Raw genomic sequence first — 201,973 nt, 5'->3', positions numbered from 1 at the left:
CTCGGAACTAAAATCATCGTCTGCCCTACTTCAGTCATATGGAGCTTCTGCAAATGTATAATTAGAAATATGCCAGTGATATGCACATTTTGTTTAAGAGAAAAGAAGCAGGAAATGAGACTGTCACTTTCAATGACGCAGGCGTTTCCTTCAAGTTATTTTCATGGACAAAGATAATGAAGCGTTCCAGACTTGGCATGACAGCATGTCAAGCAGTGGGGAAAAAAACTGCAATGAAAGCAACAGCTTGGTAAAGATAGGCCCTGCAGACTGGCAGCCTTGGACAGATGGGAGGGAAGAAGGGGAGCAAAAAGTGGCTTGACGGAGGTGAGGATGCAGAATGAGACTGGGGGAAAGAAAAGGGGGATGAAAGGAGTGACAATTAAAACATGGAGGTGGAAATGTGTGATTATCAGTGTGTCACATTTACTGATGCACTAATCCAAAAGCTGAGCAGGCTGTCAGTGACAGAGGGGGGAAAAAAAATCTGATATTTGTCTGCTAAAGAAACACTGAAGTTATCATGCTGTGTGTTTGAAGTAGCCATGTTGGATCCCGGGCACTAAAGCGCAGTGCGAGCAATAAAAGATTTAACATCTCACTGTTTAATAGTTTGATGAATGTTTTACTTGGCTCAGTTAATTTGAAAAAAATAAAATAAAAAAGCACAAGAGAATTTTCTTGTTTGAGGAATCACATATTCAGCTCAGGCTGTTCTCTCCCCCCAATTTAACGTTCTCATTACACCAGACGGTGTCTGGGATTATAATGTGATATACATGTAGATGCATTGTGTACAGATGGCGTGTCTTCAAATGATCATCCCGCCTGTGCTGGACGTTTTTATCAAGATGTCAATGCAAATTTCAAACCATCCATCAATTTTACATAACCCCCCCTCAACCCCTCCCACGCCACCCCCACCTCTCCACAGTTCGAGGCCAGTGTGGCGTCATATTGCCATCCAGTGGGTTCACGTTGAATTGCAGGTAAAACCTGTCATCCTTACATTTATGCATATATTAGAATAAAGAATGGCAGATGAAAAGAATAACGGTGGGGGGGGGATCAATTTCTAACGCTAACATGTTTACATTCTGTGCACTTTACGTACTCATAAAATGTAATACTCATTCGACTATTATGCACACATACAAACTCTAACCAGAGACATACAATATAATGTATAATCTTTGAATTAGTTTTGTGTCAATCAAAACTCATCTTTACAAAGGCAGGTTATTATTTTTTAAAATATTACATCGGTGATGGTATAATTATTCACTGGCCTGACCGCAGTCAGCGTGTGTTCCATTCACACTTAGCGGTGGTGTGACTGCATGCGAATGCGAATCTCTTGCTTTATGTGCCATGTGAGCGTCGTGAGCCCCAAGTCAGATGGGATTGGAGGGAAGCTCCCTGACACCCTAAAAGGGACAAGAGGGGTAAAAAAAAAAAAGGAATCATTTACTTGCCACATTTCAGATCTTGAACATGCTTTTTAATGAACAGTTTGTATAATTTGTGAGGACAAGCGGCATCCTTCCCGGCAAGGTTAAATTTTTTAAAGATGATAGACCGTTACAAAAATTATGGAAACATCTATGAATATGAATGAACACTCGAAATATTCACGCCATACACCTGCATTGTCTAATGTATTCCAGAACTAGAAATTAGTTTTTTTAATTATTATTTGAGCCTGTCATGTATTTGTAAATGTAACATGTAGCCTAAATTATTATGCAGCGCTTCACTGAATTATTATCTTTGTGGCACCCTATGTTTTTCATCATGTTATTATCACTTTTCAATGAGGTACTGTATGTATCTGAAGCTGCCTACTTTGATGTAAAGAAGAAAATGCAATTCAGGGCAGACGTTTTCTTCTCCTCTCATTTAACAAAGCTTCACTTCACCATGCACCTCTGCATCCCAATTCCCGACAACCTCCCGTTGAGTTGTTCCATTCAAGCTACTGAGACAATATTTGCTTCTTTTATTTGTGCTTACAGTGCAGGCCAACATTCTGGGACGATTTTGTCATCCATCATTCTATCCAATGACGCTTCCATTACTGTATCGTCTCACTTGGCTGAACAGGAGAGGCCATTGGTGATGACTCAAAGGCTGCGAATGAGCACCAGCAACCTTCTCAATCTTATTCTTATGGTGAGAGGATGTGATGATCCACAGGAGTACCGGGGCAAGCAAGAGGTATTCCAATGGCGATGAAGAGTAGTGAGACTTTGCCCGCAGGTTGTTCTACAAATACCGTTAAGGCAAGCAATCATTCTTGCAATTGTATATCACTGAAACCGCAATCAAATTACGCATCCTATATCATGATAACTTTATTAGACTTCTTTGCAGGTAGAACGTATATGTGCGCATAGATGCAATATGTCTCTTTCAAAAATCTTAATTTGTTCCGTCCCAAAGTGTGCCCAAGTAGAAGAGCTATGCTTGCGTCACTCACAGTGTCCTTCTTCCATTAAGAAGAACACTAAAAGCAAAGTGGTAGATGAAAATGAGAGACATCTAACAATATTGGGAGTAAATGGTATTGTTCTTGCTGCTGTACCTTCAAAACTAACTTGACGCTTCCCAATCAGCGACATCTTGCTTGCAAAGAAAGGAAAAGAAGAGTTTGTCATGGCGGAGCCTGAAAAGCGGCATTGTGTAGTTTGTCGTCATTGGAATCCATCCATCCATTTCAAAGGGATGGTCCCCTTCTGTTCAGAAACGATGGACAAAAAAGCAGGGTCATGGGATTAATTTCAGTTTGATGAAAGATTAGTAAAAATGAGCTTGAAAGTAACTAATAAAAGCATGCATTGCCTTATTTTTGTGGTTTAACAGGGGAAAAAAATATTGAAAACCTGGCCTGGACAAAAATTAAGATTCTGTAACAGCATTATCGGTTTAGTCAAATTTATAAGTCAGTCTGTCTATTTGAAGGTTAAAAAGTAGTCTTATGTGCTATTGGGTAGTTAATGTGCCATAACAAATATGGACAAAGTTAAAAAGAGGGCTTGTGAGATTAGAAAAGGTATTTATAAGAAAACATGTTAAAGACAAAGGTTGTGAAAGTTGGTGCTCATTTGACAAGCAGTTGTTCAACTTATTCAAAAGTTTAGATCCAAGGAACTTTAGCCAACCTCTCTGAATGTCTCCGCATGGGAGACATTAAAATCAATGAGACAGATAATATGAATCGTCACCAAATTGAGATTTCAGGTGAACACCAAGGTCTCCGTACATTGAGGTGTCAGAGACCACATTCTTTTAAACCAAAATGCTTGACCGCAGACAACCAAGTAAGACTTTGTTGTTGCTGAAATTCCCAAAATTCATTATGGCATGGCACAAAGCTTCTGGGAAAATATTCTTTGTCACATTTCCATTATGTTAATGGAAGCAAAAATGATACATAAAAACAAAAGAACACTGTCCCTACTGTGAAACATGGACTTCGCTCACTTGTGTTCTGGGATTGCTTTGTTTCTACATCAAACATCATTGTACATATGTCTTGATTCTGTAAAGCATACTACGGAATCTTAAGTTTTAAAAGCTTGGTCTCAGTTGTCAGTCATGTGTCCCACAAAAGTTAAACACTTGAAAATACACAAGGAATTGCTAAGAACAAAATACTCCATTACAAAATATCTGAAGCAGTGTTGCTCAAAGAGTTCTTGGGTGGAAAGTGACGACAGCTCGACTTGGGGGGGCGGGGGTACATCTAAACACCGCGATGTTGACAATTGGTCTTTGAAGGTGAAAACATCCAACAGCGTCCCAAACCCCCATCGATGACATACAGTATTTGCGCACCACTGATGTACAATGTATATACCTGTATGTGGATGTGTATTCTCCACTAAGAAGTACCATCCTTACTAAGCAAAAGATGAAAAAAAAACTGATATGCTCCATTTTTTGTGTTTTGTTTTTTGAACTTTAGTTTCGCCTTGGTCAATGCCTGCACTCTATTGAGACCTATTAAAGTTGACTCTATAAATAAATATTTCTATTGGCATGTCAGTGGATTGTGCAGTGATGGCGTCATGTTGATGAAGTTGCATGTTTGTGTTGAGAATCTTGCACCCACACACTAGAGGCAGCCACTTGCTCGTGTTCACTGACCTACATAGGATTAGAAGAGAGTAAAGAAAAAAACAAGCTAAATATTGCGAGGGAGTGCGACACTGATTTGCACAAACGTCTGTGGAGTGTCAGCGCTGAACCCAGACTGAAGCAGTTTGTGTTCTCATCATGTGGCATCACTGTACAATACAGAGGGTCCAAGTGTGTGCAGAGTTTGTCATGCGCACAAGTCAGCTACATCTTCTTCTGTCAAAACCAGAAATATGTAGAATGCAATTAGGAAATGTAAAGAAAATAACATGCAGAACATTGAATTTGTTTCACAACTGTGAACATATCATGATGTTAGGTGTTAAAAATGTACGGTAATTCATTTAGCATCTTTTTTCGGCTTGCACATAACAATGTTCCAGCCACAAAATTACAATATATCTGCTCAAAGCCTCCATTCGCTGGAATAAATCCCACAGGGTCAATGCATGGTTTTTCCAGACCATGACAATCAAGCCCATGCCAGGGCTTAGATCCTCTCCACCTTCTTGCTGTCATGTCTGACTTTTATAACCAAACAAAACAAAGAATATCAGATTTCCTCATTCGTCCATTCTTTTTCTGTGTGAAATGTGCAGACTTACAATTTACAAAATGGCCACAGCAGCCCAAGGTCCTGGTTCACATTCCCTGTCCAATCTGAGTTTTTTTCTTAAAAGAGTTCCTCTTCAGTCTTTCTCTGTGACATTTGTGCTGTCAAGGCCAACAATCAGGCACTCTAAAGCATCCACGCCATGGGATTATTTGATGGGAGGATGCATCTTTGTTGGCTAGCTAGCTTGCTAATTGTCTTTTCCAATCACACCAGTCAACCAACCCTAACCCTTGGAAAGGAGAGAAATGAAGATTAGCCAAAGTAAAACAGAACATATGTGCGTGAATGAGAGGGGCAGAGGAGGAAGAGTGAAGCTCCAGGAAGACGAGATAGCGAGGGTGGACGACTTCAAATACTTTGGGTCAGCAATACAGAGCAATGGAGAGTGTGGTAAGGAAGTGAAGAAACAGGTCCAAGCAGGGTAGAATAGTTGGCGGAAGGTGTCTGGTGTTCTATGTGACAGAAGAGTCTCCACTAGGATGAAGGGCAAAGTTTATAAAACAGTGGTGAGGTCGGCCATCATGTCCGGATTAGAGACGGGTGGCGCTGAAGAAACAACAGGAAGTAGAACTGTAGGTAGCAGAAATGAAGATGTTGAGTTTCTGGCTCGGAGTGAGCAGATTGGATAGGTTTAGAAATGAGCTCATGAGAGGCACAGCCAAAGTCGGATGTTTTGGAGACAAGGTTAGAGAGAGCAGACTTAGAAGGTTTGGACATGTACAGAGGCGAGTGAGTGAGCATATTGGGAGAAGGGTGCTGAGGAAGGAGCTGCCAGGCAAAAGAGCGAGAGGAAGACCAAAGAAAAGGTTGATGGATGTTGTGAGGAAGGGCATGAGGACCGTGGGTGTGAGAGAGGAAGATGCACGAGATGGGCTTAGATGGAAAAAAAATAACACGCTGTGACGACCCCTAACGGGACAAGCCGAAAGAAAAAGAAGAAGATCAGACAGCCAGGTTTTAATCTTTGGAGGGTTTCAGTAGTTATCTTTAAACATGTATGATGTATATCGTGAAAATCTTTAAATTCACTTTGGTGTGTCTTGAACATGAGGTGATGCATTTTTCATGTACTTTAAGACCAACGACTCCCAACTCATTCTGCATATATTTGGGAATATTTAGTGATTATGATAGTGATTGACTGCAGACCAGTTTTGGGTGTACTCGCTCCGCTGTCGCCTAAAGTCAAATGACAGGCGCTAGTATAGAAATAGATGAATCGTGATAATGAAAAATACATTTGATTGCATCTTGATTTTTAATGTATGCCCCAATTTCCCAGTAAAGCAATCATCAGATTGAGTGCGCGACACCAACAGCAAAAGACAGACAGACACATGAGAGTACGCTGCAGCATGAATATTTCAGCGCAGTGATGAATATTTCAGTCTTTCAATGAGAAGGGGAGGGGGGGATGCAAGGGTAGCGTTACACTGAGAACCTTCCATTGATAATGACTGTGGGGATGACAGGAGGACGTGTTCACGTTCAGAGACACAGGTGGTGGAGGTGGGGACACAGGTGGTGGGGAAAAGCAGTATACAAATTTGATGATTGATCTGAAGCTGTGACCTACAAGGAGGTGCAACTAAGTGACGAAAATCTCGACTTCCTGTTTGAAGCCTCCCTCCATGTGGGCTTGCCTTTTATGGTGAGGCGAGGTGCAATCTTCGTTGTCAGCAGTGCTTACACAAAGCTGACACCAGGAAAGGGCTCCTGTGTTTAGCACGTCATAAATATTTTGTAGCTCTAAATCCAATACATTCTTTTCCATGCTCGCCTTGAGGTGTACCGCTAGGTACATAAAACAGACGCGCAGCACGATGGGTGTAGATTCTGCGATGTGATGTACATGGTCAGAAAGACAGAGGGGTACACTTGAACAGTATTTCCCAACCTTTATTGAGCTGAGGCATATACTTTATTTTACAGCACACCACCAGCGGAATTAGTCTTATTCTGTTGTATGAATGGCAACAGGTGCTGCCATGGGAATTGGACCCTCTGCCATCAAGTGGAAGACCACTGAATTATCCGCACAGTCGTTGCTAGTATAGATAAATGAACCACAACACATGCTTTGTAATAAATAAACAATATTCTTCAGACCACTTAAGTGAACTTGGATACCTGGAAAAACTTCCATAAATCACATCTGGAATGATTGCATCATTCACTTCTTTTCAGTGTCTGCGTGTATAATTTGAAAATCTACAGATGTAAAAAATGTATTAAAAAAAAGTGTCGTTCTCTTTTCCTATTGGACCTTCGAAAGGGGCTGAAGGGTCACTATCAGCGTCCTCGATCATTCCGAGAATGTTTAATGGGATTAAGGTCATCCACATCCCACTCCAAGCCCTATCCTAAACATCTTGATCAGTTTAATATTTAATATACTAAGAGGTCTGTCACCGTAGCCTTATACATAATGCATTCATGTGCAGTCTATAGTAATTCAGCTCACTAACCTTTCTACTGGACTCCAAAGTTACAGTACCTTATTCTTTTGAGGTCAAGTTTTTTGTTTTGTGGGTATCAACTACCGATGGATCATGCAGATTACTAATGCCCATGATTAATTAACCAACAATATAAATTTTAATGGGAAGGGTAAATCTCTCAGGGTGTTCCATTTTTTTTTTTTCATCAGAATCATCGTTCCCAGAGGAGTTTCTGCCGTAGCGCGGCTGCTCAATTTCTCATCACCGATACCTTGCTTTACTTCCTTTGACAATAAACTACGTAGTTGCGGCTGAACTAGCAGCGCCTCTGCTGTTGCAGAAAAGTACTACACTGATCATTGTCTTAACTGATTCAAGACATGAATAATCGCAATCAAGTCCACGCAGTCAACAAAACTTTGATCAATTAATAAATTACTGTATCATCATCCCAAGTAGTACCGATGTCTTTGCGAAAACTAAATGTTTCCCAAATTGTCCTTTTTGCAAGTCAGAGTAACTGGTGGGATTTCTTTAGAATGTTATAAATCTATTATATATGATTGACATTGTCTTCCTCAGGTGGGTGGCAATTTAATCATGCAACACACTCCAGTGCGCATGCATACACGTCTTCACAGGAGCCTGAGATGAAACTCACACCTTCATTTTCACAGATAAAGATACATAAAATTAGCAGTGCAAAACAAACAAAAAAAAAAATCATGTCCACCTGCCTGCAGATCCTTTTAGTCTGGATGGAGGTTTCATCTCAAGCCTCCACCTCCCTCTCCATCTCCTCCTCATACTCGTAGTCCAGATGAGCTCTGTCATACTCCAGCTCCTCTCCCTCATACTCCAAGCACTCTCCCTCGCAAGTCATTTCTTCTGTCTCATACTCAAACTCTTCCTCGTCATATTCCAGCTCTGGGGCGTCGTACTCAAGGATTGGAGATCCGGCCTCCTTTTCGTTGCCTTCCTTGAAGTCGTCCTCGTTGGGGGCTTGTTTGGAGCTGCTGTTCTTCAAGATACCGTGAATGATGGGCTCCTCACCTGCCAGAGCGGCCTCCTTCCGTCGCCTGTCCTTCCTGGCCTCACGCATCTCCAAGAACTCTGCAGCACCTTCCCCGATCACTACCACCTCCTCGCCCACTTTAGGAGGCTCCTTGACCGGATTGTGGTCATAGGAGAAGAGGCGGAGGGATCGGATGCGCTTCAGGCTGGGGAACTCTGAAATCTTGTTGCGGTCAAGGTCCAGGATCTCTAAGCCCTCCATGCTTAGGAGGACTTTGGGGAACGTCTGGAAACGATTCCCATAGAGCCACAGTCCCCTCAAAGTCTCCATGTGGCACAGGTCAGGAGGCAACGTCTTGAGACGGTTGTCACCTATTTGCAGGGACCTGAGGTTTGGAAGTTCATAGAGTTCTTTGGGAAACCATTGGAAGTAGTTGCTCTCCAGCCACAGGCAACGGAGACTCCGCAGGTTCTTCAGCTCGGGGGGAAGTGACATGAGGCGGTTGCTGCCCAGGTAGAGGCGGCTGAGGTTAGCCAGCTGGCAGATGGCGAGCGGAACATCCTCCAATTTGTTGAAGTCCAGGGCGAGAATCCGCAGGCCTTGCAGATGGCTGATGCTTTCGGGAAGAGTGCGTAGGCTGTTTCCGCAAACATAGAGCTTCTCCACATGTGTCAGTCTACAAACACGAGCAGGTAAGCGTTTAAATTTACGGTAGCTAAGATCCAGCACTGGATCTCCGCTCTCCAGCAACTCGTCCACCCCTAACGGAAGCTCTTCCTCCACTTCCTCTTCTTTTTTCTTCTTTTGCTGCACTATTTTCACTTCTTCACCGTCTTTCTCCTCCTCCTCCTCCTCCTCCTCCCCTTCCTGCTCCTCGTCTCCCTCGCCCTTCCCGGAGGAGTTGCCCATTCTGTGGAACCCTGACTTGGTGCTTGAGTCAGAGACCACGTATCATCTGATGTGATGACAGGCAAAGTTAGGAGCTGCTCTTGTTTGGTGTTTGCAAGAAGCATCACCCCTCCGGCCAATTAACTGTCGCCATGCCACACTCGACTAGGGTTCTATTCTGACTTTATTGAGCACAATGTGGTAACATGAAGTAATAAAAATAGTAGTAGTAATAGTCGTACTGTCAAGCTCCAATACATACGTACATAAAACCCAATTTTCAGTTGACTCTGTTCTACTCTTATCCTTTCCCAGTTGTTAGTTTTACGAAATTTTTGGGTTACATGGTAGGCACTTTCTGTTAAGACGAAGGTTCAAAAGTGCCACTTTAGCACGTTAAATTGTCACCTACTGTCCATCTCCCGGCTCCGTGTTCGTGAATGAGCCCGCGGAGTGCTCGGCTCGGTGACCTGGCCAGCGGCAAAGAAAAACACCGAAAGGAAGTTAATGCAGTTACTCCCCATTAGAAAGAGGCTCAGGTCCATCCAAAGGTCTGATCCCCAGTGGAGCAAGTAATTGCACATTTTAGCAACACTGTTAAGCTGACTGCAAGCCTCGTCCGGACGTTGTTGCCATCAGTGAGGCAGTTCACATTCAACTGCTGCCCCCCCTCCCTCCCTCCCTCTTTCGCCGCCTTGCTTCCTTCTCTTGAACTGTGTAACTGGAACGGTGGGCATCAAATCACATTGTCAAGTGTGTGAGGATGTGTACAAAGTAACCTCAATCCAAAAGCTTTGTCTCTCGCTCTCTTCTCTCTCTCTCTCTATGTAGCTCTTGCTCTCTCTCTCTCTCTCTCACTTATTAAAAAAAGGTAAAAGTGCAGTAAAAGTAAAAAACTTAGACAATAATAAGTTAACTTAAACACTAAAGCTTTCAAAAGTGGCTCATGAATGAAGTATGATTTTGTTTGGCAGGTGCGCAGGAAACCCACTCTAATATGTTTTGTCTCTGTATCTTTGTAAAGGCGGAATTTGTGATACATCTCTAGAATTGGTTCTTTTTGCACTGTTGTACGTTGTAGCACTACATAAGGAACAGGTAATGCTCCCGATAGTCAATGAGTGTACACTCAAACTAAATAAAATACTGTACAGTTTTTGTCAGTGACTTCAGTAAACCTGCAGATAACTTTAACAGATTGAAATGTATGATTGACATTCAAATCTGCATTATGGCGATACGCAGTACAGTGGTACCTTGATTTAGGGGTGACTTAACTTTGTTTTTTTAAGATATCAGTTCAGACAATCTGGTAGTGAAATGCTCAACAAACAACACGGAGTAAAAGATTATTTTGAAAAAAAGTGATTTCTTCTTCAAGCTGTTTTTTTTTTTTTTCATATTCACAGTTAAAGTTAAAAGTTTGTGTATTTCACCAAACCACACAACTTGCGAAAGCGTAGGTAGCTTAATCCAAATACACAAAGTAAAACACCATAGCTGGGCAAATGAAACTAGAATCAATGTGGCAGTAGTTATAACCCTTTAAGCAGCATACTGTATATTTGAAATCCAAAACAGAGCAGCAACACATGTAGGCAAACACTGCTCACAGGCATACATTCTTTTTTCCTCTGTGAAAAATGACAAATATTACTACATCTTACTCAGTAGCTTAATTGTGAAACTCATCTGCATGTATTATGTATGTGCGTATTGTACGACACACCACAAGAAACATAATGTCAATGTAGCATGAAAGCATGATTTCATTCAATATACCATTTTTTCCACACTCTACCTAAAAGCCTTTTATTTTCTCAAAAGCCGACGGTGTGCCTCATATATCATAAAAGGATCAGTACTGAGCCTTTTGTGCAGCTCCATCTAATGGATGGATAACGTAACCCCAGCATCTACTGTATCATCTACTATGTGCCTTACAATGCGGTGCACCTTATATATGAAAAAAAGTCTTAAAATGGGCCATTCATTGAAGGTGTGCCTTATAATGCGGTGCACCTCATAGTGCGAAAAATACGGTAATAATATTGGTATGTTTTTATAAAATAATGTACTACCACATCACAAGTGCTTTTGTTAGTATGGTTTTTTTTTGTGTGGGTTTGATAAATGACATTCATTTCAGTGATGCAGGATGATTTGAGATAAGGATTGTTTTGAGTTAATGTTATGGAATGAATTAAACCCACAGGTCAAGGAACCACTTGCAGTTTCTTCATATAGAAGGACAAATAAGGAAAAAATTAATAAGTTCCACCATCGAGAAAGTTTGAAAATAATTGCAAATGCAGGACGTATAGGAGGACTGTAGTAGTTGTACACTTAAACAAGTAAAAGTTGACCTCCAAAGATGGCCGCTGGCTTGTCTCAAACCTTTTTATTGAACAGTTAAAAAAAATGACAACAACCACTGTTTAACATTTAACAACAGAGACAAAGCAGGCCCAAAAATACAGGACAGTGCAGGCAACATAAAATGTGTTGTTTTAGGACTGTCCTGAAGACCATACATAACTTATTTTTCTCGTTTTTTTTTTTTTTTAGCTTGCATGGCATAGGCTACAGAACGGTAATGACTGCGCTCCATACCTATGGCAGTTTTGTAACAAGAATTTCTGCCAGTCAAAACACACCGTCTGTAATCAACCTAGGCCATGTAGTAATTTCATAATTAGAGTGAATATTTACATGACGTGAACTCCATCAATGTAATCAAATGAAAAACAGTTTATTGGTAAATGAATGCGCTTTCCTGTGCGTGATGATGTACTACAGTGCATCAATTTACGAGTGATCTGACTGACTGACTTACTTTTTCAAGATATGGGCCGTGCACGGGCATTATTTTTCTCTTCAGTTACAAGCAAAGATTTACTTTGTGTGGCAAAAGGTGTTAGCCAACTAGCAGCCAGTGAACAAATCAGTTCATAGTAAGCTATTTATAGCAACTCCCAAGTTATAAATGTGTAACAAAGAGTCACAAGTGTATATACCTAAACCGCATAACGTGAGAAATTCTCTTAATGTGAACATATAATGCAAAATAGAAAAAAAATGTGCTAATAAAACTAGTATCAATGCTATATCCCTTTAAGTATCGGATATTTGAAAACAAATGGTACAGCACCACATGTAGACTGACAAAATAATACTCACATGGATTTGTTTTCATTCTTTGTATTTGAAAAAAAAGCTATATATTAATGCATCTTACTGGGTAACTTGTGAAAATGTTTTTTTCGTCATTATGGCTGTGTTCGATTAATTATTCTGCCCACTGGTGCCAAGGCTCGCACAAAGTTTATGGGATTGAACCATGAAACCATATTGCCCAAACTATTTACTTCTTTAAAAAGTTTAAATATTTCCCTAATCTCTCTAATTATGACTGGATTTTTTTTTTTCATCAAGTACATTACTGTTGCAGCTGTTCCTCTTGTTAAAAACTTTTTTTTTTCCTGTGGTTGGAATGGATTAATGACGTTTCCATTCATTTTAATGGGGAAAGATGATCTGAGGTCCAAGCGTTTTGAGTTTAAAGCATAGTCACGGAACAAATGAAACTTGTAAGTCAAGGCACCACTGGGTTCTTACACCACATGCTAACTAGTTCTTTGTGAAAAGTGTGATGTCGTAAACCAAGGACCCCAAATATTTATTGAAATACAATCAGCACAAAACAGTAAAGATTGTGTTATTCGTGACAAGTTCTACTTGGAATGTGCTCAGAATTGCTCAGACGCTGCATGAAGTTGAGTCATCAAAAAAAACAAAAAAAATCACTTTAGATACAATAAAGAATTACCTCTTATACACCTAAATGGAATGTAACCCAAATGAATGTCTGTGCTTCTATGTAGTTTATATCATGTCAAAATAACATTTGTTGACACTGTTGTTCAAACAAGAAAGTCAAGGCGACCTGGACTTTTGCAGTATGGACAACCTGTAAAAATGACATCACCCGTCCTGACCAGACCACTCTGGAAATGGTTTTGGACTGTGAAGAAAAGCAGCGTAAAGCCGTCGGGGCCAGATGTTGAGCACCTCCGTCTTTGAAGCGGCCCACCGAGGGGGCGGGCGGGTTCCGAGGGAGCCTCTGGCTGCTTGAAGATAATCTGGTCTGATATGCTGATTCGCGCAATTCTGCTTCGTGATGAACCCACCCTGAAATGACCTGGCCCACTTTGAGCAGCAGCAGGCAGACAAGACAGCTGAGGAGGTCAATGCAAATGATGGCGTGTCAAATATTCATCCATCAGTTTTCTGTACTACTTATCATGTTCAGGGTCACAGAGAGCAATAGACTCCGCCAAGTGACCCCGTCGTGTTCAACATTCAAATACCAGTACTATGGCCTGGAAAATCCATCAATTTTCTTTGCCGCTTATCCTCATGAGGGTCACGGGGAGTGCTGGAGCCTATCCCAGCTGTCAACGGGCAGGAGGCGGTGTACACCCTGAACTGGTTTCCAGCCAATCGCAGGGCACATCGAGACAAACAGACGTAACTCACAATCACACGTAGGGGCAATTTAGAGTGTCCAATTAATGTTGCATGTTTTTGGAACGTGGGCGGAAACCGGAGTGGCCGGAGAAAACCCACGCAGGCACGGGTAGAACATGCAAACTCCACACAGGCAGGTCCGGGATTGAACCCGGGACCTCAGAACTGTGAGGCCAACACTTTCAAACTGACCCACCGTGCCTCCCTGGCCTGGAAAAATCAGTCCTCATTTGTTTAGCATCTTTCTCAAACTACTAGACTTAAACTCTAACTACATGTTTGAGCTTTGAAAATATAGCTGATGAAAGCCTCCAGTGGCAGGAATATATCCCATCACCGTGCCAGCTTTCCACACCGTGACAACAAGGCACTCCAAAGCAGCCACATCAGCACAAAGCCCCTGTCGACACATTGGTTGTCAAGTTATACTTAAAAAAAAAAAAAAAAATTCACCATTTTCACTTTTCCTCTATGTGATGACCACACACTCATGACTGACAAAGAGATGCTCTTTTAAGGCAGCCATGTCAGTGGACTAAAGAAAACCCACCCCAAAAAAGCAAGAAAATTGAAATGGTGAAAACGAATTGATCACAAATGAGTACGACATAGTTCTTGGTTATTGTATGTTTTGAGCAATTACCTTCAAACGTGTAATGTATTTAGAAAGAAATGAATTCCCTTTACTGTCGTCCGCCGTAGAACCGAGAGAGACCTGTGAGAAGTACCGTCGTCTTACAGGGTGTTATCACTAGTAAAAAATGTAGTAGGAAAAGAAGAAATGAGAGATGCTAGGCTAACTCAACTGTTAGCTTATTGTCTGACTACATAGCTGTGGCAAACTAATGTTGTCATTTTTAATATGGTGGAGACGTACAAATCCCAACACAAGGAGTTAAGTGACAATTGTTGGGTTCCAACCGGGTTCCCAGAGAAGAAGAATCACTCTTCACACACCACACATCAATCTTTTAGATCATCCGACAAGCAGGCCTTTGCTGACTTTGATTGTCGCTCTGTGTGTATTACTTTCCTTTTGTTGGCAAACCTCTTTTAAAGTGATGTCACATAGAGCCAGAGCTTCAGAGAGTTCAATAATCCAGAGGTACGGAGGAAGAGGGGAGCTTCAGGACACGAAGCACAGGAATTTAACCAGAAAAGCTCAAAAGTAAGTGATAAATCTCACATTAGTCGCACTGAGAAACCAAAGGGAAATGATCTTTGCTTTAATGTATGCAATTTTATTAATATCAATCGTTGTATGCTTTTGATCTTTGAATGTAGGCTAAATAACCCAAACCTAAATAAACAGCTTGCCTTGATTTTTAAATTAACAAACAACAAGGTTATTATGCTTTCAAAAAAGGAAGACAGTCAATTTGTGTCATTATATTGCATCCTGACCTTTGAACTGACATTGCGTTCGTTTGTGAACACTTCTCACCGTGTTTGATGACTGCAAACAAGCGTCTTGATGGTATCGAGCCGTAAATAATAAACTGAAATGTCTGTCTGACAGCCCCCTCGCGTCTTCATTGAGCTGAGCGACAGCGACAACATTCCATCAGCAAGATTGTAATATAACGACACATATGGAGTGCTTTGATTTCACTTTCGCATGTTCCAAACACAGGCCCGTGTAATGTGAAATACTTGATGTATTTTTTTAGGATGGTCACAGATGCAAGTACACTGTTTTTGTGGGTCGCCTAAACTACCAACTAACTGTTGGAGCTGCTCATTTGTGCTATTTGCTAGTAGAGGTCAGTATTATGTCACATTGAATTTATGTTTTTATTTTAAATTTAGATTATTCCGTCTGCTAGCAAGATTTTAACGTAGCCTCACTTCATTTCTCTCTCCGCCCACCCTCGCGTCTCTGACTAAAACCACCCCCGTCAGGAGCATCAACTGCAAATTGCATATACAGTATTTACACTTGATTTGTCTTGGAATTTGTCAATTCCTTTCGTTTTAACTTTTGTTCGCGTGAGCCTCCTGGGTGTACAGATAGCGAGGCTGGCGTGTCACACATGGCACTCTTCCGTTTTGTTTCTACAGGGTCTCATTTGCTGTTCTTGTGGCAGCAGGACAATTTAAAAAATAATTACAATTGGAGGCATTAAATGGGGGCAAAGAAGGATCCATTTTCAAAGGAGCGTTTTAATAATAACCTACTGTCAGGTCATACAGTTTGAACATATAGTTTGAGATTTTTTTTTTAAATTATAAACACTGCCTTTTTAATGTTTATAATTTCATATGGCATACACAATACAAGTTCCATACAGTCAAGACAGTCATTCATTTATTTTCCGTATCGCTTATCCTCATGAGTGTCCCAACAATCTTCAGGCAAGAGGCGGGGTTCACCCCGAACTGGTCGCCAGCCTATCGCGGGGCACTTATAAACAAACAATCACTCATATTCACATTCACGCCTACGCTATCCCAGCCTGTGTGACTTTTCTCCGGCCACTCCGGTTTTCTCCCACATCCCAAAAACATGCATGGTAGGTTAAATAAAGACTTTAAATAAGACTTAAATTTCACATAGATGTGAATGGTTGTTTTTTTCTATGTGCCCTGCGATTGGCTGGCAGCCAGTTCAGGGTGTGCCCCACCTCCTGCTTCAAATACAGTTGGGATAGGTTCCAAGACTCCCCTAACCCTTGTAAGGATAAGCAGCTCAGAAAATGGATTATTATTTTATTGAACAGTCTGCATTTAAAATATTGGATCTTTTGACAAATATATGTTTTGGTAGGACTAAATTAAATATTTATTTCACCGCACTGAATAATTTAATGGGTAACCGTTTAAATGCATTAGAAATTGCACTGCTTGATACCTAAATCACTGAAAATAGTTCCGTTCGGGCAAATATTACCTGTGTGAAGAGTGCTACATTTTTTGTGAACATTCTAAATGGCAAATCCGACATCCGCCGCTCTTTTATGATCATAAATCTGGGAATGTGGCGCTGCCTCGCGAGCTATGAACCTCGCATGCGTCACACGCAGATAGAGTAGATACTAGATACGGATCTTTTTTTTTTTTTTTTTGTCTCATGGAAAGATGAACAAATACTTTAATCACAGAGTGACATGGACGGCTGGACCTAGTGTGGCCGTAGTTGCACGTTTTATGATTTTTTTTTTTAATGCACACATTCACATTTTTATAAGCAACATAAAGGAAATGTTTGTCCGATACACAGTGCAAAAAGTAACAGTAATTGCATACTTAAAAGTGTAGTGAATACAATTCATAGGACTCGTAGATGGGCGTACGTAGGCATAAGCACCACGAAGCAGCTCCTGTATTTACTGTATGCCGATTGGCCCAAAATCCGTCGGAAGATCTTCCCGGAACTTGTACAGAACGACGGCTTGAAAGAGGCAGCGAGCATCATTGAGTGATATTTAACGCTGAATCTGGCAGTTGGTGACGATCTAATATGGATAACAGGGCGACTGAGTTGTGCGGGCGCGCTCGTGTGCCTGGAACGCGCTGAGACCGAGACCGAACCCAAACATGTAAGTCTACAATTGTGTTTGTCTTCACGGCGCGGAGACAAAAGAATGCGCCACGGAGAGCTTTTTACGCTTAATCTCAACGAGATTTATGCAATAAATGCGACGTGCGTCATTCCCAACATGTTAGTGTTTTGCTTAGGGCGTGCTTGCGGTGAGTAATATATGCACTTATTGTCTGCTTGACGTGTACTAACGCAGCGCATCAAACGCCCTAAAATTAGAGAATGAGTTGAGCCGAATTTGCCTCAGTTGGAGCAGATGTCTGGTGCAAGATGATGCATGCCCGCTTAATACCACGCTGCCTATCAAATTCCTCATGAATTATTTGTGTGCATGTTGCCCTGCTCATTATCTCCCTTAACTTGTGTTACAAGCAGGCTGCTTAAAGTAGACCACATGCAGCAACAGGTTAAAAAGCCACGTCGCTGCCCACAGAGAACACCACTTGCGTCCGTCCTACTTGGGTCCGCCATTGTATTGTCCTTTTAGTGCGTAGTTAAGAAGAAGAAGAATGGGTGCTGGAGGCCAGCAAACAGAGACAGTCGGCTGCGGCGTTTACACCTGGGAAGAGGTGCAGAGGCACAACAGCAGGCATGACCTGTGGGTTGTGGTTGATCGGAAGGTGTACGACGTCACGCAGTGGGCCAAGAGGCACCCTGGAGGCTTCCGGGTCATCCTTCATTACGCTGGAGAGGATGCTACGGTACGCCGTGTTTGTCTGTCTTCATTTTGGATCATTCACCCCCTCTCATTTTATCTTGTGCGTTTTTGTTTGCTTTCCAGGAAGCGTTCACTGCTTTTCACCCCGACAAGAAGTTTGTGAAACGCTTTCTGAAGCCTCTGAAGGTTGGAGAGCTGGCGGTGGCGGAACCCAGCCAGGACAGACAAAAGAACGTAAGAAGCATCTTTTGATTGAAGGCTGTCAAGATCATTACCATTTCAGTCCACGTAGTGTACGAAGTTATGGATTCCTTCAGTGGGCCATGATGACTGTCCATCCATGCATTTTTTTTTTTGCCGCTTATCCTAACAAGGGTCCCGGGGAGTGCTGGAGCCTATCCCAGCTGTCAACGGGCAGGAGGCAGGATACACCCTGAACGTGTTGTCAGCCAATCGCAGGGCACATAGAGACAAACAGCCACAATCACACCTTGGGGCAATTTAGAGTCTCCAATTGATGTTGCATGTGGGAGGAAACCGGAGTGCCCAGAGAAAATCCACGCAGGGAGGGGGAGAACATGCAAACTCCACACAGGCGGGGGCGGTGTGACAGTCTGAGCGCTCCCCCGTGCTGAAAAGTCTCCTTGTAATTAATGCGCATGCGTTGCTAACAGGGGAACTCTGGGCACGTAGTAGACACTTACTGGGAAATCCCTCGGTCTCATAGTTCCCCTTCTACAAAGAGGGAGCTAACATACATTATATCCTAACCCTAACCTTAAAACAAAAGTTGACAAAAAGATATACACATATATGTACGTTCGCTGTGTTCGTCTTACTGAGACGTCAACGGCGAACATGAACACTTGTTGAAGCATGGTTGGGGATGTTTGGCTGGGGATGGCCAGAAGTTTACAAAACACATGTGCATGCGCATTAATCACAGGGAGACTTTTCAGCACCGGGATGGCTCAGGCTGTCACACCGGGATCGAACCCAGGTCTTCAGAACTCTTGAGGACAACACTTTACCACCTGCCCATGACAACTGTGAAAGTCATAAATGTATCACAAATCATAGGCTTTAGACGCTCGGATTTTTGGAACTTGTCACTTATCAGCGAGTTAAAAAAAAAAGACAATCAGTTTACAAGATCGAGCAATACGTCTTTGTAAATGAAGGATTGTTAATTTACTGTATATACTTGTGCACTGCATTCTGAGTATCTTCAAAAGTATTCAGGTCATGCATTATCACATCAAACCAACATTTTCAACATGACAGAGATGATGGGCCCTAACCTATAGTATAATTAAATTACTATAACACACACCTAAACTTTTAGAGCATGATTCGACGGAACACTGGTAACAACAATTAGTGCTTGACCGTGCTTGCTAAGCTACATAACATTTTGTTTCCTGTTTTCACACTATCCTATTAAATGTATGTGATCCTCAATCCTTGAATTAAAGTCCTCTCCTGAGCGCCGATGACCACCAGCACATGTCCCCCCCCCCGCCAATTTTGTTTTTATGATAGACACAACACAATCAATTGTTTTTAGCGTCGCCATGGTAACTAGTGTATGCAGTTGTGTTTGTGTTGACAAGATAAAACCCAGTTTTTGCAAAATAGTGGATGTGACGGTATCAGAATGGATTCAAATATATTGTACGCGATGGCGGCGCAGAGTAGATGTGTTTTGTGGAGCCCGTCAATGATCGGATCGGCCACATTAAAGCCGATCAGCATGACATGCTAATTATCAGCGGGTACCGATCAAGCCAATCTGATTGCTGTAAAGTCTAAATAACAGTGGCAAATGAATATTTAAAATCCCACCAGGGAGGCCAAAAACGTCATATGCCACACCACAGAGAAGTGTTACTAAAAAGCCTGCCACATTTAAATGAATAAAATAAAAAGACCATATATGTCAAATAAGGCTCTGAAATCGTGAAAAATAAGGCTCGCACATCAGAAGGTGCTGGGAAAAAAGTCATTCAAATATGTTTTGTCCGCTGCTGGCTGATTAACGGGCTGATGTGATTTTTGGCTGATTACCAATTAACTTTTCTGCCTCCTATGTGGGGATCCACACAAAATGTCCACGCCGTGGTCGAACCAGCTACCCCATTAGCTCTCTGGCTCGCAAACGTAATAAACCGTAACTTAAATGTCTGTTGCGCGCATCTACGTGCAGTGCATGATGCAAGGTTGTGAGCCAAAACCGATCCACGAGCCCGCTAACTGCTAATGAGGTTTAGTTAGCAGCCCACTTCGCAGAGGGACTGTCCAACTCAACGCGTCACCACAGTTGAGACATTAGCGCAAATAACACAACACCTCGGCAGGGAAGATAGACGCTTTTGGGTTGTGGGCATAGCTTCATATCTTAACTGCACAATTTAGCGGTGATAGAAATGGGCCGAGCTACTATTAAGTAACTTGCAATTCCAGCGAATATATACTATTCATTCATTTTCCATGCAGGATATCTTACCAGCTAACTCTTGCCGTGTTCCAGTATTCTGTGAATCAATGCGCCCGTTATGTGTTGAAATTTAGCAGACAATATTCAGTATTGTGTGCATCGATGGCCCTCTCCTGTGATTCCAGGCTGCAGTCATTCAGGACTTCCAGGCTTTATATGATCTTGCAGAAAAACAGGGTCTGTTTCAGGCCCACGCCCTCTTCTTCTTGGCCCACCTGGCTCACATCCTGCTGCTGGAGGTCCTAGCCTGGTTGCTCGTGTGGCTCTGGGGGACCAGCTGGACCCTGACGCTGCTTTGCTCCGTCCTGATGGCGACTGCACAGGTAACAGGAACAATGTGCCAGCCTGGTGTGGAGCTATTAATGTTTATACACCCTGTAAATCCCCAATTTGCCGGTTTTATCTTCATGACAAGACCCAGGCCGGATGGCTGCAGCATGATTTTGGGCACCTGTCAGTCTTCAAGAAATCCTCGTGGAATCATCTTGCGCACAAGTTTCTCATTGGGCACTTGAAGGTGATAGTTCATTTTTTACAAGCCTAAAGAGGTGGATTAAATGACTTCTCCCCCCTTCCCCCACAGGGAGCTTCTGCGAACTGGTGGAATCATCGGCACTTCCAACATCACGCGAAACCCAATGTCTTCAGCAAAGACCCCGATGTCAACATGCTTCGCATCTTTGTTGTTGGGTCGACTCAGCCTGTAGAGGCAAGTTGTACAAAGGTCGATGGGCTCACCACCAAACGCTGTCATCCTAACCCAGCATTCCCCTCTCTCTCTTTCTCAGTATGGCACCAAAAAGATCAAACATATGCCATACAACTATCAGCATCAATACTTCTTCCTGGGTACGCTCTTCTTTTCACCGTTTCCTGAATATAGAATAATTCAGTGGATGTTCAACAACTTTCTCTTATTTTAGTTGGACCTCCACTCCTCATTCCAGTTTATTTCCACCTTCAAATCATGCACGTGATGATCTCCCGACGAGACTGGGTGGTAAGATGTCTTCCCGTTTCCTTTTCGGTCTGCTTAATCGGGAATTTTATCAACTGTTAGAAAATGGTTTTTCTTTTCATTTCCTAGGAAATGCTTGGTTTTTATTTTGGTCAGTACAGTTCAACGTGTTAATTTGGCTACTTTGCTCATTATGCAATGAGCAATGGCTTGTTAAAACGTGATACATTTGCTTACTTTATTTAGTTGTAGGTTAGTTAGCTCAGGATCATTTCAGTTGGTTAGTTCATTAGAAAGTTAATGAGTCATTATTTTGCTACCGCTTAATGTTAGTTTCCTCATTCGCAAATTAGTTAGCTCATTGCCTTGTTAGTTATTCAGTTAGCTCTTAGGGATGTTAGTTCTTTGTTAGCTAGCTAATTAGCATTCTGGTTTAGTTCGTTCATAAGCAAGTTATTAGTTAGCTTATTCGAATTTAAGTTGGTTATTTGAATAGAAATTGTCTAAATTATTAGGAACTGACTAACAATGCATGTTAGATATTTAATGTGCTCATTTGTTAGCTCAACGAGGATGTGAGTATTTACTTAGCTCAAATGCGTGATATGTTGATTAGTTTATCAGCTAGTTAATGAGTTCATTAACACAGTTTGTAGTTTATCAGCAAACTGGGTTTTTACTGAGCTAATTATTATGTTATTTAGCTCATTAGCATGATGGTGAGTTATTTAGCCAGCTAGTTAGTAAATTACTAACTATACAACTGTTACATGTTAAGCTTGTTAAAAATGCTAAATAACTTGTAAACTCATTAGCTTGTTATTTATTTTAATTTGGTCATTAGCATGCTAAATACTTCGCTTATTCATAAGGATAGAACCCTTTAGATTCAATGTATATTTTAGTACTAAAAAAAAAAAAGTAATAGTAGTTTCACATAATTTCCCAATACTGTAGTCTGTAAATGTGTATTACTTTTAAGATTTTATAGGATATATATACAGTAATATGCTTATATTTAATACATTTTGAATAAAAAAAAGTCATCCATTATATGAAATATGTTTGCTTTCTTTTGCAGGATATGGCCTGGTCCTTGTCTTACTACATTCGCTACTTTAGTTGTTATGTTCCACTTTATGGTGTCCTGGGCTCAATAGCGCTCATCATCTTAGTCAGGTAAGTGATTTAGTCTCTCGCTAAAACTTAACACTTTTTAAACTCATCTGTTAGCTGTAAAGTTAATGTGCTGTGGCAGCAATGTCATGGTTTTAAATCATTGCTGAATAATACTGTGGTGGAAAATGACCGCTCAATTGCTCCCAAATGTGACCAAATGATTTAGTATCCACCAAAGTCACATCATCGGGACTATTATGTGACAGTATTACTCTTAACGGACTTGCAAAAAGTGCTCTCTCATTGTCATTCATCTTGAACACACGTTCATACAGTTGTGTCCATGGTTAGCACAAGTAAAAGTCCAACACAAACAACTCATTCTTGTTTCCTCGCCCTTAAAAGAAGATGCTTTGCAAAGTATAATGGTACCGCTATGTAAAAATGGAGTAATAAACTCATAATAGATGACAACTAGCCAGTCAACCGTATCCTGTGCTTAGCTGGTGCAGTTTTCCCCACTGCCTAGACTGAATGATGTGTGTCCTTCCATTTGAATATGTGTTGCAAGAAGCTACAAAACTTGAGGAAATGGTGAGCGTTTGTACACTGAGCAAAAGTCAGTGCAACTGCTAACCTTACCCATAGGGGAGAGTTAATGGGAGTGGGCACTTTGAGCAGTTACCAATATGTAATTTATGTAAACATAATTCTGAATTAGCAGTAGGAAGAGGTACAGAGAACATCGTTTGCAGAAATATTTTCATCCGTCCGTTTTCTGAGGCTCTTATCCTCACTAGTGTCGTGGGTGTGTATAGCCTATCCCAGCTACCTTCTGCCGGGAGGCGAGGTGCACCCTGAACTAGTCGCCTATCAATCGCATTGCCGCCAATATTTTGTGTTGCTAATTGTTATTTCATTTTTTAATGAGCACATTAGAGTAGTACAAAAAAACTGTTGGATTGTATAAAAATAATCCCCCACCCACACACAAAAGGGCATTGCTCTTGTAATACCAATTATTGTGTGCAGGCGGCACTGTTGTTCAACTAAAGTTATCAAAGCTAGCCAAGCTCTTCATTTTCCTTGAGCTTTGAAATGGATGTTACAGTGTTGCTGTGGTTTCCAGGTTTCTGGAGAGCCACTGGTTTGTGTGGGTAACTCAGATGAATCATCTCCCGATGGAGATCGACCACGAGAAGCATGAAGACTGGCTCACCATGCAGGTGGCCGCTGGGAAATGTATTGCACTTTTGGTTTCACTACTTCGTCTCAACTCATTGTGCTTCTTTTGTGCGTGCTTTAGTTACACGCCACGTGCAATATCGAGAAGTCCCCCTTCAACGACTGGTTCAGTGGGCACCTCAACTTTCAGATTGAGCACCAGTAGGTCACATGAGAAGGGCACTTAAGAAGATAGGAGGAATACATAATTGGTACTTTTTGTTTTGCAGTCTTTTCCCGACAATGCCGCGTCACAACTATCATCAGGTGGCGCCACTGGTGCGCAAGCTATGTGACAAACATAACATTCCTTACCATGTGAAGACGCTGAGGAGAGGCATGACTGATGTCATCAGGTGAAATCTGTTTTAAATACTGGTCTACACAGGACAAAAATATAACCGTGCCACCATTTTAATCATGTTCTGTTATTACATTCATTTTGCAGGTCACTGAAGTCCTCAGGGAATCTGTGGCTTGATGCATATCTTCATAAGTGAGCATTTTCTCACATCTGCTTTTCTATAGCTGTGATTGATTGCATTTGTTTTGATTCTAGAATATAAAACCGAGTTTTGTGTCACACTGTAATGTCTCTGGTATTGCTTTTTTTCTTTCTCTCGTTCTCAACAAAAAATAGCATTTCAATTTTAATAGCAGTAAAGTGAGGTACTGGGCTGTTTAGCCCTGGTTAACAATATTTTAAGAATATATTTGGCATAGTTAATTGAGTTGTGGGAAAAAAAGATTTGAGCTGTGACACCAGTATTTTCCATCCATCTTCTCTTGCTTATCTACTATCGTCACAGGTGTGTATACAGGTCGTTTACCTACGTCACTGAAGTCACGTGACTGGCCATACTGCCGGTCAAGCAAAGCATTGCTCAATGCTAAGTCAGTTGGAGACTACATGAAATACGTCTTATAGCACGACGCCCAGAGTTTTTTCCGATACGGTTAAACATTTAGAAGGTGATAATAAATGAAGGTATGGCATAGAGGACCCATATTTAATGCCGAAGGCAATGTTTTCGAAATTGAACTACTACCCCCGCTTCCACTTGTCTTGGACAACTGGATATACACATGTATCTGGTGAGTAAGTCGCCAAGATTAACACGGAAGAGTTTGAAAGCATAGAAAAGTCTGAAGGCATACAAATACTTCGTTGCTGGATCTGTTCTCAACGGGGAGACGGCTCGTGAACACGGAAGTGTGTTCGGCTACACGTTAACCCTTTGCCCAAATCCATTCATCTTTTCAGCTAGTATCCAATACAAATACCAATTTTGAAGTAAATGACCCCTGGTTTTACACAAATTCGCATTAGCCATGATTGGGAAAAAAAAGGACAAGCGAGTCAGCGTTTAAAATGAAATAAAAATAAGACGGCGTCGGCTCCTCAATACACGAAGCATGTTGCGGCCGCACATTAAACTTCGGTTAAACGTCTCTGACACCTTTTTTTTTTTTTAAATATGCATTGGACTCATTTTTAAAATGAAATAAAAATAAGACGGCGTCGGCTCCTCAATACACGAAGCATGTTGCGGCCGCACATTAAACTTCGGTAAACCTCTCTGACACTTTTTTTTTAAAAATATGCATTGTACTCATTTGAGAACAATGCATATTTAAAAAAAGAAAGAAACCAGGTTTACGTAGGTTAATGTGTGGCCGCAACATGCTTCTGTGTACGGGCGCTGAAGCTTATCCCAGCCGTTTTTCTTTTTTTTTTTTTTTAAATAAGCATTGGACTAATTTGAGAACAATGCATATTAAAAAAAAAGTGTCTGGGAGAGGTTTAAAGTGTGGCCGCAAAACACTTCAGTGAACGTTGGAGATTACGCCGTCTAATTTTTTTTAACATTGTTCTCGAATGAGCCAACTTGGCCTTATAAATACTTCTTTGGAATTTGAGATTGAGAAGAATAATTCCTACCTGAAGTGAAGTGATCACGACACAGGCGTGTGTATAGCGGCACCATCCGTCATGTTTAATTGCCAAAATCCATCGATCTTTTCTGTTTTTTTCAGCTGGTATTCCATACAATGATCTCTGTTGTGACAACCAACAGCATAACAAGTCTCCGGCATTGTGTATATTCTGCTCCGGTTCAATGTCCCCCACACTGTCGAGCGGCTCTTTTTGACCGGCAATATGGTGCCGTGAAAATGGCGATGTCGTGCATGAGCTCTATAGCCTATCCCAGCTATCTTTGGGCGGGAGGCAGGGTACACCCTGAACTGGTCACCTGGCAATATTCTGTTACTAATTTTGTTATTTCATTTTTAATGAGCGCATTAAGTTCTTTTAAGTTTGAGATTGCGCATTGCAAGATTTATGTTGTGTTACCATATTGTAATTGGCACTGACCCTTGTGAGGATAAGCGGAGGGATGTTTTAAATTTTAAAAATGAGTGGAAATAAGGTATGTATGCGTGTGTTGGGGGAGCGCCAAAGCAGGGGTCTCTTTGTAATTTAAGATGCATTGCAGCTATCAAGATCAAGAAAAGTGATCATTAACATTTGTCACATGCTGTTGCTCTGTGCATCGGACCCAGGTTTGATTCGGGAAACAATCGGATCGCTCTCAATGGTCAGCGCTTTGTTGTCTGTGATTTCCACACCCTCCAGTTATTTATTTTTAAAACTTGTGGAATGAATAATTACTCATTCACTTTGGGACCTTAAAGTTAAATTTTTGGCAGGAAACTCATATGATTGTCTTCAGCCCATTGGACAAGTGCTATAGAATAGGGATGGATGGATCTTTGGTGGGGAGCACGGTGGATCAGCTGGTAAAGTGTTGGCCTCACAGTTCTGAGGTCCCGGGTTCGATCCCAGCCCCGCCTGTGTGGCATTTGCATGTTCTTCCCGTGCCTGTGTGGGTTTCCTCCAGTCACAGCGGTTTCCTTCCACATTCCAAAAACATGCAACATTAATTGGACACTCAAAATTGCCCCTAGGTGTGATTGTGAGTGTGGCTGTTTGTCTCCGTGTGCCCTGCGATAGGCTGACAACCAGTTCAGGGTGTACCCTGCCTCCTGCCTGTTGACAGCTGGGATAGGCTCCCCACGACCCTCGTGAGGATAAGCAGCAAAGAAAATGGATGAATGGATATTTGGTGTTCTGATCGTAGTAAAAAAAAATATGTAAAACTGAAATGAATTACCAGAAGATTGTTCATTACCAAACATTCACCATTTTTTAATCAGCTTGTTTTGCACTTGTTTTTCATCATATTTACAGTCCATTTGAATTTGTGTCAATCTTAATTAGTGAAGCAGAAAAATTTAAAATACACCAATATTTAGCTCCAAGCAGGGGAAAAGTGAGTAAAGTGTAGAATAATCCCAATAGGGTGTTGCTATTTGTATCTACTGTAAACAGTGATATGGAAATTATTGGCTACAGACACAGCATGAGGAAAATGTGGTAAAACAGCCTGGCACAAATTATGCAACAATTAATTGAGTCATCGACTAAATTGCTGCAGTATTGAAATTACCTGCATTAAGCATAAACATGCGCCATGATGCCTCTATTAATCATGAATGGTACGTTTTATAGATGTTGCACGTGTACATCATCTGTTCAAACATTTGTTGATCCACACAAATCTAGAGACGTTAGACACATATTTGTTTGCACACGTACACCAAGGGAGAAAATAAATATACAAGTAGAATGTGTACAACATGTAAATGTGGTCCGCCGCAGGTTTTGAACAGAATTGATTGTACAATTAGGAGCAGTGTGCAACTTCAGTCTGTGCTGCCCGAGTCGATTCGCTCCTGTCTCCGCTTCATGACCTCCTGAAGCTCGTTGTCTCCGCAAGTTTTCTGTGAGGACAAAAATAAAAAAACGATATTGACCCTAGACCCGAATATGTTTCGTGTGAACCCTACTCGTGCATTTGGTAATAATTTTTATTTTTTGATGGATTAACTAGCTTTGAACAGAAGGAAAATCCCATGCGCTAATAGATATTGTCATACATCTTTGTTTGTATTCCATGTTAGAATAGTGACATGTATGAGGGCAGCAGAACAGCGGTTAGATGTGCTGCAGTGTGTGGTGCGGTGTGTCAGAAGAATTTAAGGTGGAGGTGGGACTGCATCAGGGATCCGCTCTGAGCCCCTTCCTGTTTGCGATACTAATGGATAAGATGACAGATGAAGTTAGACTGGAATCCCCTTGGACCATGATGTTCCCAGGTGAAATTGTGATCTGCAGTGAAAGCAGGGAGCAGGTGAAGGAACAATTAGAAAGATGGAGACACGCACTGGAAAGGAGAGGAATGAAAATTAGCCAAAGTAAAACAGAATACATGTGCGTGAATGAGAGGGGTGGAGGGGGAAGAGTGAGGCTACAGGGGGAAGAGATAGCGAGGGTGGATGACTTCAAATACTTGGGGTCAGCAATATGCCGAGGTTATCGCTGGGATTGAACATGTTGGGTAGGATTAGAAACAAACTCATTAGAGGGACGACCAAAGTTGGATGTTCGATGGTTTGGACATTCCCAGAGGCGAGAGAGTCGTATATTGGTAGAAGGGTGCTGAGGATGAAGCTGCCAGGCAAAAGAGCGAGAGGAAGACCAAAGAAAAGTTTGATGGATGTTGTGAGGGAAGACATGATGGCAGTAGGTGTTCATGAGATAGGCTTGGATGGAAAAAGATGACGGGACTAGCCGAAAGGAAAAGATCTTTAACAGTATGAAATAATTTTTAAAAATGCTTGATTGATGTTAAGATAGTGGAGGTATACTGAATGTTTTAGCCCGTGTATTTATTTGTTTCCCAAATGATGTAAAATTTTGCTGGTGGCTCGGTGGCTAACCTCTATTTGTGTCTTCTGTACTGTAATCTGGGATGAAACGCGAGCGCCTTCGTCGCCACACACGGACTTCAGCTCTTGCTTGTTGAGAGAAAACAGCTGAGCTCCAGTCAGGATGCCCAAACAATCCACTGTCCTGTTTTCAGACAGGAGGGAATCAAACCATTTGCATCATGTCAAAAATAGAACTATTTTGTGATGAGGGGGGAAAAGTTAAGTGTGTGCATTACTTACGCCTTGGAGAAGCCCTTAGAAGTGAGCCAAGTCTTGACCTGCTCTGGGCTGGAGTGGTAGGTGAGCGGCACCGCGGTGGCAGCCGGCCTCTCGACGCGGAACTTTCTGGCGGGGGGCTGACTTTTGTTCGCGGTGATCATTCTCAATAGCTCGTTGTTGACCTCATCCATCACTGGAAAATGCCATTAAAACAAAACAATACACGTCATATCCAAATGTAAATTAAAAAATAAAAATAAAAAAACAGCGTCTCTAAATGTTGCTTACTTTTGTCTTTGTGTCGACCTTTACTGTAGCTGTCCCCTGGGCTGAGGGAACCAGGGGAAGATGCACCATAGCCATGCTGCACACACACACATGCACACACTTTATTTCATAGGGCAGCATGTCCATGTGCTTTATTCAGCTTCCAGACATGCACCGTGTTATGTTATATGGACAATTTTTTTTTTTTTTGGTCTTATCCGTTTCCTGCTCCTACACTATGACACCAAGTAAATGTAATGTGCCGAAGGTCTTCAGAATCTCAAGTGCTGCCATCAACCAGGTCAAACCCACGCGCGCAACTGTTGAAACATATTTCATGGGGTCTTAAGGTGTGGTCACCTTCACACAGGCTGACTCACGGTATTTTTCCTATCCTCTGATTGGTCTAGCCGAATAGGTGAATGAGAATTGATTTACAGAAGAAAACGATTTTACACATGATTAAAATTACTTTTTCTATATTCAACTTTGTATGACTGTCGGACTTGTTTTCAAACCAGAAAAGGATTTTGAGGCACTTTCAGTGAAGCATGTTGAGTTATTTTACACAGACAGCCTGCTGCGTCTCCACCAGCATCACCGGTGAGTACAACCTGTTTTATTTCAAGTTTTAACATTTTTGTCATGTTATTCGACAAATATTGATTGTGACTTGTTACATTGTGGTATTTCAGTAGCTCTCTCCAAAAGTGAAGCTCATACATTGTATATATTCATTCATGCCTTCATAGGTGAAGAGGGCTATTCCTACCTAATTTACATATTACAAATCGTCTACATTTTTTTTTTTTGTTTATGTCAACGATCAATTTCTGGACTTTGGTGACTTTGGGGGTTTTGTTGGCCACAAGCTTAAATCATCACAATTATAAGCATAGCAGTTTCTCTCTTTCCATTGATCTACTGAACTACATTGTTTCCTATGAGATTCTAATTTATTCAGCTACACCTGTATATTTTATAAGTAACGCAGCATTGCTATCACGATGAATGCAAACAATCTGTAGCTGTAGTTGATGTTATGGCTGAAAATACGCAAATGCAAAACCTGAATCTAGCTGCTCGAGTGGTGCAGCTTACCTGGCTATAAATACCGTCTGGCTCTTCAATTTTGACGACATCCAGGATGTTATAAGGGACGTAACCTGCTTGTCCGCTGCGATTCCTCAGTTTCCACCACTGCTTGTCATCCTCAATCACCTGAGAGACACGCCAAATGTCATTTCATATGCTCCAATGGCTCTTCATTCTAAATATTACTGAAAATGTATCTTGAGGGCGGCATGGTGGATCAGCTGGTAAAGCGTTGGCCTCACAGTTCTAAGGTCCCGGGTTCAATCCCGGACTCGACTGTGTGGCATTTGCATGTTCTTCCTGTGCCTGCGTAGGATTTCTCCGGTTTCCTTCCATATCCCAAAAACATGTAACATTATTTGGACACTCTAAATTGCCCCTAGGTGTGATTGTGAGTACAGCTGTTTGTCTCGATGTGCCCTGCGATTGGCTGGCAACCAATTCAGGATGTACCTCGCCTCCTGTCCGTTGACAGTTGGGATAGGCGCCATCACTCCCCGCGACCCTCGTGAGGATAAGCGGCAAAGAGAATAGATGGATGGATGTATCTTGACAATGGTATACATTCACAGCTGCAACTAAAGAGACATTACTACAGACACAAATACTTTGTACAGCACGTGGATGGCTGACCAATATAAAGCATGACATACAGAATGGCTTGTCTGATTAATAATATTTGAATGCTATAATGGTATAATGGTAAGGGGGTCACACCCTCCAGGCTGTGCCACAAAATATCCATCTCTCCATCTATTCATTTTCAGGACTGCTTGTTCTCACCAGAGTCGCAGGCATGCTAGAGCCTATCGCAGCTAACTCCACGTGAGAGGTGGAGTACACCCTGAACCAGTCGCCAGCCAATCATAGCGCATTTATAAACAAGAAACCATTCCCACTCACCTAGTGGCAATTTAGAGTTTACAATGAACCTGCCATCCATGTTTTTGGGATGCGGAGGAAAATCAGAGTACCCAGAGAAAACCCTCACAGGCACTGGGAGAACGTCCAAAATGCACAAAGACAAAGCTGGATTTGAACCTCCAATATAATTATATTAAACCAGATAAATATAAATCCAAATGTAAAGCAATGCCCAATTAATATCACACCAAAATGGTGGTGTCGCTATACTGATGCCCCCTCAAAATGTCTAAAGCCCTCCCCAAAATGTTGCGGTTGTTTGTGATTAGTCCAAAGTGTATGTATCTCAGTCCGCCTGAAATTGGTTTTAAGCACCCTCTAAATGATTTGGTTATTCCCAAAATAAGATCCCCACAAATTAATTTTGCGGGGTATGAAACTCCATGGGGCTAAGCCCCACAGTCTAGTAAAGCTAGTGACGCCCCTGCTTCAAATAAAAATACCAAATTAGGAATTTGCTGAGAGCCCGCTCTGATGTGAAAATGTTTTCACCTCAAGAATTTCATCAGTCAGCACTGACAGCTCGTTGGCATTCCGCGCTACAAAGTGGTAGCGGATTTTGGCATATTTACGCGGTGGGGTCTTCCCGTTGTAGGACCTGTTGAGACATACAGATTTTTGCTTTTTTTTTAATCTTGGTTGATTTTAAAGTCGCAATGCCTTAAAAGCCCTGTGTAAAGGAGATCATTTCTTACCCGTTGGATGAGTTTGAGGAATGGGTTCCATAGAACTGTGGAAAAAAAACGGATCGTGTGGCTTTATATTGAGCTTTCCATTTCACTTCAGTTTTACAGTAATTCTTACATCGTCAGTTGAGAGCCTCCTGTAGTCAGGGGTAATGGGGGACCCCAGGGAGGTGGGAGACCCCAGAGGTCCATCGGGACCTTCTGTTTCCCACGGGGCCGTCCGGAAGAGCTCCGCTGGAGGTTCCCAGCCGTTCCGGAATTTGGGAAAGTAAGGAGGAGCACACTTTTCCCTCGGCCACTCAGCTCTAACAAAGAGAAATAAAGCTATGTAAGCAAATTTTTTACTTGATTCTTGAAAGGATGCCCAGTGGGATTATTCGCGACAAACCTGGGCTTGGTCCATCCCTCTCCTAGAAGCTCAAAGATGGTGGTCTCTTTGGGGGTGAGGTGCCCCCGCAAGAAGTCCACGGCGTCTTTGGAGAGGTGGGGTGAGATAATAGAACGTATCAGCTCTGGACTACCGCAACTCTGCAGCACCTGCATAGACAAACACGTCATTGTTAGCAAGGCACTCGCACAAAGGCCTTAACCGAGATTCAAACGGGTTTTTACTTGTCAGATTAAAATGAGCTGGCATGCAACCATGTACTTTCTTGACAAGCATTTTTTTAATTAACAGCTGAACATCCATCCATCCATTTTCTTTGCCACTTATCCTCAGAAGGGTCACGGGGAGTGTTGCAGCCTATCCTAGCTGTCAACGGGTAGGCGGCGGGGCTACACCCTGAACTGGTTGCCAGCCAATCGGAGGATACATGGAGACAAACAGCCACACTCACAATCACACCTAGAGGCAATTTAGGTTGTCCAATTAATGTTAGATGTTTTTTGATATGTGGGAGGAAACTGGAGTGGCCGGAAAAAACCCACACAGGCACGGGGAGAACGTGAAAACTCCACACAGGCGGGGCCGGGATCGAACCCGGGACCTCAGAACTGTGAGGCCAACACTTTCAAACTGACCCACCGTGCCGCCCTGGCCTGGAAAAATCAGTCCTCATTTGTTTAGCATCTTTCTTGAACTACTAGACTTAAACTCTAACTACATGTGAGGCCTTCGCTTTACCAGCTGTGCCTATGATCTCCCAAAAAAAAATTTAATTTCATGAGTTTCCTTTTTGACATTTTGATCAAAATAATCATGTATTTATTAACTCAGGTAACATTATCCATTTCATGTTTGTCATAATACCTTTAAAAATGTGGAGGTAATATTCCAAGTGGAGAACAAGTCATTTAAACTTAAAAAACTCAAATTGTCTAATCAGATTGTTCATTCCTGATGTAATGACGTCCATTGCGTTGAGGTCAGTTTTATTGAGGTTCCACCATATGTTTTTGTGCAATAGGCTTCATGTTTGAAGTTCTCTCTCCACGATTACTTTCTTTTTGACAACTTATCATGCATTTGATTAAATTTATACCACTTTCCGGAGTGAGATCCAATTTTATGCAATAGGTCTTTAGCTTAATAAGAAGCCCTAGGTGTGTTTACTTGGCACGGAAAGTTAAAGCTGCTGCTTTATCAGTAGATTATCAACCAAACATGGTGTGTCCAGATGTCGTAAGTGCACCATATCAATGCAAACGCAATCTCAGAAACTTCTTCCCAGCAGCATGGAAGGTGTGGCTGTCGCGCGAGAAACCAATATTGTGTACATTTAAGCGCAAATCTGTATGAACCTGGAGTTGGAGGAGAGAATTTTATGCAAGGGCAGCTGTGGAGGAAGACGTTGGCCTGTAGTATAGGACGTAGACTCAATTTGTAACTCTTACCAGCTCCAAAGGGCCAAAAAGGAAGTGAACCAACTCTGAAGCGCTTGGATTCTGGATGTGCTTCTTCAATTTGGCCTACAGGGAGTGCAGTGACAGAGCCGGTGAGGAGGCCACGAGGCAACAAAACAAAAAAAAAAAAGCAAAAGGAGGTTAAGTGATCTATCTCACCAAGAGGTTTAAAGCCAGCTTCAGTTTCTGCAGGCTATCGATGAACTCTCCCTCAGAAGGGGGTTTGGCTCGTAGGGTCAGCACACCCTCTGTGAACAACCACACAAAAAGAAACACGATGAGCACACGGACAAGTTTAGTCTTTTAACAGCACACTTGCACTCTATGGCCAAGGATGGCTGAAGCACTGAGCTACCATCTCTGCTAAAAGCCTATGAGCCATAGTAATTAAATATCTTTAGCATAGTTTATTTACTTTTATTGACAATTGGGCACACAAGTCCAAAAAAACGAATTTGCTATATTGGGTTGCTCAGCCTGGACCTCAAGTTGTGTTGTAATTAAGAGGAATTTAGGATCTACTTCTTTCAATAATAGGATGCCATTTTTTCACCATTTTATAGCCTAAGAAATCTTTAAACCATCAATTTTTAGTATTGCAGAATTAGGAAATAGTTTTATGGGCTGAAATATGTACCACCAGGAATTGCATTGAAATTTACCAACTGAATTTAAAAAATTCCGAATAACTTATTTTTAAATTTAAAGTGAATGTAGGCAATTTTTTTTATCCTCAATAAAAATCTAAATTATAAATGTTCATATTCAGTTTGATCATTTCAGCTTTGGTTCGACAGGTTCCGTTTTAAAGTAGCTGCGACAAACATCCGGTAATTGTAAGCAATGGCAATGAATCGGCGATACAAAAATCTTTTCTTCGGCCAATTACCGCCTTCACTTTTTATCACATGACATAAGGACGTTCCGGAAAGTTAAAGCTTCTAACCAGAGCCAGTATTTTAAACTTCTGTTGCATTTCTAAGGCGCTGATTGGCTGAAGACGAAATCGGTGTATCGTTGATCGATTGTGATTCCTTAAAGTTCACTGGTGGGTGTCACAGCTAATTTGAAAATTAATTTATTGGACTTAATCTGAAATTATCAAACTGAATGTGAAAACACATAACTTGAATTTTGATTGTAGCTAAAAGACTCATTAATCATAAAAATTTTATAAGCTTGCGATTAATGTGGTCACACTGACAGTTGCTCTAACAAATAAAGTCATTATCATTTTTGACACGCTGTGGCGACCCCTAACGGGCCAAGCCGAAAGGAAAAGAAGATAATTTTGTAATAATAATAATACCAATGCAATGAAAACGGAGTATTTGTTGAATGTGTTGAACACCATGCACATAAGTTTACACACTGGAGGACACGAGATACAAACACGACAGCGTGAGCAATATTCAACATATTGTCACTTCATGGTTGCCACCACAGAAGAAGAAAGGGAGACAGACCTGCTGGTCCTTTCTTCTTATTCTTCTTACTCTTGTTGCGCTGGTTGAGTTGGGAAAAGGCCTCGGCTGCTTTTTGCACCCGCGCCACAAAGATCTCAATGTCGTCCAGAGCACAGTTGAGGATTTGCTACAGGAGAAGAACGAGAAGATGATAGCAAAAGCTTAGGTACACGTGCACAATTGGGGTATTCACTACTTTTCATAATTCTCATTAGCACGAGAACTCTACATAGCTGTAAATAATAGTGATGATCAAAACAGATTTTTTTTTTTTTTTTTAAATCTTTGACATAGTGGAATTTTTGCCACTGCTCCTGTTATCGGATGTCGTTACATTTTCCCTAACGAAGTCTCCATATTGAAGGTAAAGGAAAACACTCACCACATCCTTCTCAATACGCTGGGCCAACCTTTCGTGCGACTCTGGATCACTGTGTCCAGAAGCTCCTCTCTCTGCACCCCACCCCCAGAAGAAGAAAAAACGCAAAGTCGGGCATTAGGTAAAATCTGAAAATTGTTACAATTACAATGTTTTGTTCAACAAAATGCATGTTAAAATGTAATTTAACATTGAATCAGGTTGTACTTGGCAAAACGAGTAATGCAAAAATTGTTGTATATATTTTTAACTTAATAGCTTTTTAACTGAATAGTGGACTGGTGTTTCATTCATTTATTTATTTTTTGTTTGCTTGTTTGTTTGTTTGTTTATGTATTTGTTGTTGAGCGGATTGGGAGATGCGGCTTAAGAAACTCTGTGGCCACCTCCCTAACTTACGAAGCGTCCACCTCTTGTTGCTAGTATCGGTTAGTCTGAGCGGCGCTAGTCTTAAAAGTGGAAGCAGAACCACAGGACAGAGCGCTCTTGGGTAAAAAAAAAAAAAAAAGTGAACTGAGAACTTTATCCATCGACAAAATTGTACAACCAGACATGCACCAAGATCATCGGCGTACAACTTGTCACAGTATGTAGCGTGTGGAAATATTGGACCAAAAGTAAGACCAGTAAAAATATGCCAAAAATGCAAGTACATCCTCAAATACAATAAATGCACAAGTTGAATTGAAACAGTGAATCAAGAGAAATGCTTAAATTTTTGGGGGGAGTCAGGCTACGACTTGGTTACTCATAATGCGGTGCGGAATAAAACAAGATAGGAACTGCTGGTTGAAGTCAAACAAGTGCAGAGCTCCTGCTAATTACAGCAAACTGTATTCAACGTCATAGTGAGGTGTATTTTTAATCATTTGTTTTGACGTGGTTCTATGCTGGTCCGTCAAAATGTGTCTTAACATTAAACCGGTTTGTGAAGCAAAAAAAAAGATGGTTGGGAACCCTAAAACATATGACTCATTGGCTTTATTTTGAACAATTTAGACATTATCTTTTCATTATTTGAAAGTATATTAACACTGACTGTATCATAATACATTAAACTACAGAACCATGATCTGTTAACAAAATATATGGCTAGTAGAGTAGATTTCCTGATGCCTTTCCGAGCTATATATGACAATAAATCAATTCTCTATGACAGATTTTGGCCAATGTCATATGTAATAAATGTAATTTATTTTCACCTTGTGGGATAGGAGCAGTAACGCGTCCTTTTGCAACAGGGATGGACTTGGGGGGCGACTGGGGAAGGATGGTCTCTCTCTGACGCCTCATTTTTTCCTGGTTAATTCTATAAGAGGAAGAGGACATCAGGACCTTCACCAAATATTTGGGTCAGTGGCTTTGTGTGTATGTGTGTAGTGGTGGTGGTGTGTGTGTGTGGGGGGGGGGGGTTACTTGAGTGTCTGAAGCCTGGATTTCTTTCCATATTTGTTGTCTCCAAGGGCACTGTCAATATCTGCATGAACCAATTCAGCCTGTATGAGTGAGTGATTGAGTGAGTGAGTGAGAGAGAAAGAGAGAGAGAGTGTGAGTGAGTAGAGAGAGAGAGAAAGAGACACAGAGAGAGAGAGAGAGAGAGAAATTTAGATTTTTTTTTCATCACAGTACCTATCTAGTGAATATGAACCTTCAAAATCATATAATTTTCTCTCCAAGTCATTGAAATGAGTCTTACACGACACTAAATAGCTACACCTGCACAGTCTAATGATTCACAGTAAAACAGATTCAAAATAATTGTTCACATAATTGTAGCACTGTGTTGGTCAAAAAAATTGCCGTGTTTAACATGCATTTAACCCAAAATGTTCAGAATAATTTTTCATTCAGGCGACATGTGTAACATTTATATGCAAATTGAATTTAACCTCCAAACTTAACGTATGTTTGGACAACTTGCTGCTATTTTTCTAACAAGGAGCCAACAAGCCACAACATGCATTTGATCCATGAATTGACCAATAAATTTCATTGCAGGGCCATTTTTATTCCTTTCTGTGACTCTACCAATCTCTCTAAGTCCGCTGCAACCTTCACACTTAAACTCAAGCGGGCACCTCCTGTTTGAAGTCTGGCAATGGCGAGGTACTGTTGCTCAACTGTTAGACCTCGTCTTGGTCTTGAAATGTCAAAATGTAAACAGCATGATTACAAACACGCTATTACACCGTCACCCTGGTCATTTGTGGCAGTCATATTTTGCCAGTAGCTTCTAAATAACATATTACAAGAAGGACCATTGCAGAGGTGCTCACTTTTCAGAGGTCTCAACAGATACTGTGTAATCCTCACAAAAAAAAAAGTGCACAGCCGCTAACGGCAGTGAAATTTGACCTTAAACTGCTGCTGCAGCCATTTGGATCTACCAATGACACGAAGCACTAAATGGACCGATCATGTACTGACAATCAAGGGTGCAGTGTCACCAAACACCCACCTCCACCTCGTCACAGTGGAAGAAGTGGATGTCTGGCCGGTGCTGCTCATTGTCCTGACACACGAGCAGCAGCACCGAGGGGTAACGCGTCTTATTCAGCACAGCCTGGGAAAGGTGGATTGTGGGTAAGGGGAAGTTCTCCAACTCCTCCTGCCAAGAGAGACAAGCTGATTCATCACAAGGGAATGCAAGATGTGGGCATGAGACATTATTTAGGATCTGGACGTGTTCATGGTATTTTAATTGCACGTTATGTAAACATGACAGTGGTCTGGGGGTGTGGGGGGGGGGTAGCACCTGGGTGTCACAGTCCAGCAACCTGACTGCCTTATCTGTGACTTGCAGGAGCATTTCCTGAGTCCAGATCTTGTCTTTTGAATCCAGTAGGGCAAGTTTCTTGATGGCGTCATCCACGGTGGCGATGGACTCGGTCTTGTCCATGATGAAGGTGGACAGATGCTAAGTAATAGACAGAGAGAGATGGCGTATTAGGAAAAAAAAAAAACAACTACTCATTACTTATAGTACAGAAAATAAAAGGATACTGTAATGGCATGAGATGGGGAGAAAAATATTGTCCAGAACATTACAACAAGGAGTCACTTAGTTGAACACTAAGACCTTGGTTTTCATCGATGGCCCATATGGAGCGGGGCACAAATGTGGGCTTATGCTAACTTTCGTGCAAGCGCAAGGCTCGCTGCGCATGTTTGCCAATTTGGAAGATCATTTTTGCGGCAAGCGAGGTTGTGTCCTTGGATATGCGTCTGGCCGAGTCCCAATTTGGTGGCGGAAAAGGCAGAAATTTAGAATGACAGCCTGTTCAGACAACGGCCCAAGTCCTAGCATAGTAGTAGTTGTGATTTAGATGCTAACTCGTCCGATTACTGAAAGAACATTTTGCAGAAAAGAGCACTGAACAACTTATAAAACATTCCCTACGTTGCCTTCAGGTTATAAGACAAAAATAGCAGACAGCATTTTGGTCTACTCAGAGTGTTCCTGTAAAAATTTTGTGGCCAGTTATTCATAATTGGGCAATTTAAGGTCATTACGCACAACACAAAAAAAATAAATAAATAAAATACTGTACACTTTCTAGACATGCAGCAAACAGCTGTGGGGGAAAAAAAACATCACACAAACCGTCCATTTTCTATCCCTTCAAAAATAGGTTTGGATCATATGTTATAATAATCAATCAAATTGCATATGAAACTGTACGTAGGTAGTGATGTAATCTTTCAAATCTAGAAGTTTACTTTACATCAATCATTTGACTTAATCCCCGTCAGGACATATTCCCATCTGATATGACATTTGACTGAAAACCAGCTAATTAATCACCTTTATGACATTTAAAGACATTTTTCAGTCTTGTCATAAAACTGTCAACACTTGCCAAAGCTTGAAACCAAATTCCCCAGATAAGGCTTATTTAGGGATTTTTTTTCAACACTTTCTATTATTTTAATATATTATTAGTATATGGTGATCATAGGTTTTCGATAATACAGTGGCGTACAATCCAGTATTTCAATAGTGTTTTGAATTTAAATTAAAATTTTTAAAGTTATGTGAGCTCAGCTTTTTCCATTTTACAAAATCCTTGACTAAAAAAAATGGCAAATCTAAGGTGATTGCTATGAACCAACAAGTAATACATTGTAAAAGTCACATTGTGGTAGATGTGATGATTTATGAATTTACCCGAAATGTTGAAATGCAAACACCTTCAAAACTTCCGTTTAACACTTGAAAACGTGCTCTTACCTCAACGTGATACTGTGACGTCTCCTGCATGATATAATTGGAGTTTGAATATTTTTTCCTTTGCTCTGTAGAAAAGAAAACACAAACAAAAAATGTAAAACATATTCCCAGTTTTTCAGTAGCTGAAGTAACAGTAATAACACTCGCCTGGGCCCCACATTTTGTACCGGTCAGAGCAGGAGTGAAGACACCAAAGACGACAAACGCGAGTGAACTCAACACACTACCAGGGCAATAAGGAAGGAAGCCTACACTCTGTAAGCTTGTTTAAAAAAAAATAATAATAAAAAATGCATGCTGTATTGGAAAATGATAAGCACTGAAGGAAATGATAGCAGCCAAAAGCATTATCTCTTGTTATAAGATTACATGATTCGAAGCAGACGATCTTTCAGTAAATAAATAACAAATAAATTAACAAATGTTTTTATTTTTTTTCCACATTCCCCACTGGTTGACTCCCAAAGGAGTGGCAAAATGCATATCTACAAGGTTAATTATTAATCGCGCTATCAAAGTGCTGGCCTGACATGAAGTGCTCTCTCGCTCTGTTTATATAATGTTGGCAAGGCTTAAGAACAGTAAGTGGGCCATAAAGGCACCAAACTTTGGGCCCAGAGTCAAAGATCACAGATGATCGCTACACAGCAACACCATGCAAACGTCCTCATCTTGATCACCACACACGCGATCGCCCATTAATGCCAGCTATAAAATGTTAAGTCTGTGTGCGACTGACGCGCCATACCCCACTTTCAGATGTCTTATACCAATAGTTATTCAACTTTTCACACTTAAAAAAAAAAAAGATTGCTCTCCATGTTCCATCATGTTGCACATCATTAAAATACAGAAGCGTAGTAGGCCTATAAGTCAGGGATCGTCCACACAGTTGTTGAAAAATGAAAAGAAATAAACATAGTGTTATTATCTACCTCTGCCCTCCTTCAGGTGGGGCACAATAGCTTGTAAAATGATTTTAAATTGAATGTAAAAATATGCCATGGAAACATAAAATGCCTAAAATGAGTTTATATATATATACTGTACACACTCACAAAAACATGAAGACTAGTTCAAATTCAGAAATTATAACTGTAAAACTGTAAATCTCTCTCTCTCTCTCTCTCTCTCTCACACACACACACACACACCACACACACACACACACACACACACACAATCTGAATTTGCTTGTTTACTTTACAAAAGTTGTATGTCATTACATTTAATTTCTTTTCTTTTGGATTGAGTAACTCTTGAATTTGCACATTCGTATTTTCTTTGGGGCCCTAAAAATGTATCCTTTTTCAGTCATTTTTCAGTCATTTTGTCATTCTTGTCCTTTGTGTTTTGCATTTTTGCTTGACACAATGACAAACAAAAACAAAAAGGCCAGTGTATTTTAATATTTTTGTGATTCCAGTTTTATCGCTCTGGTGTGTTTTTGCACACGAAACACCTACGTTCGTCACAAGTGCGCTCATGATGATGAAATATAACTAATCGAAAGTATAATAATGAAAACTGAATTTGTCTTTACACATTTTGAACCACTCTGTCTTATTTTTTCAAAGTTTTGCAGCGTAATACTTTCATCCATTCATTTTCTTTGCTGCTTATCCTCACGAGGGTCGCAGGGAGTACTGGTGCCTACCCCAGCTGTCAACGGGCAGGAGGCAGGTACACCCTGAACTGGTCGCCAGCCAATTGCAGGGCACATAGATACAAACAGCCGCACTCACAATCACACCTAGGGGCAATTTAGAGTGTCCAATTAATGTTCCATGTTTTCTGTATGTGGGAGGAAACCGGAGTACCCAGAGGAAACCCACGGAGGCACGGGGAGAACATGCAAACTTCACACCAGTGAAGCCGGGATTGAACCCGGGACCTCAGAACTGTGAGGCCAACGCTTTACCAGCTGATCCACCGTGTCGCCGTAATACTTTCAGTACTTTCAAATGTGATGGACACGTTCCAGAAGCTTTGAATTCCTAATTTAATGACTTCTTCCTGCAGTCACGACTGCTTTCCTTGCTCTGGATATGTCGGACCACTACTTAAAAGAAATGTATTCTTAATTAAGTGAATGCTATTCACAACTTTATTATGTGGAGTCTCATATAACCACAAGTCTATTCCACAGTCCTGCTGTGATGTCTATTGTTTGAAAACTGGCACATGAGTGAAGCAGTGCGCCCGCTGACCTATTTGCCAGATGAATGAATGGCTTGCAGGTACCTATTACACGGTTATCAAATTAGGCCATGTTGCCGTCACGGTCACACTGCCAAATGTTCGCTATTCCCGCTCAGCAGAGTAAACACTTTGAATGTCGTGCACAATAATTAAAAGCTCTTGTTCCCTCTTGCTTTGCACACATTGTTGAACGCGTGACAAACAGGTTGAGTTTGAACAACAGTTCACTAAATTTGTCATTCCCGTGGACCTTGTCGGGGACTGTGTGACCCAAGTGTTATTTTGAAAAGGGATAGCTTTTGTTCGTGCCGTCGTGTGCAGAATTTGCCTTGCTGCCAATCCCTCTCAGGCTCATTCCTTCCTGCTTGGCTCCGCGCGGGTGAAAGAAAGGCATCAGGTGTCTTTCTGAAAGTTGAGCTGCCAGTCATGTTTTATTAACGCCATTTATGGCAATCAACTCACGGGGCAGCGACAGCGCCCGGCGAGAGCCATTTAGCAGACAGAGAAGCCAGAATCAACGACCAAAGATAAACAGTGATGGCTAGAGGGCAGACTGTCAAAACTGATATTTGGTCCAGAATGATTTGACATGGCTGACATTACCTGAATGCGTGCCGAGTGTTCATGATTTGATTTTATACCGCCATCAAATACTAAAGCGACATGTTTTGAATAAAAGCTCCATTTTGTTTTTACTGCTTGTCAAAATTTGGAAGTTTGTGAGGCTTTGGTCACAAACATTTTGCTATTTGTTACCAGGGAGTACTTACAACAATTAATAGGTATTCAAACAACGGCACGTGGGCCATTTGTGGCATGCTATCCATTTTTTTAGAAGCCCGCCCGCAGCAAACACTTGACATGGCCTGCGATGTTATTAAAAAAAAACAAATAAAACGTGGGGGTGGACACTTTGAGAAGTGTGGTTGTTGAAAAAGTAGGAATACTAGTAATAATACTAAATTACTGCTAAAACTAAAACAACAATTGGAGATTTTCTGGATAGGTAAAGACAAAACATTTACAACTGAAAGTAGTACAAACATTTCTCTTCATAACAGTGGTGAATATAGGCAGTTACATTTCCTCGACTTTCTTTTTTTAATTTAGTTTGGATTGTATTTGGTTTCATTTCGTGTTTTTCTGTGTCGTATTTTTATGTCTTGTGTTGCTCATTTAGTTATTGTGTCCACCTGCGCTTGTCAACGCTCTACCTTGTGTCGACCAATCCGTTTCCTCCAGCCACTGATGTCTTGTTGTCTCATCAATTTGTTTGTATTTAGTTCCCTGGTTTCTTGTGGTTCTTCTGAGCTCACTGTTGACTATCAAATGTCATAGGTTTAATGTTCTCTAGTCTCCTAGTTGCAGTGTTTCGCTGTTTTTTGTTCTCTGGTGTTTCTTTGTTGCTTTGTGTTTAGACTTTCAACTTTGTTTAGTGTTGATTCCCCCCGATCGTTGTGTGCATTTGTTTTTAGAATTGAATATCATTTTTGGAGTCCTGCACTTCTGCCTTGTCTCCATGCTTCCCTACACTTGGGTCCTCCACTTCGACAGCTTAAATCCTCTTTTTTTGTAAAGGACATTTGACTGTTTGCCAAACTACTGTTTGTTAAGAAGTTAGTTGTGTTCACTACCAACATACAGCCCTGAAATATATATTTTTAAATGGATCCCAAGTCTCATCCAACAATTCGCAAATGGATGGATAGTATCACTTCATCAAACATAGCCCCATTGGTGACCTAAATACTTATGCAAACTAAATTTTCTCCACGTGCACATACACAAAAAGACTTCCCCCTTTTGATTTAATCGCCTGAATTAAACGTGTGGAGGTTTTGTACTAAAAGGTAATGTGTTTACGTTTGACGTGGTGCCTATCTGGTCTGTCCCGAAGGTGCTGATAAAAAGTTATTTGCATCAGTGTGTCAAGTTTTGCATCTGACATACTGAGACTTGATCTTTGTACTTTGTATGTATTTAACATGGAGTGGGGGAGCAGGCAGATGGCTACTGCTGTTGTTGTTTTTGATGATACACAACAATATCTCATCTCCTGGTTTGTGATGACAGGCATGCTGCTCTCATGCCGCACACAACGGGGTGGTGACCATCTGCCGCACAGGCCGAGGCGAGCCAAAAGGAGAACAACAACGCCTCTGGTTGCCACACATACTGGCCGGTCACTTCCCAAGAAACAACACAGGCGGGTGTATCCTGTGGATTTTTGGACGGCTGTCTTAAGAGACCAACAGACGACAAGGTGTGAAGCCAGACGGTGCAGGAACATCTTGCACGCCGGTATTACCATCATATACTCTGACACAATTCTAAACTTAGAATAGCTGCTCATCTAAGCGATTTGCCATGTTATGACATCAAACATGTTTCTGAATCATGTGCAGCACAACAGTCCCTCTGTACAGTATTTGTGGCGTCCCGTCGAGCTGAAGTCTAAGGCTGCACGGGCTGGAACTGAGGTAAGAAAGAGGCTGAGTCTGCCTCGTCTTTTCCACCCTTTTCAATGAGGCTTTTATTCACCTGCAGGACGTGGGCATCCCCACCCTGTTCCAAGAACACTTTATAAACAGGCACGCCCTCTCGGCTAATGTCAAATAGCACACACACGCCATGTAGACAGAACTGTGGAGACACATTTATTTATATATCAGTTCTCTAGATCATTGGGTTTGGAATCTAGTGGTGGCTTGAGGTAAGAGTGACCTGACTTTTTTTTTTCTTTTTTTGACTTGTGGGCAAGGATTTGACAAGAGACCTGCACAGTGGGAGTGAACGCATCTCGCTACACAACAAGCAGCAGTTTTGGAATATAGTCAAGAATTCTTTAAAAAAAAAAAAAACACTTCACACTGCTGAATGCCATTCCCTGTTGAACTGTCAAAAGTAGAAAAAAAAAAGAGAATTACACATTCTGTACTTAAAGCAACCTCACAAATTAGTCATCCGATATCTTAATGCTCACTGTTACAATGCAAAACACCACGGACGGGCTAATGTTGTATCTCTCTTCAATCCAGTGGCGGTTTCTGCTATCTGGTGGGATTTATTTATGCCCCAAAACCCCAAAAATGCTACATGAAATCAAAACACAGGGCACCGCTGAATCTATGACCACCACTGGTTCAAGCCAAAGTGCACAAACATTGTCCACGCATGGTGCATCAAGACATGTAGACAAACAAAATAACAATACTCAGAGAGATTTTCTTTATACAAAACTACTAATATTCCAGCAGTTTACTGAGTCACTTGCCGTTGTTCTTAAAGTCTTCTTTGTTTGCAATTGCACAAGCATAATAATACTGAAAATACACAAATTCTTATGTATCTGAACTATATCTCAGCAACCCCTTCCGCCCTGACAACTTCATCAAGTTGAGTAGCCCTCTCGTCAACAAATCCACTCCAGGGGATCACTCAGCATGCCTCTGTTGGGGGGGGGGGGGGGGGGCACTATAATACTGCTTAATTACAACCTGTGGCTGAACATTCACAATATTCTCTCTGTATCTGGCATAAAAACTAAATCCACACATGTAAATGCTAAAAATAGAATTGGCTATCTTAATTAAACTCTCCCTTAAGAAAGAGTGAAAAATGTAGGTCTGGTACATTGAACAATAAAAAGTAGGATTGTTTAATTGTTTAGTTACATGTGGAGGGCAAGTAAAAGCAAACACAATAAAGTGGCTATTAATAAATCAATGACATAAAATGACATTTCCAGCAACGCCATGGATATCTACATTTTATGCACTTGATAGCTACAATTAGTTAAAACATTTCAGTCATTCAACAAACGAGCCTGGTGAAATATTTGACAATGAAGCAATGTATGCTGAATAGGATTTCAGCGCAATGAATGTCAAAAGTGCAAAAACGGGCTCAGTTCCAAATGGAAATCGGCTTGACACAACATCTCTTCAACCTGCATACGCACAAATTTGGTTGCTGGTGTACAACTTTACAAACTCATTCATGTGTGGATTACCACAAATGTTTCAAGGGAAGCCTTAAAAACCCAGGTCGCTTACATAAATCATTTGTAATCACTCAAACAACCCAAAACATAAAAGTGCCTGGTGGAGGTTACTTACCAAAGAGTGCTTTGGCGCTGATCTTGCTCTCCGATCTAGCCACTCCACTGCAATGACAAGAAGAGATGGGATTACGCTGCATTCCCTTCATCTTGTCTCCTACGAAAAGCCACTTAAAGTCCACTCTGTTACTTCTTCATGAGTCACAATTTTATGATATATAGAAAGTGTCCGAGAGATTAGCCTGAGATGAAGACCATATGGACCGGCCAGGGAGCAAGAGGGAGAGTGTAAAAGGGAGAGGAGGAGGGAGAGGATGAAGAGGGGACCCGCGGGGAAGCTGAAGTCAAAATCCCAGGCAAAGCAAATAATCCTGAACAGAGGCGCTCTGTGCTTGAGGTCCCTGACCCGCACCACCTTCCACATACTGGTTTAGTGATTCCGTGGCCGCTGTGACAGTCACCCGCGATAAAGTGTTCAGGTAGGTAAAGGTAAACACTGAGGGAGAGGAAGGAATCCGCGGAACACTCACTTGGCTTGCCTTGTTGGAGATCCCAAGGCATTCATGGTTCAAGACATCCACCTGAGGAAGGAATAGCAATTAAAATTGTTGTTCACTTTTGAAATGTATTTTTCTTTCATGTATCTAATATTAGTCTGCTATAGGTAGAATGTCACGTGACCAAACAAGTGTGTGTACTTCCTGTGTATGCCGCGATAATAGGGTTAGGTATAACCCTACTGGCGTAACTCAGTGGTCCTTAAACTGTTTTTGCAGTGCCCCCCTCTTGGAGATTAAATTTTTTAGCATTCACATCCCCCGCTTGCAAATTTTCAGTGCACACCTCCCCACCCCCTGATCCTGCCCCACAAATGCAAACATTATTCCTTGGGAATCACCAAAAACGTGAACAGCTGGGTGTACCTTACTAATGAAAAGTGGTGATGGTAGTCCTACGCCACCCCGTAGGGTGCGTGCCCCCCAGTTTGAAAACCAATGGCGTAACTACAGGTTGGTGACATGATGATTTGAATGCGAATTTGCTAAAATTCATTTTTTCTTTACAGATAGTGTTTTCGGGCACTTCGACACTTGGCATAGAGCAGTGATTCCCAAAGAGTGTGCCGGGGTACATTAGTGTGCCGTGAGTTCTCCTCAGGCGTGCCGTGGGAAGTTATCCAATTTTATGGAATTGCTATAAAAAAAAAACATTTATTCCAAGAAATAATGTATCTTTATTCATCTATTTATGCCAGTGAGGCACAATGACAGACAGATCAAAAAAAAAAATCCCCTTCTATTCGATGGCAGGAAGTACATACAGTAATTAATCCATCCATTTTTGGTGACATTTACTTTTGTTGGTGTGCCGTGGGATTTTTCAATTGCAAAATATGTGCCTTGGCTCTATAAAGGTTGGAAATCACTGGCCTAGAGGACACATACTGTATATAATGCCGAAGTGGATGTTTTCGCTGATAAGAAATTGGACTGTTAATTTGCTTCCGCTTCTCTTTTACAACTGGATATACACATGTATCTGTTGAGTAATTTGTCAAGATTTACACAGAAACATTTGAAAGTGTATAAAAGTCTAGACGCATACTAATAGTTTGTGGATCTGTTCTCAATGGGGAGCCTGCTCGTGAACGCGGAAGTGTGTTCGGCTACACGTTAACCTTTCCCGGAATCCATCGATCTTTTCCACTAGAATTCAATACAAATGCCAATATTTAAATAAATGACCCCTGGTTTTACACAAACTTTCATTCATTAATTATGATGGGCGGAGTCATCTCCACGGAACGTACATGGAAACAATGGCGACCACACTTAACCTCCGTAAACCCCTGCGACAGACTTTTTTTTTTTAATATGCATTATTCTCAATTGAGCCAATTTAGCATTATGAATAGTTCTTGGTAATTTGAGATTGAGAAGAATAATTCCTAACTGAAATGAACCAATCGCTACACAGACGTGTGTGTATTTTGGTTGGGTACTATCCATCATGTTTTAATGGCCGAAATCCATCGATATTTTCTGGTCTTTTCAGCTGGTATTCCATAGAATGGTCTCTTTCAATATCTGTCTCGTCTGTTGTGACAACCAACAGGTCTCGGGCAATTTGAAAAATCTGCTCTGGTTCAACGGCTCCCACAGTGCAGTGCAGTGCAGTGCAGTGAGGTTTGACCGACAATAGGGCGCCGTGCAAACTGTGATGTCACGTGCATGACCTCTATACCAGCTATGTGTGTGTGTGTATACATTTGCATTTTTTTCAATAATTTAAATTAAAGGATTGGTTTGGCTATCAAAATTGAATTAATGACAAATATTACAATAAAATTCATATTACTTTAAAAACTATTTTGGATTACATTACATAATTAAAAAGCCCCTTTTCTTTAACTTCATCTTTCAATGACTGGGTACGTACTTCCTACTTTCAAAATCCCAGTTAGAGCCAAAGTATAACAGTTTACCTAGCCTTGGTCAACTGAGATCCAAAACAAGTCAAGTAAAAAAAATCTGCCTCTTCAAACAATAAGGTGGTTGTGAAACATTTGGCCATTATAAATAACGCGACACAATTATATAATTAAATACTCATAAAAGTGCAACACAGAACAGAAACTTTACATTTCAAACTTGCTGCTAGTAATAAAGTACTAAGCTATATATTCATTTGTATTCGTATACAGAGGCAAATATATAACCAGCTACTGTCAATTAATATATATTTATTTAGGGAAACCTTTTGTTTATTGATATACATACACAATTGTGCAAATTCATTTGCACTATTAGATATGTTTTTGGGCTGTTCTGTATAGACCAAACGTATGTAAAGTGTCTATCTCAATCATCGCCAATGGTTAAAAAAAAAGAAAATGGGTTGTTTATTTTTTTCCATTTATGAAATATCAGCCAGTCTACTTCCTGGTTGATGATGAATGATAAAAATATGGGTGCTACCACTATAAATCTTGGTGTGAAGTGAAGCACATTTTCTATATAGGCATAAAATGTATTGGGTGCGTGTGACACCCCTCAACAAATTTATAACTATATTTTTGTATTTAGTTGTTTTAGCTCTGAAAAAGAACTGTGGCCAGATGATTCTGTTGTTTAAAATTAAAAGCAGCCAACTCAATGCTAATATCTGACTTGTTTTGACTTAAGGAGACAGATTGAAGAAGAGAGTAAAATTAAGTCGACATTTCCATCCAAAGGGGGAGAAATCCCGCTCGCCAATGCGTTAACCTGCTATGTTTTTCTTGCGTTTCCTGTCTCTCAATCCACCCTCTGTTTCCAAACACAGTCCATACCGTATAAATAGAACGAGTGTGTGACGCGGAAGCCCAGGCTGTTCTTCCATTGAGCTCATCCAGGTTCTGAGCTGGTGTTTTCAGCAGTCTGGGCTCTCATTTGTCATGATGGCAAATAACGGGCTGACAAAACCGCTTGATTAAATCCACTCTGTTTACAACTAGATTGACCTTGAACAATTTGATTTGGTTTTTTACGCTCATCAGGGACAATTAGCGTGGCGTTAAAAGAGGTGAGTCGTGTGCAGGAGGGATTATCAGGAGTCGAAAATGAGCGTGCAGTCTCTTTGTTGCCTGTCAAGGCATGCCCTCCTGTCCTTACATAATACATCCCAACACACTTAGTTGCAGACACACACAAGCTCGACATTCTTTTGCTCCTCTCCTATCACCATGGACCCTAACAAGCTGTTACACAACAAAATGGTCCATTTATGTTCCTTTACAATGATTGTAATGCAATAATTCTGATGCAGTGACAGGAGTATGGCAATGTCATTTCATTTGATCCATCGAGGAACCGTCTTATGTACGGTATACAGTTGTCACATTGGCGGTTAAGATGACAAGTGGTAACTTGCAAGATCACTTGGAAATGGAATCCAGTTAGGCATGGTTGAACATTATTAATCTGGATAGGGTCCAGATTGTGCACATTCATGCAATCGATCACAGGTTTCAAACTCAAGGACTGTGAGCCAGAACTGGACCTCCACATAATTTTATGCACATGGTCAGAGCTAGCCATAATGTTAAAAAACAAAAAAGACGTCAATTTGGGCATCACAAAATGCAGTGACAATTATGTAATACGCTGGGACAATTATGATGCTGTCACACAAGGCATCTTTGGAAAGAGACAAGTGGAAGTGCTTCTCTCTCAAGCACTATGCTAGTCCGTAAACAAAGGCTAGTAGATGTCATGGCTAGCCATACATTTTTTTTTTTGTTTGTTTTTAAATAGCTCTGTGACCTTTGAATAGCCTCTAACTGGCACACACTAACAAATGCTATTTGTTAGTAGTGTATCAATTTACGCTGTTTAAATGACTGCTGCACTTGTCTACAAATTTCCTTTCCTAAAAAGGAAGACAAAATATTGATGTCGCACATGGCTGAAAAGAAAGGATTGAAGCTGTTTTCTTCTTTTGTTTAGTAAAGTACTGTTTACACAAATAATAAGTACTGTTTATTTGCATTTTAATCCCTTAAAGGGGAAATCCAGTGGTGTGCATTAACAATGTATCCAATAGGTCATTTAATATGTACTCTATCTTGACAATGTGATGTGGAACCCTCTCTCATTTAATAGTGTTTTGAGAAGTTTTTTATCGACAATTACGAATTTTCAGGGGCGCTGCCATTTTCGCGAGTCACATGACCTACATGGGCATATGTGACGTGTTACGTGCCATACCAAATGCTCAATTATATGGGACATCATTATGCCCAGCACTGATTTCTCGGATTTATCCTCATTTGATGAAGAAATAGCAGTATCGGTTGATCGCGAAGACGGAGGAATACTTCCATACAGAGCGGCAGAGCCGTGAGCTCACTCTCCGCTGAGCCAGGTGATCGCTCGGCCGGGGAGCGAGCTTACAGCTCCGCCGCTCGGCAAAGCGAGCTCGTCAGACTCCACATCATTCCGCCCGAATAACCATCCAAATATTTGACATTATTTACAGCCGAACAGCGGAGCTCGCTCGCAGGGGAGTGAGCTCGTGGCTCCGCCGCTCAACGGAGCGCAGCTCATGGCTCTTCCGCTCGACGCCATTATTTACAGCCACAGGTTCAAATCTGTATGGAAGTATTCCTCCGTCTTCCCAATCAACCGATACTGCTATTTCTTCATCAGATGAGGATAAATCCGAGAAATCAGCGCTGGGGATAATGGTGTCCCATGTAATCGAATGTTTGGAACGGCACGGTACAGTCCACGTCACGTACGCCCACGTAGGTCATGTGACTCACAAAAATGGCAGCGCCCCTGAAAATTCGTAATTGTCGTTTAAAATTCTTCTCAAAACACTATTAAATGAAAGAATATTTAACACCACATTGTTAAGATCGAGTACATATTACATGACCTATTGGATACATTGTTCATGCAAACCACTGGATTTCCCCTTTAAAGTAGATAAGTGTGAACCTAAAACAGATGTATCATGATATTAGGTACCCTGTTACACCGCAAGCAATTATAAATTTTTGGGCCACCTTAGGGCAACCAACTGTTATGTGGCCCGTGATGAACACAAATGTGATACCTTTCCTTTAGAGAAACACTTTTGGCATATGACCACTGTATAATATGATGCACAACAAAATGTATTTCTCCCCCCACCCCCACATTCCTCCATAAAGTTTTGTTTTGATGTATGAAGTCAAAAAGCAATTAAACTGCAATAGCACCTCTTCAGGTGTAGGCCAAGGTTGGAATGGCTTTCAAAATTCTGGAGTGCTGAAGGTGTTTTTGTCTGACTACATTATAATAAGCAGCAGTTTCGTCAATCAACATGGTGCACTTTGACTAAAATAAAAACAGCAGATTTCATTGAAGGGCCTTTATTATTATTATACTGACCGAGGTAAAAAAGATAGAAGAATAAACTGTCTCTAACAAGATTCATTATGAGCCAAGGGAAACACTTCTATTGTGTCTCAAGTTACAGTTTTATTGTTATTTACATGAACATTTATTGGGTCTTTGTTTGGCATGCAGACGGTACCTGCAAACTCTCATGCAAATAGCTTGACTAGGTTTTGCATATTCACACAACAATCAACGCAATTTATGAGTCCTGTTGGTTTCATGCTCAGGCAGAGACAATAAATCAATTAAAAATTGACATTCAAAACAACATGGACATAAAAGGCTATTAAATTAATACAAAAAAAAGCATTCCTAAATTGACTTTAGGATTGCATAATTGTGTAATCTGTGTGAAACGAATGGCAGCCCATCTATTTCAATATTTCAACATTTGCCACACAGATATCCCCTACAATGTTTTATGTCATCACTTCCTGTCTTGCTGAGGTAAAATATATATATATATATATATATATATTGTTGCACGAGTTTGGCGATGTACAACACTTTCTTGCTTGATAAAAGCAGAATGTGATGAGGTCACTAGTTTAAACAATCTCACAGCGCATTGAGACGATAGCTTCTTTCAACGGATGACATGAACTACATGAAACGTTTTTCCTGCCAAAGCCAACATTTCTCGGTGTTCACTATCAAAGTTGGGCCTTGCCAAGACAAGAAAAATGAAAAACCAAAAGATTTATCTAAGTGTCCTATATTCTTTAAACTGGACCAACACAATACTTCCTCTTTTCCCTCCTTATCTTTTATCGTCTCTTATCCCTTTTGTACCTTCCTCTGGCACAAAGTCAGCTTTCAGAGGGGAGGTGAAGGCAAAGGAGGACAGCTTGGGTGTCAGGTATTGTCAAGAGGCCCACTGCGCTACTCCCTTCAATTCACCCTTTCCTTTTAACAAAGGAAGCCGTTTATTCAGAGGTAATTATACAGTATTAGCGATGCAATAGCTGAATAAAAAGAATGGATTGTCATAGTGCTACTTGGACATGAGTTTCATGCAAGAATCGGGCATCTTGCAAGTTTTCTGGCATTCACTGAATCTTTTGATTTCTGCTTGAATAAGTTCAGACAATTACTCATTCGCAGGACCATCAAAGCCAGTCACTGAGGCGAGTCCTTTCTTGTTGACTTTCATGTCTGTTTGTTGTACCACTCGCGTAGCCTTTTATGCTCAGCTGCAGAATGAATTTTAGACTGACATTTTTCTCCATAGAAGGCCCCAGATGTTCAGCAGAGAGATAATTATCAGACTCCAGCAGAGAGATAATTATCAGACTCCAATGCATGTGTATCGTTTTCAGGAAAAAGATGAAAGATGGATAGACATCGAAACTACAACTGCAAGTAAACGAGCGCATATTTCACACTGATTAAGCCAGTTTGTGGGTAAATTGAGACAAGATCATCATTATTTAAGTATTTTTGTTTGATGGTCTTCAACCATACGTGGTGAATACATTGAAGCGCCATAGTGGCCACGTTACACTGCTCAGATCTTGTCTCAAACATGAATAGTTAATGTCAATAATGCAAACTGTTATACTATTTACCAATTAGCAAGTCTGACATGATGATGTGATGTGATCTCAAGTTTGAAAATGAGTCTGTTGCCATGGTAGCACAATAGTGGAGTGATGAATTAATTCAAACATTAGTGAATAAGGGAAGTGTTCAAAATACCACTTGTATGATGTATCTCGAAAAATATATAACCTTGAGCAATGTGGACTTCACCCTGCGGTGCCTGAGTAAGCATTTTGTCACAGATAACAGATATCTGGTGCTCAAGCTTTAAATGCTGCTCGATCTCAGCTGCATCAATGTGACAAACGCGTTCTCATTTCTCCAAAACGCCATCCCACTGTATGCGTGATTTAATTGTACTTTTTGTTTTCTTTACCTTTTCAAATATGCGCAGCCTTATGGATTTAAACACGTGAGCGATCAATGTTGTCGTCTGGTTGTTAGTGTGCAGCACGTTATAAGCTTATGAAACCGAATTGAGGCCTGTTCTCCTTGTCCCCATGCTCACTATGGTCATTATTGTTATGCATCATTAGATCTAGTAATGTATCAAAGCTTCAAGCAGTAAAACTGTCAAACTGAAAGCTGGAGATCCCGACTCAAATTCTAAAAATTGCTACGGAATATGACTGACAGCCCTGCTAGGTGCAAATTTGTGGAGGCTTACAGAAACGCAGCGTTAAATATATATATTCTCTTGTGCCACTCAATTGGGTACACCTCCATAGATCTTCAATAGAAGAGCTGTATCACTTTTATATAGAAAATGTTTGATTCACATATTCACTGTCACTCATTTTGTTATATTGTAGCACTGGAAAAGATTCTATATTGTGTAGATATTTTTAATGTTAATGTTACCTTATTTCCACTGCAGTGATCAGTGTTATTTTTAGGGAGGCAGAATTTATGGATGGGATTTCTTGAAAAAATACAGAATTAAAGAGAATAGCACGACGATAGCAAGACAAGCAAGAAAAAGAAAGAATTAAACTTACGCTGGTGTTTTCTCGACAGGATGCTCAAGGTGATCAACATGGAGTGGGGGGGAACAGATCGACCTGCCACCAATCAGCACACACAAAACCCCAGCAGTAATACTGTCGAGTTGTTTAATCCTGGTCCTGTGAGCGTTCCAGTGGCTGCCTTAACACCACATGCACAAACACAAACACACAGAGTTGTTGTTGGCTCCCAGCAGTAGTCGCTGAGAAGGGAATGTGGGAGCAGGTGAGTGACAGATGCCTCCCAGGTAATTCAATACGTGAGGGGAGGAGCTCCTTTGCCACTTTAGCGAGGGTGGGGTGGTCGTTGTGCATGTGACCTGGCCACAGGTTTCATGCTGAGAGTTGGAATAGGTGTGAAACAAGTGACTTACCTGCTCCATTTAGCACTTACTTAAGACAACTTCAGCAGCCATAATACAATTGCGATTTTTTATTTTTTTTAAATAGGCATAATGTAAACACTTTGATCAGTAGTAGTGGTCATTGCGACCTTCTCTGCAGGAAGCAGTGACCTACATTTAGAACTTTTTCTTCTCCTTTTCTTTCCAAGTTGTCCCGTTAGGGGTCGCCACAGCGTGTCATCCTTTTTCATGTCAGTTTATCTCATGCATCCTCCTCTCTAACACCAACTGCCCTCATGTCTTCCCTAACCACATCCATCAACCTTCTATTTGGTCTCCTTTGAGCTCTCTTGCCTGCCAGCTCCATCCTCATCATTCTTTTACGAATGTACTCACCTTTCTTTGGGCATGTCCAAACCATCAAAGTCTGTGCTCTCTAACTTTGTCTCCAAAACATCTTACCTTGGCCTTCCCTCTGATGAGCTCATTTATCATTTTATTCAATCTGGTCACTCCTAGAGTCAATCTTAACATCTTAATTTGCACCAACTTCCTGTCATCTCCAACGCCACTTGGTCTAACGCGTACATCATGGCTGGCCTCATTAGTCTTATAAACTTTGCCCTTTACCCAAGCAGAGACTCTCTTCTGTCACATACCACACCTGACACCTTCCTCCACCCATTCCAACCTGCTTGGACCTGTTTCTTCAGTTCCTGACCACACTCACCATTGCTCTGGACTACTGAGCCCAATTATTTAAAGTCCTCCACCCTCACTATCTCTTGCCCCTCCACCCCTCTCATCCATGCACATATTTTCTCTTACTTTGGCTAATCCTCATTCCTCTCCTTTCCAATGCAATCCACCACTTTTCTAACTGGTCCTCCACCTGGTCCCTGCTTTCATTACAGATCACAATATCATCTGGTTATTATGGTCCACAAGGACTCCGGTCAAACCTCATCTCTCAGCCTATCTATCACCACTGCAAACAGGAAGGGACTCAGGACGGATCCGCATTCCCACCTCCACCTTAAATTCTTCTGCCACACCAACGGCACATCTCACCGCTGTGCTTCTGCCCTCATACATGTCCTGTACTATTCTAAAATGCATTTCTGCCACTCTAAACTTCCCCGTCCAGAACCACAGTAATAGCACTACTACAGTAGTAGTACTAGTAGTAATTATAATAATTGTGATTTAAAAATCAATTTTCATACATACTGCATCCAAGCAATGAAGTGCCAAGTAAAAGGGCAGAGTGTGATGAAAGCAAAAGCAGACGAAAGTTTGACCCATCCACTTGACTGTTGCTCAAGACCTCTGTGTGATTTGTTTTGATGCCAGTTGCTACGGAAACCTTACCATGGAGTTTGATCATTAACTGAAGCTGTCAGCGCTGAGGAATCACCTGTTTGGGGATTGTCAGATAAAAAAAAAAAGTGTCAGGAAATACCTGTCTAATTAGTTTATAAGAAGTGATCTACGTAAGGGTCCTGAAGTCATTTTTAATTTTTATTATTATTATTATAGTCTTGAGCAGATATGGACGTTTCAAAAAGCTTGTTGACAGCCAAATTCTACTAATACTGTACAGTAACACATGTAATGTTAATTTGAGATGTAGTTCATACAATAATTTACCACATCCCAACAAACTATCTCATAACTGTAGTAACGTTTACCCTGTTACTGTACATTGAAACTTGGATTTATTTTTTTTTAGTCCTGTCTTTATCAGAGTAACTGCGCCCTCTGTCGGAGAATTTGTGATCGACCTCACAGATTTTAAACTTGAGACTTCTGTCTAGGCGAGGCGAATGTGTAATGACAATTGTGAAACATTCCAAGGATGAGTTATCTCTCAAATTAGTATTTCACATTGCTGAGCAAATCTGCAACCCTACAAAAATAGTGTATAATAAAGACTTTTCATCCACTGTGAGTCTCACACTGCCCTCCTAGCATCCAACCTTGAGGATGTGGCAGCGTTGCACTTTGGTGTACAGTGTCAGTTGCATGAATACAACCCCCCGTCCCCCACCACCACCACCACCACTCCGATCAATAATTAAAACTTAGTCTTAAAAAGAAAACACAAAGAGAAAGAACACATCATGCGATACTAATTACTCAGGTATAAATGGAGGTTGCATTGTAAGTTTCTGTGATAAGGAAGTATGTTATCTAAGTACTGCCCTTGGTTGACCCCCAAATGGCTGACATGTAGGCCAAATATAAGATGGATATGATTGGTTATTGCTTTTGATACACTGCACGCAGCTAAAATGTAAAGTTCAAAAGTGAATTATAATGCAGAGACAAAAGTATTGGGACGTCTGGCTATGACAAAGGAGAATGTGTTGCGTTGCTTTCTGATTTGCAGCTAGCAGCCTCCAATCCTTTGGGAAGATTTTCTACGAGATTTGGATGTTTCAAAATCCTAGAGGTGTGCGATGGGGTTGCGGTCTGGGCTCTCAAAGTCTTCCTCACCAAGCTTTTGATGGGGCTTCCTTTTTGCTTTGTCTTAACGTGTTGGAACAGAAAATGGTCTTCTCCAAATGAGTGTTCCCAAATAGAATCTGGATTTTAAAAAAATAATAATAATTTAAGATCTAAATGTAGAACTAAATTCTCTGTGTTCTGGTCATGACAAGAAATTAGAGATTTTAAAATTGAAGGGCATCTCATTAGGGAAGACGGGCCTTGACATGTGCGGGTTTAAGCAGGGGAACCTTACATGCCATGCATGATTTCAAACCATGACGTCTTAGTGTATTACCAACAGTCACCTTGGAAACGGTGGTCCCAGCTCTTTTCAGGTCATTGACCAAGTCCTGTCGTATAGTCCTGGGCTGATTCCTCACCTTTCTAAGGATCATTAAGACCCCAGAAGGTGATATCTTGCATGGGGCTCCACTCCAACTGACCGTCATGTTTAGTTTTTCCATTTTCTAATAATTGCCCCAACAAGTGGACCTTTTTTCACTGAGCTGCTTGGCAATTTCTCCGTAGCTCTTTCCAGCCGTGTGGAGTTGTACAATTTTGTCTCTGGTGTCTTTGGACAGCTCTTTGGTCTTGGCCATGTTACAAGTTTGAGTTTTACTGATTGTATGGGGTGGACAGGTGTCTTTATGCAGCTAACGACCTCACACAAGTGCATGTGATTCCGTATAATACATGGAGTGGAGGTGGACTTCTAAAGGCGGACTAACACGTCTTTGAGGGTCAGAATTCTAGCTGATGGACAGGTGTTGAAATACTTATTTGTAGCTGTATAACACAAATATGTTGTTAACAAAAATCATACATTGTGATTTCTGTATTTTTCTTTTTTGATGATCTCTCACAGTGGACGTGCACCTACGATAAAAATTTCAGACCCCTCCATGATTTCTAATTGGGAGAACTTGCGATACAGCAGGGTGTTCAAATACTTATTTTCTTCACTGTGCATGTTCAAAATTGAATATTTTTAACTGCATTGTACAGACACTTTTGTTAGCAAAGCTGTGTGTGATGGGCCAAAATTACGTTCATTCAATATGAAAATGTAATAAAAAGAAGGAAGCACCAAGAGCAAACAGCAAGCTAGCAAGAAGAGAATTTTGATTGTACTGGTTTGTGTGCAAATGTTTGGCCACTTAAGACCTCAGCTTGATTATTCTACTGCATTTTTGTGATGACTGATGAGGACACCGTAGACACTTGATGGTGATCTTGACCCTGGTTAGGTATTTGCAATAATTTGCTGTTTACAAGAAGCCTCCAGCCACACACGTGCAGTATACGGACACACCGTACATGAACAGACGAGAGCGATAAGAGCTGTAGAATAGCAAAATGAACTGCTTTAACGTGGCCAGCTGTTTCATTGTCCCCCCCCCTCCCCCCGCATCTATCTGGCTCTCTGTCTCGCTTGTCCTCTCAAACAATCTGCATAGTGTGGCCGCAAGAAGGGAGGCGTTGTTTGCCTTGAATGGAGGAAAAGCAGGGGGTGAAGGGGGTGAAGAGGGAGATGCTCCAGCTGTGGGGGGGGGGGGAACAGGACAACACAACAGCATCTCACATGTGGCAAAGGGGAGGTGGGCGTCCAGGCTGCGGGGGCTGCACACAGTGGCATTGTTACGGGGGTGGGGGTGCAGCTGATAAGACTCAGAGAAATGGATCATTCCCTCAAATCCTCCCCTCCTTGCGGGACCTTAACGCAAAACACTCCTGTTGATGTCAGCAGCCGAGGCCCCGCAGATGTGTTTTAAATCATGAAACTACATAAAAGAATTATGTTTTATGGTTTTTATTAGAAGATTTGTTTTATCTGCAGTCAATCCAATGAATTTTGTCCAAGTGAAACATAACTTGTTGTGACAGTATGAAGTTTAGTGCACGGGTGCCCCCCCCCCCCCTTCCAGATGTGACGTAAGGATATTTGTTCTGGAAGATTTACAGAGTTAAGAGTTAAACCCGAGTCAAGTGTTTCATAGGATAAGAATAAAATTCATTATTCCACTGGAAGAACGTTCCAGGGGAGTAATTTAAATGCTTTTGACGGCGTCAAAATCAGATACAAAATCCATGTATGGGAAAAATATATACATTTCTCAAATGACTGTGTACTGGTCAAATCAAATGATGCATAATAAACATACATGAACTAAATTGAATCAATGAGCAATGAGACTCTGGCTTCGAGTTTTGGATCTGGTGTCAGGTTTGAACTACTTCCTTTCACATCCCAAGATCATGAGTGTTAGGTTTGCTGAAGACCCTAAATTGTCCAAAGAACGTGGTCACCAACAAAATGCGAGTTAACGAGTTGCCTGGGCGACTGTTCTAAAAATAGCTGAGGGTTAGGACATTGTGATTTCCTTGGATTTTTGGAGAAGTGATGATTTGAAAATGTAAGCATTTGCAAATATTAAGAAGATGTTAAAAATGAGTGGTTGGATATTGATATTTGTCAGTTTTCCACTCTGTTCAATCATTGTTGATAATTCAAGTGAACAATCATTAACAATCAGTGTCTTTAGATACATGAATAGCCGTCCATCCATTTTCTGTTGAGCTTCTCCTCACTAAAGCAGCAAGTGAGCTGGAGTCTCACTTGGCTGACTCGAGGAGAGAGGTGGCCTACACCCTGACCTGGTCACCAGGGAATTGCATTGCTAAGGAAATGCAAAATAGTATGCTAGTAGTTTTATGTATGTAAACCATTGCTAAGTAAAATGTATTTCTGGTATGCGAGTAAGTGCGGAGTCTGGGACTGTTGCCAATTGACCCAAAATGTACATCAAATAATGAATAATCAAGCAAGATGCTAGAGGAGCTGGTAGCTGAGTATTGTGTCATCTCCTTTATGATTGGCGTGGGTGAAAAGGGCTTTTTTATATACAAAAAAAATGTACAGCTTTAAAAGCAATTTGGCCAAGTGTGTTGTTTCAGAAGTCTGTGTTGTGTAGCCTTTCACATTCAACAGCAGTGATGATGTAGCTCCCATATTCAAAAACGTTGGTTGACTTCTGGTCTATATTATACTGTATGTGGTCTGCGATTGACTGGCGACCAATCCAGGGTGTACCTTGCCTCTTGATGGATGGATGGATGGATGGATGGAAATACTTGGGATGAAAACAGGTAAAATCGTTTTTTGTTTGTCTAACGTGTTTCACTTTCAGGTGGCATGGTGGATCAGCTTGAAAACCTTGGCCTCACAGTTCTGAGGACCTCGGTTCAATCCCAGCCCTCCCTGTGTGGAGTTTGCATGATCTCCCTGTGCCTGCAAAGTATTGATTGGTATCAAGAAAGTAGCTTTATAGTAACATTATATTTTGGCTGAGACTGAGACGTCAGGGAAGACCTACGATTAGCCTGGGCTGTTGTCAGAGTTATGGAGAGTTCACCATGTGCACTCTACACCTGCACTTATGCTAGAAAAAAAATGGGAGGGGGGGTTGTTTAATCAAATAATTTGTATGGTATTTCTTTTTAAGAATAAGGATATAAAACTTCTCAAGTTATGTCAAACTGTTGGCATCACATTTCTGAGGACTGGGCTTCAATTACGGCCCCGCCTGTGTGGAGTTTGCATGTTCTGTCTGCACCTGTGTGGGTTTTCTCCAGGTACTCCGGTTTCCTCCTCCATTCGAAAAATATGCAACATTAATTGGACACTCTAAATTTCCCCTAGGTGTGATTGTGAGTGGCTATTTGTCTCCATGTGCCCTCCGATTGGCTGGCGACCAGTTCAGGGTGTACCCCGCCTCCTGCCGGTTGACAGCTGGGGATAGGCTCCAGCACTCCCACTAAGAAAATGGATGGATTTCACTTTCATATGCAAAAAAGTATCATGTACGCTACACTAATTACTTGCTGCATGAGTTTCCTTAATTGTCTTGAGTAAACCTCATGAGTCAAGGTTGCGTTGCCTCAAAGTTCCTTAAAACCCTCAAGTTTAATCAAAGTGTGCAGCTTCGGTCTCTGTCCATTTGCAGCCCATCCCTCACCTCACCTGCCCGCCTGCCTCAGCTCCTCTCCTCCGACCACCCTCCTGCCCCCACCTCGCACACATCCTCCCCGAGAGGGAGCGGCAGCAGCAGGAGGCAACCGAACTTCACTCGCTTCGGGTCTGACTTTTACGCAGCTTTTACGCATAGCATTTGGCCGAGTGGATCCGCTAACCTCGCAAAATTGTCGACATCGTGGCGTGGCCGCTATGGCGTCCGGGAGCTGAAGTATATTTGCTCGCCAAAATGAGCATCCACGTCACTTGTGGATTTGTTTGAGAAATCGCGCCGTTCGTCACTGAAGTGTCGAGCAAGTGAATGGGAGAATTTCACATTAGGTCGGTTCCCATAAGACTTTTTGTTGACTGTAATGCATCTGTGAGAGTTTCCCCCTTCCGAATTGCTGTCGTTCGGAGCAGGGGGGGATTTTGATGGATTTTTTATGCCGGACCCGCTAGGATGGACGTGGTAGATGAAACTGAAGCTCTACAGAGATTTTTTGAAGGTAAGACGTCTCACTCTTGCAACGGTTAAGTTGGGATTTGTAATGCAAGTTCAACACGTATTGGGTGTAGTGATGGGCCACTACACTGGTCTGTATTTGTAACTCACTTCAATAGTCATTCAATTTAATGTGAAACAGAGCATTAATTAAAATAAATAAAATTAAAAAAAAAAACGTAAAACAATGCAAGCTAGCTGGAGGGTTAAAAGGTGCTGCTGCAAAAGTGCTAGTGATGGGTAGCAGATCAAGTTTAACTCTTGGGGGGTGGGGGGGTGAGGAATGGAGGCTGTAGGAATTCAAGTTAAGAAGATAGATGGCGTGTCTTGGAAAGGTAAAGTTTGGGACTCAGGCAGTGTCATTTCATGTAGTTAGCATCGTATAATAACATAACGTGGCACAGGATGGCGATGGAAATACTGAATCTTCCAAAACTGGGTTGGAAAAAATATATAAATAGAATGAATGACTTTTACAAACTGGTGCTTGTAAATGTTTTGTTTGCTTTTCTTTTGTTTGTTTGTTTGTTTTCCTGATGTTGTGCATGGTAGCGCTGCGTTGACTTTAGTTCATCCCAGAATGGTCTTGGACTCACTTTCTCATGACAAATAGCATACATGAAAAGGTGAGCTCTTGACATTCACACACATCTATTTGACTTATGCACAACACATCTGGGATATTCAACATGTCTCTGAATTTCCAGCTCACTAATGAGACACTGTCAATGTCAAGTGTCTCACAGAAGTCAAGTACGCCTTCTGTGGTCTTGTGGATAATTAATTTTCTGCGCAAATACTTAACACTTGGTGATAGTATACACACAGTGCTAACTTATATACAGAACCACCCTGGACTGTCAGAGGTTCCGTGCCATTTTGACAGGAATTTAATGTGTTTACATTCTTGCTTTGGGAGTAAGAGAGATGTTCTCTCTCTCTGGTTTTATGTCACCCACACTCACTTGCACTAAAATGTCAGCCTGGCCATGAAAAGTAAATAGATACTTGTTTTTGATGCTTTGAGCCGCACCGTGTCAGATGTTGCCTTTGAGGGGACGGCTAACGATTTTTAAGATAAAGATGGTAAGTTTGCCAGCCGTAGATAACTTCCTCAGATTGGGCAAAAGGGAATTCAATTGTATAAATCCTCAGAATCAAGTATAATGATATTCTTACATATTCTAAAAATCTCTGGGCAGTTTACAGTCACTCGGGTGTTTTGTCCAAGGATTTCAGTCTCATCACCTTTAACCAATTATGTACGGTATGTTTTTATTAACCTTTCCATCTTGTCAAATAGCACAACTGAATGCAGAACTCAAATGCATGACGCCGAAGATTCAAATCAAAGTCGTTTGTTCACAAAATGTTGGACGATACCAGCTTTGTGTAGTATTAGGTAAATGGCATTGGAACAAAAATGGCAAGTAGACCTACCAAAATAAAACAGTTAACAATGCTGCTATGAAGTCATCAGTGTTTGGCAGCTTAGGTTTTGGAGTTTTTGTAAGCATACTGTATCTTTCTCTCCTTTGCCCAAGACTCGACAATTGACATTGGAGCTGCATCGCAAACTTGCCACCTGGCAAGACGTTTTTTCGTCCCCTATTTGAGAAGCTGTGTGGCTCTCGTGCTGCTCAATCACGCAATACAATTTGGGTTCAAGTTGTCTTAATTTGAAGTCTTGGACCAACCTCATGTCGGTCCAGGTAAAATTTCAGCATTCTGTTCAAGTTTTGGTAGATGCTGAGTTCCAGTGCAGCTCTTCGTTTCATTTCCATGGCTTTGCGCGATGGCTGCACTAAGAGTTTGCTGTTTTCATCAGGGGTGGTAGGAGCAGGCCCTCTCGAGCACAGGTGTCAAACTCAAGGCCCAGGGGCCAGATCTGTCCCACCGCATGATTGTATGTGGCCCGCAAAGGTTAATCATGTATATCGACTTCCATGGTTTTTGTGATAATCTGTAGCAAAATTTCAAATTCTCAAATCATAAATGATAAAGTTGAGATATTGCAAGCATTTTTGTGTTACCAAACATGAACATTAGTTGAAAAACCCATTACGCTTGATTTCTCATTCAAAAATAGTTCATAAATTTCATCTGTAAATATCATGAAGTGAAAGATTTTCATAGATTCACAGTCATAATGGCTCTCTGAAGGAAATTGTAACTTCAAAGTGGCCGGCAACAAACAAAGGGTTTGACACCCCTGGTCTAGAGGAGAAATTATATTGCTAGAGCTTGCCGGTGATTTATAAATTGTACCACATGTTGAAGCGGTGTGATAGCCATCAAGCTTCTCAGACTGACATCCAACTGCAGTCGAGGACATAAAAACTGCTCACCGTGTGACAATTTTGCAACACTGCTCCAATGTCAGTTGGTGAGCAATGGACAGGGGAATGATATGCTTACAAAAACTGCAAAACTTAGGTTGTCGAGTGCAGAAGGGTGTTGTGTATTCAAATGGTACCTGAAACAAAATGGCCCCAAAAAAAAGAAGTGCATGGTGATTTTTGCGACAAACTGTACCCTACCAATTAAAGATCAAGTTGATTTAGATTGGATGTACACCCCATAATTTTAACTCGCTGCTTTACAGGGTCGTTGATAAACTTTGAATGGGAGTTGATCTCTCAATTTGATTTGAAAGACAGCTATCTAAAGCGCTGCACTAGTCGCGGCCCCACCACATTTAACCTTACAGTATAGTGTCAAGAATCTCTTCAAGGTATGAGCGAAAAGGTAGCATATTACTTTTGTTTTAGATTATTGTACACATTTATTGTTTTTGCGGTCCTTTATTCAGGAGCACCCCCCGTCACATTGATGGCTCTCATACGTAAGTTATGATTTAATGGGCTGACCACAATATGTATACATTACACTAATGCACATCTCACATTCCTAGCATAGCCCTTGTGGTTGTTAAAACACAATGAGGTGAGACTAGTGTGTTTCTCCTCAGCAGACTCCATTAGAGTAATAGTGAGCAGACAGGGTGAGGAGGTGAGACAGAGCAGACTCGCAGTGGTGAGAGACTCGCCCGTTGGGAGAAAGCCAACCAAATCTCCATTCCCTCCCCCCCCTTCACACACACACACGCCGCCAACACCACCATAACTTGACCTTCTCATCTCTGACTCACTTGGACAATAAACAGTTGCTCAAAAGTTATTGACATTTTTGGCTGCTGTGTTAATTCATCTCAAGCAACCGTCCCTCTTCAGTCAACTGAACAATTGATTGAACGATAACATCAGTATTTGTGTTTTGCGCAAGGCGTTTCTCGCAGTAGTACTGTCCTTTCAGATAAAACATACGCAAAGTGTTAAAATATCCACTATAAGCAAGATATCAAGCGCAGCTACATTACGGCAACTTGTCACTCCAGGGCAGTCCAGTTGGAATGCTGGGTTAAGCAGCGTAGAATTTTTCACATTTAACAAATTTTTAAATTTTTAAGTAGACAAGGAATTTGTTACATCTTCTGCTGCAAAGTCTTTAGTCCACTTTGACTCTTTAACTGAAAAAAATGCATGACTAACCTATGTCCTTGTTGCATTCATTAGAGGAGTTTGCCAATTGGAATTATACAGAGCAGTTTTTTCCAAAGCACTTAAAAATATTTATTAAACACTTTTATTGTTCGGCCCATCCTTTGTTCTAGCTATGATCTGCCAGATAATTTGTAGATTCATTGAACCATTTTCTATACCGTACCGCTTATCCAGTTCTGGGTGCCAGGGAGCTGGAGCCAACCTTGGACAGAAGCCACACAAAACCGGTTGTCAGTCAACCACAGGGCCACTATGATCCATGATTAGATGCATTTTTTTGACACACTTGTCAAAGAATTCTTACAACAGTAAAAGAGGAAAACACCGTACATGTTAGGTTCATTGGGCAAGCTAAATTGTCCTCTGCTGTGTATGAGCGTATAAATGGTTGGTTGTATGTAGATGCAGCCAATCCAGGGTGTACCCCTCCTCTTGCCTAAAGTCAGCTGTGATAGGCTACAGCTCATCCTTCTCGAGAGGTCAAAGGTAGTGGAACAACGTATGGAATGAGGGGCACAGTGTTCGGGGGCAGTTCCAACGTAGTGGGCAACCATCCTCAAATATCAAATACAGTACATGTCTTCTTCTTCTTCTATTCCTTTCGGCTTGTCCCGTTAGGGGTCGCCACAGCGCGTCATCTTTTTCCATCTTAGCCGATCTCTAACCCCAACTGCCCTCATGTCCTCCCTCACAACATCCATCAACCTTTTCTTTGGTCTTACTCTCGTTCTTTTGCCTGGCAGCTCCACCCTCAGCACCTTTCTACCAATATTCTCACTCTCTCGCCTCTGGACTTGTCCAAACCATCGAAGTCTACTCTCTCGAATCTTGTCTCCAAAACATCCAACTTTGGCTCTCCCTCTAATCAGCTAATTTCTACTCCTATCCAACCTGCTCACTCCGAGCGAGAACCTCAACATCTTCATTTCTGCCACCTCCAGTTCTGCTTCCTGTTGTCTCTTCAGTGCCACTGTCTCTAATTGGTACATCATGGTCGGCCTCCCCACTGTTTTATAAACTTTTCCTTTCAGCATAGCAGAGACTCTTCTGTCACAGAACACACCAAACATCTTACATACAGTCCAACAGTCTATCCAACCTGCTCACTCCGGGCGAGAACCTCAACATCTTCATTTCTGCCACCTCCAGTTCTGCTTCCTGTTGTCTCTTCAGTGCCACTGTCTCTAATTGGTACATCATGGTCGGCCTCCCCACTGTTTTATAAACTTTTCCTTTCAGCATAGCAGAGACTCTTCTGTCACAGAACACACCAAACATCTTACATACAGTCCAACAGTCTATCCAACCTGCTCACTCCGGGCGAGAACCTCAACATCTTCATTTCTGCCACCTCCAGTTCTGCTTCCTGTTGTCTCTTCAGTGCCACTGTCTCTAATTGGTACATCATGGTCGGCCTCCCCACTGTTTTATAAACTTTTCCTTTCAGCATAGCAGAGACTCTTCTGTCACAGAACACACCAAACATCTTACATACAGTCCAACAGTCTATCCAACCTGCTCACTCCGAGCGAGAACCTCAACATCTTCATTTCTGCCACCTCCAGTTCTGCTTCTGTTGTCTCTTCAGTGCCACTGTCTCTAATTGGTACATCATGGTCGGCCTCCCCACTGTTTTATAAACTTTTCCTTTCAGCATAGCAGAGACTCTTCTGTCACAGAACACACCAAACATCTTACATACAGTCCAACAGTCTATCCAACCTGCTCACTCCGGGCGAGAACCTCAACATCTTCATTTCTGCCACCTCCAGTTCTGCTTCCTGTTGTCTCTTCAGTGCCACTGTCTCTAATTGGTACATCATGGTCGGCCTCCCCACTGTTTTATAAACTTTTCCTTTCAGCATAGCAGAGACTCTTCTGTCACAGAACACACCAAACATCTTACATACAGTCCAACAGTCTATCCAACCTGCTCACTCCGAGCGAGAACCTCAACATCTTCATTTCTGCCACCTCCAGTTCTGCTTCCTGTTGTCTCTTCAGTGCCACTGTCTCTAATTGGTACATCATGGTCGGCCTCCCCACTGTTTTATAAACTTTTCCTTTCAGCATAGCAGAGACTCTTCTGTCACAGAACACACCAAACATCTTACATACAGTACATGTCATTGATTTCAAATTTAGAACGCTTTGTATTGTACTTGTATATTTATGAGGACCTGTGCTGTCTTCTACATTGACAATTTAATCACATAGTTTTTTTGATACATCTGTTCACGTTATTCTTCGATGGGTTGTGAAAACACAGGTGATAAAACCAACAAAGAGGAACATCAAAGGCAAGTGTGTGTGTGTGTGTGTGGTGTGTGTGTGTGTGTGTGTGTGTGTGTGTGTCTGTGTGTCTGTGTGTGTGTGTAGGGAGGGGTCGTGCCCTCTGGCTCTGACGCCTCTAAGTGAAGATAAGCCAAACACAAACCGGATGGATGCTTCCAGCATATGATGTCATGATTGTAACATAAAAATCTACAAGCGGGTGGAAATTGAGCGACTGGAGGTTAAGAAATTCTTAAACAATGTCGTAGATGTGATGAATGTTTGTGTGCTCATTGCAAGTAAGAAACAAGCCGCATGGCGCGGTGAGGACAATTGGTAAGCGCACTTCCATTATGTGCTCATCTATCAATGCATTCATCCCTCCACTCGGAAACATGAATGTAGTCTTTGAGTGAAACGTTTGAGAGCAAAAAAACATTCAACAACTTTCTTGAGGTAGAAATCGCGTTTCACTTGAGGCCAACGGATGGACCAAGTGTCTAAGCAGCACCGACATCTAGAGTGGTGCATACATCACAGTCTTTCTCTTTATCCCCTTGAAGGGGGAAAAAAATTACAGTCCATTACTCATGTCTCTATATCAGAATTCCCATTAAGTCCCACTCTACTCCCAACAAGCTAGTGAATCATGGTTCCAGAAGGCCATCTTAGAAATGCTGCTTGGAAGCCATATTCACCCTCCAGCATTCTCTGATTTATGGCTTTGAAGGTGATTTGCTTTGAGAGGAATGTATTGTTTGAGAGCAGCCAGGCGTGAGGCGCTCGCATGTGCGTACGACTTCTCATTGTCGTGCCTCACCTTCATCATCAGGGCTGCCAGTCGTCCTCAAACAGCGTGTGTATGGGTTTGGATGAGTCCGAATCACAACCGCATCTTTATTGACTTTATTCAGTTGTATTGTTTTTAATCACACATAATGTTACGTAGTTGAATAGTAGGTTCTGTGTTTTGAATGATTATGGATTGTATTGGACTGGAACTGTGTAGATGACAGATTTACAGCTGCTTAAATTTAACTTGAAAAACGGTGGCAATCAAAGGATAAGTTCCACTCTACTCCATCTGCTGCATGGGTTGGGGAGTTGCCCCACTTGACCCCAATCCAAGTGGACTGTAACAGTGGAAAATTTTGAATGCTAACCAAAACATAATGTAATCTTTCTGGGGAAATGCGCCTCCGCTTTGTTCAATTTGTGAACAAACAAGTACCACACAAGTATTACACACACTAAGTTAATTGCCCTTAATAAGAAAAAAAGAGTTCATAAAAGCAAACTGGTATTTTTTTTTTATGCATAGAAACCTATCTCCTGCTCAGGCCTAATTTTTGTAATTAAGAGGAATAATAAATAAATAAATAAATAAATAAATAAATAAATAAATAAATAAATAATAAATAAATAAATAAAGAGGAATAATAATAATAATAATTGACATTATTTCAGAGGACCTAGGCAAAAACAACGTTATGCCTTATTTGGTGTTCACAGAAGTGGATAACAATTCCTGGAACTACAATTTTATCCAAATCCACAGCAAAATTTAATGTTTGTTCCCTGCCCCCTGCCTCATCTGTTTACTAGTTCCCGTGTAATCCTCTAACAGCAATGAAAACATAACCTCCTTTGCTGAGGTCAGGAGTAAAAAAAAAAAAAAAAGTTTCTATCCAAGAAATAAACCACAATAATGTGTGTGTGTTTTTTTTTTTTTTTCCGGAATTGTCTCAATGTGAAACCACATATCCCATCTTTTTCTTTGGTTTTCTCTATTCTGTCTTTCTCCAGGCATTTGCTCTAACCCCCAAACTCAGCGTCTCATTTCTTTCTTTCTTGTAAAGCTAGCTGCATGTCGCGCTCCCAGCCCTGTCACTCCTCTAATCTTCTGAGCCAGGTCCACCAGTGCGACCAGTGCTTGTGAGCGACGAGTTCTGTGTGTGGTAGCCTGGTACAGCCCTTTCTCATGACTGGGGAATAATCCTCATTATAACACCCCCAAGCCATTCACACGCACACAATATGTTTTTGCACATAGACATGCACGCGCAGTCTTACACGTACACACTCGTTGAGCTGGTCTGCGAATCTCGGGTCTGCAGGAGAAGGTCGTCCAGTGCCATTTGTGAAACATGTGAAAATTAGAGTGGAATTGTTCTCGTTTTTCTTTAAGGTGTTTTCATCTCAAGGACATCAACATGCTTTGGCTACGTGCAGGTACTCTGAATGATATAGTGCTCTTCAGACAATTACGGGCTTTCTCTTATATATATGGTATAAAATAGTCCGGCAGAAAGTTTTTCTGTAGCTTGAATGCATTTCCTTCCTTTTTTTTTTTGTCTATTTATCGATATGTGACTGTGACTCCACCCTTTTTGTTCTTCTGCAATGAGGATTTTGATACGTCTTCAACCTGTGTTGCATATGCTAACTGATTACAGAACCAATTTGCTTTCTTTGAATAAACTTACACTTAGACCTACACTTTTGGGGGTCTGGGGGTGGGATGCATAATAGGTTGCGTTTGGGGCAGTTCCCACAAAGGTATGACTTTGTACTTTTTGATGGTAGAGTTTTACAGCTTGGGAAAACACCTGTATGTACTTTATTTGTCCATTGGAAAACTAGTAATAGTTATCTTATATTAATAATAATAATATTTTACTTTGCGAGACAGGAATGGCCTATTGTGTGTCTCATTCTGACAAAGTTGCAATCTGTTAAATGACCTGATCTAGGGTCTTTGATTGCTGTTATAAATGCCTGCAATAGTTTAGGGTCTATAAGAGTAGAATTCATGTGTGTGGGTGACTTAGACTGAGACACTAACTGTGGAAGTTTAAATACATTCAAATGTAACAGTCTTGCCTTTGCTGGATGTATGAAACTATACTATCCATTTGATCCTCAAAGGCTGGTCATTTGACTTTTGATAAATACATGTACATTAAAAAACTGTAACTATTCAAACTGTCCCCACCATAAATTATTTGTTAACCGCAGTGACCGAGACTTGACTAATAATGCTTAATAATGATAACAAGCCACAATGTATACAGTGAAGCCGGACACAAGTATTAGGACACCACCACTGCCTTAATTGTACATCTTTTGGAAAATGTTTCACATGGACTCTCATGAAGTATGCTGAGGTCCTGCACATATCCTTGGATTTTTGAGTGACCTCCGAGAATATTTTATAAAGGGATTTCGTCAAATTCAGAATTACACAACCTCATGGATATAATCTTTTAGCGGCTCTACATTACAGTATATTGTTCTAAAAGAGGAGGGAGATTGTACTGTATATGCACGCGCCCACACTCGTTTTTCTTTGCGTGCATTTTAGATTAATGTTCTGCTGACAGCCTAGCTTTGAAAAACTACCATAACACACAAACAGTCACACACATCCATATACAGTACATAATCACACACACACGCACACACGCACACACACACGCACACACACACATCCCAGTCGCTGAAAAGAGCAGTTTGTACTGAAGTGAGGCTAACAATGATTTCACTGTTTCTTGTTGGACACAGCTGGACTGAGCACAAGTAAACTTGCACACCCCATTGCATCTTTTCAACTCCAGTGATGGAGTGAAGGAGGTGGAAACTGTTTAATTTGTGTTGATATAAGACTGCGAAATATTGCTTAATAGTTGGAAGACATTCAAAAAAGGGTAGAACCAATCAAATCAATGTTTCCTAACCTTTAGGAGCCAAGGCGTTTTATATTTGAAAAATCAAAACACATAATTGAACAAAAAAGTCAGAAAAAGCATACACTGTATAATAAAATAATGACATCACAATTGACTCAAAAATGACTATCTGAGTTTTCTCATTGGACACGTACCATGGCTAGTCTGTTGTACCAATGGAAACAGGTGGCTAAACAGGTTAATGGTACCATCCACCATCTAATGGAAGAGCATTCCATTGTGCTCTCTGTAACTAGACATCACTGAAATCTATAGCTGAACAAAGATACGTTCATTCATTTTCATTTCATTCATTTACATTCCGCTTCTGGAGCCCATGTCAGCTATCTTTAGACAAGAGGTGAGGTACAGGTCCCAGTATCTAGGTCCTCAGAACTATGAGAAAGCTGTGCTAAGCAGTTGACTACTGTGCTCCCTGAGGGTGTTATGTATAATATAATTAGTGGTAGGCTGTAGGTTTGACAGAGGAATTTAAGATAGAGTTGGGACCGCATCAGGGATCAGCCCTGAGCCCCTTCTTGTTTGCATGGGTGATGGATAGGCTAACAGATGAGGTTTGACTAGAATGCCCATGGACCATCTTTTACGCAGATGTCACTGTGATCTGCAGTGAAAGCAGGGAGCAGGTCGAGGAACAGTTAAAAAAATGGACCCATGCACAAGAAAGGAGAGGAATAAAGATGATCCAAAATAAGACAAACTATATGTAGTGTACATGAATGAGAGAGGTGGAGCGGGAAGAGTGAGGCTACAGAGAGAGGAGATAGCAAGGGTGGAGAACTTTAAATACTTGGCGTCAACAGTTCTGAGCAATGGTGAGTGTGATAAGGAAGTTAAGAAACGTTTACATGCAGGTTGGAACAGCTGGCGGAAGGTGTCTGCGGTGTTATGTGACAGAAGAGTCTTTGCTAGGATGAAGGGCAAAGTTTAGAAAACAGCGGTGAGGCCAGACATGATGTACGGATTAGAGACGGTGGCACTGAAGAGACAACAGGAAGCAGAGCTGCAGGTGGCAGAAATGAAGATGTTGAGCTTCACTCTCGAAGTCAGCAGGTTGGATTAGATTAGAAATGAGATCACCAGCGGGATGGATAAAAGGATAAAAGGTGGCCGAGGTTAGATGTTTTGGAGAGAGTAGACTTTGGTTGTTTGGACACGTTCTGAGGAGGAGGCATGAAAGTATTGGAAGGAGGATGATGAGGATGGAGCTCAGAGCTGGAGGAAGACCAAAGACCAAAGAGAAGGCTGATGGATGTAGTGAGGGAAGACATGATGGCAGTTGGTGTTAGGGAGGAGGATGCAGGAGATGGCCTTACGTGGAAAAGAAGGATGTCCTATGGTGACAAAAGGAAAAAAAGACTTTTCTGATGCATTTTTAATTTTTTCAAGTCCTCAATATTTAATCACCACTTAAAGAAGTTAAAAATAGTTTCATTGTATTCAAAAAATACTTGTTATTTTTTTTTCTTTGAGGACTGCACACAAATCATGAACAGTAAAAATAGCACTGATGCTAATGGTAACATAACACGAGTGGTTGGCCTGCCTTGTCCACCCAAATTCCATAGCACAAGTATTTATTCCAGGCTTATCGCAGCTTAGTATTGAGTGTATGAACTACTTACCTCTGACTGCGAAAAAGTCTTCAGAACTGTGCTTTTCAATTAATTAGCTTAGTAGAATTTAGTTAATATTTACTGCTCGTGAACCATAAAAAGAGTGTCCTGTTTAGTGGGAAAATATCAGAGGACATGGGCACATTTCTTCAGAGTTCTTATAATTTTGTTGGAAAAAGGGTTCAGGAAAAATCCTTTGGCCGTATCGCAATACATGAATAATAAATAATTATAATAATTACTCCATCATTTTCTTATTTTTGAACAACTTGATGTCATAGCAACATTTGGAGGCACTTTTCAATCGGTTGTTGATCTTTCGACTGGAGGACTTTGATACCACTTGGGCAAAAAACTTCATATTGTGTTTCATCTTCTCATTGGAGTTCTCCTTCACCCTTTCTTTCATTCCATCCTGGGATGTCCAACTTCTATTTTGTCCTCCTTGCCCCCATTCTCCCAACCCGCCATCTATCCAGCCTCCCCTCTCCCTGTAGCATTTCGTTATCAGGCCTGCCAGTTTAGATTTACGGCTGTTGTGGGTGGGGTTCACATCTGGATCCTATTTCAGGGGGAACCATCCTGGTTTTCTCCCGCTGCCCTGGCATGCATCAAGAGACATTTACCATCTGCTTCCATCCAGTGAAGAGAGTGTAAACATGCTAAAGGTTGCAGAGGACCTGACATGGCAACGCGAAGATTGATGTGACACAATAAAATTCTCTAATCTGGTTAAGGGCATGTGGTCTAGTTTAGGCCTTGACTATATGTGGTGATTTGATCTTCACTTTGGCATTATTACATTTATGAAGATGTATTTTTTTCTAGTGAGAAGAAATTCATTTACAGGGGATAAAAATGTGGGAAATTACCATTGTTTCATGACACTAGAGTTAAACTGGAACACAAAGACTTGTAGCTAATTGTTTTTTTTTTTCGTAATATGAAAAAACATAATCCTCAAGCTTTTTCAAACACGTACTGTAGCATATATTTAGATGTGACTGTGAACACTTTGCTTAACAGCAAACCCCAATTCCATTCATGTTGACATGCGTAAAACATAAATAAGAACAGAATACAATGACTTACAAATTAATTTCAACCTATATTCATTTGAATAAACTACAAAGACAATAACATTTCAAACTGATGAACATTATTGAGCTTTTCTTTCACAAAGATTCTCTCATTTTGAATTTGAGGCGTGCAACATGTTCCAAAAAACAGGTGAACAGGTTAATTTGAAATGTGTCGTGATTGTGTATAAATGGAGCATCCCAGAAAGGCTCAGTTTTGAACAAACAAGGATGGGGCAAGAATCACCACTTGGTGACCAACTACAACAACTATATGAGAAAATGGAACATTTGTCAATGTACAGTTGTAGGGAATTGAGGGATTTCATCACCTATGGTACATGACGTCATCAATAGATTTCAAGTTAACGCAAACCGTGTTCAGTTAATACAGTTCGTCATTGCATTTACAAATGCAAGTTAAAACTCTCCCATGTAAAATGAAAGCCATATATCAACGACATCCAGAAATGCCGCTGGCTTCTCTGGGACCTAGCTCATCTGTGATGGGCCGACGCAAAATGAAAAAGTTCGCTGTGGTCTGACAAGTTCACATTTCAAGTTGTTTTTTGGGAAATCGTGGATGTTGTGTCCTGTGGGAAAAGAGGAAAAGGACCATCCAGATTGTTATCAGTGCAAAGTTCAAAGTTGGCTTCTGTGATGGAATTGGGGGGAGTTAGTACTCAAGGCATTGATATTTTGCCACGGCCACCCTACATTCTAACTTCCACGTCTATTTACGTGACCAATCAAGCCTGTGACCATTTTTGCATGTGTGAACTTTTAGTAAATCAGGCTATTAGTGAGGTCATGTGTTCAGGATTTGAGAGGCTTTAACTTATAAAGGGTTAAAAAGAAAGACCCTTCACTCAAGTAGCGGAGAATGTTTGTGATTCCCAACCTTAAGTGAGCCACGACATATTTTGCATTTCACAAATCTCACAGCAGATCCCCCTACATAAATGTTGCAGAAAGTATAAAAAAAAATTAAATGATGAGCTCATCGCAATTCACATACAAACTGACTGATTCACTGTGAAATCTGAGTTTGTTTACCTGAAATAAAAGTTGACACACTTGCAGAAAGCCATGACTTAATCTGTTGGAGAATGGCAACAGCTATATACGCAGCAAATGACCTGGTACTGTACTTTCTGTCATCTAATGGAAAATAATGAATTATTGTGCAAGCCACAATAAATCGATGGTGAAGAGAATCACTAGATGAGATGGCAAAATCTAACATGTGAAACGTGTCAAAATACAATATTTCAATAGTTGTGAAAAATATATCGGACATTCGAGTGCAGTCATGTAGTAGCAAAAAGATTAACTGTTGGGTAGAATTGAGGAGGGAAGGTTTCGAGTTTATGTATGACGCAATGTTATCATTCTTCGACAGAAAGTAACCTCTCATTCCGAGTAAGGAAACCATGGACTATTATGTACGTTTTTGTAATAAAGTACTGTACACGATGCTGCCATCTAATCAAGTCAGTTGTGATAAGGAGGGAAAGGATACAAACTAGTCATTACGACATACAATAAGATTGTCTTGAAACTAGAATCCATGTGGCAGTGCTTGGATTTACTGAAAGAATCCTGTTGTTAAATCCCAGATGCTCTCCATCTCCCCTCTGTGACCCCTTCCCCTTTTACTCCAGGCCATGATATTACCAGTACTCTGGAAACCGCCAACATCGACACCAGTATCCTGGAAGAGTACATCAGCAAGGAGGACGATAGCACTGACATGTCAGTAGGGACTACACGCCAACCCCGGCAACGTCAAAACAACACACACTGCCCATACACATCATGTCGTTACAAAGGAATTTGTTTTCTCAGATAAGGTTAATCCCCCCCCCCCCTTCTTTTTTTCCTCTTCTGTCTCCCAGCTGTTTCTCAGAGGTCCACAGCACCCCGGGACCAAATTATTCATCTCCCCAGGCAGGAGTGTCCTCCTCTGCGGGGTTGGTGTGCGGCGTGAGCCCTCCGATTCCCCTCCGCCAGGGAGTCCCGCCCCCCGGACCCCAAAACTGTCCAAACGCGTACCCTCCAGGTCCTTCGCTGAGCTTGCGCCACAGTTACCCCTGCCTGGGTCAACATCAGCAACACCAACAACACCAGCACCACCAGCAGCACCAGCAGCAGGCTCACGTCAAACCCGAGCACAGAGGCCACTACGCCCCTGGGTGAGGACGCTTTCGATCAGGGCTGGGCAAACTGTTGTGCTCAGGGGCCACATTGGACCTTTACACTGGATAGATGGTCCAGGTCATTTGTAGATGAGGTTAAAAGAAAAAGAAAAAAGAGCAAAATTTGCCAAATTCTCATTTACTCTCCTCTTGAACTATTTTGTTTAAAATCATTAAATAATTATTAATCAGCATTTTTGTGTTTTAATACTAACAACATCAAATTAATATGTAAGTTTGAGAGTGCAGACTTGAGATGTGAGCACTGTATGGTGGCAGTGAACTCAACTCTACAAAAAGCAGCACTTTGACAAATAGCGATGAGTTTCTCAACACTGAGACTTTGCGCTGTTTATTGCCGTTCGGAATTGGTTTACTGTCAAACTAAACAAAACAAAATACATTTGTGTATTTAGTAGCTTATCCTTTCAGTCTGGTAGCATAGCACTAATAGTAAATAGTTTCTATGTTGCGGTGCTGTAACCCTTTAAGAAAAAGATTTCACAAAAATAGCCAAAATAAAAGCGTTCACGGTCATATTGTTTATTCTCTGCATAGAATGACTAATATTAGTGCCGTACCCATGAGCTGAAAGGTATTAGACCAAAGACCAATGAAATACAAAAACAAATATGATGCCGCTCTTCATCATACAAGCGGGCTACATGTAACCCCCAGCCGATAACATGTTCACCCCTGCTGTGAATGGATGCAAGCAAAAATGTAATCAGGAAAAAGGCAATAACAGACTCAGTCAAATGAATTAAAGGAACCCTCACTCTGAATAATGTACTGTATTTACTTTTATTTTTGTAAAACTTACAAAAAATCCAGATGTACTTTTTTTGACAAAATAAAGAACGGTATTCTAGATTTGTCTATTCATGTACTATCATTTCTTTTTTTTAATTAGAACTCTTCCTGAGTCTCCCCCAGACTCAAGCTCAGAGCCGTACTCTCCTCAACAGGTGAATGGTGAGTACTTTACTGTACCTCCTTTATGTTGAACACACTACGGACGTATCGGTGGTTGTTTGTACCACTGTAGTATTACAAATATAAACGGATCAGACAGCACATTCCGCAGACCGGGGATAAACATGGTATGGGGACATAGTGAGCACAGTTTCTGTAGCACCTACCTTTTCTTCTAAAAGGGACTGACAAACAGAAAGATGCAATAAACGTTATTTTGCCTGCCCTCAGACTATCACCAAATGAGATGTCATCAGAGTAACAAATTAAATCAGTATGGTCTTACTAATCACTTTATATCGTTCAAACGACCCTAAACACAAGATGAACATGAATCAGTCTGCAAATAAGTCAATATTTCAAGACAGCTTGCATCTGTTACTGTTTAAATTCAATGGAAGAATCATTACATTTTCTTAAAGGAAGACTTAATGCTTTAAGTGGTCCTTCATAGAATTGTTTTAAAGATGTATAGAAACCAAATCTCCACATGCTTGCCTTGTTCTTATACATATATTCAAATGTATATGTTTTGAAGTGTTATATGAGTGACACCGGTCCAGTTTGAAAGAATGCAAAATGCATGTAGTCTTCAATAGAAAAGTAATGTTATTTCTCCTGGTCAATGGGACTGACAATGATGGAATGTCCACAGAACATTTTACATGTAACAAAAGTAAATCATTCAGGAAATTGGCTGAGATTTCAATTATTGTCCTCTAAAACCGCTGTTAACAAGGGAAATAAATCTTTGGTGTAAAGTTATTTTGAGGACACAAGGTTATTTCTCATTACTGACTATGTAAACTTGCCACTGTCTCTTTCAGAACACCACATGATCAGGACCATGACACCGGAAAACATGTGTCACATGACTCCAACGCCACCCCTTCCGCCTCACGGGCATTATCCCAGCATGCACCGGGACATGTACCTAAAGCCTGAGCCTATAATATCACAGTACCCCATCGGTCCGGCCACGAGTGCAGGTGGAGGAGACCTGCAGCAGGCGCAGATGCTCCACCAGCTTCTGCAGCATCCGCAGGGGCAGGAGTAAGTGATGATGATGATGATGATGATGATGATGATGGTGGTGAGGGTGATGATGATGATGATGATGATGATGATGATGATGATGATGGTGGTGGTGAGGGTGATGGTGGTGAGGGTGATGATGATGATGATGATGATGATGATGACGACGATGATGATGATGAAGCCAATAGTCCTCCCCACATTCGCTGTTCACTGTTTGCAAATTCACCTTTTTAATTTCTTATTTATTTCTTATCTAATAAGTAAATTAATTTTTATAATGACTTTGTAATACTTCTGAAATGCCATAAGGTGGCGCCACATCCCAATCTAATTCGGGAAGTAGTACTGAACAGTCATTCTTCCAAGTAGACAAGCTTTGTATTGTGTGTTGGGGAGGAGATAAATTTAGCCTGTGTTGTTGGAGAGAGTCTTTGCTGCATGTGCACATTTTTTTTTCAAATTAAAATGTCTGAGCCATTTGTTGAAAGGTTCAAGAAAATTAGTTTAATTTTTTTTAAAACTGGTTTAATTTAGTTTGTGGGATACTGTATATGCATCTTAACACAGGCTCAACAACATATTTATATTTTTGTAAACTTGTGAAATTATTGTTGATAAACATTTTGAAAAATCATCATGTTATTCAAATAGAAGAATATCATTAATTGTATGAATTTGTAATTAAAGTTAATTTGAGCAAATTTGTTGTTTCAGAACTGTGTATCAAATTGGTAGATTTTCATATTAATCCTACCCAAGAAATGCTTTTAATATTTGGAAACATCAGTGACCCCTGCTTTGAACAATTATTGTAGGCAATTTATTTATTTTTTTTTTAAATGTGTGTTTGGGGCGGTTAATTCCTTGTGATTTTTCCGCTTTAGGTAAAGGAACTACCATATTGTTCACATACTTTCGAAAGCCAATGATCGGATATCATGTTTGCTTTTTGTCAACAGCGGAATTCCCGTTCACCAGGCCAAAAAGAGGAAGCATTCTGACTCACCCAACAGCACGCTCAATTCTCAAATCCTCACAGGTATCATCAAACAAGAACCAGGTAGGCAGGCATCTTTCTTTCTTCCTCGCCTATTCTACCTCACCCACTCTTGCCTTTTAACAAAACAGAACAGTTTGGACATTCTAGGGGTGTCGTGCGTTCTTGCCTCGTTCCTGATATTCTGCCATATGGTTCTCTTCAAGGTTTAATGCAGGATGCCGAGAGCGGATACATGGACCCAAATTATCAGTGCATCAAGTGGCAACCTCACCAGCAGAACAAGTGGACGCCACTTTACGATGCAAACTGCAAAGAGCTGTGGGTGGAATTTATTTTGGCAAATCTTGACTTGGGTGGAACATACAGAAAGAGCAGCCAAAAATGGAAAGGAGCGATAATTGTTTGAAAAGATAATTCAACCGCAGAATTGGCATCGCTGAGCCGCCGAGGTCTATAAATTCCTCAGAGGTGAGCCATGCGGGGGAGTGATCCGGCCCAGGGTTTCGATTAAGAAAGACATCGTGAGGTGGGAGGGAGGAGAGTGAAGGAAGAAATTACCGCACACGTACGCTGACACGCGAGTGCTTTTGTAATGGTGGAAATGGAAAGTCATGAGTGAAAATGAGCTCGCCAGATCTTGTAGTCGTGGACGGCAACACTGGGAAAAGCCAGTGTGGGTAGCCTCTTTCTCACCCCCAGCCCTAATAAAAGAGAAGCCATATGGTAAATGGATAGCTGGAGGCTCTTGTGGCTAAAGATAGATTTGAGTTTCCACCGTTAACGCAGATGTCCAATCTCTATGATGCAGAATTTTTAACACTTCCTTCTTTGTGTCTTTAGGCCGATGCCGACCTACCGGGTTGACGCCGACAAAGGCTTCAACTTCTCCTTGTCCGACGATGCTTTTGTGTGCCAGAAGAAGAACCATTTCCAGGTGACCGTGTACGTGGGCATGCTGGGAGATCCCAAGTACGTCAAGACAAGTGAAGGCCTTCAGCCCATCGACTGTTTTTATCTCAAACTCAACGGAGTGAAAGTGAGGAACTGTTGTCACATATACCTGGTAAAATGGGCATTATTTGATATTTATTGAGTGTTTTTTTTTTCTTAATTTTTTGTGTAAGGTGGAGGCCATGAACCAGTCCATCAGTGTGGAGCAGTCGCAGTCTGATCGAAGCAAGAGGCCTTTCAAGCCAGTTCTGTAAGTCGGGAACTCATTGGGTTGACACTATAATGAAAAAAAGGATCAGAGGTTAGCGGTTAGCACATCCACTTCACAGTAACATCCGTGTTAGGTTTACCGAAGTCTATAAATTGTCCTTTGGTGTCAATCACCGTTTGTCTGGACCCCGCGATTGGGTGGCGACCAATCCAGGGTGCACCCTACCTCTCACTCAGTGTCATTGAATACAGCTCACGCTAAGGAGGACTGGTGCTATTGATGTAGGTTTAAAAAAAGACAGCAATATGATGTCCTCATTTTTAGGTCATCAATGATTTACATTTGTGACTGTGATTGTGTGACTGTGATCATTTTTAAGACTGTGAAATATTAATAGGAACAGCCACGGAAATACATATTTTAAACAACAGCTATTCCCAGTGAAAATGAACTGAGCCTTGCCACAAATTGTGGAAAAATGCAAGTAATTGTTGCCCTGAAAATTGTTTATAAGTGCCCTTATTAATAATTAACTGTAAATATACCCCAAATTACATTACAATCTCAAAACACTTGAATATAATTTCAAACTCATTTTGCAACTTTATCCTGAATATAAAAGAAAATAAATTATTTAAGTGCATCTTGTGTTTGCAAAAAATAGCAATCCTCAAGCAATAACGAGACCATTTGTTTTATTTTTTTTAATAGCCACTCAGCATACCAAAAATATACCAGTCAAGAAGGCAATAAAACATCCATTGATCCATTCATTTTCTTAGCCGCTTATCCTGACAAGGGTCGCGGGGAGTGGTAGATTTATCCCAGCTGTCAACAGGCAGGAGGCGGTGTACACCCTGAACTGGTTGGCAGCCAATCATAGGGCGCATAGAGACAAACAGCCGAACTCACAATCACACTAGGGGGCAATTTAGTGTGTCCAATCAATGTTGCATGTTTTTGGGATGTGGGAGGAAACCGGAGTGCCAGAGGAAACCCACGTAGGCATGCAAACTCACCACAGGTGGGTCCGGGATTGAACCTGTGACTTTAGAACTGTGAGGCCAAGGCTTTCCAGCTTAACCACCATATCACCGCAATAAAAAAAGTCAGTTTGTCGAGCTGTATCTTACTTACTGTGGCGCCTTCCTGTGGCGTGTTTAGAAAGTGCACAAAATGCAACTAGTTGAGGGTTCCAGCGAATAGGTATAACAGATAAAACAAAAAAAGATGAATAGGTAAATAGCGAACTTGAGTTCAACGTATTCTAATTTAAAATCCCAGGTCCTTTATCAAAAACTGTAGAAGCAATCGTGGACAAAAAAAAAAAACACCTCACCTCCTTGGCAGCTCCAGGAGGATGTTGTTTTGATTTTTCTCCTCCATTTCTCAAAGGGTCACTTTGCCCCCAGAGCAAGTCACAAAAGTGACAGTGGGACGGCTCCACTTCAGCGAAACCACAGCAAACAACATGAGGAAGAAAGGCAAACCAAATCCTGACCAGAGGTGCGGGTCTTCATTCACTTTAGCTACAATGAGAGCGCCACGAATACTAAGTGGCGCTGCTGATGTTGACCTCACAGGTATTTCATGCTGGTGGTGGCGCTACACGCTCAGTCCCACAGTCAGACCTACACTGTGGCTGCTCATGTGTCTGAGAGGATCATCGTCAGGGTAACGTCCAACCATGTCTGTCTGCCTCCTACAGCAATCTTATCAGCTGTCAGTCATTTTTTTTCTGCATGCCATTCTTTTGGAGTGTCTCTCATTCGATTCCTCTCCTTTGTGGAGCTGAGATATCATTTTTGTAATGTCAAAAGAAAATGCAGTATACTATAGTGTAGTATAGTATAGTATAGTATAGTATAGTATAGTATAGTATAGTATAGTATAGTATAGTATAGCATAGTATAGTATTGTATTGTATTGTATTGTAAATTAAATGTATGTGTACAGTTATATTATAGGCTTGTGTAATATCCCTTACATGGACAAAAGTATTCGGACAGCTGCAACTCCACCTATAACAGTGATTCCCAAACACATCATTTTGTGGCATTATCCAGTTTGACTTAGTCTGATTTATTTTTCTTTGTTCCTCTATTTATGAACTATTAGATGCCCTTCCAGGTAGAGAAAGAGCTTCTACTCTTCTGAGAAGACTTTGGAGTGGCTTGATCTTTTTAATTTCATTTGTTTTTCTAATGTTAAAAATCCCTGTAGTGAAAACACATACATAATAAATGTCCTGAAAATTTGTTCACAACAGTGATCTTTAATTCAAATTGAATTAAATAAAATTAACACATACCTAATGAACCTCATTGAATATTTTAAATGTGTGCCATATCCCCATACTTTTGTCCATTGTGTTTATGCAGACTTTTTTAGCTTGTTGTTTAAAATAGCACCACGACAGCTTCTTTGCACTTTTACTACATCTGTGGGTCACAGGCATCCAACCCGGGCCAATTTGAAAGTGACTCAGATGTGCTGTGGCAGCGAGGCCAATTACCCGACTCAGTCTACCATCACGGGCGAGTCGGCATCAACACAGACCGGCCGGACGAGGCCCTTGTTGTCCACGGTAATGTCAAGGTCATGGGCTCCCTTGTGCATCCGTCTGACATCCGAGCCAAAGAGAATGTACAAGAGGTCAGGATGTTTGTGTGTGTGTGTTTTGTCATTCCCTCTTTGTCATCATGAATCATTCCTGCCTCTGATCCATTCATCTGTTTTTTCATCCCATCTGCATCTGCTTGGTTGTTGTCCCGTATGCGTGTAGGTGGACACCACAGACAATTTGAAACGGATTTCTCAGATGAGGCTGGTCCATTATCAATACAAGCCCGAGTTTGCTGCCACCGTCGGAATAGAGAACACTGCAGAGACTGGTAACAAAAACAATAACTCATCTCATTTCAGCACTTTCTGTATATCACGGTCACTATCCATATACAGGAAAGAAAATAATTATTTCAACACCCTGCTATATTGAGAGTTCTCCCACTTAGAAATCATGGAGGGGTCTGAAATTTTTATCGTAGGTGCATGTCCACTGTGAGAGAGATAATCTAAAAAGAAAAAAACAGAAATCACAACGTATGATATTTTAACGATTTATTTGTGTGATACAGCTGCAAATAAGTATTTGAACAGCTCTCCATCAGCTAGAATTCTGACCCTCAAAGACCTGTTAGTCCACCTTCAAAAGTCCACCTCCACTCCATTGTTATCTTGAATCAAATGCAACCGTGTGAGGTCGTTAGCTGCATAAAGACACCTGTCCACCACATACAATTAGTAAGACTCAAACTTGTAACATGGCCAAGACCAAAGAGCTGTCCAAAGACACCAGAGACAAAATTGTACAACACCACACGGCTGGAAAGGCCTACCGAGAAATTGCCAAGTAGGTTGGTGAAAAAAGGTCCACTGTTGGAGCAATCATTAGAAAATGGAAGAAGCTAAACATGACGGTCAGTCGGAGTGGAGCCCCATGCAAGCTATCACCTCCTGGGGTCTTAATGATCCTTAGAAAAGTGAGGAATCAGCCCAGGACTACACGACAGGACTTGGTCAATGACCTGAAAAGAGCTGGGACAACCGTTTCCAAGGTGACTGTTGGTAATACACTAAGACGTCATGGTTTGAAATCATGCATGGCACGGAAGGTTCCCCTGCTTAAACCAGCACATGTCAACGCCTTTCTTAAGTTTGCCAATGAGCATTTGGATGATACAGAAGAGTCTTGGGAGAAAGCTTTGTGGTCAGATGAGACCAAAATTGAACTTTTTGGTCAAAATTCCACTAACCGTGTTTGGAGGATGACGAATGATGAGTTCCATCCCAAGAACACCCTCCCTCCTGTGAAGCATGGGAGTGGTAGAACCATGCCTTGGGAGTGTTTTTCTGCACATGGGACAGTACGAATGCACTGTATTAAGGAGAAGATGACCGCGGCCATGTATTGTGAGATTTTAGGGAACAACCTCTTTCCCTCAATCAAAGCATTGAAGATGGGTCGTGGCTGGGTCTTTCAACATGACAATGACCCAAAGCACACAGCCCGGAAAACCAAGGAGTACTCTGTAAGAAGCATATCAAGATTCTGGTGTGGCCTAGCCAATCTCCAGACCTAAACCAAATGGAAAATCTTTGGAGGGAGCTGAAACTCCATGTTTCTCAGCGACAGCCCATAAACCTGTCTGAGCGAGAGATCTGTGTGGAGGAATAGGCCAAAATCCCTCCTGCAGTGTGTGCAAACCTGGTGAACAACTACAGGAAACATTTGACCTCTGTAATTGCAAACAAAGGCTGCTGTACCAAATATTAACATTGGTTTTCTCAGGTGTTCAAGTACTTATTTGCAGCTGTAGTACACAAATAAATTGTTAAAAAAAATCATACATTGTGATTTCTGGATTTTTCTTTTTAGATTATCTCTCTCACAGTGGACATGCACCTATGATGCAAATTTCAGACCCCTCCATGATTTCTAAGTGGGAGAACTTGCAATGTAGCAGGGTGTTCAAATACTCATTTTCTTCACTGTGATTTAAATTGTTGTTCATGGGCATTGGATGTGTGTATTTTTCCCTATATATACTATACAAACATGTTCTCCTCCAGGAGTGATTGCTCAAGAAGTCCAACAAATCTTACCTGAAGCAGTCAAGGAGGGAGGTGATGTTGTGTGTGCCAACGGTGAAACCATTCCCAACCTTTTAGTTGTTAACAAGGTAACGGCAACATCAGTGTATTTATTTTTTGCTGCGTTATTTTTTTAATCCTATCACCTCGGCAAGTATTTTTATTTCATGAGCCAAATGTCATTGAACTGTCCACTGCTTTCGATACTAAACCCTTAATTCTCTGCAATGCCAAAGAGGTCAATTTTTGTATGTATCTCCAATTTTGTTTTTGAATAGGAGCGCATCTTCATGGAGAACGTGGGTGCGGTGAAGGAGCTGTGCAAGCTGACAGACAACCTCGAGACCCGAATAGACGAGCTGGAGCGCTGGAGCCGCAAACTGGCCAAGCTGCGACGTCTTGATAGCATGAAGAGCACCGTGAGCGGAGGAACGGTCAGGTGAGAGCGCGATGCTGCACGTGGATGTACGTCCCTATTTTTGAGCATGGAACACCTAAACAATTGAGTGTTGTCGCTTTCACTGCAGCCAGTCAGGAAGTTATTTTAGCAGGACAGGAAGTGGTCCCCACAAAAAGAAGACGGTCAAACCTGGGAGCAAGGTCTGCTGAGATTCAAACACGCCATTGGTATTGTCGTAGCGACAAGATGTTTAATATTACGTGACCTTTTTCAGAGCCAGCTTCCAGATCAAGGCTGTATCAGTCAGAGGTTCATGCAGGGGAGCGTCCTGGCCCTCGTCATTGTCATGGCCTTCAGGTGAGACAGAGGCAATATTCACACGCACATGTTTATTTCTTTCTTTTTTTGTTGTTTTGTATGCATTGGAGGCCTTTGACTGGCAAAGTGTTTTCATTTGGAACCCAAACCACCAGTTTGTGTTTCTAACTTATCATTGTAGAACATTTTCGTGTGATATTAGCGCGCCCCCCTTTTGCTTTGGCATGCACAGTAACACCTTTAAATACATTTTCATGTCATCTTGAATAACTTACACACATAAATGTGGACAGACTTCAAAACACATTTATTGGAGAAAAGCCAAGAAAGAAAATGGAGCTGTAAATGCGTTGAATCTTCCTTTTAAATCTTAATCTCCCCACCTGCAGTGTCATATCCATGTCCATCCTTTATGTACTGACTCTTCATCATAGAGGAGACATCACAGACAAAGACGACGGGTATGTCAGTGTTTTAAGTTGCATAGCTTTCTAGTCAAGAATGTTATATGTTTTGTATACATCCTTCTTTAATCTTTCTCTATGTGTGATCTGTGCCTGTCTGCTGTAGCTTTGTTTCCTACTCCTGTGCTCTCTACATCTCTTGGATGCCCATCTTCACTGCCACTATCACTTTCTGTCCGCCTGCATGTTTATGGTACGATGCATGCTTCTCTTCCCTGAGACTTCTTTTACTTCTTGGAATTCTGCCTTTGACTGCATGGTTCTTCCAACATTGTCTGAAAATACATCACTGTCATGATTCAAAACGTGGGTTCATGTGCAGTTCATGTACAGTATACAATGTGGTTGGTGTAGGTCAAGAGCTGCAATGGGATCCTCACACAAGAGTCCATTTATTCTGGTTTCCACGACCCCTGCATCAGGTAAAAGTTATATTTAGAGGTTTCTTACTAACTGCTTAGCTCATATCCCTCACAGTTCTGAGGTTGGGGGTCTGAAATTTGGAATTCAAGATGCTCTCCTCGTGCGTATTTGTTTTTTGTAGATAGTCTGGTTTCAAGGGTGGATGACCTCAAATACTTGGGGTCAACAATACAGAACAATGGTGAGTGTGGTAAGGAACTGAAGAAACGGGTCCAAGCAGGGTGGAACAGCTGGCGGAAGGTGTCTGGTGTTCTATGTGACAGAAGAGTCTCTGCTAGGATGAAGAGCAAAGTGTGTAAAACAGTGATGAGGGCGGCCATCATGTACGGATTGGAGACGATGGCACTGAACAAACAACAGGAAGCAGAACTGGAGGTGGCAGAAATGAAGATATTGAGGAGCAGGTCAGATAGGATTAGAAATGAGCTCATTAGAGGGACAGCCAAAGTTGGATGTTTTGGAGACAAGGTGAGAGAGAGCAGACTTCGATGGTTTGGACATGTCCAGAGGGGAGAGAGTGAGCATATCGGGAGAAGGGTGCTGAGGATGGAGCTGCCAGGCAAAAGAGCAAGAGGAAGGCCAAAGAAAAGGTTGATGGATGTTGTGAGGCAGGACATGAGGACAGTAGGTGTACGACAGGAAGATGCGAGAGATAGGCTTAGATGGAAAAAGATGACCCCTAACGGGACAAGCCGAAAGGGAAAGAAGAAGAAGAAGTCTGGTTTCCTCTCACATTCCAAAAAGATACATGTTGGTTTCATTAAAGGTTGTAAATATGATCCTTGGGTTTGAATTCTTGTTTGTCCAAATGTGCCATGCGATTGGCTGGCAAGGAGTCCAGGGTGTACTTCAGCTCTCGCCCAAAGTCAGCTGGGATAGGGTCAGCACAGCCACGACGCTAACATGAATAAGCAGTATGGAAAATAAACATATTGGTAAAAGTGCTTTCAGAATACTTTGACTTCACTTACAGAGGACAAATGTGTTTTATTGACAGTTTGCTGTTCGACCACAGCCTCGAACAACCAGTCCTCGACTATTGTGACATTAAATAGCAACCAGTCTGCTGCAGGTAAGGAAGATACTCAGCAAAAATCACATCTTATACCATGATAAGCACTCAGCGGTCATTCAACATTTGGAACACCTGCACCATCCAAATGAAATTCAGTGCAACAACTGGATCAAAAATTCTGCCTTAGTGAAGCTCAATTTAAAGTCACACTACCAGTGAGGTCTTCATTTGAATGTATATTTATTATTCTGTTGTTAACCTGTTAATTGTTTTATTAATACAAGCCTATATTTTTTGATAGGGGCTATAGATTGCAATTGAACAGCTTTATACAGTGTATTTGATATTTCTATTACCTTATTTGAGCGAGCCAAACTATTGGTGGAATTGTTCAATTAATACCTCTCTAATAGTGTCAATTGAAAGTCCAGTGAGTATTTGTTCCATACATCCAACGAAATGGTGTATTGCAGACTGACTTAAGAGGCATAAATGATAATAAATGATGATCTGTGTTTTGTAGCGCCAGACAACTTGGTTCCCACGCCAGGCACCATTAATAAGAAGGCCAAGTCCAGAATAATGGATAAGGATGGACGCAACAGAAACCGCCTCAGTCACACGTCTGCGCCACTGTACCTGTCCAAGTCCAAAAGGCCTGCATCGACAGATTTGGACGGAGCGGGAGCCGCCAACCGTCTGCCTGGCGGACAGCAGCTACCACCACGCAGGCAACGCAGTGCATATTTAAAGGGTAAATCCATAAACATCTCTGTATTCGCAAGCGTAGCGAACGCAGTCAAGCAGAATGCATGTTTGCAATAAATACAGCTGATCTACATACTAAAAACCAGAATGCTGTTCTTGTTTTTCCAGGAGGAAGATCAACTCCATCTCTGACTGGTCTTCATATAGTGGAGACAGACCAAGATATAACAACACACCAATGTAAAACCCCCGACAGCTGCAGGTATGTATTGTAGTATGAAATGTTTTCAGAGTATACTTACGTTTGATTTTTTTCTGGTGTTTCCAGACTTTGAAAGCAGGTCCTTGTATACTCATGGTACTTTTTTCCTTTTTGCTCTAGCTTCACAATATCCCTCCGCGGAAACACAAATTCTTCGCTATCGCAACTCACTTTGCACATGATGTAAGTATATTAACGCATCAAACTATTTGAGCGGCTAAAAGAATGGATTCTCTTGAATAAATTGTATTTATTTGCACAATACCAGCATAAATTGATAACCTCCATCATTTATTATTATTATTTCTACACTAAGTAAAAAAATTAAAAAATATTGTTGGCTTTCCAATCATGACCAACACTGTGATACAATAATGATAATGACCCCATAATATGCAGGTACAGGGAAATATTGAAGCCTATTTATTTCATTTTTAGGTCCACTGACAGTGTGTGGGTCCAGCAATGTAGAGCCACTAAAGGACGTCTTTGTCCAAATCACAAAGAGACTGTGCTGTACAGTGGACGAAAAGCTTCAACACAGGTACAACATGTTACGTTTGATCATAAAATAGCAATCTATTTTTTTACCCAAGTCAACTTTCCTTCAGCTTTGTTGACTGTTAAATTTTCTCTTTAAGGGAACTCATCACTTGTGGCCAGTGCCTCTGCTGTCCTTCCAAGACATCACCTATCACTTTCGTGTCTCCTCGTCTGTGAGTATCTTAAATTTATCTTGGGACTGGCTGGGATTTACGGAGGCATGGGACAAAATACCAAAGCAGCGCTGCAAAATGTTATGTAGTTATCTCTCTCGTCTCTTATCATTTCAATATAATCACTTATCAATATTTATGTGGGCGGCATGGTGGCTCAGCTGGACAGCATTGGCTTCACAGTTCTGACGGTCCCGGACCCGCCTGTGTGGACTTTTCATGTTCTCCCCGTGCCTGCGTGGGTTTCCTCCGGCCACTCCAGTTTCCTCCCACATCCCGAAAACATGAAACATTGATTGGACACTCTAAATTGCCCCTAGATGTGATTGGTTGTTGTCTGTCTCTGTGTGCCCTACGATTGGCTGGCAACCAGTTCAGGGTGTACCCCACCTCCGGCCCGTTGACAGCTTGGATAGGCTACAGCACTCCCTGCGACCCTTGTGAGGATAAGCGGCTAAGAAAATGGATGGATGGATGAATGGATAGATGGATGGATTTGTGTGAGTATTTGTGTGAATTTGCAGATGTCCATGGATATTATTTATGGTGAATCATGAGCATTTTTTTACATTGTTTATTTGTATAATGAGTGGATGCAACAGAGTCATGTTTCTGTTTATTTAGTATTTTTGTCGATTGTAATTTTTTAGGCAGCGAGGTGAACTAATAGTTGGCATGTCTGCCTCAAAGACCAGATGTCCATCCATCCAGCCATTTTCTTAGCCACTTATCCTCACAAGGGTCGCGGGGAATGCTGGAACCTATCCCAGCTGTCAACGGGCAGGAGGCAGGGTACACCCTGAACTGGTTGCCAGCCAATCACAGGGCACATCGAGTCCAACAGCCACACTCACAATCACACTTAGGGGCAATTTAGAGTGTCCAATTAATGTTGCATGTTTTTGGGATGTGGGAGGAAACCGGAGTGCCCGGAGAAAACCCACACAGGCACGGGGAGAACATGCAAACTCCACACAGGTGGGGCTGGCATGGAACCATAGTCCAACGCTTTACCAGATGCGCCACCGTGCCGGCCTTAATATATACTATGACTAGTTGATTTATTTCATTTGACTGTTGTTTCCTGACAGGATGGAACGAGCTGTGCCACCGAGGGAGAAACGACCTCCTACTCCGACTACCATTTTGTCATTGAAAGCAGCTGCGTGTGAGATGTGAGACGACGCCTGCCCACTTCCTCGTGCCTTATCGCGACCCATGTTCGCCTGTGGATCTTTTCTCATTATTTGTACATTATTTTGTTTTTAAAAGTCATGTAAAACTATATCACTGCACCTCATGTTGTCTCGCTCGTATCGACATCTCTCTTTTTGCTGTCATCAGCTGTTGTTTGCGTCTGGAAATGTTTGAGATTGAGTTGATTTGTTGCACCACAGTTTAATGCCACCGTGAAACGATGGTTGTGAATTTTGAACAAAAATTATCGATCACAAAAAAAAAAAAAACATTGTACTGTGCAGCAGAATTCCCTGGATGACACGGTGCATATTTTTGTTGACTTTATGTACACTGAAACTTCCGTCACCTCAAAACATGAATACTTTCATACACTGGTGAGTTAAAAGGTGCAGCTAGGTATGGCTGCAACCTGCATTTTACCTCAAATAGTCCACACTGCTACTTCCTTGGCATCTTTTGCCTCAGTTTGTGAGAATACTGCAGATCCAGACGAGGAACTGTTTCCTTTAAACTGCATGTTCAGAATATCAGAATCCTGCATAAAACTGATAATGTATGCATTCCTGCACAAATATGGTTATGCTTGTCTTGTTGTTGAGGGGACCAAGTCACACTCATTTCTTCAGTCACATGTAAGACTGGATGAATAAATGGTTTAGTAACTGGAAATTCCATATTGGATTTTAATAAATGTCAAACACTGACAATATTCTACAAAAAAAAACACTGGAATAGCTCACACTGAATATTGCTTATGCTGGTAACGTGCAAAAATTTGCCTTTTCCAACACCCCCCCCCCATACCCATCCCCCCAAAAAAATATCTTTTGCCACATTTTCATCAGTGATTATAAAGCTGCAAGACACTCCAGAAATGACAATTAACATCACTGATTAAAATATATCTCTCGTACTACAATGAATAATCTGCACCGTCTTGTAACAATTTTAATATGGGTGATATAACGTTGGGTATGTTTTCTGATTTAAAAACATTCTTGTCTTGTTCTCAAATGTTGCGTTTTTATCTTTCAAAATAGTTGTCCACACATGGGTTTTCAGACGGATACAATACATTATATAGGAAAAACAGCCATCAGAGAAAACAGTTATTTACCAGAATATGAATACTCAGAGCAAGATTTTTTCCGTTACTTATGGATTGTGTAGAACTTTTGCTTATTTATAATGCACCAGCTAGCATAAATGAAACCACTGTAGCACTTTTCACACTGTGTGTGTGTGTGTATATATATATATATATATATATATATATATATATATACATACACTGTATATAAGTAATGAATTGCTCTTGCTCTGCTCGTCTGCTTTAGGTACTCCGGTAGAACTGCATTACATGTAACTGTGTGGCAGCATTGTGTTTAAAATTGATGCTAATTTTTGTTATCATATTGTTTTTAAAGTCCATGTTTTTCATTGTTGTTGTCATTGCTGCCTACATAAAAGTTCAACTTTAGCTATTCTGAACAAGATTAATGATGAAATGTGAAGTCAAAAAATACCGTATAATTAACTTGAATACTTAAATCACAGTTGAGTTCACTTTATCAACACTTTTCCAGAGCTTTTTATCTCAAGAATATGCTGTAATACTGTAAAAGCAAATAAATGAATACATAAATAAATAAACATATAAAGGTAAGGGAAGTGTGCCTCCTTTTTTCAGACGGCATATTAGTAAAGGACATGTAAGAGGGCAGCAGAGCAGCGGTGAGATGTGTTGTTGATGTGTCAGAAGAATTTAAGGTGGAGATGGGACTGCATCAAGGTTCAGCACTAAGCCCCTTCCTGTTTGCGGTAGTAATGGGTAGGGTGAGAGACAAGGTTAGACTGGAATCCCCTTGTACCGTGATGTTCGCAGATGACATTGTGATCTGCAGTGAAACCAGGGAGCAGGTGGAGGAACAATTAGAAAGATGGAAGCACGAACTGCAAAGAGAGGAATGAGGATTAGCCGAAGTAAAACAGAATATATGTGCGTGAATGAGGAAGAGTGAAGCTGCAGGGAGAAGATAGCGAGGGTGGACGACTTCATATACTTGGGGTCAACAGTACAGAGCAATGGTGAGTGTGGTAAGGAAGTGAAGAAACGCCACGAAGCGGGTTGGAACAGTTGGTGGAAGGTGTCTGGTGTTCTATGTGACAGAAGAGTCTCCACTAGGATGAAGGGCAAAGTCTATAAAACACTGGTGAGGCCGGACATGATGTACGGATTAGAGACGGTGGCGCTGAAGAAATAACAGGAAGCAGAACTGGAGGTGGCAGATATGAAGATGTTGAGGTTCTCGCTTGAAGTGATCAGGTTGGATAGGATTAGAAATGAGCTCATTAGAGGGACAGCCAAAGTTGGATGTTTTGGGGAGAAGGTTAGAGAGAGCAGATTGCATGGTTTGGACATGTTCAGAGGTGACAGAGTGAGTATATTGGTCGTAGGGCGCTGAGGATGGCGCTGCCAGGCAAAAGAGCGAGAGGAAGGCCAAAGAAAAGGTTGATAGATGTTGTGAGGGAGGACATGAGGACAGTGGGTGTACGACAGGAAGATGCACGAGATAGGCTTAGATGGAAAAAGATGATACGCTGTGGCGACCCCTAACGGAACAAGCCGAAAGAAATGAAGATATGACTGAAAATGTTTTCACTATTTTTATTTTGCCTTTATTCCCTACTCAAAGGTGCCCAAAGAGAGACAAAATTGAATGGGTAAATAAAGCTTTTAATTTGATAGATTGTTCACGCATCTTTAACCTGATGTACAAAAGACGTTTTTACGTATTTTGGTTTGGAGAGAATGCGCTATTATGACTATTATGAGGTTTGGGGAAACCTGCAAGACTAAACCGAGAGGACAGTAACGTAGTTTCTACGTCACGTAGTCAACCCGGAAAAGCTTCAGAAAAGACTCAGTACGTGGCCTTATCATCTTGGACAGTCGTGGGGCTTTGCTTCATCGAAATGGTATGGTTTTCATAATTACTTTTAAACTTATGTTTGTCCTTTTTTAATGTAACTGTGCATTTTGTTTCCAAAGCACAAAGTTATTATAATGTGTTGTTTGTTGAGCAGCGAGGCGCTTGCTAGCAAATGAAATTGGCGTTAGCGTCCCGTGGAAATCCGATCGAATACAAATCAATGAGTGAACCTGGACGATTGTGCTCAAATGCTAGTGAAATTGTGTGCAAGAAGCAATTATCGTATGATTGTGTTGTTTCGCTGTAGGAACTCGAGGCGATGACCAGATATACCAGTCCGGTGAATCCGGCTGTGTTCCCCCACCTCACAGTGGTCTTGCTGGCTATCGGCATGTTCTTCACCGCCTGGTTCTTCGTGTATCCTTTCCACTACTTAAGCAGGCAAATCATATACGTATATAATATATACATATATATCTTATAAGAGCAGTGGCCCACTTCTTTAAATTTTTAATCTCCAGCATTTTCTTCATAGGCCTAGCTTTGTGCACAAGAGCAGAGGCATGCTGTCAATGAAAAATGACAGTCCCCTATATTCCCTCAATGTTTCACGCATGTAAGCATAAATGTCTTGAAATAGTCTAGAATTATTAAGTGGTACTGGTATGCCACAGTATTTTTAACACATTAAAAAAAACATACTGTATCAACACTGAAATATCTAACTTCCAGCAGATTATTATTTTTTTAACAGTAGCGTTAGTTCTGGTTTGGTACGTGTTTTTTTTAAGTGAGTTTTGCCTTGACATATGTATATCAGCTATGAGGTGACGTCAACCAAATACACAAGGGACATCTACAAGGAGTTGCTCATCTCCCTGGTGGCGTCACTTTTTATGGGCTTTGGTGTGCTCTTCTTGCTACTCTGGGTTGGCATCTACGTATAACGGTATGAGGTCCTTACAAGCTACTGCGTTTCTCTCTGAAGAACTGATTGTTTTGGTAACAGGCTTTAAACTAAGTCAGGTCTGCTGTCATTTCAGGTGGCTGATTCAAAAAGTAACACATTCCAACGGGACGGACAACAACAATCAGAGAAACTGGATTTAGAGTTTGATTGGACTGCACTGACAATAACTCGGATTGTTTTGAAATAAAAGGGGGTTTTGTACAACATCCAGTCGGGTTGTTCGATGCAACATTGGCCCTACCACCATTAGCAATACTGTGGTGTGAAAAAAGTTGTTCCTTTCCTTTTTTTCTTTTTTGCATGATTTTCCAAACCTTATTTTATGCCATTAAATTTCAATATTAGTAAAAAAAGAAAACGTGCAGTTTTTTAATCATTTTTTATTAAAGGGAGAATTAAATCCAAACATATGTGGCCCAGTGTGAAAAACTGATTGTGCACTCATTAAAACAAACTACTTTATCATACCTGAGTTCAATTTCTCTCGGAACACCCAGCCGGTATACTGTAAGAATTGTCAATCAAGAAATTGGTTTAATGGGACTTGCCTGGCAAAGTTATCTAGACCAAAAAGTCCTCAAAAGCTAGACATCATGCCAAGGTCTAAAGAAATTCAGGAAACGATTAGAAATCAAGTAACTGAGCTCTATCACACTGGAGAATCTTATAGCCATTTCCTAAGCTTTAGGACTCCAGCAAACTGCAGTGAGACGTGTCATCCACAAATGGTGAAAAAAACAGAACAGTTCTGAACCTTCTTAAGATTACTGCTAAACTGCAGCGACAATTCCAAGAGGTCACAGTCAGTAAGTCCACCTCTGAATGGGTGAAGATGATTGGCTTAATGCCCAATTTTAGCACCTTGTATTCCTAAATGGTCTCTCATCTAGGTACTAACCAGAACCTACCCTACTTGCTTGCTGAGTTTATGAGATCGGGCATTCTCGGTGTATTCGCTGCATCTTCAGAAATGAGTGGGCCACAATTCCTCAATAGTGCTAAAATTTCAAGTAATCCTAAATGCTCGATTGCAGTTTTTAAGGGTAGCCGGACTAGTTACGAGGTTTACGGGGCCATCACTTTTTCACACGAACGCCATGTAGGTTAGATTTTTGTTTTCTTATAAAAACCATATAAAACTGCATGTTGTGTTGTCTGACTAATATTTAAATTGATTTTATAATGAGAAAGCAGAAGTGTGACAAACGTGCAGAAAAAAATAGAAATCAAAGGGGGCAAACACTTTTTCCCACCACTATGTGTTATACATCCAATTACAACACAGCTACCAAACTCAAGGCCCGGGGGCCAGATCCGGCCAACCACGTGATTTTATATGGTTTGCGAACCCAAATCTATAGTTTCCATTTCCATGATTCTTGTAAAAATCTTTACCAAAATTTCAAATTGTCATACGTCATAAATGATCAAGTTGAGATATTACAAGCGTTTTTGTGTTACGAAACATGAATAGTTGAATAACTCGTTACCCTTGATTTCTGATTCGGATTCTGGTTCATAAATTATGCAAACATGATGAAACGATTAAACATTTGTTTCACAGTCAAAACGACCCTTTGAGGGAAACCCGAACTACAACGTGGCCCGCGAGAGAAATGAGTTTGACACCCCTGAATTACAGGCACCAGCCATTCACGTGTACAATAGCAACTTGACCTGCAGCGGAAAGGTTATATATGACACCCGGGCAACTATTCATGGCTTGTTGTACTCATGGTACCTAAATCCTAATTAATCTTTGTTAAAAATAGAGCAGTCTGTTTCACCTTGTCTCGAAGATAATATGCAGTGATAGATTGCACCAGGATTAGAGAAGGATATTTTAATTTAAAAAAAAAAAAAAACTAACACAGTTCAAAAGATCCCCACTGACAGATGACTGGATTCACTCACTGGCATCATGTAAACATACTCTGACTTGGGATTTTTCATTGGTGTGGAAACAAGTTATGTGTATAAGTGATTGATGGTCAGTAAAGAGGTCTACAATAGATAAAAATGCATCGTAACATTATTTTGCTACGCAGTCTCCTACTCAAGAGTCGAGTACAAAGGCCACGTACAGCAGATTACAAGGCTCAATCCTGATTAATACAATCTGCCACCCTTGGTTTCCCTGCCAGTGGAAAGATTTAAACAGACAGCCCGCTTGGGAATAGTAAACAAACACAGACGTGCCTTCTTTTGTCAGTGGGGCTTGAGTTGTGATCACCTTGTTCTTCTTCAGTGTCTTTGAGCAAGACTCCAGACCCGACATTTACCTGGGGTGCTCGGTCTATGAGGCAACAATAGTGTCAAAGCGCTTTGAGAGTATTGAAGTTGCTACATAAATATTCACTAACAGCAGGAGCTTAATAGCAAATAAAATCCGGCGGCTTTCTTTTGGATCTACTGTCGAGCTCTGGCAAAGGCCTCGCGCAGCCAAAGAGAGTCCACGTAGAGCCTCGGGTCCCCCATGTACTCGGCTGTGCGCTTGTACAAGTAATAATACAACACTGCCACTGCAACAAGAAAGATACTTGCTGAATGCACCAAAAGAAAGTTGGAAAATGGACAACTTTGACAAATTACCTATCCTCTGGAATACAAAAAGAGCTTGAAGGCCATCCGTCCATATGAAGCGGTTCGACGCTCTCCATCTTAGATTCTATACAAAAAGGACAACTTCGATAAGCACAATACGACATGAGACTGAAGATTCTGTACGGAGCTGACGTGCGTACCAACACCCAGCTGTGTAGACAGATGCTGAGGGTCAGGTAGAGAGCGGAGAACAGCAGCAGAGCTCTGAAGCGCTGCAGCAGCAGGGAGACCAGGCCCACCTGGAACACGTACGTGTTGAACATCATCAGCAGGACGATGATCACGTTGAACAAGATGGCGATGTCCTGGATGCTGCAAACAGGTTTCAAGTGACCTTCGTGTACTAATCGAACACTGACTAAACCTTTTCAGATCTTTGAAGACGCCTTGCAGTTTTACACTTACATACAGTACAAATAACCTCCAAATTCATGTACATAATGAGTAAATGTGATGGGGAAGTGATTGGCAAATTTTGTCACCCGCTACCTACTTTGCAAGAGTATGCCTAACTTTATTAAAATATATACAGTATATTGCATATGTATCCTTATGAATAAAATGTGCTGCTATTAACTAGAACTAGCTTACTTGAAGTAGGAGAAAATTGCAGAGTAATTCACAATATTTTACCACCAATATCTTGCAGCAAATATATATATATATATATATATATGTGATGAACAGTTTACTGTGGCTAGTATTTTATAAAATAAAACACTCTTATTCAGATTACTCTGCTGCATGCATATAAGTGTTACTTTAAAAATATGAAAAAAAAAAGTTTACAGAGACTTTGGACATTTTGTTCCATTGCATCTTCACTAAAGAACAGACAGCAAAGGTGGAAAATAATCCTAACTATAAATTTTGCCCATTTACAGCCAGCCGAAGTCACTGATGATGTAGTGGTACACACGCCTGCCTTTGGTGCAGGCACCGTGGGGTTGATTCCTGCTCAGTGATGATGTTGATGTCTGCCCTGCGACTGACTGGCGACGAGTTCCAGGTGTGGTCCCCCTTTTACCTGAGGCTAGCGGGGATGGGCTCCAGCTTTCCCACAACCCTTGTGAGGATGAGCGGCTTGGATAATGACATAACATAGTCAGCCACCTCCTGAATTTTACCGAATGTTGGCCTTATGTTTAATGGATTGAAAAGATAAAGGGAAAAGAACCCCCCAAAATTCACTGTAATAGATCCTTCATATGCTCATCCCCCACTCCAATCCATCCATCCATTCATTTTTTTGATGCTTATCCTCACAAGGGATGCGAGGAGTGCTGGAGCCTATCCCAGCTGTCAACGGGCAGGAGGCGGGGTACACCCTGAACTGGTCGCCAGCCAATCGCGGGGCACATAGAGACAAAAAGCCGCACTCACAATCCCACCTACGGGCAATTTCGAGTGTCCAATTAATGTTGCATGTTTTTGGGATGTCGGAGGAAACCAGAGTGCCCAGAGAAAAAACACGCATGCATGGGGAGAACATGCAAAGTCCACACAGGCGGGCCCGGGATTGAACCTCAGAACTGTGAGGCGAACTCTTTTCCATCTGAGCCACCAGGCCACCATAATAAATATCACAAATATAAAATAAAATACAGGTTTTTTTAAAGGTTTTCTTTTATGAGTGCCCAGAGGAAACCCACGTAGGCACGGGGGAGAACATGCAAACCCCACACAGGTGGGTCTGGGATCGAACCTGGGACCTCAGAACTGTGAGGCCAACGCTTTACCAGCTGACCCAACGTGCCGTCCTCAGTGGAAACAATTAACAGAATTTCAAAGTAGTCGAAGTCATTTTAAGTGTTGCAGCCTTCTATGTGTGGACTGATGACCGGACCAGCTCCAACTGTACGCCAGCTACTTACATGAAGAGCACCAGCTGGATGACGGCTGCTCCTCTCAGCAGTTCGCTGAAGGAGTTGACGAAAAGGTCAAAAGCCAGCAGCGTGAGCTGGATCAGGAGCACCAAGGAGTAGTTGCCCGTCTGCAGCATCTCAACAACACTTTCTTCACATGTACAGCTACATGAATTCTTGATTCTTTTGTTCTGGAAGAACTGCTGGAGTTCATTCACATTGTGAGGAAGTGTAGTAGAGTCGTACTTCCAAAAATAATTATTAATTATTCAGAAACATCCTGTGAGGTCTCTACAAGTGTGAAATGTTTTCCAAAGATTCCAAGTAGTCCAAGAAATGACTGCTAACATCGTGGCTGGATCCACAGAAGGTCCCCTCATGCTGAATTACCTGCAAAGAAGCACACAGAGATGGTGACACGGTTATCACAGAGGAAACCAAAGGTTGTGTATTCTGTCCTGTGCATTGTGCTGATGTAACGCCGCTCAGGTTCGTACACATGTTTGTTATAAGGTATACTCAAGTTATATCATCACCTAAAGTAGATTTTGACGCAACCCACGATGGTGAGCCTGCTCAAAGTAGCTCAGACAACTGGCCCTCGTTCGGAAATGAGCAACACGCTGTTTTAACACTGCAGTTAATCGCGAGTTTAGCGTGCCTGCACTGAGGATCTTTACTTCGAGGACTTCCGCCCAGACTCGTACATTAAGCCCTCGTGTTGTCGTTTTGCTCCTTTGTTAACGTACCAGTAAGGATTCGAAAATACCTTCTTCCCGACAGAATCCACGAGAACACGAAGTTTGGCACACGAAATGATTAAAACTGCAACAACAACGAAATCCTTGGAGTCCGAATTGTTCGGGAGACAATCATGTCCACTTGAAGCCCCCAAATGCTTTTCGGCAGTCGCTTTCCGTATTTTCCATGGTAACGGAACCCTCTACCGTAATACACAACTACAGGGTGTCTTAGAATAGTTATGAGACGAATTTAGCCACGTTAACGAAATTTAAAACTGTGTTTTTTCGGCTATTATTCATCATTAAATAAACATACTTGCTCAAATTACATCAAATCCAGACAATATGACGCGTGATACAATCACGACATTTTTATTTCACACCATATTTAACTTGACGGTAAAACTTGAGCGGCAACTGTACCTACTGCCATCTATCGGCTCAAGGCAGTACTACGCACCAGGTTTGCTGTGAGAAGTGATCAAAGGTAGTCAAGTGGACACCTGCGTCCAGCTCAGTGGAGGTATGCGTCATTTCACCCTTTTCCCAACCTGTCTTAAATGGAATACGTTATTATGCATTCAGTGTCTGGTCACATTTCAATTAACACTCATGTTTTCCCACAATATAGGCTTTTCTGCGTGTTTTGCCCCCTTTTCTTTTTCTTTTTTTTTTTTTTTTTTGGAATATCAAGCGGTGCTGTGTTCGACACATTGTGTTTGGTTCGTTTCGGCTAGCTTGGTTAGCTAGCGTCATACTGAACACAAAAATGACAGCTGTTTGCTTTTGAGACTCGAATAAGACTGTATTTTACATTTTGTAGACGTAAAACCATCTACATTGACTTTTTTTTGTCAGGGCTGTCAGGTAATCGTCGTTAAGTCTGTCCATTTAAGTTTTAAACTTTCTGTGAGAAAGCAACACACCTTAAAAACAAGTTGGAAAGTTTATTTACGCCTCGCACTGGCCGTTGGTTACTTTCGAAAAAGCCTCCATATATGTTGGAATGCAGTTTCTCTTTTGTTAGGAGGAAGTTGTAAAGGCTTCATAGATCATCTCCAAGAGCGATAAGTAACCACTGTCTAAATGTTTATTTTTATGGATATGGGAACATCATTGTTTGTAGAGGCTTCTCATGTCGTCACATTCATTCTTTTCCTGCCTTTTGAATTTAAAATGTGTTCATCATTGCTAGAACGAATCACCAATTGGAAGAGTTGTCGATTTTGTGACAGATTTGAAATGTGCAATAATATATCATCATCATGAGAAAATATTTGCCAGCTATTGTGGTAGTCGTGAGTTCGTAACCATGCAAATGATTACAAACAGTGTATTTGCATCTCATCATTGCCGGCTATCCAGCCTCCTCTCTTCAAGTACTGTACACACAAACTCATGACTCCATCCTGTTCTCTACTTTATTTACATCCTGTTCTTGGTTCATTTATTGGGTATTACATTTCCTCCAAGCTGTACCTTGTCATAGAAAAGGTATAAACAGTTACCTTGGATTCCTGTAATTGGTGCTGTAGTGTTTATGTGTATATTTTGTACTTTAAAGGACATAAATTGACTCCTCATACGCTATTTATGAAGGAATCCTATCAGTGGTTTGAGCCAAACTTTGCTTGATAATGTATTCTGGTAAGTAAGTCATGTTTTATATGTAGATGTAAGTGAAGACAAGTTTGACAGAGCAGCTGGGGATAAGGTGGACCTTCCCAGCAGTTTGTTTTTGTTTGTCAAGGGAGGACCTGTGAGCCGGACTGTCACAGAACCTTCCAGGAAAAAGTCCGTAAAAATGTAAGTGTAAATACTAATATGTCAACTTTTGTATTGTTCTGTCTGTTCCAGCATAGCTGCACTATGTCTAAGTGGGTGAATGATGGGGAGGTGCTCGAAGGTCAAGGCAGCGGCGAGGCTGTACCTGTAAGCCCACGACCTCAGAGCATGTCAGCAGGGAGCCCCAGACTTGCCAGGGGCCGCAGCCCACTAGGCTCACCCACCACTAGAAAGACAACAACAAGCCCGCGGGCAGAGACCATGGGGAAGGCCAAGCAACTGTTTGTGTTCTGTGACAAAGAAGGGAAAGGCTTCATCACCAAACGGGACATGCAGGTGGGCTGGTAGTTGAGCGCAATGGAAGTTCACTCCTCACCTTTAATGTTTGTATCCTTCTCTCAGAGGCTACAGATGGAATTGCCTCTGTCGCCCGAACAGCTGGAGACCGTATTCGAGAGTCTGGACCGCGAGAGCAACGGGTTCCTTACACCTCTTGAGTTCAGCATGGGACTTGGTGCGCATGCTGCAGTATTTTAGCATAATTTCTGTGCTAATCTGTCCATCGAACGACTGTCTTTCTGGTGCAGGTGAGCTGATGGGGCATAACAACACAACTGAGCAAAGCCAAGAGCTTCAAGACAAAGACATAGACCCAGTAGACTGGTCAGAGGATGCAGCCACAATAAGACTTACCGACATTCTGAATGACCTCGGCGCTGATAAACTTTCTGACAGGTGGGAACGCCATTGCTAGAACAAAATATCTGCTCATTCAGAATGCACTTTCAACCACACCATCCATATTTGGCCATCTATGCTTCTACTGTTTTTACTGATGCGTAGGGTTTTTATCATTGTATTGTTTCAGGATTATTTTATGTAGGTATAGTGTCAAAGTCTGAATTTTTGTATTCTGACAAAGCAAAGCAAATTTATTTGTATAGCGGATTTCATACATCAGGTAACTCAATGGGCTTTACAAAATTAAAAGCATTTTTTAAAAAAAAACAAAGAAAAATGTCTTATAAGCATTTAAAACTAAGAGAGAAAAACTAAAAAGTACAATTAAAACAAAGCACAGTGCAAAAAACATCATTTAAAGGTGGAAATGCTCTGAAAAGCATGAGGAAAAAAAAATGAGATTTTAACCTGCATTTAAAAAAACAGCCACACTTGGGGCTGATAACACTTCTGTTGGCAACTTATTCCATTTTTGTGCGGCATAATAACTAAATGGTGCTTCACCATGTTTGCTTTGGACTGTGTGCTCCATTATTTGACCTGACAAACAAAACAATTTCTTGAAATTTTTGCTCATCCAGTTATTTATCTGTTTTAGACAGTGACACAAAACCTCAATTGAACTCTAGTCATCTGGAGCCACTGGTCAATATATAACTGCGTGTCATCTGCATAGCTATGATAGTCATAATTAAAGTTCTGAAGAATATGACCCAAGGGTAGCATATACAGGCTGAACAGGAGTGGTCCAAAAACTGTCCCTTGAGGGACCCCATAGGTCAGTGCGGTTTGATGAGGTTGAACCTGAAACATTTAAGGAGTATTCCATTTAGTCCTATCCACGTTTCCACCTATTGAGTAGTATATTATGATCTACCATATCAAAAGCATTTAATTAAGTTGTTGATTTCCCTGATATTTAACATGATGGATTGTATTTTACAACACGATTGTGAAGTGCCACTTTGTTTTGTTGTGTGTCAGTCAGGAGGAGCTTTGTTCTTTCTGGTGTGAGCTGCAGAGAGAGCGGCCAGAGCTGCTCAGGCTCCTGGAAGGCATCTTGCTCCACGCCGTCACACATCTGCGGGACGCCATCAGAGAGAGAGACACCCTGGAACAAGCTTTGCGCAGGTATTACGCAGACACATTTGTTCATATTCTGCTTAGTGGGCTTAAACAGTGGGGTGAGTTGTCATGTTTTCTTAAACTTTTTTATTTTTTGCACTTTTAGACGGGAGAGTGAACACGATCAAGTTGTTCAGTCTATGTACGAAGAAATGGAAACCCAAGTCCAAGAGGAACGAGAGAAACGCCTGGCAAAGGTACACGTCATTGTATGTTCTGTAAGTGTGTGGTGACAGTAAATTCCAAAGCAAACACAAACAGCTCAGCGGTATTAATTTAAACCAGACAGTGTGAGCATGAGGAAAAATACAAGAAACAAAAGGCGACGTGAATACCAGCCGTGAAATCAAATGAACAATAAGGCTAAGTACAAGAAACAGAAAATCATAGTAGGACTTACCATGCAAACGTCTGTTGAAAAATAACTACTGGTGAGAGAAGCAGAACAAGCATGAAAATAATGCAATGCTGTGGGAACTGTGACAATTAAAAAACAATAACTCGGCATCGTCCATCTGTTTCTGATGCGTCTAAATACTGTAATCTGCTAATGATAACCACCAACAGGTGCAATGCAGGAGACTGCGCCCATAAACACTCTCCATGGAGATACATTAATACAAATGAGTGGGGGGGAATGGGCAGCAACAAAAGAGGATTGTCACATGTTCATTCTTCCAGCAACATTTTTTTCCACTTAGATAATTTTTGAATGGAATACAGGAGAGCATCATACAGAAGCAGAGAGGCTTACAGGCTGAGGAAGAGTTGAAGATGCGGGACCAAGAGTTGGAGATAACATTGAGCAGACTAAAGGAGGTCTGTACCTCCGGTAGTCCTCCTAATAAAGTGCTCACCAGCATAATGGGGGAGTCAACAGAACTTCTCTTTGAATGAAGCTGGAGAACAGAATGCAACAGCTGACCTGTGAGCAGGCAAACATCAAGGAACAGAACCAGGAGCTGCGCAGGCTCAACGTCCAGCTGCAGGAGCAAGCAGAGAGTAGCAGGGAGCAGCTGCAGGCTGCAATGGTTCAGCTGGTCCAGCTACAGCTCAGCGCTGCCCAGGAGCAAGTGGCCAGACAGCAGTAAGATTCAGGCTCACTTTAATTTTGGGGTAATTTATTGCACCATTACAAATTATATTTGAATAAATATACTTTTGTCATATTAAGATAGCAATATATATTTTGCTCAAATTGAAGAGCAAAATCTGTGCATTTGTTGGTCGTGTTAAGAAATAATGAAAATTTTGGTTTGCCTACTGAAATTACAGGACATAAAATATTTTTCTAAAATATACAGTATACATAACTCTTCTTCTTTTTCTTTCGGCTTGTCCCGCTGAGGGTCGCCACACCGTGTCATCTTTTTCCATCTAAGCCTATCTCGTGCATCCTCCTCTCTAACACCCACTGTCCTCATGCCCTCCCCCACAACATCCATCAACCTTTTCTTTGGTCTTCCTCTCTTTTGGCAGGCAGCTCCATCCTCAGCACCCTTCTACCAATATACTCACTCTCTCGCCTATGAACATGTCCAAACCATCAAAGTCGGCTCTCTCTAACATTGTCTCCAAAACATCCAACTTTGACTGTCCCTCTAATGAGCTCATTTCTAATCCTATCCAACCTGTTCACACCGAGCGAGAACCTCAGCATCTTCATTTCTGCTACCCCCAGTTCTGCCTCCTGTTGTTTCTTCAGTCCCACCGTCTCTAATCCGTACATCATGGCCGGCCTCACCAGTGTTTTATGAACTTTGCCCTTCATCCTAGTGGAAACTCCATCCCGCTTGGACCCGTTTCCTCACTTCCTTACCACACTCACCTTTGCTCTGTATTGTTGACCCCAAGTATTTGAAGTCGTCCACCCTCCCTATCTCTTCTCCCCGGAGCTTCACTCTTCCTCCTCTGCCCCTCTCATTCACGCACATATATTCAGTTTTACTTTGGCTAATCTTCATTCCTCTCCTTTCCAGTGCGTGCCTCCATCTTTCTAATTCTTCCTCCGCCTGCTCCCTGCTTTCACTGCAGATCACAATATCTGCGAACATCATCGTCCAAGGGGATTCCAGTCTAACCTCGTCTGTCAGCCTATCCATTACTACCGCAAACAGGATACATAATTGTTAATACAATATTCTTATCTATTTATGAATCAGGCAGCAGCTTATAAATTTTAATCAATTTCTTGTTCCACCACAGAAATGTGATCAAAGTGTCAAGAAACATGCAGAAAGAGAAGGATAGTCTCCTGAGACAACTCAGCTTATTGAGGTAAGTCAATCGTAAAGTATCAAATGGTATCAAAATTAGACACATGAAATATTAAGTACGCGTAACACAGTCAAATGTGATCACTATACAAGAGTTAGCTTTAAAATTCTGTCTTGCATGTTTATTATCGCTCACTTGATAAATGTCCTCATTGAAGACCAGTTCATCCTGTCTGCTTTGCCGCCTGCAGTGTGCCCACTGGTCCATGTTACAATGATATCATTTGCCCCGATTCATGAGGGTACTTCTACAATACCTTTTTTTTCACCATTCTTTCACTTGTTAAAGCACATTATTTTATGGTGCATCTTGAAAATATATTTTGTTTTTTATTGAATTGGAGAGGTTATATACCTCACAATGGGGGAAGGGATTTTGTAATGATTCATTTTGGTCTTATTTTTCATATTATACACATAGAGGCGTGCAAACTTTTTATATCAAGTGTAAATAACAGTGTGCAAAACCTTGTTCTCTGCAGGGATATGAATAAAAGGCTGCGGGATGAGAAAGATGCTCAGCTGACCAAGAATAGGGTTAGTCATCCATCACCGCTGCTTCCTCCTCTGCCGCTAACCTACGACCTCAATCAAGACTTTTACAATGCGTGGACGCAGCACAATTATCCGCCCTAAGCTAAGTGTGGGGACAGCGTCATGGAACCCTCCTGCCTCCTGGCCGTCATACCATATGACAGCTTGTTACGTTTTGAACTCAGTCAGCATCTTGCATGCACAAGGGACTAACAGTTCATGTTGAAAAGACATTTATTCTGCGTGATGGAAACAATGTTCTTTATATTTGACAAAAGGTTATGTATACTAGTAATCACTCCAGTGAATTCCACCTGTTTGTTTTCATGTACCAATTACAATTCAGTGAATGTTACATGTGTAAAGCTTACTTGGACAGCAGAATAAATGTCTACTGAGGTCTGAGTTCTATTTATTTTAAATTGGTGTTTTTTGATGATGTTAACTAATACTAATGATGACTTTCCACTAAACCCCTTTCAGAGTCCAAATATGGAAGAAACTTTGCAGAAGAGAGGGTCAGTTGTAGGGTGCTACTTTCAACCAGACAAGCCAGTGAAAAGGTTTGTGCGAGCAAATCTACCTGCATCCACTGTGTTTGCGGCGCATCAAGGCAGAAGTAACTAATTGTGTGTACCTGCTGATCACCGCTGAAGACGGATGAGCTCGTACGACGAGCGGGAACAGGACACAGAGAAAATAGCGATAAATTCAAAGGAATCATGTAGAGTCAGGGGTGAGAGAGCTGGACAGGTAGGGAAGATGCTGGATTTCATTCACCAATACAGAATGCACTGCAGCAGAGAGTCAAACTCATTATGTTAGAAGAAAAACTCAAAGGCTGATGTGAATATACATATGTGACTTTTTAGAGCAAACTTCTGAGTCCACCTCAGCATGTGTTCAAGCTGGTCTTCCTCGGCAGCTCAGGTGTGGGGAAAAGCGCCTTCATCCAACACTACTGCACAGGACATTTCTGCAGTTCCAGGAGCACTACTGCTGGTTAGATTTATCTGTTTTTTACAGCCTATAACCTTGCTTAATTTATGAGCTTGTCCGCTGCTAGGTGTTGATTTCCAGATGAAGACCATTGCTCTGGGCTCTACCTCCATCACCCTGCAACTGTGGGACACTGCCGGTCAGGAAAGGTAAGTCCTTCGCCTCTTTAGCCTCCGGCTACTCCACGCGACGTCATTCACTCTTTCACGTGTGCGCAGGTTTCGCTGTATCACCAAACAGTACTACCACAAAGCCAACGCCATCCTGGTGGTGTATGACATCACTTGTTCCACTTCATTCACCGCTGTGAGAGAGTGGATCGACTCTGTGGAGGTGAAGTCAGCAGTATTTTGCCATTAGTTTTTGAGTTGTTACAGAACCACCACACAATCAACTGTGACATACTCAATTTGATTTATTTGTCTGAAAGTAATTTAATCATCCATCCATCCATTTTCTTTGCCGCTTATCCTCACGAGGGTCGCCAAGAGTGCTGGAGCCTATCCCAGTTGGCAACGGGCAGGAGGGGGGGTACACCCTGAACTAGTTGCCAGCCAATCGCAGGGCACATACAGATGAACACCCATTCACACTCACAATCACACCTCAGGGCAATTTAGAGTGTCCAATTAATGTTGCATGTTTTGGGATGTCGGAGGAAACCGGAGTGCCTGACGAAAACCCACGCAGGCACAGGCAGAACTAGCAAACTCCACTCAGGTGGGGGTGGAATTGAATGCGGGTCCTCAGAACTGTGAGGCCAACGCTTTACCAGCTGAGCTACCGTGCTGCCTCATAAAAACATATCTTTGTTTATTTTTCTGTCAGGACCAATAGTAACAGCAAGAACAATTGGCGGGAATGCTCACTAAACAGGTTTGACAAGTATTGGACACACAAAAGTCATATTTCACCTTTTCATGCTGGAGTCTGCATTAAAAGAAAGTCAGGTTATCATTTAACAGTTTTTTTTATGTAATCATAATACAAAAAAGATAAAAAGTGTTTGCATGCTTCACTGACCCTGTTACATGCATCCACCTTTTGTCATTTACTCAATGAAATGTTATTTGTTCAATGAAACGATGCCAAATTTCACATTGAGAGTGTATATTTGTTAGTAATTGAGATCAGATCATCATAATTGTAGTATTTATACGATGGCACATTTTTGTTTGGTATTTTGTGCAGTTTGTTGCGTAAACCGGAATGTATTTTAGGAGAAAATGTGTGATGGTGCGATCCTCATGCTGCTCGGAAACAAGTTGGACCTGGCTGACAGTCACCGCAGGAAAGTTGCAAAGAGAGATGGGCAGAAGTTGGCAGAGGTGAGGTCCGATTCATTGTTCAAAAACTATGGAAGAAATAAATTAATATATTCTGTATAACTGGTCCATGCAGCAGCACCGGGCCTTGTTTTATGAATGCAGCGCCAAAACTGGAGCAAACATGGAAGAGCTAATGACTCATCTGGCTGAGTATGAACTCTAGTTTTAAGAAGCTTTGATTCAGATTGAAGTTTCTATTTCATTTTATTTGGTAATGATCTTACCTTCAAAATGGTTTCGTCACAGTGAAATTGTATGCATCACACAGTCAGTTGGCCTACTGGCCATGTGCATTCCAAAGAGGACATTACAAAAGTTCTATTTCTTCTTCTTCTTTTCCTTTCGGCTTGTCCCGCTGAGGGTCGCCACACCGTGTCATCTTTTTCCATCTAAGCCTATCTCGTGCATCCTCCTCTCTAACACCCACTGTCCTCATGCCCTCCCCCACAACATCCATCAACCTTTTCTTTGGTCTTCCTCTCTTTTGCCAGGCAGCTCCATCCTCAGCACCCTTCTACCAATATACTCACTCTCTCGCCTCTGAACATGTCCAAACCTTCTAAGTCTGCTCTCTCTAACATTGCCTCCAAAACATCCAACTTTGGCTGTGCCTCTAATGAGCTCATTTCTAATCCTATCCAACCTGTTCACTCCAAGCGGAAACCTCAGCATCTTCATTTCTGCTACCTCCAGTTCTGCTTCTTGTTGTTCTATTTAATCTTGCTCAATTTCACATCATTATAGCGTTTTTTTAGTCGTTTTTGATGTAACTATATGTATTATTTGAGCTATAGTATGCTATAGTGTAGAATTGGACTGTTTACCTCATTCAAATCATGAGAGGGATAAAATCTTAGTAATGCCTTTCAGTATGATGTAGCACAGTTATGCACAACCATGAAACTTACCACCTTTTGTACTGGATCTCATTACATTGAGGGGCTGTAGAGTGTACGTCACCTTTTCTTGATTTCAGGAAGTTAATTGCCCAGCTGGATCGACAACGTGAAGAAACACTTTTCCTGACAGAGTATGCTCCACAAAGAAGTTGTTGTATGTAATCTGAAAAAGACAAATGTTTGAAAACGTGTTACAACTGCTGGGGTTAGCTGCTACCAATGTTTTAACCTTGCAAGGACGAGATGAGTTTCTGCAGTTGAGTTAAAGCTTGATATAACAGAACACAGCTGGATCGTCAAGTCCCGCGGTCAAATTTTTCTTCCTGTGACTGTAACACTGTATAGAACACACTGTATAGTCTTCAGTTTACTGAAAGGCATGTTTACTGTAAAGTTTGTATGCATTTAGAATGCTTTGATTCAGTCAAATATAGTTGTTTTGTTGACCACGCTTTTCACAGTGTTTATCAGTATTTCCTGAAGGTTCCCTTCAGGCTCCGTACTCACTTGTGCGTGAGAGAGGACAGTGGGGGGCAGCAGCCATACACTTTTTAAAGTGTTTGGTTGAGGGAGCAGCTCCAATTGGTGATACAGTAAGACACTCGCACAAGTGCGACAGACAACCTCCACAGACTGAAGCAAATCTGCAGCAGACTGAGTGGGATTTTGTGTGACGTTGACACAGAAAGTAACATTTTCAATCAGGTAGGACAGTTTTTTGCCTCACTTGAAAGCAGGAGCAGTTTTTCCATGACACCATAGTTAAAAATAACTCTTTGGGAAAATGTTTTGCTTGACTGCCACTCATGTGTGCGCTTGCTTTTATTGCAGGAAACTCACTTTTTTTTTTTTTTGGGGGGGGGTGTCTGGCGTTACCACTTACATGAAGTTATTAATTTAATAGATATCATTGTCTTAAAATATAAAATTGTTCAATCTCAACAGGTAATTTAGGCTTCAGCAACACTGCGATACAGTATATTTATTGCTGCAAGTCATGCTACACAAGTTGTAAAATATCGTCACACACCGCATATTTGATTTCATCAGTGAGTTGTTGCTGCTCACTCTGTACAAGTTTGAGAAGGATTTTCATATTTACTCAAAGGGGGAATATTGTCTTCATATGTGTACCGTATTGCTCCTGTAATGCACGTATTTTACAGCACAATTTCCATTCCATGCAAGACTTATAGACGCATGGACATTCAGCGCTTTTCACCATGGTAATTTATATTACAGTATATTGATTTAGAATCATTCACAAACAAAAAAAAGGCACTTTTTCATTGGCCCGATTTCAATTCAACAGATAATGCTGTCGCAAACATTTTTGATTTTGTTAAAGACTTTTTAGTCCTCGGGCATTGGAAAACCTTACACACACATCTGATCCCCATGAGGTGAACCACAAAAATAAAAAGAAAAATGCACTTTTTACTTTTCCAATTGTTAAAGTTTCATCCAATTTGACAGAATATAAAATTGATTTTTGTCTGATTCAACAGTTAAAAGGCTGTTGTCAAATCTAAAGTCTTGAAATTGCTCAAGAAAAACATATTTGTTGGGTGCAGGGGTGCCTTCACACACCAGTGGGCCTGTCCTCACCCAAAAAACTAGGAATAAAATCTACTCTGCTGGGGGTCAATTTTCATCTGATTTTATATGAGAAATTAATTTTTGCCTGATTCTACATTCACGCACGTAACTATCACAAATTAATTTTTCACTTTTTTTTTTAACTCCAAAGTCTTAACCATCTGTATGAATATTCCATATATCACAATCAATGTAATGTAGCCACATTGTGCTCAGAAGGATATTTGTTTGAGGCCACATCACATGGTTCATGGTTAATTTTACACTTAGTTAATTTTATTCTGCTTTTCTTTTCAGAATGGAAACGCGGAGGGAAAACAACTGTGGGACAATTTGTCTAAAGTATCTTCTCTTTCTATTGAACATTCTTTTTTTGGTACGTTACAAAAGGAGTGTCAGCAAAACAAAACAAATGATACACTTCCTGGATCTTTCAGTCAATACATGCTTTGATGATGCAGATATAATAATGATACACCAGAAGGGGAAATTATGAGATACCTCTAGAATTTCCTAAATTTATTCATTAAGTTGTTAGGGTTAGTCCTGAATGTTTGAATTTGAAATTAACCTGGTCACACCACACAGCCCAATATTGCAGAACCATAACAGTTTTGGAGCAAGGAATGTTCCAAAATTCATCCTGATGGTTGTCTGTTTGGTCTGCAACTACAGGAAACATTTGGTTGCAGTCATTGCTGCTAAAGGTGGTTCAACCAGTCATTAATTCCAAATGTTCACTTATTTTTCCCCTCTCCTTTTTTTCCCCCAGTTGTGTCAATGGTTTTCAACAAAATTTGTGGAATGAGAAATGAGTTTAATAGTTTCTTCGTGTGTTTTCGATGATCTGGCTGCCATCATTTTTTTCTCCCCCCAAAAATTCTCAATTAAATAGCGCACATTATACAAAGGAACAAGGGGAAAATGGAAGAAACTTTCACATTTTTTTAAATGTATGTCGCCACCTGGAGGTTATGTCAAAGTTCTACACTTGCATTCCAAAAGGCCTCAGCCACTTAGAGGTTATGAAAAAGGTGTAGCCCAATTTGTGTTTTGATTATATGGATAGAAGCAAAATCATGCATTGTAAAAATTCATTGTACATAACATTTTCCAGAAATATGAAGTCAACTTTGAGAGTGCGTATTATACATGGCTATTCATTATATATAAGAAATTACAGTACATTTTTTGACCAATTTATGCAGAAATGTATTCAGAAATTGCCAATGGTTGATGTTCACAAAATGTGTCTTCCCACTGTACAGTAAATATGCAATTGTTTTAATGTATAATTAGATAAGCTAAGTATTTGATAATTATAAGTGATGCAGTCATAGATGTAGGAAAATCTATAAAATATTTGCTCATTTTAATTGTGTTTCATGCACATCCATTAATGCTAAGCCAAAGTAGAAGTCATTATATTTCTAAGTGTCTATAAAATGAAATAAGTACCACATTTTCTTAGCTTGCAGGGGGTGCCATGCTGGCCGTGGGTTTTTGGACTTTGGTGGAGAAAAGTGACTACATCAGTCTGCTGAACTCCAGCTTCTACACCGTGCCCGCCTACACCCTGATTGCCGCCGGGGCTGTCATGATCATCATTGGTGTCATTGGATGTTGCGCCACTTTGATGGAGATGAAAGGTCTTCTGATTGTGGTGAGACCAAAAATATTTATTTTGTTAAATTGAAGAGGACAATGAAAGTCCTGTTAAAGATTATTTTTGCACACACTGGTGCTGAAAGTTATTTCTGGCTGACATTGTGTATGCCTGCAGCTCACTGTTGATGGCCCATATACAGTAAGTGCGGCTGCAGGAAGACGCGCCGGGTCACGTGGCACGTCCACAAGAGTTTACATTTAGAGTGCGGCTAATGTCAGAGGAATGAGGAGCATCACGAACGTCCACATGGAGCAGGAGTGCAGACGAGGATACGTGTTGTGTAACTAAAGAAGTGCAAGTCAACAAACTCACTGGCAATGTTTCTATGACAAAATACGAGCAACTAGCTCTGTAACTGTGAAGGATTTGACCTATGCAAATATCTACATTACTGCTTGTGAAGCTGAGGCTTACTTCTTTGATACTAATTAATGTGAAGCTCTACCAATTTTGGTACACTTCTAAATTGGCAAACCTCCTTTCATCATACCTACAACGAAATCACCAGTGAGCTATTTTTAGAACAGCTACCCATATGCTTCATGTTGGTAAACACCCACCTTAGGCAAATGCAATTAAATAGGATTTATATCATATGTATAGGATGTATAACAATTCAAATTCCAACAACATATTGAAACGGATATCAATTATAAAACCTTTTTTTTTAGTCAGGTCCACCGGTGATTTCGAGATGGTGGATTCGACATTCCTTAAAGGCCCACTGCACACTGTCGTCGAAGCATATTTTAACACATAAATCTGCTTTTCACTGTGAAGTTGATGTACATTTGAAAGCTTTTTTGATTTCAGGAGAAATAATCCAAACCACAGAAATAAAACAAAAACAACATTGTCATTGTCATTATCAGGATATTGCTCAGCCCTGCAAAAATGAATTATACTGTTTTGCTTTTTCTTTTTCAGTATTTGGTCCTGTTGCTCTGTGTTTTTCTCCTGGAAGTCGTTGGAGGCGTCTTGACATATGTTACCTACCAAGAGGTAAACTGTTTTACCCCTAATTTGTTTGTTTCATGTGCTGCAGGCTCCTTTAAGTTGTTGGTTTTTTTTTTATCACGTTTTACTTCAGCCAGATTTCGTAGTTGGTTTCCGTCTTCTGGTAATTTGTGTTTCATATTGTGAGAGTTTTAAACTAAAGTTTGAGGTTGATTGTTTGAATACCGGGAGTACCTCTGTGCACAGATCTCAGCTTTTTTTCTTTCCACTTTCTTGCTCCAGTGTTTCCCTCTCTGCCACCAGGTAATCCACTGCCACTTCACTCATTTTACCTGTACATCTCAATCAATTCAGCAGCACGGTGGAGCAGCTGGAAAAGTTGGCCTCACAGTTCCGAGGTCCCGGGTTCCATCCTGAACCCAGCTGTGTGGAGTTTGCATGTTCTCCCCGTGCCTGTGTGGGTTTTCTCCGGGCACTCCAGTTTCCTCCCACATCCCAAAAACATGCAATTATTGATTGGACACTCTGAATTGCCCCTCGGTGTGACTGTGAGTGCGGCTGTTTGTTCCTACTTGCCCTGCGATTGGCTGGCAAGCAGTTCAGGGTCTACTCTGCCTCCTGGCCATTGACATCTGGGATAGGGTCCAGCACACCCCGCGACCCTTGTGAGCATAAGCGGCTAAGAAAATGTACGGATGGATCTCAATCAATTCAAATATCAATAATCAATTGTATGATATTCTAATTTAAGTTGCACCTGTATACCAACATGCACTGTTGCAGCTTGATATCCAACCATTTTCTTGCCGCTTATCCTCACGAGGGTCACGGAGAGTGCTGGAGCCTATCCCAGGTGTCAATGGGCAGAAGGCAGGGTACACCCTGAACTGGTAACCAGCCAATCACAGGGCACGTTGAGACAAACAGCCGCACTCACAATCACACCAAGGGGCAATTTAGAGTGTCCAATGTTGCATGTTTTTGGGATGTGGGAGAAAACCAGAGTGGCCAGAGAAAACCCACGCAGGTACAGGGAGAACATGCAAACTCCACACAGGCGGGGCCGGGATTGAACCCGGGTCCTCAGAACGGCGAGGCCAAAGCTTTACCGGCTGATCCAATGTGCCGCCGTACCTTGATATATCATTTTAAAATAATTATGAGCAACTTGGTTAAGTGGTCTGTTTTGAATATTATAGGGTCTACAGTAGAGTAGAAAAGTTTGTTGTGTACCAGTTCTAATTGTGTCGCTTGTGTTTCACAGCTTGATGAAGAACTGAGGGAAAACCTGAAAGAGGCCATGCAGCAGAAATACCAACAAGCTGGGGAGGAAAGCGTCACATATGCTGTGGACAAGCTCCATCAGGAGGTGTGGAGGGCCAATATTTTCTGTACATACAGTACTGACTGAATCTGGTTGAAGCGCGACTCCTCTGTGTCTCGTTCCCGTTCAGTTCCAGTGCTGCGGCAGTAACGGCTCGTCAGACTGGAAAGACAGCGTCTGGATCCAGACCTCACAGAACCAGCAACTTGTTCCCGACAGCTGCTGTAAAACTCCGAGTAACCTGTGCGGCCTCAGAGACCATCCCTCCAATGTGTACAAGGTGGAGGTGGGTGCGCGTGTTCCATTCATATCAGCTGACGTAGAGTAATAACGACGTTCTAAAATTATTGTTCTTGATGTGCTGCCAGGGGGGCTGCGTTGTGAAATTGGAGGAGTTTATTCTGAGTCAGCTGTATATTCTGGGTGCACTGGGCATTGGGATTGCAGTTTTGCAGGTGAAGTCTCTTAAGAGTAAATATTGTGACAAATGCGCCCACGTTAAGGGTGGGACTAACACTTTCTTTGTATCTTTTATTTCAGATATTTGGGATGATATTTACTTGCTGCCTTCATCAAAATCTGAAAGATGGGCCATACTGATATTGGATTCTGTTATTGTGATTACTTGTTGAGCGCTTGGAGACTTAAGTGCCTTCAACTGAGAAATTTGAACTTTTAAATTGTCCACGCTTGACCCACTTTTATGCTGCTGGGCAGCACTTCACTCTGCAAAATGTTGTCTTCCTTTTTCTGTGAAAGTTGGCTGCACGTGGTTTTGTTATTTACTGTACATGCACTGCACTGCTGTATTTGGTATGTCACATGGTTTAAGGAAATGCACCCTCAATAAAATAAGAAATACACAAGTAATTGTTAGTGTAATTGCCCAAAAAAAAAAAAATGTTATTATTTCTATATATTGCTGACAATTCGTACAATCCAGCAAAAGTTTCAGGGGATAAATTTACAGCTCGGGGGATCCTCCATTTCCAGCGCTGCTCTGTTTTAATGCTTGGGATATAACCCGAACATGTATGTAAACTGGAATGTGCCATAGAGGAATGAAATAGAATTTGTCACTAATGCAGGAGTCAAGTCCAAATTACATATCTAAAAAAAAAATCATAGGACACAAATGTACAAACACCAATTCCAGAGAAATTGGGATGTTGTATAAAAGACAATGATTTGAAAATCCTTGTCAACCTATGTCCACTTGAATAACTAGAAAGATGTATGTAATATTCAAACTGATCAACTTTTTTTGCCACTATTGACTCATTTTGAATGTCTATAACACGTTCCCCCCCAAAAAAAAAAAAAACTGAGATTGTATGTTTACCACTGTGTTACATCACTTTTCCTTTTAACAACACAATAAAAGTCTGGGAACTTAAACCGTGCTATTCTTTCCTATTCTTTCTTTGATGTGCAACTTAAGTTGCTCAACAGTCCAGGGTCTCAGTTCCCATATTTTGTGCTTCATAATGCAACACAATTTTTCATTGACAAGTATAGACTGCTGGCAGGTCACTCTCGTACTCGCGGTCTTTAACTACAATGCTATACCGTTGTAACAGGTGCAGAATGTATCTCGCCATTGTCTTATTGAAATAAGCGCGGACATCCCTGGAAAGAAGCTTGCTTGGATGGCAGCACATGTTTCTCTAAAACCTGTACAATACCTTTCAGAATTAATGGTGTCTTCACAGATGTGAAAGTTACCCATGCCATGGGCATTAAACACAGTCACAGATGTTGGCTTTTGAATTGATCGAATAATCCAGATGGCTGTTTTCTTCTCCGGATGGCATTCATGATTTCCAAAAACTATTTAGAATTTGGACTCTTTTGCATCCACCTAACATGAGCTCAAGCTGTTAGCAATTCTGAATATTGTTAACGTATGACTTTCACTTTGCATGGTTGCAGAGAGACTATTGCAAAACTTTTAAGTTGCATCTGTACAGTAGCGACCAAGCTTGTGAATTGACAATGGCTTCCTGAAGTGTTACTGAGCTCAAGTAACAATATCCATACACAATGATGCATTTTTTTCATGCAATGCCTTGTTTTTTTGGAGTTCTTGCGCTTCTCCAGATTTGTGGATTGTTTTATTGTGGACCCTAGATTATAAATTCCTTGCAATTGTACATCAGAAGACATTTTGACTATTTGTTGACAAAGTGGTGCACCTCACCCAATCCTTGCTTGTGAACAACTAAGCCTTTTGAGGATGCTCATTTTATACACAATCACGACATTTACCTGTTTCTCATTAATATGTTCACCACTGGAATGTTCCAAATGAGTGTTTTTTGAGCATTCTTCAAATTTCCCAGTCTTTTGTTGTTCCTGTTTTTTTTTAATGTGTTGTTACTGGCAAAAAAAAAAAAAAAAAAAAAAAAGCTTTCATCGGTTTGAACGTTAAGTCTTTCTATTTAATTGAAGTTAGGTTGAAAATAATTTGCAGATCAATGTAGTGTGTTCAAATGAAAAACAGTCTGTACAGCAGTAACTGGGCAAACATTTTTGTGCTGTGTGATGCTGTATTAACCACTTTGTGCACGAATAGGACTACTTATGCGTATTCGTTTGTGGGAAAAAATGTATTAGCGCCCTCTGCTGAGGGGTAGAAAGAATACGTTTTTCACTCATGAGACTTAGTGCTGTTCTTTTCTTGTGAAAGTCTTGAGGCGGATGTTTTGGTCAGCTGATCTCGGTTCCTCCGTGCTAGGCTTCCTGTCATCTGCACGTTGATTTGCTTCAGTAGTCAATTTTAAGAAACGTTTTAAGGTCACGTGAGCTGAAAATTAAAAGAATGTCTGCAAAGCCGATGTGTTTGATTGTGTTGAGCGCTTCTCCCCAAGGTGTGCTGGACAAGCCAGTCGTTTTGTTCGCTTTTCATGCCTGTGCGATGTTGTGATTGTTTTGTTTTGTTCAATGGCGCTAGGAGTGTCAGCCAAGTCTTTCCAGCAGTGCGTCAATCTTTGCTCTTCGGTGTTCAACCTCCAGACAGCCACGCCGGCGGTAAGTCTTCTGTTACCGGGGACAGGAATCGACGGCAAGACGTCACGCGCTTTGCGTCCGTTCATACCAAGACCGTTCACAAAAGGAAAATAAAACGTAATACATTTTGGGGATTTTTTTTCAAGGACAATTTTGGACGCAACCCGAAATCTTCGTAAAACACTTCGTTCGGAGCACTGAGCAAATTACTTTGTGGCGTACCGTCGTTAACCGAAAACACCGTCGACTATCTTTTTCTGACGTTAAAATAAAAATTACAAAATAATAAGGACCTGAATGTGGAAATTATAAAACAAATGAACAGTAAGATATCATACAACTGAAGGCATCTTGATGTAATTCAAGAAAAAGATGGTTCGTGTAATGATATTCAACCGCCTCATACATTCTCTTTAGTATACATTTTTATCTATATTTTGGGGCAGTTCCAGTAGATTTGTACAGGTTATGTGGATATATTGCTATTTTTAAGTTCTTTCTATTTGGCAGCACAGTAGGGGAGTGCCTCAGCAGTCTGCCTCACTGTCCCGAAGTTCTGGTTCAGATCTCATTTGCGTGTTCTTGCTGTACTTATGTGGGTTTTCACCGGTTTGTCCGCATATACTATTTACACGGGGGACTATCTTCACTTTGTATACTTTTTGTGCTACACCTGACACAAAGCTGAAGCACTCCTGGATTTCATTCCAGGGCAAGCCAATCGATTTCGTTGGGGTGGACGACAGCACGTCCAGATGGGTGCAGGACTTCAACATGAAACCTTACGCAACCCCTGCCAAACTTGAATCCATCGATGGTAAGAATCATTCACAGTCACTCCCACGTTTGTTTGTTTGTTTGACCCCTTTGGGTCACCGCCGCCCAGCTGTGTCACCATAACTTCATTTTTGTTTTTTTACATAGGTGCCCGCTACCAGGCTCTGCTAATCCCCGACTGTCCTGGAGCGTCACGCGACCTGGCACACAGCGGCTCCCTGCACAGGATTCTGTCCCACTTCATCTCTCAGCAGAGTGAGCGAGGAACACTTGGCAAGATGTCCTTCCTGTCAGTCTCTTCGTGGGTGCTATTAAAGTGTTGCTGTGCGCAGAGCCCGTGTGTGCAGTCGGACAAGGAGTGTCGGCGCTGTGTTGCGCCGCGGAGGCAAACGGGTGGATCTTCAACGGGTACAGTATGACTGGGGTGCGTTCAATACATTGCAAACGCCCCGCCCCTTGTGGACGAATCCACCTGAGTGGGTTTTTACGTTATTGGTGAAGCCGTCAGTGTTTGAACTGGTGCGGAGGGCCGACTTTGCCAACCTGCCTCTGATCGTGGAAGACTTTGTGAAGGACAGCGCCGGCTCCTACACAGGTGAGCACTGATTTATCTTTGGTCTTTATATCTTGGGTCTTAGATGTTTGGGAATATCTTTTATAAATCCATGTTTTTACAGCGAGCCAAGAGGACGCCGTGCACGTTGTCGCCGACAGACACCTGATAACAGGGCAGAACACGCAGTCCACGTGGCTTGCCGTTAACAATTTAATTCTGCTCGCTAGCGCCAAGTGAGTTTACCTGTGGTACGTTTTGAATTTTCATAACACTGTACAGTGGTACCTCAACTTAGGAGTTTAATCAGTTCTTTGACCAAGTTCGTAACTCAATTTACTTGCATATCAAATACATTTTCCATAATGGAATTTCATTCATCCATCTAACCACCAAAAATGATCAATAGTTTATTTTAGTCACAAAACATAACTGTATTGTATAAAAACAAGACAATGTGAAGAAATAAACTTGGTTTGTTGTTGCTGTCTAACTGGTCATCGAGCCTCCTCTTAAAATCCGCCCTGGCTTTCCTGGTGTCTCTCTGCAGGTTGCCACCTGTTATGCTCTAGCGGGGGCTGTCGCCGGTTCTGAAAGCAACGTTTTTGTCCTTCAGCGTTCACCTCTTTAGTCGTCCAGGGTTTCTGGTTGGGGTAAACCCAGATGCGTTTTTGCACTGTGACCATGTCCGTACAGTTCCTGGTGTAACGCAGTTCAGTGTTTGTAAATACATCCAGGTCCTAATCCTTAAAGGTATCCCAATCAGTGCTGATGGTCCTGATGGTCTTTTTTGCCAGAGGGATCCATACGCAGGAATTATTAGTAGGGTGATATAGTCTGAAATGTCTAAGTGTGGTGCCGGTCTGGCCCTGTAGACCAGCTTGATATTGCTGTAAACCTTGTCGAGTGTATTGGCTCCTCTAGTCGCACACTTGACATGTCGGTGGAGTTTCAGAAGCACTGATTTGAACTCCGCTTGATTGAAATCGTCAGAAAAGATGTGGCCAGCGTCTGGATATTGATTTGGCTGCAGGCTAACGTTGCTGTTCAACGGTCTGAGGGCCCAGCTACCATTAGCATCCGGTGGAATGTAAACAATGGCACAAGTAAACTCCCGAGGGAGCTGGAATGGTCAGTATTTCAGATATTCCAGCTCTGGAGAATAGCGTAATTGCTATACAAACTGTGGAATTCATGAGATGAACGTTCCATTAAGAGGCATGGCCTTGAAAGTGACGTCAGAAGCTGAAGTCAGAGTTTCCCTGCTTGTATTTGTCTGATTTTGTATTTGTGTTTGTGGAGGAGGAGGAGAGGGCAGTAGAGGACCTTAACCGTGCCTTTTTTTTTTTTTTTTGGTCATTTCAATCAAGCAGGGATGTATCTGAACTTCACTTGTTACTCAAATTATAAGTGCAACTTGGATTTACAGAGCAAATTCAGTCCGCTTCATTACTATGATACATTCACTAATGAGCGGCTGAAATTATGTTTGGACAATTTAAAGTTAAACAAGGTATTTAAGTTAAACAATTAATTGATTATTTAAAAAAATAATTGTATTAATTAGATGCTGAAGTCAAGTTTATATGAATAGCCCTCCATCACAAACGTCTCAATAATCTACTCGTCTAATCGTTGTACCTCAAAAGGTTTTTTTTTTTCAGAATTTAAAAAAAAAAAATTCCAAGAGAGAACTAATTTTAAGAGTGAAGGTAATGTCATTCTGTTTGAACTGAACAGAATACATGTTGATGATTTGATCTGCTCAAGATCCCCCCCCTCCCACCCCCCATGCATCACACAACTGAACTTCACAGTTGATTTATTTTCAGAAATTACACAGAAAACACACCGTGGTACTTTTCCTTTGCTCCAATGGGCAATTAAATCTCCTCTGCATCTCATTTTTAATTTATTTGCACTTCCAAGCCAAATATACCCACACCGAAATTTGAAATTCCAATGCAACAAAATGAGAACACGAAACCAGATCCATGTGCTCATGGCTCAAAAGAGGTCGTAGAAGTAGTCAAGTCCTTGTCCCAGTTCCCATAAGGAGATGCCAGTCCCCAGTCTTTTCGCTAGAGCGATCCTAACTTGCACTGACTGGAAAGTCACAGAACATTCATTCAACACGGAATCATAAAGACAGATTTGAAATGAAAATATTAGACCTTTTCCCTTCAGAAAGAAGGGAAAAGAAGTACAAGTATATTGAAAATCGTACCTTTAATGATGGGTAGTACACCACGTGTTTAATGCCATTGCTTCTGAAATGAGAGAACGGATCGGCCAACGGTACTGATGGAAGCCATTAAACGCATAAGTAAACAAAGACTAACATCTTTACCGCTTGTAGGAGAAGTAATGCTCAGCATTGTACTCATCCCAGATGATTTTTGGCTTGTGTTCCCGCAAAATCTCAATGTACCTGGAGAAGGTCACACACCGGCACGTGACACAGTTCAACTAAAAATGGCATGAAAGTAAAGCGCCCGCCATGTGCTAACCTCCCACCGAGGACGGGCTCCGTTTGCTGGTTCGCAAAGTCCAGCCCGTACAAATTGAGTCCAAGCAGAATCTTGGACCTCCACTGCTTGGTGGGGGCCAGCTGGAGGACACAGTCGTTCACCCAGGACACGGGGGAACTCGGGCCCGCTCTGCAAAACGACAACAAAAATACACCAGCTCCCGTCGTTTAACAAATTCCTTAATTGCAAGTTTCCATAACTGTTACAAGCCAAATTTAACCTGAAAATACTACAGTGACTTCCGGCCGACAAGCCGCCACTTTTTTTCAAGCACTTTCAACCCTGCGGTTTATGCGGTGATGCAGCTAATTTCTGCATTTTTTTTCTAACGGCCGCAAGGAGCCACTCAAGCGGAAAAGGTAAGAATGAGACTGGTGGAATATATGTGCCCAGGAAGTATGTTTTACCGGCCCTGTTAGCACTGTGCTAGCGTGTCTCAGTGATATTTACCGGTAAGTTTATTTTAACCGGCCCTGTTAGCGTTAACGCTAGAGCGGCACTAACGTTAGCGCTAGCTTTAGCACAGCGCTAGTGTTAGAGCTAGCATTAGCGCCGCACGAACGTTAGCACTAGCGTCACGCTACCGTTAAACTCTTTCTGTGTCCCGTCTTTGTAAATATCATATTTCAATGTGGGCACTTGCGCCTTTTACACAGCTGTGGCATATGTATGTACCAAATGGTATTTCCTTTGCAAATGTACTTGGTGAGGCTTGTAACCAGTTGTGTTGTAGGCCGGGAATTACGATATGTTCACGTGCAGAAATGTCAGCCTGCCCAACTATTTCAGGTTTTCATCTCTTCAGCATTCTGGTATATCTGGTTGTCAATGCTATGCACCTGACGTTCAAGTTCCAGCGAACGATTGCCAAGGATGTGTCTGGATTTGTGTAAGTAAAAGAGCGCGCTCAGTTTTTGAACACCCCCAAAGGACTTTTAAAGGCGGACTAACAGGTCTTTGAGGGTCGGAATTCTAGCTGATTGACAGGTGTTCAAATACTTATTTGCAGCAGTATCACACAAATCGTTAAAAAAAAAATCATACATTGTGATTTCTGGATTTTTCTTTTGAGATTATCTCTCTCACAGGGGACATGCACCTCCGGGGAAAATTTTAGACCCCTCCATGATTTCTAAGTGGGAGAACTTGCAATATGTATATATATATATTGATCCTCAAGCAAAATCTCTCAGATGAAGAGTATCTATGAAAAAAATGGAAATACTTAGTAAAATAAAATAAAGCAACACCCACACATTAAACACCTAATGTAACTTGAGTTTCTTCTTAAATTAATTGTTACTTTTGTTGGAGGCGGCTATCAAGTGATGGTTTATTCATTCCATATAGAACTAGTGCAATAAAGCACTTGAAAAAAAAACGTTTGTCGTCGGAAGGGCCTGCTAAAAAGGTTTCAGCGGTCTTTGAAAGCAAGTTGGTATCTGTGGGCTTTTGTAGGATTCAAGTACAATTTGGACTGTTAGTTTCTTCCTGACTTTTAGGTATAACAATCAGGTGAAAATTGTTAAGTATGTTTGTCCTTACTTGGCACCACTGGAGTAGTCATATGTCATGAGGCTGAAGGCGTCCACCACAGGGGCGAGTTGCTCAAACTCGTCCCTGTCGAACATGCCAGGCTGTCCTGTGCTGATCAGAAAACAGATTCCACACACGGTAAACATCGGCATCGCTCACGTTGCCTTCAGGGCTTTACTCACCTCGTCACAGCAGGAGGGATGACGAGGATGCACTTTAACTGGTTATCTTTCAGCGTTTCACACACGTGCATCACCAAGTGCACCAGTTCCCTGTGGGATACCCGCATTCATAATATTTCATGCTCAGGCAGATCGGGGCAGCTTCGGTGACATTCTCAGTTCTAAAGTCCAAACAGGTGGGGTTGGGGGGGTGGGAGACTCACTTTCTTTTGTTGCCTGCCAGCTGGCTCCACAGCTCCAAGGTGAAGCCATCAAATTCCTCCGACTGCAGGAGCAGGCATACAAACGTGTACAAATACACCATATGGACAAAGTATTGGGTTAGCTTCAATAATGATACCAGAAGTGAAGACAAGGTGTAAAAATACAAAGTTGCTCTACCTGCTTGAACTTTGGTATGCTTTGATTATTGTGAATTGAGATTTTTTTTTTTTTTTTTTTTTTTTTTTTTAAAATCTGATGATTGATGGCTTGTAAGGTGAAGAAAATAAGTATTTGAACACCCTGTAGTTTTCCCACTTAGAAATCATGGAGGGCTCTGAAATTTTCATTGTAGATGCATGTCCACTGTGAGAGAGATAATCTAAAAAGAAAAATCCAGAATTCACAATGTATGATTTTTTTTAATGATTTATTTGTGTGATACAGCTGCAAATAAGTATTTGAACAGCTCTCCATCAGCTAGAATTCTGACCCTCAAAGTCCTGTTAGTCCACCTTTAAAAGTCCACCTCCACTCCATGTATTATGCTGAATCAGATGCACCTGTTTGAGGTCTTTAGCTGCATAAAGACACCTGTCGACCACATACAATTAGTAAGACTCGAAGTTGGAACATGGCCAAGACCAGAGACCTGTCCAAAGACACCAGAGACAAAATTGTACAACTACACACAGCTGGAAAGGGCTACGGAGAAATTGCCAAGCAGGTTGGTGAAAAAAGGTCCACTGTTGGAGCAATCATTAGAAAATGGAAGAAGCTAAACATGACGGTCAGTCGGAGTGGAGCCCCATGGAAGAGATCACCTCGTGGGGTCTCAATGATCCTTGGAAAAGTGAGGAATCACCCCAGGACTACACGACAGGACTTGGTCAATGACCTGAAAAGAGCTGGGACAACCGTTTCCAAGGTGACTGTTGGTAATACAGTAAGACGTCATGGTTTGAAATCATGCGTGGCACGCAAGGTTCCCCTGCTTAAACCCGCACATGTCAAGGCCCGTCTTAGGTTTGCCAATGACCAATTGGATGATAGAGAGGAGTCATGGGAGAAGGTTTTGTGGTCAGATGAGACCAAAATGGAACTTTTTGGTCATAATTCCACTAACCGTTTTTGAAGGAAGATGAATGATGAGTTCCATCCCAAGAACACCATCCCTACTGTTAAGCACAGGGGTGGTAGCATCCTGCTTTGGGGGTCTTTTTCTGCAAATGGGACAGGATGACTGCCCTTTATTAAGGAGAGGGTGACCGGGGCCACGTATTGTGAGATTTTGGGGAACAACCTCTCTCCCTCAGCCAGAGCATTGAAGATGGGTCGTGGCTGGGTCTTTCAACATGACAATGACCCAAAGCACACAGCCAGGAAAACCAAGGAGTGGCTCCGTAAGAAGCATATCAAGGTTCTGGCATGGCCTAGCCAGTCTCCAAAACTAAACCCAATAGAAAATCTTTGGAGGGAGCTGAAATTCCGTGTTTGTCAGCGACAGCCCAGAAACCTGCCTGATCTAGAGAAGATCTGTGTGGAGGAGTGAGCGAAAATCCCTCCTGCAGTGTGTGCAAGACTGGTGAACAACTACAGGAAACATTTGACCTCTGTAAAAGCAAACAAAGGCTGCTGTACCAAATATTAACATTGGTTTTCTCAGGTATTCAAGTTGTTATTTGCAGCTGTATCACATAGAGTAAATCATTAAAAAAAAATCATACATTGTGATTTATGGATTTTTCTTTTTAGATTATCTCACTCACAGTGGGAGAACTTGCAATATTGCAGGATGTTCAAATACTTATTTTCTTTACTGTATCTGAAATAACTTATAAATCAGCTCGCTCGTATCTCAAGGCAACACTGCAGTTGCAAAAAGTAGTTTGCCCATATTTGACTCAGCACAAGTTTACCTTGGCAACCTGCACCAATTCACTTCCCAGCTCCTCGATCTCATCTTCACTGGTCAGCACGCTCATGTAGTCCTGATAGGACCAGCCGTCAAATAGCAGCCTGGGCACTGACCACAAACAACACTTGAGTCTTTATCCGGAAAAAGAAAACCCGCAATGAGGCTTCATCTACTCACCAATCTTGATTTTTTTGTTGGACTTGCGCACTGCTTGGACCCAGCCTGGAAACACAAATGTTTAGAGGACAGGACTCTGAATGACTTTAAAGGGAAAGAAGCAAAAAATGAGCGAGGAGTGTACCTGCATCATGGTCGTGGAGCCCCGTGACCTCAAAGCGCTTAAGTCCTCGCCGGCGAAGCTGAAGCCACACCGGAGACACCGAAGTCAGTTTGGGGCCAAACAGCTTGGCGATGTCGTACCCGTGGGAATTCCACTGGTGGAGGAAAAATAGAACCAAACACACTTTAGATGACAGAAAAGATGCACAACTGTGATGGGGTTTTTCCCCCCAATGGGAATTGACTGGACTTAACTGCACACAGCAAACTGAAATCTGAGATACGAACCCCGAAACTCAGTACTGCGAGGCAGACAAGGTAAACACCCTCTAATGTGTCACCCCATTTGTGACAAGTATTCAAAAGACATGAGCAAAGTCACAACTGCGTAGTATTCAAGAGTGGAGATATAGCGTTGAAGTCATTTCAGTTTCCCAGATTTTGGGGGTAGAGCTAAAACGAGGTCCTCAGCCCCAGCATGAGTCCCCCCCCGAATTTATTTATTTAAAAAGGGACAGACATTGAGCGGGAGGCGAACATTGGAGCAAGTGTGCAAAAGAGAGAGAAGTGAATCAGGAATATTTGTCCCTTACAGGAAATTCAAGCTGGGCACACAGTGCAGTATTGTTGCGTTACCTCGCGGGGCGTGTCAAGCAGGGCCCCCACGGCAATGAGCCTTCCCCGTGTTCAGCGGCGCTAGTGAACAATAGCAGTTGTTCGACAAGTGAAGGGGTGTGACGTGAGCAGACAAGCAGCTCTATGCTCGCTGTCTTAGTGAGAAAATGGCCAATGAGAAGGCCCATTACGAATGAATGAGATGTGTTTATTTGTTTAGGGAGCTTGATAAATGGGTTACACTTTATCATTATTATATTAATATATGGCACGGTGGTTTTGTAACAGCCCGTGTCTCCGCAGGAGCTTAAGACCGCTTAGCTGTCGCGGCAAGAAAAAGACCAGCGACAAGCCGGTCGGATGCATTAAAACACGGGAAACTTTTTAAGTTGATCTACTTTTTGCAGGTGAAAGATGCTCGACGAAGTAGCATCCATTTTCCCACGTTATCATGATGATATTTGATTGACAGCTGGCAGTTACGTGATCGCAGTGCATTTAGGAAACATGCCCGACAGCGCCCGCAGAGATCATAAAGAACGACTTGAATTTTCACAATTTCACAGCTGACTTGTTCTTCATTTACATCTTGGCTAGGTTGTTAACGACACTCACCTCGGCTATGAAACAAATTCAGATTACATTTTCCACAGAGTTCAACAATGTGTGTATTATATTATTTTGAACAACTGCACTCCACTGCATCATACTGATTGTAATATTTTGACTATCATGCAGCCACAAGCATGACAGATTATCATTGCAGAGCGTTTCTACAACAATGCAAACTTCAACCACAAATGTGTGCAATATTGTTAGTTCAGATGCATGATTAAAAAAAAAAAAAACAATATAAATGGTGTGTCTTAGTTATAACACTGCAGTAGTTGAGACTTACAGGTGTAACATAACCAAGCACTTCTCCTTTAAAGGTTTTCTGGATGTGAGCCCAATATCTCTTCTCCTCCTTCACGACGTCCTTCCAGTGGACGCCCGTTTCCACAAGCCGTCTCTCCAACACGGACTCTGATGCTGGGGATGCCTGGGCACCAAAACGTAGACAAACATCATCCGGTAAGAAGGGACCAAGCCCTGTTCCAAATAGTGAGGCAACATGAACAGTGTAAAAAAAAAAAAAAAAACATCCATCTATCCATTTTCTTAGCTGCTTATCCTCACAAGGGTCACATGTCAATGGGCAGGAGCGGGGTACACCCTGAACATGTTGCTGGCCAATCGGAGGGCACATCGAGAAAAAGGGCAATTTAGAGTGTCCAATTAATGTTGCATGTTTTTAGGGATGTGGGAGGAAACCAAAGTATCTGGAGAAAACCCACACAGGTGCGGACAGAACATGCAAACTGCACACAGGCGGGGCCGGAATATGAGGCCAGTCCTCAGAACTTTCCACCAGCTCCACCGTGCCGCCTATCCCGAAACAGTTCGACATAACTGCAAAAGCTAAATATCCTTATTCTTAAAACGAAATACCATACAAATTATTTGATTAAACAATCCCCCCCCCCATTTTTTTTTTTTTTTTTAGCATAAGTGCAGGTGTAGCAGCACATGGTGAACTCTCCGTAACTCCGACAACAGCCCAGAATAATCGTAGCTCTTCCCTGACGTCTCAGTCTCAGCCAAAATATAATGTCAACATAGCTACCAGTGGTGCCAATCGATACTTTGGCATGCTTCCTTGATCCCAATCAATACTTTGTCATACTTCCCTGACCCCTCCAATACTTTGCACCAACTTGAGTTTCAGAAAAGGGATGATAAAAAAATGTCAACAAGTGAGTTTTTCCAGCTGAGGACAGGTTCCACAGGAAAACAAAAATGGGTGAATACTTAAACAGCCAACTTGGATTTACGACGGTCGGGATTACGCGCAGTGTCTTTAAGAATACGTGATTGTTGCTGTAATTTATATTTACTGTACTGTTAGTGTACTTGGTGCGTGGGTTACCTCATTGTCGAGCTCAGCTTTCTGTGACTTCTTCAGATCCGTTTTCGAGAGTGTGCCACTGACCAAAAAACAGCAGCGGTAGCACACCACGACAACATACAACAATAACGTCCTTCTCATTTCCAAACCAAAAATAATACTAATTGCGATATTACACGGGCGGCGAAATAGCAGCAATAATTGCGGCTAGCTCAGCTATGTACGTTTGCGCCGTAAAACATTTCCAGTCCTACGTCCAAAAATAGAGGATGACCACAAATCAAACAGCGATCAAGGACGAATGATAACGACTACAACATTTATTCTTTTTTTTGTCACGAGGCGCTTGCTTGTTAACTTGCTTCTGCTATGTCAACACGCCTTCATCGCTCATTTCCGGGTTGTGTTGCTTTTCGAAATAAAAGTGAAGGCAGGGGGAAGAAAAAAAAAACGTTTTACACGTGTCCCATAATGCAAGACTTGCTTTTTATATATATTTTTCCTCCTTTCAACAAAACTGAGCGACACCAACATTGCTTAATGTGATGGAGGTCACGAAGCAGGAGGCTGGTGCCAACTTATATAGACCCAAAATAAATTACGAACATGTACCAAAAAAAAAAAAAAAAAAAATTCAAGAAGCATTTGAACGAGATTTTATCGTTCAGGAAATTTTCTGGGTTACAGCCAGATTTTTTTCCAGTCATTGATAGCAGTAAGAGTCCACATGTGACGACCCTCGCATATTATCTTTAAGTCTAATTTTTTTTCTACATTGTCTACTAATCAAACTTTTTTTAACCAACTGGGTTGCAAAAATAAGTGCTCAATTTCTGCTCTTGCACATTATCCAAGCAACGTTCGGACACCAGTAGAGATTACAATAATTACTGGTGTGATTATTTTCCAATTGGAACTAATTATAAGAATAAAAAAACCACTAGATGTCAGTAAATCTTCATAATTGCAATAAACTCGCCATTATTTTGTTCTTTTTAAAAAAAAAAAAAATTATGTACTGACAGTACAACAAGCATCGTGCACGTTAATATTTCGAGGACACGGGCTGCTGTATAAAAAGTAATATTGGTATAAGATGTTACTATTTAAAAGATATATTTCCATTTAGTAAGTATCGAGTACACGGGATAGGACTTCTAGCTAAGTAGTTATAAGATTATAAATATATTTGTGTGAATTGTGACTTTGTTCTAATATCTCTGTATTTGTAGTGTGGAGAGTCGAGACTCAGAAGCGGTGACGGCGTGTACAATTTCCACTGAGGAAATTCTAAATTTATAAAGGTCGCGACATGTAAGGCCAGAGTGGAGTGAGTGCTTTCAAATTTAGAAATGTATATCAAAGCGTAACTAGTAATGCATGTCTTCTGGTCCCACAGTGGTGTGACTCGTGAGAGCGTTGGCCTCACAGTTCTGAGGACCGTGGTTCAAATCCTGGCCCTGTCTGTGAGGAGTTTGCCTGTTCTCTGGGCATGCCGGTTTCCTCCCTCATCCCCAAAATGTGCAACAGTGATTGGAGACTCTAAATTGCCCTTAAGCGAGTGTGAATGGTTGTTTGTTTCTATGTGCCCTGGGATTGGCTGGCAACCATTTCAGGGTGTACCCCCACCTCCTGCCCGATGACGGCTAGGAGTGGCTCCAGCACTCCCGTGACCCTTGTGAGGATAAGCGGCTTGGGAAATGGATGGATATACTGTACTGTATATGTCTGTATCAACAGCTGCAGTTAATTCATAATTCTGGGACTCTGGTTCTGACCAGAACAAAGAGGTTAGCGCATATAGTTCCAATTCTGAAGTCGTAACACTGACTTCCAGTCAGTTTTAGAATAGATTGTAAAGTTCTGCTACTGGTCTCTAAATCACCAAATGGTTTAGGTCCTGAATAGATGAAAGAAATGCAAATAAAATATAAAGCGACTAGGGCTCTGAAATCGACCAATGGAGGTCAAGTAGTGGAGCGTGGAGTCCAAAGGAAACATGGTGAATCAGCATGAGGTCAGCCCCAAATGTGCAGGTTTTTTTTTTTTAATGCAGGTTGAAAACTCGTCTTCTTTCTCATGCTTTTGGATCATTTCTATTTTCAAATGATTGTCGTTGCACTGTGTGCTGTTTTAATTGTACTTTGAGCTTTCTCTTTGGTTTAAATGTTGATCAGCTGTTTTTAAATCAGTTACCTTGTGTATGAAATGCACTCTATACATAAATTTGCTTTCCTTATGCGACCATTGATCCTTTCAAAATAAAATTAGTGCTAATTGAACAGTTACCTCATTGTCTTTGGATTTTAAAATGAGTTGTCTTGTTGTAGTTAGTTTTTTTTTTCCAGAGGCGTCATCGTACTGTCATGTCAAAGTTGCCAAGGTGTGTAATTTCTGAAAAGAATGACGGAAGCAACACATTTAGCGCCAGCTTGCTTTTGTTCTGGTGCCATCGTCTCACTTTCAAAAAAGATTGGTGAGCCCAGTTCCTGGTGTATTGATTCTAATGTTTGCTTTACAGAGCAAAGGTCCCAGATTTGACACTGAGTGGAAATAACTTGTTTTCTTCTCTCTCTCTTGCCTTTAGCATTTAGTGTCTGCAAAGTAGCCTCAATCACTCCATCTGCCCTCGATTGTAAGTGGCAGATTGGTCTTAAGAGGTTGGCGAGTCACAGCGGGTGGAAACGAGGCGCAAGTGGCAAAGTAGCAAATGAAAGTATTTAAAATCTGCGTTCTGAAACCTTCATTTGCATCATAAAAACGACCTTATTTGAACTGAAATCACTTACATGAGTGACAACAACACTATAGACTACTGTCACTGTGATTTGACGGGCGCGATTGCGCCTGCGCGCCAACGCACTCGCAAATCTGCACAGTCGAGCACGAAAAATCACGTGACTAAAATTTGTTACACACTCTGGGCAGTGTAGAGCAAAGAGAGACATGCTCCTTGTGTTTTCTCTTGATAATAATGGTAAAAATTAAAAAAAAAAAAGTGCTGTTGCTTTAATCAATGTCGGGGTATGTGAATAATAGAAGAAAAAGTGGCGAAACTGGACAAGATTTTCTCTTTTTTTTTTTGAGTAAAAAAAGGTCCGGTCTGAAGCCAAAGTAGAAAGTACAGGATGAGAGGGTGTATAATGTTAAAATTCCACCTTGGCACAGCCTAATCGAGGATGAAAGCACAGACAATACAGCGCACAAAAGCTAATTCTGTATTTTAAATATAGGAGGCAACATAAGATTAACCTTACAACTGTTTGGGAGCATCATTCAGCTTTCAACATGCATTGCTAAAGATATTCTGCAAGCAATAATTCAGTTTCACAGCAAGAAAAACAGACAGGGATATCATTGTGGATTAAAAAAAAAAATAAACAAAGTTGCAAGCGACCTTTCAAATTTATAGTTCATAGTTGGCTTGGTTTAGTTAGCAATGTATTTTTTTGTTTGTTGACATTTTCAAAAACACAAAATTGTTCTTAGAAATGTTCTGATGGGAATGTAAATGCCGTAATCTGAATGTTTGAATGATCATTGTATCTTCAATGAATGACACTGATCTTACCAGAGTGGATACGTCTGTTGTTGCTCACAGTGGTCAAAGGGGACGCTCATGGGCTTAGTGTTTTGCTCAGACGCGTCAAAATTTAGAGGGAACGTCGCTCTCGACATTAAAGCGGAAATCCAGTGCTTTGCATGAACAACGTATCCAATAGGTCATGTAATATGTACCCTATTTTGACAATGTGATGTTAAATCCTCTCTTATTTAATAGTGTTTTGAGAAGATTTTTATCGACAGTTACAAATTTTCAGGGGTGCTGCCATTTTTGCGGGTCACATGATCTACCTGGGCGTATGTGACGTGTACCGTGCCGTTCCAAACACTCGATTACATGGGACACCATTATGCCCAGTGCCGATTTCTTGGATTTATCCTCACCTGATGAAGAAATAGCAGTATCGGTTGATCAGGAAGCCGGAGGAATACTTCCATACAGATTTGAACCTGTGGCTGTAATTAAGGCTAAATATTCGGATCGTTCTTCGGACGGAATGACACGGAGTCTGACTACTCTGAGCCCTACGTGCAACACCGAAGATGGGCCACGACCTCCGGCAGCGGGCCGCGAGCCGGGCTTCGACGTCCGGGGAGGCCTTTAGTTAAGCTTCAGTGGTGGTGGAGGCCTTTAGCTTAGCTTCGGCATCCGGGGCTAATGGCCTCCGCCGCTTGGAAGGTCGGGTCGTGGCCCGCCGCCACCCACTTCCTTAGCCCCGGACACCGAAGCTCGGCTAAAGGCCTCCCCGGACATTGAAGCTCGGCTCGCGGCCCACCGGCGGAGGTCGTGGCCCGCTTTCGGTGTCGCATGTAGGGCTTAGAGTAGTCAGACTCAGCGTCATTTCGCCCGAAGAACCATCCGAATATTCAACATTAATTACAACCACAGGTTCAAATCTGTATGGAAATATTCCTCTGTCTTCCCGATCAACCGATACTGCTATTTCTTCATCAGATGAGGATAAATACAAGAAATCAGCGCTGGGCACAATGTCATCGAGCCTTTGTTGGGGCACCTTACTCGTCACATCCACGCACGTAGGTCACGTGACTCGCGAAAATGGTGCCGACTCTGAAAATTCTTAATTGTCGATAAAAATCTTCTCAAAGCACTATTAAATGAGAGAGGATTTATCATCACATTGTCAACATAGGGTACATATTACATGACCTATTGGATACGTTGTTCATGCAAAGCACTGGATTTCCCCTTTAATAAAGTTTCGTTCGGCTTGTCCCTTTCGGGGTCGCCACAGCGTGTCATCTCAGATGAACGCACATAGACGTTGGTAACAAAAGAAGGCTGACCGTCAACAATCAGTCTTCACCCGGAAACAGGAAATGCAAGTTAACCGTACTGAGAATGTTCCGAAGTGATGCCAAAAGCGCATGTTCCGAGTTGCTTCACGTACTGCGAGGGCACTTACGTCAAAAGTCATCAACATCATGAGCCATGCCAAAGGAAATTTAGTTGCACTGAAAACATTTCTGGGATATAACACAGGTAATGTTTCGGTATCTAACGATAACAAGTATGAGATTGTGATTTACTGTGGCTTGATCTGAGTTGTAACATTAGACTAGTCTGTCCATATATTTACATCCAAACGGTCATCTTTTCCCATGGTACCACGTTATTTTGAAATTGAAAACTTTTCCCGTCTACATGCTTTAGGAAGACATAGATCATCTACTGCTAGCTTTCATCAATGGATTGACAATTGATACCGCCGTTAATTTTAATGCGCACCAGTTCTAAACTAGATTATTGATTTGGTTTTAAAAAAACAAAACAAAACCAATCCTTGTCCGTTTTGTTCTTATCAGCTGGAACAGTTACTTGTTTGGACCATTACAAATATGAAACTCCACAATTGTTTCTTTTACTTTAGATAATAATTTGATCTCAGCAGATACTTTATATTCTACTTAGTGCTAGTCAAGCACCTTAAATGGTGCTTGGATGTGTTATAAATCTGTCAAAATACCATCAGAGTTCACATTTTCAAAAAGAAAAAAAAGACAAAGACAAAAATAACTGATGTTTGATTTTCTGTTGAGTCATAAAACATTCCAATGAGTAATATATTTTATTGCTTTCCACTGTGCATGGCAATTATTCCTTTCACAAAAAAAAAAAAAAAAAAAACAGACAAGCACGTCAATAGAGATGAACAAAGAACGAGTCTGGCATGATTTACAGCATTGTGAGAATTGGAGTGGCTTCATGAAGTGCTTATAATGCTGACGCTCTTTCCCAGTCAGACGGACAAGTATTTTCACATTCAGCACGGTATTTGCGGGGTTTTTTTGTGTGCGTGAATTTTAATTTGTTCCATCCATCCATGATCAACTCTGCCTGACTTTGGGCCAAAGACGGACTGCACCCGGAACTGGTCGCCAGTCAGTCGCAGTGCACATATAAATACCTTCATTGAGTGAGAGCTGAACCGAGTGTACCGCTACACCATCAGTGAGCGGTAATATTTGTTCTATGATTTTGAATCACTTTATTCCCAATTTATTGGCTGAAAGGATCTATTGACAGATGGATCGATGATCACTGAATGAATGGATGATAGCTCAATGGATCGCTAAATGATGGATGGATGAATGGATGGATAATTGGTTTGGTCTGTGGTCTTCACTAATCTGAGATTGTGATTGTGGTTTTCTGAGAACAGATGGTGAGGGGGAAAGAGCCACTTCCCTCGTCATGAATCCCAGGCGAGAAGTAGGGGAAGATCCTCTCGGTGAACTTGTCTTTAAATGTGAAAATGGTCTTTGAATCCACAGCATTGATGAACGCCACCTTCCCCTTGTCGTAGTCCAGTTCCACTGTAATCCTCTCGGGCTTCTGCTTCCATTCCAGCCTGGTCCGAGGCGAAGTCTGAGCCCACAGGACGTCCCCTATAATCCCTCCAATGATCCAGATCCCTTCGGAGGGCTTGAAGGACATAGCCCCCTTCCTTTTGATGGATTCCTGGACCACCCCGATGTACCAGTCTTTGCCCCGACTCACGTCCACCGTCCAGCTGTGTTTTCCTGACAAAAAGCCGCCCGCTCCCAGCACGCAAACGGCACCCGTGCAGCGTTCTGGGTTGTCCGGGAGCACCCGCTGGCTTCTGTACTGAACGCAGGTCAGCTCCTCAGACAGCTCCAAGTTGGCCTGGGCTGTGTTTGGATCCAAAGCGATGGGAACTGGAAGAACGGTGACACAGGATTTTCAAAGGGAGTACGTCATTGAGGAAGTCATACTTTATTTTAGCTCAGAGGTGAGACGGAGGCTATCTCAGGTGATTTTGTCTGACTACACCCTGGACTGGTCGCCAGTCAATCACAAAGCACTTAGTGTGTAGAGCAGGGGTATCAAACTCATTTTTTTTGTTGGCCACGTTGTCGCTCTAGTCTCCCTCAGAGGGTTGTTATGCCTGGAACCGTGAAAATCTAAATCTAAATAATCGCCTCATCATATTTACTTATCAAATTTATGAACTTGTTTTTGAACTCAAGGCTATTGGGTTATTCAACTATTGTTGATGCTTAATAACACAAAAATGCTTTGAAATGTTTTTATTTATTGTATGACACATTTTTAATTTTTTCTCGAGATCTGAATAGGAACCATGGAAGTTGACACACGTGATTTGCATTCACGGGCCACATAAAATCATGTGGCTGGCTAAATCTAGCCCCCGGGCCTTGAGTTTGACACGCGTGGTCTGGAGACAAACCATTTCTATGTACTAGAATACGAGTGTGAAGTTGTGACTCTATGCTGCAAGCGCTGACAACAGGTGGGTGACCCACAGGAAAATATCTTTTTTAAATACATTTTACAATGACATATTCTAAATAAATTGATTTTAAAGGTCCCATTTAAAATAAAGGTCTTCTGGCAGGCAGAAGGACTAGAAGGAGTAAGCACAATATCAACATGCTTTTCTGGCTATTTGCAATTGAAAAAAATGGACCCTGTTGAGTTGACTCACCATATTTGACGAGACGCTCCATCTTCTTCCAAACTTGAAATTTGAGCGACGCCTGATGTGTGGCAGAGTTGATCAGAATGTCTCTGATTATTTCCGGTTCTCCAATATTGCATTTGAGCCTACATCAAAACAGAAACCACGTTGACCGTTTGAGGACAGTCGTTTAACTCGTGCGTTGCACTTCGACTTGGACGCACTTACTTCTTCTTGGTGTCTTTGTAGTCCTACGGAGTAAAGACGAGAGATTTAACGCTACATTCAGACTTTTTGGAGCAAAAGGCTTTCACGTGTTTGTCCGTACCAGCAAGAAGGATAAGTCGTCCCCCTTCAGTCTCGTCTCAGTGTCACTGATGAGTGAGACGAGACTCTTGATCTGCTTCTCAATAGAATCCAGTTTTAGGCTCATGACTTTGACCTTCACCTCCACTTCCTGCGCCAGCACCTGAAGTCTGGATTCTTCCTCCTCGAAAAGGAACAAGTGCAACTTCTGGAATTCTTCCCTGATGGCTCTGTTGTTTTCATCCGCTTGCCTCTGTAATGCACAGTAACTGCAGCCTCTTAGTTGAAGCATGTACACTGGAGTCAGTATGTGTGTGTGCGTGTGTGTGTGTGTATTGTAAATTCAACCTGTATAAATGTCCTGGTTTTTTCCCATGTCTCCCTTGTCTTGCTCAGGGTCTTCAGCTTTTCCTTCAGAAACTCCATCCTGGCTGCAATGTCTTCCTGACATGTTCACATTAGAATGGTATTGTCAACCTTGGGCCTGCTACACGCGTAAAGATTTTTCTACTCTTAAAAGATTTATTTTTTCACCCCCCAAAAAAAGATTAAAATCTGACATTCAATTTTTTGGTGGTCATGTGTACGGTATGCTCCGAAAATCTGAATACCGCAGACAAATATTCGATTGCAGCGTTGCTCACACGTGATCTCACAAAAGTGAAGAAAAACTTCCAAAAATGCTCTGATGTGTCTGAGCGTTCCCGAAGGTTTCCAAAGTTGAGAGCCTTGTAAAATGACATTATTTTCAAAAAATGTCTTCTTGTCACAACAAATAACTCATCCACCCAGCCATCTATTTTCTTTGCCACTTATCCTCACGAGGGTCGCAGGGAATGCTGGAGCCTTTCCCAGCTGTCAACGGGCAGGAGGCAGGGTACACCCTAAACTGGTTGCCAGCCAATCACAGGGCACATAGATACAAACAGCCACACCTCAGGGCAATTAATGTTGCATGGTTTTGGGATGTGGGAGGAACCCGGAGTGCCTGGAGAAAACCCACACAGGCACGGGGAGAACATGCAAACGCCACACAGGCGGGGCTGGGATCGAACCCGGGTCCTCAGAATGTGAGGCCAATGCTTGACCAGCTGCTCCACCGTACCGCCTCAAATAACACGTGAATATCCAAATTGCCTGGTTATCCCTGCAATCATTTCACTCACTGGTCCAATAGACGTTTAAAATTTACATTGCCACTCCCACCACACATTAGTTGTGCACCTAGGGTCGTGACCCTTGTCCTGGATACTTCCTTTCCTGTCCTTGTCCTGTCTTGTCTTGTCCTGTGCTTCCCTCACAGGATGTTGCACTACCACCCCATCCATCCACCCATGTTTTGTACTGCTTATCCACATTAGATTCCCATCCATGCTGGAGCCTATGCCGGCTATCTTCAGGCGAGAGGTGGGTTACACCCTGAACTGGTCGCCAGCCAATTGCAGGGCACATATAAATAAACATTCAGACCCACAGCCAATCTAGACTCTTCACTCAACCTACCTTGCACGTTTTTGAAATGTGGGAGAAAACCCACACGAGCACGGGGAGAACATGGAAACTCCACACAGCTGGGGCTGGTATTTGAACCCCGACCCCCAGAACTCTGGGGCGATTGTGCAAACCAGACAATCACCATGCTTTACCCTGCGGCCCCATATAACACCCATATCTAATATGTCATACATATTTAATAAGGATTTATTTACTTTTGTTTTGTTTACAGTTAGTGCTTTGTCGTTTGTTGTCTTCTTTTCTCACTCCTCTCCAGAAACCTTGTTCTGTTCAATTCCGATTCACAATAAATATCCATTATGATAGGCAGAAAGAAACCACAGCGGCATCTTAAAAATTCCATTTGCAGATTTGGGACAAAAAGAGTCCAGTCGTCTTGATTTGTGTTCCGCGCCTCAGTCCACAGTTCCCATCAAACACACTACTCACAAAATGCTCTTGATAATCAGGTTGTAGTTGTTCCCTCATTATTTCCTTGTTCACTTTTCATTCACTGTACTGATTTTTTTTTTCAAATTGTCCCCCCCCTCCCCCCACACACACACTATAGCATGACATAATGACACAATTTGTTCTGTAACAAAAATCTAAAGGGCAAATTTCACAAGTGCTTTAGCAGTTTCCGAGGACGTCCACTTGTACGCCTTTCTGTGACTCTTCCAGTCTCTGCTGCAAACTCCTGATGACACTCGGTGCTATTCTAAGATCCTAAAACATTGCATTTAAAGCCTGGCAACGGTGAGATATTTTTGATCAATTGTGAAGATTCGTCTTGATCTCTTGATGTTAGAATGGGAACACCATGACAAATTTTAAATACCATTTGTAATTGAATCCCAAAAAATGTATGGGTAAAATTTTTGCCCCGAAAATCTCTCTGAAGTGGTGTAACTGTTATACATCTGTGTTTTTAAAAGTTATGGTTTGAGTTACTCAACCTTCTTCTGCTTGGCGGCCTCATCCAGCGGGCAGCACTCGTGGATTTTATGCTCTTTGGACATTTGGCAGACTAGACAAATGGGCCTCTCGTCGTTGTGACAAAAAACACGCAGCTTCTCCTCGTGAAGGTGACAACGCCCCGCGTTCATCTTCTCCAGGCGGTAGTGGTCGGCTGCTATCTTCAGCGCCAAATTGATAGGAGGCCTTTTTGGGATGGACACAACCTGACACACCGGACACTCTTGGCATCTTTTCCATTCCCAGAACTTCTGCAGGCAAAGTTTGCAAATGTTATGTCCACACTGCAGGAGAACGGGGAGGCAGTAGATCTCCGTACACTGAGGACAAATGAGGTCCTCTCTGGCGATGAGACTGTGTGTTGCCATCACCTCGGAGGACGGACGCCGGTGTGGGTCTTTGCAGCTCTTCAGGTACACTGAGCGCTTGTTTCATTCCATGTGCAGTGACACCGTAGATGCTGGCAAACTTGTAAAACCGGTTCAATGCGTATGCGGGATATGTACTGGTACATGTCATGAAGGTGCTGCTCTTGTAAGACATCTGTCATTTGGAACAGAAAGGCATTAAAATTACTTGTCAAGACTAATGTAGACAAATTACCAAAAAAACACATAGGACATCTATCCATCGATTTTCTTTGCCCCTTATCCTCACAAGGGCGTCAGGGAGTGCTGGAGCCTATCCCAGCTGTCAACGGGCGGGAGGCGGGGTACACCCTGAACTGGTTGCCATCCCATCGCAGGGCACATAGAAACAAACAGCCAGAGAAAACCCCCGCACGCACAGGGAGAACATCCAAATTCCACACAGTCAGGGTGACTGAACCCGGGTCCTCAGAACTGTGAGGCCAAGGCTTTCAGCTGCTCCACCGTGCCGCCATGTAGGATATTGAAATTAATGGTGGAGTTTGCATGTTCTCTCCATGCCTGCGTGGGTTTTCTCCGGGCACTCCAGTTTCCTCCCATATCCCAAAAACATGCGACATTAATTGGACACTCTAAATTGCCCCTAGGTGTGATTGTGAGTGCGACTGTATGTCTCTATGTGCCCTGCGATTGGCTGGCAATCAGTTCAGGGTGTATCCTGCCTCCTGCCAGTTGACAGCTGGGATCGGCTCCAGCACTCCCCGCGACCCTTGTGGGGATAAGCAGCGAAGAAAATGGATGGATAGTAATGTAGGGGAAAAAATTCAATAATCTTGTCTATTGTGCCCAGTTAATAGGCAACATATGGAAAAATGTGTAGCATTTGTTTGACTTTTCTTAAAGATAACTACATTTCTATACAGCAGAGTACATAAACATACACTTACACGCACAAACATTAACGACCAACTGAAGTACACATTAGTCACATTTTCCCAATCCTCTTAACATTAGAATAAGAAATGGGAACTCGTCAGCAACATTTCATTCTTGGGACTCGGGGAAAATCGCTTCTTCAAAGTGATGAGGTGTTATTTCCCCACCCGCACACACAGTCACTGTGTAAGTACCATGACTCAAATGTGATACATACAGCAAAAGGTAGTAGGAGCCCAGCGATTGGGCAGCGACCACTCCAGTGTGGAGCTCGTCTCTTGCCCGAATTATCTGGAAGACACCAGATCACCTGTGATCTGTGTTTATCTATGCTTGTCACATACCAGGTAGTCTATTTGTATTTCTTTTTTCATTATATTCTCAATTTGTCACTTATGTAACAAAGTGACAATATAATCACACCGTCCAGCTCTTGTTTTGTTTTTACTTTTATTTGAGTTTTACTCTGGCATTGCAACTGAGTGACAGGCAGAAGAATTTAACGCTATGTGGCACAATTAATCCGTGCAGACTTCATTAGTGCAATCGATATGGGAAGGAAAACAAAAGGTCTGTTTTATACAACAACACTTTATTACAATTTAGTAGAAAAGAACAATTGCTGCAAAATGTTTCATGTTTCCCTGAAGTACAACATAGAACAGTTAAGTCATAACAATACCAAAAAAGTACATACACCAGGTTCAGTTCAATGCTTTTTTGTGCGCTTTGTGCATTTAGTCTTGGTCGTTGTCTTGGATTCTTGAGCAGCAAGCAGTTTCTTCTTCAGCTTGCTTTCTTCCCCAGCGGTTCTCCTGGTCCTGGTGACCCGTTGTTGACGACTCCTCCATATTTGCGTGCGCTCAGCTGATGTAGATGTTTCCACCTGCGCTGTGTACTCATCACTGAGCAATGACTCATCTCGGGCCCAAACTACCACTGTTACACCTGTGACACAAATAGAGTGATGTTTTTTTTCCAAGCATAAAAATCCAGGTGTAATTCCCCATGGCCCACACCAATCATCTTACCCATTCCTGAGCCAATAACATCACCCATTGGATTGAATTTATTGATCTGAAAAAAAGAATCAACACTAATCAGCAGCTATCCTTATTCACAGTTCTCATTGTTTAGTTTTGGGTTTTTTTTTTTTCCTTCCACAACACTATATTTAAAATACAACAAAATACTTTTTTTTTTTTTTTTTAGCGTGACCGCAAGATACAAAGTACAATTATAGTAAAATAGCAGTGATGCAACATTAAGATGCAATGCGGTATGAAGGCCTTCATTTTAGAAAACAAAATAAAAACGTATTGCAAAGAAAAAAATGACAATCATGTAATTATAGCCGACAAAAAAAAACAAAGGGGATTTTGAGGGGGTGCGGCAAGGTCAAACAATTGGAATGGGGATGTGGCTGCATGCATTTATAATTATAGATGAGACAAGTTCATCAACAAGCAGTACACGTACTTTCAACAATTACAGTAAAGGGATTGACGAATTGATCTCGTGGAATTTGGCCAACATTAGTAAACAATCTCTGTAAATATTCGGATAAAAATGGAGGGAAAGAATTTAACTGATCAGTCAGGAGAGGGCGGGTTGGGGACTCTTGCACTTGTTGGTTACACGGAATGTATATTATGGATGCTAATCGAAAACTGGTTGCATTCCATTATAGTAGTACATCACCATCCTTGACGCCGCTTTCATGTCCCAGCGGGGTGTCAGCGGCCACATGTTATTGGCGCTGGCCCGTTCAAGGTCATCAGTACAGATTTCCAAGTAACCGAAAAATTCCACCTGCTGAAAACGGCCACATGGCGCATTTTTGGATGCAAATACTTTTAGCACTGAAATATCCTGGCGGTGAAATGTACTAAATTCCCTACCCTCTGCCCTGTGTGGTGCAACCCAACACAAAACTACCGTAATTACCGGCCCACAAGCCACGGCTTTTTTTTCCCCCACACGCTTTGAACCCTGCGGCTTATGCGGTGATGCGGTTAATTTGTGCATTTTTTCTAACGGCTGCAAGGGGGCAGTCAAACAGAAAAGGGAAGTTAGACCGGACACATGTGCATATGTGCCGAGGAAGTGACTTTTACTGGTATGTTTTTTTTTAACTGGCCCTGTTAGCGCTGCGCTAGCATTTGCGCTGTGCTAGCGTGTTGGTGCTGTTTCACAGTGATTTTTACCGGTATGTTTTTTTTTTTTTTACTGGCCCTGTTAGTGCCCCGCTAGCGTGTTGCTGCTGTGTTACTGCCGCGTCTCAGTGATTTTGATGTTTTTTTTTTAACCGACCCTATCAGTTCTGTGCTACCGTGTTGCTACTTTGTAGCTGCCGTGGCTGTTTTTTTTTTTTTTTTTTTTTTTTTTTTACCAGCCCTGTTCGTGCTACCGTATTGTTGTTGCTATGTTAAGCTAAGCTAAGGTACTAAAACTTTGAGAATTCTTTCTGTCACATCTTTCTTTGTAAATATCTCGTTTTTTAATGTGGGTTTCAATGTGGATGCTTTTACACAGGTGCAGCTTATCTATGTACCAAATGGTATTTCCTTTACAAATGTACTGGATGAGGCTTATAATCAGGTGTGCTCTGTAGGCCGGAAATTACGGTATTTTATACATCAACTGTATTTTGCTGCAGCAGGAAGATGTTCTCTGACTCCGGAGCAATTGTGCTAAGAGAATGAAAAATGATTACGCTTGTGTAATTAATATATGGCCATGTGCATATGTGAACTGTCTGTATATAAGCATTGAAGTTGTTGTGCTCTGCTCCACTCACAGATTTGATTCCGGCAACGTTGGGATCGTGCAGCTGACACACAAGCTCTGCTGTGTTGGAATCAAAGATGTCGATCGTTCTCTGGTCGCCGAGGCAGATCCTGTCGTCGGGGTAACGACCCGCCACAATCAGGTCATACACAGGGTGCCATGTAGCCTGTAAAATTGTTGACAAACCCAGTTTGGCTGCGGAAGGTTTTTTTTTTGCAAACTTGTGTCAGTACGTTCCGTGAAAACATGGGGGCGTGGGGCGGGTTATTTTGTACCAGGAAGTCACTACGCAGTGACAACCAACCTTGATGGGTGTGAGATGCTGAAACTGTCTGTGTGGATGCCGGATGATGTGTTGAGGTTTGGACCAATCAGAGGATGAATACACACGGATCTGGTCATACTGATCCGTTGTTAGCAACTTTGAGCTGTCCAAGGGGTGAAAGTAGGCTGTGAAGATGAAACAGAAAATAACGTATGAGGATGAGCTGACAGTAATGTCATTGAACAAGCTGCTTGAAATGGTAGCCGTTTTTCTTTTTCTAAGCATCTTAAAGAAGGTACAGACGAGAGGCAGAATGTTTCACAAAATCCACAGCTCAGTTCGTACCTGTATGCAGTCATGGTTTTCAGTGAGGTACACGCTGACACTTAGGAAAATAAATTGTACTGTATACTGACGCTCGTAAAAAGAGACGTGCTGAAGATCGTGCATTGTGGGAGCTTGAAAGCGCATGCAGTTCCTTGGCTCAAATGTTTCCAACATGTCAAAATCACTGCTTTCACAGCACACTGTGGTTATAAAGACTAATGTATACGCACCTCTGTTTAAATGTCAGGTTTTTGTGATATTTAAAAAAAATCAGACCGAGATAAATCATTTAAAAACATTTTTCACCATTGTGACATTGACATTAACTATATAAACTGTACTACGTTGAAAATATTTGATCTCTTTAAGAGGCTAAGTCAAAATAAGATGAGATGTGGTTTCATAAGTATCCACACCCTCTTAAGTGGGATTTTGCTGTTTGTAACGTTAAAAAATCATGTTAAATGTTAATCTGCGCCTTTGATTAATCCTAAATAAATGTCAGATGCTGCAGTAAGCTTTTCTCTTGACATTTTAGTTGCCACATCTTAACGCACAAGCCAAGGTCCACAGAGAACTTACAAGCCAGCAAAGGCATCTCATTGTTAAAGGACATCAGTAATTACAAAAAAACTGACATTTTAACAGAAGTATGTGGACATTTTATATCCACTTATTATGGGGCAAGGCAAGTGGACGACTGCTTCGTACATCTCCCTCACAGTTCTGATGACCCGAATTCAAATGTGGCCTGTCTTGTGTGGAGTTTGCATGTTCTTTCAGCACTTGTATGGGTTTTCTCCAGGTAGTCTGGTTTTCCATGGCTGGTATGGAAAATGGATGGATAATTATGGGACACCAGATTTTTGGAAATGTCACGTGGAATTGGTCTACAGCGGCCTTCTTTCTAGTCATACTAAAAACAACACGTTTAGAAGGATTCAGCTCTTGTCTGTTTTTAGGGGGGATTTAAAGAGGAGTCGCTTTTTTTGAAAAGTAGCTAAAGAGGGGTCAAAAACTTGGCATAGCCTTGTTGTCAGTGAAAGTACCGCATGTAAGCAAATGAGTAATGGAAGACACGAAAAAACATTTTTGAAAAAAAGAAATTGTTGCGAGAATTAAAAAACTCTAATTATTTAAATCTACGAAGCGCATGTGCTGTGTTGGTCATCTCAAGTACACCACAAACCATAAAACCAGTTGACACACAGAGGGCATCTCACATTTTAAAAATCTGTTAAAATGCTTTACAAAATCTTGTGTAACCCAGCTTTAGTACACACTGATAACGTGTCAAGTTGTTCGAGAAGCACCTGAGTTGACGGCCTTCTCGTGAGGCATGTCATGAAGGAAGCTCTTCTTGTCCTTTAGGTTTCTCAAGTCCCAAAGCTTCACCGTGTGGTCCACTGACGCCGTCGCAAGCAGCCAATCACAGCGCGCGTTGAACTCGGCGTGGGTCACTTTGGCTTTGTGTAGCTTTTCGCTGAAAATCTGCAAAATTCAAAGAAAACCAAAAAGCATTAAGCATTCCTACGTGGGGGTAAAAGTGCTGTCCATCCAATTTTCTGAGCCACTTTTCCTCACGAGAGTCGCGGGAATGCTGGAGCCAATCCCAGCTGTCATCGGGCAGGAGGCAGGGTTACACCCTGAACTGGTTGCTACCCAATCGCAGGGCACATAGAGACAAACAGCCGAACTCACAGTCACACCAAGGGGCAATTTAGAGTGTCCAATTAATGTTGCATGCTTTTGGGGAAGTGGGGGGAAACCAGAGTGCCCGGAGAAAACCTCACGTAGGCCAAAAAAAATGAATCATGCACCTTCTGCCCATCCAAACCCAGCAGCAGGAGGTTTCCAACATTGTCTCCGGTCACCAGCATCTGTCGGCTGATCGACACGTCCACACAGCAGTACCAGAAACTGGGTGTACACCATTGGGAAAATGCGCCTTTAAAATCTGTATTCAAGCCTTTTAAATAATACAAGTTAAAAAAAAGGAAAAGAGGTCGGGCATCTTTCATCAGTCTTCTCTGCACTTTTCTCACCATACATTGTGGTGATCGTGGCCGCAATCTTCTGTTTGGGATAGAACGGTGGCTGCGTGGCCCTCAAAGCTCTGCGTGGTCAGTGTGCCCTCACCAGAGGTCACATACACTCTGGAGAGGTCCGTCGGGCAAAACTTCATCCCTCCGATGAAGTCTCCGGCGCCGTTCTACGCGCACAAACACAAACGCAGGCCTTTCATTGGGCACTTGTTATTGAAGGGGACATACAGTATGGGTTGTTTTCACTGACGTCACATTTTTTGCTTAATTGCCCATACACTGCTTCTCGCCGCCATTTTACTTCCCTACTTAATGCCAACCAGTGTGGCAGCCTCCAGAATGCTCTCTGTTACTGTTTGTGTTTCACGGACGTCTCGGGACTCAACTACACAAGAGAGGACTTGCTAACCATCAGAGAGCCTACTGCTGACTTTTCTTCTGACTTTTTTTCGACAACTCTCGCCAATTCGCTGAAGCTTTTTCCAAAGTTACTAGTCCGCGCGCTCTTCAAAGACTCGCAAACCGGTACACAAGTCCGGCTGCGTAAGCGGCGACATCGACTAACGCTTCCAACGAAAGACTTTGGACGTTCTGCGGGTCTGTGCTTCACGGAGACTTGGCTTTATGAACGAGTGCCCAATACTGCTATCATGCTGCCCGGCTTCAACCTCCATCGTACTGATTGTGTCGCTGAGTTAAGGCCAACATGACAGTTAAGATCCTTTTTTGATAGTAACTTGAAAGATTCGCAAATTTTGTGAAGTACTGAATTTGTTTATTCTTTCTGCCATTGTCATCAAATTTTAAACAAATAAACATTTCGCTTTGCTTGTGGTGAACTAATATACACGTTTTCCTTTTTTTTTAAAAATGGAATAAATGGAGTTTGCCTTGACATTAAAAAAATAATATTCCACCGCCTTTCGTTTTCCGTGTTAGCATACAGGTAAGTGAGTAAGTAAGTTTTACCTGTATGCTAAAACGAAAGGCGGCGGAATATGCTTTTATGTCAACTAGGAATGGTGCGTGGACGTTACAGAGCTCATCACACACTGAAGCCATCTTTTAGAGTTGAAGTTTTTGAACTGTAAGCCTTTTTATTCGCCACATGAGTCCACATCTTTTATCCTAGTAGGGGTTTACATTCTGCCTCAAGCTAATCAAGCCAGCATCACCGCCACGCTGATAAAGCTCGCCGAGCAGATGAACGAGATTGGAAAAAAACCCCACCTAGATTCGACGCTCATTATTCTAGGAGATTTTAACACAGCTAAACTTAACCACAAACTCCCTAAATATGGGCTGTTTTCACGTGACGTCACCCGTTGTGCTGCCTCGGGCAGATATCTTATGAAATACCATCCAGACCCCAATTTTCGTCAGCTACAACAACCTAACTATAAAAAATAAGACTGAACGAACCACTTACGAAATGTCCTGAGCAGACAAGTGTCCAATCCCATTGCTCCTCGTCTGTCACATAGAGTAAAAGATCAAGGGCACAATACTGCGCCTTTGTGACACAGTCCCACGATGTGTGTATGCCAGTTAGGCTAGTAGTCAGTCTGGGCTTGATGTGGTGTCGCGTCTTCAATAAATGCAGATAGAAACATAATGTCGTCCACTTTGCCCATGTATGCGTAACGAGCTCAGGGATATAAAATAGCCACCGTCCGAGGCAGCACAATGGGTGACGTCACGTAAAAACAACCCATTATGAGTTATTTACTTTTTATTGTTGGCATACAAACAGTTGCAAGTCTAGAATTCCTGCCTGATGGCGAAAATACACAATCAAGCGTATGTTTGGCTATCTCCCAATTTATGAAAAAGGGTTTAAGTGAGCCATGACACACACCCGCCCCTCTGTTATGAACACTGGGTCAATTAATAACAACCCAAGACAGAGGTTCTTTGTAAATGAGTTAAGTTAAAGTTCCAGAACACCAGAGACACAACTGCAGCAGATTCACTATCTGGTCAAGGAACAATGGTAAGCAAAGCTGCAGCCTTGCCACAGATTGGCATTAGCTTTCAATTACCAGCGCATTGATTTTCCATGTAGGGGGTAGAGGTTATTTGAATTGGATATCTATCATGTGCAACATAGCTTCACTCATTGACAAGTGTAATTCGATAGAGTGGAGATTGGCAGCGTGGAATCCAATTTCTATCGGGGGGTGTATGTCTCCTTCAAGGACCAGAACGGTAGACTTAAACCAGTAAGGCCCATCTCAGAAGAAGACTGATGAATTAGGGATGATGCCCAAAACCTCTGTGACTCTCAATGTTAACAAAAGGCGACCGCAGTCTTACTTTACTGTGTCCGTGTAGGCAAACACCATCAGAGGGGTCCCACTGAAATCTCGGAGGGCTGTGGTACCCCCCATAGACGATGTGAACAGCTGAGTGGGGTTTAACGGGTTAAATCTCATATCTGTAACTGAGTCTCCGGCACCCATCTGAACAGAGGACCAGGAGCAGGCTATTAAGCTGAGCCAAACCGAACCGAGCACATCACTGCCAACTCACCCCTCTGATGAACGTCTTCTGGTTGTGGAGCTTAAAGTCCCACAGCTCGATGTCGCCCCCCTTGGATCCCACCGCCATTGTGGTGGGATGAGTGGGATGCCACTCCAGGCAGGTGACTCTGCGGTCGAAAGGAAGATTTGACGCGTGATAGTGGTACAAAGAGAGCGAGCGCACAAAAGGTTCCTGAAGACACTGAAAGAAGAAAACAAAAAAAAGAAAAGTGTTTAATTGAACTACTCACCACTGATCCAGAATGGAAATGGAAAGTAAACGGGGTTCTATTGATGAAGGGCACCGGAAAGGGATCACTGCTACTTTGACTAGTATGGACAGAAAATTCAGAGTCCAGTCACTCAGAGACAATAGCAAGATTTTTGGGACTTAAAGACTTTTAAAATAAAAAAATGAACAAGTCTTATACAAAGCTAGGTGGCATACAGAACGCATTCAGAAATGGAGAGTCCTCTATTTTTGTATCGCTCATTCAAAATGTTAGAAAACGGTTTGTAGGAAAGTAAGAACTGGTACTTTATGGGTTGCAACCAGCGAAATTCTTCCATCTTTGCGCTTCTGGTGCGTTTTCTGTTTCATTTAAAATTGTAATGCCAGTGATCTGTAATCATAACAATACATATATTGGGAGTGTAAAACATTAATGTGGGCAATTGTAAAGATTTTTAGGGGCTGCTGTCTAGTATTTACAAATTTCTACTTTTCAAATAAGAGTTGCAAAGAATAATTATCCAATTTTTGATTGATTGTTTAGAGCTCTCATTCAACCTAAAATTGTCCTCAGAATTGCACTCAAGAGTAAATGTTAACTACATTCATAATAATAATAATAAAGCAAGTATTAACAATTACATTCATTAAAGCAGACTTATCTTTGCATTTTATCAAAATAAGATATTTGCAAACATCCTGTACTTTGGTAAAAACAAATTATGAACATTTTTGCCCATTTTCTGACATTGGATGAAAAAAATTAACTGAATCCAAATAACTGTGCATTTACTGGAGTGGCAGCTCAAAAATATACTGTTTATAAGGAGTAACAATGAAGAAAAAATGTATTAATCCAATTCATTTGTTGATACAAAATAAGAGTTTATTGACCCATTCACACTCAAAGGGCAACTGTTGCCGTGCTTGGCGCTGCTAACTCCACTGGGTGCAAATTAGGGTTCTGTGTCTTTGATATGCGGACAGTCAGACCCGGGATTCAAACCAGGGAGCCTTCGGTCACTGAACAACCCGCTCTACCTACTGAGCCACTGAGATTTCTTTCTTTCTATGTTCTCTGGCTTCCTACTACATTAAAAAAAAAGGTAAAAACAAGACTAAATTGTGCATAGGAATGCATGTTTGTCGATGTGTACTGCATTTCTGAACCAAAGTCAACTAGGATAGGCTCCAGTTTAGCCGCAAATATAATGGGTATAATATAAATGGAGAGAATCAAGATCGGGTGAGGCCCAAAGCGATGTATATTCTGTATACAGGTATATGTATTTTTTTTTCCCCGCTTTCCTATTCCGTGGTGGTGCCAGTGGACTACTGCTTCTGTTCTCGTGGTGCAGCAACGGTCCCTACCCGTCTCATCTGGGTATGAACACTTTGTCCCAGAGTGTTCTTGTAGATGTAGTGAAGTATGCTTCCATGTGCAACTTTATTCTGGATTCCTGTGGACTTGAGAGGAGATTCTGCAAAACCACAGACATCACTCAAAGTTATGCACAGGGATGTTCTTGCCACGAACTAGTGCAAGTTACAAGCACCTTTTTTGCGTGTCTCTGCATCCTTCTTGTCCCGTAATTTCGAGGAAAAAGTTGCCCCAGACTTTTCCCCACCAGCCTTCTGAACCTTTTTGGACTCGAGGCCATCTGACTTGGAAGATTTCCTTTTCATCGCTGACCCTGCAAACACGGCGAGTTTGACAATAAGACGCGTTAACCATGCAAAGTACACACTGACAGCTCACCTGTGATGTTTTACAGTGTGGGAAAGAGGCTTAACGAGGAGCCGACGATGGCGTTTGCATAACGCATGACTTCCGACATGGGTGTTTTGTAACTCGTGTTAGCCTCCTTCCACTAGGTGGCAGTGGTTCGACCACCAGCGTACGACGTGAAAAACAACTATTAATGTTTTCGGACCTCAAAACAAATAGATATAGGTTTGCATTAGTCATCATCGGCGAAATAAAGCGAGATCTGAAAGCAAATAAAAATGTAGTTTAGGAAACAGAAACACCTTTAAAGACAAAAGCAAGATTAAGGTTACGAGCAACATTGCAACGTTAATCATTGAAGGTAATTGTTTAAATCGTGTTTATGTCTTAAATTATTAATAGTAAATCACGTATAATATTCATATCGTCTACAGTATATGACAAGCGTTTCCACAATTTGTCTTCGTAAAGATTCGAGGGACGTCGGTAAATTTAACACTGGGCTTTCCTTGATATCGTGAACGCACGAAACAGGAAGCGGAAACACCGGCTCGCGACTCTGATTGGCTCCGACCGGCCCGTTTTGAAAACGTTCTCTCGTTTGAATACAGACGAGGGAGGGAGTAAAAGTCGCGAGCGTTTAACGGAGGGTGCCAGACAAAATGATCAGACAAGGGTAAGTCAAGATGTCGAATTGACAAAGGTGTTACTCACCACAGATAACCCCGATATTTGTAACTGGAGTGTTGTTTGGACATTGACCTGTTTTAGTTGGAATGTTTAGCCTGAGGGCTAGCGATGTAGCATATGACTTTGTTGCCAACCTGCCCAGTAACAGCGGCGTCAGTTGTAATACCTATAAAGTTCAAAGTCATTAAGTATTGTTTTTGTTTTGTTGCAGGAAAAGCAAAACCCCCCGCCGACCGCCTCCCAAAAAAGCAAGCAGCGAGAAAGACCCAGTTGGGGTGAGTGTTAGTTGCCTGTTCAACTCAAAATGTGTCGAGTTGCGATCTGATTTTCACGAGCACGTCGTTCGTCTTTGTGCCCCCCACTCAGGTTTACTGTCGTGTGCGACCTCTCGGCGGTGAAGACGAGCAATGTTGCATCGAGGTGGTCAGCAGCAGCACCATCCAGCTGCACGCACCCGAAGGCTTCAAAACAAACCGCAATGGAGAGTACAAAGAGGTGAATGCATTTGCAACGACGTGTAGGCCCGTGAAGGGCTGCTGCATGTCAGTTACTCACGAAGGGGTGTGAAGATTCAGAGATTAATTGGATTACCATGACACGAGACCAGCATTTTAAAACAGATCTTTAAAAGACTTACAGCTGTATCACTATTATTTCGATTGATGAATATTTAGAGTTGATAATCTTTGATATCAGTAAAAATGGCAAATTTCTGTCCAACTTGTAAATACTGGGAAACTGAATGTCTATATTTAGGCATGACCTTTTTTTTGTTAAATGTGAGTTTCAAACATAATCATGATCTTTCTAAGGGATTCACGATAAAATTTCTTTCCACCCATAACTTGCTACAAAGAGAACGATATAATTTTTTATCACTTTGTATCAAGGGCCTTCAACAAATTCCAGGCCAAAGACCTCCTGTATAGTATAACCTCCCTTGTGTGTGTGTGTGTGTGTGGTGTGTGTGTGTGTGTGTGTGTATGTATATATATATATATATATATATATGGCTGATCAATCGTGCTACCGTGTATTTAAAGATACTAAAATCTGTGGCCGAGCAAAGCGTGAGAGTGTTTAGCCACTCGACGTGCGTCTTTTGTAGATGTGTGGTCCCATTGGCCCCACCAAACGAAGGAGGGTTGTTGTGTGTTGTGTTGTTAGGTAAAATTGTAGATGTTCTAAATTGTACGGTCAGTGAACGCTGGAGAGGAAAATGGATCAAAGCAGGGCTCTGTTGGATTACGCTCCCACACAAGTCCCCTGCTTCATAGGACATTGGGTCTTGCTGAACACTGCGCTCCGAGGACACTAAATGTTTGTGTTGATAGCAAATTCAGTAAGTGCTGGTGATCATATGCAAATTGATTTTGATATTGACTCTTTGGTGTCGTACATAAACGACTTTGGTTGAGATATTCATGAATCCAACAACAGCCGCTGAGCTCCACACCACTGCTGTTACTAGTATAATTTTTTTCCGTATCAAACCGATCAGTTTGATGTCAATTTTTCCCCCCTTAATATCAACTGATAATTATCGGTCACTTTAGATGTGGTGCATCATTAATTTTTACCCTATTTTCAACGTTGGTATCATTGGAAAGTTGGTGCGGGGCTTCTAGCTGATCCATCCCATAATTGCTACAGCCGTCTGATTTTTGGAAACAGTATCTGCTAGTCAATGCTATGACATGCTCCAAAAAGCATTGGTTCTTATGTGTGCCTTTGTGTCAGGCTTCTTCTATTAAGTACTTGAACGTCTGAGGAAACCAGTGCATAAAGCGATGCCAGCTTCAAGCGGACAAGTGAGAGACGGCAGGGAGAACTTGTAAAACAACAACTTGGAAAAATATTATTTCTATTGTCCATTGCACATATTGCAGTATCGTATGCAATATTGCCTACATACACTTATCTCACTAACAACCTGACTGTGGACACACCAAGAGAGAGGAAATAGTTCCCGAAAGGATTGTCAATTCAGTGATTTTGTTTGCTGACGCACTGTTTTTAGTTCGTATTTTCATTCTCCTCGGCAATTTTTCTAAAAAGCGCCAAGGGAGTTTATTTCCTGCTAATAAACTGCTAACATGAGCGGAATTTCTGTTTGAATTGTTTTCTGTATGACAACGAAAAGTGGGCTCGGCGGTAAGCAATCACAGTCAGTTGCACTAAACTTCGTCAAAGCAGTGATGTCCATTTCTAGGTTGAGAATTTTGTACGTTTTTGGAACTTTTGACCCCAAGTTTGTTCTTCTAAGCCAGGGGTGTCAAACGTATTTTTGTCGAGAGCCACATTTTAGTTACGGTTTGCCTCAGAGGGCCGTTATGAATGTGAAACCATAAAAATCTTGAATCGCACCATCATATTTACACATGAAATTTAAAAAAAAAATCAGAAATCACTGATAATGGGCTTTTCAACTATTGTTGATGTTTGGTATCACAAAAAGGCTTGTAATATCTCAACTTTATCATTTATGATATGACAATTAGAAATTTTAGGAATCATGGAAGTGGACACATGATTTGCCTTTGCGGGCCACATAAAATCATGTAGTCGGCCAGATCTGGCCCCCGGGCCTTGTGTTTGACACCTGTGTTCTCAGCCATCCATAACTTGCTGAGTCTTTCTCTGCCTTACCTCTAACCTACATGAGAAAAGAGCATGAGAAATGATGTGTACATACAGGAATCTTGGATTTATGTATGTGATAATGTCAGTCGTATGAGCACTTTTAATGATCCCAAAGCTATCGTAAAGAAGAGTGTTTGGTCTATTTTATTGGTACAGTATATAGGAGTCATTTTTTTTTCATTTGTGGACCCATGTTCTGAGTTGCTGTAAGAGTAATTGTACATAACCTACTGCTTTCTGTGCTCGTTTTTTTTAAAGATTTGACGTAAGGGTCTGATTGCTTGATAGACATGACAGTTGCAAATCTAAGCATGTCCCTACTTTGAGAGACACTGATGTAGGCTGCTGAATTAAATGTAGAAAAGTACTGCATACTGCCATAAATTACATAAACGTAGTTCACGTCCTCCTGATCAGAAGAAAGATGACTTCTTGTCCGTTATTTGTGCAATTATTCCAGCAAGTTAGGTGATAAACCTAACAATTACCCAGGTCAATTTAAAATCCTCTACTAAAATTGTTGGCCTATGTCTATCTTCTTCACTTCACAGACACAGTACTCCTTCCAAAAAGTCTTTGGAGTATTAGTATCTCAAATCGAGTTGTTTGAGAGTGTTGCCAAACCTCTCGTTGATGACCTCATCCATGGAAGAAATGGTAAGAGCACTGGCCATGTTTCAATAATTGCTATCTTAAGTTCATTTTTTTTTTTCTCGGTGCTGTTATTATGTTAAGATTCACTTGAGTCAGGTGTCTCTTTCTCGATGCAGGCCTGCTTTTTACATACGGGGTGACAGGAAGTGGGAAGACATTCACCATGACTGGCTCGCCGGGCCTAGGTGGACTTCTGCCTCGGTCTCTTGACATGCTCTTCAACAGCATCGGGCCCTACCAGGCCAAAAGATTTGTATGGGCCCCTTTCAAACCTCTTTTTAACACAAACATATAATACATCTGACCAAAGTTCAAACTTCCATTAATATGTTTTAAAAGGTCTTTAAGTCCGATGATAAAAATGGCATAGAGGTCCAGAATGAAGTTGATGCCCTCTTGGAGCGGCAAAGGCGAGAAAATGTGTGTGTTCCAAAAGTGGCCTCATCCAGGTGCGATTAAGTCTTGACCATTAACATAAATCTGCTTCAACGTAACTGATGTCAGTTTAACCTGGAATTGTCTGCTTTGACTTCAGACCCAAGTTCGATCCAGAAATTGCTGACATGATTAGGTCGGCAGAGGCCTGTAAAACCGACAATGTCGACGAGGACAGCAGCTACACCGTCTTTGTGTCCTACATCGAAATCTACAATAACTACATCTATGATCTTCTTGAGGAAAACCAGGAGGATGCAATTAGGCCAAAGTGAGCTCCAGGAACTCGAATGATTGAATAGATGTGAAAATTGCCACAACACATAGTGATAGTTACAAAGAGTATCTGAAAGCAGGTGAAAATGTAAAATTGTTGTATTGTATTTTCTTCTTGCTAGGTGGAATGCTGGAGGCACACCTGTGCGTCAGAACACTGAGTTCATGTATGTGACCAGTGAACATGTAGTAACCCAAACTAGAGCAGCCTAGTAGAAAACTTTTTGCTTTGTTGTCCGTACTCAATATTTATGATGCAGGGATTGTATTAAGTTTTCCATGAAAGTTAGCATTCTTGTTGTACATTAGTGCGCAAACTATGGCTCTAAACTTTGCTACTGCTGGATGCATTCACCCATTTGTTGATATTGATGTGCAAAATATTATTCACTGTAAACTTCGTTAATGGGTATACCTCCCGATTCTAATAAGCTGGTTTTATTTTGTTTCCAATTATTAACGTCTGCCTAATGCAGTGCATTTATACAACACTGCAATGAAATCATGAACATAGTTTTGAATTTTATTGACGAGTGCATCAGTAAATCCAAGCATGTTATCTTTTTCAAGGCTAGCTTTGTGACACAGTTAGAGATTGCGCATGTGTCCCTAATTTTGCCAGCGAACCCAGAGGCTTCGGCGAAACCCTTCTCTTAAGTGCATGCGATCAAGCCATATCCAGCAATGGCATCTTTTCTGCCCGATGTCACCACCCTGCTGTTTGTCGTCTTTGTCTTGCCAATCCCTGAATCCCCTTAAAGCTGTTCAAATAATGTCCGCCCGCATCTCCCTCCAGTTTTCTTTTAAACTCTTGTGTCATATGCAATTTGGTGTATTTTGAAACTTAACACCAATTTACCCCACCCCCTCATCCCTGAACATAGACCACCACAGTCTAAAATTCTCAGAGAGGACCAGAACCACAACATGTATGTTGCTGGATGTATGGAGGTTGAAGTCAAATCTGCTGAAGAGGCGTTTCAAGTATTTTGGAAAGGTGAGTAGTAGAAATTTAAGACCAAGGGGGGGAAAAGTGTAAATGTTGGGTATTTCTGCGTTGATGATTTTAGAGTTTTCTGACTTGGTAAATTTGCCCCACGGGGTCGCCTCTGACCAGGAAGTGACCACAGTTAATCTTCTCTCTGAGCGGGCTACGGAAGACTTTGAATATAGATTTTTAAGATACCTCTTCTTAGTAGATCGTTGATAATCCCCCCCCGCCCCCCACTGTGGGATGCCGCTCAGGTCAGAAGAAGAGGAAGGTGGCAAACACCCGGCTGAACCGGGAGTCCAGCCGGTCCCACAGTGTTTTTATCATCAAACTGGCGCAGGCTCCTCTGGATGCAGATGGTGACACCATCCTGCAGGTTAATTGAAGCGATAGCTGTATCAATTGTGATAGGACCAAGAACCGCTTTGACCTTTTACTGCTCTTTTCCCCACTTGACTTATTTTGATGAGAAGAACCAGGTGACCGTCAGTCAGCTGTGTCTGGTGGACTTGGCAGGAAGTGAGCGAACTGGCAGGACGGGGGCGGAGGGCACTCGTATACGTGAAGCAGGTAGGATTTTAAAAGCCTCTTATTTGTAGATTTACCCCAATTTTTATATGAAAAGCAAATAGCTTTTAACTGCGTGTGTTACCTTGCAGGAAACATCAATCAGTCTCTCCTGAACCTGCGAACGTGTATCGAGATTCTGCGAGAGAACCAGTTGTATGGCACAAACAGGGTTGGTGTGGTGTTCAGTCGAAGGGTATTACTCATCCACTTAAGGCCACATCGTGAGTGATTGTATGTTTCTCCACTAGATGGTTCCCTACAGAGATTCCAAGGTCACCCATCTATTCAAAAACTATTTTGATGGAGAAGGCAAAGTCAAAATGATTGTCTGCGTCAACCCAAAGGCAGACGACTACGAAGAAACCTTGGTGAGCTCAATGTGTCTTACCGTTAACGTGCAAATTCCTCCTTTGTTTAACATGGTTTTCCCTACATTTACCAGCTGGTGATGCGCTTCGCAGAGATGACGCAGGAAGTGGAAGTAGCTCGGCCAGTGGACAGAGCCATCTGTGGCTTTACGCCGGGACGGCGCCAGAGAAACCAGGCTTTCAAAGAAGAGTTGTCTCGCAAGTTGCAGGAGCGTGGTGGGCCAATCGACACAGGTAGTGTTGTGCAAGTGGCAAATCAGCCATCACAAAGATGATAATATCCAGTTTGGTTTGACTGTGTCAAACGTAGCAATTGAACTTCTTCTTTTCCTTGCTTGTCCCATTAGGGGTCGTCACAGCGTGTCATCTTTTTCCATCTAAGCCTACCTCGTGCATCTTCCTTTTTAACACTCCCTGTCCTCATTTCCTCCCCCACAACATCCATCAACCTTTTCTTTGGTCTTCTTCCTCGCTCTTTTGCCTGACAGCTCCATCCTCAGCACCTTTCTACCAATGTACTCACTCTCTTGCCTCTGGACATGTCCAAACCATCGAAGTCTGCACTCTCAAAGCTCGTCCCCAAAACATCCAACTTTGGCTGTCCCTCAAATGAGCTAATTTCTAATCCCATCCAACATGATCACTCCGAGCGAGAACCTCAACATTTTCATTTCCGCCACCTCTAGTTCTGCTTCCTGTTGTTTCTTCAGTGCCACCGTCTCTCATCCGTACATCATGGCCTCACCACTTTTTTCTAAACTTTGCCCTTCATTCGAGCGGATATTCTTCTGTCACATAGAACACCAGACACCTTCCGCCAACTGTTCCACCCCGCTTGGACCCGTTTCTTCACTTCCTTACCACCCTCTGTATTGCTGAGCCCAAGTGTTTGCAGTCGTCCACCCTCGTTATCTCTTTTCCCCGTAGTCTCACACTTTCCCCTCCATCCCTCTCATTCACGCGCATATATTCTGTTTTACTTCGGCTCATCTTCATTCCTCTCCTTTCCAGTGCATGCCTCCATCTTTGTAATTGTTCCTCCGTCTGCTCCCTGCTTTCACTGCATATCACAATATCATCTGCGAACATCATGGTCCAAGGGGATTCCAGTCTAACCCCATCTGTCAGCCTATGCATTACCACAGCAAAGAGGAAGGGGCTCAGAGCTCATCCTTAATGCCGTCTCACATCCACCTTATATTCTTCTGACACACCTCACCGCTGCTCTGCAGTCCTCATACATGTCCTGCATTATTCTAACATATTTCTCTGCCACATCAGACTTGCGCATGCAGTGCCACAGTTCCTCTCTTGGTACTCTGTCATAGGCTTTCTCTAGATCCACAAAGACACAATGTACCTCTTTCTGACCTTTTCTGTACTTTTCAATTAGCATCCTCAAGGCAAATAATGGATCTGTGGTACTCTTTCTCGGCATGAAACCATACTGTTTCTTCTTACCCGTGTCTATCCTCCACTACTCTTTCCCATAACCTCACTGTGTGGCTCATCAACTTTATTCCTCTATAGTTGCCACAGCTCTGCAAGTCCCGTTTGTTCTTAAAAATGGGAACTAGCACACTTTTCCTCCATTCTTCAGGCATCTTCTCGCCCACTAGTATTCTGTTGAATAAGTTGGTCAAAAACTTATTCAACAGAATACTAGTGGGCGAGAAAATGCCAAATGTTTGCAAAAAAAAAAAAAAAGAGTTATGTGAATGTGTTGGTGAGATTTGGCACACACAAAAAGCTAAATTGTATTGTGTGATCTTCCCAGACATATCGCCGGTTTTGAATCTGCCAATGCACAGCCTCCCTCCTATCCCTTCCTCCGAAGTTACAGACGCTCACGATGACATCACTCTGCCAAGGCTAATTGAGGCCCTGCAGAACAGACACAGAATCAGACAGACCATGTTAGAAGACTACAACAAAACAGGTGCCTGCTCACCTTTGAGATCTTGTCTTAAAAACCAAACTGTCTTTGCTTATCCCCTTCTTCTTTGTCTTTTAGCCACCACAATGGCATCTCTCCTACAACAGCTTGACAGCAATATTAATTCCAAAGAGAATCTCATTCATGAACAGAACAGCAAGCTCTTGGAAAAAGACAAGGTCATCCAAAGCAATACGGCAGAGATTGAGCGACTGGAGAAAAAAGCAAAGATGCTTGAACATAAAGTGAGTTTATGTCTGTGACTCAAGCCCCCGAGAGCTGTTTTCTCTGACTGAGCTGTTTCCTTTCCTAGATTGACATCCTTCAGAAAACGACCAAAATCTACGAGGACGACAAGCGTTCCCTGCAGCAGGAGTTGGAAACAAGAGCGCAGAGGCTGCAGAGGGAGCTGTCTGAGAAGAGACGCATGGAGCAGCGCATGCACGGCGCGGTCACTGACACGCAGCACAAGTGGGAAAAAGAATGCGTGAGTGTCCTTCTTACACAAAATGTCATTTTCGTTTTGCGAATGCCACACAATTCTGGAGTGATGTCGAGCACCGTTCTCACTGTGCAGGAGCGACGGGTAAATGCAATGCAACAGGAGATGCAGAACAAACTGTGGGTGAAAGACGAGAAGCTGAAGCAGCTTAAAGCCATCGTGACCGAGGGCAAGACACCGGGCCGCCCTGAGCCCCCGCCCCGTCAGACACAACCGAAGCCGCCCCCTAAGGAGGAGCGAGTGCCCCTTCCCACAAAGAGATCAGTCTCGCCCTCACCGACCGTACGTCAAGTTGAGAACGCTTATGTAAAAAGGAGACGTTATTTTTCCTTATTTAGAGCGCTTTCTATATTTTTTTCATAACATTCAAATCATCTTCTGGTAGAAACTTCTCTCAAATTTTAAGCATTTGATTCCACTGCAAAAAACACAAATCTATCCCCCATCCATCCGTTACCTGAGCCGCTTATGCTCACGAGGGTCACATAGTTTTGACTCTAAACATGGGTCCACGTTGCTTCCCTCTGTGATCGAACAGACTTCGACGCCGGTTCGGCCCCTGCACCGACGGTCCCGCTCGGCAGGTGGGGAGAAGTGGGTTGATCATAAGCCCTCCTCTAGCGTGGACCTGGGCACAGTGCTGCAGCCCATCGTCCCCAACGCCATCAAAGTGTCTACACCCAATGAGAAGGTGCTGTCCAAATGCGACAGATACGTGTTGACACACCAGGAAGTTGCCTCCGATGGCGAGATACAGACCCAACTCATTAAGGTAAGCAGTACAAAGATACTTTTAAGATTACCGTAATTTCCGGCCTATAAACCGAGACTTTTTTCCACACACTTTCAACCCTGCAGTTTATGCAGTGATGCAGTTAAATTGTGCATTTTTTTTTCCTAACAGCTGCAAAAGAGCACTCGAGTGGAAAAGGCAAGCGTGAGACCAGTGTAATATAAGTGCAGAGGAAGTGACTTTTAACGGTGTGCGTGTGTGGGTTTTTTTTTTTTTTTTTGCCGACCCTTTTAACGCTGCGCTGGTGTTAGCTCTGCTAGCGTGTTGCTGCTGTGTTACTGCCGTGTCTTTGTGATTTTTTTTTTACCGGTATTTTTTTTTTTTTAAAGTGGCCCTGTTAGCGCCACACTAGCGGGTAGCTGCTATGTTACTGCTGCGTTTCAGTGATTTAGGTATGGTTTTTTTTTTTTCGTTTTTTTTTTTTTTTTTTAACTGGTCCTGTTAGTGCTGTGCCACCGTGGAGCTTCCGTGGCTGTTTTCTTTTTTTCTGTTTTTTTTTTTAACCTGCTCTGTGTGTGCTACCATGTTGCTGCTATGTTAACAGTGATGAAAGTCCTCCGGATTTTCCTGGAATTCCATATTTTTAAATTTTTATGAAAATTGCCCCAGAAAATTGAGGAAAAATTGCCTAAAATTAATCCGGATATTATTTGACAACATTGAACGAACATGCGTTTGAGTTCGTTGTTCTGCTTTCACGAACGTAGGAATGTTGAGGCACTAACACTAGTAACAGTAACGCCGCTCCCCTCACATTCTCTCAAGACGTCGCTTATTTTGTGTGGTCTTGACATTAATTTATGTGTTTATTTCATAAACGTTGTTAACTAAACAAGCCTGCTCCAAAACAACAGGTATTCACCCGGAAACAGGAAATGCAAGTTAACCGTAGTGAGGATGGACGGAGCTTGTACGAAAGCGCATGTTCAGAACTGCTTCACGTTATGCGAGCGCATTTACGTCAAAAGTCATCAACATCATGAGCCATGTCAAAGGAAATTCATTTACACCAGGGGTGCTCATTGCATCGATCGTGAGGCAGTGTGACGGCGTAAAAAACAAACCAAAAAAAACATGAGACTATCATCCACCTCGTCGCTTGATTCAAGTGTGGCCAATACGTCGAGCTCATGCACCTAAAGGTGCCTTCTAGCAAGCCGGTCTCCTATTTACGGCAGTCACGTGGTATCGATAGCATGTTGCCACGAACACCGATTATGTTGAACTAAACTTTCAGCATTTTCAAAACATTCCGAGTATAAACCCTTTGTGTTTATTCCTTGACAGGCCAGTGCATTTAACTTTTCTTCAGATAAAGTTTGTCAGATCAAGAATTTTTGTTGATGAAAAATTTAAAATAGCATTTTATATCATGTTTTACTAATATCAGTTGAAATTGGAAATTATAATTTCTGAGTTTTAAATTTTAGTTTTCTAGTTTAGTTATGTATTTGTTTATTTTATTTTTAATTTACAGTTATGTTCTATTAATCTGGTAAATTATTTTAAGGCCATCCCTAATCACACCTGCGACTTTATCTGCGAGCGTGACTGACCACACCAGTACATTTTTCAAATGTGAGTGTGTGTGTGTGTGTGTGTGTGTGTGTGTGTGTGCATATATATATATCTCAAAATATTAAAGGCAACTGATTATAATAGTATTACTAGATCTATATCTGAGATAGTGAGCATTGTGGTCCAGTGTAGCAGTACAATGTGATGTAACAAGTTTGAGAATTAAACGTTAATAGTAATTACTAGAGATCAACTTCTTTGACATGTTTTGCTGTATGGTATAGAAATTCTAGGATATATTTTCGTGTATATTCTATACCTATACTATAATATGTATAATGTGGGGAAAAGGACAATTTTAGATGTCTTTTTACTGAATAGTTCACTTAATTCATTTGTCTTGAGATAAGATGGCATACTTTAATGACAAATGTGAATTTGTGCTATCCAGTGATAAGGGAATGGGGGACAAAAAATTCTGGGCTTGGCCTTTGGAGAACATCTGCTTTTTTTGGTCAGGACTTACAAATTTTACTTCAAATTTTTGTCTGAATTTTGTTCACAGATGTTGCCAGAATGCACCACAACCATCCATTTTTTTTCAAAAATTTCCCAGGGGGCATGCCCCCGGACCTCCCTAGTGCTCGAATTTGTATTTTCAGGAATTTTCACGAAAGTCCACTTTCATCTCTATATACTATATGTATAATGTGGGAAAAAGGACAATTTTAGATGTTTTCTCACTGAATAGTTCACTTAATTCATTTGTCTTGATAAGATGGCATATTTTAAGTATATTTTAATGACAAATGTGATTTTGTGCTATCCAGTGATAGGGGAATGGGGGGCCAAAAAAATCTGGGCTTGGCCCTTGGGGAACTTCTGCCCAATCTTTCGGGTCAAGTCTTAGAAATTTACTTTAAATTTTTGTCTGAATTATGTTCACAGATATCGCCAGAATGCACCACAGCCATCCATTTTTTTTAAAAAAATTTCTCGGGGGGTGGGGCGTGACCCCGGATACCCCTAGTATTCGCATTTGTATTTTCAGGAATTTTCACAAAAGTTACTTTCTTCTCTATGTTAAGCTAAGCTAAGGTATTAAAACTTTGAAAACTCTTTTTGTGTACAGTCTATCTCGTGTTTCAATGTGGGCACTTAAGGCTTTTACACAGGTGCGGCTTATGTATGTACCAAATGGTATTTCCTTTACAAATGTACTGACTGAGGCTTGTAATCAGGTGCGCTCTGTAGGACGGAAATTACGCTACTCATTTTGTTGGGTTTTCTGTGTGTTAACTGTGCCAAGACAAGAAAAAAAACCTAAGGCCACTAGTTCATACATGTTTATGTATGTTCCAGGGAGATGTGATGAAGACCAGAGGAGGAGGGCAGGCTGTCCAGTTCACTGACATCGAGACTTTGAAACAGCAGCTCACCAAAATCGAAGGGTATTCACTTGTTGGACATGATTAACAAAAGTTTTAGCTACTACGTTACTGCCGTTTTATGAATCCCAAATGGCCAGCAGATTGCTCTTTCATTTGCTATCTCCGTGTTGATGTGAGGAGATTCTGTTGGAACTGTGCCCTGTGACACGAGGTGTCACACATGACCTTTTTGGTATGCATACTTGGAACTGTGCATGCACAAAGGGAATACTGAACTCAGTGCTTTTAACGATCAGCGGGGATGAAATGGAACTGCTGAGGTTCCATTTGTTGACTGATTATTTTTGTCTCTAAAGGCGCAAGAGGAAATCTTCAGAAGGAGATAGTGGAGACCAAAAAGGTGGAGCTTCGACCAATGTGGAGACGAGGGTATGATGATCGATGATGGAAACGTATTGATTCTGGAAATTCAGTGAACTGCCAGTATTTGTAAGGGATAGCGACTGGGCCCCAGTGCGAGCAGAGAAAAACACTTTTTATAGTGTTTTCTTAATAAAGAAAATAGACTATAATGTTGTACATTATAAAATTATACTAATGACATAATTAAGTTTGACTGCAATTGTACAACCACTGGTATGTTTGGCTGGGGGCAGTATATAAATATATATATATACCATGTGGAATTTAGCGGCATGAAGAATTGTTTATCTCAAGTGAGTTGAATTCATTGCCACCGTAGAGCAGGGAGTTGTAGCTCAAATTGGAAAAAAAAAAAAAAAAAATCACTTATCTCAGGGATACTCTTATCTCAAGGCAAATACAGTGATGCCTCGGTTCTTGACCACAATGCATTCCAGAAAACGGTTCAAGAAGTGATTTTGTTGAAAAAACGAATCGACGTTCCCCATTACAATGAATAGAAAAAGAAATAATGCGTTCCTAGCCTAAAAAAATAGGCCTTTTAAAGTATTTTGTTTTAGCTTTTCCTGATAATAAACTGCATAGTAAAAATACATGCATAGTTTTAATACTTTATATAATAATGTAAGAAATATATATATTGCTTAAAATGTATGCTAGGCTTGGAGTGCTTTGCCGTATCTGTCGAGACTCGGCCCCAAGCCTTGTTAACTTTTTTATTAATAAATGTGCAGAATAACTTTGAACAAGCAATTTGCCCTCTTTGAAGCCATGATTGGGGGTTAATACGGTAGTCATCGATTAAAAAGAAAAGCAACAGTCACTACCGGGACACGTCTGTGTACAGAGGCTGCGTTATACAGAATAAAAGTGCGCTGGTTGCGCTGCACGCATTATGTCATTTCCGTTTTTTTTCCCCGGGGGGCGTTCGAATTGACAAACAAAGTGCGTCGTGGGTGGGTCAGCTGCTTGTGCCGCGCGCATTATGTTATTTCTGGGTTTTTTTCGGCGGCGTGGGAATTCACAGCAAAGCGCATCTTGGGTCAGCTGGTCTGGCCCCGCACAATATGTTATTTCCGGGTTTTATCGGGGGTGTTCATGTACCGATTTTCATTTGAAAATAGAAGCAAAAAAATCTCTACATTTTCGTTTGTAAACCGATTTGTTCAAAAACGGGGACGTTCGAGAACCGAGGCTTTACTGCACTGTAATAGCCTATAGATGGCGGCAAATTAAAACTGCGTTCCGTTTTTAACTTGTTCTATTTGACTAAACTTTTAAATGTTTGATGGGAAACGGTTAAATGTGACAAACCAAAAAAGAAAAAAAGCAATCACTTTTTCACACCACAGTAAGTCTGACTGCTTCAGACTGATGCAGCGCATTTGTTGGCAACACACTGCATTTCTTACAAACGACTCCCTTTGTATTTGAGCCCTGCAGTGAAAATATGTTTTGGCAAAAAAGTTGTGATGTTCATTCTTCCAGTGTTTGCAATTCTATTAAAAATGATCGGTAAATAGAGGTTTTACTGTATTTATTAAGGGGTGTCTCAAAAAGTGATTTCTCTACAGTGCGCTGTGGGTATGGAGATGAGGGCCGGAGCCACCATGGGACCTGGTCTCGAGCATAATTGCATCACCAAGTAAGCCGCCTCTTGTTTGACTCTGGTTTTATATTGTAATAAATGACCTGAGGACTGATTTGATGTATATTTTGCAGACGCAGAAAACCATGAAAGCAGCAAGTTGACTGCTCCATTGACCATCACTCCCTTCTACTCTCACCTTTTGTGCAATAGTTCACTTTTTTTATCTATACTGATATTTAACATGTGAAGCTTTTATATTGTGTGTACACATCCAAAGCTGTTTATAAAATATTTTTTTGTTGTTTGAACCAACAGACCTTGTGGTATGTAGTTCAGTTTTGCATGGCGTGTCTGTTCAGCTTGTGGTAGTTTCTGCAGTATACATCATAGTCTACACAATGACTTTTTTTTTTTAACTAGAGATTTTTTTTTTCCCCGGGAGAAATTGAACCCTGCAGTATTCTCTGTTCTCAGGAATAAAATTCCTTCCCACCAGCATGTCTTTTGTCATAAGAGGCCTATTGCAATACAGTGAATAACCACTGAGTGGCAGCACAGGACAGCAGTTAAATCTGGACAAAGGTCAAAGGCGTCTATAGTGTCACTATTTTCCATTTGGACAATATTGCAAACAAAAAATGGGGATTTCAGACTGTCGATTTCAGTCATGTAAACTGTATTCTTTACTTAAAGTAAGTGTATCAGCTATAACAAGTACTGACAACTGCATCGGTAGTAATTAAGCTCATTTTTCAAATGTGTTTACATTGGCAAATATAGCGTGGAAGTCCATTCTCCACTTTTCCAAAATCTATATACTGTAAAATCCAGCAAGTATGAGGGCGCACGTACCTCGTACTGTGAACACAAGCTGAAGCTAATCCCAGCTTTGCAGAGACGGTTGAAATCTCATCTGGCTGCGTTTCAATTGGAAAGCGCTGAAGAGTGACTAACATGGAGCCTCTTGGAGAAGGTCAAGAGCCCAGAGCAACCAGCGGCCATTAAATTCACTCCGAGTGCTTTGCTTCTTGACCAGGCTTGCGCCGGCCGCACTATTATGGTTTGCACGTCCTCAATGGCAAGTGGTACGAGCATCATAGAGATGTCATTATGTTTGAGACCCTAATCAACATTACAAGTTTTAAAAGAGACTCTTCAGGCAAATCAGCGAGACCTGCACACAGAGGCCTGCAATGAGCATTCGTGTATGACACTTTCAATAAAATTTCAATGAAATATTTCATAAATGTTTGTATTCTTCTGAAAACACTCATCGCGATGTAGGAAAAACTAAAAGCAACCAACTGTTGTTTTATTACACATCCACTTTCAGACAAAAATGTTCTCAAAACTTTGAGTCAAAGTACCATCTCAATAATACTTGTTGGTAAGAGTAAAACCATTGTTACCAACATTAAAATACACCAGCATGTTAGCTCCCTGTGTTCATAAAAAAAATAGGTATAGCTGCTATTTATTATATACAGTATATTCTTTTCCTTTCGCTTGCTATGTTATACACTGGCGGCGTGGTGGCTCAGCTGGAAAGCATTGGCCTCACAGTTCTGAGGACGTGGGTTCAATCCCGGCCTCGCTTGTGTGGAATTTGCACGTTCTCCCCATGCCTGCGTGCGTTTTCTCCGGGCACTCCAGTTTCCTCCCAAATCCCAAAGACATGCAACATTAATTGTACACTCTAAATTGCCCCGAGGTGTGATTTGAGAATGTGGGTGTTCGTCTCGATGTGCCCTGCGATTGGCTGGCAACCAGTTCAGGCTGTACCCCGCCTCCTGGCCGTTGACAGCTGGGATAGGCTCCAGCACTCCCGCAACCCTTTGTGAGGATAAGTGGCTAAGGAAATGGATTGATGTTATATACTGTATTGTATTTTGTAATCCAATGGGCGGCACGGTGGGATCTAATTAGATCCTCGCAGTTCTGAGGACTGGGGTTTGAGTCCCGGCCCCACCTGTGTGGCGTTTGATGTTCTCACCGTGGCTGCGTGGGTTTTCTCCGGGTGCTCCAGTTTAAAAAAACATCCATTAATTGGACACTCTAAATTGCTCCTCGGTGTGATTGTGAGTGTGACTGTTGTCAATTCAGGATTTACCCCACTTCCTGCCAGATGGTAACTGGGATAGGCTCCCTGTGAGGATAAGGGCCTCAGAAAAAGGATGGATGTAAGCTACTGTAACATTACACAAATAAAACAAAAAATTCATTTAAAATGCACTGCACATAAAAAGTCCATGGCATACATTGTAAAAAAAAAAAAAAAAAAAAAACGTCCAAATATGTTTAAAAGTTTCAACTGAACTAGTATAGTATATACCAGTGATTCCCAAAGAGTGTGCCGGGGTACATTAGTGTGCCGTGAGTTCTCCTCAGGTGTGCCATGGGAAGTTATCCAATTTAATGTAATTGCTAAAAAAAAAAAAATTCTTTCCAAGAAATCTTTATTTAAATTTTTTATTTAAGTATCTTTATTCATCTTTTTATGCCAGTGAGGCACATTGAACAACAGAACAGAACAGAACAAAAAAAAATCCTCTTCTATTAGATGGCAGGAAGTACATACAGTAATCAATCTATCCATTTTTGGTGACATTTACTTTTGTTGGTGTGCCGTGGGATTTTTTTAGTTGTAAAATATGTGCCTTGGCTCTATAAAAGTTGGAAATCACTGGTATATACAACAAATGCACTGTCTTTTGAAAAGTTGAAAGCTTGACAGTTTAAACCGGACATGTCGTCCAACCCGCAGGATCGATTTAAACTCAGCGTGACATCTTCCCCCCGCAGCAGCAGCAGCCAAAGATGTGGACGGAATTCCACGAACGACATTTTCTTATTTGTATGAACTGTACCGTCGTCAGTGTTGGGGATATGACAGCTGGCCATTCGGGTACTGGTTTCAAAGGAGCCACATAGCTACTTAAGCATCTGCAATAATGCGGGTTACCAAAATAGGATGAAGCAGTGAAAAGTTTTAATACTTGTATTCAACTCTTACCTCATCCTGAAGAGCTAAACTTAGCTGTACAGGCATGGCAATGCTTTCATAAGTAGGATTTTAACAAGTTAATGGACCCTGATTGGAAAGGACTTGCTGGAGCGAAAACTTCCAGCATAACCACGCCAGAATTCACGATGACACTTTCTATCAGCGGCAGGCACAAGAAACCCTGGCAATGAAAGTCAATTAGCGGCAAGCGTGCAAATAGCGCGTGAGAGCCGAGCTTTGCTTGAGTGGGATCTGTCGGCATTGTCATATGTCAAGGCTGTGGCTGCCTGCCAGCCAAATGTTCTACAAAAGATAGGAGACGGGAGATGAGGGCTGACAGACAGTCAATTGTCATTCAGCCCATCTCCAGACGTCCTGGGAATTCTTCCTCTTCGGCACTTGCTCACCTCGTGCTGCTTCTTCGCTTTGGTGCATGCTAAGACGCTGTTGCTGAGTATTCCAAAGGAATAAAAAAAAAAAAAAAAAAATCTCTCATTCTCGCTGCCTGGTGTTGACAGACACTGAGGTCAGATCCACAAGCCTGCAGGCGCATTTGCAGGTAAACTTGGGAAAAAAAAAACACCCTCTAAAAATGTTGACAATCGACAACAGTTTAAACTGTAAATATACTACAGACTATAATCGCAAAACGTTCTTTCAAATTCATTTTACATTGCGCTGAAAATAAATGGCTTGAGCTTCATTAACTGGTCAGCAAAGCAAAATTGTATACATGCAGAGAAGACTTCATAATTTCTGTTTGTAACCCAGGTTAAACGTAGCTCCACCCTGACAAACGTTTTCTCTCAGCCGAAATATCGTGTATCCCTGTTAAACGGTGTGTAAACGACTGTTTATAAAGGATTATACAGGTATTATACAGTTATTCTAATTGCACACTGGCTTTTATTTGGCAAAACTGAGCCTCTTCTGTTGCCATGGCAATCCTGGATTGCCTTATTTAAAAGGGCTACGGGAGTCGTGCGGTCTTAACCATTGTCTCGGGCTAACAACAGTCCTGGCAGTGTGTGGGCACTTTGTAGAATGTGTACTGTACTACATTTTCAAGGCATGAACACAGCAAGCTGCTATGGCGGTTGTTCACGTGACACCGTTTTGAAATGAAAACTGGTGAAATCCACAGTAAAACAAAAATGCTTTGGCTCTTCATCCACAGGTGCATCCCAATCCATTCAAACAGCCATTAAAAACTCGAGAAAATATTTTTGGTAAACGACAATTCTTACCTGATTTCATGCATTCAAAACAGTCGCCTTTCAGCGAAATTCACTGTTTTGAACTCAAACTAGACCATTATCGTGAACCGTACAGATCAGGTGAGTTTATCTGCGGGAGGTGGTTCGTACTCTTTCCAGGTTAAGCGCGAGCGACGTTTAATACTAGTTCACCAATCAAATGACACAAGAAAGTCACATGACCACAGACAACGCGTTATATTGGCCTCCTAGGGCATGGGTATTGACACTAGATAGGCTAGCCAGGTTTACCGTTGTGCCTACGTGGCGGCCATTTTGGAAAGGTCATTCATTACCATGAAAGCAACGGCGCGCAACTCGTGTTTACATTCAGACGAACAGTAGAACTTGTCTGATACTGTTTGCCTAGCGGGGATATTTCAGCTCACTTATAATTTCAGAAAATGCAGTAAATTGCAGATGTTTTCTTGTACTGTAGTTTTAACTGCATGCAAACATGCCCGCTACGACTTCAGAATTTGCATTTGGTAATTTATTTTTTTAAATTCATTCATTTTGGGATGTTTATTCAGTGGTTGAAAATTCAGAGGTGACTCACTAGTCATTACCTGAGTAATTATTTGACTGTGTACTTTTTACTCATAAGTAGTTCTTTGGAAGGACGACTTCTTTCTTTTACTTGAGTCACATTATTTACAAGTAAAAGTATCCTTACTGAGTACGATATTTGGCTGATCTACACACCCATGGAGCAGAGATCTCCAAGTGTTAGTCTTATGTTCAAGCAACATTTTTGTCCGTCGGCTCAGCTAGCGTCACATTTTTTGCACTGGTCTTTTGTATTTTCACATTGAGGTGCTGGGGTCGTGATCACAACCGCAAAGCACACGGAACATTGGTGATGTTGATCTGATAGTACATCTTATATTAATTACCAAAACGTGCCTACATTTATAGAATTACTTTATAGTTAACGAATGTTAAAGTCAATGTACTAAGCGATGTTAGGGATTATGTCACAACACAATGAAAACTAATGAATGAAATGAAGTGAAACGGACAATGATTTTAGTCACTTATTTTCCATAATGAGGGCTCTTAAAGGGGAGGATGCTATTATTCATGTGGTACAATTTGAAGCAGCCATCAAGTACAGGTGCAGGTGGGAAGGCTCAAGTTGGAGCACAGAACAAAAACAAAACAAAAAAAAATTAGGCAAATTGAATTTTAATCCTCAATTTGTACATCAACATGTACTTGAATGGTGTAAACTGTGTATTTTGAGGATTTGCCTCTTTAGCTTTTACCACCGTCTTACTGGACCTTTCCGGTGGCGATCTTAACCTCCGCCCCCTTAGCCATGTCCCACAAGCTTTCAAAATGGCGATTGAACAGAACATGTTTCAATATTGCGTATTCCAGATAATATTGGGGTATGTTGTTTGCCAAATGCGTCAGACTTGTCCAAGAGAGTTCTACAGAGAGGTCTCAAGTATTTCAGGATATGTACACAGAATTAAGATTTTGGACGGCGCAAGACGCAGTGTCAGAGTTACAGCAAAATGGCTTCACAAACTTCATATTGAGATCCGACAGGATGAAATTGTGGAATCGTACTGCACATGTGAAGCAGGGTGAGTACTTTTTACTTGGAAAGATCATGAGTAATATCATTGTAGTCTTTATAAGTGAGTTAGGTTCGATTTTCTACAAGTGCATTTAAGTCGGACCGTAGTCACCAGATGAAAAAGTTTGACTTGGCTCGTAATTGAACTGATGTGATACAAATGGGCAAATAGACATTTCTCTTGCATGACGTGCTGCATTTACGTTTCACTAACCCGACTCTTCGGCATAAAACATTACACACTTTATTTGCCAGGTCAGTGATACACTAACAAAGTGAAAGTTGTTCTCCTGCAATGTATAAACCACTGATAATAATGAAATCAAACTCAGAAGTTACTTCTCCCTCACTTCCCTGCGAACATACAGCCTTGTGTTTGTTGATATTGTCCACATTTAGTTGTACGTGCGCTCTTCCGCCAGCCTTAATCCATCATAGACAATTCGTCAACTGTGTTTTAGGTTTTGGAAAATTAATCAACCAGGCCCCTTGTAACCTGGCCAGATATCTTTCATCAGAATTATACATTCCCCAAGTGCATCTGAGGACCATTTTCTTCGTAACATTAACTGTTCCAAGCGCACGCTACTGACAACTAGCATTGCTTGTGGGACAATATGGCGAGAGGGACGCGTTAAGACAATGTGGCTATTGATTGGCTATTATTGTACGAGTGATTGAGAGGTCGCAAATGTCCATTGAATGGCTATCTGTAGACTTGGGAAAAAAAATAACTTTTTATCATCTGGAATGTATACTTCTATCGTTTTTTCCCCCACTGAGTTAGTGGACCTTAAAATAAAACAATGTGTAGTTTCCTACCCAAAATATTGGAAGTCACTATCGCCATGCACCAAATTTAGCTGAAGTGTTTTTTTTTTCTTTGTTCTAAGCGGTCGTCTAAAAGTGCAAGCATTTGTCATCTGAGTGTATACTGGCTACACTTTTAGCTCGCGGTGTCCTTCCTGTGGTGACAGTATGCCATGACGGATTTCCGTTGACTCACTTTCATTGTAACCACAATGGGTCCCTCAGAAGGGTGGGGGGGGGGGGGGCAAAAAAAAATCAAAAAAATCACAAGTATTTGATGTCATCCAGTTAGAGCTGTGGCTTTGCATGCATTTGGCAGATGATTTAAGCAGCACTGTAAAGGGTTTGCTGACGAAATTCATGGGGGGTTGGTGGTGTGTGTGGGGGTGGGATTTCCACTGACACAAAGCAGCCCAATGCATGATGACTAAATATATGAATGTGACTCTCACGTCACATGAGCTTCCCTCCCTCAAATGCAAAATTTAAAAAAAAAGACTGAATGAGTGTGAATAATTTAAAATGCGTATCCAGTTGTAGTGATTAAAAATGCTCGTGCATGTGACGTCACCGTTTTCACGGCGCAGTGTTGCCGGTCAAAAAGAGCTGCTCGACAGTGTGGGAGACGTTGAACCAGAGCAGAATATTCACAATACCCGAGACTTGTTGTGGTGTTGGTTGTTAGAACAGACGAGACAGATATTCAAAGAGATCATTCTATGGAATACCAGCTGAAAAGACAAAACAATGCATATTAAAAAAAAAAAAGACAGGGAGTCATCTCCAACGTACACGGAAGCGTGTTGTGGCCAACCTCTCCTCAGCAGACTTTTTTTTTTTAAATCTGCATTGTTCTCAAATGAGTCCAATGCGTATTTAAAAAAAGAAAATAAACCGTCGGTCACACAGAGGTTTACGTAGGTTAACATGTGGTCGCAACACGCTTCGTGTACGGTGGAGCCGACTCAGTCTTATTTTTTTTAACACATTGTTCTCAAATGAGCCAACTTATGGTATGCGTCCAGACTTTTATACGCTTTCAAACTTTTCGATGTAAATCTCGACGACTAACTCACCAGATCCATGTTTATATTTAGTTTAGTCTATCTAATTTTTCCACGTACCGTCGTTTATTTTCACCTTCTAAATGTCTGACGGTATCGGACAAGACTCTGGACGTCGTGCTACAAGACATGTTTCCGTGTCATCTCCAACCGATTAAGCATTGAGCAATGCTTTGCTTGACCGGCAATATGACGACTTAAAAAAATGTCACGTGATTTCATGACATCGGTGCACGAGCTCTATACAGACATTCTTATTATTGGGATGTGGTTTTGTGCGGCAATAACCGCTCGCATTAAAACCCGTAAATTCGGAATCAGCACACACCTGCCGAGACCCTCTGATTAACCACAAATAATGTGCAGATGTTCTATGTTAGCTTTTCTTTATTTTCTTTTTAAGCTTTGGAACTAACTTTAACTAGTATTTGGAAGTGTTCATAATTCTCTCCACCTTAACTAAAGCACCAATTCAACTTAAAGAAAAACAGCCAAAAAGCAGGATCCCGCCGCCATGCCACAGTGCGCCATTGTAAGTACAAAGTTCTTGGTCTCCTTTTTTTTTTTTTTTTTTACATCACAACATCCTGGGATTTGAACAGCGATGTTCAGACATTTTCAAGTCACTGCACAAACGACATGGAAACATGTATAGCGTTTCCACTAAAACTATATTTGCTGTGAGCCGACTAAGTCAGGCCCATACCGGGCTTGAAATACCCACATTACTAATTTCTATATTTTTTTTAAAGCAGTCTTTCACACCGCTGCTCTTATCCACTGCTTTGCACATTGCACTTGTAATTGGGTGGCAATTATAGGTGGCGCATTAAGGAGTTGTTACTTAATTCATTAGACACGGTCAAGTTGTTAAGTTCGTTGAGTCTAATAAGGCGGCGCCTTTTATCGCACAAGAGCAGGTATGCGTAGAAAGGCTGAGATTACGGCAGCCGTGTGCACGGCAAAGATTAGAGTTCCGGTGAACTGGACCGCAGCAAAAACACTGAATGCCAACTGCCGGGTTTTATGTCATTCGCCAAGCACGTTCTTTTCACGCCGTGTTTATCCACTTGATTAACGCCCATTGAACATTTGCATTCGATCGTCACCTGAGGAGCGCGCGTGCATCCGCGTCCGGCTTTCGCGACACGCCCGATAACGGGAAGTCAAATTTTGAAAAGAGGCTCCACCTGCCCGCGAGGCCGGTTTAAGCAAATGCCAGGCAAGCTGGCCGAGAAATCGTCGTGACTAATGATCTCAGTGTGAGGGAGGAGCCGGGCCGTGGGCAGCCGGGAGAGGAACGGCCTTTGTTTGTCTTTGTGACGCTTGCGAGTCGATTGTGGAAGTCTTGCTTTTGTTTGCCTTTGCTTTGGCTTCTCTTGCTGCTGGATTATGTCACCTGGAAAGGGCCGTATACTAGTTTTGCTCCTGAAGGTGGGCAGTAACGTGCTACATATACTCGAGTAACATTTTGGGTAAATTGTACTTGTACTGGAATGCAACTTACTTGGGGATTCTTGTCAAGAATAATCAATACTTTTTCTCCTTTATCATGATCTCCCCCACATACCTTACTTTTATTTATTCACACGTGTGTGTGTGTGTGTGTGTGTGTGTGTGTGTGTGTGTGTGTGTGTGTGTGAGATCTATTTTTAGACCTCATGCCTCCAATTCACCATTTAGACGACACGCATGCAAACCCTTCGTGGTACTATCAAAGTGACTCATTTTCGGAGGGTTGGGGCAAACGATAACGGGTCCAGGCGAGATGGAACAGTTGGTGGAAGGTGTCTGGTGTTCCATGTGACATAAGAGTCTCCGCTAGGTTGAAGGGCAAAGTTTAGAAAACAGTGGTGAGGCTGGCCACGATGTACGGTGGCACTGAAGAAACAACGGGAAGCAGAACTGGAGGTAGCAGAAATGAAGATGCTGAGGTTCTCGCTCGGTGTGAACAGGTTGGATAGGATTAGAAATGAGCTCATTAGAGGGACAGCCAAAGTTGGATGTTTTGGAGACAAGGTGAGGGAGAGCAGACTTAGATGGTTTGGACATCTCCAGAGCCGAGAGAGTGAGTATGTTGGTAGAAGGGTGCTCAGGATGGAGTGAGAGGAAGACCAAAGAAAAGGTTGATGGATGTGGTGAGGGAGGACATGAGGACAGTGGGTGTTAGAGAAGAAGATGCACGAAATAGGCTTAGATGGAAAAGCCTGTGGCAACCCCTAACGGGACAAGCCGAAAGGAAAAGAAAAAGGAGGCGCGTGTTTACTTCATAGATTCCAAAAAAAAAAAAAAAACCAACAGCTTTGTCTTGAAGTGTTATCTTCATAATGACAAATGATGTTTCTGTAGAGCCCAATGTTGTTGGTTTTGGGCCAGTTACAAATTGAAATGGCGGCAGATGTGTGTGGACACCCATATTTTATTTTATTTGATGTTCATGGTCTTATTTTTGTAAAAAAAAAAAAAAATCTGTGCACTTCATCTTGCTTTGAATGAAAAAATGATGCCAACTGCAGCGGCTGAGCTGGAAAGCATTGGCCTTACAGTTCTGAGGACCTGGGTTTGATCCCGGCCCTCCCTGTGTGGAGTTTGCATCTTCTCCCAATGCCTGGGTGTGTTTTTTCCCCCCCACATCCCAAAAACATGCAATTGCCCATAGGTGCGATTGTGAGTGCGACTGTTTGTCGCCATGTGCCCTGCGATTGGCTGGCAACCAGTTCAGGGTGTACCCTGCCTCCTGTCCATTGAGAGCTGGGTTAGGCTCCAGGACTCCTGCGACCCTTGTGAGGATAACCAGCTATGAAGATGGATGGATGGATGGATGAATGGATGATGCCGACTACCTCCCGTGACCCTTGTGAGGATAAGCGTCTATGAAGCTGAGATCTCCTCAGTCCAGCTCAGCCTCCGTCTTATGGATGTCCCGACCGTCGGCATTTGGCAGCATGTCAAACTCGTCACGTGGATGTAAATATCAGCACAGTTTCAGCAGCATTTAAAAAGCCTCTCCTGAGCTTCTGAGATTGAGCCAAAGCAATTAAAAAGAAAAAATCGGCTTTGATGTTTTTGTAGCATACAAGTGAACTCTAACCATTTTTGTTGTTGTTACTCTCTGCATTGTTCATTTAATATGAAAATAAAAAAAATGTTTTTCAAAGTACAAGAACATAACAGCAGGAAGTTTGATTTTTGTTTTTTTTTTCCCACAAGTTTCATTACAAATGTCATTAAATGTCTTCCTGTTAGCACCAAAGACAAACTGATTTATGTTTAGCATTTTGTTCCTTACTGTAGCAAATATAAATCTATAACCTTAAAACGGAGGGATGTAACGATCTTCACACCTGCACTTTTTTTAAATCATACTTCACCATCATATACATGTTCAAAAAGAAGTTAACCGCTGTTAATAGTAAAATGTAAAAATATATGTTGTAAAAACGGGCGGTACGGTGGATCATTTGGTAAAGCGTTGGCCTCACAGTTCAAAGGACGAGGGTTCGATCCCAGCCCTGCATGTGTGGAGTTTGCATGTTCTCGCCGTGCCTGCGTGGGTTTCCTCCGGGCACCCCGGTTTCCTCCCACATCCCCAAAACATGCAACAAAAATTGAACACTCTAAATTGCCCCTAGGTGTGATTATGACTGTTTGTCTCTATGTGCCCTGCGATTGGCTGGCAACCAGTTCAGGGGGTACCCCGCCTGCTGCCCGTTGACAGTTGGGATAGGCTCCAGCACTCCCCACTACCCTCGTGAGCTTAAGCGGCAAAGAAAATGGATGGATGGAAGTTGTAAAAACTTTGCATTAGCAACATTGTGCATGGTTAAATTGGACTTTTTTTTTTTCATGTAATCTGCTATTCTTTTGTTGTTGGGTGAAATATGTGTCATAAAACAGCCAATGACCGAAAAAGCACAAAACAGATGCTGAGTTACTTAGGAGACATTTGACTGATATTTGAACTGACACGTTGATGTGTCATGTTTCCGGTGTGCCGGAAGTAAGAATCTATTATACGTCGCGCTAGACATAACGGTCAGCAGCCTGCCCGAAAGCAACGGATCCATCTTGCTGCACCCACAAAGCGGAAAACGGCAATGCAGCTGAATCACAGATGACATGGTTTGGCTATTATCTTGCGGATCCGAGCCAGAACCGGGGCAGCCGGCTTTCTCACGGCCCGCTGCGTGATCAATACGCACATGGAGCACTGCGCCGAGACGACTGGATCGCCTTTGAAGCGTGTTTGTAGAGCTGGATTTGCTGAGCTAACACTGTCCACGCACAACCCCCTTGAATAAGCTTGTTTGGGGAGCATCCGCTGTGTTTGAACAGGAACCGAGTGTATTTAAATGGAGAACAGACAACCCCCCCAACCCACCCTTTTCTTCCTCAATATGAGAAGACAAACATGTCCACCCTGCCAGGTTTTGTTTTTTCCCCCTCATCTAACTTATGCTTGATTGTGTCCCACACAAAAGAACAGGAGGCTTAAAAAATAAAATAAAACTATCCCGATTTATAATTTTGGTCCCCAATTTGAAAATGTAAGGACTCACATAATGAATCAATTAGTGGATGAACTCATGTGGAAAATTTCCTGGCTTTTGTTCAGCACGACAGTTCCCTCGCAAAGTGGTTCAATATTGGGATTTATCCCCTCTGGCACTCAAAGGTGTTTATTATTATTTAAGAATAATTTGAAAGAATCTGAGAATTTATTTGTCACACATTAGTGACTAGATGAAAGATTCACTCCAGCAGTCTCATATTTTCAAGGTAAAATGTGACCATTTATCTGTCTGAAGCCCTGCAAAGACAAAATACAGTTGTCAAATTTGTTTTTAGATAAAAATAAGAAGAGGCGACGAATAACAATCACCAGACCCCATGCGTCTGTTAGTGGCATACAGAAAACATTAGCCGCGATACCGCAACATTTTTTCCCCTCTTCTTTTTGCAGAAAATAGTTCCAAAAATGCAGATCTGTTGAGTATTAGCGATGATAGAATCCGACCAAATCAATTTGGTTATTGGCCTTGCGAGTCAGTTGAGGCTTACAGTGTTTGAAAGTAAAATGTGGGAAAATGCTGACATGTGTTTGTCCCCCCTCCCAACGCCGCTGACTGCATTTGCATCCTCGTCTGTCTCCCTCTTCCCTATTTACGCTAAGCTTGCCTCGTTTAGCTTACATGACCCACGTGAGCCTTTCAAAACATTCCGAGTGCCTGTAGGGATAAAATGAAACCACGTAAGCTGGCAGGACTGCTGCACCCCCACCAGCGTTTCACTGCCCTCTTCACCTCCTTGGTGCAGTTTCAAATGTGGTCTTTTCCTGCCTCGAAGGCCACAAGCAGTTCAACGCACTAACACGGACGCCATGTTGTGCCGTTGAGTCGTTAAATCTGCCCCTCGTGCACAATTCATGCCTGTGCAGTGATATGCATGACTAAAAGGTTTGGAGTTGATAGTTTTGTGTCCGTTCAGAATTCTTCTCTTTCAATCTTACATGGGAAACCATTTATACCCAGAGCGGATTTCTCGTATTTATCCTCATCTGATGAAGAAATAGCCATATCGGTTGATCGGGAAGACGGAGGAATACTTCCATACAGATTTGAACCTGTGGTTGTAATTAATGTTGAATATTCGGATGGTTCTTCGGGCGAAATGACGCTGAGTCTGACTACTCTAAGCCCTACATGCGACACCGAAAGCGGGCCACGACCTCCGCCGGTGGGCCGCGAGCCGAGCTTCAATGTCCGGGGAGGCCTTTAGCCGAGCTTCGGTGTCCGGGGCTAAGGAAGTGGGTGGCGGCGGGCCACGACCCGACCTTCCAAGCGGCGGAGGCCATTAGCCCCGGATGCCGAAGCTAAGCTAAAGGCCTCCACCACCACTGAAGCTTAACTAAAGGCCTCCCCGGACGTCGAAGCCCGGCTCGCGGCCCGCTGCCGGAGGTCGTGGCCCATCTTCGGTGTTGCACGTAGGGCTCAGAGTAGTCAGACTCCGTGTCATTCCGTCCGAAGAACGATCCGAATATTTAGCCTTAATTACAGCCACAGGTTCAAATCTGTATGGAAGTATTCCTCCGTCTTCCTGATCAACCGATACTGCTATTTCTTCATCAGGTGAGGATAAATCCAAGAAATCGGCACTGGGCATAATGGTGTCCCATGTAATCGAGTGTTTGGAACGGCACGGTACACGTCACATACGCCCAGGTAGATCATGTGACCCGCAAAAATGGCAGCACCCCTGAAAATTTGTAACTGTCGATAAAAATCTTCTCAAAACATTATTAAATGAGAGAGGATTTATCATCACATTGTCAACATAGGGTACATATTACATGATCTATTGGATACTCTATTCATGTAAACCACTGGATTTCCCCTTTAAGGCTAACAAGCTCACATTCAGTTCTTCCGTGACTGCATTTAATTCCGTTTTGGCCACTTTACTGACACGTCAGCAGCACTTGCCAAAATATTTCCCTTGAACTAGCTGGGAAGATGAAGTTGTCTTTGACATTTATGTTTACGAATGAGCACGCTTGGGCCTTTAAAAAAAACGGCCCACCGGAGGAGCGAAGCTTGCATACACAGCCTATAAAATCTGACGAGTGTTGAGTGCAAACTACTGGAACTGCAGGCGCAATTAACAGGAGCTAGCCAGAAAGGGAAAATTTGCAGGCAATATTGTAAATGTCTTGTAAATGTCTTTTTTTGTTTGTTTTTTTCCTCCATAGAAGGACTAAATGTGCAAAAATGAGCGTTGTTTTTGTGTGTTTTATGTTTGGCTAGTGCAGTTAATATCATAGCTGTTGTTTCATAACCACTGAGATTAATGACGCTTCAGCACACCAGAGCATTTTTTCGCCACTTTTACTGTTGTTTGTTTTCACTGCAGACGCAAACCACAAAATACCCGAGCCAATTTTACAGGCTTGGTGAACAAATTTTTTGTTGACAGTCAGTCAGTAGCCCGCATTTAAGTGCAAAAATGAATCAAGGTGATTACTGAGGCGTGGAAGGTGGAGGAGGGGGCGCCTGTACTTACTGGGACCACTTAGTCAACATAAAAAATAATTTGATCCAGATATCTGGACCTTGAAGAAATTCAGGCTGTACACCCCCTATATTGTTGAGATGGGCTCCTGCACTCCCGTGACACTACTGAAAATAAGTGATAAAATCCATCCATCCATTTTCTTTGCCGCTTATCCTCACAATGGTCGAAGGGCCAAAGCCTATCCCAGCTGTCAACGGCCAGGAGGTAGGGTCCACCCTGAAATGGTTGCCAACCAATCGCAGGGCACATTGAGACAAACAGCCGCGCTCACAATCACACCTAGGGGCAATTTAGAGTGTCCAATTACTGTTGCATGTTTTTGGGATGTGGGAGGAAACCGGAGTGCCCGGAGGAAACTGACGCAGGCACGGGGAGAACACGCAAACTCCACACAGGTGGGGCTGGGATCGAACCCGGGTCCTCAGAACTGTGAGGCCATCGCTTTCCAGTTGCGTCACCGTACCGCCGATGGATAAAATACTGAGAAAAATGTGATCAAACAGACACCACTAGTGCATTTTCTGTCCACCACTATTATTATTATTAATATTCTCATTTTAAAGGTACTGTCACAATATCAATGAAATAGACTGATGTGTTTGCTTCCCCCCTTATGTCTATAGATTTTTTTCATCCAGGTTATCCCAAAGGTTGAAATGAGGCGACAGAACTTTACTTGTTTGTTGAATTTGTCGTGTTCTGGTTGTTTCCTGAAAACACGCTACAATTATGTGGCAATTATGCTATTAGGCTAATGATATTGACTTTGTGACGCCAATGTTGCATTAATTTATTTCCTTGTCTGTCCGTCCAAACACTAGCCCTCCTGACCTCCGTCACCATAACATCTTCCTTTTCTTTTCACGGGAATGAAATGTTGTTACAATCAACGTCCAGAGGCTGAAGCATGTTCAGAAAGTCAGCTCCAATGTTCGATCATTCAAAGTACACAGTACTGTAATTCCCGGCCTACAGAGCGCACCTGGTTATAAGCCTCGGTACACAGAGTTTAACGCTAGCGCGGGGCTAGCGATAGCGCGGGGCTAGCACTAGGGCCGCATCACCGCGTAAACCACAGGGTTGAAGGTGTGTGAAAAAAGTCGCGGCTTGACGGTTCTTTCTGTAAATGCACTTAAGTACTCATAAGTCGTCCCACTTGCATGTACCTGTACATGTTTTCCAATGGACTACTCTGACATGCATTGTAAAAGTTCTGTTAGCCCTCGTGAATGTGCTGACTGAATGAACGACCGCAGGTCCCCCGCTCTGCTTTCCATTAGCGCCTCGCTGGCCCGGCCCACCCCGAGCAGCTTCCGCGGCTGTTATCTCAATGATGTTCTAATTCTAGCCAAACACTTCTGTGTTTGACTCAATAGAGGCGGTGTAAGTCAGCAGAGTCAATATTGGCACTGCACACAGGGTTGGTGTGAGGAAAGCGAGAGAGTGTGTGTGTGTGTGTGTGTGTACGATAGCGAGAGGGAGGGAGGACAGCAGGCCGAGGGGGCTCCGTTAGTGAACCTTGACCGCCTGCTCTAGTAACAACAATAAAGATAATAAAAAAGGAAGCAAGCCAATTCCTGCTTAGGTTTTTTCTCTCTTGCTCCCTTTGAGCCCACCGACGTTTCTTTTATCACACGTTTCATCTTTTTTTTATGCTTCATGAGGAAGTTATTGTTAGACTCGAAAGTTCCTGCGGTCACTCACGCGGGGCTCTTTCAGCTCAGGCCGGTGGTGGACGGCTGAAAACCCGACGTTTTGATAGTTATGATGCCAAATGTTTGCTTTCTCACTGTCACTGCACAAATATGTGTAATTCCATCTACTTATTAGGCACACATGAACAATCTTATAACTATTTGAAAAAAAAAATGATGCCTTTACAAATATAGCAATGCTGATTTTTAATTGACAGTATTAAAAGCATTTTAGCTATTTTTACAATACAGCATAGTCTTCTCAGGCATGAGCATTTCACGGGAACGATTGTTCCGTTACCGTGTCGTTACCCAGCCTGAGAAAACACGGAACCGAAAGTCCGTTTCCCAGATCTCAGAGATTATTTTTTTTATAAAATTCGCCCATGTGTGGAATGTAAAACAAGTTCTCAACGAAATACAACAATCTGTATAAAACGAACCTACATGAGCCCCTTTATTTTTAATGATTAAAACGCCCAGCTTTGTCAGTGTGGTTTACCAACAGCACCGGTTTCCGCTTCTGCGCTACGCATGCGCAAGCTCGAGTTATTCATATCCGGGTCACTCAAACGCTAGTCAAACATGTTGGTTGCTAAGCGTAAAAGACAAAATGCTCATGCCTGCTAAGGCTTTATTCTGAAGTACATGTAAAAAGCGGTTCCCATGAGCATTATCAATGGGAACCGAAAAATCTTTTCCCACCGTTTCCCAGGACAAAAATCAACGGAACCGAAAGATCGGTTACCATACTTGCCGAAATCCTCATGCCTCCTATACTAATAAATATACTGCCAAAGTATAAAGTGAAACCGCTGGCCTCACAGTTCTGAGGACCCGGGTTCGATCCCAGCCCCACCTGTGTGGAGTTTGCATGTTCTCCCCACGCCTGCATGGATTTTTGTCCGGGTACTCCGGTTTCCTCCCACATCCCAAAAACATGCAACATTATTTGGATACTCTAAAAATGCCATTAGAGTGCCGCTGTTTGTCTCTATGAGCCCTGCGATTGGCTGGCAACCAGTTCAGGGTGTACCCCGCCTCCTGCCTGTTGAAAGCTGGGATAGGCTCCAGCACTCCCCGCGACCCTTGTGAGGATAAGCGACCAAGAAAATGGATGGATGATTGTGACTATTACTGAGTGTTAAATTGGTTTTAGTTATTTAACAATATAGTATTTTTTTTATTGCAGCTGCAATTTACAGCAATGTACTATACTAAAAATAAATGTACTGTTAGAGTAACTTTTATGTCCAATTTATATTTTATTTTATTTTTTTAACTATAAAGAACTTTCCCACTGGATAAAACCACTGTTGTGCCAAACATCCCTTTGGGATTATAACCAAAAGGTTCAACCTTGGTTTTTAATTGGCCAGTAACAAAATCCTATCAAACACCTGTCAAAATGCGTTATAGTCCAGTGAAAAGGAAGTTACAACTTTTTTGGCCCGAAAATGTTTTTTTTTTTTTGTACGGGTTATAGGTCACCTCAATGGTGGAAAGAGTTTTAAAATGTATTTTGATCAAGTTTTCTGTATTGCAAAATAGTGACTTAACTGTAGGTTTTTGTTATAATCTATCCATCCGTATCCAGTATCAACCTTAAAATCTCTACTGAGTTCAAGTGGTATTTATGCATACCCTGGGACAAACACGTTGTTGTACTAAATGTGATAACATAAAGATAAGACAAAGGAGAAGGCAGTCATTTTTCTGGCAGCGCGCAGCAGCAGCAGCAATACGAGCAGACAGTCGGTCCTGTCGGACTCAGCCCGAGGCCTCGTTAGCGGCAACAAGCCGTGTAAACAAAGCGCGGCGGTGGATTTTAAGGTCACGGCAAACAGCAGCAATAACCTCGCAGTCAGCACAAAGTAGTCTCCCTGATGCGGCAGCACAATCTCCCTATTTAAATCTGCTGACACGTGGAAAGAGCAACATGAGCTAATGCACTACTTAAAGAGCATAATCGCTCTTTCCCTTACTGTTAATGAATGCTAATTAGGATTGTGGAGCAGTTTCTGGCATGTGCAGGCTGGCCCTCTAATGTGCCGTATTGTTCTTCTCCTCGCTTCAGCTCGGCACTAATGCTGCTGTGCCAGCTATTAAAGTCAGATAAGCCATCCATCTTTACCGTTGCCAGCCAAAGCGACGCTAATAGCTCAGCCATTAAATTGTTCATTTCCATGGCTTCCTTTCATTGTTTTAGTGGGCTCTACGTACAGTACAGTACTGGACTGCATATACGTATGAGCAGAGCACAACTTTGACTCGCACTTCTGCACACAGATCAAAATAGCAACCCAAAACAAGCTTTCTAACGAGAAAGCATCTCCATCGTAGACATGCCAAGTCGTAAAAGGTTTTCAGGTGTGAATCTTAAATGGTGAGTCGTAATAATGTGATGCAATCCGTGAAATGACTTACTTGTAATAAGGTTAATCACGTCCTCACTTTTAATGAGCAGTAGGGGCCATATTAGCAGCCATATTATTCCCATTCCACAGTCTTGTTGATTTTACTATTGATTTTAAGATCTGGCACTTATTCACGAGGCAATTTAGTCTTCGTAGGCCACAGAGACTTGGCAGCAAAGGTCGAGAAGAGGGAGAAAGAAATAAGGCATTTCCTCAAGCGCTTAATTTTAATAAGTGGCTATGAGGTGCAAATCCCAACAAGAAACTAAGCAAATTATGGCTTATAAAACAGCTGCGTAGGACTAATTCCAAGAGCCTCCCCTCTCCCGTTCATGTACTTTTTAATATATTCTATTCCATTTGGTTCTTCTCAGCTTCTAGAATACAAAAAGCGATTACATTTACAGCAAATGACATACATTAGGAACAAAGACTAGATCTTTTTCCGTATGCAATACCACAAGACTACTAATATCGGTCTAAATAAATTACATCTAAAAATATAAATATATATAAATATGGCCAAAGACAAATTCAAAATCAATTGAACGTCTGTGCGGAAGAATTGAAGCTGAAGCCACAGATGGGGAACTTTAGTTGGCAGTTTTCTGACTTGCTTGACAAATAGTTTAGACTTGCTTGCCAAGACTTGACTTGATTTTGAATTGAACTACATAACCGGACGAGTCATCTCGTTTAAAAGTGCAAAGAAAGAAACATTTTGGCGGGGGCGAGGTGGTCATTTGCGCCAAACTTGCAACGCAGTGTATGTCGTTGCGCACCTGCCAGTGTGACGTAGCCACCAACATGAACAACGATGGAAAGAGCCCCAAATGTGGATTCAAGTATTATGTTGCCGATCAAGTCTGCCAACAGAGGACTGGAACCAGCACGGTTTGCAACCTGCACATGAAAGACACAACAACGACAACGTCAACTTTCTTCTGTCACTACAAAACTCACAAAAACAGGTGAGCTAATTCAACGGTTTAGCTAGCTGGTCAAAGAAAGTTTCATACACTGGTTTGGGATGATTAAAAATAAAAATGCTGTGATTGTGAATGTTTTAGTACAGCTAAGTAACATAACTGGGAGTGGGACGCTTTATGATAATCGTTTGAACCATTCATTTCGGTTCAGATAGCCATACAAAACTCTTCCCTTTCTCTTTATTATTTACTATTGAAGAGGGAATCTATCTTTAAAAAGTCATTCCATCGTTTTTTTCATTTCCTCTTTTTGTGGGGGATCTTAAAAAAAGTGTCAAAAGCAGTTCTGTGTTCAGATTTTTTTTTTTTTTAGGAATAGCCCACGTTAGCTTTCTATCTACAATCTGGAGTGGTAAAAGGGATTGTGATGGACGCTAATCACAAAGCTTAACGCAATCACGACATTTGTCTTTTCAGCTATACCTCAACAATTCAGCAGTATATTATGTCTTTGCATATGTTTTCGGCACTGCAAACACATTTTATGTATTTAGAAACAAAACATGGATATCTCTTTAATCCTAAACACAGCCACCCTAGTTATGAGAGCATGCGCACACATAAGCAGACACTTTTTCTGTTTATTTTTCCTTCTCTCAAAGAGTTCCATTTTTTTTTCGTTATGTCTTATTATAGGTGAAAAAGTTGTGAAAACATTTATTATTTATGGCTTTTGTTTAATGGCTTTCTCTTAACATCCAGAAGGGTTGCAACGCTGGCACACTGCAAGGACCAAAAGATACGATCACCCAGATGTCAGTAAAGCCAGAAAAGTGCGGGTGGGAGAGGGGGGTGATGAATTTTCGTTTCAAGGGATTAAACTTCCGTCAAGTAAATGGAAGCACAATGAATGAGGGACTGCGTTCATTCATCTGGCACCACTTATGCTCACAAGGGTTGCGGGCTTGCTCGAGCCTATTCCCGCTATCTTTGAACTGGTTGCTAGCCAATCACAGGGCACGTCTAAACAAACAACCATTCACACTCACATTCACACTTACAGGCAATTTAGTGTCTTCATTTAACCTAAGGTGAAAGTTTTTTGGAATGTGGGCGTAAACCGGGGTGCTCAGAGAACCCACGCAGGCACAGGGCGAACATGCAAAGCCCTCACAGCGCGGGCCAGATTTGAAACCGGGTCCTCAGGACTGTGAGGGAGATTTTCTAAGGGGCGACGTGCCGCTGCAGGACTGCGATGTATACCAAATAATTTTTCATTTTGTGTCTGTTGAATATTGATAACTGATGCAAGAGTGAGCGAGCAAATCCCACAAACTGAAATTTTTCATCTTTCCGAAGGTGAAACTCAGGGACCGTGCATGAAAAATGGGCCTTGTGTTTGACCAGACGCGTCCCGCTCGGTGCCAGCCCAACACGTGAAAAGTGAACTTGTAATTCTGTGGGACGTTATTGCCCTTCATCACGTTTCATTCGACTTGGAGTAAAACGAGGTTTGCCATTTCTATGCCTGCACAGGCTGATGGATTAAACATTCTGGTGTTGTTTACATTTGCTCTGAAGAGAACTCGGAGAGTCTGTTAATAGACCTTTCACTGCTCTTTATACAAATTATAGGAAGCGGTTGTATACGATATACGGCGTTGGCAGCAATAATTGCTTTGGCAAATGGTTGAAGCAAAATCTGACAGTTTTGCTGTTTAGAGGCTAATGGATTATTTTCCAATAAAAACATATTGACTCTGTACCCAAGAACACAATTATTACACGGTTAACTAACAATACTCAACATATTACCCCAAAACACAGCATAAGACTCAGAACAGGCAATTAGTAGTCCAACTAAGACAAAAACACAATTTAGACCTTTTTTTTTTTTTTCGAAAGAGAACATGGTTTGAAAACTGACATCATTAAAATTCACAGAGGTTCACATATCTTGAGGCGTGTGATTTCCATTTATTTGTCAGAGCTCGTCTGACTGTTTGACTTGTGGAATATGCGAGAAAAATGAATTCCCTGATCAGTGAGATGAACCAAACAGTGTTAGCAGTAAATTGGTAGGTGAGAACCTTCAGTGTGTGCGGATTATCATATACTACGTTGACAAAGAACAGCAAATGTAGCATGTTACAGCATGAGAATATGTTGGGTTAAAATTTCTCCTCGGGGTTACTGTGAGGATATTTTCACGTTTTTCATTTTGGACTGTGACGCAAACTAAAGATAATTCACACTAGTAAATGACTCATGATTACATTCCTGTGGTGTAATTTCAGTAAACACAATTTCAACATCCAGGTGGAAAGTCTTCCCATTTTTTCCCCTTGCTTGTATAGACACTGCTCTAATGTAACACCACCCTAGCATGTGAATTCAGTTTTTACGGACATTGTGAGGCGACTGCGAACGAAGCGTTTCCATATCTGTGTTGTTTATACAGCCGGGTGATGCATACGAGAGAGAGGCACAACACAGAAAGTGTGAACCAAAGCACGAGGTGGTATCTGTTTCACAACCAAAACAAGCAATAATAACATTAGCATTGTGACATGTTGCCAGGAGAATTTAGTAAGATTTATTCATTTTAAATATTCTTTGCCTCTGCGTGTCTGGATTTAGAATTTGATGCATAAGTAATGAGACTCAATTTTTATTAGCGAGGCTTTATAAGGTCCCATGCTTCAACAGTGCTATTGGTCTGGTTTGCTCATGACGAACTACTGTACATGCCTACATAACCTGGCAACTTCACTTAGCTTTGCCCATATGTGAACACAGACAATTGAACAAACTGTCCAACCTCCTTAAAATTCAGTTGACTTGTCTTGTGTGAACTCTCGAATCCGGACTGTCACTTTGGAACTCATCACTCTCCAATGATGTGAGATAATTATGAACCTAACGCAGTGTCTCATCATTATCTAGCAACTGCAGGGGTGCTCAATGGGTTGGTCAATTGCGAGGAAGTTTTGGTCGATCGCGAGGGCGCGCCGCGAGAAAAAAAAAGACATCAGCCGTATTTTTCTGACCTTTAGCTCACCGCCCATGTGCAAACAACGACAGTACAGGAAAACAGGCTAGTCAGTGACTTCCCCCTTATTTTAAGCTCTCGCTTAAGAAATCTTAACAAACATGAGTATGGATGCTGCAGTAAAGAAGATAAAAACGGATCGCTTTCATACGGAATGTGAGGCGGATAATTTTTTAACAATGTCGTTTTTTACCGACATTCCGCTGAAAAGCAAGCTGAGAATGAGAAAAATGAACAAACTAAAATCCTAATAGAGCTCTTGCACCTACGTCACCAAAGTCACATGACTGGCCATATTGACGGTCTACCAAAGCATTCTTCAATGCTAAGTCGGTTAGAGGCGGCAGGAAAGAGTTTTGTCCGATACCGTAAACATTTAGGAAGAGATAATAAACGAAGGTAGGTGGAAAAATGAGAGACACTTGGCATAGAGGACCTATATTTAATCCCGAAGTTGATGTTTTCGCCAATAAGAAATTGGACTGTTAACCCGCTTCCGCATGTCTTGGACAACTGGATCTACACGTGGATCTTGTAAGGAAGTCGTCGAGATTTACACAGAAGAGTTAGAAAGCGTAGAAAAGTCTGTACGCATACAAATACTTTATTGCTGGATCTGTTCTCAATTAAAAATAAATCCCACATAGTGATGGAGCCACTCTGATTTTTTCAATACAAATACCAATATTTAAATAAATAACACTTGGTTTTACACAAACTCGCATTCATTAACTACGATTGGGAAAAAAAAAGAGAGAGTCGGCTCCTCTGTAGCATTTCCCAAGACCCACTTATAATGCCAGTTGGACGAATCCACAGACGTGAGTGACACAGCCCAGGTGTGCATTTTCATTCGTATGGTGTTTAGTAATCGTCAACGTGAACTCAGATAGTTACAAAAATGTTATGGTTTACTACGTTGCATTGTGCAATATTGGCTCATGCGGTTATGCAAGGCACACAAACCTAGATTTACACTTTAAGAATCCTATGTTTCACATTTTTGTAGTGGGTAGATCTTTGTGGCTTGGTCATTCTATTTCACGATTGGTCGTTCTAAAAAAAAAAAAAAAAAAAAAAAAAAAAAGACTTCAGCCTCCCCCACGGTTGAGAGGCTGGCTGCTTGAAAAGTAGCTCTTGTGGTAAAAAAAAAAGCCTGGGCACCCCTGATTTACTGCATCTATCAATAGCACGGCTTTTTTTCAACTGATTTAGGGATTTGGATCGCAGAATCTGAAAATATTTATGTCTCTTGTCAGGTCAGGTTGTTTTTATTCCAAGATGTTAACAGTTTATTAATCAAATATGATATATATATATATATAATAGACTGATAAAAGAAAGTACAGAACCTGTTAATTAAACGGCCACAGTTCAAGAAGTTGACCAGATTAAGCAAAAAGCAAAACCAGTTTGATATCTGGGTTCTGCACATCAAAATTGTCCTAAATCAGTAAAAAAAAAAAGACCAAAAAAATTGTCGTTGACTGGTGTAGTCTACCCATCTGTCTCGTGTGTATTGCTGAACATGGACTTGTAGATTGGCAATCTTTTTATTCCTCCCTTTCCAGTCCACTTCATGACTTTTCCTGATGAGAAAATGACCTTCTAATCGCTCTCTAAATCCATAAACAACCAAACAGGCCACACGTCCATCGCTCACATGTGACATGCACTTTTTGACGGCGCTGTCGATTCACACACATCCGCCCTCCCCAGCCACTTAACAGCTTCGCCTGCTGCGGAATGTGGCTTGACTTCGCACAGAACAGGTCTTATTGAAGCACCCATCGCCACGGGGAGCAATGGCGCCATCGTCTCATCCAACACGCTCTCTTCATTACTGTTATTATTTCCACCAGTCTTTCTTTTGTTCTTTCACTTCTCAGCGAGTCTGACCGTTGCCAAAACAACAACGTTATCTGCTAAGCGATCAGCAATATGCTTGCGAGAGGTGGATTCCCACACGACGACTACAATGAGGTGAACTGCTGTAGGTGTCGGCATTCTTTGGCAGACTGAGGAAGGACGGAAAGAGCGGTCCGATGACCGAGAGTTAAAAACGCCTACACCTCTGAGGCTCGAGATGACTTTGATAAGATTGCGTACGTATAATACAAACGCTTCAACTCTGTCTTTACTCAAGAATAGCAGGCGTGCTGCTCCTGATCTGACCCGTGACAAGGATAATCCAGAAGCTGGTTACACCTCTTTAAGACGTAATTGCTTGCTGTTACAGGACAGGAATTTTCCCTCCCTTTTTTTTACAGGGACCATAACAGCCAACATCATCAATCTTCTTTGTGGAGCGGCTCATCAACCTAAAAGGGCGGATGAGTAATCTGGCAGATGATAGATAGGAGGAAACCCCTGTGAGCCAGCACAGCCGCGAAGATAGAGGAGTAGTTTGTGGTGGAATTCTTTGTGTGTTTCTGGGCGGCGCCACACCACACTGTTTGGCCTGGGGCGCCGAGGCAAGAAGGACGGATGAGACTTCAGCGATGTGGAGAACTGGAGAACTGCGCTCCTTGGCCTGGCACGCATTTTGGCAGGCGTGTCACCTCCTGGAGTGTCAGCCACTACCCGTCCGTCCTGAGGCACTGCCCCCATTCACCTGAAAATAAGATTTAATGATCTCATCCTGTCACCCAACAGGCGGTGGATCTGTTATTGTATTACGGGAAAATGGGCTCCACGAGCTCCGGCAAAGGGTTCTTAAAAAAAACTTGAATATTTCTCTCAAATTTATATTTAATACAGAGTTCTGCTCCCATTGTTAAAGAAATTGAAACTGTAAATGAAGTCCTTTTTTTTTTTGTCCTGTTCAAAGTTTCTAGAAAGGAGTGAGAAACTAAGACAAAGAACTGATTGTCAACAAGATGAGAAAAGTATACAGTGATGCCTCAGTTCTCAAACACAATCCGTTCCAGAAAACGGTTCGAGAAGTGATTTGTTTGAAAACTGAATCGATGTTTCCCATTACAATGAATAGAAAAAGAATGAATGCGTTCCAAGCCTAAAAAATTTGTCTTTTTAAAGCATTTTTTTAGGTTTTCCTGATAATAAACTGCATAGTAGAAATACATGTATAGTTTAAATACTTTATGTAATAAAATAATTTAAGAAATATATTTATTTTTTGCTGAAAATGTATGCTTTAGTAGTAGAGTACGCTTGGCTGGGACTGCATTGCTGTATCTGTAGCGACTCGGCCCCCAGCCCTGTAAACATTTTTTTATTAACATTAGTGCATAATAACATTAAACACGGAACTTGCCTTCTTTGGAGCCATAATTTGGGGTTAATAGTAGTAGGTAGTGGTAGGTATATAATATATAATAGGTAGTGCTCGATAAGAACAAAAACCAGGACACGTCTGTAAGAAAGTGCGCTGGTTGCGCCACACGCGTTATGTCATTTCCATTTTTTTTCGGGGGCATTGGAATTGACAATAACAAAACGCGTCGTGGGTGGGTCAACTGCTTGCGCTGTGCACGTTGTTATTTCTGGGTTTTGTCAGGGGCGTTCGTTCGAAAACAGAAGCGAAAAAATTCTCAAAATTTTCGTTCGAAAACAGGGACGTTCGAGAACCGAGGCTTTACTGTATATCTAGAACAATGAAACATTAGATATGGGTGTTGTGTGGGGCAGTAGTGCTACACACTGTTAGGGAAGGACAGGACAAGATAGGACAGGAGAAGAAGCATGCAGAACAAGGGTCGTGAACCCCAGCTGGACTACTGAAGTGTAGTGGGAAGAGTGACGATGTAAATCGTGAATTATTTGTGGTAATAAGTGAGTAGCCCCACACATAGCGGAAAAGTCTCGAGGGCATGTGCCTGCCGACACATGCAAGTGAATTGACACTGCTTCGTAAGCACAATGCCTGATAGATGTGTCCTGTAATTGCTGTGCCTGCACGGCGGTGGCTGAGCACGGTCGAGAGACGGGATCGGATCTAGGAGTACATCCGAGAGCAACCTGGGGGACGGAAAACGTACCACACCAAAGGACACAGGGTGGTCCACCGGCCCCACGGAAGCGCCACGACGGGCTACCCAATGCTACTAGTAAGTCCTGAGTGAATTATTATTTAAGTTGTATTTTTTTTTTTCAATGGTATTATTTAACATTCGCCTCTGAGTGTCCTGAACAATTGTTTCTATGGTAGTGTGGTATTCTTGGGTTGCAATCACGTGATAATCGCTGCCATTTCTACAGACAAGCTAGGCGTTGCAGACGACATCACCATGGCAACGTCCACAGACCCATGTGTAAGCGGCGAGTGCCGGATGTTTTCTGCCTACTTTAATTCACTCGATGATGTCGGCAAAGCTTGATATGTACAGAAGATCAAACTCTGTGAAGATATTGATCCGTATACTCTCCACAATGACGTATTTTCAAAGGATCTGAAAGATTTCCCTGAAGTAGAATATCCAGACAATAGAAATACACATGCTTCCCGCTTACAAACTGATCAGAACAGACTTTCAAATAACCATTTGCCTTGTGTACTGGAGCTTCGTTCAGATCTGCACGTCGTATATTTGCAAGCCACTTTTGTGGCCGTTTTTTTCGATAACTCCATTGTATCTCCTCCTTCACGCAATCTAATCTTTGGAACGCAGAAAAAAATCGCTTCCCAATGTCTCTGTTTCTGCGATTTCCACATCCGTAGACACTACAAAAATCTGGCATGATGACGATGGACAGCTGACTGCTTGTCTGTAACAATGGCGGTCAAGTATCCAGATGAACAAGCGTGACGTCACGTGCAACCCAGCCATGGAGATGAATATTGGCATCCAAAGGAGTTGCCATAGCATGGTTGTGGCTCAACACGTTGATGACGACGTTGAAGCACTAGCACCACTTCAATTTGGCCTTGCTGCCTTGAAGATGCAATTCCTTAACAATCAATTCCACAGAACCAACAGAATTCCTAAAAATGAATAACCAATTTATTACTATGCATGTCCCGAATAACAAACAATCCTGTCCATTTATAATGCTTGTGGGCCAAATGATTGCACCTTTGATAACCGCCTGGGAACAACTGATCTTAAAATGCTCTTCACAGTTTACTCAGCTAGAGATGTACAGTTGAGATATCAATTAGAAGTGTACAAAAAAATAATTAGCGTGAGAGAGGAGTTCTTTTTTTCACTTGTTATGAAGCCGAGCTAAGTGGTAGGTTCCCCATCATTTTGTCTCCTATTAAAAGCTACGACTGAGCCGACTGCTCTTTTTGCCAATGAACTATCTTTGTAATCATTGTTCTAAAATCCCAACCTCCAAAGAGGCGCTTCAGAAGTGCCGCTGTTTGATATCTGAGATGAAGGCGCCAAACCTCCCGCAGCACACCAGGAGAGTGTAACCTTATTTCACGCTGGCTCTCAAATACTGTCGAGAATTTGCGATGCAGTTAGTGGCCGTCATTAATAAGGACCCTGGCTGGCTTGACAGCTGCTGATTGGAACGAAGAGCGGTGGTACAGCAGACAGCTACAAATTTCCCTGACAGCCATGTCTCCATTACCGGGCGTCGGCAGCCTAAACAGCAGTAATCAGAGAGGCGAGGGGGGGGAAAAAAAAAAAAAAACGCTTTCACACTACAGACACCTTCCTTTTGCCTTTGCTGTAAGGAAACATTAACACGCACATAAACACGTAGTCTACACCTTACAGATGGTATCATTTTCAAACAAAGTGAACATCTGTTGACTTCGCGTTTTCTGAAAGCTGTTCTAGAAGAGGCCGCCCGGGCTAATTTTGACTTCTTACTTGTGTCTGTTACAAAATGCAATTAGTCACTGCAGTTCGGGAAAACAATATTGTAATTGTTTATCAATGAGCAACACTTGCGAGCACACCACATGATCACAAAAGGACATTATTATAAATGTTTTTTGTTTGTTTTTTAGCAAATGAACCTCATCTCGATGATTATGTTAACTTCATTCATCCATTGATACATCTGTTTTCTGAGCTGCTTATCCTCACAAGGCTACTGGAGCCTATCCTAGCTGTCAACAGGCAGGAGGATTGGTACAAACTGAACTGGTTGCCAGCCAATCACAGGGCACATGGAGACAAGCAGCTGCACTCCCAATCACACCTTAAGGCAATTTAGAGTGTCCAATTAATGTCACGTGTTTTGGGGATGTGGGAGGAATCCATTTTGAACGTTTTTAGTAATTATGTTAAAAAAAAGGGAAATGCATTCAGAAACAAAGCTCTGACTTTGCTTTACACCGTCATTTTTAAACGCTTTCAGGCATAAATGGGTCAACAGTGATATCATCATTCTAAAATGTCTTTTTTCTTTCAACAACCTCATCTTGACGGTTATGTTACGATGCTCAAAGGTTTAGAGTTGGTAAATGCGGTCTGAAATGGATCAACGTCGAAGACACAACCTGTCTTTACAATATGTAACCAAAACCACAACGTCGAAGCGTCTAAAGTGTTATTAGCTTGAATGTCCCAGTCATGACAGGTTGTTTACCATCTCGTGCCCACAAATCGCATCTCAATTACACACAGGAATGTCGTTTCCCAGCATAGCCTGCAATTACAATTACCGTGAAATGTATTCGGTCAAACTAATTATAAGTACATGAATGTCATTTTTAGAAGCTGCAGAGTGATACTGGATGAAGTGCTGTGAAATGGTGTCTTTATTTCCCTGCATGATGCCAACGATGTTTTGGCCCGAGAGCAAGGAGCCAAATAAAGAAATGTCTTTCCTGGAAGTATAAAAGTAGACGTGCTGATTACATTTCAATGACTCGCTGCAGAGTAATGTAGTAATTTGACAAAAATAAGCTTCTGCTTCATTGTCACAAACATACGCAATATAAATAGCAAGAAGGCTTTTACACTATGTCCTAAAATGCACGTTGTACATTCTTTTGTACTATTGTGATCAGGAAGGTTTCCTCCTTTAGTTGAGTAGTGCAAGACAAGCTTTTTTTTTTTTTTTTTTTTAAAGCGCGCGTGGAGTGACTGGAGGTCTGTGGCCTTGAGTTTGATCCCTGTAATGACAGAGGGCTTTTGCCAGGGTCATCCTGTCAGCACTCGGCTTCCACTCATCTCTGATGCTCCCCAGCGCAAGTCATGCACGTGAATGAGTCATGCAGGCCGTTATGGACTCATGCACGCACGCACATGCACACAATGTGGTGTCGCTGCATTTGGCAGCACCTTAAAATGTTAAAATAAAATACCTTCCCGCCTACAATCAAAAAGTGACGCCTTGAGATATGAGTGACTGGACTAGTAGGTTTTTTAGGGTAGAAGCTGTCGATCCACTGATTTCTCGCAAGTACTTGCGGGCAAAAACTTGAAATATGATCACTGAAGACGAACACTCACATGAACACACACTTACACGCGCCTCGTGTTTACATGACAGACTATGAAAAACAACAGGTGCAACATGCGTCGTGGTTTCGTTCCTGCGGAAGATCGAATATTTCACCCCACTTCTGAAAAGAGCTTGCGGTGGTAAGTTGCACATGTGGTTTTGGTTGTGCATAGGGCAACATTAGCGGTATTTTATGGTCAAGGGTACCGTAATTCCCGGCCTACGGAATGCACCTGGTTATAAGCTTCACCCAGTAGATTTGTAAAGGAAATACCGTTTGGTACATCCATACGCCGCAGCTATGTAAAAGTCGCAAGTGCCCACATTGAAACAGGAGATATTTACAAAGAAAAACGCTACACAGAGAGTCCAATGCTAACTCTAGCGCCGTGCTAACACAAACGCTAGTGGCGTGCTAACAGGGCCGGTTAAAATAAAACATACCGGTAAAAATCACTGAGACACGGCAATAACACGCTAGCGCAATGCTAACAGGGCCGGACTGGTAAAAGTCACTCCCTAGGCACATATATTTCACTGGTCTCATGCTTCCCTTTTCCGCCCGAGTGCCCCCTTGTGGTCATTAGAAAAAATTGACAAATTAGCTGCATCACCGTATAAACCGAAGGGTAGAAAGCGTATGATAGGCCGGAAATTAGGGTAATTGTTCGACATGCATACCCCACAACATAAAGACATTGAATTCTCACCGACGTCCAATTAGAGGAAACATTTTAAAATGATTAAAAATATTTCCATTTGCCAAATTTTACATTAATAATGATGATTATTATATTTGGGGGGTAATTTCTTCAAATTGAAATGTTTACATACAGTCAGATATACTATAATCGTTTTTGTCGCAGGCCACATTAAAGTTACGCTTTCCCTCAGAGGGGGCGTTATGACTGAAACCGGAAAAATCTTTCATCGCCTTTAATCATATTTACACATCAAATTTATGAACTTGTTTTGAATCAGATAGCAACGGTAATGGGGTTTTCAACTATTGTTGATGTTTGGAAACACAAAAATGGATTTAATATCTCCCTGTTACTTATTATATGAATATTTGACATTTTTGAACAGATTTGAACACGAATCATGGAAGTTGACTCACTTGATTTGCCTTCGCAGGCCACATCAAATCATGTGGCGGGCCGGATCTGGCCCCCTGGCCTTGAGTTCGACACCTATGATCTCAAGTGAAACGAGCACTGTAACGACACCGACTGAAAGGCCACTATAAACATGAACTCAAATGTTCCCAAAAAAAACAGTCCCCTGAGTTTTCCCAAATTATTTAAAAGCATAATAATTTTACTGTATGTAAACATCTGACTTTCAAGAAAGGAATGGAAAATTTGCCTTTAAAAAAAATCCTGCCGCCCGTTATTTAGCAAGTAGAAATAATTTTGATAATCTAACTGAGCAAAAAAAGGAAATGGTTAGTCTGATTTCATGTCACACATTGGTCATAATTTTAAAAAAAGCGCATGTATTGTCATTTGGCGTCTGTATGTCTATTTTCATCTCTATTTGGGCACAGCAACACATGTAGACAGACATTACAATACTCATATATTTTTTCATCCTTTGCGAAAAGTGACTAATGGTGTGTCAGTTTAGTGAGTACATGACTATCTGTTTCGGTGAAGTAAAATATTTTATAGTGCTCTTTCCATTATTTTTTTGTCGGATTTCAGGGCGAAGCTGTAATAGATAAATGTCATTTTCAATCATTCCATTGAGGACAGATGATTTGGAATACAAGTGTTCTGGGTAACAAGAGTAATTTGGGAAAGAACTGAACTCATATCTCAAATCAGGAAGTAAGGTGTTTTCAGTAATGCCTCACCTAATCCCCCCGTGACCCTGGAAAGGATAAGTGATGTATTACAGAAAATGAATGGAACAGTTGTTAAGAAAGAAAACACAATACTTTAAAAGATTAAAGTGGGGGGGGGGGGGGGATTATTGCCAGCTAGGAATCACACCAAGGGGGAATTGTTGCCAGACAGATGCACTTTTGTTGCTGTTTTTCATGATTACACTACATAGAATACAAAGCCTTAAAGTCATGTGCCAAGATCACATGGTTCAAGGTAGCCTTGCACGCTAGTTTGTCTCCTGTTCATAACTGATGGCACAATCCAAAATATTATCATACATTGTACTCTCAAATTTTCCAGTTCCTCACTGCACATGGAGCTTGTGCAGGACCCTTGGTGCTGATGGTGTGGGGTAAACCTGTACCAGACAGTAAAACCTCTCTGCATCTCACATCCATACATTTTCTTAACATTCTTAATGAATGTAACAAATATTCATGACAAAATACTCTGCCTAAACATTAATTAAGAGATAAAAAAGGGATGACACTCATGTTCATAATGACTCCATAAATTTCTGTATATGTTTCTTCTTGTTTTAGCAGGCCTTGAAAGAGTTATGCGTTTCCGAAAAGCCAAAAACATGCACGGATCTTATTCTTTGACGCTCACGGAAGAAAGGCCTTGTGCGATACGCTGACGTCCTTGCATGACACCATCTCGTCGTAAAAAGAATTCCCATCCTTATTTTTCACACTGTACCGTATGAAACTAGGCTGCATTCAACTTTAATGTTCCACAGGGCCTCCTTCTTTATTTCAATGTTTAGTACCAAGTTTTACTGACGGCTGCTCTGTTTCGGAGATTCAGCTTCTCGTCTCCCACCAAGTAAATAAACAAACAAGACCGCAATACACATCAATCCCTTGCAAGCACTTACGGAGGACATGGACACACATGCATAAAGACTGCAGAGCCACCACAGGAGGTGGCAGACAATCAAGAATGGGAGGCTTCATTTTATAGCTGCCGCTTCCTTGTCAGCTTTACTCCTGGCGGCAATAAAACACTCCATAATAAAAGCCACAATCCCGTGGAAGCAGCAGGACTGCAGCTATAGATAATCTACTCAGCTCACACGCCTCACACTGGGTTTGCATTTTCTGTCCCGGGATTCATCATGCGGGTTTACTTCAGGGTTTTCTGGTTTTAAGCATAATGAAAAGCAGCGAGACAAAGCTTATCTGTTGGATCCACGTGGGCAAAGCAATTTTGTGACCTTCGCTACCGGCGGGAGAACACGCTGCTTAATTAGTTAGCGTCTATGCTGTCTAAACAAGATCTCTGGAGAAACGACTCCATTGAACCTCCACATACAAACTCATCAGGGAGTATCGGTTTAAGTTATCGGTTAGTTATCGGTTCAAAGAAAGTTTGCAGTTTTTATTGCAGTACATATAGAGATACATTACCCGTCCATCCATCAATCCATTATTTACCGCTTTTCCAGGTCGGGTCACGGGGGAAGTAGCTTCAGCAGGGATACCCAGACTTCCCTTTCCTCAGCCTCTTCTTCCAGCTCTTCCAGAGGGATCCCGAGGTGTTCCCAAGCCAGCCTAGAGACAAAGTCTCTCCAGAGTGTCCTGCATCGTCCCCCAGGGTCTCTTTCCGGTGGGACGTGCCTGGAACATCTCTCCAGGGAGGGGTCCGGGAGGCATCAGAATCAGATGCCCCGGCCACCTCATCTGGCTCCTCTCAATGCGGAGGAGCAGCGGCTCGACACTAGGCCCCTCCCAGATGACCGAGCTTTTCACCCTATGTCTAACGAACACCCTGCGTAGGAAACTCATTTCGGCCGCCTTTATCTGGGATCTTGTTCTTTCGGTCACGACCCACAGATCAAACCCATAGGTGAGTGTAGGAATGTAGATCGACTGGTAAATTGAGAGCTTCGCCTTTCGACTTAGCTCCCTCTTTACTCCAATGGACCGATACAAAGTCTGCATCACTGCAGATGCTGCACCGATCCATCTGTTGATCTCCTGCTCCATTCTGGCCTCACTCGTGAACAAGACCCCAAGGTACTAGAACTCCTCCACCTGGGGCAGGATCTCATCCCCGACCGGGAGAGGGCACGCCACCATTTTCCGACTGAGGGCCAAAGTCTCGGGTTTGGAGGTGATGATTCTCATCCCAGCCCCTTCATGCTCGACTGTGAATTGCTCCACACATACATCCACTCCATATATGACCCGGATTACTGCCCTTCTCCCATCCATCCAGCCATTTTCTTAGCCGCTTACTGTATCCTCACAAGGGTCGCGGGAGTGCTGGAGCCTATCCTAGCTATCTTTGTGCAGGAGGCAGGGTACATCCTGCGATGGATGCCAGCCAATCGTAGGGTGTATCCTCACGAACAAACAACCATTAGCACTCACAATCACACCCATGGGCAATTTGGAGTCTCCAATTAACTCAAGTTTTGGGGATGTGGTAGGAAACTGGAGTGCCTGGAGAAAACCCACACATGCATGCAAAGAAGATGCAAACTCAAGGATTTGAACTCCGTCTTCAGAACTGTTATGCCATCGGACCATATACGGTCTGATGTTTTCAGAGACCAGTGTCCCTACCCTGCGACCCCCAATCCAGCCCGCCTGAGTCCGCTCAACTCCCATGCCGTGGCCCCCAACGTGCAGCTGCCTGTCTACTCACTACAGGTGTGCTCAGAGGGCGAGTTCACATCTCCTCTAATCTCATTAAACCCTCAGCTGCTCTCGGCCTTTCTCGCCTCCCCCCTCCTTTTTCCTCGTACGGCTCCTCGCACCAAGCTGATCGCACCAATCAAACTTTGATTTACGGTATTTACACCGTCCACTCGCCCCCGCCGCGGCTACGAGGGAATGCGAGGAACGGCCCGGCCCTCCCTGCAGGTGGCATCCCAGCTAAATGGAAACCAATCAGCGGCTGCGGGTGGAAGGCCAAACCGCAGAGCACTGCTTCCTCTTGGCAGACTTCCCTGTGGTGGCTCTGATCACAGCCCAGTGTTAACAACACGTGACCCGGCCTCACAGCCCGCAGTAATTGAGGTTACATCCCAGGACATACCTTGATGAATAATTAAAAGGGCAGAAAAAGAACTCAGAGTGACTTGCCCAGTGCCCTGGGGTCTAATAACGTGCTCGGACTGTATTAGGTAATCTATCCACCGGTGCCAGTTAGTGTCGCAGCCGCACATACACACAGAGAACAGAAGCACGCAATATAACTGCATCATTGTCACGGTCAAATTCACATTTTAAGGTTGGGCAGCGGACAAAATTGTGGAAGCAGCAAAAATATATCCACATGTTTTCGACACTTAATGGAAAAGGCGTTTATGTGTTTTTCCGTGTACTGTGCGCTAAAGTGTAACAAGATCTTCTTTGTGTCCTTGACACATCGAAACCCGAGCGTAGGAACACGAGGCGCGTTTACAATATGAGTTGCCGTGTTCCGCCTGCAAAGGTGCTAAAGATGCACCTCCGTACCAGTGAAGGCTGTTTAGCTACGAACGTCATTCACAGACTAACAGGGGTCATTCACACTATGCTAAAATATGACTTGTTTTATGGACTGCACGACCCCAAGGACAAGATTAGAAACGATGTGCCTTACTGAATACTTTCTACTCGGGGACACTTTCAGTTTGGATATTGATTGCCGTCTTTAGAGTTTAGTACCGGTACAGATTAGAAAGGTATAAAACTGGAGAAAACGAAGCACGTCCAAGACAATGCGATTACTGGACATCGTTGAAAGGATTAAGTTTATCATACGTCGTGTATACAACACGATGTATACCGCAGTAATGTATTTGTTTGGCACTACTGAATATCACCACTATCACATCGCTGTTATGGAAACCATCAATACTGTACAAAAATGCACCGTAACATCATGCCTATAAATGTGCAGTGTACAATACATGGAGAAGGTCATAATCAGTATTTGTCCAAGAACATGACAGAGACATCCATCCATCAATTTTCTTCACCGCTTATCCTCACGAGGGTCGCGGGAGTGCTGGAGCCTATCCCAGATGTTGTGCCGTCGATGACAAAATCATGAAACATTTATTCAAATAAATCATACTCAACAGAGATTCTGCTTTTTAAAGTTATTGTGTCCAGATTGGTACAGAAAGGTTTTACAAGTTGAACCCGGCTCGGCTTGCTCAAAAGCGTTATCGTGAGGCTTTTTTTTTTTTTAAAGGTTTTATTTTTATGCACGGCGCATCTGCAACGGGGCACAAATGCTGGCCTATCTTGATTTTTGTGCAATTTTTGCCAATTTGGTAGACTGGTCTCGGCCAAGATGAGTGTTTCCGGTCTACCGAGGGTGTGTTCTTTGACATGCTCTCAGCGGAGTGACAATTTGGTGTCAAAAAGTCTAAACTTACGTCTTTTGCCGTAAAGGAGACTGCTGGTGAATATGGCGGTTTCTTAAAAATCTAATTAGAGCTGTCAATTAGAGCCAGAGAGGTTTCATTTTTCCCCCAGATCATTTTCCTGATGTTGTCATGTCATACTGCCAGTTTCGATAGATATGACAGAATTTCTTTTTGTTGTTGTTGTTCAAACTGTATTCCGCATTATAACATTGTAGTCATAGAGCGTCCTTACATTCGACTAAACTGATGTTGGCATAGTCTACAGGTGGAGGAAAACACGGGCCTTTTCGCTGACAGGTCCTTTTGTGTCACTGCTGGAGCAGTGACACAAAAAGAGGGGAACTGCCAGTGCAGAATAATTAAGACCTCTGTGGAAGTGACAGGGTCACTAGCAGGTATGCAGCACAGCAAAGCTTCGCTTCTCAGCTGCTTCCTCTGTGAGCTGTCACAGCTCGGGCGTATTTATAGCATCCCGGCAAGCACTCTACTCGCCCCTCTACCTCGCAGACAGATGTCACCTTCAGGCCGCCATATCTGGGACAAAACACAATGCTGTCAGCATCTGAACAAGACACGCGCACACACACACACGCACGCACGCACGCACACACACACACACACACACGCAGACAATCAACAGAACAGCAGAAATGTCAATGCATCATTCGCCAATCCTCATTCACGTTGGCTTCAACTCGGTGTGCATCACTTTAGATTTCCATTCGACCACACGTAAACAGTACTTTGTGTTTGTAGATATTTTTGGAAAGCTCT

The 201,973-nt window shown here is 41.8% G+C and overlaps 13 protein-coding genes, 1 long non-coding RNA gene and 1 other non-coding gene across 35 annotated transcripts; 9 read left to right on the top strand and 6 right to left on the bottom strand.

Moving 5' to 3' along the window:
- Nucleotides 1-7,969: 7,969 nt before the first annotated feature.
- Nucleotides 7,970-9,121, bottom strand: LOC133501987 (leucine-rich repeat-containing protein 10B). The gene has a single exon (XM_061822217.1). The coding sequence runs from the start codon at nucleotides 9,119-9,121 to the stop codon at nucleotides 7,970-7,972; it is 1,152 nt and encodes a 383-aa protein (XP_061678201.1).
- Nucleotides 9,122-14,674: 5,553 nt separating this feature from the next.
- Nucleotides 14,675-24,218, top strand: fads2 (fatty acid desaturase 2). 5 transcript variants are annotated; one of them, XM_061822248.1, is made up of 15 exons: nucleotides 14,697-14,798; nucleotides 15,150-15,205; nucleotides 15,301-15,393; nucleotides 17,659-17,872; nucleotides 17,953-18,063; nucleotides 20,452-20,649; nucleotides 20,742-20,843; nucleotides 20,910-21,035; nucleotides 21,115-21,175; nucleotides 21,250-21,326; nucleotides 22,366-22,463; nucleotides 23,533-23,629; nucleotides 23,710-23,789; nucleotides 23,858-23,983; nucleotides 24,076-24,218. In XM_061822248.1, the coding sequence occupies exons 4-15, from the start codon at nucleotides 17,681-17,683 to the stop codon at nucleotides 24,125-24,127; spliced, it is 1,320 nt and encodes a 439-aa protein (XP_061678232.1). In that variant the 5' UTR covers nucleotides 14,697-14,798; nucleotides 15,150-15,205; nucleotides 15,301-15,393; nucleotides 17,659-17,680; the 3' UTR covers nucleotides 24,128-24,218. The 5 variants fall into 5 exon arrangements, with proteins under 5 accessions (XP_061678234.1, XP_061678232.1, XP_061678237.1 ...); XM_061822251.1 differs by lacking the exon at nucleotides 15,150-15,205 and having other exon boundaries at nucleotides 14,743-14,798; XM_061822250.1 differs by lacking the exons at nucleotides 15,150-15,205; nucleotides 15,301-15,393 and having other exon boundaries at nucleotides 14,675-14,798.
- A 2,530-nt stretch (nucleotides 24,219-26,748) lies between these two features.
- On the bottom strand, nucleotides 26,749-55,973 carry eps8l2 (EPS8 signaling adaptor L2). Of its 3 annotated transcripts, XM_061822948.1 has the most exons (22): nucleotides 55,885-55,973; nucleotides 54,305-54,452; nucleotides 46,368-46,418; nucleotides 45,896-45,942; nucleotides 39,576-39,640; nucleotides 38,100-38,261; nucleotides 37,803-37,952; nucleotides 36,761-36,840; nucleotides 36,547-36,653; nucleotides 35,348-35,418; nucleotides 34,966-35,092; nucleotides 33,659-33,747; nucleotides 33,491-33,565; nucleotides 32,043-32,191; nucleotides 31,773-31,959; nucleotides 31,664-31,698; nucleotides 31,461-31,566; nucleotides 30,051-30,170; nucleotides 28,971-29,046; nucleotides 28,704-28,875; nucleotides 28,473-28,605; nucleotides 26,749-27,473 (listed from the first exon to the last, which is right to left on the bottom strand). In XM_061822948.1, the coding sequence occupies exons 3-22, from the start codon at nucleotides 46,400-46,402 to the stop codon at nucleotides 27,396-27,398; spliced, it is 2,064 nt and encodes a 687-aa protein (XP_061678932.1). In that variant the 5' UTR covers nucleotides 46,403-46,418; nucleotides 54,305-54,452; nucleotides 55,885-55,973; the 3' UTR covers nucleotides 26,749-27,395. The 3 variants fall into 3 exon arrangements, with proteins under 3 accessions (XP_061678932.1, XP_061678931.1, XP_061678933.1); XM_061822947.1 differs by lacking the exons at nucleotides 46,368-46,418; nucleotides 54,305-54,452; nucleotides 55,885-55,973 and having other exon boundaries at nucleotides 45,896-45,986; XM_061822949.1 differs by lacking the exons at nucleotides 45,896-45,942; nucleotides 46,368-46,418; nucleotides 54,305-54,452; nucleotides 55,885-55,973 and adding an exon at nucleotides 39,723-39,809.
- On the top strand, nucleotides 43,825-54,462 carry LOC133502300 (uncharacterized). Its single transcript, XR_009795434.1, has 3 exons — nucleotides 43,825-44,078; nucleotides 44,183-44,257; nucleotides 54,324-54,462. It is a non-coding gene; the product is annotated as an uncharacterized LOC133502300 (long non-coding RNA).
- Nucleotides 55,974-61,236: 5,263 nt separating the features above from the next.
- myrf (myelin regulatory factor) lies at nucleotides 61,237-90,538 on the top strand. 3 transcript variants are annotated; one of them, XM_061822946.1, is made up of 26 exons: nucleotides 61,237-61,668; nucleotides 75,610-75,700; nucleotides 75,844-76,140; nucleotides 77,057-77,118; nucleotides 77,946-78,171; nucleotides 79,116-79,195; nucleotides 79,360-79,474; nucleotides 79,997-80,192; nucleotides 80,281-80,357; nucleotides 81,714-81,824; nucleotides 81,902-82,007; nucleotides 82,773-82,973; nucleotides 83,104-83,212; nucleotides 84,951-85,060; nucleotides 85,250-85,410; nucleotides 85,499-85,571; nucleotides 85,646-85,728; nucleotides 86,079-86,150; nucleotides 86,508-86,575; nucleotides 87,574-87,648; nucleotides 88,115-88,345; nucleotides 88,468-88,561; nucleotides 88,682-88,744; nucleotides 89,000-89,105; nucleotides 89,203-89,277; nucleotides 90,369-90,538. In XM_061822946.1, exons 1-26 carry the CDS (start codon nucleotides 61,623-61,625, stop codon nucleotides 90,447-90,449), a joined length of 3,009 nt encoding a protein of 1,002 aa, XP_061678930.1. In that variant the 5' UTR covers nucleotides 61,237-61,622; the 3' UTR covers nucleotides 90,450-90,538. The 3 variants fall into 3 exon arrangements, with proteins under 3 accessions (XP_061678930.1, XP_061678928.1, XP_061678929.1); XM_061822944.1 differs by having other exon boundaries at nucleotides 79,116-79,216; XM_061822945.1 differs by having other exon boundaries at nucleotides 61,238-61,668; nucleotides 79,116-79,216; nucleotides 81,902-81,992.
- A 2,761-nt stretch (nucleotides 90,539-93,299) lies between these two features.
- On the top strand, nucleotides 93,300-94,586 carry tmem258 (transmembrane protein 258). The gene is made up of 4 exons (XM_061822176.1): nucleotides 93,300-93,456; nucleotides 93,718-93,827; nucleotides 94,231-94,359; nucleotides 94,454-94,586. Exons 1-3 carry the CDS (start codon nucleotides 93,454-93,456, stop codon nucleotides 94,355-94,357), a joined length of 240 nt encoding a protein of 79 aa, XP_061678160.1. The 5' UTR covers nucleotides 93,300-93,453; the 3' UTR covers nucleotides 94,358-94,359; nucleotides 94,454-94,586.
- A 141-nt stretch (nucleotides 94,587-94,727) lies between these two features.
- On the bottom strand, nucleotides 94,728-99,871 carry tmem138 (transmembrane protein 138). 3 transcript variants are annotated; one of them, XM_061822173.1, is made up of 5 exons: nucleotides 99,599-99,871; nucleotides 98,859-99,239; nucleotides 97,125-97,296; nucleotides 96,973-97,048; nucleotides 94,728-96,902 (listed from the first exon to the last, which is right to left on the bottom strand). In XM_061822173.1, exons 2-5 carry the CDS (start codon nucleotides 98,984-98,986, stop codon nucleotides 96,790-96,792), a joined length of 489 nt encoding a protein of 162 aa, XP_061678157.1. In that variant the 5' UTR covers nucleotides 98,987-99,239; nucleotides 99,599-99,871; the 3' UTR covers nucleotides 94,728-96,789. The 3 variants fall into 3 exon arrangements, with proteins under 3 accessions (XP_061678157.1, XP_061678156.1, XP_061678159.1); XM_061822172.1 differs by having other exon boundaries at nucleotides 99,619-99,871; XM_061822175.1 differs by lacking the exon at nucleotides 99,599-99,871 and adding an exon at nucleotides 99,386-99,574.
- Nucleotides 99,872-99,976: 105 nt separating this feature from the next.
- cracr2b (calcium release activated channel regulator 2B) lies at nucleotides 99,977-109,936 on the top strand. 3 transcript variants are annotated; one of them, XM_061822167.1, is made up of 19 exons: nucleotides 99,977-100,115; nucleotides 101,450-101,713; nucleotides 101,780-101,891; nucleotides 101,965-102,112; nucleotides 103,103-103,249; nucleotides 103,350-103,440; nucleotides 103,967-104,062; nucleotides 104,143-104,330; nucleotides 105,449-105,520; nucleotides 106,002-106,056; nucleotides 106,537-106,616; nucleotides 106,710-106,806; nucleotides 106,926-107,055; nucleotides 107,120-107,201; nucleotides 107,271-107,385; nucleotides 108,273-108,380; nucleotides 108,457-108,530; nucleotides 109,357-109,410; nucleotides 109,763-109,936. In XM_061822167.1, the coding sequence occupies exons 2-19, from the start codon at nucleotides 101,462-101,464 to the stop codon at nucleotides 109,794-109,796; spliced, it is 1,935 nt and encodes a 644-aa protein (XP_061678151.1). In that variant the 5' UTR covers nucleotides 99,977-100,115; nucleotides 101,450-101,461; the 3' UTR covers nucleotides 109,797-109,936. The 3 variants fall into 3 exon arrangements, with proteins under 3 accessions (XP_061678151.1, XP_061678149.1, XP_061678150.1); XM_061822165.1 differs by having other exon boundaries at nucleotides 108,454-108,530; XM_061822166.1 differs by lacking the exon at nucleotides 99,977-100,115 and adding an exon at nucleotides 100,130-100,459 and having other exon boundaries at nucleotides 108,454-108,530.
- cd151 (CD151 molecule) lies at nucleotides 109,851-116,206 on the top strand. Of its 4 annotated transcripts, none has more exons than XM_061822170.1 (9): nucleotides 109,851-109,984; nucleotides 111,176-111,254; nucleotides 112,350-112,541; nucleotides 113,475-113,549; nucleotides 113,787-113,807; nucleotides 114,769-114,873; nucleotides 114,959-115,114; nucleotides 115,197-115,283; nucleotides 115,369-116,206. In XM_061822170.1, exons 2-9 carry the CDS (start codon nucleotides 111,177-111,179, stop codon nucleotides 115,426-115,428), a joined length of 774 nt encoding a protein of 257 aa, XP_061678154.1. In that variant the 5' UTR covers nucleotides 109,851-109,984; nucleotide 111,176; the 3' UTR covers nucleotides 115,429-116,206. The 4 variants fall into 4 exon arrangements, with proteins under 4 accessions (XP_061678154.1, XP_061678152.1, XP_061678153.1 ...); XM_061822168.1 differs by lacking the exon at nucleotides 109,851-109,984 and adding an exon at nucleotides 110,366-110,505; XM_061822169.1 differs by lacking the exon at nucleotides 109,851-109,984 and adding an exon at nucleotides 110,863-110,983.
- Nucleotides 116,207-117,516: 1,310 nt separating this feature from the next.
- Nucleotides 117,517-119,934, top strand: gatd1 (glutamine amidotransferase class 1 domain containing 1). Of its 2 annotated transcripts, none has more exons than XM_061823239.1 (8): nucleotides 117,517-117,698; nucleotides 117,782-117,858; nucleotides 118,549-118,654; nucleotides 118,762-118,869; nucleotides 118,947-119,038; nucleotides 119,116-119,209; nucleotides 119,292-119,403; nucleotides 119,718-119,934. In XM_061823239.1, exons 1-8 carry the CDS (start codon nucleotides 117,650-117,652, stop codon nucleotides 119,737-119,739), a joined length of 660 nt encoding a protein of 219 aa, XP_061679223.1. In that variant the 5' UTR covers nucleotides 117,517-117,649; the 3' UTR covers nucleotides 119,740-119,934. The 2 variants fall into 2 exon arrangements, with proteins under 2 accessions (XP_061679223.1, XP_061679224.1); XM_061823240.1 differs by having other exon boundaries at nucleotides 119,292-119,418.
- Nucleotides 119,935-120,972: 1,038 nt separating this feature from the next.
- On the bottom strand, nucleotides 120,973-128,800 carry chid1 (chitinase domain containing 1). Of its 2 annotated transcripts, none has more exons than XM_061823238.1 (12): nucleotides 128,399-128,800; nucleotides 127,328-127,471; nucleotides 125,837-125,969; nucleotides 125,713-125,757; nucleotides 125,537-125,643; nucleotides 123,620-123,681; nucleotides 123,417-123,506; nucleotides 123,244-123,345; nucleotides 121,678-121,827; nucleotides 121,518-121,598; nucleotides 121,395-121,434; nucleotides 120,973-121,273 (listed from the first exon to the last, which is right to left on the bottom strand). In XM_061823238.1, the coding sequence occupies exons 1-12, from the start codon at nucleotides 128,516-128,518 to the stop codon at nucleotides 121,175-121,177; spliced, it is 1,173 nt and encodes a 390-aa protein (XP_061679222.1). In that variant the 5' UTR covers nucleotides 128,519-128,800; the 3' UTR covers nucleotides 120,973-121,174. The 2 variants fall into 2 exon arrangements, with proteins under 2 accessions (XP_061679222.1, XP_061679221.1); XM_061823237.1 differs by having other exon boundaries at nucleotides 121,395-121,437; nucleotides 128,399-128,799.
- Nucleotides 128,801-134,588: 5,788 nt separating this feature from the next.
- On the bottom strand, nucleotides 134,589-139,052 carry LOC133502440 (zinc-binding protein A33-like). The gene is made up of 6 exons (XM_061823235.1): nucleotides 138,666-139,052; nucleotides 136,561-136,656; nucleotides 136,235-136,465; nucleotides 136,135-136,157; nucleotides 135,934-136,052; nucleotides 134,589-135,142 (listed from the first exon to the last, which is right to left on the bottom strand). Exons 1-6 carry the CDS (start codon nucleotides 139,050-139,052, stop codon nucleotides 134,589-134,591), a joined length of 1,410 nt encoding a protein of 469 aa, XP_061679219.1.
- A 1,507-nt stretch (nucleotides 139,053-140,559) lies between these two features.
- On the bottom strand, nucleotides 140,560-150,426 carry ddb2 (damage-specific DNA binding protein 2). Of its 3 annotated transcripts, XM_061822246.1 has the most exons (12): nucleotides 150,201-150,426; nucleotides 149,929-150,103; nucleotides 149,726-149,863; nucleotides 149,541-149,650; nucleotides 147,948-148,139; nucleotides 145,416-145,582; nucleotides 145,191-145,290; nucleotides 144,684-144,861; nucleotides 143,083-143,228; nucleotides 142,789-142,944; nucleotides 141,020-141,065; nucleotides 140,560-140,936 (listed from the first exon to the last, which is right to left on the bottom strand). In XM_061822246.1, the coding sequence occupies exons 3-12, from the start codon at nucleotides 149,853-149,855 to the stop codon at nucleotides 140,698-140,700; spliced, it is 1,464 nt and encodes a 487-aa protein (XP_061678230.1). In that variant the 5' UTR covers nucleotides 149,856-149,863; nucleotides 149,929-150,103; nucleotides 150,201-150,426; the 3' UTR covers nucleotides 140,560-140,697. The 3 variants fall into 3 exon arrangements, with proteins under 3 accessions (XP_061678230.1, XP_061678231.1, XP_061678229.1); XM_061822247.1 differs by lacking the exon at nucleotides 145,416-145,582 and adding an exon at nucleotides 147,732-147,877 and having other exon boundaries at nucleotides 149,929-150,426; XM_061822245.1 differs by having other exon boundaries at nucleotides 149,929-150,426.
- Nucleotides 150,427-150,432: 6 nt separating this feature from the next.
- On the top strand, nucleotides 150,433-165,177 carry kif23 (kinesin family member 23). Of its 2 annotated transcripts, XM_061822243.1 has the most exons (23): nucleotides 150,433-150,574; nucleotides 150,800-150,863; nucleotides 150,955-151,083; nucleotides 153,783-153,888; nucleotides 154,002-154,138; nucleotides 154,225-154,334; nucleotides 154,421-154,591; nucleotides 154,719-154,763; nucleotides 155,481-155,593; nucleotides 155,842-155,963; nucleotides 156,061-156,157; nucleotides 156,247-156,326; nucleotides 156,406-156,525; nucleotides 156,600-156,759; nucleotides 158,303-158,464; nucleotides 158,540-158,706; nucleotides 158,775-158,948; nucleotides 159,039-159,245; nucleotides 159,502-159,735; nucleotides 162,637-162,725; nucleotides 163,022-163,094; nucleotides 164,663-164,733; nucleotides 164,811-165,177. In XM_061822243.1, exons 1-23 carry the CDS (start codon nucleotides 150,561-150,563, stop codon nucleotides 164,824-164,826), a joined length of 2,661 nt encoding a protein of 886 aa, XP_061678227.1. In that variant the 5' UTR covers nucleotides 150,433-150,560; the 3' UTR covers nucleotides 164,827-165,177. The 2 variants fall into 2 exon arrangements, with proteins under 2 accessions (XP_061678227.1, XP_061678228.1); XM_061822244.1 differs by lacking the exon at nucleotides 154,719-154,763.
- LOC133502793 (Z30 small nucleolar RNA) lies at nucleotides 155,649-155,746 on the top strand. Its single transcript, XR_009795591.1, has one exon. It is a non-coding gene; the product is annotated as a Z30 small nucleolar RNA (small nucleolar RNA).
- Nucleotides 165,178-201,973: the final 36,796 nt, after the last annotated feature.

Source organism: Syngnathoides biaculeatus, chromosome 6, assembly GCF_019802595.1.
Source record: "Syngnathoides biaculeatus isolate LvHL_M chromosome 6, ASM1980259v1, whole genome shotgun sequence".
Classification (NCBI taxonomy): Eukaryota; Metazoa; Chordata; class Actinopteri; order Syngnathiformes; family Syngnathidae; genus Syngnathoides; species Syngnathoides biaculeatus.
The sequence above is the reverse complement of the archived record's forward strand: the minus strand, read 5'-3'. Positions and strand labels throughout refer to the sequence as shown.

Excerpts from the sequence above, each read along its gene's own strand:
- eps8l2 (XM_061822947.1), bottom strand. The coding sequence starts at position 45,986 with ATGAAGGGAATGCAGCGTAATCCCATCTCTTCTTGTCATTGCAGTGGA. Across the intron at positions 31,960-32,042 it reads GAGGGATGGACCAAGCCCAG|AGCTGAGTGGCCGAGGGAAA; the intron begins GTTTGTCGCGAA and ends TCTCTTTGTTAG. Across the intron at positions 27,474-28,472 it reads TACAGAAGACACAAATAGAG|AAAACTTGCGGAGACAACGA; the intron begins GTTAGCCACCGA and ends TTGTCCTCACAG.
- LOC133502440 (XM_061823235.1), bottom strand. The coding sequence starts at position 139,052 with ATGGCAACACACAGTCTCATCGCCAGAGAGGACCTCATTTGTCCTCAG. Across the intron at positions 136,466-136,560 it reads AAACCAGGACATTTATACAG|AGGCAAGCGGATGAAAACAA; the intron begins GTTGAATTTACA and ends TGTGCATTACAG. Across the intron at positions 136,158-136,234 it reads ACGACTTATCCTTCTTGCTG|GACTACAAAGACACCAAGAA; the intron begins GTACGGACAAAC and ends TTTACTCCGTAG.
- fads2 (XM_061822250.1), top strand. The coding sequence starts at position 17,681 with ATGGGTGCTGGAGGCCAGCAAACAGAGACAGTCGGCTGCGGCGTTTAC. Across the intron at positions 21,036-21,114 it reads GGTCGACTCAGCCTGTAGAG|TATGGCACCAAAAAGATCAA; the intron begins GCAAGTTGTACA and ends TCTCTTTCTCAG. Across the intron at positions 21,327-22,365 it reads TCTCCCGACGAGACTGGGTG|GATATGGCCTGGTCCTTGTC; the intron begins GTAAGATGTCTT and ends TTTCTTTTGCAG.
- kif23 (XM_061822243.1), top strand. Across the intron at positions 154,335-154,420 it reads CCAAAAGTGGCCTCATCCAG|ACCCAAGTTCGATCCAGAAA; the intron begins GTGCGATTAAGT and ends CTTTGACTTCAG. Across the intron at positions 159,246-159,501 it reads CAGTCTCGCCCTCACCGACC|ACTTCGACGCCGGTTCGGCC; the intron begins GTACGTCAAGTT and ends GTGATCGAACAG.
- LOC133501987 (XM_061822217.1), bottom strand. The coding sequence starts at position 9,121 with ATGGGCAACTCCTCCGGGAAGGGCGAGGGAGACGAGGAGCAGGAAGGG.
- cd151 (XM_061822170.1), top strand. The coding sequence starts at position 111,177 with ATGGAAACGCGGAGGGAAAACAACTGTGGGACAATTTGTCTAAAGTAT. Across the intron at positions 112,542-113,474 it reads TGAAAGGTCTTCTGATTGTG|TATTTGGTCCTGTTGCTCTG; the intron begins GTGAGACCAAAA and ends TTTCTTTTTCAG. Across the intron at positions 114,874-114,958 it reads TGGACAAGCTCCATCAGGAG|TTCCAGTGCTGCGGCAGTAA; the intron begins GTGTGGAGGGCC and ends GTTCCCGTTCAG.
- chid1 (XM_061823237.1), bottom strand. The coding sequence starts at position 128,518 with ATGAGAAGGACGTTATTGTTGTATGTTGTCGTGGTGTGCTACCGCTGC. Across the intron at positions 125,970-127,327 it reads TGCTTGGTTATGTTACACCT|TGGAATTCCCACGGGTACGA; the intron begins GTAAGTCTCAAC and ends TTCCTCCACCAG. Across the intron at positions 123,346-123,416 it reads ATCCCTCCTGCTGTGACGAG|CACAGGACAGCCTGGCATGT; the intron begins GTGAGTAAAGCC and ends TTTTCTGATCAG.
- gatd1 (XM_061823239.1), top strand. The coding sequence starts at position 117,650 with ATGTCTGCAAAGCCGATGTGTTTGATTGTGTTGAGCGCTTCTCCCCAA. Across the intron at positions 117,699-117,781 it reads GTTGAGCGCTTCTCCCCAAG|GAGTGTCAGCCAAGTCTTTC; the intron begins GTGTGCTGGACA and ends CAATGGCGCTAG. Across the intron at positions 119,210-119,291 it reads CAGCGCCGGCTCCTACACAG|CGAGCCAAGAGGACGCCGTG; the intron begins GTGAGCACTGAT and ends ATGTTTTTACAG.
- tmem138 (XM_061822173.1), bottom strand. The coding sequence starts at position 98,986 with ATGCTGCAGACGGGCAACTACTCCTTGGTGCTCCTGATCCAGCTCACG. Across the intron at positions 97,049-97,124 it reads GTCTACACAGCTGGGTGTTG|AATCTAAGATGGAGAGCGTC; the intron begins GTACGCACGTCA and ends CTTTTTGTATAG. Across the intron at positions 96,903-96,972 it reads TTTTGTATTCCAGAGGATAG|TGGCAGTGTTGTATTATTAC; the intron begins GTAATTTGTCAA and ends TTCTTGTTGCAG.
- tmem258 (XM_061822176.1), top strand. Across the intron at positions 93,828-94,230 it reads TTCACCGCCTGGTTCTTCGT|CTATGAGGTGACGTCAACCA; the intron begins GTATCCTTTCCA and ends TATGTATATCAG.
- myrf (XM_061822944.1), top strand. The coding sequence starts at position 61,623 with ATGGACGTGGTAGATGAAACTGAAGCTCTACAGAGATTTTTTGAAG. Across the intron at positions 83,213-84,950 it reads AGAGAACACTGCAGAGACTG|GAGTGATTGCTCAAGAAGTC; the intron begins GTAACAAAAACA and ends GTTCTCCTCCAG. Across the intron at positions 85,729-86,078 it reads GTCATTGTCATGGCCTTCAG|TGTCATATCCATGTCCATCC; the intron begins GTGAGACAGAGG and ends CCCCACCTGCAG.
- cracr2b (XM_061822165.1), top strand. The coding sequence starts at position 101,462 with ATGTCTAAGTGGGTGAATGATGGGGAGGTGCTCGAAGGTCAAGGCAGC. Across the intron at positions 101,714-101,779 it reads TCACCAAACGGGACATGCAG|AGGCTACAGATGGAATTGCC; the intron begins GTGGGCTGGTAG and ends TCCTTCTCTCAG. Across the intron at positions 104,331-105,448 it reads GAGCAAGTGGCCAGACAGCA|AAATGTGATCAAAGTGTCAA; the intron begins GTAAGATTCAGG and ends GTTCCACCACAG.
- ddb2 (XM_061822245.1), bottom strand. The coding sequence starts at position 149,855 with ATGAAAAGGAAATCTTCCAAGTCAGATGGCCTCGAGTCCAAAAAGGTT. Across the intron at positions 143,229-144,683 it reads CGAGAAGGCCGTCAACTCAG|CCTACTTTCACCCCTTGGAC; the intron begins GTGCTTCTCGAA and ends TCATCTTCACAG. Across the intron at positions 140,937-141,019 it reads TGTTATTGGCTCAGGAATGG|GTGTAACAGTGGTAGTTTGG; the intron begins GTAAGATGATTG and ends TTTGTGTCACAG.